Source organism: Accipiter gentilis, chromosome 26 (assembly GCF_929443795.1).
Source record: "Accipiter gentilis chromosome 26, bAccGen1.1, whole genome shotgun sequence".
NCBI classification, from domain to species: Eukaryota; Metazoa; Chordata; class Aves; order Accipitriformes; family Accipitridae; genus Astur; species Astur gentilis.
Genome location: NC_064905.1, coordinates 21,711,512 through 21,949,940, shown reverse-complemented (window position 1 = coordinate 21,949,940; position 238,429 = coordinate 21,711,512). Strand labels below are relative to the sequence as shown.

The 238,429-nt window shown below is 53.0% G+C and overlaps 2 protein-coding genes and 1 long non-coding RNA gene across 13 annotated transcripts; 1 reads left to right on the top strand and 2 right to left on the bottom strand.

Annotated features, from left to right (window-relative positions):
* Window positions 1–14,410: 14,410 nt before the first annotated feature.
* Window positions 14,411–169,369, bottom strand: ARHGAP26 (Rho GTPase activating protein 26). Of its 7 annotated transcripts, XM_049830003.1 has the most exons (23): window positions 168,997–169,368; window positions 145,538–145,633; window positions 144,445–144,506; window positions 143,917–143,988; window positions 142,546–142,647; window positions 139,586–139,696; window positions 138,606–138,710; window positions 137,705–137,834; window positions 137,214–137,314; window positions 132,525–132,619; window positions 123,280–123,358; window positions 102,433–102,469; window positions 94,491–94,556; window positions 93,159–93,233; window positions 83,686–83,773; window positions 82,478–82,536; window positions 81,426–81,531; window positions 64,498–64,657; window positions 56,571–56,709; window positions 50,703–50,856; window positions 24,199–24,309; window positions 21,275–21,366; window positions 14,411–16,459 (listed from the first exon to the last, which is right to left on the bottom strand). In XM_049830003.1, exons 1-23 carry the CDS (start codon window positions 169,148–169,150, stop codon window positions 16,371–16,373), a joined length of 2,283 nt encoding a protein of 760 aa, XP_049685960.1. In that variant the 5' UTR covers window positions 169,151–169,368; the 3' UTR covers window positions 14,411–16,370. The 7 variants fall into 7 exon arrangements, 4 of the variants coding, with proteins under 4 accessions (XP_049685960.1, XP_049685962.1, XP_049685961.1 ...); XM_049830005.1 differs by lacking the exon at window positions 24,199–24,309; XR_007509729.1 differs by lacking the exons at window positions 14,411–16,459; window positions 21,275–21,366 and adding an exon at window positions 27,299–29,339 and having other exon boundaries at window positions 24,229–24,309.
* A 17,350-nt stretch (window positions 169,370–186,719) lies between these two features.
* On the top strand, window positions 186,720–219,172 carry FGF1 (fibroblast growth factor 1). Of its 5 annotated transcripts, none has more exons than XM_049829497.1 (5): window positions 186,720–187,408; window positions 202,606–202,707; window positions 211,045–211,242; window positions 216,377–216,480; window positions 217,436–219,172. In XM_049829497.1, the coding sequence occupies exons 3-5, from the start codon at window positions 211,074–211,076 to the stop codon at window positions 217,625–217,627; spliced, it is 465 nt and encodes a 154-aa protein (XP_049685454.1). In that variant the 5' UTR covers window positions 186,720–187,408; window positions 202,606–202,707; window positions 211,045–211,073; the 3' UTR covers window positions 217,628–219,172. The 5 variants fall into 5 exon arrangements, with proteins under 5 accessions (XP_049685454.1, XP_049685450.1, XP_049685453.1 ...); XM_049829493.1 differs by having other exon boundaries at window positions 187,046–187,408; window positions 217,433–219,172; XM_049829494.1 differs by lacking the exon at window positions 186,720–187,408 and adding an exon at window positions 189,831–189,960 and having other exon boundaries at window positions 217,433–219,172.
* Window positions 205,415–207,983, bottom strand: LOC126050934 (uncharacterized). The gene is made up of 3 exons (XR_007509685.1): window positions 205,954–207,983; window positions 205,579–205,701; window positions 205,415–205,494 (listed from the first exon to the last, which is right to left on the bottom strand). It is a non-coding gene; the product is annotated as an uncharacterized LOC126050934 (long non-coding RNA).
* Window positions 219,173–238,429: the final 19,257 nt, after the last annotated feature.

Below are 238,429 nucleotides of genomic sequence, written 5' to 3'. Positions count from 1 at the left end.
TCCCTCCCGGAGCGGCTGTGGTCGCCTCGCTCGGGTCTCTGCCCGTGCTGGGCTGTCCCGCCGCTGCCTTTAAACCCTCCCGTTGGCGCTGGGGTACTTTGAATGGTACGTTTGCTCTGGGGGTTTTTTGGTTTTGGGGGGACGGGGTTGGGACACCGATCCCGGGAACAGGGGCTGGGTTGCGGGAATCCAGCCTAAGGGGTTAACCTGCCCTTGGGACGGGACCCTGCGGAACAAGGTCGTAACTTCCCAAAAGCAGAACTTAACCGAACTTGTGAAAAAGTATTTCCTAAATTAGCAACCCTGAAAAATACCTCTGTTCAGCTTTGGATGGGTGGTAAAGACATTGCACTTTGTACTGAGAAAGCCCCACAGCCCCGGAACAAAAAATGCTGCCATAAAATTCCTTTCTTGCCATGTGACTGAGTTTTTAAAATGCAATGTATCTTCAAACCATCAGTAAATAAAACTGGTGATTTTTTTTTTTTCTTTAACATAGCTCATGCCTTTACCCCCATTGAATGGCAATGTGAGATTCATGCTATAATAAAAGCTCATTTAATAGCAACATAAAATGCCAACTTCCCAGCAGGGAATGATTTCTTTGAATTGTTTGCAATTAAAACAAAGGCTTACATAAATTTCACTTTGATACTTTTCCAAGCAGGATGGCTGTAGATTGGGGTCAGAGGCAATACAACAGGATTTATGATAACTATGTTTATTCATGTAACAATTATGAAAAGATGCTTTAAGGAGATACATCAGCTATTAAGATAAAATAACCGCTTTATGGCTACAGTACCAACTCATGGTCTCCAATACACTTCACGGCAGAGTACATCACTTACTAGATGTCTTCACATTCGACCCAAAATCTGATTTGTCCTATTGCATTTAAAAAATCATTTACATGAAAAGTGTCTGTGAAACAAGTGGTACAAACCCAGGATCCGTTTTGTTGTAGGGTTTCTGAGTCCCCCATGTGCCCTTCCCACGACGTCGGCCGTTGCTTGGAGCGTGTCCGAAGGGGCTGCGGAGCTCTCCTGCCCTGGCAGGTTGGGTGCGTGGTGCTGAGCCGCAGGGAGACGGGCGGCTCTCCTCTCACCTGCCGTCTTACTTTGCAATGCTGCCGTGGGCTCTGTCTTCATCTTCCAGGAATTTGGGATGAAACCCAGCATGAGATTGAAATTTGCGATTCTTGTCTTGTTCACACTATCCCAATAAAATGATGGCATTTCGGACCGGTTTGGAAAAGGTGCCATTAAATGCCATTTATACAGTTTTGTCATTGAAGATGTCCCAGCTCGAGCACTCTTGACTTTGTGTTTGCCGCTGGGACAGACCACAACGAGCCGATTCATCCTTAGCCCTTCTCCTGCTTCAGTGTGAGCGTGTGCTGTGCTCCGGGCACACAGACAGTTTTGCTACGTAAGGCACAAGCACTGGGATTTTACAGGAAAAAAAAAAAAGAAAAAAAAAAGTCTCCTTGGCTGGACAGTTACTAGTTATCCCATCGCAGGCTCCAAGTTGTTCCTAGCGCTGGTGCTTTTGCCAGGCTCCCGTTGGGGGATCGGCCTTGGAGAACTCCTCGGGCTCAGGTTCTGCAGTGCTGCCGTCGCGATCCCAACCCTTTCAAGTCCATAAATCCAAGATTTTGTCATTGCTGCCTCCTTCAGATCCGGCTGCCCCTCATTCTGGGGTGCCTGTTTCTGCCGGTACCTGTGCCCCATCCCCTGGAACCAGCGAGCAGCGCGATGCTGGTCCTCGGGCTCCCACCGCCCACCCTGTCCTGCCCCTTAGACCCAGCCCCGAGGGAGCCGCACGCTCAGACCGGCCCAGGATGAGGCCCCTGGGGCTCCCGGGCTGCCCCGGTGCCTCGGAACCTGCTGATCCTGGTGCCCATCAGACCGTCTCCCGTGCCGCAGGTCCGTGTGTGCCCAGGCTGGCTCCAGCATCCCTCCGGCCATCTACCTGCTGCCCCGACCCCAGCTCCCCCCTGCATCCCTTCCAGCCCCGGGAGGCGACAACCGAAGCTTGAATGACTTACTGGCCGTGGGATGGTGACTCCTTGCCAGGAGAAGGGGCTCCCTGTGTCCGACGGCACGTGGCGGGGGGGTCCCTCCCAGTGCCCCCAACACTGCCCGGGCAGAGGAGCTGTGGGGCTGAGCCCCCGGGGACCAGCATCCCTGCCTGCTCCACCCCTGCCCGGCTCCTGCCCTGGGAGAAGGTGACTTCATCCCGGCACCCTGCACGGGTGCAGCGGAGACCTTTCAGGAGCATCTTCGGGGGGTCTTTGCCAGGGCAGCTGAAGGCGAAGACGCAGAGGAGACCGAAACAGCCGCTGTCCCTCCGGGCCGTGCACAGGGTCACGCATCAAGAAGTTCGATTCGTTTCCTTATCACGATTACCGATAATTTCATTTATTGGTGGACCTGAAAATATTATATCTAGGAGATGTAAATTTTAAAACAAAAAAAGGGTAAATATTGAACTTGTCAAAGTGTGACTGGAGGAGCGGTAACTGGAGAAACCCTCTATGGGAGATTAAAAGTTTGTTGATCTCAAATGCTCGAGCCCATGGACTACCTGATTAAAAACTTGCTCTGAAGCAAGAGTCAAGGAGTGACGGCGGCGGTAAATATTCTTATTCAATACATCATAGGCTTGGCACAGCTCCAAAGCATAATTAAGGATATTCTCTGAGGTCACAACAGGGAACTTTAAGTTTAAAAAATAACAAGTAAGTGGAATCCTTCTAATTATAGGCTCTGTTCATTCAAGATCAAACCACATGAAAAGACTGAGGGGAAACTGCTGATGCAGCATCTAATACAGCTCCTAATTGCGTTGCTAATGCGCTAGGACAGGGGTTATACTTTCTGCTTGATGTGATACATGCTGAAAAAAGTGACCCATTGTGCCCAGTGAAGTGAGGTGGGCATGGCTGGGAGCTGGCTGGCAGTGGACAGAGCTGCAACTGCCGGAGGAGCTGAGCAAGGGGGACGTGGATCCCCCCAGCCCGCTGCCAAACGCAGCTTCTGCTCCCCCCGGCAGCTCAGAAAATCCATGCTTGGTTTGGTTCTTTTTGGTGGTGGTGGTTTTTTTGTTTGTTTGTTTTCTTTCCTAACACTTGCTGGGAGGTTTTCTTAGTTTCGGCTCAAGTGGGATGTTTCTTTGTTTTAAGAAGAATGAGGGTGAGTGGGCTGGGCATTGGGCTGCAGGACTCTGCTCCCCGGCCCTGGGCGAAGCTCTCGGGTCCAACGAGCCGCGGTGGGAAGGATTCGTGCTCGCAGGGACGCAAACTCCTGCTCGGTAGCGTTCCCGGTGAGAGCCACGCAGTGCTTGGGACGCCGGGGAGCGGGGCCAGCTCGGCTACCCCAGTGCCCCCTCCAAAGGGGGCATGACCCAGCAGGGCCAGGGCATCATTTCTAAACTCTTTCCAAGACTTCTTTTCTCCTTTCTTTCCTCCTTCCTCTATTTTTCCTCCCCATCTTCTTTTTATTCTCTTCTTTTCACTGAAGCAGGCCAGGTTGCATCCAACGCACAGCACTTCCCAGCTTTCCCGCGTGCACCCAGCGTCGCGTTCCCCTTTTCTTTAGTCCGGACAAATTACAATAACTGTGACAAGTCCCCTCTGCTCATGGCTGGTGTCTGAGGGAGGGCAAGGCCAGCGCCAGTGCTTCGCAGTCACAAGGCTTTCACACACACAAACACAGGTTTGCCCATCTCCCTCTCTCTCGTCGTGGCTATATGTGGATTTATCCCGTGACCGTCCCGTGGCTGCTCCCCTCTCCGGCGGGGGGCGGGGGGCGTGCACAGCCAACCCCCCCCCCGGTGCCGTACATCACCCTGCAGCAGCGAGCGATGCCGCAGCCCCCGCTGCACACCCGTGTGCCTGTACTTCAGTGCTGACTGGATTTGCAAGAGGGAGAAGCGGGGGGGGACACCCAACTCAAAAACCCCAAACTCTGGCCTGAGGGACTGTGAACTGAATCCCAGCAGTTAGGAATAAAGCAGTAAAATCCAGCAGAGCGTTAATCCCGCTGAACGACGGCGAGAAGCCCCTCTGCTGTCTGCACTGAGGGCGTTTTATGGGAACCATCGTGCTGCTCCTGCCGCAGGAAAGGGTCCCTGGTCACTGCCCGGGACAGGATGGGACCCCGAGGAGCGGGGGGACATGCAGGTAAAGGGCAGGTACCAGGGACATCTCTTGTGCTGTGGTCGCACTCCATCCTCTTGCTGCAGACACTCCTGCCTGCTCTGTGTGTGTGTGTGTTTGTAAAATATTTATTACTAAGAATAATATTAATATCTAAAAGTTTTATGCAGCATATATAACTATATATTATATATATAATATATATTTATATAAAAATTTATATATATAAAATACATATATATCTCCATATAGATTACATTATATACATCTCATCAGAAGAACCCTCTGTAGGGGTTTCGGGGTTGGTAGCTGGTCCCTGTGCATCCCCGCTCCCCTCCCACCCCGCTGCAGCCCCGCACCCCGAGGGGGGGCCGGCTCCGCGCAGCCACCCTGTCCCCCAGGTAGGGATTTTCTTTCCAGTGGGAACAGCCAGGGCCGCACAGTGAGTCCCAGGTGAATGCCCTATGTAGTTTGCTATGCATGTCTTTCTAATTAATTACCTTAGTCGAAACGTGCCACCTGGGTTTGACGATGACTGTGAGCAGGCACTAAAAGCAAAGCAGCCCCGCTCAGACACAAACGCTGACAATAAATGGGCACAAAGCGGGGGGGTGGGGGGGGTTCGGGGTGCAGCAGCGTCAGTGAGTGTCTCTGGGAGGGGGAATAACGCTTTGTGCAGCATAACCCAAGAGCCCCTTCTGCGAGATACGGTGATGCATGGATGGGTGATTAGTCCAACACCTCCCAAACGAGCTTCCCTTCGAGAGAGCAGCAAAAAGAAGGGAAAGAAGCCAGCCCAAGGAGAAGGCGAACTTGCCACCTCACACGACAGCCCTGCCGCGCTGCCCACCGACGGGCTGCCCCGGCGAAACACCGCCCGACAGGCTCGGGTCTTGCCCCGCTCTCCTGCTGCCCGAGACGTCCCATGGGAGCGGGTGTTAATCAGCCTGGCAGCTAACGAGACCGTGCGCGAGGCGCCGAATCCTTCAAACCCCTCTGTCCCGGCTGCTGCGGCGGGGAGCTGCCCACGCCGTCCCGGCCGGGCGCCGGCGCCCAGCTCTGGCTGGGGGAGCTGCCTGGGATGCCCTGGGTGGTTGCACCCACCAAGAGGGAGAACCGGGCTCATCCTGGCTCCATCCCATCCCCAGAGCCCCCGGCACCGACGGCCGCACCACGCTGCTGATGTGCTGGAAGGCACCGGGAGCAAACACCGGGCAAACACCGGGCAAACACCAAGCAAACACCAGGCAAACACCGGGCAAGTGCTTTGCCCGCAGGACTTTCGGCTGGGGGTGCTGCCAGGTCGTGGGCATGGAAGGGCTTCCCTGTCCCCCAGCAGCAACACAGCTGGGGACACGGGACACGGACCGCCCCAGCGAGACGGACCGGGATGAAGTCACTGGTACAGTAATGAACGAGGGAAAAAAGAGCTGCCGAGGGAATCAGGAGCTCTGGAACCGTAATATTTGTCCAATAAGCTACTAAGAAATATTATCTGCCTAAATAATAGTCACAAACAGTTTGACAAATATTTTTGCCTTGCCAGAAGTACAGCACTTTTGCCGTTTCCCCTTATAGATGGTGTTATTAATGCTGCTCTACAAATGGCCGACTCATGTTTTTCAAATTACTGAGCCATCAGTCACCCTTTAATTGCAGCTGTGGCCGAACCACTGCCATCCACCAGGAGCAGGAGGGGTGCAGGCAGAGACACATCTCTGCCACCAGCTCACGGAGGGCCGAGCCCGCTGGCCCCGTCCCACCACGGGTGCTTGCCTTGGCCACCGCCCCACCACATCCGCAGCGGTGCTCCTGCAAGAAGCAATCCTAAATTAAAACCCAGCATTTTTTTAATTCCTCATTTCTCTCATACTCTCTTCTTGTTTTTCCTTCTTGGCTTGCAGCTTTAGCCGAGCTGCAGCAGAACTGCACAGTTCCTACCACAAACAAGAAAAGTACCTTTCTACAAGGCTCAAACCAGAGCAATTACCAAAAAAGTAAAAAAAAATAAATCCGACCAACCCAAGGCTTGGCAAACCAATAGAAGCTCGATGGATGTTGCTTCCAGACCCTCTCCCTTTTGTGGAGACGCTTCTTCCCAGGTGTGGGTCAGACCTCTCGCCCACCCACACCCCCCCTGCCCTGCGGCCAAACCTGCCCCGATCCGGGGCGAGGGGCCGCCAGTGCCACAGGCTCTCCCCAGCCGCTGGGGCCGGGGGTTCCCCCTTTGGGAACCGGGGGGGCTCACGGCACCGGCACCCTTTGGTGTCCCCCCCCCTCCCCATGGCCACTGCTCGCTCCCATCGCAGCCACCCGCGGCTGCTGGGATTTGCTGAGCATAATGGGTCTGAAAAAGCTCAAAGCTGTTGGTCTAAATATATCATTGTTGCTGGGGAAATAAATAATAAACAGAGGAGTGATTATGATCTTTTGGTTTAATTGGTTCTCCTTACCGTCGCTGGAGGGCCGTCCCCGGGTGTTTCGGAGGAGCAGGCGTTTCAGGTACCAGGCCAACGCAGAGCAACATTTATTTAACAAAAAATCCCAACCAAAACCAAATTAAAAAGAAAAAACAAATAAAATAAAGGCAGGCGCAGGCCATTTCCCAGGCCCAGAATACTTATGATAGATAATGCCTGCAGCAAAATTAATAAGCTCTAGAAAGGCACGTGCGGGACTGTCGATCAGGCAGGGATGGTGTTTTTCCGCCCGTCTCCCATGCATGCGGCTCCGTGACGGAGAGCGCTGGCAGCCAGGACCAAGGTGGGGGAGCACAGCCCTGCCCCCGCAGCCCCCCGGGACACCTTCCCAGCCCCTCGCCGTGAGCCGGACCCCGGGCAGAGGTGCCACCGTCCCGGGCTCCGGCGGGACGAGGAGGGCCCGGCGTGACACTCTGCTGCAACAGCCCTGGCTGCCGGCCAGGACGGTAGTCCTCCCTCAGGAGTTAAGTTATAGGTAAACAACGTTAGAATCAGCTTGTTTGCACAAGAGCCGCTCTAACAGCAGCTGGAAATACGAGTTAAAAACCAAAACCCACAACCACTTGCTGCAGCAGGAGCAGCAGGTCCCGGCTGGCCGGGCTGCGGGGTCACCGGCCCCACCGGCCCCGACCCCTCCGCGCTGGCCCCGGGCACCTTCTGCCGCGGCAGAGCGAGCCCCGGCGGCATTTCTCAAGGCAGGCTTGAGAAAACCTCTCCGCCGGCTGCCTGAAAGAGCAGAACCGGCCAGGGAGGTTGACGGTGTTGTCCCATCGACTACAAATAAGAACTTGTGTTTATGCTCTCCCAAGAAGTTTTGCATGGAGCTAATTGCTTGCTTCGGTTAACAGGAGAACTTGCTTCTAATTCCATTTTAATGCTTTCCGAGCCTGCTGCGGCTGTAGCAAGGCACCCCAGCGAGCTGCGAGGGCGGAGGGATGGTGGACGCGAAAGGGCACGATGCGAAGCCCGGTCGGGGTCCGACGGCTTTCGCAGAGGTGACCGTGCCGTCCGCCGCAGCCGGACACGCCAGCACCGGGGCGGCCGTGCCGCCTCTCCCCACCGGGGCAGAGCCTCCCCGCCGTGCCCCCGAGCGGGATGTCGTCCGAAACGAGAGCTGGGATCGAAACCGAGCAGGGCAAAGGGCCCAGGCTGGGCACCGAACCCCCCGCGCCGCAGCACCGCTCACGGTGGGGGGGTCTGCCGTCGCCCTGATTCCCCTCTCGGCCGCTCTGGTGCTCCTTGGCGGTGCCTTTGTCATCGCCCATTGCTTCTTCTCTAGTCTTAGCTCACAGGTGGTTGTTAACGAGAGCCCTGATCGATTTGCAGATATTTAATTATCTAATTACATCCCTTGGTGTAAAGCAGGGAACGGGGAGCAGCAGGTGGGACACGATGCTCTCGCAGAGCCGGGGAGCTGCGGGGGGCTCCCGGGGAGATGGGCCACGCGTCGGCAGGGACACAGAAATCTCGCTATGGAAATGGATTTATTTAAACTCCGCCAGTGCTCCCACATCCAGACCATCTTCCCTGCCTTCCCCATATAATTTGAGCCTATGGCAGACTTCCAGGGTGCCGGGCTGCTGGGGCTTTTTTTCCCCTTCCTGAGTGCGTCAGTGAGTTTTAGAGCACAGGTGCGATTTTCTGGACCCCTTTGTCTGAGGTTTAGAAGCAAGAATAAGCTTCATTAACAGAAGGGAGGATTTATAATAAGTAATAGCTAGGTGCTACCTCGTGAGCCGTCAAACAGTTGTGCTAAATTACAAGCTGCTTTGCTGTGCCTGTCTTCAAATAATCAGCTCCTCACCCAGAGAATAGAACTTTAAACGGCTATTTCTTAAAAAAAAACACCTTGCTTTTAATCTTCATTTCCCAAAAGCAAAAAATTTGAATTAGCCCAAGTGTACAAACTATAATTGCTTTGAGGTTTCTGGTTCGTTCGAATAATTAAAATACCATGCACTTGCTAAGGAGAACATGTCCCCTCAGCGCTGGGCTTTCTTTTTTTTGCATAGGTAACTTTCCTCAGCTACAGACCAATCTGACTCCGGTCAATGTTGCATTGAACGGGCGAAAATTTGACGGGCGCAGGTGCTGCTTGGGCTCTCGCCGTCAGCCACCCGTGCAGCCCATCCCGCGGGTGCCAGCCGGCCGCGGATCCCCGCGTTAGGCGAAGCTGCGTGGTTCTGGCCGTCCCGCTTCCCGCGGAGCTGGAGCAGCAGATGTCCAGGATCCGGCGGGGAGAGCAGCGTGGGGATGCAGCCTGCCCCTGCCCCTGCGGGATGGCTGCAGGGGGGGATCGCTCGGTGCTCGCGGGAATCTCCAGGACCGAGGGATCGGAGAGCACGTGGTCCAGGCTGAGCTGGCTGGAGCATCCACTGTTCCCATCCTCGTGTGTCACCACGGGTGGGACGGATGGAGCAATAACACGCGCGGTTCCTCACACCTTAAGCGACGACACGCACGCTTGGTCTGTCCCATCTGCTTGATTAAACCCCACGGGATGCGAGGGCCCCGCTGCGGCGCTGAGCCGTCGCTCCCTCCTGCTCCTGCAGGGCTCGGGGGGAGGGATGTGTTGCTTCCCCTGGGACACCGGCGCCTGGGAAGCACGGCCTTTCACGGCCACTGAAAGTCTTGCATGTATTTATGGGATTTAAAAACTGGGGGAGATAGATAGAGAGGATTTCTTAAGGCGAAAAGCAAGTGAGCATCCCGGCAGCGATAAACGCCTAAACTGAGCACAGGGAGGGTGCAGCCACAGCCAGCACCTCCTGCCAAGTGCCGTCATCCATCAGGAATGGCCCGGCCGGTTCCCGCTCGGGCACCGCCAGGTCCCCCCCCGACACGGGAGAGAAAATCACCCCGCTCCCCTCCCGCCCAGCAGGGATGCGGGTCTGCCGGGGTGCTGCCGTGGGCAGGCGCCGTTTGGGGGGCGGTGGGACCGAGCACCCACCGCGGCCCTGCAGCCCGTCCCGGTGCGGGTCGCACGGCCGGGCTTGTGTTTCGCCAAGCAGGTCTATGGGGTGTCACTGCTGCAGCATAAAAAAATACCCCAGTGCTTCTTTTAGAGCATGCCCTGCAGCCCAAGAGAGATGATGGTAGACGCTGGGCTCCTTTGGCCTTTAAATATGAACAGCTATTAAAATAAAATTCAAAAAATCTCCCCAGAAGGGTGCTGGAGGATGCTCGTGCCCCTGCCTGCAGCCGGCACAGCCGTCCCTGCTCCGCGGGGACCAGGCACCCGCCGGCAGCTCCACGGGTGCCCGGGGCCACGGGCGAGGGAGCGCCTTCCCCTTCCCTGGCTCCGCTCCCTTTTAATCCCGTTCAAAGCACATCACGCAGAGCCCTGTCCGACCCACTGACACGGATCGCAGGCTGAACGTGCAAACGCCTCTTTTTTTTTCTTTACGCTAGTATCGCTTGCTTTGTTCACGCCTCCATCCCTGTCTCCAAAGCAAGCGACAATGTTGAAATGCTGCTGGAAAAAAGATTAAAAAAAAAAAAAAAAAGGGAAAAAGAAGAGACTCGTGTCCCAGGTCCCATGGGGCAAATGCCTCCGGCAGCCCGGGGTGCGGATGCCCTGCTAAGGGGACGCGGCTGCGGGATGGGGCAGGGATGGGGCCCTGCTGGTGCCCAGCAAGGCTGCTGGAACGGCCTCAGAAATGCTGAGCAAATGCCTTCTCAGCCGGTGGAAAAAAGCTTATGGGTAATCAAGCCTGCGCCTACTTCCAGGGAAATGAAGTTTCCTTGTTTTGAGTAGAAACACAGGTTTGCTTTTCTGCCGGAATCTGTTCCCGTGTCCCGCAGCCCGGCTGCACGCACGGGCGCACGGCAGGCACAGCCGCTCGCCGGCGGCCCGGCCGGGATGATATTTCTGTGCTCCGTATTCTGTTACCAAGCGCTATTCCAGGCTGACCGTGATTTACTGTGCGCTGCTCCAGAGAGCACTGGAACCACGAGTTTTGCGCTATATTTCAATCATTTCTGGAGATCACACCAAACACTGATAAGAAGCAGGGATCGGGGGCCGAGTTCCCCAAAGGCTGTCCGACGGGAGCAGGGACTGCTCCGCCGGGTGACAGAGGGACAGTGCTGAGCTTGACGGGGGGAAAAGGGTTTCCTCCGTGCTGAGGAACCTTTTTTTTGCCTTTTCAGAACCATGCACTTGAAGGCTGAAAAGAATATGAATGGCATCACTGTAGGAAAGATGTGTCACTGCAAAGTGGGGAAGAGCCTTTCTGAGAATGCTTTGGGGCAAGAAAAATCAGGGGTTGGCATGTTTTTTTCCCCTATTCCTTTCTCCTTCTTGTGAAGCAGCAGCTATAAGGCTTTCTCAGTGGTGCTGGGGAGCGGCGGGTGCTCCGCTGGGTCTCGGGAGCCTCGCACGGGCTGGATGAGCCCGGGAGCCCGGGTGGGGTCTGGGGTGGAGGGTCCCCTTTCAGCAAACACAGCTTGAAAAGGTCAATATTGCTAGAAAGTGCGTGGCAGAGATCTCTGTGGACATGGGGAGAAGCAGAAGACCCTTTTCATTTTCCCATGGCAAAGGACAATACTGATTTTTCAACTTCTGTATGGTGGCCATCAACTCATGCTTACAGCTTAAAGGGTTCTGACTTCGGGCATCAAAATCTCTGTAAAACGGCAACGGGCTAAAGTAGCGTATCTGTGAAAAAACCCTTCCACGAGCCCTCACCCACTGCACCTCCTCTGACCGTCTGTTTTGGTTTTTTCCTTGCCTGACATCATTTGTCCACTGGTTGTGGCTCCCAGACACCAGGACGGCCGCAGGTGTCAAGGGAGAAGGGCAACATCCAGCACGGTGTTTCGGCCGGCTGCGACGAGCCCGCTGACCGAATCCCACCCTTCCCTGGACAGCAGCTCCCAGGAAACTCCCCGCTTCCCCTGGTCCTGTCCTGGTCCTGTCCCGAGAGGGGTGCAGGCCGGCAGAGCAGAGTCCTAACGCCAAACAAAATCCTCCTGAGGAGTAATCTAAAAGGAAAAGATGAGGGGAATGCAGCTCCTCGTGCCCGAGCATCACCTGCAGCCCCAGCGCTCCTCGGGGCAGACCGTGACCAGAAATAAAGAAAGGGCTCCTGGAGGCACCCCGGGGACAACTCTTACTTGAAGCTGTTTGGATTTGTGCTGTGAAATCTCTCAGATAAATCAGAATAATTCCTCCGCGGTATTTCAACAGGGCCATCAGCTGGCTGTTGCGGGACCCAGACGTGACGGCGCTGCGAGGCTCTAAGGAGCAGCCTCCTCCCCTCCCACCCTGGCACCCTCTTTTAGGCTGTCAGCAGAAGCGAAACTAAAATAAGCAATATCCTTCTTCGAGGGAAAATTCCAGTGCTTTCAACTGCAACTTACGAAATAAAGCGGCAGCAGAGCCTGAAAGGAATATCACAAAACTTCGGTGCCAGGATCACAGAGCGCAGCCCGCTGCCCGAAGTGAAGGTGTTTGTCTGTCTTGCCGTGTCCCGGTGCAGACGGACACACGGCTCCGTACGCACCCATGCGGTCCCCTCCGCAGCCGAAGGGCACTCGTGCAGGAAGGTCCCATCCCTCCGGCGCCCAGAGGAGCTGTGACATTTTGATAGGCGTTCACAGCACCTAACTCCATCCAGCGTACGACGGCCGTTGCGCCTAAGCCTGCATCGAGCGGCAGCAGGGCCCTGCAAGAGCCCGACTGCAGCCTCAAGCGTTGGCGCTGAGGACCGAGCATCCACATACCCCCGTGTTACAGCAATAACGGAGCACTGCGAGCGACTAAGGAGCACGGCTGTAATTAGCTGTAATGGTCTGGGCTGCTATTCAGGCCACCGAACTCGGCAGAAGTCTTCTCGAGACAAGACAATTACCAGGAGGATGTTTTGTCTGACTGTGGAGCCAGATGGGAATCTGAAAAATTCATGGCCAGAGTCTGAAATTGTTGCTCTTACTGAGTAATAGCCTGCTTGAAAAAAACCAGCCAAGCCAACCCCAACATCAACCGCAACCCAGTCCAATCCAATCCAACCCACCCCCAACCCAACCCGATCCAAAACAATCCAACCCAACCCAACCCAACCCAACCCATCCCACCCCAAGCCCCCAGTAGGGCACTGGGAGGTGACAGGAGCACTGGCAGCAGCCTGGGTGCTCCCAAACCATCCGAGGTGCTTCACTTGCTGCTGCAAAACCCCGCAAAATCAGTAAAGAGGCAAAGGCCAGCAGCTCGAACACGGGCCCGTGGGGACCTCAGAAACGCCACGCGTGTCGGTGGCCGCCGGGACACGGGGACCAAGGCTGCTGCAGGGTGGCTGGGCCACAGCCAACCCGTGGGACTTGTGCCATTGACTTGAAACGTGTCAGGACTGCACCCTGAGACTTGTCTGACATCTGTTTCAACAGATATTATTGCACCGTGTCTTTTTTTTTTTTTGGTTTAATACCTAAAATGATGGGACAAGGAATACAGGAGAGACTCCACCTATCGGCAAGTCTGGCTATCCTTGCTTTCTTATAATTTTGACTGATGACTTTAATATTAAGCATTAAATGCCATGTCAAGCTGGTTTAAGAAAATATTTTCTATCTTTAATTTCTCTTGGAATAAACCAATGCTTACTCCAGTATTAAAGCTGGCCCAAAATAGGAACATTTAGTAAGTGTTTCAGCCAAATTTCTTTTTGGAAAGTTCTAATTAAGAAAAATATTCTGCCAGCTCTGCTGTAAGAGCAATAACTTCTGCTTATGCTTTATTTTCCTTTCCTCCAGAAGGCACCTTGCAAATATGTTTGCGTGGGACTTTTGTTCCCAGTAACTCTCTAGGTAGCATATCCAAAAGCTCCTAAATGCCTAGGAAAAGGAATTTACTACTGTCTCGGAATAACTCAAGCATCTGAAGAGCCAAAGGGGGACACAGCACTAAAAGGTTTTCTGGGGATAAGGACCGGCAGCAGCCTGCTGGCACAGAGCAGCCCGTGCTGGTGCTCGTGCAGCATTACTAAAGAGGTCCCTAAATACCGTAGCCCTTAAATGTGCCTTTTAAGGTGTTTCTGATGGGTTTCAAATGCTCATTTGTCCATAGTACGCTTTCTGTTCAAAGGCTAAGAGTCACATCCGAGACAGGAGGCCGGGCTGGAAAACCTCCGTCTGAGCTGAAAGCCGCCGGCTCCGGCAGCGTCCCAGGGAGGCAGCAGGGATCCCGCTGCAGGAGCGGCTCGGGATGGGACAGTCCCAAACACAAGCAACTAGTGCTGACAGATGAAATATTAAGCCTTTTTTTTTTTTTTTTTTTTCCTTCCCCCCCCTCCTTTCCATTTAGTCCTTCCTCTCCCTCTCCTGCAGCCCTGGAAGGGGGTTTCTGCCCCGCCTGCCCCGAGCGGTGCCGGTGCCAGAGCCAGCTCTGAGCAGCCCCCGAGGTCCCAGCACCGGCCGGCAGCACCGCAGCGACTGCTGGGGCTGGATGAAGCCCAGCCCGGTCCTCCGCTTCAGGAAAATCAACAAATGGTATAAATGTTCACTATTAAATCCAAGGATGAACGTGAACCAGCAACTTGCCAGTGAAACGTTGGCTTTTATCCCTACAAACCTCTCGGTCCTCTTCATCCAACATCTTAAAGCAGAAAACACGGGACAGTTTGGAGGCTTCACCCCTGCCCAAACAGCACCAGCCAGGTGGTGTGCCCACGGCATCCCCAGAGGGGCCCGTGTGTCGCTTATGGAGAGGTTATAATGCCGAGGAGATGAGCTGCACCACACCCGCCCTAGAAATCAGGGGAAAAAAAGATCCGACTTTTTCTTCTTTTTTTTTTTTTTTTTCCCCAAGACAAAAGTCCAGGAAGTTTAATTACAGTGAAAGCAATGTAAAGAGGTCTGAAATTGCAGTTGTTTCCCTCATTTCTAAGTGACACCACGAAGCGAATGAAAAGGCAGCCCAAGGCCCGGAGGGTGGTTGTGGATGCGAGTGTGTTTGCAAAGCGCTTTTCTGTAACCGGTTTCAAATGTCCTTCACTTCTCTCGTTACAGGTCTTCTAAAAATATCAAATATAGATCTTTCCCTCATAATATTTTAAGATACTCTATTTATACATTAATTCTTTCAAAAATAAAAAGTGACACATACAGCAATTCAGTCACTCGGAGTCTTTAAAATTATTACAAAAAGACACGACATCCATCCCCCAGCAGCGTGCGACAGTGTCGCTTCTGCACAACAGAGTCTCTCTGTCAACAGGCTGGGGTTTCTTTCACCATTTTCTATGACAAAATATAATCATTCCAGTTCTTGACATGCCACCCGGCCAGCCCGGCTCTGCAGTCACGCAGGGCTTCTTCTCCCACCCTCACCCTTAAAAACAACCCGAAATGGCGAGGGATTTGCAAACTCGCTCTGCTGACCACTCGCCACATGTCCACGAAGGCACGAGCATCCTCTCCAGGGCAGGAACAGAGGGTGCTGGAGCCGAAGAGCTCGTCCTTTGTTTTTTGTAGACTGTAGGTTGGCCACACCAACAACAAATGTCCTGCGAGTATGGAAATAATTTACCTTGCACAACCAGTACTGCACAGACTTGGCACGGACAGACTACACGCCAGGCTGCAAGCAAGGAGACCACCGAAAAAGCAACGGTGGAGAGTGGCAAACGCAGCTCCAAAATGGCACATCAGCGGCCTGGGCGTTCGCGAAAGCATGGATGTCTCTGTGCAATGTGCATTGGAAAGAGGAGATACAAAACAGCCAGTCAAACAAAAGGAGTGGTATTTAACTGAAGCTGCAACTTGCCCTCCAGGAAGGAAACGCAGACTGCAGAGATCACAGATGTTTACCTCGCAAAAATCTTAATCTTTAAAAAAAAAAAAAAAAAAAAAAAAAGTTTGAGAGATTTGGTCCAAAATGTTCTCCCCTCCACTGAGCTGACGCCTGCCGAGTCCTGCCAGCTCCCGGCGGGTGCCGTGCCCACCCTGCAGAGCCACTGAGCTTCTGGCTCTCGCCCGCAAGAGCAGAGCTCTGCCGTGGCACGGCAGGACGGCTGCCCCCTCGCCAGGGCTGCCCCCGACCTGCCGTGGGAAGCTCAGCCTCACGCAAGCTGCTGCTGCAGACACAGCCTGTGGTTTGGCATCAGCCGAAAGCGCCTCACCCCTTCCCCGGCCGCAGCGGCGCGGGAGAGGGCTGGGTTCGCTCCCCGGCTGGATGGGAGAGCTTCGCCCGGGCCGGTCGGATAAGCGGAGAAGGGCCTGGGAGGACAGGCCTCTGCTGACCTCTCTCCCTCCGGACGATGGGTTGGGGTCCCTCAGCTCCCACTAACGCTCTTCACAGCCGGTAAACTGTCTCACCGCAGGGGACACCGGGCTCGGTGGCTCTCTCCTGCCGGTTCACAGTTCGCAGGCTCGTCCCCTACGAAGCGCTCGGGCTGCGGCGTGGAGCTGCTGCGTCGCTGGGTTTTTTTGATTGCTGCGAGGGCTCCCCGCGGGGATGTGGGCTTTGGGCATCGCCGGCCTGCGCTCGGGGCTGGAGGAGTCGAGACACCTCGCCAGGAGCGTTCCCCCCGCAGCCCCGGCACGCACCGCAGGAGCGCGGCAGGAGACACGAACGTTATTATCCGCGCAAACATTCATCTCAGTGGGTACGGGCAAGTCCTCACCCCGCGTCGCACAGTGGCAAAGAGCAAAATGGTCTGCAGGACTCCTGCCAGCGGCTGCCATGGATACCATGTAAAGCTCAGCAGTGGCACTTCTTACGGCCAAAGTTATAGGAACTCGACGTAGTTCTCGGGGATTAATCCCGTCTTCCCGTTGAGGGTCCCTTCCAGCCAGCCGGGCTCCTGGGATGGATGAACTTGAGGAGAGAAGGAAAAGGCAGGTTACTACAGGAGGGGGATTACGGTGTAGGGGCTGTTGCTCTTTGTGTGCTGACAATGCCAAAGTTGCTCTTGGGAGACGGCAAGACGTTTAATTCCTGTTTATTTTAAAGCAAGGAAACAAATACGCTAAGGAGCTCAGAAAGCTGAAGTGCTCTCTCCTGCTCACTCATGGGACTCCTCTGCGTTCCCTTTGTCAAAGTGTCGGAGATCGCACAGCGAAACCAACAGCAGGACCACGTGAGCTGCGCGCTCAGCTAGGGACTGCATTTCCAAATCCTAGCTGGTGCTGCAGGGCTGGTGTAAAAGTGAAGCATTTGGGATAAAACCAGGGGCTCAAAACTTCCTCCAGGTTTGGGCTAAAATCTCTTTGAAGTTCGAGAGAACATGGTTAACTCCATCGCCTCGTAACCCTGCACGTCCCAGCTTGGCCTCGCACCAGGCCGAGAGAGAAAATGCATTAGCAAACGCTGCCGGCAGGAAAGCAAACAATGCAATCTTATTTCTGTCAAACGAGAAACCTGAGCAGCCCTCAAAAGACTTCTTTATTCAATCAACTACTGAAAATTTGCTGATTGTACAGGAACCAGGGTTATGCCAACGCAGGCAGGAGAATATTCCCCACACCTCCCACAAGAAATGGTGGCAAGTCAGTATTTCAGAGCCACCCAAGCTTCCCGTGACTCTCTGCAGGTCTGCTCATTTACACGTTGACTGGCACCAACTGCAAAAGCAAAGCGAGTCCCCCCTGCCCCAACCCCACCGTACCCCCTGCCCGCTCCCCTGCCCTGCCAGCTCGGTGCCTGCCCTCCCCACTGCTCCCCGGCTCTCCGGCCAGGCACCCTCCAGCCCACCCTCGCTCAGCTGAGGGGGTGAAATGTGTTGAAAATTCACATTTCAGCACAAATGCGACCGTGTTTCTTGAGCGCACCCCGGAAACGGCACCGACCGCTGCGCGGGGTCTACATCCCCCCCAAAGCAGAGCTGCGGGGTTGGGGTCCACGCATGCAGCCCCAGCCAGCAGGTACAGGCCACACCAAGGCTCCGGCAGAGTCAGAGCAGAAACAAATGTTTAAAAACGGAGTCTTTTTCACCCAATGGCAAACACAGGTGTGCTGCTCATCAAACCAGCAGAGCAACCGAGCACAGCAGAGCAGGGCTTCAGGTTCCTCTGCATGCCTCTTCTGCTCTGACAGCCCCATCTATTGCAGGATGACCATTTTCTCTGCAAAGGTCACCACTGACATTGAGCGGTGAGAAAGAGTCAGAAAGACAGAAGTGTTCTAAGTCCAAATATCTCCACGCTTTGGGAGAGGCCAGTCCTCACCAGCGTGGCAAAGTCCATCACTACTGGCTATGCCTGCAGAGCAGTATTGCACGTAGTAATGTAGTAAGGAAAAAAGAATCCAAACCACAGAAAACTAGTTTCGAGAGCCACAGTGTTCTGGCTCCTAGAATAAAGTGTTTACCATCTTTGGGTTTCACTTGTGCCAACTTCTTTTTCCATGTGTACACCCTCTCACACCCAAGCCTTGGGACTTTTCTATTACCAAAGGCTAAGGCAGTCTGCACAGAGGAAAAATGCCACCTCCAGCCTGCAATGAAAGCCCCCAGGGCAAAACTGCATTAAAAGCTATTGCATTACCTCCCTTCGGGTGGGACTAAAGGCTTCACAGTGCCCCACCAGTGGACAATGGCCATCAAGAGAACAGAAATTGTAAGTAAGTGGTATGTGTGTGTGTGTCTGTGTCTTCAGCCCTCTGGCCTCAGCAAACGGGCTGGGAAAATGCTTTAACCAAAAGTCACGTGAGTTCCAGCTACTGCTTTTCCCTTCAAAAATCACTTATGTCCCAAAGACAGCCATTTATTTCTGTGTAGGTACTGTCAGATAGAGCAGGGCACATGAGCAGATAGGGAGGAGAATCTCATCCTCTCTCACAGAATTAGAGCACAAATGCAACACAACTTTCCTAATATCGCACAAAACTTCAGTATCTAGCAGCAGCAGCAGCTCAGGTTGGGGGTTCATTGCTTCAGAGTATGGCGGTTTCCATTTCAGGGGCAATTGCGAGTTTAAAACACACGTGAGCATCCCTTTCCTGACCCATGACTCTCACATTCCCCGATTTCAGGCCTCCACGGACCCAGGACGTCCCTCCCATTCAGCACCACAACAAGGGCATGCAACTATCAAGTGCACAAGATCTGCTGGAAATCCAGGTTTCATGTGACTAAAAGGAACAATGCTACGCAGTTCAAATGTGCTTCTCAAAACGTGGTGTTATTTACTATGTGGGTGCCGCTCGGTGTGGGTAGCAGCACCTCAATTTCCCAGTCAGACCGAGATGCTGCTCTGCCATGTGCAACCTCGGAGAACCTTAAAGTTGGACAAGAACCTGTCTCCAAGTATTTCCAAGATCCATTTGCTTTTGCTGGGTTTTGTAAAACCCCTTCTCATCATAACATTTCTACCAAGCACTGCTGTTTCTAACTCACTTCCCCCAGCTAACGTGAGCCTCGGCTATGCTGCTAAGTGATTAGAACATGCTGTATATTTTTTCCCTTGAATAATCCATTGATTTTTATCTAGCAAACACAATGTATTTAATTCAAACTTGTTCCCCTCCTAGCTGCTCTAATTCCCACGGGCTCTCAAAGGGGAGACCATGTTTATTTATAAGATATCTATGGAGCTGCTCAGGAAAAGTATTTTCTTTAATTCACATGTATTCATTCTCTTCCCCTTTCTGCTATATTCTCATATATATCCCAGGGCAAAACCAGTGCACGTGGCAGCAGTTTCCCAAATGACAATGCTTAACATATAAAAGCCAAGAACTACTTGGAAAGTAGTAAAAAGTCTTTTCTTTACATTGGGATTATATCTAAAACAGAGCAGCTTAATTCCATGGGGCACAGTCTCTTTCCCCTGATGCAGGAAACAGAAAATCGATGCTCGTTAACATCATCTCCAAAAATCTAACCAGAGCCCACCTGTTCCAGCTCTCAGTATCCAGAGGCAAAAAGCACACGTGCTGCTTTTCCATCTCCTGCATGAAACATTATGGCAACTGCATAGAGTATTTCTGGTGCTGATACTTGGAAACTAATCTCTCCTACCCAGAAAACCACTGAGGAATGGCTCTGTATATGGTAAACGCTGGTGTCAGTGAAGCGCTCACCAGCTTCTCCCTTACGTTTAGATTAAGGGTCCGTGCCCATAGGAGGGAGGCCGGCGCGGTCGCGCAGCCGGCGCAGCGCACGGCGCAGGCACACCGGGCTCTGTGCCGTCCCACCGGCGCGGCGCGAGTACCTCGCTCCGCCGGCAGCGCTGCCTGCTGCGGCACGGACGGCGTATCGCTGCGGTAAAGAGACGGGGTCGGCGTGCTGCAAGGTCTCGAATAACTTCAGCGACCAGCTGGAGCGTCGGGCGGCTGCCAGGAAGGCAAACAGCGCAGGACCTGGGGTCGGCGCCGGGCACCGGCCTGTGGTCCGCGACCCGCCGCTGACGTAGCGTGGCACAGAGGTGACGCCGTGCCTTGCCAAGCTTCTTCCTTTCATTTTCTTCTTTGGATCAGAGCCTGCACTTTGTACGCCCACGCGTAGCCTGGAGAACCTCTGCACACCCTCCACGCGAGGCTGCGCCTTCCCCTACCAACCCGCCAAAACACAGCTCTGACCTAGACACACACAGTCACCCACGCGTGCCCTCGCCTCGTGCCCTGTGGATGCGCGGCCACTTCCACTGCCGGGGCCCAAATACCCGTCACCCCAGGTTGGCGGCTCGGATCCGCGGGCACGGGCAGGGCGATGAGTGGGACGTGGAGCGGGACCCGCTGACCCAGGCTGGAGGTGGCAAAGTGGACATCTCTGCCGGAGTGGCCTCCCGAGCTCTCCTCTGGCGGAGCGGAGGGGTATCGCCCCTATTCATCCCTCCTGTTTTACACGTCTCCCTTAGGATGAAATAAATCGGGATCTCAAAAAGGCAGTTTTCACACTGATCCTAAAAGGGGGCTGGATGATCAGCTGCTTTCAGCATGGATACGAAAAGTAAGGCAAGATTCACCTCGGATTGAATGTCTCTGTGTTTCAAATATTTCTGCTTTCTTCTTTCATGGGATTTCTAGTGGTGGAAATGGGATACTCCTTAAACAGAGGACTAAAAGGAAAGCTGTGAATTGAGAGTCAAATCATTCCCTGGGTCACAGGAAGAAAACCAGTAAATTGCAAAACTCAGTGCTAAAACCAGTAATAGCCAAGTGTTCTTCCCTGTAGCTTTATCCGTATTGCCGTTAACACTGGCTCTGTAGCACCTCACGCGTGCGTCACATGAAAGGAGAGATGCTGTTACAGAAGAAGAGCGTCCATTTTGAGGGGAAGGGGAAGTCTCCTGCCTATCCACCACCCAGGCTAAGAGCCGCACTCTCGGCTTCCCACAGCGCTTCCCTGGCAGGCGAGGTGGGCGGCTGCCAGCGACAGGCAATGCCACGGCCGTTCGAAGGAAGCTGATTTGGTGCTGTGTTACAAACAGCCTCGGTACGGCCCCCACCCTCCCACCGTGCTCTGCCCTTGCTCTGCAGCAAACCCCGCTCCAGGTTTTTCCGTGGAAGCCCAGCACCAGGCACGGAGCAAGCGCGGCTCCTACAGCACCGGGTGCAGCTCTCCCGATCCGGCTTTCCCGGGACACCGGGAACCACAGCCCGAACACTGCGCTGAAAAATGAGCCCATCTCCTCCCGCTCCCACGAGGTGCCTGGCGCTGCCCCGTGCCCTCCCTCCAGGTCGAGGACTCACCATTATCAAACACGGTGCCCGCCGTGAAGGAGAGTTCCGAGTCGTGTTCTGCTTTACAGGCATACAAAGCTCGGGCTTTCCGCAGCGGTGAGCTGCAAAAAGAAAGCATTTATTGGCATAAAAAATACTCTACTCGTCCACAGCAGCACTCCCCTCCCCACTGTGTCGAAGAGGGGTCCACACAAGTGGTGCACACTGAAGAGGGGTCCAAGGACCTCTACCGCTCTGCAAGGGTCCAGGGTTACACTGCTCAGGGTGAGGGTGAGGAAGATGCCAGAGGAGGCTGAAGGCTCTTGGGAATGAGCCTCCAGCGCCACATTTCACCACGCTGCAAATTCCAGCCCGAGACCAGCTGGCACTGCCAGGACCAGCGCCGGTGCCCGGTGCCCATGGGGGTTCCCGGTAGAGCTCTGGGCACTAGACAGGAGAAGAAATCACGGAGCTGGAAATGTTTTGTGAGTCTTTGATGGGCCATAACCGGCTGGAGGGCCGGCGCGGAGCAAAGGTGGGCAGCAGGTGCTGGCAGCGACCCGCTGCCCGCTGGCTCTGCTCGCTGCCAAACCCATCGCTCTCCGAGTGCAGCTGCAACCGCAAGCAGAGTTTCATGAGGAAGAATTAGCACTTGGGGAAGGGTATTTCAAAACAGAAAAACAAGTAGGTCCATGAAGAATTTGCTGCACTTCTTTAGAGACTGTACCTGAGGATAAAAGATTTAACAACCATTAGATTTTACTGGGGAAGTGTCAGCGTGCCCACACTGCGGGGGAGTGAATTAGAGCAGAGAGATCCAGAAACGGAGCAAAGCACCGGCAGACACAGGGAGAAAATGAAGGACCTCAGGACCTCACCAGCAAAGCACAGGCACACAGAGCTGTCCTCTGTGCCCAGAGCCTCCTACCCATCCTTCCCGGGTTTGGGCTCGAGCAAGGCTGGTGGAAAGCTGGGACACCGCCAGGCCACGGTGCCGGTGACAGTGCAAACCAGGCACTGGGCCACCCAGCCGATCTGGCATCCAGCGCTGCAGCAGACTACTTGGCTACGGTACGGCCAAGCAAAGTGCTGGAAGCACCCCCAAGAGCTGCTGGGGTAATGAACAAGGCATCGCCATTTCTCAGTTCAGCGGTTTCGCCAACTTTTATCTTTCCAAGGACTTGAACTTATTCTGAATTCTCTCCGAGTGAGCCCAGGGAAGGGGCACACTTTCACCTCGTGGTGAAAGCGGTTCACCTTCACACACAAACCACAAACCAGGGAAGCTGTGAATGGTTTTGGTTTTGCTGTGAAGACAGCCCCAAAGCAGAGGTCTCTCCTCTCTGAATTCCAGCTGCCTGACACAAGCAGCTGCCAAACACTTAAAAATCAGGATGGGCAAACACTCCTCCCGCTCCAGAGAGGGTCCTTCGCTGCTGGGAGAGGCACTGCTCACGCAGAGTGCTTGAGGAGACTGTCAGATGAAAAATAAAAGGTATTTTCAGGCTTACTACCTTGAACTATTCAAGTTGTTGTTTTTCTCCCTAAAATGACCTCTGCAGCCCTGTGTCCCCGTGGCCCCAGCCTGGCCCTTCGCCTGCCGGCTGCTCTCCGGGCCGCGACTTTGCCCGTCAGAGCTCCGTGGGGCTTTCAGGGACCGAAACACCGGACCCCAGCGATCGCTCATGTTAGGTTTCTGCCTCCAAGCATGACACAAGGCCAGAAAAGCACTCAGGGGCTTCACTCATCTTCCCTTGTGCAGTTTCGGGGATGATAAACCTCCCTCCCACAGAAGAGGAAGGCTGCTTGGATGGTTATTACGCCATTGTCAGCCTTTGCAGATGCGTGGCAAAACAAATAAATAACCCTGCCAAACAGGCAGCCACCGCGCAGGCAGCATTTGTATGGCTGTAGGCGCAGGGGAAGAGCTCGGTCTGTGCCTGTAATGAACAAACAGGTTTGACACATCTCGCTAAGAGGAGGGGTTGGTGCCCCGGCCCCACGCTTGCACTTGCCAAGGGGCTGGGAGCTGCGCTCTGCCAGCAACGACGACGGCATCTTGCTCCCCTGTGCCAGCCGTGGGCTCAGGAGAGAAATCCCGTCCAAAGGCACCCTGCGCACGGACCAGAGGCGATGCTGCCCCGGCTTCCCCCGTGTCAGCATCCCCCCCGTGCCGCGCTCACGGCACGACTGCATCTCCGATCCCCAAAGCCACGGGACCCCCAGGCAGCGCCTGCTCCCGCTGTGCCGCGGCCACGGCGTCTCGCACCCCAGGGCGAAGGGGGGTCGTCCATCCTCCTGCCCCGCAGGGCTGGCGCGCAGCGCAGCCTGACCTGCTGCTCTGGGGTTCCCCTGGAAATCTCCCGTTAGTCGGTCTGTAACTTTCAGGACCGATTTACTCCAGCGATGCCCAACCACCCGAGACACGGGCACCCAGCAGGCAAATGTCGGTGCTGGCCCATGTTCTTTACCTTTCTTAGACTCCAGATAAGAAAAGGAAGTGGCCAGAAAATGAGGTATCGCAGCGTTTTACAAAGGCTGGTTAATCCTCGCAGCACCCGGGAAGGCAGTACACATCTTACCTGTTGCCGAGCGGAGTAAAGCAAACCGCAAGAGCTGAAACGGCTGGGCAAAACCGCTGAAACGGCTGGGCAAAACCACAGAAACCACCAGCGGCACCGAGCACCGCGAGTGTGACCTGCGAGCGCTGGCTCCCGCTCGCCTGACCACGGGGGCCAGCGGGCACCCGCCGGGGGGTCAAAGGGAGGATTCAAAGGGTCTCCCCTGGGGCAGAAGGCGTTTGAAAGCTCCTCTCTTGCTGAATGCAGATAGCTGCATTGGGGGAGTTTGAGCAGGATGCAAAGAGAAAAGGAAAGTGAAGCAGGGGGGAAACCGAGTAAATTAAACAGAAAATAGCAAAAGCAACAAAAAGCAAAGCGAATTCTGCAACAGACCTGATGGGGGATGAGTCGCTGGACGTAGAGGAGGTGGGCATAGGACTTGATGGCGCAGAGAACATGGGCCAGGACGGTGAGAGGGGTGACGTTGGGCTTGGATTCTGAGGGCTGCAAGACATAACCAGATACCTTATCAACGTGCAACCACAGAAACAAACAGCAACCGAGAGACAGTCAGACGACATTCGACGATAGCGAGTGCCTTGGGGAATATTCAGAGCATGAGACACAGCTACGAAATGAAGTGCCAAGACCTTGGGAAACGTTTCAAGGCCAAATCTGCATTTCTCTGGACAACAAGAGCTGGATCTTCCAATTAAACCCTACTCCGTCATCCCGTCCAGTGAGCCCGATGATACCCTGTGTGCAAGAGCCGTCTTGCTGCTTGCTGCTGGCAGCCCAGCCACTTACCTGCCTCATTTTATTTCCCCCACCGCTGCCAGGAATAGCTGATGGTATTTCTGGATGTTAACGATGCTTGCGAGCAGCCTCCATCCCCCTTTTGCTTGTCAGTTGTTGTGGCATCAGAGTCTGGGCCGTGATCCACAGTGCCCAGCCACAACCGCCCGTTTACGTTTCTAACCAAACGGGTCTCGGAGGCTGGGAGCCCAGAGGAGTTCGTTATCTACAGGATGGAGCCGGCCAGGGCTGGCGTTTGCATGCTATCATCCATCTGAAGACAACTAGTAGGAGAAAATGTCCAGCCCACACCACCCCGCAAGGGTCAGCAGCATCAGAGGGCTGTGCTGGGACCCCAGCGGGAGCCGGTCGCCTTACAGGTCGTGCAAACGGCTCGCACCGAGGTAACCAGTGCTCCAGGGCTCCTGCCGTGCTTATGCATTTGGTACTATAAAAACTTCATTGACCTGTTTGCCACATTTTACATTGAAGAACTTTTTTCTCCCCTCATGCAAAATGCTCTTGATTCCTCACTTTTAAGCTACGGCTGTCAACAGAAGTTGAATCAAGTTACTGCACTAGTAAATGCATGCAGAAGTCAAGCGAGAAGTGTTTGGTTCCTTCAAAACTGTTCAATTTAGGTCATTCTCAGGTTCACTGGAAAGCAATTATTGTACTAAAATACCAATTTGAGTCTGATTCATCTTCTACCATTTCCATGCTTAGCAACTCATCTGTATTCTCTGTCTAATGCAGACTGTAAACTCCATCCCTGATAAAACACCAGAAAAACCTCTCCACACTCAAAGCGCCTCTGTAAAAACAAGAGGTTTTGCAAAAGCATCATGATTTATGGTTTTTTGTTGAGAGAGGGATGGTACCTCTGATCACACGGGGCTGCGATGAGGTGGGGACAGGCTGCAAGCCCACAGGCAATCCCTGGGCTGTCCTCGTCCCCGTCCTCATCCCATCCCTGTCCCTGAGCTGGGGGGTCCCGAGAGAGAGGGGAGGGATATGGGGAGGAGAGGGCTCCAGAGCGTGCGGGACAATCTCAGCCTTGCAGTAACAGAGGTTTATGGGTCCCACCAGACCAAATGGATGCTGGAGGGAGGGAAAGGGCTGCACAGAACTAAGAGCATGTGAGAGATCATCGCTTCGTCTCTCCTCCCTCACCTCGGGGAACTGGCACTTCTCTGAGGGGAACGGGATGACGCTGCTGAGCTGCTTTCTGACAGCACCGGGGTAAGTCCCCACGTAGAGGGAAAGGTGATCCACGCAAAGCCCTCCCTCTCAGCTCCAGCCTGTAAATATAATTTGTTTCAAATACCTGCCTGGGATTATAAAAACATCTTCTAGATATGTTTTAACTCAGATTTCCTCTTGTCAGGGCGCGGTGCGCAGCGATGTGCCTCCTTCATGCTTGAGGAGAAGCCTCCCAGGGAGCGTGGCTTGGACCAGTAGCCAACTTGGAAAAAAACCCCAACGTCCAGAAAGGATGGAAGCAACCCCCTCCTCTCCAAAATGAACAAAATGGGCAGCACCAGCGCACACACAGTGGGACAAAGCATGGGCAGGCTCATGTGTGGGCAGCAGCCAGGGGAGCCTACGCTGCCTCTTAAACCTTTAATAAAAAGATAAAGTCTCTGTAAAAAGGGTAATGGGTTAATCCATGATCATTCAATACCTGTTAGATCACAACAGCACAAGTTCATTGTTTCAGCCCCTGGCTTCTGCTCTTAAGTCCAGAATGAAATGTTTCATATATTAACAAAGAAGAGAATATAATAAACATTTTTCTTCCATTTCAAGCTGAATGTAAAACGTCAACCTCTGTTATTTAAAAGAATCAACCTCCCCCAACATCTGAGAGGGTTTCCAGGAAATATTTATGATTAGTCTTGAATTTTGTGTTTTCTTGTAATTTTGTTCCCTCGGTTTAGTTACGATTTTGCACCTTAAAACTAAAATGTCACTCTTGGCACACCAGCGTCCCTCCAGTTCATGCATCTGCACAACCATCACCCTGAAGCCTTCCTCGCCTGCACCAGGCTCATCTCTGGGTACCTGGGTCTTCCACCAGTGCCGGCACTTGCCGAGAGGCCGGTGACTCTCGCCGGCGGTTCCCGCGTGCCCTTCCACGTGCCCGGGAGTGAAACTGGCAGCCGGCACTCCCTGGCATGCTCTGATGGTGACAACTCAAAATTGAAAGGATAGGGCTGTGGAGTTAGTCCAATTTCTAGGGGGAAAGTGTCCATGTCATAAATACCACCACCGCAATGGCACCTAGAGGACACTAAAGAAGGTTAAATTGTTGGCCTGAACTACTCTGAGGTCTGTATCTGCTTAAGGCCAAACTCTTGGCTTCTTTACTCTTCACAGAAGCTGTGTCACTGGGTTCAACAGAAACTAATGCTTTCCCTTTGTAATTATGGGCAATACCTTTATTACATCAGAGGATTACATGCATATAGAAATGAGATAGAGCAATGCATCACAACTTTCACAGGAGGGCTGTAAACCAGGGAATGTTCACAGGCAGACTATTACAGAAATCCTCAACATGTTCTCCTAATAATTGCCACTATTTAAAAACAATCTTTTTGCATTTTTCTATCGTCAAAATTGTCAGTCTTCTGAAAGATGAGTATTACGTGTATTACTTAGTCTTTAACAGATCTGTTAAGATATTGGTACTTACCACATATCAAATCTATTTCCAACTTTAAACAGAAGGAGGTGCTACAAAGACCACCAAGTTAGCCCAAATCGCAGAAATTAACCCTTGAAGCACCGGTTCTTGCTGCTTCTTTTTCTTTCTAGCCGGTGTAGTTGTCTGGCCATTGGCGATGATGCCCTACCTTCCCTTAATGCAACAAGCTATATGGCACATAGGGCAGGTAATTTTGTTTTATTTTATCCGTGCATAGGCATGCTTCTGCCCTCTAATGGAGAGAGCATGTTAGATGCATTTGAAGACATGGAGAGTGCTCTCCTCTGGGCAGCAGGAACTAGAACATTTCCTTCACTGTTAGTACTGCAAGAAGAACCAGTATATCGGAAGCCAGAGGCTGTCGGTTGTAATACCTGTACGCAATGTTCTCTGGCTCTATACAGCTAAGCTGCTATAGCAAGCCTCCAAGACGGTACATGTCTGCATGGTAAATGGAATATGAATGTATGAGTTTATCACCTGGAAGGCAGAGGACCTGCTAGGTGTGCCTTTCGTCTTACCACGGCCTCTCACTGTTCACGTAGACTCCTCCATCCTGGTGATCTCAAAAAGCTCTTCATCAAGATGCAGGTTACCTGCTCCATGCACGGATTCTCTGTAGGCAAGGAGCGTTACCTTGGGAAGCAAACCTCCCAGCCTCCAGCCCCCGGCTCCAGTGAGGTTCCTTTCCACTGAACCATCTGCAGGGCAGGATGAGTCCTCAGACAGCTTAAACACCTCTAGGCACCAGCCCATCTTCTCACTGGTTAGACATCCAGCAGGCAGCAGTGTCTAATGGACCGCAAAGGCCCCGCACTGGGGTAGGAGAGAGCAAACGCAAATGCCCTCCTCAAAGAGGAGCTTGGCCCACGGTCAAGGTGGGCCTTGGAGGGGACCATGAGCCGGTGACTGAAACGTGGCGGGGCTTGTCCCCCTGAGAGCAGCCACCGACAGCCACCAGCCCTCCTGCCGTAGCTCCCACCGCCGCCGCGGCCAGCGGGCTCCAGGTGCAAGGAGACATCTCGCTGTGCCAGCACCGCGGGCCGGCCGGCCCCTCCGCTACCCACCCCGGTCCTCCCCACTGCACGACGGAAGGAATACCCGACCGCGCGGGAGTCTGGGACTAGAAATTCCCAACGCACTTTTTGAGATGAAATCACTTTAAAAGAATGCAGCTCTGGCTACTCATAAAGTCGGCTCTGTCATCGCTCCACCAACTGCGCAGCCTGCTACGCTAATTACAGTGCGTAATGCAATCAATACGATTCTCAGAGAAGAGAGTTATTTCTGTGACGTTGCGGTAAAAAAGCCTTACAGCAAGAACCGGCACTTGGGCCGGCCTCTATCTAAGAAGCTATCAATAATTTGGAGCGGGATTTTGGTGTCTTTGGATCCCTGGTGGCAAGGAAAACACTCTCCATCCCCACCAAAGCAACTGAGGGAACTATTAACCAATGACAGCATGTGGATTTTTAAGTATGAAGACCATCCTGTTTCAATCAGGTTTCTCACAGAAGAGATGAACGTGGTCCTACGATGACCGAGCCACCCCTGCATCGCCTCACGGTCCTGCTCTGCAAGTCTTTCCAGCACATCTCCTCAAGAAGAACAAAAGGACGCTCCAGGACCGCGCCTGAGCTGGCCCTCCCAGCACCTACAGACCCCGGGGCTACGATGCGCACCAAGGGTTCATCTCCCTTCCACGAAATATAGCTATTTATTTTCAAGATACTGCTTGAATATCACCTTTTTGAGCTTATGTGACTGCAAGACCTGAGTCCTGTCTCGCTGGAGAAGTCAGTGCACGCGAGCGAACAGACTATTCTGAGGTCTCTGGCATTTTGGAAAATGGTTTTCTTGTAGGATCCAATTTCCTTTCTGTTTTTCATGGAAAGAGCAGAGGTGGTGAGAGGCTTTGGGGAAATGTTGGCTGCTGCCTGCTTTCAGTTCTGCCTGCAGAAAGCAAATGTCATCTGGACCTTTTTTTTTTCCTTCTTCTTACTGTGGAGGACTTTGCGAGAGGCTCTTCCTGTTGGGTGCATAGTGGGAAACAAAACAGAGAAAAAAATGCTAAGAAGCAAAAATACCAGAAGCAGGAAACAAAGAAGTGGCTAAAATTAGTGTCTTCCGAGGCAGGTATGGACTTTTCCCCAACAGAAGCAGCAGAGGGAACTCCACAAGTCCGTAGCCCAACATGTCCCGAGACTTTCACCTTTGCTGTCGGTCCGCCTGTGCCCCTCGAAAGCAGCGGCCGTGACCTGCAACCCATCGAGGAGGTCAAACTGCCTGGGAAAGGACAGGCTGCGGGAGGACGTCGTGTCGCAGCGGTCAGCCCACCAGCTGCGGGGGCACCGGCGCCTTCAACTCCCGTCTGCCCCTTTGGCAATCCCACTAGTCCAGCAAACAAGTGTACTTAGAAACGTATTTAGGAGCGAAATCCTCCTCCCTGCTTCCCATGCCTGCTGTACACACTGCCTTTCCCGTTCTGATGTTTAGTTTGCTGCCTGAACATGCAAAAAAAGCAGCAATTCTTGTTTCCAGACTCCAGTCTCCTTTCCAGTCGCTGTAGCTAAAAAATCTCTTTTCTAATCCCTTCTCATAACCTGCCTCTTTTCAATTCCTCTGCCTACCCAGACTGCCTCTGGCACTTTCTTTGTACAGCTCAAGTCCTCAAGGCATTTACAGGTCTGAAGAGTTATTCTCAGCAGGGTTTCCAGACAACTTCTGCTGCTTTGTTCTTCTGGCTGAGAGGACATCAGTTCCACTTCAAAAATGTTTACAACTTGTTCTTTATTTTTGTGGAACTCAGGGCTATTTCTGACACAGAACATCTAACAACTATGAATGAGCATAGTTTACTGATGAATTAAAGCCCTTTCATGAAATCACCTCAAGAATAAATAACAGTATTCCCATTCTGACATTATCAATACCTGACTGCATTAAAACACATCAAGAACAACCCAGCCCTTTACCTCCTGATCCATTCCTGTAAAACAAAGCTGCAGAACATAAGGCTTTTCTCAAAGCTAACCAGAAAGAAGTATTATAGCATCATTTAATGCCAGGGCTCTTAAACTCTTCTAATGCAAGGCCAAGATTGCAGCTCACCAGCGGACATGGCTCTGTTGCCTAAATGAAATGGGAGGCAGCCTTGGGTTGAGAAGCTCATGAAGTTCATGCAATGCTGCACATCCTAGCAAAGCTCAGAGCGCAGATGGATGGGCTCTAGCAAGCAATTCCCCAAGTTCTGGCTGCACTGCAGGTTAGTGATGGCACCACACATGACCCCATACATGACCATTAGCTCACAGGGCTTCAGATTGGCAGGATTCTTCCTCTGGTACTTTAAATGCAAGAAAAATTATGTTAAACTCTCTCCAGTGTTATTCTCTCAGGAGTTATCTTGCTGCATAATGATTCAGGTGGAAAAGAATGACACACTTAGGGAAATAAGCAGCCAAAATGTATTGTGGTCAACATTACTTGACCAAACAAGTCCAATAAAGTTCAACTTCTTCAGCATGGACTTTCCCCACATCTCCATTTACTGGTTCCTCTGTCTCCAAAAGCACAGATTACAGAATCTTCTTTTCAATAATATGGACGTGTCTCTCTTTGTAATCTTGAAGATACCCAGCACATTGGTTTCCCCTGTCACTTTGCTGCTTGGCTTATTTCCCATAGGTAGAAATATTTCCCTGCTTTAGTAATTTCATAAACCATCTAAAGCTTTTCTGCTTGAATAAAAGAGAGAACGGGAAGAGTTCTGACTTTGGGAAGGAGAGCTAGAGTTTTTGTTGTCCTGCTTAATAGACATTTCCACTTTCAGATACAGACAGATGATGCTGGATGTTTCAAAGGGATGCAATGACATTGCTGGTTTGGTGTAGCCTTCTGGCATGAAGCTTAGAGACTGATGTTAATGCTGGAGAAAGGCTGAGTGAATAAGCAAAGGATCAGAAATGGATGCATTTTCAGCATGTGGAAGCGTTGGAGGCTCTGCAGAAAGGAAGCTCTCTGGACTGGCGCGTAGGTGTCCTCCCCAGCGGGTGGGATCCAGGCGATGGGAGCATCGTGCCGTCTTAATATGAAACAGCGTTTCATTAACAGTTGTACAACTCATTTGTAACAGAGAATTTGCAGTATCACGAGCAATTTACCAACCCACCAGTCACCGCTCTTACAGAGACGTCATACCAGCCCTGGAAGGGGGTCAGGCGGGAAGAAACGGGGCAGGGCAGTGGAACAGAGGCGACCACAGGTCCACGCTCACGTGTCTCCGGGTCCCTCACGGCACCTAGCCTGGACACGGCACGTTCTGCCTCGCTCCACCATTTGCTCAGCAGCTCCGTTTTCTGCACCCCCTCCCTGCTTCCTCTCTGCTCAAAAGGCTCTCAGCAGACTAAAAATCAAGCTGGCAGATTTTATGTTGAACCAAGTGCTTTCAAACGGTGTCAAAGCTCTTAATTATTAATAGAAAAGTTATAATGTGCCAGTAGGAAGCCAAACAGCAGTTTAGGAGGGAAGTGTTGGTAAATCAGGAGCCAGCATCTTAGTCATATCTTTTCCATCACGCCACTGCTTCTAATACATGAGGTAATTCTGCAAGTCTGGATGCATTAGTCACCAACAAATTGTATTCACAATTAAGGAGAACTCGACACTCCTCCCGAAATCTCTCGTTTTTCTCTGGCATTCAATCCACTGCTATCTTACGTCCCCCAGAAAAGAAAACTCTCCCATCTGCCACCCCAGCAACCATATGGGATTCTTGGAAAATGAAGGCAATTAAAGTCCCTGTGGGATCACAGCTCCCAGATCAGCTGGGGGGTGTTTGGTAGGATCAAATATTTGAGGTAAACACATCCTGTGCACAGGGTGGCCCTGCTTCGCTGCTGAGCAGGGTTTGCCAAACATAAGCGTCTCAAAACCACCGTACGCAGTTGAGGGTGGCCTCGTTACGGGAAGCCGGAGCCGAAGGAAAGCTGACCGATACGTAACGAGCCTGTCCTCGCTGCCAGCCCTCGTCACCCTGAACCCCGGCGGGGCAGGACTCCCCCAACCCTCTGCCCGAGGGTCCTGGAGGACCTGCACCGCAGCACCAGCCCCGCATCGCCCCATCGCCCCGGCCCCAGGAGCCCGCAGCAGCCCGGCTTCAGGCTCAGGGCAAGGGAAATCGGTCTTTATTTCCCAAAACAACTCCCTTTTGCTGGCAGAGCCGTCCTGCTGCAGGGAGCCATCGAGGGGACGACCGTATTGCCCGCAGGGCGGCAGGGACAGCCATGGAGGGAGATGCCAGGAGCTGACTGTTTTGCCCCACACGCTCTCAGACTCTAACATGAGCCCCAAAGAAAAAGTAATGTTCTGCAAATGCCGAAGGAGGTCAGTCATTACGGGACGGGCAGCAGCAACCTACCCCACAAGCTGTTACTGTCAGCTCTCCAAAGGAAGAAAAGTTTCTTTTACTTGTTAAGTAATTTCTGGAAATGGTCAGAAAGGCTACTGCACACCGTAAAAAATTAATTCCTGGCTAAGTAATCTTCCTCGCATAATTTGATAGAAGGCCATTTCCAGACTCAAATCCTGACAAAAAAACAAAGACCGTTTATTTCAGCCTTCAGCAGCGCCACAAGCTAAAACTCTTATTTTTGTATCATGCAAATATTCCTCACGCAGCGTAAAGAACTAACACCTGCCCACATAAGTCATACACATTGGGAAAAACAATGAGGATTATTTTGGCCTGTAGAAGTAATTTGAGAATAATGGGTGAGTAAAGTCACTGCATAATAATTTTCTGCATTTACTTGATTTGCCTGATTTCCTTTTGTATATTTCTTGTGCTGCTTTGTTTTGCAAGTGTTCTGCAAACATCAGTTCTAGAGAGCTGATCAGAACATTTCACTCCAAAACCCAAAGACTACACTACTGAAATGATCCAGTTTGATCATACTTATCAAAAGAAGTTCCGTTTTTGTCCTGTTCTTTCTTTTTTCATCTTTTTTTCACGTGAAAAGCCCGAACTTTGTAATTACATTTTTGCCTCATCAGCTCTCATCAGTAAAATCCTCCTCCTCCAGTCGCACATCCCCTCCCAGTGCAGCCCAGCTGGGAGGTGTGAGCACGACAACCCTCCCAGTTCACTGGCCCAACCTCAATTCCTCTGCCTGCGATCAAGCTGAAAATGTAGCCTTTTCTCTCTTCCCATTAATCAAGTACAGCAAAGATTAATACATTCAATTAACTTTTTTTTGGTTTGCTTATTGTTTCACTTCTACTTGTAACATTCCATGTGCTTTCCCAAGTCTCCCTGCGGGCTGCACCCAGTGCCGTGGCCAGAGCACCCGAGGTTTTTTGGGGGGACCCCGGGAGGTCTCCGACCCAACCTCCTGCTCAGGCAGGGGGGGCTGTGAGACTGGAGCGGGTCGATCCACCAGGGCTCGGAAACCTCCGAGGACGGAGACTGCAGGCATGGATACCACGTTAGCGTTACACCATTACACGTGGAAGAGTCTGGCTCTTGTAAGAGACCTGAAAAACACTTTTTGTCAGGTCAAACGTAACTAAAGCCGCAGAAAGACACATAACTCCAAGTCCCATCTTGGGCTGCCGTACTTAAAAGCTACAGATATATTGGACAGAGATGATTAGTTGGTGTCGTTATTCGAAGAGGCAGCGGTTTTGGGGCAAACCAGCATGGGCTGGAAGAGCCCCAACCGCCCCGTGGTCCTCAGCGCACAGCTGAGGCTCAGCCGTGGCTTTGTCACGTGGAAACCTCTTCGCCTTCACGCTGACGTGAACGCGGCTCCGCAAACCCTTCCTGACTCAGGCACCGCTCCTCCAAATCACAGCGGTGCCATCAGGGCGGCAGGGGAAAGGTCCGTGCCGCTCGCCGGAGGCCGATGCCGTCGAAGAGCCCGCAGAAGGCTGCAGAAGCTTTCCCGCACCCGCCACCACCGCGATGCCCCGCGGCAGCCTGCGGATGGACGGGCGTCCCGGCTGTGCTTAAAGAGGGGATAAATTTTCCCTGCTCCTCAGAGCGGCCCGGCAGGGTCCCCAGGAGCGAGGCTGGGGCATTTTTTAAGGCAGGCAGCTCCGTTTCCACGCCTGCGGCTCCCTCTCCTCTCCCCCCACTCCCACCCCTTCAGCCCGGCGTCGGCAGAAGCCGGAGGGGATTTTCCTCTCCTCCGCAGGGGACGCGGCTGCTCGCGTTCGTGTTTTTCCAAGCGCCGGTGCAGACAACGGCAGAAGATGAAATACTGCTCCTTCCTCCCATGATTTCCTTTCCCGCTGTCTACAAACCCCGCCGGGACACCTTCACTGCGGGAAGCCCGCGGATCGCTTCAAACCCGGCCGGCCTCGTCGGTGCCGGCTGCCACCGCGGCCAGGTGCCGGCAGCCGCCGGGCTGAGCCGGGCGAAGGGGGGAGCGATGCCAGCGTGCGGGGGCAGGCGAATAATTAGCGGCGGTTCTTACGCTACTGATAATTTCCCAGCTTAGCACAGCCCTGTCAACAGTGTCTGCACGGCAGCTTGTGCACAGCCAACCTGCAGCTGGACGGAAAGCGGACGAGGGCAAATTAATCGGCGGGCAGGATCCCTTACGGCGGCAGAAAGGACCGGGGAGATTGGGTTACCTCCATTTTAGGTTAAAGTGGTGGCGTTACAGCTCCTGCTAATTTATGAAGTTAATTAGGCACAAGGATCTTCTTTCAGAGGGAGACAGGATGTCTTTGTGAGCGAGCAGCCCTGTTTTCCTCCTGCCCCTTTGGGGGAAATTGTCAGCTTTCTGCTGGGAAATCGGATCGCGTGGGAGGAGGGGGCGGCCGGCCCCGGGACAGCCGCCCCCGGCGGTGGTCCCCATCTGAACCCCGCTCACGCGCCCGCCCCAGCTCATTCCCGGCCCTGGCAGTCGTAGCTGCCGGACGACTGGGGAGGTTTGGTACGTTTTCAGCATTTTCAGTGCCTGTGTGGTACGGCTGGAAACCGGCGCTGCCTTCAGAAAACACTCCCACATTCGTCAAAAGACTTTTACAAGGGAGAGTCTAGGCTACATCCTTGATTTTGAATTAAATCTGCCTGCAGAAAGAGGAAACAAAGGATGCATTCGGCCGTTTCTTTAAAATATTTTGACTGCGGTGACATTTATAGGTGGCAGAAAGACCTAATTTACTATCATTTCGCTTTCAGCAGTCTCAGTAAAAAATTTGGCTAGGCTCACGCTTGAGAGATTCTGCCCAAAAGAAACTTGGATGCAGACTGAGCAGAGGTGCTTGAAGTAGAGCCGGGACGCAGGGGCTGAGCGGGCTGGGGCGAGCGCCGCGTGGCAGCCACGGAGCAGAACACACCCTGGGACCCGCAGCTCGGCCGAAATCAAAGGGGAGGAGGGGGACACAAAAAAGAAAGGACTGGCCAGCAAGAAGATGAGTCTGAGATCTGCACACCAGCTCATCACAAAATACAGACTGTTCTGCTGGCTGCCCCAGGGAAGGCTTTGTTGTAGCATCTTCGATTCCTGCATCCATTTCCCCACAATGGCCGTAATGTATTTTCACATACTGCTTTATTTGAAAGGAAAATTTCCATTAGCCAATATTTGTCTGAGGCAGTTTTTTTGAAGAAAATACTGCTATGCAGCTATCTCCACACTAATTACATGAATTAAGAAAGCAATGAAAGCATGTCTGTATTTTCTTTCCCAGGCTTTCACGAAAGCTGTCTAGCGCATATGTGCCACTGAAGTTTAAGGTGCTTTTTTAGATCTCTTGGAGGGAGATCTAATATAATTCAGTTTGTGAGAAGCACCCTTAGATGTTCCCAGAGCAAATCACACAGAGCGGTGCTGTTCAAAGGCAGAAACTTCTGAAAAGTCTCCCGAGAGGCAGCACTGGGAAAAGCTGCGGACGGCGGGAGTCAGGCTGGAGGAGCTGTAGGACAGGCTGGAACACGGAGCCTCTGAAGAGGCCGTCCGTCCGTCTGTCCGTCTGCAACTGCCCGTACACCCCACAGAGGCGACAGCACCCAGAGGAGCACACCCACGGTAACTGCAAAGCAGCAGATTCAGAGCAACCACATAACTCATTCCTGCCGAGAAAGGGAAGATAGGCGCCTGATCCCATTAGTGAAAGGGCTCTTAGCCTGACAAATTACCTTTGTTTTAATCGATGAGCCTGTAGAAAATATTTTGACGTATGACTACTAGTTCACATGGGGTTAGCCACAGAACTGGAGACTTATTTTATGAGAATATTTGGCTTAATTTTCAAGTTCAATTTGTGGAAAGTTTCTAGACCAAGAGCCAACTAAAAAGTGAAAGAGCTAAAGCTTTGAAAAGTTGTTATGCCAAACTCTGGGGGATATGAAAAGTCCACACAGCAGAAAAACAGATAAACTATCCATCTTCGACCTTTTCCTTCCACGAGCCCAAAGCAACGAGCCTGCCGAGCCGAGGTGCTGCAGGAGGCTGGCATTCCTTCAGCGCTGGACTTTTCCTCTTGGCCAAACAGCCTTAAATATCTCGCCTCAAATGGAAGTTTGTAATTTCCCTCTGCCTTCCCAAAACAAGATCCCTGCTCTGTGGCCTACAAGCATCGTTCTTTTTCACGTATCTTAAAATACCTCATGGAAGCATACAGATGCTTAGAAAATAAATCCAGGATTTTTTAAACACAACATAGGAAAGGATTATGAAATATATACATATACAGGTACATATATGCAAGTTTTAAAATGTATTGCCATCAGCAACTAAGCCTCAAGTATATTTATCTGCGGAGCCTACTGAGTACGCTGCTTGTGTTTTTTATGAAACAGGTTTAAGGATGTTTGCCAGATCCCTGAGTCACTAAAGTTTATGGAGCTTTCTAACTGCAGGCACAATCTAGGACTCCCAAGTTAAAACTGCTTTAAAAAAAACAAACAGACACCCTTATAACAGTCTGCACCAAAAAAAATAAGTCATAAGATACTTTGAATATTATGTCATCTGGAATAAGCCAAGCAACACATTGGGAATTTTAGGATCTTTTCTCAAGTAAGAAAACTAGGAGATAGGCGGTTTCTGTTTTAAACTGGAAATAATCTCTACCCCTCTTGAGCACAAAGCCAACCCCACGTCTAAAATACAACATGCAACCCCCCGAGACGTCTGCCTAAATCCCCCTGCCTGGCCCAGCGCAGGGAAGCCCCCCCGGGTCCTCCGGCAGATAACTGGAGTAGGAAGCTCGCTTTGCCGGCTGGTCTATCTGCCTTTTTGTTGCAGAAATTTGGCATTTTCCTCTCTCCCCAGGCACCAGCCCACCCTGCAGTGCCACCAAGTGCCCTCCAAACCACGTTAATGGTGAGCCTCTGCAGCAAACTCATTTTTCTTGCTGGCACAGAACGTGACACCTCGTTTTTGCTGTGCTGTCCCCAATCTTGCTCTTGTAGCCTTTCAGTATTTCCTGTGACTCCAAACAGGAGAGGAAACAATTACATCTGGGGTAACTTCACCCCAACCTGCCTCAAATGCCACAGGCAGTTTCCTGGCTGAGAACCCTCTGCCCCTCCAGCCAAAATTCTGTGCAGATCAGTTATTAGGGGTGTGCCAGGGCTCTTCCCCATTCCCACGAGCAACACAGCAGCACCTCACAGCTCTGTTAGAAAAGACGCAAACCCCAACCAGAGGAGGTATCGAGGGAAGGAAAGACGAAATAATTGTGTAGCATGACACCGCTTGGCAGGCAATGCTTTGAGCAGCAGTTTCCCTGGGGACCTGGGGTTGGTGACCAAGGGTTGGGGACCACGCAGGGCACCTCTCGCACCAGCCCCGGGCCATCCCACCCTGCTGGGACCACAAATGCCGAGTGTAAAGCCCCCAGTCCCAGCATATGGCTGCAGTCAGGAGCAGGTCTGCTCATCTTAAAAAGAAATTTAGATAAGGCTTTTCCAGAGGAGCTATGATCACAAGATTTTACCTAATCCCTAAAAAATGCCATTTTTTTGTTTGGCAGTCAGCAGATCCGCCCCTTGAGGCTGGCCTTCGCAATTAAAACCCAGATTAGGCAAAAGACCAGCATTTTCGGGGTCTGGGCCGAGCTTTGCGTGGCTGCACAGAGCAGGGCTGGTGGGAGACGCTTCTCTCCAGCCCCAGCAGTTGCCAGCTGTGGTTCGCTGTGTTTCACCTAATGGTGCCAGGCAGAGACCAGGCGCTCAGGGCTGTAATCGTCCCCAACGAAGGGCAGCAGAGGACCCGCGGCGGTGGAGGAGGGTCCCGGGGGGGGCTGGCTCCGATCGCTGGCCCCAGCAACGCCTCTCCCAGCTCTTGGCTTTCGCCGGAGCCGCAGTGGCTCCTGGCCAGCCCGCCACAATGTGGTGGAAGGAAGAAGAAACGGCTTTGTTTTGCCCAAAGCCTCACAATTAATCAAGTTTCTATTTCCTCGGGGTCCCACTTTACCTACCCAAAATGCACCAGGCAGTTTCTATCACCATGTAAGAGTCCAGACACCCTGTGCCTATGACAAGGGTTTCTTTCCAGTTTCGTATGAACAGAGAGAACTAGAAAATGAAGCTAAAGTAAAAAGGAACGTCTTCACTACAGCAAGCACAGCTAGGATGGCATGAAGAATGTGATGCAATGTGGGAACCTCCCAAGCAGGCTGGCGGCCCCAGCTCTGCCAGCTGCCATCCCCTGGGACACCCTCCTGGGCACCAGCTCTCCCACCCAGGAGGAAGAGGACCCCTCTGAGCACAAACTGCTCCATTTTTATAGCGACACACGCCAATACAAAAACCCAGTACCTTTTCTCAGTCTTTTTCCAAATTAAAAGTGGGGATGAATATTGGGGTGGGGGAGAGTGGGTAAGAATCCAGGTTTCTCAGGGATAGGAGTACTTGATTTAAGAGAAAATTTCTTAAACAGAAGTCCCAGAGATGCCGTTTCAGAAAGACATTCCCAAAGTGGCTGACGGGAAGGCAGGGTGAGGGTGGGACCCGCTCCTGCACCTCTAATTGCCATTATTACTCAGGAGTATAAACAACACGAGCAAAAGAACAGAGAGCCACGAAAGCCTCTGCAAAACAAGGGCAAGTGAGCAAAAGGGAGAGGAACTGAAGAGGTTGTGCGGGTTGAGGGCTCATTTCTGACACACCACAACCCCTCTGGACGGAGGACGGACAGGCAGACACACCATGGTGGCCGCTGCCTGCTCTCTCCTGCCTGCTCCATCCAGCTCGCCCCGGCGTGGGGCAGCCGGACCCTCTGCCAGCCTGCCCCGAGCCCCAGCCCCTTATCAGCACCGTGTCGAGGGTTCACCAGCTCCCCTGGTCATATGCTTGGCAGATCTGCGGGCTGACCGTCTCTGTACGGTCTTACGTTAATCTATAGATAATTTTTTTTTCCTTTTAAAAGCATTGCTGGGCTCCTATCTCCTGAACGTCTTTCATCCTTCCAAAATGGACAATATACTTATATGGAAAATATAGCTCGAAACCATGAAGCGCATCAGTTCTGCACCTCGCATCATTTGATAATGGGGAGGGGATTATTTCAGAAATACTCTGACCTGTAAGCCTGACCTCCAAGAAACGCTGGTGCACAGAGGGAAACAGAAGCTCAAAAATTCCTTGGCAGGTCCATGCTTGGAGGCTATTCCTGGTCCCTGGCACTGCCGTGCTCACCGCACCCTGCCAAACAGAACCAGCTGCTGCCTGATCCCAGAGTTGCTCTCAAACCAGTTACCTGTGACCAGTTAAACAGCAGGGAGGGCTTTAATAAGCAGAAGGGGAATAAACAACTCAAAGGGGCTTTGGCTGCACGTACACCCTTCTTCCCACCCGCATGCATCAGCAAGCAGGGGTGAGCACAGCTTCGCGCACGTAACCACTGCTGAGACCAGCGGGACGTGATCCGCTCCTCCGGAATGCTGCGCTCCTGGGCTCCGCGGCTCTGCGCGGGATGCGCGAGAAGGAGCTGCCGGAGCCACGTCCCCGGCACTCGCAGGATGCCCGTGTTCCACCTGCGTTCCATGCACCCAGGGATGTGGAATCTGGAGAGGACTCATCTCAACTCGGATGGGGGACCCCACCTTCGGCACACGACAGTGGTGGCCAGAAAAGCCAGCTGAACTTTAAACTGTGCAAATTTGACCTGTACGTCAGCAATGGGAAAATGAAATCCTGTATTGCTGTTAGTGGCGGTTCTGGATCGGTCCAAAGCTCAGACCCCAAGACTAATGGGGCTTTGCAGTTAATGCCAGAATTATTTGTACAATTCCAGCAGAAGACAGGAACGGGTAGTGAAAGAGGGAGAGAAAGGGGGAAGAGACATTTGACATGGATGTTACCGAGGGTGTATATATAACCTGCCAGCTCCCAAAGCCCTTGCAAGGACTGGGCCACACCAACCAGGGCAGCAACAGCCCGACACGAAACAAAACTGCCAGAGCGGGACGTGGCTCAAGCACACGGCTCTGTCCCCAGGACAGACTGGCGGTGATCCTGCTCTGTGCTGGCAGCACGTGTCCCCAGCGCCGTAGCCCTGTCACCATGGCCCGCTGCGACGAGAGCGGCAGCTGGCTCGGCTGGACTGCAGATGGACCCTGAACAACGGGCTCTGCTGCCAACGCCTGTGACCCGAGGTGCGGAGCAGAGCCTCGGTAGCCTGCTGGCACCATACCCCCTTATCCACCACAGGAGATGACCTCCTCTTGCTCCTTCTGACACCCAGCAGAAGCATTCAGCTGACAAAGATGGCAAATCTTTTTGCCGAGTCAGCAAGATGTTATCTGGTGAATGCAACGGTTCATTATTAACCATCTTCTTTTGCGTTTTAAAGGTATGAAAAACGCAGCAGTGACTAACGAGCATCTCTCCTGCAAGACCGGCTGGTTCCACTTCACCCAATGGCTCATCCAACACCACTGTCCGAAATAGTAACTTCAACCGAACACTTCCGAGCAGCTGCCATCCCAGCTCTTACTGCCGAATCCGGTGTGATAAAGATGGGATTTAGTTTTCGGATGCAAATCCCAGGGCAGGACAGAGGGCAGAGTCAAGTTGCTGCTGCTGGTGCTGCCCCTCGGACAAATCACCTTGGCCCCTCCGACTCTACCCAACTAGACACTCAATATAATATATCACAAATATCTGTAAAAAAATCCCCAAATGAAACTAAAAAGTGGCTGAGCATTTCTAGAACTTTAACTATAAAGGCAGAAATGACAGTATTTATGCGACAGCAGCTGACAGACATGGCTATCATCACTGACAGTAACCACGGGTTGCCTCTGCGGCCACGAGAAAGCTCAGCTTTGCCAGGACTGCACAAGCTTACCAGTGTTTTAAAGCACTGTATTTTATAGGAAAATAGATCCACTCTTGAGGATAGGTTTCTTCCACTGTATGAGTTAAACTGGCCTAGAGTCAGGGTGCCAGGGCGACCGCTGTATCACCCACTGGGAGCAGCGTTCCTTGGAGCACTCGCACACATAACCTCTTTGCTGTGCTTTCAGCGAGCTCTGCTCGGAGAATAAAATGGCAGTGTCTCACAACTTCTCTATGCCGAATAAAATAAAAGCTGAATATGGCTGTAAAGAGTTCTTGGGCTTTCACAGCCTGCAAGCAACTCCCCAGACATGCTCTCTGTGTGCCTTCAGGGGGGTCTTTCTGTAAATAAAAAAAGTTTGTTCTAGCTGCCAACTTCACACAGCATCCAGAAACCAAGAAACTCTCCTCTGAATTCCTAACCAACACCAGCTTCTGCTGTCCTTTACACCTGGCTAATCTTCCTGCTGACAGTGTAGGGACACGGCTCCTGAAATAAGAAGGATTTGTTCTTACAGTAATCTGACTAATGAAGCAGTATACAGTAGAGTTCGTATCACTCCTACTACTGACGACTCCACAAAAGTTAAAAAAAAAAAAGAAAAGCAAAACTAAACAATTTATTTTTGCCGCAGAGATCTGCATTCTGCGCGGGTACAGGGAACAGAGCTGCTGAATAAGGCTGTGTCATGTTTACGTAGTTATTTTTCAGGATGGAAAAAGTGACTTAAATTCTGCGAGGAACCAGCAGCATTTGAAGGTCTATTTACTTCTCACATGCTTTTGCTTACGTGTGTCACAGCTGATAACTGCCAAAGCTGTTTGCATTTTTAAGAGATTATTTATTCCATAAAATACTGTCCTACCCTGTTTGATACACTGATGCTGCTGCGCTGGTTTGCCTACTGCTAGACGTGGATTCGGGATGGCGAGGGGCTTCAGAGCAGAGCACAGGGACGGGGCAGCAGGGAGGAGGCGCAGGCTTTCAGATGGCACCTCATGGCCACCAGCCCCACGGCTTCAGCGCGCCGTGCCCCCTGCCCCGCCGCCAGCCCGCGGCTCCCATCCTGACCGCTCGGCCCAGGACCTAAGGCGGCGCTGATGGAGGCCGTTTTGCAAATATATTATTAATACTTGAGATTTCTCTCGTTTTCGAGCAGGGAAGGAGAAATGTTGTTCAAGTTTTAACCGGGATGCCTAATGAAGATTTATTCTGGTCCTGTAAATCAAAAGCACGTGGGAATAACCTCTCTTCCTTAGACTAACTGGGTTATTTTTTTCATGACCACTAGACCTTAGATCTGCTCCTCGTTTCTTTCCATACCCGCGGAGGGCAAGAAATGGCCATACTTGGTCAACGAGAAAATAAAGCAAAATGCAAATAGACACGTGATGACTAAATCCAAGTTTCCCAAAGCTCTTATTTCCCTAAAGGCAGAGTCCCCGGGGTGAAGGAGGTGCGGCAAACGGCGTGCGTCAGGGCTGGGTGGCCGAGCGGGGGGCTCAATCTGCCCCGCACCCCCCAGCACCCCCGGTTCCCAGCGCCTGCGGGTGAGGACGGGTGCCGCCACCGGTCCCCACCGAGAGCCTCGGCGATGGGCACAGCCTCCTCTGGCCAGGCCCGGCTTCCCTGTCACCTGGGAAAAACCCCAACTTCGAAGGCCCCCACCACACCACCCGGATCGCCGACGAGCCCGGAAAGGTGTGGAGAGGGGGAGACACTGTCCAATACAGGCACTGTCGTTAGGCTGGTTGTTATCTCCTTGAGAAATCAGGCAACAATGCCCGATAATATTTCATTTTGAGGGAGCAACAGATGATACTTCCTTCATCTAGTGATTTTTATTTTTTTTCCTGCATTCATTATTTTTGACTTGGCTTGCACCTATGGGAATTCCGAGGGCAACCGGTAAAGGCGTTGATTTTGTGAAGGGAGCTGCTCTGTAATTACCACGCTGGCAGAAAACCGAGCAGACACTGACCAGCACGCGAACTCGTCCTACGTTAAAAGGACGTCAAGATTGCCAAGCCGCGTACTCCAAAGCTGGGAAATGCTGAAACAAGCCAGCACCAGAGCACCGGTGAAGCTTCGCCCTTCGGCTGCCCGATGGCCGGGCACGCACCGGTCCCCACCGCCTCCCCGAGGGAAAGCAAGGGGCGTTAAAGGACAGATCACATACGCGTGAGGGCAGGGAAATTAAGGCAGCTTTAGTTCTGGGCATTTCCTCGTGCACGGGGACCCCCAACCTTGGGAGATTCCCTTCCAAAGTCGAGGGGCTTCTCAGAGCTTCAGAGAGGCAAACCAGACCGAGCAGGGTCATGCCGGGTCAGCCCCAGGCAGGGCTGAGCCTGTCGGTGCCCGAGGTCTCGGCTATTTAATAGCTCGGTCCCCGCTATTTTTAGAGACACCCACTCACACAGCTGACGCTTGAGTCCCACCCCACAGAAAAAGGCATACTGCTGAGCCTGCTCGGCAGATAAAGCCTCCTCCTGCGCCTCCCCCGACTCATCCCGCTCCCACCCCGCTGGTCCCAGGCTCAGCCCAGCCCTGCGGACCCCCGACCCCGGCGCTGCCCCCCCGGCTCCCGGCCGCCTGCTCAGCACCCAAGCTGACGCACGCCTCGCACCCACCGCGCTTCTTTGGGGCATTAAAACCAAAGTCGTACTGCGGGCGAAAAACCAGCCAAGCGTCCGCAGAGAGCGGGAGCGAACGCGCTGTGGGAACAGTGTCTGTTCTCGGGATGACTTGCGGGAAGGTCTCTTCTCTCCAAGCGCTACCCAGCGCGGCGTGGGGCCGGGCGCGCAGCATCTCGGGTGCAGCCGCCACGGAGGCAGGCTGAGCTCCGGGCAGAGCGCTGCCCTTCAACCCCCTTCAACGGCGACACGGCGCGTACCGCCGGACTCGTGATGCTGCAGGCAGACGGGCGGGTTTGCACGAATCCTCTGCCCACAGCTGGGGAAGGACAGGTCAGGCGAGCAGCAATGGCCAGGTCCTGCTGGGGCACCCCGCCACGAAGGCAGCCCAGAAATGGGATGGTTTTGCCTCTGAGAACACTGCGAAATAATCTTCCAACAGAGACGGAGGGTCTTAGAACTTCAGAAATCAACAAGCCTCTCAGAGAGCATTAGAAACCTGTAAGAAGCAACTGTTCAGAAACATCCCAGAAGTGCTGTCTGGCTGCGCTTCACTTGAGCGGAGGTAGTGGAGCAGTCCCTCAGTGGCAGCATAAAATTTAAAAGGGCGTGGGGGTATAAAATAAGCGCTCAGAGCCACCTCTGGGAAACATTTCTGCAAAGATGTGGCCAAGGACTTTGAAAAAATAAAAGTGCCCAGCTTTTGTATTCTAGTCCCATTTGCTGGGCATGAGATAGCAGCCAGGCTGTCCTCCCAACAGCAGCCACCCACCGCTCCTGTCCCTGGGAGAAGCAGCAGGACGGTGTGGATGGAGCAGGTCATCCCGGCACTTGCCTGCAGCCAGCTGACAGCGGGGTGCACGGCGATCGCTGAAATGGGGCACCCACAGGACCCGGGCAAGCATCCCTCGGGCTAGCTGCAAATCTTGGGTGCTCTGCCACCCACCCCAGCCCTTCCCGTGCGCTTCTGCTGCTCACCTCCCCTTCAAAAAGAAGGGCCAGAAGGCCCCTGGGTATCATTTGCACATTCATACTTACAAGAGTGCAGGCTGGCAATTTCATGGAGTCGCAATGCAAAAATGCAAGCTCATCTAGTTACCAGGCTTAACATCATGTGGCCCCACCCCACCTTCAACACGGTCCTGCACAACGAGAAATTACTGCGAGAGGAGAAACCGAAACCCTCGCGACTCCATCTACCTCCTCCAGTAAGTTTAGGCTGCTGTTTATTTTCCAAACTGTAACACACTAGTTGTTCAGCTTTGCAAACAACTGTAAAACCTTGCAGCAAGTCACAGGTAGGAGGCCAGCCAGGAGCACCCAGTACGATACCCAACAGCTGATTTAAGGCATTACACTTATTTTAAGCACTAAAAGGTGATTCTAACGAGGCTGTGTAACGCAATCTGGCTCCCGCTGCCTGTGTTTGCAGCACCCACCTCTGATTTGGTCTCGGCCAGATTTAAGCACTCAAAGCGGCCGCCCGTGCCCCCAGCACAGAGGGGCCCTGCACGCAGCAGAGGTCTTTGAGCAATACAGGGGACACAGGTAAGACTAGTAAATAAATAAAAAAGGGAAGAAAAAATACACAGCAAGCACCGATCAAGGGGTCGGTTATCTGCAGTGATACACCCTACATCAGAGGCTTCGCGGGTATGCCTTACAGAGCCACCATGGCAAGATGCTTTTATTTAAAGGATTTTAAAATCCAGCGATCTTAAATCTTCTGTTTTTCATGATCACACAATTTAGCTTGAAAACTTCCCCCGCTTCAGCTGAAGTATGTATCTATGCTAGAAACACAGCACTTTCTGGTTCTCGTTCTGCCATGTTTTCTAAGGCAGGCATTTTCTGCAAGGGCAGGATAAAGAAACCGATGCTCCTTTAGAAACAAATCCCCCTCCCTGGAGCTTTGGTGGCCCCGGGCAGCCAGCCCCGGTCCCTCCGCACCCTGCTGCCGCAGTGACAGCTCCTGGCATGGGACAGCAGTCCTGCTGACTCACCGAGTACAACTCCCGCCCAGAGCAGTTTTTCCATAAAAATAAAACCAGCCCTAATAAATAAATGCATTCCCATAGTAAAACCCCGATTGGTGGCTGGGAAGGAAGAGCCTTTGCCCTGCAGCAAAACAATTTCCCTCCCGGTTGGTGAAGGAGGACCACGTTTGAGCAAAGGCGAGTCTGAGAACAACCACGTTCCCCTCGGGAGGAGGACAGGGGTAACAGCACCGAGGCGGGGACGCCGCAGCCCCAGCATGGTCACTGCTGGAACACTCATCACACCCAGAGGTTAGGGACGAAGCGGCACACAAGAGCGACATTTAGGAATTGGCTCAGCTCCCCGTGGAGCAGATCTGGGGGAGACATGAGCATTCAGAAGGGAGCCAAGAAGCTTTTGTAAACAAAAGCTCAAACAAACATCCCTAATTTCACAGATAGTGTTCACAATTTTTAGCATTGCACATTTAAAGGCAACCTTTGAATGCATCGGCGCTCACTGCAACAAAAGGAAAACAAGAAACGCCCCCGACTTGCAGTCCTTAACATTTGTACTCCAACAAGTCTCCCACTGAGATCAACAGGAGTTATTTCCACAAGAACATCAGTTATCAGCTTAATAAGAAGCAAGAACATCAAAATGACCCAGCTCCTTTTCCCCGCAGTTTCCCAAAGCGCTTTTACAGAGGGCGAGCGGCTGTGCCACAGCTCCCATGCAGCCAGGAGCCCCCGTGCCCAACGTGAAACGTCACGAGTGGGGACACCCCGCTTGGGCTCTACAAGGCTGAAAGGATGAAGGTGGAAGCACGGCACCCAGCTGCAGCCTGTGGGGAGCAGACAGCTAGTGATGGGAAGGTTTGATGGTCTCAGGCACACCGCTGCCTCTGCCGTTGGCTGGGCCGGAGAGCAGCTCCAAGGTGGACATCGCTTTGGGGCAACACAATGGCACAGCTTTCCCTGAGCACACACCAGAGCTTGGGACCTTGTGACCAGCAGAAAAAATGTGTTTTCCCCTTCACAGCTGTCACGCGCTGCCCGCTTCGCAGCACGTGTGAGAAGGTGATGCAAAGGCACTGATCCCACGAGACAACATAAGCAAAGACTTTAAAGCGACGTTAATGTCGAAAGGCTCATCGTGTGCCCGCTCTGCTCATCGCCCTCCCTAGGTGGGCACCCATCTCAGGACAGCTTCAGCTGAGACTGGGGTCTGGGGGGACGGCGAGGCTGGACAGGACACTGGGGTAAAGTGCAGGTAAGGGGCGAGAGACGCACCAACACCTAATGGCACCAAACCTCAGAATAAAGCAGGAAAAGGCCCTAATTAATGAAGGCATTTCCCCTGCATGGAAGTCTCCATCAGCCCATTTTTTCCAGCAATGCATTTAGCAGAAAATAAGGAATAGATCAAATTCTGGTCAGGAGTAATTTTTAATTTACTGACCTTTGCTGTTGTCCCATTAGGGAAGCAGAGGTCCCTTTCTCGAAGGGAAGGAAACACTGAATTCAGGGTTCTTTTGTGCTTGTTCTCTTAAAGAGTTTCTTGTTCAGAAAGAAATCTCTTTTTCTTTCAAGGAGGAAAGCAGCACTTCCTGGCCTCCGCACACCTGGAATTTTACAGCTCTTCAGCTGCGGGGTTTGAATTTTGGCGAGCACTGGCTCCCAGCTCAGGCAGCTGATCAACTCGTGGGCAGGCGGCCAGGAAAGCCAACCCCTCCTAAACGGGTCCTCAAACAGGATGGCCCTGACCCACAGCCGAAAAATTAGAGAAAACAGTGAAGAACACAAGAAAAAAACCCAAAGTCCTGAAGCAGAGCTCAAAGATAGGTCTCACGGGACCAGCAGAGAATTTGGCAGAGTATTTGAAGGAGTGCAAAGGGCAAGGCACCCTGGGACCCTCCCCACTGCCATATAGCCTAATTGTGGGTCCGGTAATTACAGGGGAGCACCAGAACCCCTTGCACGGCAGTGACAGATACTACAGACCGACTGCAGTGTGCGTAGCTGCCCAAGGCTTCCTGCAAAGCCCAAATTACTCAGCTGGTTAAAAAAACAGAAGCGGCTTTATACAGATATTATTTGGGTAGTCCCGCAGAGCAGCAATGACAAAGCCGCCGGGATACTGGCACCATTCAGACACCCTGCCCTGACCCAGACTGCAGCCTGTAAAGAGCTGGGGGGCAGGCCTGGGGGCTAAACCTGCTGCTGGCAGCCCTCCTTGCCCTCCTCATCCTCGCGACTGCAAACCAACACCCCCCGTAGAGCGCTGACCACTGAGGGCAAAACAGCACGGACCTGCCAAAACCATGGGCGCAGAGGGGCTTAAGTGACATCTATACATACCCTTTAAAGAGAATAAAATGACGCCAGATACTCCATTTCTCATTCAAAGATTGGATTAAAGATACTTGATTTAAATATTTGGGGTTATAGAGAAGAAAATATTTGCCTTGTGGTATTATTCACCTTAAGACTCACTTTTCAACCTTTAGCTCAACATGAACTGAAAACTTGCGTATTCCTGCGTGCGTAGAAATGATCACATAATCACTGGATTTGAGGAAAAGCACCAAATGCCACAAACACCATCAGAGCCATAAGACCTGCCGGTGCTACCCTGCTAATCACTATTTCACTTCGCAAAATTGTAAAGGCCCCTTAACTGGCGGCAAGCAAATGGTTTCACTGCCGGTCTGCTCACTTAATTCCTCAGTAACAGCAAGATGCCTCTGTTCCCCAAAGCCTCACATAGCTTTAACTGATTTATTCTGCTGAACTTCTTTATGACTTCCTTTAAAAAAGAAATTATTGGAAGAAGCAACTCTTGGAATCTGAAAAGCTGCAAATTTGGCAAACAATTCCTGTAAGGTCACAGCAAGACTCAGGCTCACAAACCTTGCTGCATTATAAGTCACAAAATTTTTTTTACCCTCAAAGGAGAAATAAACTAAAAACATCCTGTTGGGGGAATGGTATGTGACTGACTTCCAGAGCTTCAACCAAAAGTACGGGCATGGGATATCGACGCATCTTTACGCGGTACATAAGATATGTAACGCACAACCTTAATTTAGAGGCATCCTACCTTTTGGGTGCTCTATTCTGCCACCACAACACTCCTTGCGGGCGGCTTTCTCGCGGTAGGCGAATCCACAGACAGCAGCGAGGCACGGAGCTGAGCCTTACGCACCCCGCTCCCGGAGCCAGCGCCAGGAGAGGCCAACAAGAGCCTGGGCTGGTTTGGTACTCATGCAGCTCACGGTTTTAGTGGCAGTGATGGTGAGGAGAGAGGCAGAGCGGATGGATGAAAGCCAGAGCCTGTCCTCTGTTCACACACAGCTCACGCGGGCAGTCGTGCCCGCTCCGTACTTACCTTTCTGCCCGTGCAAACCGCTGCAGGCACGGGTCCCCGCACGCTGGCAGCGAGGGCTGCGCCCCAGACCCCCCAAACCCCAACCCCTGCTCTCTACTGAGCCAACAGCAACACGTTTCACCATCTCTACCAGTACCCGCCCTGGTACTCATCCATTTCGAGCCCTTAGCAATCCTTCTGCTGATCACCAGAAGAAAGCAGCTAAAGCAAAAATGTTGCTGTCTGCTCTCAAGGGACTGGGGGCTTCTACGGTTGAGTGGGAACTGGAAGTGTTCAGAGCCTGTGGGAGGACTGGAGGGGTGGGAAGGAAGGTCTGCCTTAATTGAGAAGGTCGCCGCATACGGCAAGGCCATAAACTGCTGTGGCAGGAGCAGCATTCCTCCCGGCTGATCCATAGGGACGGGCAGGGGCGTGCCGAGGAGCGCTGGGGGGAAAATTGGCTTCGGCTTGCAAGGGCTGCAATGGCTCTTGAAGATCTGAGCAGATCTTCACATGTACGTGGAGGGGAGGTTCTGTGGGAAAATGCTATCGGGCCCGGCAGAGCCGCGGCAGGAAGGAAATTCCCCCAGCAGAGACGGCCATCGGCGCGAGGGCTCAGCTGTGTCAAGTTCAGGGGACTTCATAAATAACTCGGCCGTCCCCAGGGAGTCATTGCTAAGGTCGCTATTTTTTCCCTTGAACTTTCCAGATGAAGGAAGCAATAGCAGAAGCAATGGCACAGATTTGGCCCGAGATCAACTGTACTGACAACAGTCATAGAATTTAACTCAGAAGAAAAGTCCTTTGTGTTTGCTGGAGTTATCACCAGATGGGTCGAGCAGTTCAAGCAGCAGTGGGGAGTTCTGCTCGAAAAATATTCCACATGTGCAAAATAATCAGAGCTGAAACTCGCCGGCAGATATAACCCACAGTCACTAATTCCACCGCTTAGACCGAGTTAAAAATGCAGGGCACATGCTAGACGCCCATTAAAAATTAAAATGTTAAATTGTATTCTTCAACAAACTGCTGGGATTCAGAGTAAGAAACAGCCCTGATTAAAGATTAAGGACGGAGAGCTTATAAAACACTAATTACCACTGTACTTACAGTGAATTTGGCCTGTTGGGTTTAATTACTTCTAGTTCAAGATCACTTGAGTTCAGGCTGGGCTGGGGAGCGCTGTTGGAGTTGAGGAAGCTGTTTACGTTTGAAGAGATGACGGATTCCAAGCTGGAGTTGATGATACTGTTCCTGTTCTCCTCTAAAAAAAAATCAAAACCCAAGAATCGTCAGCCATCACACATAGGTGCCATTGCATACAAAATAAAGAGAATACTGCTGCAAAGGCATTGAGTGTTCCCAGTAGTAATCCTTGCCCTAATGTAAATAGGGCAGCAGCTTTCCAGATCTCAGAAGACAGGCAGATAGTTTACGGAGATATTATACAATAAACTGTAAGAAATACCAGGTGCTCTTTTTTTTCTTTTCTTTTAAGATGCAGCTACGTTTTAAATTAATACCTTTTTTAGTAAGAAAATACTCATTTTTCTCAAGGCATTAATATTTTATATTCCCAAAGACATCCAAAGTACTACACAACCTGAAAAAAATTAAAATGGAAACTACATACAGGAATGCATTTCTCTGTGACTGAAATCAGCTGCCAAGGGTCTGAGCGTTTGTGTGACAGAGTAGGACAACATTTTAGAACAAGAAAAGGACAGATCACCCCGAAGTTTATCTCAGCAAAAAATGCTTCAGCCTAGGACTTGACGTCAACTACTATCGATCTTTCCTGGCCAGGTCTATAAGGAGAAAGGGGACGGGGTCTCCGCTCCATTTCAGCTCAGCTCTTCTGAAATACAGAGCAGCTGTGGGTCAGAAACTTGGCTTTATATCTGATCCGAAATAGTGCCTCATGCCCGCTCCCGCTGTAGTGCCGGCTGTACGGCGTTGGGGAAATGCTGGCACTGCTCTGCTGACAATCTGGAGGTTTCTTAAGAGTTTCTTGTTTCCCCTGATCATATCCTGTTAGAAGATTTCCCCCTTATTTGTGTAACTTCAGCAGTGAGGAGTGAAAATATTATGCATCCCAAACCCACATCCGCAGCATGGGCTCCCTCCTCAGCTCTACGCCGATTACCTAAAATCACATTAATTCATTTTCGTAAGATGCCTTTTCCCTATAAGCAGTAATTGTAATTGTGAGAAGCAATTATCATTACTGATGGCATGGAAAGCAGCCGTGTTGCAGAGAACTGCTACTTCTGTGTTGACATTTTCCTGAAAAATAGGCATCTGCTGGAAAACATAATGAGTCCTACTTCAATGATAAATCTTTCAAAAATTATTTTTCCAGTGCACACTAATATGATCAAATTACTACCAAAAAGCACATAGAAATAGGGAACCCCTTATACTCAATCCCTTTAAATTGTACACCTCTGCTTGTGTTAGAAGGAGAACGTGATATTCATCCTTACCCTGTACACATTTAAAGAAGGATAAAAGAGTGCAAGAGGAACTCCTGGGATATATGAAAAGTTAATCCTGAACATACAGCAGAAAGAAACCGCCTGTATTTCTGTAACACAGCTTGGCAGCAGCGTTGTCTCAGGCACAGACGAGCATGGTGTTGTGGCAACTCTTTGCCACCACTTCAAAGAGAAAACTCCACATTAGCAAAAGGTTTGTGGATGCCAGGGGGAAGAGCAGAGTCCAGCGCTCCTTGTCACACTCCTTCGCTAGAGTTGCTGCATTTTCCTGGTACCTGGACAAAATCAGTGCCTCATGGCAGCAAGACAGGGCTAAAACTCGGTTTAGTTCAGGTTGCGCTTGTCTTCCAGAGATTAGCCAAAGCCAAAGATGTGTTAATTATGTTGATACATGTCAACACGTTCCTGAAATTGCATTTCATTAATCTTGATCTCCAATAAGCCACCAAGGGAACAAGCAGCACATACACCTCTCTGTCCCCAACTTTGTTCCTCCAGTGTGCCTAATAGGATTTTTTGCCCAGCCATGGTTTCCAACTCGCCACCGTCTGACGTGCCAAAAGGAAAATACGAACTATCTCGTCAGCTTTGAGCCATACAGTGGCTCAAACAACAAGCCACGCTTTCCCTAAGCCATCAGAAAACCTCGTAACAAGAGCGATTTCCCCAGAGCGCCCAATTTAAAGACATTTATCGGCCTGTGCTTTACGCCCAGCACCAGCAGCAGGCGATCGGTTTGGTGCCGGAGTCGCGACTCAGCCGGAGGCTGCGGGTGTCGCACAGCGGGGCCGGCTGACGGAGGAGAGCGCACCCAGTCTGGCCGGAGCCAGGGCAGGTCCTTGGATACGAAGCTACGAGCTGGCAAAAGCCCCCCTGGACTCAGAAGGCATAAGCACTTTGTGATGAAAAAGATTATCCATGCAGAAGATAAAAAGAGGCACAAGTGAAGAAAAGCTGAGCGCTGACCTCCACAGATATTGACAGGCAGACGCGGGAGCCAGCAGATGAAATAAGAGAGAAATTAAGCTGCCTAAGGACCTAAAAACCCCCAAAGGCCAATCCAAATCACTCCTCGATTTTTGCATCTGCCCGAACAGTTTTAAGCAGTGCCATGACAGACCACCTCCGTAGAGTATAAGAAGGCCAAGCCCCGGGCTGGCCCGCGCTGAGCCCCACCGGACTCAACGGCCGTGCCGGAGGCTGCGAGGAGCACGGAGCTGAGCCGACGGAGCGTGGTCTAACACTACATCTTATTATTTCCAAACATTTTCTGCTGAAGGCTGAAGTCCAAAAATAAGCTCCGTAAGCCTAACAAATCAGTGTCAATTGTCTGCCTAATCTCAGAGCTAGCTACCAGCCAATATTGAATTAAAGTCCCTATCAGTCAAGAAACTGGAAGTGTTTCATCTGAAGAGGAAGGGAGATGAAGGGCAGAATCTGAAACTCTTGTTTTGTTTTGTTTCCTCCTTTTGAAAGGCCGATACTGTATTTTGCTTCATGTTTTTAAAAGCTTATGTGAAGGATTCTTTGCTGCGAGATGTAATTTGGTCTTACAACTACAAGAGCAGACCCGCCCATCAGCTAAAGTGTGTTTCTTCTCCATCACACAGAAGGCAGAAGAGCCCCTTTGCAAACTGCCGGCACAGCCGGGTGCGAGGGGGGTCACAGCCGGGTGCGAGGGGGGTCACAGCCGGCCACGCTCTCGCTGCAGACCACCGGCCCCCCCCTCGCAGCGCAGCCCCTGACCCTGCCACCGGCCCCAGCTCCCAGCTGCGTCTCCTCTCTGCTGGCACCGGGGCCCATTCTCATCGCTGAGAGCACTACTGTCAATAAACCAAACCTGCAACTTCTCTCCAAGAGCCCCAGAACTACCTTCCTGGAAAGGAGGGGCTTAGGGGAGAGCTGCACTTGGACATTTTTTGCGGTCCTCCCTTCGCTAAACAGCAAACTCTCCCATCGCTGAACGGCTCAGCCAGCGCGAGTTCCCTCCCTTCCAGCTCAAGAACCGGCAACACATCAAAGTGAGTTTGAGTTTGAGTTTTCACCGCTTACCCAAACCCTTGTGAACCTTAATGAAAAGTAAGGCGGGCAGAGCCGCAGGAGCCTCACCGAGCCTCCGGCTTCTCCGGGCTCTCCTCCAGCAAACCTCACACACACCTTGCCAGAGAGCAGAGCAGCAGCTTCTGGCGCATAACCTGATCTAGGGCACTTCGGTGAAAGTTATCCACAGGGACCACAGAGGTGATGACAAAAGCACTCTGCATAACAAAATACAAGCAAAGTCCCAAAACGCTGTTTATAATGAAGAACTAACAAGGAGCAAATTGGTGCATTTGCTGCGTTAATGACACTTGTTTCACAATATGCACTCAGTTCCTGGGTCAGTTGTGGACAAAAATGTGAACGTTTAACAACGAAACAATCACTATAATTAGCTAATCTGCTCTCTTGCATGATCCTGCCTGTTGAACATTATAATTTTGGACTTACACACAGCTCTGTATAATGAATTTAAGTGAAAATATGAGAAGGATATTTGACTTCGATGAACAGATTTCAAGTAATGACAAATTCACTGTCCCACTTAACTTCTTACCGTTAAATTGCTCTCGGTCTTAAAAAATATGCACTCCGTTTCTATTTTGAACATCTCTAGCTTCCATTCCCAGCTATTAGATCTTATTATGTCTTTGTTTCATAGAGTAATGACTGCTGTGGCATGCGTTCAGTGCTCCTGTTGTGTTTGGGGCTCCTCTGAGCCGTCTCTGCCTCTTCCAAGACATATTTTCAAGCACGAGCACCGAAGTGACCACGTACTTCAGGGCTCCCTGTCCCTCACCCCCAGCCAGCCACCTGCAAAGGAAAGAGGGGCTTCCACCGACGCCGGGTGCAGCCAGCGCTCTGCGGCGGGGAGGCTGCTGAAGGTGCCGGCTGTTTCTGTGTCACAGCGGAGCTGTTTCTGTGTCACAGCTCAGGACACGATGCAGATGTGGCACTCCGCTCGGCTTCAGCTGCTGTCCAAGCCCTCACGCTTCAGCCTGACTTAGAGCTTTGGCCCGTATCCGGAGCGGTAAGAAAGGAAACCTCACGTTATTCCTCAGCTGACACGTGCAGCAGGGATGGCATACACTGAATAAAATGGTAGCGGCTTCCCATAGACACAGGAGATTACGGACTGTCAGGTGGAAAGTTGAGAAAACATTGCTTCTTGTGGCAATAAATAAACGCAGAAATAAATAAATGGACTCAGTTCCTCTTCTAGGCAAGGGGAGGATGCTACACGAAGGGTCTGGCAGCCAGGTGACTCTAGAGTCTAACAAGCAACTGCGTAGTTAGCAGTAAATAAATTACTTAGGCTGAAATTTTTCGCAAGCAGCTTTTGATATCTGAGGCTCCACTGAGAGTCGTGCGATATGCTATTTCCAGAGCACGCTTTGGTGCTACCACTGCTTCCTTAAACCCACGTGTATCATTATGACATCCTCCGAAATGAGCGTGCCTGATAATTAACGGTAACTCAATCAGAGGCAGACAAGCCCACATGTTTTGAGAGTCAGCAAAGTACACAGCAACCACTCCGCGCACCCGGCAGTTTTAAGTCCTGGGGAGACGGGTTTACTCCCACCTTCCCCTGCCCCTCGCTCTCCGCCCTCACCCACCTGCCCAAGCAAAGCAAGTCGAGCTCCTGAGCACTTGCTCTGCTCACCAGGTTACCTCCTGCTCTTTTGGCAAACTGGGACAGTTCCCCGTGCAACTGGCCAGTTCCAGGAGTAGCCCGAGGCAAGGGCTGGGAGCGCATGGCCAGGAGGAACCGGAGAGCTGGGAACTGGGTTTATGCTGCAACGTGAAGCAACAGCCTGAGCAGACACATCTCTGCCACTCTACGAGTAGGGATGGGGCACTGACTCTTTCACCTAAATATCTGGAGTATCAATCAGTGACAGAGATGGAAAGATGATCTTCAACATTTTTAAACTGCCATAGCACATAATCCTCAGAAAAATGCAGAACCTCCTGGCCGAGTTTTCGTGTCTGTAAAAGGCAAAGTGCCTCAGGGCATCCAAAAAGGGTCACCTTTTGGAGATGCAGGCGGGTGTCCACCCTTGTCCCATGTGCTGCGCCCCGCGTGCAGGAGCGCGTCTCGGCAGCTGATGCCGGCGAGGACGGGGGGTCGAAGAACATGAGAACGGGAATGCGCAGGGCCCGTCAGGTGGGGAAGGGACAGCAACACTTTATACTGTGCTAACGCAGCCTCTTTTCAAGCCCCTGGCTAAGGGCTTGGAGGCCAGGCAATCTTCACACTCCCCATCAGTGTGGCAGTAGAGGAAACTGAAGCCTGACCCTGTTATGGGAATCGTCTCTTCCACCGACACCAGTAAAACTGCATGGGAATGGCACGGGAATTACAATCCATTAGTCACGATTAGGGCAAAAACTTTGTCACGCGGGAAAGCCGGGAGCTGCGGCTCGGCACACTTACGCTTCTCGTTGGGCTGTGCTGTGTGGAAGAGCGTCAGTGGTCTCTCGCTGCAGGAGGGAGGCTTCGAGTCCGTGCTTTTCTTGCGAGATAACAGCAGCTGCGAGTTTGATGGCGGAGTCTCTGGCACCGTGTTAAATATCTGTTAAAAATAATAAACAAGTTGTTCTTTGGCATCACCCCTTCGAACAGAACAGCTGTCTACCTGCCTGGCCTGCACTGCTCGGCGACCGCTCTGCAGAGCAGCGTCTGACAAGGCGACGTTTTGGGTACAATTTCCTAAATTCCGCATTCCCACCCTGTCTGCACCCCTTTTCTCTAATCTTCACTCAAGATGCACGTTGCGAGATGGGAAGAACCCCGACACTGGCACTCTGCTGAGTTTTCGAGGGCGCGTGGTGCCTCAGTGGGTGACGACGAGACAAATCGGTGTGTCCCCACGCACACTTCGCAGTGCAGCCCTCGGCACCCTCGCACCCACTGATGCCAACCGGCTTGGGAAAGTCTCCGCGACTTCCAGCCGCAGCTGTCAGAAAACCGAGTAATCACATTTTTCTCGAGGGGATGGAATTTTAAAACTGCACAAACCTAAAGTGCAGCAGCTTTGTTTGCTGTTGATGTTTGGTTATTTATTGTTTCTTTTCTGGAATGAAACTCAAGACAACAGCAGCGCTGCCTCAAGACCAGCTCTCTCAAGGTTTCCCTTCGCTAGAGCATATTAAACACCCCCCCTCAGCGTCTTTCCCTGCTCTACCTGCCCCTGCCAGACAGCCGACCAGCACTGCCAGGGGTGACCAAGAGGAAAACCGGATTTCAGAGGAGCTCGCTGCCCGCCGCAGCACTGGGGTGACTCCTGCGGAGCACGCAGCCGTCGCCGCTGGTCGCCGGCAGCCCTTGCCGCGCAGAGAGCCTTCGTGTGCCACCTGCCAGCACGGGGGACCGGCTGCCAGCAGTTAATTGGTTTGTTTCATGGAACAACAACAAAATCCTCACGCACACACATAAACCCTCCGTGCCGATTTCTACAAATAAACGCTAAAGAGCCAAGATGCATTAGCCAAAAATTTTAATGTCGCCATCTCTCCCCAAAAGCGTGAAGAGGCGGGTGTGAAGGGCAGTCCTGACGGCCCTCGGAGAGGAACTCATCTCAATGAATCGAACACCTCGCGGCTAAGGACATGGCTCCCCAACCTCCCTATTCGCAGGGACCCGCTGCCCGGGCTCAGGTTTGGCTCCGGAGCCCGCGGACGGGCTGAGCGCAGGAGGCAGCGATGAATCACCGTGCAAAGCTCCGGCGCGCACGGCGGGCCCCGGCCCCGACCAAGTGAGCAGTTGAATCCGACTGTGCGTAGTCGGGCATGCTGTGAAACAGATGGATGGATTATGGAGTCCTGCTGCAGCCCTTCCTGGAGAGCTCTGCTGAGCTCATTCACACATTCCTCCTGGGCTTATGGATTAGCGGAGGGAGAAGCAGCCCATGCCACGCTTTCTGCGTGCGGCACCGCTCGTTTTCACCCCACGCACGCCTGCCCGCAGCCGTTCCCACCTCCAAAGCGGCCGTTTCCCAGGCTCCCCGCAGGAGTTTGGGGGCCAGTGGCTCCCCAGCCCCTCGCAGGGCTGCCGCATCCCGCTCCCTGCGCCCCACCGGCCCTCCCCAGCGCCCCGAGAGCCCTCCCCAGCACAGGCACCGGCGCTCAGCCCAGCTCGCGGGTCCCGGTTAGAAGGGCTATTCGTAGCGCATTGCTTACCATGCTAAAACGCTACACAGCTGCACATGCTTCAGGTGCCTGTCCCGGCTGCTGGGACCCGAGCCGTGAGCCCTTCGCTCTGCGTGCTAAATACAGCTTCTCTGGGGCAGGATCCTCAGCGCGGGCGGGGGGCAAAATCGGTACCAGGGGCACCTTGCCTGCCCCGGGCTCCGTTGCCCATACCTGGCACAGCCACTGCCGGCTGTAAGGTGTTCTTGCTTTCAAATTGCTTTTCAATAGTAAATTCTAATTGGGAACTACAATGAAATATATAAATTGAGCAAGATAAAAGCATTGATTTATGAATTGCATTTTACGCAATGATTTCCCACAGCGCACCTGAAAATAAACTTCCAGGTTTTCGCCTCCTTTTTTTGGTCTTTAATAAGAGAAGATATACATAGTCTTAAATTATGAACTCAGTGACTAAAACCAGCCTCAGCTCATGAGGAGGCTGCATTTTTAAATGCAGCTGGAAGGTCATTATGAAACAATTTTACTAAAAAGCTTCAGCACCTGACATCCTGCACACTCCCAACCTACCACAACCAACTTTGTATTTCAGTTAAAATGCCTCCTGAGCCCCAACATCCGCACTGCAGATGGCCCTGCATCGCACCCTCGTGCCGCAGGCTCCCCGGCCGCACTCGCGCAGGCAGGGAGAGGTGCAGGCAGCGCAGGAGGCAGGGGACGGGCAGCCTGCGCCCACGCGCAGCCCACCACCTCCTCCCGCCCACCCTTCCCATCGCGGGCTCCGACGCGCTCGCGCTCCACTCGAGCCCTTGGGTTTACAGCCTGCGCTTCAGGCGCTGACACAACCGCAACCTGAGGGCTCAGTAAATACACTTCTGGCTGCCTTGTAAACTTCTTTTAGTGAGCCACAACCTCTCCCGCGAACACCCTTCGCCCCTCGAGCAGCGAGCTCCCCAGAGGAACACCCGCTGCCCCAGCGGCACGGCCGGCACGCCGTGGCGACGACAGCATGACACGGCCTCCTGATGAAGCAGAAACACCAGTGTTTCCCCAAGATGGTCTTCACCCACGGACCTCCTCGGTGTCCCAAGCCCGCTACAGCATCTCCACCGAGATAAAGCCAGAGAGGAGGGAGCAGAAGCGACATGGAGGCGGAGGCAGGGCTATTAAAAGCCGCTCGCTCTACCACCTCTGAGCACAAAGCACACGGGCTAAATTTAGCCGCTCACAATGGAGAAAAGTCAATTAACAGCTACATTTAAAAAAGCACAACGCTGATTTTGAAGGTCTAAGGAGAGATGCCAAGAACTGCAAGATAAATAGCTCACTGTAGATGCGACTCTGCCATTATTGTGCCCCAGGAAACGGCACAGATCTCTCCAGCAGCACAGGAGAGCGGCACTGCTGGACCAAACCTTCCTACTCCATCTCCCTCAGCTGAGACATCGCTTGCACAAAAACCCACTCTTCTTCACAGGACAGTTTCTCAGGTTTGTTTCATTTTTTAATTTAACAAGAATAGCCGAGACATGCTCCTCACTACGCAAACCTGTGTTACAGCTCTCCCAGCCACAGAGTCCAATTAACGGGGAGAGAGAGACAGTTTAATAGCCAGAGTGGGAAAGAAGCAGCCAGGATTCATAAATCACATTTACAGCCGTACCGTGCTCGCTCGCTCAGCCTGATGCAAGCGGCAATTTCGTGGCTCCGCACCTTCTCCCCGGTCTGCAAAACAGCAAAGACCCGGCAGCACCTCATCTCAGATGTTAGTTTAAAGGCTTTTTTAAACCTCTCTCCCACCTCCGAATCAAACGCATCCAGGTCCTGCTACATCCCTTATCCCGCACCTCTTCCAGAGACACTGGCCCGTGGCCCCATCACCAGCACTGAGGACCGAGGGTGCCCCCCCAGCACCGACGGCTGCTCTGTGCAAGGAGAGGGATGAGGCACGCCCGCTTCCCAGGGGTTTCGGAGGAATTGCTCCCTGCTGCCAGGCCGCCCACGCTGGCACTGGGAGTGCTGCTGGGGCTGGGGATGGTGTCCCCCCCATCAGAGCCCTCCCTCCCTCCCCACACCCTGGCACGCACTGGAGGACCTCCTCGTGCTTGCTGTTAATTACCCCATTATGCCCATTTTATTACAAGGAAGGTGAAAACCAGACGGATTAGGTATCCTGCCCAAATCAGAGGGATGCGATATAACAGCGTATAAAGGTCCACCCCCTGGTCTCTGCTCCGGCCAACAGCTTGGTGTATTCCCATGCGCAAAGCTGCATCTGCACTCGCTCAAGGAACTTGGAGAATAAGAAGCTGTCGTGACGCTGAAAATGTCAGTGGTACTAAGTCTTATACAAGGACCGCCTAAAACTGTCAACAGCATCACTAAACATTTCACCTAATTACAGAAAAGAATAAAAAGAAGATGAGGTGCTGAGGGCTTTGACTTTAGTATTAGTCCTTACCATTTACTGAGGTTAGCGTTCGCCTATCTGTGATTCCCTGCATAAACTAGTCTCCTATTTGTCATCAATACTGGCCGCATTAACATTTCACCTGGTCAATCTTTTGTCTGGAGGGAACACCATCAAGACAGTAAATCGATCTCTTAATTTTGTAACACTTCAGAACAATGGCCTTTTCCAGAGAGCTATAAAATTTAAGCTTTGGAAGAGAAAATGGATGGACATCTGCAATTGCCAGATGTAATAATAATTCAATATTACTTTTGGCTAACATTTAATTTTTAAGTCAGAAATACGGTCTTGAATGGCAATCACTTGAGTATCCAGGCGTACAACACAGCATCCTTATTTTTTTTTTGCACAGGATACATTCTTGGTTTGCCTGTCACGGCAACATCCAGAGCCACGGGAGAAGAATCATTTTATCCGTTTAGTTATATATCATCAGGATATATTTTATAATACATTACCTTAATGTATTGTATTCACAAACATACACAGAAAAGGCTGAGAATCTCTAATGGATACACCTTATTAAGTAGCAATTTGACATTTTGTCGGTTCGTTGGGTAGCGCTGGGCAGCTGAGAGCCGGGCACATTGCTTCCACTCGGCTTTTTCAGGGTTCCTGTCTGCTGCATTGGAACATCTGGCAGGCAAATGGAGCCGTCGTCCCCTCCTCCCCAAGCCCCAATTCTACACTCATCCCAACGCTATTCCACATTTCCAGAAGACCTGGTGCCAGTACAACCCATGGGAGATCACCCAAAGTGCAGCAGTTCCCAGTGACAGCAGAGAGCTTCTCGAGGAGAACACATCCGAGAAGCTTTAAAAACTATCTCAGCGTTTACTGCTGTTATTGCAAGTATAACAAACAATTTGGATCCGAGACCTGGAAACCTGTTAAATCTCCAGAAACAATTTAACTTTTTGGATTACACACAGCGTTTAATGGCCTGTGTCAGACGCTCTGGCAACACAGAGAAAACCATAATTTACCAGTCATTTTGGGAACCTTCAGAAAGTCCCTGTTTTGCCGACTACGATTCCAAACTGCACATCGCTCCCGAGGCGCATCGGAAACATCGCGCGTGCAGGGCACACGTTAACCCAGAGGTACCGCCAAAGGGAGCGCCAGCTCGTGTTCATGAGTGAAGACACGGGACGATCAGCACCGTGTCCTGCAGCATCCTTCTCTGATACTTTCATGGCTTCGGGACGAATGTTTTTCCCAAGGGGTAATCTCACGTGGAAGATGAGCCAAATCTCAGGTGGGGTGACTGAAAATGCAGGCGGGTGAGCAGGGAACGCTGACTAACCCCCCGGAAACCCTCTCCACTGCCCCGGCAATCAGATAAGCCCACTGAAGCAACCACGTAAACAAGCTGCCAGCAGTTATTCAGACCAAGAGATGTCATCACCAAGCTTGCTGTTATTTTTTTGGCTACACAATGACAACAGTAATTTTGATGGGAGAGGCATTCCACTTACCTGGGGGAAATATAATGTAATACCAGACAGTTGCTGATTGCCAGGAACCATTCAAATCAATTACATTTTCCCTGCGAATGTACTTAATCATAAACAGTGTCTGTGAGTCACCGGTGTAAAACAATATAAAGCACCAGCAGCACAAGCGCAGGCAACGTGCATATTGCTAATCACCCACGGCAGCTCCTGTGGGGAACCTTCAATGAGCTCGAATCAATTCAAATTAAGAAATACACTGAAACGAAACAATCCTAAAGCGGGAGCTGAACCGGCACTAACACCGCATTTAAAACGTTTTCCTCTCCCGGAGTTACCTCTTCCTATCTCCCTCCTTCCCAGGGTCTTTTCCCGAGAGCCCTGGAGAAACGGGGAGACAGGTTCGCAGGCGTTTCACTCGCAGCATCCTTGTGCGAAGTGGCAGCCGCAGACAGCCCCGGCCCCGTGAGCCCTGTGAGCCCCGCGAGGGCAGCTCAGCACCCTGCGAGGGCAGCTCAGCACCCTGCAACTTCAGCCCTTGCTGCGCCCAGGCACCCCAGGCAGCAGGTACGCCCACCGCAGAATTAACTGGTGACAAATGCATGTAGCCAACTTGCAGATTCACCCTTCTGCTGGTGCCGTAAATTACTTCTAAGGAGGGGGAACCGCTGAAGTGCCAGGACCCCCTGGGGCAGGAGCTGTAATTTGGCTGGTGAGCAGCGATGAGCCCTGCAGCCCACCCAGATGCGATCATTGCAGAAATCTGTCATCGATTCCTCCACAGATGCCAGCTGACGGAGGGCTTGGCTGGCACAGCAAGCGACTAGATTCAGGCAGAAAAAAATCAATGTCTAAAGATGTGTTTCTATAAGGGCCCACGAGGGAAGGGCTCCATAAAGCACAGCGAGGGAAAGGGAGATAAAACACGCTCGCAGCGACGCCGTGCTGCTCGTGACGCAGGCGGCACAGCCAAAGAGCTCATCACCACCAGGGAGAGGTGGTGAATGCTTCCCTGTACCGACACAGAGATGACAGACGGACAGAGGTGACCATCAAAGGCCGACATGAGGTTTCGTGCCAGTTCCTCCATGCAGGACCAAGGCTGGGGGAGCCCGGCTTCGCTCACAACCGCAGGGTCATCACCTCTGCTTGCACACCCCTCTGCACAGCAGCTCATCATTAAGCCATCATTGACATTACATTCCATGCAGAAAAGAAGAAAACAGCTCCTACGTCCTAAATAAATACCATGGCCTTTATGTGCCTGTGGAAGCAATTTCTCCAAGAACATACAACGACGGGCGCTGTCCCCCCGTCCCCACCGGCTGCGCATTCGATGCCCCTTTGCGGCCCCACACAGCCGTGCCCCGGTACTGCTGCCCGCACCGCACGTACCAGAGGCTCAGCTTTGCACCTTAACCTGCAAGAAACCCATTCAAGTCAGCTACGAGCAAAGCCCCGCGCCAGAGCCGCGATGCCACCCTGCCACGGCAGCCCTGGCCAGGGGCAAGCCTGCCTCTACTCCTTTCTTCGCAGCCTGAATGCACAAATTAGTTATTTCTTTCCAACCAAAACCAGACGAACAAAAGATCGTAATCAGGGAACTGCTTGAATTTAGAAGAAAAGGGCATTTTTTAGCACTGCCGTTTGCATGCAGCCACCCCACGAGGCCGGCTGGGACGGCCAGCGCCACGGCCCCACCGAGCTGCCTCTGCTCCGCTGGCAGACAAGAACACCCTTACAGCGGACAAACACAAAAGCACCATAATTTAGGAGATCAGCGTTGTGGGTAAAGCCAGTACTTGAATAAACACGGACTTAGTCAGAAAAGCAGGAAGCCAGCCTAGGCGTGCATCTCACACTGCTTCTTGTAGCGCTCATCTCTCTTGAAACTAAGGACGAATTCTTATTAAGCAACGGAAAGGGGAAAGAAAGGGGGATTTCTGTAACGGAGACGCGGCCGCGCCAACTCACACCAAGACGACCATAAAAAAGGCTGGTTACCAGCTGTGCTGGTTACACGACTACAGCCTAAGAACTGTCAGTTTTGGAGCCTCTATGCCATATCCCGAGTCGTGTCCATCGCTGGTCGGGACGCCTGGGAGGTACGAGGTGCCGTTCTGCCTGGCGCAACCCCGCCGCCTGCAGCGAAGCCGCCTCCGCTGGTGCTGCTGCCCAGGGGGAGCAAAGGGGGCCCTGGGAGAGGGGGCTGCAGTTTGCAAAGAGAGACAAATTCATTTCCACAAATTAACTGCACTGAAAGAAGCAAGTAAAGCCATTACCTTCTCATGGTTTTCTATTAAAATTTCAATCACAATGTTCTGAAACTTGATGTCCATAATGGCAGCGACTGTTTCCTCTTGAGGTCGAAGCAGTGTTGGCCCAAATACCACACCCAGATTAGCAACAGTCATCAGGTTCTGCTTGTGATTATTTGCAACTCTGGAGGAAAAAAAAAAAATAGTAGGTGATAGAACTAATCCGCATGGAAACCCCCTCCCTGCCTCACGGCTGGCACAAAGCTTACAATGCTGTTTACATTTTTTACACTCCTGGTGAGCTCCTTGAAGGCTCAGCCATGTGGAAAAGTACAAATTTAACTATTGTGTTACTAGAGACCTTTCAGCCTCAGTGAATTGACTAATCCCATAAAACCCCAACGCTACGCTGGCCACTGAGTCTCATGTTGCAAACCACTCCCAGGAAAACATCTTGAATCATTAATGCTTAAAACCCTTCTGAAAACAAATTGTTGGACCTCTGACACACGCTGCTCTCCAACTGAATGAGTGACCTAATACGTTCCAAAATCCAACTCCTTCTCACCCATTTAAGCTTTTGCCTGCACCAGAGGTCAGCCCCATCCAGCCCAACCAAAACAGGCTGGAAGGCGAAGATCGGGCTTTACCCCCGGGCCCACGTGCACGCACACGCGTCCCTCTCCACCCTGCCAAGGAATCCGCGCGACATGGACACCGGCTCTCCCAGGGATCCGCTGACACCCGAGCCTTCCTCCCTGTCGTCTCCATCTATTTTTACGTTCGCAAGTATTGCAGCCCAGTTCAGCAAAGTGAAACAGCTCAGGCTGAGGACCTGGTACCGTGGCTCACGGGCCTTTGGGGGGGGGTTACTTTGGAGTAGCTCCGGTCTGGCCCCTGATCTTAGTGGTGCAAAGCATCAGCAGCCCTGATGGGGCTCACCCTGCGCCCTGGCTCAGCCCCAGAGACCCCGCCGCGATGCGGGACGCAGCCCGGAGGTCCCCGGGCTGTGTCCGACTGCGGGTGCCAGGGCACCCGGGGTACTCGGCCGCTCTGTGGGGAACGCACGGACCGACCTCGCCGAGTCCCACGGACTCCGCCTGAGTCGCGTGCTGGAGTCGCACAACGAGGCGTAGCGCGATGACACGGGCGCGGGTGACGCAACGAGGACCTGCGGTGGAAGCCCTGCAGCCCTGTCGCCGCGACTCTTTCTTGTGGTTTTCTCCTGACCTCTTCAACCAGGAAACTTGATGACTTCAGGCAGCGCAATCATGATCTTAGCTTGAGGGGTTTTTAAGTGGTTTTCCCTTTACTCTTTCTCTCCCATTTTCCCTGGACAAACACACTAGGCTAGCACAAAGTGAGGCTGAGACTCAGATCTTGCTGGATTGTCCCAAAAAGTTACTGCCGTGAGCTTTTATTATTGATCTCAGGGCCAAGACACCACAGTGCTCGTTTCTGTGCAAGCTTGGCTTATTTCAGCACAGCGTAAGCTAGGGCTGGCTTTGAAGAAAAGAAGCTTTCCGTCCTTTTTCATCCAAACGTCACTTGACCCAGCAAAGAACTCCTCATTCCTCATCCCTACACACGGCTCTTCAGGCAGCAGCAGAGGACCTCGACACCAAGGGATGCTCAGGGGCTCAGGACTGCTGGCTTAGCTCCCTCCCCCAGCAACTTCAGCCCTATTTACCGCCCCGGCAAGAAGTCTCACCCCTGGTGCCTGTTATATCCCTGGAGAATGTGCAGAGCTGTCACCTCCACCAAGTCCGGGCTTGGGTTTACAACTCCAAAGGTGCAGAAGTCCTGGTGAAAGTCCCTTGGGAGCTTGCAGAACCTCCCTCTTACCTCTAACTCCCCCCACTGTCAGGAAGCTCTGAATATTTTATCGCAAGCGTCCGAGAAATCTCCCGTGTCAGTAAACTGCAGCGCTGCCCCAGAGAAAGGCTCCGGTTACGGAGACGATTCCCTGAGGAGGAAGGAGCCCCGTGCCGGCAGCGAGGCGATGCGCTGCCCGGCAGGGCCGCTATTCCCCGGCTCTCCCCGTCGCCTCCGCCCAGCCCGGTGGCCATCCCCGTCCCCGGGCGGGCACCGAGCCTCTCCTCGTCCTCACCGACGACGGCGAGAGCGGGCCAAGCGGCGCGCACAGCGGTGCCGGCACCAGGCTCCCGACCGGCAGAGCTGGGAGGGTGGAAGCAAACTTTCCTTAGGGGGTCACAACCTTGCGGAGCCGAGAGAAAGGCAGAAGTCGTCCAACAGGAAACAAATTCTTATTTAGGAAAAGAACTTGCTTACTTACAGGAAGAAACCTCCTACTTACATAGGGATTCAAACCTTTTCCCCCACTCCAACCCACCTCCTCATCGAGACACTTACAAATGCCAATGACATTTTTACATTGCAACAACATCTATATTTCAGACACATGTTCACATGCTCCTACTTGGATTTTGAAAAAAGCAGCTGTAATTCAAATAGTTTTGAAAGGTACTAATAAAATAATAATTTTAACGATCTTCTGTGGTTAGTAAAACAATGTTCATTTATAAAAAAACAACTGAATTGATCTAAGTCTGACAAAATTAGGTCCCTCCATTTCTCATTACCGTTACCATGCAATACATCACTCTAATAAATTGCATTGTCATTGACTCATTACGGCTAGGCAGCTGTGCACGGTCCTGTTAATTATTTCGGACTAAACTATTAATGGCTTCCCAACCAAGCCATGGTCCGGCAGCACCAGCCGCAGCCCCGGCTCTGCCCTTTGCCCGAGGAATGCCCACGTGCCCAGACACAAGGGCTGGCCCTCGCCTCTTCCCCGCAGCCAGCACCAAACTCCTCTTTACTGTGTTTGCTTTGAATTTGTAAAGTGTGGAAGCCATTTTGCAGCTGTGCAGGTCTGGAATAAACCTGGGTGGCACGTGAACTTCTGATCTGTACCACGGGTACTTTTCCAGCAGTAGTCTTCACAACGCTCGGTTACCAAAGCTATGCTACAAAACATGATTCACCTTTCACATCCTTCAAATTCCACATCCATTATCCACCTGATAATTTACTATAAATTATACCTCTTCATCATCCTTTATACTAGAAGATAATGCCGCAGTTTCTAAAGATGAGGTGTTCTCATCCCAAAGTGTGTTCAATGTTGGTGTTTTTCAGCAGGCATTGTTAGTGCCATTCCTGAGCTGTCCTTTAGAAGGTTTCCAAGTATTTGATGTATTTTCCTTTTAACCCGCTGTTTCTTTCTGGCCTTCGGTGCACTCTGAAAGCAATTGCACTAATACTAATTTAGATGGGTCCTTTTTCAGTTCTCTCTCCATCCACGCTTTGCAGAAGTCACTTCCAGCACAAACAGGAGGTGGAAAGCAACAACTAATGGAGAAAAGTGCAGAACAACCTCTTAACTCCTGCTTGGTGCTTGCAACGTGCTGGGCTATCGCCGACTTTTGGACTCTGGGCTGCTCCTCCTCCTCGCAGCACACGACGGTTCCCACGTGTCTCCGGGATCAGCGGGAGATCAGCCTGGCACCGTGGGACAGTCTGCAGAGCCCCTCGACCGGGGGAATATCTGCACTCAGCAACGCATCGCCAACGAGCAGCCCTGCAAAGGGACTTTGTTCCATGAAGACCTGACCCACTTGGTGCAAACCCAAGAGCCGTGCTGGCCACTGCAAGCGCCCGGCCAAAGGAGCTGGAGACCGAGCTCTGCCACCCCGAGGGGACACCCCGGGGGGAGCCGAGGGCTCCCGTGGGAGCGCTGTCCCTGCAGCTGAGTGGGCAGGTTGTGTCTCCCGGGGGTGTCCGCGGACGCCCGCTCACTTTACATTCACTTTCGGCAAAACAAAGGGGAATGCGAGCAGAGTAAATCCATGTTGTGTGTTAAATTAGATTATGCCTGGGTTGCTTGGATACTGTATAATCACCGTCATGACCAAACATAATTTAATACAGAGTAATTGGTAGTCAAGCTTCAGTGCAGGGAAAGCATACAGGAACAGTAAATATTTCTTTGTTGCACTGGCTTGCAATCGGCATCGTGTAACAGGAGAAATGCAGCAGAGCTGGGGGTGCTGCGGGCTGTGGGAAGCGCTGCGCTGGCTCTCTTTTATTTTACAGATGTTAATGATTTAAGTTTCTTCAGCCTGGTCAACAGCTCATATTTATTTTCACAGAAATCCAATTAAGGAACTCATTTGCTTCTCCAGCGACCTACAGAGAAACCCGTATTGTGGGGGAGCGGGGGAGAGCGCTCGGGTGCAGCACGTGGGACCTGCCCGGGGGATGCCACCTCGGGCACCTGGCTCTGCTCCCCACAGAACTCGTGCTTTCTGTGGCTGGAATCACTTTCTGTATGTATTTTATATATAAAATGGACATATGTGAGCCTCAGCCAAAGAGCGTTGCTGCTAGTTCAAATATCTTCCCCGATTCAGAGAAAAATCTCTGAGAAAACAAACATCTGAAAGGGAACAAAGGCGAAGTCTGGAGTGTTTCTATTTCCATGCCTGGGACAAACCTTTGAAAACAAAGTGCTTGTTAATGGCTGGCCTAACAAGACCTTATAGGATGGAAACTAATGCAGCTAATTCATATCGCTACAGGTAAAAATATACTTCGTGTCTGCCACCACCATTAAGAGCTTCTATTTAACATGAAAAGCCAATCGTGCAGAGGGCCAGCAATCCCCAAAATTATTTAGGCTGCTCTGGGGAGTTTGTTCCAAATTAAACACATTTGACTCCGGACATGAATGAAAGATAAAAAGCACAGCGAATGCAGACAGCACGCTGAGCAACAGAGGCATCTGCGGATCCACCATCCATTCGGTGGCGAGCGAGCCGGTACGTGGAAGAGCCGGCAAGACCCAACCGAGACAGCAGCCGCGTTCCCCCCGAGTCCTCGCAAAGGAAATCACGTCGGGGGGAGCACAGCTCCCTGCTCGGGGGAGAGGTTCAGCAGGGCTGCCGGGGTTTTCCATAGGTGGCTTAATTCAAGCGACACCCTGCAGCCAGTGTCCCTGCCCCCCCTGCTCCCCCCGTCTCCATCCATTTAATTTGGATCGCGCACGCTGCCGGACAGAGAGCGGGCGGCTGCGAGCGCACACAATTGGTGGTATTTATCGGATAAAATCTAATGAGTTCTGGGAAATGTTCCTGGGTGCATTCAAATCATCCCCGCACATTACTGAGTTTAATTGGGCTGCAGCTGATGAGCGTGTAGGTGGAGAGCCGGGTGAGGAGCGGGGCGAGGGCCGGGCTGGCCACCGCGCCGGCGGCTCCCGCTGCTCGGCTCTCTCCGCGGGGCCGGAGGAGCTGTGCCCCGGCAGAGAGCGGCCCCGCAGCTCCGTCCCACCGCGGGTCACCCAGCCCCGGGAGCCCACCTGCCTCGGGAACGCCGGCCGACGGCTGGAGCGCAGCAGGCGCTTTATTGCAGGCGCGTTGTAAAACGTCGCGCTGCAACGCAGAGCTTGTGAATCCCGCCTGCGCACGGCCACCAATTTGTGCTCGGAAGGAAGACGAACGGTGCTAGCGTCCCTGCCAGTCCTGGTACCCAAAACCAGAGAAGCCCAATACCGAGTTTTGTCAAAAGCAAACTTGGGTCAGGAAAGAAACAGCTCAAGTTTTAAAAAAAGACTAACAACAACAATCATGAAAATATTTCAAGTTACTAAAATGAGATTTTTTAAAAAGCAAAGGTCCTCTCCTGCGGTATCAGAAATGGAGGAGACTGGCAATAGAAATTCTTCATCAAGCGCCCTTGCAAACACAAATGCCACCCATCGCTCACGATAAGAGAACCAAAAAGGCTGTGGCACATCAAAAAAAAAAAAAAAAATTACACCTGCAGCGCTACCCGCTGGTGTCCCAAGTAGCTAAATCGCTCAGTCATGCATGTGGATAATCATTCCTAAAAGGCACATGTGCACAGGAGGAGGTGACGGAGGGGTTGACTCACAGTGGCCCGTGGCGGACAACCACGCCGGCGTGAACAGCAGTGGGGAGCGGAGAACCAGGGAGCACGACCAGCTCCGCTTCGTCTCCCAAGTCGGAGCACACACGCACAGAACCGATACGCTTAGAGATTGCATAACCGTCATTTATCCTGTCGTGTTTATTAAGGCTCTGGATGTGGCTGTGCTCTTCTTCTGGACTGCTGTTGGATGAGGGGAGCTCCGCAAGAGCCAAAGGAGCCTGGAGCGGCGGGAGGACGAGCTCGCCGGGCTCGCTCAGCCGCCACGTGGTCACTGCATGTTCTCGGCGTGCAGGAACAGGGACGGGAGCGTGGGCAAAACAGCACCGTACGCAGCCCAAGCTTTTGCAGGCTGCAGAGACTCACAGCATCGCAACTTCTACGGCACCGCCGCTCGAGCGAGGAGAGCCAAGTTCTGAGGAATGCAGATGGAGGCCAGCGGATCCAAAAGGAGGACAGATCACCAGGGAAATACAAAACCTCCCAGCGAAGACAAGGAGAAACTTTCTGAACGCAGCTGACAAAACCTTCAGATGCAACGTTGAGAATTAAAGGGGGTTTCGGCAAGCAGCCGCATTGCTCTCGGGTTTCCCTGCTCAGCTGGGACAAAACATGCGCTCGCACTGTTTCTGGGCAGTTGACTTGCTCCAACAAGACTCTCTTTTTCTCCCCGGCGAATGTGGCCACAGCTGGATGCTTGGGTTCACTCCCAGGGAAAAAAAAAAAAGTGTTCATATCACACTGAACAGATGCAGAGGCCAAATGTGAAGTTCAGTATCGGTAAGCTTAATCGGTGTGAATACCAGACGTGCTGTGACTTGCAAGGAAAACACACATGGTGCTGCAACGCTCCTCTGATTCAGGCTTTCCAGACCAAGTCGCCTCGGTTTCCAAAGGCATCCTCCCTGGCTTTGGGCAAGCTGAGCGTGGTGGGAGATCTTAGGGGGATGTACCGGCAGGGGGATCCCAAACCTGCTCCACACCCCAGCACGGCATCGGCAGCGCCACGCGTTTCCACTGACGCCCCGGTGAAACCCACGGATGGGCACGGCCACGAGTTGATATTAAAATGTCACTGCAGTTTCCACCTGCAGAAATACAGCCAGCCAAAGGGCACTTCACCCTCAAATGTTCCCCGGGGACAGAGCTGGAACAGTGGCTGCCAGGGCTGCAAACACTGTCCCCTGTGCCGCTGCCACCCTGCAATGGCGATGCTCTGTTTGAGACTGGCACCCTTCCCGCAGCACCGCAGCACGCGGGGTACCGCAGAGGGTCTGCACCCTTCCCTCCAGGGGCCAAACCCCAACGCCACGCCAGCAAACTTCACGTTCACGGCACACAACCAAGAGGCAACAGCAGGTGAATGCAATTCCTACACCCCACACTCCAGCCTCGCGCTTCTTCCCTTAACTTTGGCCGTATGCGTGCAAGCTCAGCATTCGGTTATAACTTCAGTCTGCTACACTCAATTACATCTTTCCTCTCTACGATAATAATAGTTATTTTACCCATTAGCGACAGCGGTGGCTCGTGCTGCAGCGGGGCTTTGGCCGGCTCCAGGCTGTGCCTGCAGCCCCGCAAGAGCCGTCCCGTGCACGAGCACCACCGGCCCCCGTGCCCCCAGCAAAGCCCCCACTGCGCGGTCGGGTTTTCCTCTGAAAACAGAAATCGCCGATGCTTTCGCATTGCAATAAGAAAACCTACATAGCCAGCAGGGCAATAAAAGCCTGAAAGAGCAAGTATAAATTAAGAAGAAATCCCTTGAAAGACCTGCCGCGACGGAAAGCGACATGCCGAAGCCTACCTGACAGATGGAAAACAGCCAAAGTAAACGGGCTTCCAGAAAGCCTCCTGGCAAGAACCAGCACCAGTTTTAGCAAGTGCAGCTCCCACTGTCCCTGCAGGGAGGCATGGGAAACAGTTCCCAGCCGAGAGCCAGGTCGCAGGGTAAGGAGCAGAACTTACCCTGGTGTACACCTGTATATTCATGCGAGTGCATCGGCCACAGGGAAGAGTAAAAAAGCAGGGTTTTTTACTTTTTTTCTTCCACACTACAGGTATTTTGGAGCACATTCACTTCACAAATGCAAGGTCAGTGCCCCTCCCTCCAAAACACTGAATTCCTAAAAAATTGTTGGAAAGAAAGGGAATACAGAAATAACCAGCTTCGTAGAATAAATTAAAGTAATGGTTATCAACAGCAGGTAAGGTGCTCGTCCCATCTTTGCTAGTGGAACAAGGTTTTGCCCAATGACTGGAAAAACACCCACCAGATTTTGTGCACGCTGCCAAACCCACGTGGGCAAACCCACTCACCCCACAATGACCTTCCAACTTTTCATGGCAGTAGATAACCATCAAATTGCAAAAAACTTCCACGAAACTACACTGGAAGAGTACAGTAAGTATTTCCTTTAATAAATAACAGCCTGCTGATCCCCAACTTCACAGTGGGGCACCCGTGCAGCCGATGGACAGAGCTCCCTCCCACCTCCCGCCACAGGGTGAGTTAGATTAAGGGAGCAGGACCGGGACTACATGTGCAGTTTAGTCACTTGAAGATGGACAGAGGAGACAGGTCCAGGCTGGCCAGGGATCTCTCCCAGCATCCTATGGAAAACCCCAGCTCAAAGACATCTTGGCGCTGGTCTGTTGAAAAAAGATTTGACTAAAATCTATATAATTGAATTTGGTTTAGTACTGGGTCTGTTCAGCATAAAGAGCAATCTAGAGAAGCTCTCATTAAAATGTCTAAGTCCCACTCTGTCTGCAAGGACGGAGGAGGCACTGCCAGGGAGAGACGCCAGCTATTTATTGGAAATCTTTTGCTCACTCTAGATTCAATCTGTTTCTGTACATAGTTTCAATTTCACCATGATAAACAATTAAAAAGAATCCAGATAATTACGTGCTATCAATGACCTCTATCTAACAACACAAACTTCAAGCGCAAGCCCGCAAGAATTCACGCCTGAGTAATGCAAAACGCCTGGTTTTGCATCTCCCAGAGATCCCGGCCATCCGGCAGGAGCTCGGCAGAGATGTTCAACCACAGAAACTCCACAGCAAACCCAGCGTATGCCGCATTACATGCTACTAAATGATCGGTCTTGCCAGCGTTGGTGATGTAAGCTTTAGTCTAATTTAAGACACCCATTATCATATCTAGAGAGATGACTCTTATGCTTGATGAAGATACAAGAGTTGCGAAGAACCTGATAAGAGAGATGCTGCAGTCTCTGAAGTGCCATCCTCTCTAGCTAAAAAGTGGGGAGCCTTCAGAAAATATAAGGACTTTTTGGAGAAACATGGAAGAAAAAGCTACCAGAAAATGCAAACAGCTAATCTATTGACGACCCAGGCTAAGGAGGTTAAAAGTTCATTTGCAGAAGCAGAACAAAACCTCCTGCTAATTTACACATTACAGGAAGCCAAGCCCCAAAAACACAGTGAACACCTACAGGTTTTTTTGTGTTGGGGTTTTTTTTTGGTTGTTTTTTTTTTTTTTTTTTAATTCTGCAGAATCTCATATTAAAAACAAAACCAGAAGAGCTGGCAAGGGGGAGGGCATGCACCCAGCCTCATGCTTTGCACGCTGCGCCCGGTGTTCCCGGGGCCGCGTCCCCAGGGAGCCCAACACCCATCAACACCGTGCCCCCGCCAGTACCTGCTAAGCCCGCAGCAGTCTCAGCTCTGCGGAGAGCATCACCAGCTCCTCGAACAAAGCACGTGCGGCAGAGACGCGCAAAGGGCAGGGGGAAACCAAAGGTGTCGCGGCTGCCCCGCGGGGCTTTGACACCTCCGGCTCCGAAGCACGAACGGTTCACGAGGACCCGCTGCATCACGTCAGAGCTGCTCCTTGAGCACGGGCTGCCTCCCGCAGAAGGGCTTCAGCGGTGGGAAAGGATGCCCCTCACCGCAGGTCACGAGCAGAGAAAATACCAGGAAAACAAGGGGATGCGTTCACAGCATCATCGTCACCCCAGCTGCTAATCGCAAACGCAGCTCGGGACCACGTTCCCTGTGCTGCTGCTGGGTATCTGGTGTAATGTACTCTGAACTCGTGCAGGAGGAATGAGCCAATCTACCGGCACGTTATCAATAACCCAGTGGATTATTTTGTAGTAGCAGAAGACAAATGGGCACGGGCCATTTGCAAACAGAACAAGACCGTCTAAGAAACCGCTGTGACGGCCGGGGAGGTCTGAGTGCCCACTGACCACATTCAAGTGCTGCTGCCTCTGCCTTTGCGGGATCTGAACGTGCACAGGATTTCTGCGGGGAGGCGGGAGAAGGCAGGGAGCAGGCTGCCTCCTCTCTGCAAAGCTCCCTGGTAGAAAAAACTAACGCCCTAACAAACTATGTTAAAAGGTAAAATTGTCTTCAGGAGCCTAATGCAAAACCTAAGAAAGCAAGGGAGACGTTGGGGCAAACCCGTGCAGGTTTCATGAACGCTGGGAAGGCGTCTGAGCGCGGGGGAGCCCGAGAGGCAGCACAGCTCCCGCTGGAGGCTCTGCCGGGGGCTTGCGGACCTCCGCGGCCTTTGCCTTTCTGCAGAGCTACAGGTGGTTCCAGTTAAATGCTGTAATTCAATTAGTCAGGCAAGATGGGCGCGCTAAGATTTCAAACTAATCTGCAGAGCAATCTCTCATCCGCTGCCTGTCTCCGACGTTAAAAATACCCCAGAATTTGCACAGAGCCCAATCCGACGGAGGAGGGAGACTCGGAGGACGTCACGCTGCCCTCCCGGAGCCAGGAGCGAGGACGGGTCCTCGGCACAGCGCGCTGCTGAAGCCGTCGCCGTCCCCTTCAGCCGCCCTCCCAGGTTGCTCCTTCCGAACCTCCGTCTCCTGCCTCCTGCAGGGAGCCCGCTGCATTGCTGCTGGCTCTTGGTTGGCTTTTCCCACGCAGGAACAGAAGAAGAAACAGGCAACCGGCTATACCTGCTAATCAAGTCAAAGCATTAAAACAAAAGGGACTTTTATTGATCTGAGCGGGCTTAGCTCCAATCGGGAAGAGGATGATTTAAAAGAGTTGCTTAGCATGTATTTTCAAAACCAAGGATGTTCTTGTTTTGGTTTGGTTTAGCAGGATTAGCCTAAACTTTCCTTCTTCCTTACTCTGCATGCTGGTTCACACCTTTTGCCCTGCCCGCCTAGGGTACGTATAGGCAACGCGCACACCCAGCAGGACCGACACAGATACACACCTCCACGCACACCAGCAGGTGATGGACCTGGAGGCACTGGTGCCCACTGGCCGCCGTGGTGGGGATGAAGCTCCGGGGAGCTGCAGCCGGGCTGGGCTTGCACCCCACGGCATCCCCTCTCTGCTTCTCCCTTAAAACCAGCCGTTCGCAAGAGAGTGTACTGGGTTAGATGGGACTGAGGATGCCTCAGCACAGCAGCTCTGGGGGTGCCCGGCAGCACTGGTACCAGTTCCAGCATGGGACTGGCGCTGGCTCCAGCATGGGACAGAGGCACGGCGCTCACCAGGCTGCAGCCCCCGGCAGCACCCATCCCAGCTCCCCAGGTGCCAGGACCTGATGCTCTAAACCAAGACACAAAGCAGAGAAACAAACCAGGAAGAGGAAAAGGAAAGAAAAAAGAAAAGGAAAGAGGGGGAAAAAAAGCACAGCAAGAGCCAGACCCTGGACAGATGACCCCCAGGCAAGATTCTCCCAGCTCCTGCACAGCAGAGCGTGCCTACGGGGAGTCACCTCTCGTGTGATGTGCCTTCTGCTGCCCACGGGAGCATCCGGATTCTTTGGATCACTGGAACTCCTGGGGCTTCGCCCAGGACCCAGGATTGCCGTGATCCAAAGGGATCAGAAACAGGCACCAGGGAAAAAAAACGGCATTTCCAAAGCACGGCGAGCAGGCAGCAGTGCGGGAGGATCGCTGCCTGGCCTGGCCACGCGAGGTCAGAGGGCTAGCTCGCTATTTTCTTTTGGCAGCCAAATCAGGCGAGGAGCATATGAGAGAAATGCATCTCAGAGGCTAGTGGAAATTTCCAGAACGTCCTGGACAAGAATGACTTACTGGAAGTAATACATAAATCAAGCAAATGAATAGTTACCAGACAGCAGCATAAACAGCTGCCACAGGGATGAAATCAGACCTGCTGTGCCAAGAGGCGTCAGCCTCCTCGCCGGCTGCACCTTCGGGGGGAAACGGGGAAAACAACCCAAGGAAAAGCACGTTTCTGGGGAAGCAGCCACCCCGAGTCCTCCGCAGGTGCCTCGGTGGGTTTCCCGAAGCCGCCGGGCACCGAGCATGCCGTGGCGAGCGCCGCACCGCTGCCGGTGACCCCGGCTCCCACGGGGCTCTGCTCGGGCAGCGCAGCCCGGGGCTGCCAAGGACGGGACTGCTCCACGCGGAGGAAAACAAGTGCCGGGTTGTATTTTTAGGCAGAAGACCTGGAGGATTTTTTTCTCCTTGTCCTTTGCCAACAAGCCCTCGTTCAGCAGAGAGCCCTCCGAAACGCGCTTCGCTCCGCATCCGGCCCCGGCCCGCCGAGGGGCTGTAAGGGACGGTGGGTTTTGCTGTATCTGTGGGGCTGTGGCTGATAGCAGCCGCCCTGCAGAGCCCAGGGAAACCATCCGCACTGATAAGTGGAAAACAATTTGTGCTAGAGATAGCAATCACTATCATCTTGGTTAAAACACGTAAATTAGAAAACACCACTGCAGCAAAAAAAAGGGAACTAGTCACTGCTGGCCAGGCCGCAGCTGTGAATGATTAAAGATAATTAATTCTGCTAAATACACGTACACACATTTCTTCTGCAGCCTCCTTAATTGTTTTGACCTTTTGCCAGGAGAGGAGCGGACGCACAGGCAGGGGCAGCCCTGCTCCTCGGGCTGGGGGATGCACGGAGCAGCAGCAGCAGCGATGCACGGAGCGATGCAGAGCCGCGGGACGGTCTCAGGAGCCCCGCCGAGGGGTGCACAAGCACGGCACCATCTCTATTGGAGCACCTGGATCTCACTGCCACAAGAACAAGGCAAGGCTCAGATGTCAAATTATGCCCCGTGCAAAAAAAAAAAAAAAAAATTCCTAAATGCTTGAAACATAATCAGAATGAAATCCTCCTGCTCTGCACCTTCAAAGCACTTACTCCTTGGTGAGAAAGTACATTAAAAAAAAGAAGAAAAAGACAGCGATGATATCGCAGCTCCACTAACAAAAATGGCAATTTTCTGCAACCAGCTCCACTCCCGGCAGCACCATTGGCGCAGCCACCTGCAAGCCTGGCAGCACCGCGCGTGCCTCCCCTTCACTTTGAACTGCTTTAACTCATTTGGCAGAAAAAAAAAAAAAAATTGGTTTAATCAGAGATGGCACATTCTACTGATAAAAAAAGCATTTGAAACTATAGTGTAGCCATCCTTGGAGATAGGTGCTGGGCCAAAAGGAGATATCTGCAGCAAAACAACTCCGAAGCGTGCGAGCAGGAGCGTGTTGCTAGGTGACGTGCTGCAGGACAGCCTGCTGCACCCAAGGTGCTCTGCAGCACCGAGGAAGGGTTGTTTTCCTCCTTTCCCAGCCAGAAACAGTGGGGGAAAAAATCCCAGAATAAAGGGAGAGAAAACCCTGAAGACAGCGTGAGGAGTTCCACGCCACGCAGAGCTCGAGCCTGCTGCCCCGATGGGCGCAGGGAAGGCTGGGCACAAACTGCTAAAAAATGATGCTGGAAAAGGCATTCGGGAGAGCGGGGAGCCCGCAGCGGCGAGCGGCAGCGTCACGGCCGCGGGTGCTGGGGTACCACACACGCTCGCACAGCGAGCTCGCCACGTCTACTGGCATTGGTTCTTCATGCAGCTTTTTAAAAAGTGTATTTCTTATTTTTAAAGCAGGGGGTGAGGAGCACTCTCACCAGCCATCCCCTGCAAATGCCGAAAGCTCCAAGGATTAACAGACTGACTAAGCAATAGTGACTCCGGTAACTAAAACAGCTACAAGAAACAGGAGAAGATATGTGTTGGGTTTTCCTTTCAATTCTTTGAAAGACATGGGCTATTCTGGCCTGAGACAAGAGAAACCAGGCTATTTTTAAGGTCATCCAGAGTCTCACTAACTTCAGTTGCTGCAGCCTCAGACATGCCTGTTGGCAGGGCCAGCAGATGCAGGCACGGGGCTTACTGGGACAGTCCGGACTGCGTGTGTCCAGGCTTTCCTGCAGAAATCCCCATGGAAAAACATCAGCACAAATAGATCTCCTCTCTTTCAGGAACAGTAAATCACAGCTGGGGTTATCACAGGAATCCTGACAGCGTGAGCACGTCCCAAGAGGGAAAATTAAAGGTTTCACCTACTCATGGGTCAAAGAACAACATGATAGCAACTCTCACTGGAACCAGGGTCTGTAGAGCAGAGGAGGAAATTTGCAGCATTACGTTCCTGATGAAGGAGCACAGACAGGGATTGCTCACGCTCTCTCTGTATTTCGCAGTGGGTAATTGCCTGGACACCCGAACGTGAGACAGGACGCAGCGCAAACAGACTTAGAGGTGCAGTAAGAGGCAGAAATCAACTTCATTTTCTATTTATACACTCCCCTCCCTCCACCCTGCCTGTGCCTGTCCTCGGCATCTGTCCTCCCGCCGCCTCCAGCTCTCCTTTCCCTCCCGTGCCCCGGGAGCAGCGGTGCTCTCCCCCGGGAGCCGGAGTGCCGGCGTCCCCCTGCCCACCCAGGGACCGCTGGGGTGCGAGCCCCCCTCGCCGCACGCCGAATTGCGGGGGGGGGGCACCCAGCCGCCACGGGAAACCCAAAACATTTCTCTGCTGCGCAGAAGGAAGGGCACTGCTCAGCCACCTCAGAGGCACTTATCCCGGCTGATATTTAATTTGTGTTAATAATTGCCATTTTTTAATGTATGTGCTCTGTTAGCACGGTTTTATTACTGTCATTAACTGGAGCCCCATGCCACGTGAAGAGCCCCATGTCACTTTTCAGTAAGCAACAGCGAACACAGAAACCAAAAAACCAAGAGATGTAAGACGATGTGGGACAGACTCTCTATTTGACCGATACAGTTCTGCTATTAGTGTAAGAGATCTCCGCAGTAGTACTGTGAGAAATATTTTTTTAGCTCATCTGATAAAAATGCAAATCTTGATTATTCATACATTACTTAAAATAATAATTATAAAAAAATAAACAAAACCACCAGAAACAGATGACGCAATCCCCTCCAAGAAGCGCAGCCCAGCTCGGCAGGGTCAGGAGGGGGCCCTTCGGTTTTGCCTCTGTTAGCTCTCAGCTCCCCCCGCCAGGGACGGGGCAGCACCCAAACCCCGGCCGGTCCCCACCCCAGAGCATCCCCCTTCCCCAGGCAGGTCACCCGGGGCAGCCAGGCGCCCATCCCTTCTGCCACCCTCTCCCTCGCTCCGAACACCTTCTGCAGATGGGAAGCTTTATCTCCACCACAACGTCTTTATCCGGCTTTATGGTACCGCCGCCTCAACCGGCTCATTTACGAGACCCACAGCAATGGGACCCGGACCAGGCTGCCCTCCCGCCGCTCCTGGAGCAAGGTCCTCCTTGCCGGGTGGCCCCGGAGCAGACGGCAAGAGAGCCGCTGTGCAGGGGCTGCAGGACTGACACAGGAGGGATGCCGGAGGGCCCGTGCCCATGGCTGGCTGTTCCTCTGGCCCCCCCAGCCCGGGACCCCCCCAGGAGCAGCACCAGGGCCGGGAGAGCTTCTGCAGGGCGGCAGGCTCAGCAGAGCAGGCTCTCTCGCTCCTCGGCTTCCTGCCTTCCTCCGAGATAATTTTTTTCCCATTAAATAACCACTATGAGCCGTTTCTCTTCCTAACATAGCACTACACTCACTGTTTGTTTGTGTTTTGTTTTAGTTCCTTCCCTACTAAAGCAGCACGAAACCCATTGTATTACCTGCCTCCCCTCTCCATGTCTCTCACTCAAACACCACCAGGTTTTCCTTTAAATGAAAAGCACTTAAGCGGTTACGAGATTCCTCGCACACATTTGGCCGGTGGAAGCACCTGGAACTGCCTGGCCCTTGGCTTAAGCCTGTAAATGCTCGTTTTGAAACCAAGATCTAAACCAGCTCTTTGTTTTTTAACAGCCTTGCTGGGGAGTCCATGGAACAGATACAAACCCGTGTCATAAGAAAGCATCTGGAGTCATTTTTAAGCCTATTTCAAGTACCATTTGTTACTTCTTCTCTTAAACAGAAAACTTCAGGTTCTCCCAGACCTTCTTCTAAACGGTTATGCCGATTAACTCATTCCCCAGGTTACCAAGTCCTGCCTAATCCCTCCTGCTCACGCAGCGCCGGTGCAAACAGCGAGGGCAGGGACGACCCCGCAGCCTTGAGGCTGGCACAAACACCTGATGATGCTTTCACTTTTCAAACACTAATCAAAGGTTTCCATGGTAACCAGCAGGAGCAGGAAGAAGACGGGAAATTATAGGTCAGCTCTATCACTGAAAGCAAAAAAATTATTCAATCCCTTTGCCCTCGAAGAGTTTCAAGGTGACCTAGAAGTATTGATTCATCAGGTTGCATAAAGGCAGAAAAAATGCCCCAGAGCAGTCTTCTATTGTAGCAAAGAAATAGCTTTTAGTCCTTTAATACTAGGCTTGATCTGAAACCCAGTGAGGAGCTTAACCTCCGCTCTGCCTTCTGGTTAGCTGAACCCCATTACCGTGCCATTAAAAGCGATGCTAAATGCCCCGTAGCCTATGGGTTCCTCCTGCCTCCGCGGGGCCGGGGCACGGCCGCCCAGGCAGGGGACGGCAGGGACGTGGGTCAGCGGGACAGCCCCCTCCCTCCCTCTGCACCGCTCCCTCTGGCAGCCCCCGTTTCGCTCGCACACGGGTTTCCAGTTACTCGCCAACCAGATATGACTCAACACCGCATACACACACAAGGAAACTTTTCTACCACTATTAACTTTCAGAGGAAGTGGAAAAAGGAGAGAAAAACATATCAGTCATAAACGTACTTTGCCAAGTGGTTCATGAGCAAGTGCAGCATCTGCCTGTTTTTCTCTGGGAGCCGATGAACGAGGCTGTGGATCTCTGACACCCTCGACTCCTGATTCTCCAGTTCTGTGTTGGAAAGAAAAGATGATTTGTCTCCGCATCAGGGGGGTTATTATGGAAAGAGGCAAGCAGGCCTGAACACTAGCAGTGACAGACATCCTAGGGACCTACTCCACCCTACACCCAGGCACGCTGCGGATACTCTCGACGGCACTTTTCCTTTCTGCCAGCTCCAACCAGTTGTTTCCAAAAGGAAGAAACTAATGGGCTGAAACGGTGAGCTGAGAGCAGATGCCAGCCGTTTGAAAAGCCAGTTGTGATCAGGGAAGGGGCTGGCGGTAAGCAGTGTTTCTCTGATTCCAGCAACGGGAACATCAGCACGTTCCTGTTCAACGTGTTCCCAAGCACCGCCAGGATGTGCTCAGCACAGCGCCCGGCGAGGTTGTCGCATCGGGTGCTCCACAGGCTGGTCGGGTCCGCAGGTGCCGGCAGACTTGCCCCCACAGCCTAAGCGGGAGCCGTTCAAGGAAGGCACCGCCGACGTGGCCACGGACTACGTGAGCCCTCCTGACCCCCTGGTCCCGTCCACGTGCGCGCAGGCGGCACAGCCGCCAACGGAGAGCTGCCTGCTCTCATACAAAGCACCCTCCCAGGGCAGTCAAAGGGAAGTGGCACAGACATCAGAACCGCAACCGATCTCTTCAAAGCACCATAGGTGGTGTTTGAACAACGGCCTGCCTCATTTTGGCAGATGATGGTCAAAATAAGACAGAGCTGCAGCAGCAGCTACTGCCACCAGCCAGCTCTCCGCTCCCCCTGCACCATCTGCGTTTCCTTTTCATCCGGTAAGTCCCAAACAACAACATGCCCCTTGTCTCTCCACTCTTATTCTACTTTCCGGGACTTAAGAACAAGGAGGTTGGAGGGGAAGCAGCAGGGCAGAGGTTATGCTCAGTTACTTGCAAATTACGCTCCTCTTTCAGACCGGTGCCATAAACATCAACAAACTCACTTGCAGCTTTGATGAAGCTCCTTTGAAACTGGTACATCATGAGCGGCCCTGGAAGCATTCTGGAAGATAAAAAGGTAACACGCACAAAACACCTCTGAGTAATACAATCCACAGAAATAAAGCTTTGCCCTTACCATAAATTCAGCTCCATTTTTAAAAGTGCAGAATTAAGCAACAGCAACTCTACTTAATTCTCCCCATCAGAAGGAATCAGATCTATTGAAGTACCTTTGATTTATTCTTCCTCCCTTTTCTGCCCCACACTGAATTCATTTTTAATTTTAGCATTCCTTCAGTTACTCAGTAACACAGAGTTTCAGGACGTCAGCGAGCCTATGATTTCCAAGTAAGTTTAAAAATAAATTAAAAAGAAAAAGAAGCCTAGTCATAAAACTTTAACAGTCACCATTCCCATTAAATTCCCCATTCTCCCCTCCCACTTCCACATCCCTTCGATGGGACATCTTGGTGCTGCTGACATTCTTCATTGCTTTGCAAACAGTTCAAACTCTGGAGCAAAGGTTGCCAATCATGCAGAATTATGTAGTGTTTTGTGATTTTCTAGGCTGAGATCCACAAAGCTAATTATACTCATCACCCTAATTGGATTTAGCCTCTCTTGTGCGCGCTCTCTCTCTCTCTCAAATAAAACCCAACACACAGAACAGCAACAGCAAGCAAGAAGCTGCAGTCGCAACAGGTAGAAGCATGTTGTGGATAACGAGATGCTGACTGCTGCCAACAAACTAACCCTTTGGGAAGATAACCCACAATGATAATAGCATCAACTTGCATACAGAAATTATTACTACAATAAAGCTCAGCACCCAGTTCTGAAAAAGCACTACAGCCACGGCCCTTAGAGGAGCACTGTGCTCACCTTCTGCCACACGCTCATTAGGTGGAAGCCCATCGTGAAAAGCTTAGGGAAAAGCTTACATCAAGGCAGGGGAAGCAAGAATGAGCTTCTAAAATCATGTTTGTACGATACGCGCATCTGTCAGGGAGCTGATCATGTTCCCCAGATCCTACTCAAACATGCTGGAGGGACACGGGAAAAGCCAGACTAAATTCTTGAAGAGCAGTTTCTTCTTTGTTTCTATTAAAAGTGCTATTGTTAAGAATCTGCAGTAACAGGCACTAATGCCCCAGACTTGTCACCGAATCCATCCTGAAGCCACATGACAGATGAGGCTTTTCTGCCTTACCTCAGGTAAGTTTTCAGTGCACTAGTAATGGTCTTTATCTCCCACTCTGCACAGATCTCTGTTTCTGTTTCTGTAGCTGTTTTGGGATCTAAGGAAAAAGACAAAAAAAAAAAAAAAAAGTGAACCAAAGTGAAGATAATACCAGCTCATACCAGCTCATACCAGCTCAGCTGTGTGGGAAGACTGTCACGTCTCATTTTATTTGCTATTCCTCAGCCCAGTGACCACAAACCGATCCCCAACAGACAATTCTGCAGGGAAGCAGAGTTTAATACACAAGACGGGCCACGCTCACTTGCATGGGACGAGAAAAAGAAAAGAAAAACATTAATCACGAGCAATGAGATCGGCAGTTTGACTCAAAGCGTGACATTACACAAGAATGTGTTCAGCGACAGTAGTGACAGGGCAGGGCACAAACATAACACGAGCCCAGACAAACAGAACCTTCCCTCCCCCCGGGACTCAGCAGAAAATCCCAGCCCCAAATAGGCTGCAAGGCATCGCCGCAGCCTAAACCAATGTGAGCGACGGTGGCACGGCCTTCGTGGCGGTCGGCGGGTTGTCGAGCAGGCGGCAGGACGAGACGGGGTGGCAGAGGTGCCCGGATGTGCGGGGGGACAGGAGGCGGCTCGTTCTCTGGCCCCAGGCGGGGAAAAGTCCCTGGAGCCCGCGGAGGGTGTGGGAAGGCAGCTCCGCGCTCCCTCGGCTCCACGGCTGCGTTTCATTTTGGACGGGAGGGAGAAGGCAGGGGATGCTGCACGCGGACGGGCTCGGCACAGCCGGCGTTCGCGCCGTTATCCACTGTTATCCGCTCAGCTCATGACCCCAGGAACGTGCCGCCACGCGCCGTCCTCGCCGGCCCGGCGCTGGCTGGGAGGTGGCCTCGGACCGGGAAGCTCCCGTCACCTCGCAGAGCAGGAATACCCGCAGGACCCCCGGGGACGGCCACCACCCGGGAGCCTCTCGCCTCTGCCAAGGTACACGGGGGGAGCAGCGATGCTGCCTGGTTTGAGCTGCACTAGCGGCGAGGGAGAGGAGAAGCACCCGGCGTGTTTTGAAGCGGCGCAGGGCACGGAGCGCAGCAGCGGCTCCGGCTGGGAAGGTCACCGGCGCGGCAGAACCACGCTGCGGTTTGTTTTGTCACCTTTGGCCTCTTGATGTCATCCCATTCTGTTCCTCCACCCTCCCCACCGCAGGCTGTTTCTTGCCATCTTTAATTTTTAAATGCCCGATTCACCCTCCTCCACCCCCACGGCAGACGCAGGGCTCCGCAACAGCCCCTGAGCCGCCGGGAGCAGCGAGCCTCGGGGAGCATCGGGTACGATGGCAAACCTCCTGGCACGGGGAGAACCCAGCCCAGACCCCACAACAAACGAGACGTTCGCGACGTCGGCGAGCGATGGCAGCGATCGAGCCGCCGTCCGCATCCACCCACCGCAGCCCCTCGCCGTGGCTCGTCCCCACCCTGTCACCAAGCACCGCACGTGACAGGTCCCAGCCCCGGGCATCGAGACCCTCTTCCCGCTGACGCTGAGCAGACCCCGCATCCATCCCCCCGCCGAGCTCTCCAGCGTGGCTGAAGCCCCGATCTACTGTCTGACAAAGCTGCCGGGATCACTCCCACCCCGCAGCCTTGAAGCCATTTTCTGAACCGTGTACCCTCACCAGCAGGAGGAAGAGATCCTCTCCAGCCCCGCAGAGCATCGCGTGCCCGGGAAACTCTCCGAACGTGGCTCCCGTCAGCCCAGCTCCCAGCTGAGCCCCCCCGGGCCGGGGCAGAGGCCGACCCCCCGCGGCAGCTCGCGTGGACGGCTGCAGGACGGGCTGCACCGAGCCCCGCAGAGAAGCGCGGGTTTGCGCTTCCCAACTGACAGCTGCTTTTTGCAGCACGAGGCCGTTCCGAGCCAGCACCCAGAGCGTTACTGATGTGCGGGAAAGGTATAAATGGTGACGTTGGGTGACACTTTGTAATGGCCTGATGCAAACTTTGCAATGAGACCCTGGAGGAGGTGGGCAGGAGCATCCTGAAACCACAGGACGCTCTCCCAGAGCCAGGCAGAGGGGAGCAGCGCGGCTCCTGGAGCACGTCCATCCCAGCATCGGCCAAACTGGCACCCCAGGACACGAGGCGGGTCTGAGGGCAGTGAGGTACCACCAGTGCGGTGCCACGCACAGCCTCAGCCAGCCCTTCCCGGCAATCGGCATCAGCAGCCTCCCAGGAGAGCAGCTCGCCTGGCCGCAGTTCGGTGCAAGGGGCCCAGGACCAGCTCCGCACCTCCGCATCGCGCTGCGCTTCCAGCCCCTGGCACCGCTCTGCGGGAACGGCGCATCCGCACAGCCGTAACGCCAATGTGCCCAGAGGAAATCCAGTCCCACGATGCAAAACTGCACGCGTGCCACCCGCGCACCCCGCTGCGCTCTCGGCGCTCGTGCCGAGGGGGTTCGGCACTGCCCGCCCTTACCCCGCACCCCATCTCTGCCCGGGATTCCCAGCACCGGCTCACAGGTCCCGCAGGAACCGGGGATCTGCCCCCCCGCCCGCCGGTTTCCAGCTCTGTGCAGTGCGAGCGTCCGGAACGAGGGAGCCTGCGAAGCGCCTCTATTTTCATTGTCGAATACTGCAGCGTACTTTTCTCCATCTCCTCCGGGGCCTTCCCTTCCTTTCTGCATTTTTTTCCCCTCCTGTCTTTCCTTTTAAAAATTCCTTTAAAGGATTCAAAAAAACGCGCAGCTGTTCTGGACAAAGTAAATAGGAGGCTCCAGACTAGCAGCCTGTTCCTTCCCAAGGCAGATCTGAACCAGCCGCCGGCAAACTGCGCTCGCAGGAGTCTGCAGCTTTCTGCTTCTCCCTGCTTTCTGCCAACCACCAACCCAGGTCAGGAAGCCAGACCTGTTTGCACAAAGTTCCACAGTGAGATCAATAACGCGCTATTTTTTACTGATTTCTGTGAAAATACCTTAATGCTTTGACAATAAAAGAGCCTTCAGGAAAGCAGCGACGGCTCCCTTCTTCGGCACGTCCACCCACGCCGGGACCCCGCTGCCACGGGGGCCGGAGCCGAGCCGGCCGCACCGGGGGGGCTCCTTGGTGACCGCTGCCATCCGCACACCCGCCCCTAGCAGCCACCAACGCGGATGGCATTTATTTTTTTAATCTTTGCCGACAATTACAGGCAGTCATCTCGAAAGCCACCATCAGATTGGCATTAAGTGGCTCGGCCGTGGATACCTCACGCAGAGCGCTGAGCACCAAGAGTACAGACAGCACCTCCTCCGCGCCAGAAGCGAGAAGCGCTGCGCCGGTCGCAGCTGGGTAGGAGGGAAGAGCAGGGCACGAACGTGCCCCGTTTGCAGGTTTGCACGTTGTTTCTCTCCTGCTTGGATGCTGTTTGATGAACGCTCTTCGCTAACTCGGTCCTGGAATCTCTCAACCGCTCCAGAGCGCAAATGGAGCTGAAGGCTTTGACTGCACCAAGCCGTGGGTGAACAGGACCTGGAAACACAACAGGGATCCTGCTCCCACCGAGATCCCTGGGAAACCTCTGCAGGGACCCCGGGAGACACGGCCGTGGGTCCTTTCAGTGACACGGACGTGCCAAGCGTCCCTGGAGAGCCGGAGCAGGCGCAGAGAGGCACTCACCGCCACCAAGGCCAAGCCTGACGCCAGATACAGCTGCCGACACCATCTGGTCCCACGGATTCAGCTCAGTGGGTATTTGTCTTTTCACAGACACGTATAATGAGCTTTTGAATTTTAAAGCAATAGGTAAGCGCAGTGTAATTTTAAAACTAATTAGAAGAATGTACTGAATAAGAGTTAGGCTTTCCCTTAGGGCAAAGGGTTTATTTTAATTAAAAAAAAACATCAAGAGGAGCACTTGAAAAAGTAAACATTTAAGAAATGTATATTCACGCAAAGATCACGTGTCTCTCTCAGCAATCACACAAATGAACACCATCTTTCCTCGTCAATGCCAAGGCAACTTCCTACTGCACTACCTTTTTAAGGAGGCAATTTTAATAGATTAAAGATAAGCTTGGCATAGTAAAAAGAAAAAAAACCAAAAAAATCCCTTTTAAAAAGAACCTTTTTAATAGCAAGGCCTCCACTGAAGTTGAACAAACAACTCAAGACTAGATGTCTTTTCAAAAGCTCATCCAGGAGTTTATAGGCATGATTCATGAAACACTAGGTGAAATTCTACGGTCGGTCTCATGAAAAGGCTCGGACAAGATAATCAGTTCCCCTTGACCTTCAAATTTATGAGTCTGCAAAAAGTTAGCTTTGTGGGTTACAGATGTAGCATCTGTCTCCCCAGCTAGAGATGGCTGCAGCCAGCACCACAGCGAACTTCTGTCTCTGCACAAGGACACATTTCCACATGAACTGGTGTAAATGTGAAACAGGGCCTGCAAAAGCCCCCACAGGCCAAATGCAGTATTAACCCTGAAGTTGCTTACTGCTGTAAATTACTAATCTGACGTCTCTTAGCAGATATGGAAAAGGCTGAAGTGGAAGGGTAGGGGGAAAGGGAGTGCAAAATTAACTTCCCCAAGCTTTTTATTCCAGCAGAGACTGAAGAAAGCACTTTGCTCACCCCATGACACTGCCAGCCGCTGCAGCATCACCCCCACTCCTGTTCACTCATTCTGCGTGGTCACAAACGCCACACAGGACACGTTTCCCGGCTCTCCCCGGGCTGTGAAACCAAAGGGCGATATTTGAGGAGAAAAAAAGGGACCTGCAGCACTCCAGATCTAAATCAAGAAGAAATTAGAACGTGCTTTTTTACGGCAGGATCTACACAGTAATTCAGGGGTGGGAGGAATCCATTCCCATTCCCCCAAAATTAGTTTTGCTGCTTTCTTTTCTTCCTGGGGGCAAACAGCAGCAGCAGCGGAGGGGACGGGGGCCCCATTCATCTCCACGCGTTCGTTCCTGTGGACCCCAGGTGATGGGACGGGTGCCACGGGACAGGGAACGGGGCTGGTCGTGGCACGGTGGCACGGCAACGGGGAGGGAAGCGCGGGCTGATCAGACACCCCCAAACCCACGGTCGTGACGGAACCGCAGCAAGACGCTCGCGGGCAATGCCGGGGATGCTCCCCGAGGCAGCCGCCCCCGGCTGCCGCACAGCCCATCCCACGCGGCCATCGCCCGGAGCCCTTTCTAGGGAGCTTCTCCATCTGCTTCCTGGGATGGAGAAAGCTGCTGCCGAAAGACAGCTGGTTTCAATTCCTCACCAATTTCTCCAGGGCAAGGGGAACCGCCTGGGGCACCACCTCATCACCCAGCCGTAATTCTCACCTGCGCCTGGGTGGCTCGAGAGATTTCTGAAGCAGCCGTAGGACATATTATTATATCCCAGCAGCGAGGGGCCGTAGCAAGTCTCACTCACCAGCCCTCATGGCTCACGTTGGGAAGGAGCAAGAAGAGCAGATTAGACGCTGTAACGCTCTGCTTATCTTAGTGCTGAGTTTCAGCAGCAGATCGTAGAAACATTTAGGTTGCAAAAGACCTTCAAGATCATCAAGTCCAACCACCATCCATGACCACTAAACCATGTCATGGAGTACCCCGTCTACGCGCTTTTTGAATACCTCCAGGGCTGGCGACTCAACCACTTCCCTGGGCAGCCTGTTCCAATGCCTGACAACCCTTTCAGTAAAGAAATTTTTCCTAATATCCAACCTAAACCTCCCCTGCCACAACTTGAGGCCATTTCCTCTCGTCCTATCTCCAGCCACCTGACAGAAGAGACCAGCACCCACCTCACTACAACCCCCCTTCAGGCAGTTGTAAGAGATAAGGTCTCCCCTCAGCCTCCTCTTCTCCAAACTAAACAGCCCCAGCTCCCTCAGCCGCTCCTCAGAAGACTTGTGCTCCAGGCCCCTCACCAACTTGGTTGCCCTTCTCTGGACACGCTCCAGCACCTCCATGTCTTTCCTGTAGTGAGGGGCCCAAAACTGAACACAGGACTCAAGGTGCGGCCTCACCAGTGCCGAATACGGGGGAACAATCCCTTCCCTAGTCCTGCTGGCCACACTATTTCTGATACAAGCCAGGATGCCGTTGGCCTTCTTGGCCACCTGGGCACACTGCTGGCTCGTATTCAGCCGGCTGTCGACCAGCACACCCAGGTCTTTCTCTGCCGGGCAGCTTTCCAGCCCCTCTTCCCCAAGCCTGTAGCGTTGCATGGGGTTGTTGTGACCCAAGGACCCGACGCTGAGCCTTGTTGAACCTCATACAATTGGCCTCAGCCCATTGATCCAGCCCGTCCAGATCCCTCCGTAGAGCCTTCCTGCCCTCCAGCAGATCAACACTCCCACTCAACTTGGTGTCATCTGCTGGTACCACCGCCATCCTGTGCGCACACACTTCCACAATAAACCCTTTCAAGGGAGCTCCGATAAAACTCTTTATCTGTTGAGTTCTGTCCTCATTTTGACGGTGCATGGTGATGGTGAAGGCTAGGGAAAGGCAGCTTGCTCTGCCACAGATGACCTGCCTCCCACGAGCCCTGGGGCAGGCACCCCTCCCCGCTTCACCCCGATTTAGAGAAAGACAAGCTGTTCTGCCCAAGCCCGAGACCTGCGCTGTCCCTGACCCGGCTGCTGCCCACAGGAAGGTTCTGCTCCGCCGTCGGCCGAGCGCAGTGCCGACCTCCTGCAGAGACACCTCGTGCCAAAGGCCTTCCCGGCAGCGTCACTGACACCAGCCACCGCTCAGGGAAACTTGATCTTTTTGCCATTTAAACTGCATGTGAATCAGCAACGCTGCCCACATTCATTTCTAAATATAAGGGAAACCTGAAGTTGTAAGGACAATTTGGCTCCTCCGTTCACGAGGGTTGGATCCGAACACGAGCGTTTGAGCGGAGCGGTGCCGCTACCGGCAGGACGTCAGAGCCTCGAGGGCAGCCGAGAACAGAAGGGGATTTGAAAACGGACACGTTGTCTGACTTCACAGACAGCCTGAGCGCCGGGATTGTCAAAGATGATTTAATCGCCTGCGATTCGGCGAAAGATACGGAGTCAGGGGTTTGCAAAGTGTCCCGGTGATCGACGGCACGGGAGATCCCCAAAGGAGGTCCTGCTTCCAGCAGGCACTGGGCCACCCGAGCAGCAGCCCCGGGCATGCACTCGCCTCCGATGGGGCTTCCAGCACCCACGACTAATGAAGATGTGCCAGGACAAAGAAAAACCACCGACAATATATCACCGCATTATGAGACATGAGGTCGACAGCTGAGTGGCTTCAGTCGCTGAGGAGATAATGGATGCTGGATGGTGTCCAAAACTTTGAATCCCTCCCAGCTCTGGAGAGCTCTTAAACCAAGCAAGTTTTGCCATCTGTCACAGCCCCGCCACCTCAACCCACAACTGACACAGCCCGAGACCGCCCTTGCAAGAAGAAAACAGGATCAGTTGCTCTGCTAGCTCGCAAGATGATGCACACCGGCATGAAAAGTGTAAGCAGAGGACCTGGCATGTCAGGCCTGCTGCGCCATGGGGCACCCAGTCCCAACCTATTTTTATCGGTGGGCAGCACTGCTCTTTAACCAATGCCCTAACACAATAGTGCCAAATGTGCGCGCCATGAGACAGCTCCGGCTTATCTGCTGTACTTGGGTGGCTAGCAGGACATATTCACATGCCCCAGAACCTGTGCCAAACTTCTACTAATAAAAGAGTCAGTCACCCGCTCTTGTGACTGCAGCGAACTTTCCAAATGCCACGGCAAAACTGGTGCAGAGAGGTCCCCTTGCGACAGCCTCTGATTTAGAGCCTTACCCTTCTGTTTCCTAATTATCCCTAGATTATCAATTTTGCATAGGTTAATGCTGACAACTGTAACAGCCACCACGGGCATTGCTCAGTGAACATCTTAACCGTGGGAAAAGACGGGGGAATTGGAAGAGGAGAAGGAAAGATGTTGAAAGTGAAATACAACTGATTAAAACTTTTTGCAAGGAGAAATAGACACAGAAAGGAGCACTGGCAGTTTGTGAAGGCAAGGAAAAGGAAGTCATGTTGCAAAAAAAAGATAATAAGCAATGTAAAGAGGAAGAAGACCACAAATGTCACTTATTTCCCCCATGGGGTAGCAAACACATTCATAAGGGCGCTAACAAATTATTAAGCATTTGTTTCTTCATTATTACACCTATTTCATAAGTTGTTTTGCCAAGTCTGAGAAGCATGAGCTGGGACTGGTGGAGGGCAGCTGCCGCTGCTCCAACCCAAGTGTGTGTTTTCTCAAAATGGTTCTTCAAATGTCTCTCTCATGCATGTCCAGACAGAGAGACTCCCACAGGGCTGCAGCTGGGGGATGGAAATGCCACCTGCCAGTTCAGGGGATGAAATGGTCCATTTGGTCACACACGGCCACGGCCAACCTCAGCACCAGCCTGGACCACAGACAAGGGCACAGGGAGCAGAGGAGATTCTGCTGGAGGGGCCAAGACCTGAGAAGGCAGCAAGAGGACCAAAGAGGGAAATGCCTCGCATTTCTTTTTCGGTCAAGTATAACCCCTGGGCTATTGTTGACACAGAAGCTGGGCTGGGAGTCAGGCTACAGATTCTCCAAAGCGGATCAGCAAGCATGACCCAAAATAGGGCTTTGCATGGCTATGGGGTCATGGAAACCAAACACCACCAACAAGGAACCACTCCAGGTAAAGTCAGCCGTAGTGGTCCCAGCCCTGCGCCAGGAACAACTACGAGCTCACTGACAATCACAAGACCTGTTTGCTCCTACATGTTTCAGTGCTCGGATTAGGCCCATGGGAATGCTGGTTCAGAGCATAAAGGCACTTGTAGCCAACACCACATCTTGCCGTCATATCATCTCAGAGGTGGGGAGAGGTTTCTGGGGGCTGCTGGGCAGATGCAGGGTGGCTGCACGTTGTGGCCAGTGCTCAGAGGAGCCCCACGTTGTCAACAGCAAGCTCTGCCACGGTGTGACCCGATACCTTCTCTCCTCCCAAGCACCCAGAACTGCAGGAGGGAAACACATGCTTGGAAGGTCTGAGCAAGACCGTGTTAAAACAGGCACAAGAAGGTCCAAGGGGAAAGTAAGAACAGCCACAGGCAGCATGCAACGCACAAGAGAAAATAATTAAAATGTATTCTGGGAACAACGTGGCAGGTATGAGATTAAAAACCAAAGCTTTCAGCTATTTCTTTGAAGATTTTAGTTCGCATTTGGGAAGGCTGCCAAAATTCATAGCACATGTGAGCAGGCCACCAGTGACTGCACCAGAAGACCTTTTAAAGCAATGTCCTACATGAGTCCTACCTTAGCAACCTGCCAGTGGTGCCCCGGGACCTCCTGGCCTCTAACAGCATGTGGTCCTAAGAGCACATTCACCACGATTAGGTACCCCAACAAGAGCCTCTGTTCTTGGCTGGCAAGACTTCAAAGCAGCACAATCTACTTGCCTTTTAAAAAAATACAAGATACTTACCCATTAATATACTCAACAGCTTCTGAACTCTAGAGTTTACTCCAACGATTCGGTAGAGCCCTTGCTCATTGATCCCTAGGAAAAACAAAGAGCTTATTAGGAGAATGTCACAAGAGCTACTAACATTTCTTTCATTTCTTTGGCTTCTCTAATAGCAAAAATAATAAAGCCCTCTCACCAACTACGTACAAAATTATAGAAGAGGGTAAAATTTGGGTTTGATGTCAAGGCTTTCATGTATTGCTTAAAAGTATTACCCCCAATTAGCTCAGGAATAAAAGATCTAAGGACACCTTTCCACCACCCCACAGTCAGCAAGGGAGCTATAGCTGCACTGTGAAGGATCTGCACTTAACATATAACACAAGGGCAGTTTGGGAAAATTTTACTGTGCCAAGTTCTTCAGGTTGAGGTCTGAGCCTTTTGCATGTTCTTCATATAGGGAACAACGAGGCCTTGAACCAAAAGACTTGCTAGGGCAGAGAACAGCCAAAGGACGTGGTGGCAGAAGCCCCTTCCCATTGAAGCACCCCAGGCTGGGTGTGCTGCACCTCCCCAGCTGGAGTTCCCTGAACTTTCCCCAAGAACTGCACTTGCCTTGTTTGGTCTGATCTACCCATTTGTTTCTTTTTTTTAAATTTGCCCCCAGGTGTTCCTTTACTCTTGACAGCAGTTTCTGTACTGCTGCAAATATTATAGGGGAAAATGTCACACTTGAATAGCCCACAATATATTACGTTGCCTATGGGCAGGAAGAAGACCCCAGTATAAGAACATGGGCAGAAATACTGCCAGCTCAGAGCCCTACTCAGCCCAAAGTTTCCTGTGAGGCCTCTTTCTTACCTAGTGCAGGCATCAGTGCTCTCAGAAACGATGCGAGAACAAGACCCGTATTTCACTGGGAGGGGCTCAGATGCTAACAAGATAGCCCATCTGTATATAAATAGTCTTCGCAAGAGACTTAGGGGAAGGATTGAAACACAGATCTATTTGTAATCCCACATGAGAGGAAGTGCTTTGCAGCAGTACCACATGGAGGCATGCTCATATGAAGTCCCCAGCTTCGGTCCCTTCCCCCATTTTGCACATACAGTGCATTATTTCCTAACTCTGCCCCTGACGTTTGCTTAACGCCTGCTAACCCCGGCCACAGAGCAAACGCATGTCTCGGCAAAAGCATCTGCCTGAGCATATTACAGCGTTTATCTGATGTGGGTCTCTGAGGGTTAAGGAATCATTTTTGTTCGTGAAAAGAGCAGGTAAGCAATTGCTCCGCTACAAACAGCTGCAAGGCCGGCCCCCAAAACAAGACCATCTGGTGAACGGCTCTACCTCTTGTTTCGACAGCATGGATGCATTTCTTGATAATGCTGAAGCCAATATTATCCAACTGGGCAGCTGAAAGGGAAGAGAAGAGATGAACACCTAGCAGAGGGATGGCTTCACACTGAGCACAATGCTCATCCCGCAGTCGTCGCTGGCATTCACAGCAATACTGTACCACTGCTCAAACGAGGCGGGGAGGAAGGAGAAGGAGATAAATTAGGTGCTCAGGGCGGAAAGGCACAAGTACAGTAGCTTGTACCAGGTGTAACCCAGGCAAGCGCAGAACACTAATCTGTCATTTCAGCCTCCGCATCCCTCTGAACCAGCACCTCCCACGCCTGCCGAGCAGCAGAGCCCCAGGCTCTGTCAGGCATTTACGTCTGCAGTTGGTCAAAATATTAATTTAGGATGAAGGTGAGATAACCTGAAGAGACCTTTGTCTTTGACAACAGATTGCTTGGGAAAAAAAGGAATCATATATGACACAACAAATCCTTGAAAACAGCACACGAGGCAGCTTGCTTGATGAGTCCCAGGTAATTCCTACAAATCCTTTCAGCTCTCCACCCAGCTAACTAAGCCATCTGTGTGCTGGAGGGATGTCTTCATCTTGAGGCCATCTCCGTCACCCCACACTGGGGACTGCCTGCATATCTGGGGTCCGGGACTGAGCTCCCAGGCTTTGCCTGGGGCAGCGGGGCAGGGGCCTTTGGTGCCTTGGATTTCTTCTTGGGGCTTTTGAGATGGGTTTTTGCAGATGCAGGTTTTTTCAAGGACTAGCCATATGACAGGTTAAGAACATTGAAAAGTGATGGTAAAAGGAGAACTGGGAAAAAAACAAGTGGAAGAGAGAAGCAGGAGATAACTGTGAGCAGCAACCGTGAAGTAAAATGAGTAAAGAAATCAAAAGAAAGGTGAAAGCGTGGAGGTAAAAACATAACACAAAGAGGAGAGAGCGTGTGGCGGTGCAAGAGTGATAGGGACTGGGAGATGGGAACGAATCTCGGGTGAAACCTCTGTCCGAAGCATCTTCTGTGAGCAGCGGGAGGGGACCTGGTCCTGGGGAGCCAGCCAGTGCCAACCCTGGCCCCCCACCAATGTCTGCACCACACTTGAGGCGGACACTCCTGCCCCCCGGCAATGCAAAAGGCCGGCTAAACAATATTGTCTCATGAACACTACGCGTTACATCCCATTTACCCTCACTGTGTGCAGATGTGCACAGTTCAAGAACAGCCCCTTCTTTTGTTAGCACAAATGAAATATTTATTTGGTGCAAATTAGGATATCCCGAAGGCAGCTGACTCTGCCTGAGAGTAATACCTAAAACACTCAAGTTAATGGAATGTAAAACTCAATTAACTCATGCCATTGCAGGTTTTCACGTTTAATTTCAAGGAATTACTAATACGCGGATCCAAATACCTGCTGGAAGAATTCATCCCTTAGTCAGCTTTCCATCACTGCGTGGAAAACACTGCCTGCAGACATCTATTTGTTAAGGAAAATTACTTCCTCCCTATATAAAGGTTTGGGAAACCTTTCATATGGCAGAAGCCCCAGAGAGAAGGGTGTGCAAAGTCAGCCCGGGCTCTGGGGCCGGGATGAGCACCCTGGGCTGAGGACACGGGAGCCAGGGCACGCAGCCCACCCGCCTCCCACATGCCACCTCAAGCAAAACCCTTTTGCCCCGGCTGGCCCTCGCGCTGGCGGGGATGCGTCTGTCCCCGCTGCCGTCCCACCTCCCGTGGCAGACGGGAGAAGCATCACCGGGGACTGGGGTAGAGACACGAGCCGCTCCGCTCCCCGGCTGCCACGCGGAAGGTGCGGGATTTTCCCGGCCGTGCCTGACAGAGGATCGTAGAGCATGGCTGAGCGGTTCAAGATGTCGAAGTCCAGAAGGTGGAAAAGGTGTAGCGTTAGCTTAAAAGCAGATCACTGACTACGTCTGCATAGACTTGAGGGAATGCTGTGTTGCATGAGACATAAAACTGCATTTTATCAAGAGCACAGCAGGAAGGGATCAGAGCCCCAGGCTGGCAGTGTCCTCACAGCAAGGCACGTGAAATTTTATTCCTTCGCATTCCTCCTGTTCACATCGCTTATTTAAACACATATTCACTGCTGGTGCATGATAAGCTGCCAGCTCACTGGCTGCCTATGGCTCGCACGGCACAGTCCCTTACTAATCACTTGTTTTGAGTTCTCTGCTGGTGGTGTTTCTTGTGTGATGAATGGCACAAGAACCTGAAACAGTGAAACAGTAAAACAGCTTTATTATATTTTTCTGGGCAAGCACACTGAAGTGCTGAGCCAATGTAAGCACACAAGTTGCAGGATGCCTGTGCCATAGGATGTGCGAATATCCAGAAGCTCCAGGGCCCTTTGCAGGGCACCTGGAGGGCTCTCCAGCACCATTCCCAACCAGTCTCCAAGCACAGATGCAGCATAAAATCAACGTGCCATCCCTCAGTGGGGCACAGCCTACCATACCCAGATCACTGATAAACACAAGCACAAGGGTACCTGAGAAGCAGGAAACCACCATGTAGAAACCCTTTTGTGCAGGCAAACCCAGTTCAGCGGGCCTTATTAGCCTTGGCTTGGTACTGGCTATAACCCTGATTTTTCGGTATCCCTGCACGCTGTTGTCCAGCCAACACGTATCACCATTTCAGGCTCTCTGCCACACACTTTAAGTGCCAACCCATTCCATAAGCCAGCAGTTTTCCCTCGGTCCCTCGCAAGTTTGAACTTGAGCAGAAGACACCTACAAACACGTGCCCTCCTCCTGCAGAGCCCACCACCCCACCGCCCAGCGAGGGGCTAGGACTGCACTTTTCCACAGCACTTGGCAATAGCGGAGGTAAGAAACCAAGCAATCCTTCCAGATGGAAGTGACCAAGCATAATCCTCCTAAGTAGATGAATAAGCTCTTCCACTTGTTGCTGAGCTCTGGATCAGGAAAGGTCGGGGATTTATTTGCAGTAGTTATATCCAGAAATAATATGTGATTAAATATCCAAACTGCCTTTATTCATCCTTAAATTTAACTTTTAATGAGCATTGTAAAAGCTTGATTTCCCCTCTTACAGAAGCAGCTTCTCTTTATCTCATTCATTTACTCAATGATTCAGTTCAGCAACAGCACAGATCAAAGTCGGATTTCTATCCACTGCTGTCCAGATCTTAGACTTGCTCCATCCGCCCCAGCAGCACAGCGACCCACAGCCCTGAGCTTTGATTCAGCAGCTTAGACCCCAGTTAGCTTCTGTTTGATAGCGGCTGCAGGTCAGGAAGCGGGGAGAAAGGAAGGGGCAACTGATGGCCTTTTGGGGGGGGAGAGAGCAACGCTGCATGAGCGTGCCCATAGGAAACGGGGGCTGCGGTCCCAGCAGCTTCGGCCGGACAGAGTCCGGCCTGTTACGGCTCCATCCTCGTCCCTGCTCTCCTCCACGCTCTGACAGCAGGACTAGTGCAGCGAGGGGGTTCAGCAAGATTAACACACAAAAAAAAAAAAAAAAAAAAGGGGGGGGGGGTAGAAAAAAAAAAGGGAAAAACCTGCTCTATCAAAACCCCCACCAAACCCAAGTCTTCAGCCAGCTGACCGCAAAGAGAGCTGCTGCTGCAGCAAGGCAGAGGCAGGAACGCGTGTATGGGAGGGACGGGACCCGCAGCCCACGCTCAGATGGATTTAAATCATTGTGCAGCTGCCTCCTGCCATCAGCTGGGGTCAGGAAACGAGAGGGAAGGCAGCGGGGAAGAGCAAACTCTCAGGGCTGCCAAAGAAAAGCATGGCCAACATGCTTCTCCACGCTTCACAACAGGAATCCCTAATCCCCATCCTATATGTTTAAACGGCCTCTCGACCATAACAGGGAGTGGATTTACAAACTATTTTATTATCAGAGGCAGCATTTTCCTCTGTTCATGCATTTAAACCTGCTGCGGGGGCAAAGCCTACAGCCCTGCCTCCTGCTATTTCCCCCTCCCTTGAGGCTCTCGTTCCCCAGGGGAAAGATGTGAAACACAGCTCCAGGCCAAGATACCTGTCACAGGCTCTTAATATAAGAGCAGCATTTCAACGCACAACCGAGATGCAGTATTCATCCTGTAATCTAGCAAATAAATATTTTACATCAGCAAAGGTGATACACATCGCTCGTATTACAGCTGTTGCACACACACACGTACTTATCTGACCTTCATGTAGCATCATATTTCTAGTGCTACTGAGCTGGTCTCATCCTGTTCTATTTTTGCCTAGCAGATTATTTCTATTTAATCCATTAATTCCTTTACTTTATGATGATACGGCATATCAGAGCATCGGTAAGGGGGTAAGACGACTGAATCAGCTCTGTTCAGCCTCAGGCAACCTTGCTGACTCCAGCTGTGTGCAAGTCGGTCATGGCAATGCAAGGTCAAAGCAAGCCCTTCTGCATACCCCAGCACACGTTTCTGTGCTGTGCAATGAAGTGCCACGGTGACAACTGTTAGGAATTCTTTCAAAGACTTTATGAAACTAGGAGCCACAGAGAAAGGGAGAAACCAAGAAGCAGAGACCAGAGAGGAATGAGTTTCCAAGTCTTACTTCAAGTCTCAAACTATCAGTGAGCTGCCAAGACTGGGAAATGAAGATTGCTGGGGAAGGCCAAGCCACACAGACAAGCGCACCAGCAGACAGGGCAGTCAAGGGATTCAAGGTCTGTGAAGAGCTTATGAAAATAAAGACAGCTTTCGATGGGGTCCTGAACTAATGGGGAACCAAATGGATATGGAAAAAGGAGAGGGAAATGGTGGGAAGGGGAAGGGAAAGGAGTTCTTCTGTGCTTTTCCACGTAATAAGCACAAATGGCCTGGAGGATTTGTTTCCACAGAGCAGGGCAAGTCCTCCTGGTTTGCAAACTAGTGCATCTAAATTCATCTGGCTCTAGCGGTTCACAGACACCCGCTCACCCCCACCGCTCTGCACTGCTTCCTCCCAGCTCCCAGAGAAGATTAAGATAAATCACCCTGTAAGGCCGATGGCCATCTGGCCACACAGCAGGATGTAAAACCCAAAAGCTCTGTAAAATTAGATAGTGGCCAAAAAGCAGACCTCAGTATAGCACTGCGAGTCTCTTTCAAACTAACAGAAGTACGGGCAGGAAGCAGAGGTATATAGGTTTTCAGGGTCAGGAATTGCATCTGGACTCCACTCAATCACTGCACTCATTTCGAGTCCTTATACGAAGCTCCTGTATCAAGGGCTGCGTGGCAAAAAGCCAATTTTCAAATCAATTTTAAGTGTAGCTGGTGAGGCAAGCAGTTCACTACAGACATGGTTTTAATGAGGGCTATAGCAGAGTCAGATGTCTGAACATAACAGCGGCAGCCCCAGTCAGAGCCGTACGTGAAAATAATTACCACCAGACCGTTTAGAAGCGATGCGACATAAGCAGCCTTCAGCTGCGGGTCCCAACGCGCTCCCCAAAGCCAGGGGAGGAGAGTCTACAGAGCAGACAAGGAGGATTGTTCTCATTTTTAAGACAGACCATCAAAATGGAAGAGGTACTAAAAGATAAGAAACTTTGCCAAAGCCTCCTTGGCTGATTAAACCCCAGCTTCATACTCGTCTAGTGAAGACACGCAGGGAGAAACTTGGCATTTGGCGTCTTTGTCAAAGTCTCGCTACGCTGCCAAACACCGAGCCGCTTCGGAGAGGCACGACTGACGCGTGGGCTGCGCTCACTTCCAGCACTACAAACAAACAACTTTCCAAAGCGGCACAGGCAGCCCAGGGCTGGGCTGGGAACCGACACGGGAGGCAACCACGGGAGCTGCCCCCAGCCCGGGGACACACTGGCTTTCTCCTCAAAGCCACCGGCCTCCAGTACAACCCACACGGGCAGCCAGCTGGGGATCTGTCTAGTGGCTGGCGAGGCAACGCACCCGCACGCCGCGGCCGAGGAGCCGCAGCATCAGCAGAACCGCTCTGCCCGTTGCGGGCAGCGGGCACGTGGGCAGCGCGTCCCGGCCGAGCATCACCATCAGCCTAGAGCCCAACAGAGTGACGCCTTCCCCTTCAGCACGTACACCCGTCTCGGATGGAGCCCAGGAAAATCATCTATTTATATGCCAGCAGCGGCCACAGCAGGCAGCCCCACGCTGCCCGCAGCCCCACGCTGCCCGCACACCAGCCTGGTCCTGCTCACACCTCCGCTAACACGGGCCCTCGAGGAGGCTGTGCACAACCAACCACGGGCAGAAGCCAGGGCTCAGGGGGCAGAAAATGCCTGGCAGTGAGGAGCACCATCACCCAGACAGCCCTTACCTAAGGAAACCCTAAAGAGGCATTTAGAAGCCCCAACCTGGGATCTGTTGCAAGCTTGGCAGCTGAAGACCAGGATTAGATAATAGAAATAACCCTGGGAAAGTCATGGACACACTTGACTCAAGCTCTTACCACCTCTAAAGAGCCGCCGTTACTTTGCAGGATGACTCCAGCCCCACGAGGGTTTCTGGCTGACAGCACGTAAGATGGGAAGGTCGTGTTTTGACAAGCGCTTCTTTCAGAAGCGGTAATTACTTCACCAATCCTTCCTCCCATCCCCATCCCTAACGTTTTCCCTGCTTTTGCATCACCCCTCAATGAAGTTTAGAAAATGGTTATTTTAACACGTTCCTTGAGCCAAATCACCATGTACCGCCCTGGCAGAGCCAGAGGCTGTGCGCAGGGAACGCGCAGAGCAGTGACAGTCCGTGGCCAGGGTAGGACAGACTTGAGCAAGTCCTGTTCTCTGTGCCTAAAAAACCTCATTTTGCCCCTCTGTAAAATGGAGAAAAGGTGGAGCTGTTCTACGCAGACTTCATACCCAGCTGGGCCATTAGCCATACTGTGCTTCATGAGCATGAGGCACAGCATTTAACTCTGCGAGGATCATCTGGGTCGCACAAAGCCAAGAGGAATACATACAGGGTCAGATGTGCAGCTCATGACATGGAGGACCAACAGGGAAGGCAGAAGCCATGTTGGAGAGAGCAGAGAGGAGGAAGAGACTGTTTTGTGCAAGGGCTGAAAATTGGTGCAAGGAACATTATCTGCAAATTACACCTATTATTGTGAGAAAAATGCTTCTACTCAAGACGAAAATGCCCTGTCTGATGCAGCATAAAAATGAACTATTTACTAACCATCAATGCGGGCTGGACTCCCGTGTGACCGATGACTTTGGGGAAAGGAGGGAAGGGATCAGAGTATTGCAATTATGGCAATTCAGATCTACTGGGAAATGGCTCAATTAAGGGTTTTGAAACACAGGACATAAGAGCCGGGACCAGGTGCAACCACTCCTCTAGGAAGAAAAACAAGTGCTTTCTTGACTCAAGTCTTTGCCTGAACTACAATAAAAACAGCTTTATTTTTAGGGGCTCTTTTTGACAATCCTGATTAGGCAGGACCTCCCTACTCTTTATATTTTTGCTCCAATTCCCCCTTGGAAAAGGCACACTCATCCTCCAGACTCTGGTTCAGAAAGGAGAGTTGGTTGGTCCAAGATGCCACCTGTACCCATTGGCTCTGCTAAGCAAAAAAAGCCGGAGCAGAGGCATGCCAGCACCCCCTGCCCCACTGCTGCAGCCCAGGGACACCAAGATGTGGGGTGGACAGGAGGGGATGCACCCTGAAGTGCCAAGAGAACGGCTCGGCACAGCTCTCCATGGCCCCGCGTCCCACCATCAGATTTCTGCATCTGTTCCCTGCTGGGTGCCGGACCCAGCTTGTCACCGGGGCCACCCGCGGTCCCCACGCCGAGCCCCGTCATCCTGCACCCCCGGCCCAGGGGTGCACAGCACAGCCTGGTGTCACCAGCATCAGCAGCTCAGCCTCTCCTGCTGACCCGCCAACGTCACACACCATACAGCACAGCCACCTTCTTGGGGGTCTGGCTTGAAAGGAAATACTTACTGCCTTCGCTTTGGTTGTCCTTGTTCGAGTTGTAGACCTGGAAAACACAAGAAGAAAGTCTTATGAAGACCCTGGCTCCACTTGGGAAGGGACTGCTGACATGTCTGGTGTCACCCTGACTGGTGACAGCCGTCAGGAGGGCTTGCCTCAACCTCCCCCAGCAGCGCAGTCCCCAAAGCCCACCACAGCCTTCTGCATTCAAAACGTCAAGTTGCCACAGCTTTGGAGCTGTATTAAAATAACAGCTAGGACAGTCGTTAAAATGAAAGAATACAAACGGGATGGACTAGGTAAAAACAGAAGCTGAAAAGGCTTTTAAACAAAACGAAGGTGGGCATTCCTCTCCTCCAGGCTCTTCTCAGAGATGCACATGAAGGATGAAAACTTTGAGCAAAGCAAACAATTCCCTTTACATCTTACAGCCATTACAGTAACATCTGGTAGGTGCAACTCAGACAAGGAGAAGGAAGCCACCCTCACTCACAGGTACTTACAGCCCGAATGAATGAGTCGGGCAAAGAGTAAGAGAGGAAAAGAAATGTCATTCATTTAGAAAGGACCTGAAAAGCAGAAGGATGAGGCAATGCACCCAACACTGCCCACGACAGAGGCATCCTCTGAGCTAATGCTGTGGCTTCATCCCAAGACTTTCCTGTCTTCAAATACTGGTGCTCTTCCTCCTGTCCCAATCACCACGACAGGTTGGCTACTTTAGATTAAAGTAATGTTTCAATGGATACAATAAAAAGGGGAAAAACAATAGCAGAAGGTTTTAATCACAGTTTGAGGATGATTTAAAAGCCTAGCGTAATGAAAACTGCGGCTGTAGGAAAACCAGCCTTCAGAAAGGTTGTATTTCTCCAGCTCAACAGAATAAAATGTTTTAAAATAATCCTTTGTCAACCCAGAACCCCAACAGAAGCACGCACACACACACACAACGCCGCTCCATCAGCATCACAAGCTGGAGCCAAGCATGGCAGCATCCATTAAAACAGGAAAAAAGGCCTGTGTAGGCTGTTAAACAAAGCCGGCAGCGTGCACACCCTTCCTCTGCTGGGAACAAAGCTGGGAGCCCCCTTCCACCGGGAGCGAAGCACGGGGAACTGATTTAATCACATGCTACTTCCAGAAATAGCAAGTGGGGAAGGAAAGTTTCCAAAGGCAATGTTGATAGCAACACACAAGGCAGCAACGGCCGACACATCCGAGGGGAGCGGGGAGGAGGAGAGGCTCTGATCTGCAATCAGGCAGGCAAGTGTTTCTCAACCTTTCCCACCACAGGCTCCCAATTAACGATATTAACACTGAGGACAGAGATTCTGAAGCTGCCCCTGAGTGCAAGGGTCTGTGTGCTTCCAGCGGGGTCCCTGCTGTCAGGATTTCCCCCGAGAGCTCCAGCAGAAGCATGAGGCCGGGATGCCGACACTATAATGTCCTCAAAGGATCGGTGCCAGCAGCAGCCGGGCACGCACACTGCTGACCACAGCAGACCTCACCACCACACTCACCCTGGGTGCCTCAACACCAACCCGATATCCCCTTTACCCATAACAAAAAAAACCCAAAAACACAAAAAGGCTGTGCATCACATAGCACTTCTGCAATATCACCATTAAGCCACTTAAACAGATGCCTTCCTTGGAGGTCACCAAAACACAAGCTATTCCTGTCCTCTCCTGCCTCTCGGCCATCGTGCCAGCCTTGCGGAGAGCCACCGAAGCTTCAGCTCCACGGACACCCCTGCGGTGGCAAAGCAGACACGAGCAGCTCTCGCCCCTGCCGGCCACACGTGCCAGTCGGGGCGGTGAGCTGAACGAGGAAGCTTTGTCAGCATTGAAGAATTAAATGAATCTGTTCATTTGTCTTCTGCAAGTTTATCTTTAACCGAGACCTGTCCCTCGATGCCACCCACCCCAAGGCCACAGCCAGCCGTGCTGGCACCAGCCGGAGGGTGGCAGGACGACTTGCATCAGCTCTGCCACCCAGCACGCATCCAGGCAGGGGCAAGTCTAATGGCACAGCTCAAAACTGGGGGTTTTGGCAGGGACTGACCCCTCGACGTTAATTCCCACTCTTCCTGGAACACTTCCCAAGGAGCACCTTCCCTCTTCCCGTCCCAGGGCACCTAGCTATGCAACGCAAGACAAAGTAGAGATTTTTGTTCGCAGGAGAAAATCTATCGTCCCACATCTGGAAACTGAGGGACGATTCAGCAGCAAAACCAGTTGTAGTCAGCAAGTGAGTTTTCCTCCAGAACCCGTGTTTGTATCAAGAAAACAAAATAAGTTAAAAGAGGGAAGGAAACCAACAGCAGGCTCCTTTGCCAGTGGTACTGTCTAGCAGCCCTGGCTATGAAGTCAACTTTCCCTAAAGAAGTTTTTCGCTCCAACTTCAGTTACCAGCATTGAGGACTTGTTGAAGGCAGCAGGGACACGGCTTGAGGTAGCTCTTATTCAAAGGCTTGCAGATGCACAGGCCTTCCTCGCGATCCCATACAGAATTCAAGCTCTGCACTCCGCTCTGGCTCACCCCAGACGTATAGGTTAACACTATATACAATAAAAGGGTGACTCGGCTCTTGTAGCCTTGCTTTCCAGTTACAGCCGGGTTGCTGCCCAAGATGCCCACCCAGTCAGCACCCTGCTTCGCCTGGGGCTGCCGTCCCAGCCCGGCCACTGCCTTTGCTGAGCGCACATCAGCTCCTCTGCTTAGGACACCAAAACATTTCCCAATTCTTCTGGGTCAACCCAGGTTTCAGCCACTTGCTCTGGCACCTGACATGCTTCCCGGCACAGACTGGCTATCTGCTGTCCTGCTCCCAGTGGTTTCCTCTGCTGCCCAGGCCTAAAGGACCAGTCATGCAGCTCAAGTTATGGTGCACAGCACATCAGCTACGGGGAAAAATGTGTCTGCCTGCATATAGGCTCCTCCAGTTTGGTTACATGAAAACAATAGAGAGGTTGTTAATCATCAGAGGCTGTTCTTTAAAAAAAGGGAAAAGGACAGACAAGGAACACAATATGCTTATGCCATTAATTGCAAACTATGCACACAGTGAAAAGGAAATTTCATGCAGAGGTCAACTCTGCAACTATAAAACAAGGAGATACTGTCATCCTACCTCCGTCTTATTAAGGGCAAACCTTTTATCCATTGTCAGCGCGTTAATCCATTAACACCACTCTACAACAACAGGGTTCTAACCAAGCCCCAGTTCAGTAATATTGTTTCCTTTTCCAAGAAAAACATTACTTTTAGAAAGAAATCCTTTTCCTATACTGCCTCAAGCCTTTTGAAGAGAGAGATTTTTTTTAGGATAAGAGAAAGTTTCCGAGTTTGAAGAAAGGTCTGCTGTGTAAGAGGTCCAAGAGTTAAGCTCCTCCAGCGCCCTAAGGGCCATCATCTGCCCCGCTGTCAAAAACGTGCCCTTAGTGCAGCCAGACTGGGCTGGCCCAGCCCGCAGAGACCCCTCGGGGTCTTGGCATGGCAAAAAGGTCATTCCTGCCCAGCTTGGGTTTACGGATATTAATATTCCACTCTTTCCGAAGTAGCTTCAGTAACATGCAGGGCTTAAGGCACAGGGAAGCATTTTAAGATTAAGCCTCATATGCAAGTCAGTCGGTTGACGGACCAACCTTCCTCCCTGCGAACGGGTGCTGAATTTTAAAGAGGTTCTTACTATTCATTACACCCAAGTCTCCATCGATTACTGACAAAAATAAAGTTACGGATTGTTCAGATAGGAGCATGTCTCCCCTGCACCATCTTCCTTGTAACTCCGTCACACTGTTACACTGTCAATTCATCTTTACAGCACCGCAGAAGATTATAAATCCAATCGCTTCTGCCAAGGGACAGAAGCCACGGAGGCCCTACGCTCCCTGGCACTCCCCACGCACAGCATGCTCTCTGAGCTGCCTGATTCTGGTGAACAAGCTCTGCAACCCAGTCCAGGGCAGAAAAACTCAGCCTATGGAAAAACTCAGCATGGCCGGGGAGACCTCCAGTAACCCCCACAGCTATTGGGTTGCCGGATCTACGTTCAGACGACGAAGATCTTCGAAGCTCTCCGTACAGAGCTGCTGTTCCAGCAGAAGCAGCGAAGCCACCCCTGACCCCCCAGGTCGAGCTGGCAGCCGGAGCCCACCGCTGCCCACCGTCCTGGGGCAGAAGCACCGGTCTGCAGGTGCAGCCGGCGTGGCGACCACGGCTGTTTCTCCTTCGCCACGTTTGAATCCAGCAGAGGCGGCCGTCCCACCGCTGCCTGCCGACCACGCAGAGCCTTTGGCTGCAAGGGTCTCCCCCAGGTTCGGCTGGCTGCACGGCAGCACGCCTGCTCTGCCAGGGCGGAGGACCAAAGGGACAGCGAGCACGCAGAGGGGGAAACACCTCCCTTGGTCATGCAAAGGACTAAGACGTTTCCCCATAGGATTTGCACGGCAAAGGACAAAACCGTCATGAAATAGTTGCGAGATCCCCACGGCAATGCTCTGTCCTACCCCGGGCTCGCTGCCTGCGGCACGCAGCCAGGCATCGCTGGGTCACAGGCTGCGCAGCCGCTCAGGACCGGCGCGCCCGGGGTGGATGCACCGTGCCGAGACCCGCGGCTGCGGCCACGTCTGTCCCGGGAGAGACGGGTGCCAGGCTGGGAGGACACGGCCTTTGAAAACCTCTTCTAAACCCTCTTCCAAAAAACTGCCCAGCGCTACATTTGAAGAGAGAGGCGCAAAATCCTCCCTCTTGCACGCCTGCGCGCAATTCCTGCGCTAAGGTTGCTGCGGGCTGCCTTGCCGCGGCTGAGCGGGGGAAGCGCCGGGTGCCGGATTGGCGCGGGATGCAGCACCGAGACGCCGGGCTCTGACGCTTGTGCCAGCGTAAGTGCGAAGGGATAGCACGGCTACACCTCGCGGGGTAACAGCACTTAACAGACACCACGTGAGAGGTTTGCTGAGAACAGGCGGTTCTGCAGATGTGCACATCGCCCAGGGTAGAGCCAGGTGATAAAACACCATAAAATACGTGTATTTACATATGCACACACCCCATTTTCCTGTCGTTAACACGCTCTGGAGAAAACCGACCAAAACCCAGAAAGATTCTCATGAAGTAAAAAGCTTCTTTCACTTTTCAGTATTAGTCACTTGCAAAGGGTAGGAAATTTGAGAGAAGAAAGCATTTGCTGAGAGGTGAAGCGCCTATGTCCCACGTACCGCGTGTAGGAACAGGCTCAGTTATAAAACCCACAAAACGGGGGCTAGTGACTAACTTGGAGACAAATCCCTACCCTGCAGCACCACAATCATTTTAAAATCCTGCTCTCACTAATTATTCCCATTTGATTGTATCTTCAGAGCCAAAATATCCTTACTAGGAAGTTTCAGAAGTGATATGTAGAAGAAAAATATATGTTGACCTAGTATAAAATTCACAGACATTGATGCCTTGAATTTAATTTTCTAAATTCATACTGTAGATGGTCAAATATCCTGAACAAAACCAGATAGTACCTTTTTTTAGTGGAAGCTACTGCTGCTTAATTTCTGCAGAATCACTGCTATTTGGAGGCTTAAAACAAGCCCTTTACAATGTCTTATTGACAATTTCTGAGATACATCTGTAAGTAATCCGGAGACATAAATTTTATAAGAACACAACAGAACCTGCAATTCATTATTATTTTGAAATTTTCCTGTAAAGTTAAAATCCCCCCGTGCCCCAGGACACTTACACTATGCTCAGTTATTAACTCAGTATTTAAGATAATTTATCAAAGAACAAGTTAATTCTTCCTGGTGAGATATTTCACCAAATAAACACTATGTTTTGCAGAGGAAACAGTTTTATAGAGATGATTAAGAGGTCTGTGATGTTCAAGGGTGTGCTAGCTACAACAGACAGCCCAGGAAAGAACGCCAAGCCGCCCCGCTCCCTCGCTGCTGGTGGGACGAGCCGGAGGGTAACTCGCTTACATCCCACCCGCAGCCACAGCTGATTGCTTTCTCCTCGATTCACGTCTCCAACATCACGTGGACCGAAGCATGGGCAGAAGAAGCAATGCAGACCGTTGTACCCACTCCAGTCCCCACCTCAAACTTCAGTTCTGCCATTACCACATATAAACACCTACTGTGGGTAATATAAACATAAGCTGTGGATGTTCGTAATCAAAAATCCTTCAACAGCCCCCATCTGTAGCCTAAAATACTTCTATGGCCACCATTCATAGCCTGATACCATCTTCTGCTTGCACAAAGATAAACTAAGTAGAATCCAATCCATTAGTTTTCCAACCTGATCCTAAATAAATTGCACACATGAGCATGCAAAGAGCAAACAGGTACACGGGATGTTTGGGATGAAACAGGACTGTGGGAAAAGAAAAGGAAAAGGAAGTAGCTGGGGCTTGCAAGGGGAACTAAGAAAAGATGATGTTGAGTAATTTCATGTTTATTTCCTCATTTCAGGGTTCACACTGGCTGCCCATGATGTCTATTAACCTCCATAATAAATTAACTGTGCTTTCATACAGCAATTGTATGTGCATACACATCCTTCATATGAATACACTACAGTTCATACACAAAGCAGTTTTTTACTTAAAATTCAAAATGGCCCAACCTAAGCTGCATCCCTCGGAGGTTGCACTGTGTTCAGCACAGTTCCCCAAATCTTTCAGCTTCCAACATCGGCATGAAATTCTGCCCAAATGGCTAAAATCTAGAGGAAAGAATTGTCTAGCTTCTCAGAGGTGGGAGGTGGCAGTGATTTATAGAAAGCCCTAACCAACAAGCGGGCCAGCAGTGCTGTTTTGCAGCCACAGACAGAGGGATCGCCATTTGAGAAGGAACCCACCATTCCAATCCCCTAGTCCATGCCCTGGCATGGACAATTCCACCTTACGCTCCTTTTACTAGTGCTGGGACCTACCCTTCAACCCAGACTTTCCATTCAGACTGAAACTACTGTCAAAATGGGCCGGTCCTGCCAGATTTCCTTGGTCTCCCTGGAGGAGCGCAGTGTTTGTAAAGCCCTGAGCAATAGGAGGAAATGCTGCAGTGTTATGCAATTTCCTTGTGATTCATATTCAGAAATCCTCAAAACAGCCATGAATGAGTTTTTCAACTTTCAGCTCAGAAGATGCACAAGCCAAAAGAGTATAAATAGAAATCATTATATTCCCTCAGAACTGGTAGTCCAACCGGCTTGCCAGCCACCCAACGACAGGCTGTGAAGACATGGGCAGGAGGAGCACAGACATTTTACATGTGTGTTTTGCAACCTTTTTGTAAATGAAGAGGGAAAATGGGGCGAAAAACAGCATGCAGACTGGAGTCCAGCCATTCGGATTGACTCAGATGGTGCTAGGCGGGGTGGTGGCTGCAGCACCCTGAAGCTGCAAAGCAGCTGCTGCACGAGGGCTCGCTCAGCCCGGCAGCAATAACCACGTGCTGGGACTCTTGCACATCCCTTTGCCTACCCATTCAATTGCCCTACATGAGAGGGACAACAGAAGATCTGCTTGGAACAAGTCTTTTCTCTTAACCTCTTTCTCACTTGGACACCAGCGATGCACCTGATCGCTTCCCCGCAGTCCAGATCCTAAAGTCCTCACTCCCTTCAGAGCACAACAGACAGAAACACATCAAGATCAGTCCTGGAGAACTTGTTTCCAACCCTATGCAAGGAGTTGGAAGCCTGAGAAGCAGCAACAGTTAAGGAAAAGGTTTATGAAAATTATCCTACAATGCCTGGACAAAAATCCCTTCAGAATGATGTTGCACAGTGCCCAGGCGCAATTAGGAGACGGCCAGAGAAGAGTAACTCTTGCATTCACCTAAAGCTTTGGCAGCACACAAAAGTCCCCTCTGATGAACTGTAGTGAAGGTGCTGTAAATGACAACAAACAGGTTTTGCATGGAGATCTTGGGTGACTCAAAGTGACTTCAAGAGAGCAAAACCTCAGTAAATTATTGAGCACATGCAGTTTAAAAGATAATAAGGCATTAGTTTCTACTGCTTTTACCGCCACAAACTCCATTATTTTCACAGCAATTCAAGAGAAAAATAAAGTGAAAAAGCAGCATTTTCAAGCCTAATTTTAGCATATATGGGTGGCACGTTTTCTCTGACTGTGAAGACGATAAGGAGTTACCTCCTCACTTCCTCAAACTGCTGTCGGATGCAAGGACTTTCAGGGACTTCTGAGAAAGGCCAATCTGTGGGTTATCCATTTCTTCTGGCCAGGCACGTTAGTGCTCACTTCTCTTCTCATGTGGCTATTACTGCATTTCTGTCTTTTCTGTGTTAATGCTAGAACTGGCCTTCATGAAGACAGGCAGCCTACAGTCCTCCCTACCTCCCCTCGCTCATCACACACACCATGAGCACCTTTCCCTCGGGAGTGATGTCGGAGAAGCTGGCTCCTCTGCTTTGCTTTCCCACGCCACAAGAGGAAAGAGGGGAGAAGGTGACACCCTGTAGGCAGATGGCAGCTTGCCCCAGGGAGCCCCAGAAGTTGCTCTGAAAAAATGGCACTCCCCAGGTGAGTGTTTCCCTTGCCAGGAGCACTTTGTGCATTGTTTTGTTGCTCTTGCTGTCACGGTGATGCTCCTGCTGTGCCATTTCACTTGTCCCTCATACAGGAAGGGATACCAGCAGGTACCAGCGTCACCGAGCACGCGGAATGCCCCGCGTCCTCATACCTGCGTGTCTACGGGAGGTCCTGCTGCCCCTGCTCAGCTCCGCGGGCAGCAGCATGACACTGTGGCTTCACAGCTGGCTTTGGTTTATCTAACACCATCCTGCAGCTGAAGGTAACCATCTCGCCCTCCCCACGCTCTCTGCCACGCTCTCCCACTGCTGCTGGTTAAGACAGCATTAGCACCTACACAGCTGCACGGGGAGCCTGATTCAGCTGAAAATTAATCTAGCAAGCCAGTTATTAGTATTATTGTTACTTCACAGTCTGCAGCCAGATCAGGTTCGCAGCGTGGGCACACAAACATTTGGTCCTGCACCAGAGAAACAGAGAATGAACAGTTGAGGATGGAGAGGGGAGTAGGCTTCCCACTTCCCACAGCTGCCCACACATGGATCAATGAGTGGATGGAAGCACACCCTGAACCAGCTCCGGCCCTCCGAGACAGAGAGCACCTCTACACCCCACTGCTGTACCCAAAACCTGCTGAACGATGCCCAGAGCTGTACAAGATTAGGTGCAACGCCACGACACCCCTGAAAGGCAGCGACTGCTTGCTTGGCTTCCCACCACACTACTCAGCCCCATCGCCACAGAGAGCCGTCTCCCACGGTGGGCACAGGAATGCCCAGAGCTGGGTCAGAGCCTCCGGGCACCTGGGGCTCCCTTCATGAGATGGTATAGGCATGCCCGGGGATGGGAGGACGCCATATATCCCGCTCCCTGCAGCAACAGGGAATGGGGAAAGAGGAAGGAAGGAAAGAAGGAAGAAAGAGAAAAAGAAAAGAGCAAGATCGGCACAGGTCCATACCATGCCAGGCAGGATCCTCTGCACCTGACGCCCAAGCAAGCTTGGCACACCATTGCAGAGCTGCTATGTTGGGACACAGTCCAGTAGCAGGATGCCAGCAAAGCACAGAGCAGGAAGGCTCATGTACAAAAAAGCATATTGCCTTGTTAAAAGCAGGACACCTGGCAACCTTGATGAAATCAGCCCTTGTTTCTGGCTCTGCCTTATCAACCCTGTTCTATTTTTGTCCGAGAGCCAGGTTTTCATACTACAAGCAGGATTTTCAGAGATAGACTACACTGTGTTGTGGCTAGAAATAACCTTCCTTGCTCTCTGAGCCAGAACGATATAGATAGGAGTAAGATCCTTCCCAGCCCACATCCCTGCAAACCTCCCTGCAGGGGGAGGGGAGGAAAAAATATGCCTTGCTTCCCAAGTGAAAGATTTGGCAGGGCAGCAGAAACCCGCTGTGAAATGCTGGTTTATGTCATTCAAACGAGGGCTGTTCATTTGGAAGAGGGTGGCCCAGGGTCCCTGGCAGCTCCTTCCTTCCTTCCTTCCTTCCCTCCCAACCTACTGTTCAGCGCTGAACTAATGCACCGCAGTCGGAGCCACCCCCCCACCTCGCTTCCCTCTTTCTCTCTCCCCCTCCTTCCTTCCAACATAAATTTCAGCTCGGAACTTACACCGATGCCTGAGCCTGATTAAAAGAAAAAAAAAGAAACAATCTATCAAAAGTGAAGCATCTGGGGGCTTGAATCCTCTACATGGGTCTTGCTCTTCTGTCTCTCCAAGCTGAACTAAATGATGGTTCTAATTAAAAACAAGCCCACGTTTTATTACAAGTGCAGGCATTCCCAAGAGCCTCCAAAGCCGAAGCCGACCGGGCTACCCGCCAGCCATCTGGACTGCTTAGCTCAGCGCAGTTATATAACCCGCCGTGTTTGTCACCTAAGGAAAAAAATTACCTGGGTCAACCGAAGGAAAAAATTACCTGGGTCAAACTATCAACCTACTGTGTCCAAATGTTAAAAGGAAATCAAGCAGCAGACACTTTGGGGGAAAAAACAAGGCGGTAGGTGGAAGCGACGGGGAACAAAGCATGTTAGATACACAGCAGTCTCTAGAATAATGTAACTAAAGGTCAACTGGTTTAGAAAAATACATTTTTGGAATAACTAAAGCGCTTAAAGTTTCACAGAGCAGCATTTTTAAGCAAGTCCAGCGGAGCAGATATGTTCAGTCACTGAAGTGACTGATTAAAAGTGAAAACTTCTACTAGTTTAACAGCTTCCCATAAGTTTTCTAGGATGCTTGAGCAACAACTCGCACATGCTCCTCCGCCAGCTATCTGTGCTGGAGTCCAGCCAGCTTCTCGCTCTCCCTCTCTCCCTCAAGCACACACGCCCTTCCTCCTTTCAACATCTACTGACGAACAAGGAGCCTGAACGCATCAAAACCAACCTAATTTTAAATGACAGTGTCATCTTTATTTTTAAAATAACTGTAACACACACATGCCTCACGTTCCTCCCCTGTGAAAAGAGGTTTTACACTACCCAGTTGTTCTGAACAATGGCTGGTGGTTTAACGCCAAGACTGCAACATCTTTGAGGCAAGACCACTTTTAATCCTCAGTTTGCGTGGCCGCTCTTGGGGAACACGCTGGGTCGGCTGTGGGGCCAGGTGTGCCGGCAGTGTAGACCATCACGGGGACCCCAAGGTTCTGGGAAAGTCGGCAGAAAGGGGACCTCGATCCCACCCTTGCCGACCCTGCTCTCCATACCCCACACGGCTGCAGAGGTGGTTTCTCGGAGCAGTCCTGGGACGCAGAACAGGGCTCGCAGTGCCCCTTTGCCTGCCTGGTGCTGGGAGCCGGCCCTGTGGAGGCTTAAATGGTCTCAGTGCCCCTCTCCAAAATTGCAGCAGGACATTCGCCCCTTTCCAGACGCGACCTGAAATTCCGCTATGCTAATAACCTCCCTGGGAAACTACTCACCCCCAGCACGTACACAGCACCGAGCGCACGCACAGCACTCGCGAGGAGCATTTCTACCATGTAGCATCCAACAAACGCGGGTTGGGAGACGGCGAAGGGCACGCTCACCCTGCTGCAGCCTGAGCCCGGCGCAGGAGCTGCCTTTCTCGGCAGCGCTGTGCCTGCAGCCCGCCTGCTCCTGCCAGAGCCCAGCCCAGCTCCCCAGCTCCACACGGGGCATGGCGCTGCACGGGGTCTGCCAGAAACGGCAAACCGAGGGTGGCACGGGAGAGAGACCAGAAGTACAGGAATAATAAGATTAAAATGTTTGGAGTTTTGAAGGGCAGACTTTTCTTCTGATGCTGCAGCTAGGAGAAGGAAAAAGCCTGGGTCACGGACCATGGTGGGACCGCAGCAGGACAGTAAATCACTGCTTAAAATGAAATGCAAGGACCAATAAAGGAGGAAACAAAGAAAGAGGCCAGTTTTACAACTGATTGTACAATGAACCGCTTTAATTTTTAATTTAGAGTAGAAAAAATACTCTAATAGTCTATTCAAATTGGCAGGGGAGTCTGTTCTACTAACACGGAGCTATTCCCTGAAATTCTACATGTTTCTTGAATTGTCTGTTCAAATAATTCTGAGCAGAGGTGATGTAAGAGCAGAGAGAAAAGGAAAGCGAACATACTTTCTTTGGTCTTTCATTCCAGTCGAGTGCTTTGTGCCTCCCCACAGAGGCTGCCAGCACAGCTGGACAGATGCAGCCGGAGGGTGGAGAGCCGGGTTCACCCTGAAGCAGTGTAACAAAATCACTTGATGCAACCACTCTGCAACCTTTTCGTAAGCTGGTTCGCCTGTCCGGGCCCAGGCTTACAAACAAGTTGCCGCATGTCAGCTGATCTATCCTGTTTGCACACACGCTGCACTTGTCGCCAGCACGCTGCAATTCAAGTTCAATTAACCGACTTTCCCCAGGGACTCCGCAAACTCAGATCACCTCTCACCACCATGCTCACCTCCTGGCCTGAACCAAAGTAAAAGAAAAACATGTGCTGCAGCAGGGTCGGTGGGTGTCCCACACCAAAGATGTGTGTTGTACGACGTCCTGTGGATGCGTGACCAGATCTACGCTTACATCCCCAGCCCTCACTCCTCTGCCTCAGTGGGTATCAGCAGCAAGATAATACAAGATGAGACAGACAGCTGCCAACGCTTCCCCAGCAGAACCAAAACCTTCTCCCAAAGGGAGAGCGAAACCCAGCTCGTGTCATGGGACCAACCGCCCTAGTCTCCAAGTAAAGCCCAACTTTAGTAGCAAACTTGTGCAGCACAGACCACAACGAAGAGTGCCGTGGCAAAGCTGGCTGCAGCGAAGAATGCATTAAAGAAATGACGAGACATTCCTGCACAAGAGATGAAAACCAGAGACAAAAGCTACTGCTCTGCTCCTCAATGTCCCCAACAAAAGAGCTAGAAGAAAGAGAAGAGGTCACAAACTTTCCAAAAGTGGATGGGATAGCACTTTTAGGTGTGTAAAAGCAGTCCAGAGGGCTCTTTTCTCTTTTTAAAATGATCTAGAATGCTTCTCTCAGTATCCTTCTCCTTATGACCCAAACAGCTTCTTAAGCAAAGGGCAAAGAACTGTCAGCCTGAAGCAGCAGTGATTCTGGCTGTGTAAGCTATCAACCACTGAAGCAGCATTTGCTGGAACCATAAAAGCCTGAAGTCAAGGCTTAGGACCTCACTGGCTTAAGCACTTTAGAAACAAAAAAAAAGCTTATAAACTCTATGTAAAGTTACTACTATTATAGCCTTAAAACAGGTTACAAAACAGGAGAGGGAGAAGAAGGGAACAGTGGTAAGAGCATGTGATACAAAAACTAACATGGAACATGACAAATTATCATTCAGTCTGAAAGCTCAGGCTCATTCTCTGAAGATCCTCTTCTACCACCTTGTCCCCAAAAAGGACAAAGAACTTTGGGGGACAAAAATCTTGAACTGTGGGACACAAAAAAGCCAAGCAGGAGCTCCCCTGGACCAGGTTTTGCTGCCAAGCCAGCAGTGGGGCTCACCATCACTGCAGCTGCACGTGATGTACCTCCACTGAGACAGAGGTGCTGCTCTCGGAGGCAGTTCGGATGCTCCCAGGCAGTGCGAGAGCACGGGCAAGACTGCAGCCTCGGTTCAGGGAAAGTTCACTAGGTTGTCTGGGTCGGAGAGCAGATTAGAGGCGAACAGAAAAAGCAAACAAAAGAAACTTAGAGATTGAGAGGGTGCAGAGTGGGGAAAAAACGTTCTGTTCAGCAAAGACAGAGAGACAGGGAGATGGAGAAGCAGCAACTGGAAGGAGTCAGGTCATGGAAAACAGAACAGAAAGAAAGAATTTGCCATAAGCAAACAAACCCAGACAGGATGAAGGCCATGAAAAAAACTGCAAGATAAAGCATACACAAATAACCATCCTTCTCTGGAAAGCCCACAGAAACACACGTCTGTGGGACTGAGAGGGTAAAACGATCAGCGTGGAAAAGGCTGCAAGGAAACAAGCTGAAGAGCCAGACACGGACCAAACCGTGGAGACCATCGGAGGAGCAAACATGATGAGCACTCCGACATCTCACCCACAGGCTCTCCCATGCAAACAGCCAAACACCACCATCTGTCGTCAAAGACGTTCTGGGTGAGGGTTTTTCTACCATCTCTAATAATTCACTTTTCTCAGTGACTACCAATTTACAGCCAGTATCCTCAGAGAAAAGTGCTGCTGACATGATCAGTAACCAAAGTGCTTGGTCCCTCAGTCCTGCCTGATGCTGGCGCGGCAGCAGCTGCGAACGCTGCATCCAAAGCACAAACCGCTGGTCCCCGTCTCCGTCAAAGAGGGTTTTTCAAGCTCTGCTGGAAACACTTAGCTACAGAGGTAATGAGTGCAGTACCAAAACCAATATAGTAGAAGAAAGTGACCTCTGAGGAGTTGGAGATGAAACGAATTAAAATGATAAAGCAGATCTGCAGCTTCCAGTGAGTCCCGGCGCAATCCGAGAAGTTTGGGAAGGCATGTGGTTGGAGCCCAACCGTACCCCCGTGGCAGCACTGGTGTCGGGACTGAAGTCCTCCAAGTTAATTTATTTTTTGAATGAGCCAAAATGACAGGAATGCCGAGGTTGAAAGCACTGGATTGAGTTCAAAAGACATCATTTCCACTGGGAAATTAATCTCTCACCATTTTGTATAATTAGACAAGGAAAATGAAAAACAATTTCGGAAAGAATTCCCAGAAGCAATATCTGAGGAGGAGGCGGAAGGCGAGGGTGCTGCATGTTGGACAGGAATGCGAGGCTGGGCTTTGTTGTTAACGCTGGCGTTTGCTACAAAAACACAACACTACATTTCCAGAGCAGCAACACCGAACGAGCTCCAGCACCACCGAACAGCCGTCCGACAGGGAGCGCGGCCGAGGGGCCGGGGCCGGGACCGGGACCACAGCGGTGGGAGCTTCAGGGGCTTTTCCCAGCACGCCGCACCGGTGGCCGTCATCCCACCACCGCCGGCCTCGGTGGTGCACGGCTGGAGCTGATGATGAAGGGCCGGAGCTGATGAAGAAGGGCCGCCGTACCCGGTGCCGTGCAGCCCACGTGGAGGAATCGCTGGAGACTCGGAGTGGGGGAAATGCCACAGGGAAGGCTGCTGCCCCGTGGTCGCCAGGACTGATGGCCATGCTGCCAGCTATTTCGCTCCTGTTTCTTTCACCAAACCAAATCGACCATCACCGCAGGCCGGCTCTGAGGGAGGCACAGGCCCTACCAGAGCAGGGCACCCAGGCGTCTGCCTCAGAGACCCCGGGAAGGACCCCCAGGACACCCCAGGCCCAAACTGGAGTGACATGAGATGGTGGTGGTGGTCACCATGGAAATGCCCAGCCTCAGGCCTGGAGGCCATGGAGGGACAGGGAGGGGAAGGACCCCCACGGCTGGGGAAGGAGGGAGGGAGAAGCCAAGAGGCCTTACACGTTTTGAAGGTCTCCGCTCACTTCGCCTCAGTTTACCACAATTAAACACTTGCCCGCCCCCAAAATTATCAGCTGCTCGTTTTGGGGCAGCAGAAGGAAGAGAGAGGAACAGAGGAGGGAAGCGGCTCTGATTTGGGGCTGTGCCGGGTTTGGGGGACAAAACCGGGAAGCGAGCACTCTCCTCACCCTGCGCGGCACGAACGCAGGAGCTGGGCGGCAGGGCTGCGGTGGAGGGGGGGGCACGGCGGTCCCCCAAACCCACAGCCCCCCTGGGTGGGTGGGCGAGGGCAGCCCCAGGCAGCCCGGGGGCACAGGGGGGCTGCCCTAGCCCCACCGGGGCACAAGTGCGATGAGCAGGCTGATCTCAGCTTGCCATCTAGTGGAGAGCAGCCACGCAGCCTTCCTCCCACGCCGCCCCGCTCCATTTTGTGCTGCCCGCACGCCCACGAGGAGCGCGACCAGTACGGCCATGAGGCCAAACACCCCAGACACAGCATTGCCCGGTCACCCAGTGCCAAGGTGGCCACCACGGCCCCCAGCAAGGGTCAGGGTGGCCCTCGCAGCAGCAAAGCCGAGGAGGAGGTGGGCTCTGCTGAGCTGGGTCGTGGCCAGGAGCTCCAAGGCAGCTGCAGAAAGGGAATCAAGTCCTTCGTGCCCACCACGATACGTCTGATCACCCCGAGCTCCTTGCTGGCTGCAAGCAAGAGCCCGTGGCACCCTGCAAAACGGGGCAGTATCAGACCTGGCACCACCAAGGAAAGGCTCCGAGCTCTCGGGCAGGTTCACAGGCGCTACCACTCAGCTGTCCCCCATGGCACTCAGCTTCACGTAGCTCAATGGCCATGCAGCCCAGTGGCCTCACTCGGAGGAGCAGACGTGACTAAACCTGGGTGGGTGAGAAACCCTGGGAGGTTTCTAGACGTCAGAGCAGTGAGGTCCTGGAATTGCCTTCCAGAACGGGAGCAGAAACCTCATTTGCTTTCCAGAGGATGGAGCTTCATCACACAAGGACTACATCATGCAAGTGCCAAGAGGAACAGGGCCCTTCCAGTACGACAGGTCTGACCCCTGGGAGGTCCCAGGACAAAACCCGCCAGCTCCTGCCAAGCTGCTTTTCCATTCAGAGACCAGCCTCAAGCTTCCTGAAGCATGCAAGGGACTTTGTTCTTGCCTTTGCGAACTTCCAGATTATGTCAAAGAACCGAAGAGAGGGTAAGGGGAGGAGAAGGAAAGGAGAAAGCACTGTTGATGTGTCTCCATTTCAGAGTCCTCCCTCCCTCCCCTGCAACGGCATGAGACTGACTGCTCAACCCCAGCCCGTGGTGCACTCGGCTGTACAGCACTAACAAAACCAAATCCGATATGAAATGCTGGCTGTATTTTTATAGACTTGTATTGCTTTAAAGAACAAAAAAGAAAACCAGAAGAAATCGAGAAAGAGGCAGCATGATGTGAATGCCAGAACAGCACTGCTCAGATCCCTTCCATGTCTTATTTCCTCTGACAGGATCACAGGCTGTTGCATTTACCATGTAACACTAACTTCTTCATCACCACTCAAGGTTACTGACAGTGGATTAATACACCTCAACAGGGATATGATCTAACACGTTTCATATCCTTAACACTCTACATACCCTTACACTGCAAGGCTCACTTTCGTGGAGAAACGTTTTCATGTCCCGAACACTTCAAACCCAGTACCCCACTTCTGCCCTCACTGATGTGAGAATAATTTCTAAGATTACCGACCTGCTCGGAAGGTAATAGCGGGAACCGCTGGCGCCGACGTCTCTCTTTTGGCTGGCATGCTTGCTGCAGACTTGGCAAGCAAAGCCACAACCTTACTAAAATGCTTATCTTGTTCAGTTCTTTGCCACAAAACAAACAGCCTAATTTGCGCCTCTCTCAATCCTACAGCCTACCACAGCCACCACTATGAGCCAATACACCTTTTATTCTTGACTTAGGCTCTAATGAAGTTTCAGAATCACTCTGGCCTCCACCACATTTGCAAACTGCATCACCAGAGGAGAAAAACCATAGGAAACTTATACTGAATACCCTAACAAAAATGAATGCAACTGCTCCGTTATGGAGTTAGTATTTTCTCCTATTTCCAGCCTCTCTAACATAAAAGAAAACCCAAAGTCAACACAGGGGTTTTAGCCAAATTAACAACAAGTGGTAAGAGTTAACAGACTGATGATAGCTATCTGGAGACTGCTTTGACTGTGAGATATATAATAAATCTTTTCAAGTTGTGACAAACGTCTTGGCTAATGCAGCCCACATTCTATGTTTAGATCTTATTAAAATGTAATACAACATTTGGTTTTAGTTTTTTAATTATAATTAAGAAACAAACTCCAGTCCACTTTAATCTCTCCACAGCCTGAATTTGCACATGGAATTACTGTCCCCACTGTGCCAATCGTTCCCACACTCAATACTCAAATCAAAGGAAAAGCAGGCATTCTTTCCAGTAGGGGTTTTTTTGCTTACAAAAATATAGTCAAAGCATAAAATGGACATTTCCAAGAGTCTAAAGGTTAAATCCTTGACTCTTGCTCAAGGAAATCTTTGCAGAGCAGGTAACATCCCACACCCTGGTGTTGCAAGATAAGAACCCAAACAGAACAGACCAACAACTCCACTTTTGATGGATCAAGGAGGATAACTGAGGACAAGGAGCTACCTTGTCTGTCAACATGCACCATCTCCATCAGTAAAATGTCTCTTGGATCCATTTCCATACAGGCTTCATTCCCATGGCTCCCGCACCACACCTGGAAGGCCAGGTTTAAACACCATTAGCATTTAAGTGCCATGAGGTATTGCATTAATGTTCAGCAACGATCCTTGACGTGCTGGATGAGCAAGCTACCCTAAGCTGATGGGCATGATAGGGAAGAACAGAAATATGCAGGCGACAGCAAGAAGACCTGTGTGTTTTTGAAGGAGTTCACATAACCAGGTTCTGAAACAGGATAATCCAGGCAGTCCTGCACTGGTTACTTCATAGCACCTTTCACAGGTATAGCACTTCACAAGCACGCAAAATCTCTGGCTGTGCTTCTGCAACCCGATCCTAACAGACTGGCTCTGCTGTTGTGCCAAATCCTGGTAACATCAGCAGGTCAAAATGCAGCTGGATGACTGTATTCATGCAGCTCCCATTGCAGGTGGCTGAGTTTTGCATCCTTGCAACGACAGTTCTCAGCAGAGGTGAGGCAGTGGGAAGTAGGTGAGCAGGCTGAAGGAGGACAAGGCTTGATTCTGACTAGGAGCAAAAATGTACATTTTGTTTCTGAAGAAATTGAAAATATTATCCTGTCTCCAGGTGCCACCAGAATCAAGGTAGAGGTTAATTTAGGAGGGAAGAAGACAGCTTGCACGCTGGAGCTGGAAAGGTTGGTACGCCTTACAGCCGAGTGTCCTCCCACTAAAGCTGCCCCAGGGCAGGGCCACCCAGGTCAAGACCCAAGGTGGAGGAGCAGGCTGGCTCTCCCAAACAAGGGTACCTTTTCAACACATGATAGAAAAAGGGAGCAGAGGCTGTCCCACACACACAACACACAATCAAGTCCTTTTTTGCCTCTGTGCCTGCATGCCACACAATGCCTGTTCTTGGAAACGGTACATCCGCAGGTGTAACTGAGCATTTTTGTCCCAGAAGGACAATTTTGCTGCAGGGAGGAAACCAACGTGGCAGAGAGCTGCGATGACCATCAGAGGTAGGTCCAAGCTACACAGCACGTGCCCTGTTAGGGAGCGGGTTTTCTTCAGCTTGGAGAAGGAAAAGCTTTGTGGGGACCTGAGGGCACTCTTCCTATGAGGAAAGCATCAGAAAAACAGAGCCATGCTCCTCACAGCAGTGCATGGCAGGAGGACAAGAGACAATAGGTGTAAATTGAAACAGAAGAGGTTCAGACTGGGTATCAGGAGAAACTCTCCTCCAGGAGGACATTCAAGCAGCAGAGCCAGAGCCCAAGGAGGCTGAGCAGTTGCCTTCCTCAGATGGCTTTAGCGCCCAACTGAACAATGCCCCGAGTAATCTGCTGTGAGCAGAAGATTGGACTAGAAACCTCCTGACGTCCCATCCCACCTGAATTACCCACTGGATCTATGATTCTAGGCTGAGACCTGGCTGTAATCCACAATGAAATGTTTTGCCTGAAATACATGGCAGCACCCTCACACATACAGAACCGCTGCACATTTCAAAAGCAAGTTGCTTGACTAAGACCAGCACGTGCTTTCCAGCACTCACTGAACAGATCGCATGTATCCACGTCTCACCTGGCTTTAATGAACACTTCTTCTGACAAACAAGGATCTTTTCGTCAATTTGGCGGGGGCAGGGGGGGAGTGGATCTGCTCAAATCAGTACCAGTCTGTGGCAGCGAGGTGGTACTGGGACAGGACACCCTGCTCCCCACATGGACTCTGCTCCGACTGCCAGAGCCTGACTCAAGCCCAGAAGCACAGACAACCTATTCCAAAAATGTACGGGCTGTCCCGTAACAGCCCTGGCTGCTCTAGCTATCCGCAAAGTTTCTTTTTGTATCCTGCTTTTGGCCACGCTGAGGCACAGAGGCCCACAGTCTAGTCTTGCTCTGAGCACAAAGGCTGCTCGGCGGTGCTGAGTTTGCTGTTCATTGCTGGATGGCCGCCACGCCGAAACCGGGCAGGACCGTGCCACCGACACCCAGTGCCCGCACCAGCACTCCTCCAAAGGAGCCCAGTCAGAACCACCCGAAACTCTTCAAGCTCAGCAGTAAAGTTTGCATACGCGTTAAAAAACAAAAACCCAACAACTATGAGTTTTCTGAAAACCTCCATAACCCCTTCCAGAGGTGAGGAAGCCTGTGCAGCTTTGGCATGGCAGGAGCAAACACAGCAGCGAGGAGGCTATCGCTGAGTATGGGGAAGAGGGGCTGCCCTCCTCCGCTCATACGAAATCTGCCATTCTCTGCAGGACCCAGAAACGGCTGCCAGATGAGTTGCAGGATTCAAAAAGCCCTGGAAATCTACAGCGTATTTTCTTCCACTGCTCTTTTTGCCATGTTTTCCTTTCAGCACAGCACAGCAGCGTGTTTGTGCTGGCCAAGCCTACCCTCCTCCTTTCCACTGCACCTTCAAGCAATCCAAGCACAGGAGATACAGTATTACCTCAAATATTTAACCAAGGGATTAAACTATTCTCTTGGCAGAAGGCGTGAGCTGCCCCACGGATACAGCTCTTGCACCGGCTGGCAGGCGCTGCGTGACAGCCTGCTTCGCAGCAAATAATCTGCCCCAGGCTACAAAAAGCTCTCCACAATTTTCTCCAATGCTTTTTCGCTAATATTTCTGCTCACCGGTTCCCGGCCATCCATGGCTTCCATCCACAGCCTTCGGTCCTCTTCTGAAAGTGCCTGCATCGTGATCACGCCGGGCCTGTGGAGACAAAGGGAACACCATAAATAAACTGCAGGATGGAAAACAAAGACGACAAAGATAAATTCCCCATGAGAAAGAGAAAGAGGAGAACCTTCTTCCTCGCCAAGCCCCAGCAGCACGGGGCTGAGCCCAGCCTGACCTCTGCAGGGATGTCCCTGCAGGTCCTAACCAGGACCAGTAAATGAGCAGAGGATATCTCCAACAATCACCACCCATTTTCAGTGTTTTTAGTGTAAGAGAGCCAGATGTCAAATTCTTCCTCTGGCTTTCAGCCAGACAGCTCACCTGCGCTTGGGTGAAGCACATCCATGCAACGGCAGGAGAAGGCAAGGAAGGTAACCAAGCAAGCAGGAGACCCACACATCCCAACCCCCACGTCCCACCACCACCCCAAGCAGCAGCTCGTGGGGGGGACCTTCTGCTGCATGAAGAATTTCATCCCTGACACGTTTCTGCCAGTGGGGCTGCTCCATTTCCCTGACCACATCCCTATACTGATGTTACATGCAGCCACTGCAGCGATGCGATCCTGGTCCGTGTGCCCCTGCCAGCAGCCTTGCAGCGGAGCACGGCGAGGAGTCCCGGGGTGCCCCGGGGTGCTCGCTCCTGCACCGGCTGGTCCTGCCCGGCCCTGCCTGTGTTACATACACAACAGCTGCACTGTAAATCCAGCCTCCAAAAAATAACGCTGTGTTGGCTTATTTATTTTAATGAGAAGGGGAAAGAACAGGCCCAAGTGCCAGCAAAGCAAGCACGGGGAGCTAAGGGACACCACCAGTCCAGCCCTCGCCCCGGGGCCAACGCCATCTCCACCACTCGTAAGCAGACCCTAAGTCCACTCCTGGACTGCCCTTTCCATCCAAGGAGTTAAAACTTAATTATCTAGCTCCGATAAGCACGACCACCAAGGTCACGATGGATTTAACACGGTGGAGAGTATTTGCACAACTTCAGGTGTGGCTGCGTGTTTGCACAAGAGAGGAACATGCCGCAGAGGGCGAAAGCCAACGCTGTACTCCCACGGGTCGTGTCGTGGGCTGACGTTTACTGCATCTCACTTGGCTGCAAGCTGTCAGGCTTTCCATCCTCATCATCCCAGCTCATCTTGCAGCCAGCAGATCTGGACACAAAAAGCCTAGCTAGCCCTATGCCTCCTCAACCTTGCGCCTTTGGGTACGGGTCTCCAGCCACCAAAGGGGCGGTTGTATCCGACCCGCTGCCGCTCCCAGCAAACCCCGCACAGCACCTGGGGGACCAGGCAGAGGCCCAGGGCTCAGTGAGACAGCCGAGATGTATTCTGTTTGTTTGGTCTAGTCATTCTGCTTCCTCCCAGGCTATTTTCAGATGCATTAGCAGAGCACAGCAGCTATTTCTGTAGGAGGAGAGTGAGCAGAAGCCCTGGCAACGGGGGAGATGCAGGCACGGCCAGAACACTGCGCGACTCGGCATGTTCGGGGCGGTTATGGGTGCTCCCTCTGCAGTAATGCTCATGGGGTTTCATCCCTTGAAAGTACAACAGCAGAGAACCTCTGATGCTGCTCTTCCCATCCACAGCAAAGCACGGCGGCTCCAGAACGGCAGCGGAGCGCCAGGATCACCGCTTGCGGGGCACCGGGCTGCTGTGGCACAAGGTCAGAAGAGTGATTTAACCTCGGGAGCTGCCAACCGCCTGCGGACAGTATTCAGCAGAGCACATAGGCTCTTTTCGGTAGTATAAATGCTCAAAAACTGATAAGGCCTGGGAAGAGGAGTAATTTCTAACTTGCACTTCCCAAAAGTGATTCAGCAGGAGAATGTGAGCTGCAACAACACTCTGCAAAAGTCATTTGGTCCTTGATAAGAGCCAATCCTCTGTTAGAAAATAAAACATTAACTGGGGCTCTCATAGTGATGGGTTTGGCCCACCTTCTGTCACTTCTGTGGTACGTACGAGCAAGGAATAAAGGATTAACCCTTCTCCCTAACTATGCTCCCCATGCAACCAACCCAACAGTTGGCTTTCGGCACACGCACAGCAGCTTAGCGCTGTTTTACCAGCAGAAGCCGTGCATTCAGGCTTGCAACAGTCCCAGGTCCAAGTAAACCAGACATAATATGTTTGATCTCTGCTAATCCCATTGGTGAGTCAGTCAATACTCACCAGCTTAGTGGTTTGGAAGTTTACTCATTTTGAAAAGAAGAGGAAACCACTTAACCATCACCCCATTTGAGACACAAAACATTCAACATCCAACACCAAATATTTTCAAAACACTGAACAAAGCTCCTTGTTGTGCAAAGAGATTCAAGAGTAGTCCCTGGTACCTAAGGAGCTGCAGTGGCACTGGCTACAGGCTGACAGCAAATCCTTCCCTCACGGCAGGAGCAGGCTTTTCTTGGGTGACCAGAGGTCTCAGCTGCACCCCCTTCCAGCCAGGGCTTAAGTCTGAGCTTAAGGCAGGCTGCTGCTGAAGGCACAGATATCCCAGGCAGAAAGCCCTGGGAAGGCTCTAGCTCAACTAGGGAGACAAGGGAAAAGGAAATACTGGGATTTCTGTCTCTTTAGTCGAGACATTAAAACAAATTTAAATCATTCATTCACGGTAAATTCAACACCGGACTCCCAGCGAAGCAACGAGGTCCTAGGGAGACAATACTGGTATCTGGCATGCCAGGTTCCCTCATGCGCAGGGCAAAAAGGTGATAACATGAAAATGTTTGTTCTGCCTTTGAGCAGATAACAACTCTTTGGGCTTCACTTCAAAGTCAAACTTATTTAACAGCATGAGGGGAGGGGCTGTGAAACTGAATTAAAAACCTATTTACATTGCAAATAGCTCTGCATTTCCTCCCACAGTGTTCATTTGCCAAGGCATCCATTGCACCACTTTCCTGAGCAGAGCTGTCCTCCTAGTTGTGATAAATTTAAAATGCACCCCACACATTACACCTCATTCACTATTTATTTGGATGATGCCCACGGGGTTCCACGTGCTTAATAGTCAGGTAGCATGGCTGGCGCTGAAACAGCGTCCTACTAATGCTATCAACATGCAGCCGTGTGCGACTCACTGTCTGCAGCCAGCCTCATTTTCACAGGGTTTCCTTGAAGATCAACGATTTCCAAAAGCGTGCTCATTCGATTACAGGTATCTCAATTATTCAGCGTAGAACCTGAGACGAGGAAGGCCCTTCTCTGACTTCCTTTCCCAAAAGATAAACAAAACAGATCTTTGTCCCCTCACCCAACACACAAATGATCCTGAATACTGGAGCTTAGCTAGATTTTGCTGTTGGGTGGCTCATATCCCCTCCCAAAGCCTGATGTGGCACGCACACGGACACACTCTGGAGGAGCCTCCTTTACCCTGGTGGGTCTGCCCACTGAGCCAGCCCCGAGACTGTCGCATCGGGACAGCAGGACACCCTCCTGGATCCGACAGGTAAGATGCACAAACATGAACTGTTGTGCCAAACAAGATAAAGGACCTGCTCATTCATTACGAGATGCTGCATCATACATTTCAACCTCCAGGCACCAAAAACCTTTGCCTTCCTCTGGGATGCAAGGTGGGGAATAGGACATTTCGTGATCAGAAGGAATCTTTTTCTAAACTGAGTGGATGCAGGAGCAAGAGACCAGAGTAGAACATGGTAAACACTTTGCAAGAAAGTATATTTTCAATATGCTACAATCTAAAAACTAAAGAGATTTTTCCATACGAGACCATACAGGAAATTTGAATTTTCTCAATATCTCAGCTTTTGTGAAAAACAGCCTGGTTTTAAGGAGCTATGACTAAGCACGCAGAGAAAATTAGAAAGTCCAATAGCTTTTCCTTCTTCCAGAAAAACAAACAAATAATGAAAGCAATAGAAACAGATAAGAACTTTCAACTCCTGTAGCAGCTTATCATGCCGAGACGATCTAAACTGCTGAATGAAAAAACACGAGAGCGGATTAATAACAGGGTCTCGAGGGCTGAGCGGAGTTGAACGCACGGAGAAGTTTGCAGTCCTGGTCTGAGCGGAGCAGTGTACCCACACACTGCTGGCACCCCAGGCAGGACCCAGGCACCAGCACCCAGACGTGGCCCCAAAAAGATGAGAAAAGATGTAAATAAGGGGGAGACTTTGTTCCTGAATTCAGAAGGACTCACTTGTCAATGTAAAGCTTAAAGCACTGTCAGTACAACCACCGCCAGCACGCTCCACAGGGGCAGGGACCGAGGTGGGTCTCCGTGGCTGCCGAGGGGTGAATGAGCTTCATCTGCTCGCTGCCAGCGCGCCTGTGAAAACCCCATGAATCGCTTTGTTTAAAAGGTCACTGGAAAGGCAACACCAGCAGAGGAACAAGTACAAGTTGTATTGCACGTGCTGTCCAAAGCACCGGCGAGAGCCGCCGGCCGGCCACTGGGAACACCGGCAGCGGTGGGGTGGCCGCCCAGCCCCGGCGCTGGGAAGCCGGGAGCGTGCCCTGCAGCAGTCAGGGTGGCACTCGGAAAGAAATACGCAGATCTGTAAAGTGTGTACCCAGAGCAAGGCCAACAACCTACCTACTGAAAACCATCTGGTCAGGGAAATGCTTGGGCAGGTGCATCGCAGCTCACCCGCCCCGATGCCAACCATTGCGTAGCCCGACCGAGCGCGGTGCCAGCCACCTTGGGGGCACACAGGCGGTAGCCCAGGGGAACGGCGTTACGTGCAGAGTTTACTGCCTTTAGGAACAGCTAAGACACCAAAACCCCCAAATTTTGAATTCCTCCTGTCCCCATAAAAGCCAACTGGTATTAGAAGCACTTCGCTTCTGGCCCAGAGCAATGACCTACATAATCCTAAATTACAAAGCCTTTGTCATCAGCCAAACGAGATACTCCTCCTCCTAAGGCTCATTTTGTAAGACACTGGCTGTCATCCCTGTTTACCTTGTTTACAAAACTGATTTAATGCATAGAGACTACAAATAAGTTTAGTCAGAAAAAAAGAACATTAACAGTAAAGCACAGTATCCATCACACTGGGAATGTATTTCAGCCAGACACTAGAACACCATTCTGGGGCTAATTTTGCTCTAACAAAGCAATAAAATATACCTAACTTCCCACATTGAAAATCAGAACTATTTGCAAATGCAGTGTCAGGGATTTCTTAGACCTCTCACAAACACCTGTACCACTGCTTTTCAGTCTTCAGCATTGGGAACTTCAGCATCTCCTTATCAGACAACAAAAAAAGGAAGAAATGTTGTAACGACAGATCAGGCTTAAGATTTTCAGCTCAGTAGTGCTGAATCACCCTTACAGGAGAAAAAACAAATTTTTTTCCCCCCTAACAAGCAACAAGCTTCTCTGGGTGTTATTAAAAAAGCTCCAAGCCTGCACCCCATGTTGCATGTATACCAGTTTCCCAAAATGCAACACTGACAACAAGCCCATTTCTGTGCTGATGAACACAACTGGGGAAGAACCAGCCGAGGCTGCCACCTCTAGGCTGTACAGCAAACCAGGAGCTGGACGATGGTCCCCTCGCTCCTGTGTCTGTGTCAGCACCACAACACCGGGATTACACTGCATCCTACAGCACCGTGCAAGTTAGTAGGGACAGAGCCTGAAAAGCTACGCAAATTTTATGGTGATAAAAAGACTTGAGTAGAAAGTGAAATTTCCTCTTACGTACTTATAAGTGTGTGTGGCTGTCAGCACGGGATTTGATACACAAGCAAACTATAACTACATATGGGTTTTATACTGCCAGCTCCAGCAGGAGACAGAGGAATAACGCTGGCCCGAAGCACCACCGGCGCTCCTTCCTCCTCCTACCCCGGTTAGTAAGATGGACACAACTTGTCAGGCCATAATAAAACAAACTGGTAACTAAGCCACTCTGTGCACAAGGAACGAAGGCTCTGGGAAGGCCTGGGAAGAAGGTGGACTTCACATTGCCCCCATGGCACCGAGGCACACAAGTAACTCACTGAAAGCCACAGAGCAAAACTGCAGTGGAGCATGGGCTACCTGCACCCACCGCAGAGCCCCACGCAGACACCGGCTTGCGGGTGCCTTTGCAAGGTTATTTAAGTGTAATCTGTTGCAGCAGTAAGAGATGTTTTGGACACAAATGCTGGGAGGCAGCGACGGGTCACGTATCGAGCACCGCTGGAGGCATCAATGGGCTTTGTACATTGCACAGTCACAGGTTTCACCCCAGAGCCCGTGGATCCCTAGTGAGTGACACTGCTCCGGAGGGGTCCGCAGCAGACAGCCCAGAAAAGCCAACCAAACACCAATGGGATGCGTTATCTGGGAAGATACAGAGGGAACACACACACTGAAATCTGCCAAAACCCACAGCAGCAAGTAATGCCCCTTGCTCTAGCTGAGGAAGGCACACATGCAGCCCAGTGTATTCTCGGTCCGCACGTACTTCAGAAGGGACAATCCAATTTAATTGTCCATAGGAAGCAAGCGATGTGTACAGAAAAATCTTCCTGCTCTCTTAATCCACCTATTTCCAAGCTAACCTTTTGAAAGGCAGTTTCAAACTTCAGAAGTGCACTCTGGTGGCATTATTCACCCTTACCTCTGAACACCACAAATGCATGTGGTTTTCTCAGTATCACAGTGTTCTCCTGGGCTGGCTTAACGAAAGGTGACTGCATGAACCTATCAAGTTATGAGATACTTGACTCTTGCAGGACATTGGCTACAAGTCTAATTCTCATTTAGAAGTTGCATACAGAAAACAAAGGGGAAAACTGCTGTTTTCAAGTCAAAACACAGTACATATGTGAGACAGAGAAGCATCTTGGGGATGTTTTTCTTAATCATAACCAGACTTCCTGCATGGGGCTGAAGAACAAGACATCAAGTTTCTAACTTCTCTATTAGTAGAAACAATAAACAAACACAAAACAAAAAGCCACCCCCCATCCCCCCAAAAAAAACCAGCCCGAGACAAAAAGCCCACTACACAAACCAGCCTTCTCCATTCTGCGAAAACAGACACAGACACTGCTCCAGTTAGCCTTTGGTCAAAGGTATCCTATCATTTGTGGTCAGCAGGCTTGGGTGGAGAGTGTGGGCTGAAGTTTTTGCCTGTGCTTGGGTCCTTAAGCCAGAGACTACCTCCTCCAGCACGAAATGGAAAGCAATGCCTCCAAAGGCATTATCTTCCTGCTGCCCGAGCCTGGCTGAGCTCCCGAGCAGCAGGCACAGTTCTCCCTCCCCGTGGTGCCCAGGTGAGCCCCAGCACCTCTGGCTCCAACCAGGCACCTCTGCACAAGGAGCTCCAGGTCGCCCACGGTCCCCAGGGCCACGCAGCAAAGCCAGGACAGACTCCGGCAGGACGGCTGCAGGGTGGCATCCACGCGCTGCCAATCCCTGATAATCCCGGGCTGGCAAGGAAACCATTCCTCGATACACACCGCTTTGTAAAACAGGCCAAATCACAAATGCCAGGCAAGGTGAAGGTGATCTCCAGCAAACCCTGGCCATTGACAGCATCACCTGAAGCCCTGATGGTGCCAAATCTCCCAACACTCAGAATGGCTATCTCAGTCAGGGGGAGACAGGGTGGGCACATCACACTCTCTTTTGGCCATGGCAAAACCTGTTGCCTGCTCTTCCTCTTAGCTTAACTATTTTGGAAATAAGCATTAATTTAGGCAACTGATGACAAATTCTGATACCAAAAATATGTAGAGTTGCCTGTATATTGGGGGGAAAACCAGCCTTTTATTTCATGTTTTCTGCTCTCGCTGTCCTCTTGGGCAGAGGCAAACTCTTGCAGCAGGAACGTGTACGTGAAATGAGCGATTTCTCAGGTTTCCCTGCCTTTGCCGCTCCCCTGCCATTATTTACATTTAGTAGGCATATTTCTGGAGTAGCTCTTGATCCCATGCCTAGCAGGCTCCAGACATCAAGGAAAGGTTCAGCTGCCTCTGAACACGCTGCAGAAGAAAACTATTGTGGTGGCTGGCTTCTCCTCCTCCCAGTTTTATTTTGATTTTCACATTAAAAAAAAAATATCCTCAAGGCATAGGAAAAAAAATCCCCATGTCAGCAAAAATACTGCAGCTTTCTGGAGGAAAACACAGCTACGGAGAGCGGGAGGCAGCCCCGGGGTTATCTTATCCCTCAGCCAACACAGGCAGAGCTCCATCACCCCAACCCCTCCCTGCCTTGGGCTGGCAGCAAGAGGGGCTGGCAGCAAAACTCTGCAGAAGCATACGCTGGGCAGGGGAAGGCACTGCAGGTTATTCCAGCGTTATTCAACACCTTGGGTTTTGACAAACTCGGGTTTTCCCAAGATCTCCTGGGCATTCCTGCAGTGGCCAGGGGAGGGGAGGAGAGCTGGAACATGAACAGGCACACAACTGGGAGGGCACAGACATTCAGTGACTCTGGAGTGAGCTTTTGTAAGCCATGTAAACTTCCTGCAGCAAGGAAGATATGAGGCAGTGACTAATACCACTTGGAATAGCAACCCCAGCCTGGTTTTCCTGTTTATATATGCAAGCCATGCGTGATGCTAATTAGATACGATAACAGGCTCTCATTCCTAGGCGCTATAGATTGAATCCACACATACATCTGGTTCAGCTGCTACATGATAAATCACATCAGAAAGCATTTTACTCCTTCAGGAAAAAGAAGTGAACGTAAAGTGCCCGGAGGTGCAAGCTGGACTTCCATTATCGCCCATCCATAGCGCACCAGTAACAGCCACTCTCCAGCACAAAAGCTGAAGTTACTCCAACACATACCCAATGCTGGAAAGAGGCATCATATCCCTGCCAAAACACCCACAGAGCATCTTTTCCATACTTCCAATCATTTACCTTACGTCGCCAAAGATTGCAGAAGTGCTAAAACACCATTAAAGTTTGAGAGACTTGAGTAAACTCGACAGCTTGTAAACCGAAGCACTAACTGAATATATCGAGAGCACCTGGCTAGAAGCACTAGGGGGAAGTGTGTTTCCATGGTCTAATGCTTTCCACTCACAGAGGGTATGACTAAAGGAGAAGAAAAACACAGAAACTGCACAAGAACTACCCAGGAAAGCCAAGTACAGATGAGCGCAACCATTCCCTATGCATGGCTAGTGCAACCCCCAGCGTGCGCATTCTTTTGGCAACCCGGGCTGCAGGTACGCTGAGGCTGCGATGCCCCTTGGTACTCACCGATCAACAGCTTCCACATCAAAGCAAAACCTCTTCTCAATCGAGTCGGTTTTCCGCCGTGTGCAAGATTTGAGGATAACAGCTTCGTCTTCTCCCTGAGAAGAGATAAAATCGCAGATAAGGCTGAGAACAATCAACCAACCGTGTGCCTGTCCCCAGCACCCACTGCGCTTTCAACGAACGTGTTCCAACCTGGGGGGATTTGGCAATATCAGCCTGCTAGAAATATATATTTATATATCTGACATTAGGACTTGTCTTTTCACCCTTGCAAACATGTTTAGTCCAAAACCTTTCACAACGAAACTTCCTTTCAAAAGGCACACGATTAAATTTGTGCATTAAGCATCACGCGACCCACGCTTCAGGCAGGCAGGGAGTGTTGGACCACAACTTTTGGGCAAAGTCAGCTTTATTTTCCATTGCTGAACAATGCATCATAGACCTGGCTGTCAATTTTCACTCCAGGCTGCATTTTTGGCAGCATTCTGCACACGAGAACTCTTAACGGGAGCAAACAAGTCTTAAAATGTTTATTATATAACAAAGCAACAACAAAACCATTCTCCCATCCAGGCATCTGCATCCAAGTTGTACTGGATTTCCACATGCCAAGCAGCAATCCGGCAGGATCCGCGTGCACTGCTGTCCTCTGCTGGAGGAAATCCCTGTTCAGTCCCTGCCAGCACAGACAACACTCCTTCTGCAATTTTTAAAATCCACTGATGACTCAACAGAAAATGAATTCTGAACAAGTTCCTGGAGATGGCCACTTTTCTGTGCTCTCTGTGCTGTTCTTGATGACACCTTGGCTGACCACCCTGTTCCCTGACATCACCATTTTTCCAGGAAACATATTTAGAAACATAGATTCACAGAATCGTTTAGGTTGGAAAGGACCTTTAAGATCATCAAGTCCAACCATTAACCTAACGCTGCCAGGTCCACCAGTCAGCCATGTCCCTAAGTGCCACATCTACATGTCTTTTAAATACCTCCAGGGATGGTGACTCAACCACTTCCCTGGGCAGCCTGTTCCAATGCCTGGCAACCCTTTGGGTGAAGAAATTCCTCCTAATTTCCAACCCAAACCTCCCCTGGTGCAACCTGAGGCCATTTCCTCTCATCCTATCACTTGATGCTTGGGAGAAGAGACCGACCCCCACCTCGCTACACCCTCCTTTCAGGTAGTTGTAGAGAGCGATGAGGTCTCCCCTCAGCCTCCTTTTCTCCAGACTAAACAACCCCAGTTCCCTCAGCCGCTCCTCAGAAGACTTGTGCTCCAGACCCTTCACTAGCTTCGTTGTCCTTCTCTAGACACGCTCCAGCACCTCCATGTCTTTCCTGTAGTGAGGGGCCCAAAACTGAACACGGTATTTGAGATGCAGCCTCACCAGTGCCACGTACAAAGGGATGATCACTGCCCTGCTCCTGCTGGCCACACTATTTCTGATACAAGCCAGGATGCCGTTGGCCTTCTTGGCCACCTGGGCACACTGCTGGCTCATATTCAGCCGGCTGTCGACCAGCACACCCAGGTCTTTCTCTGCCGGGCAGCTTTCCAGCCCCTCTTCCCCAAGCCTGTAGCGTTGCATGGGGTTGTTGTGACCCAAGGACCCGACGCTGAGCCTTGTTGAACCTCATACAATTGGCCTCAGCCCATTGATCCGGCCCGTCCAGATCCCTCCATAGAGCCTTCCTGCCCTCCAGCAGATCAACACTCCCACTCAACTTGGTGTCAGCTGCAAACTTACCAAGAGTCCACTCGATCCCCTCAACCAAATCACTGATAAAGATATTAAACAGAACTGTCCCCAGTGCCGAGCCCTGGGGCACACCACTTGTGACTGGATGCCAACTGGATTTAACTCCATCCACCATCACTCTTTGGGCCCAGCCATCCAGCCAGGTTTTTACCCAGGGAAGAGTACGCTCATCCAAGCCATGAGCAGCCAGTTTCTCCAGGAGAATGCTGTGGGAAAGAGTGTCAAAGGCTTTACTAAAGTCCAGGTAGACAACATCCACAGCCTTTCCTTCATCCACTAAGTGGGTCACCTTGTCGCAGGAGATCAGGTTGGTCAAGCAGGACCTGCCTTTCATAAAACCATGCTGACTGGGCCTGATAGCCTGCTTGTCCTGTATGTGCTGTGTGATGGCACTCAAGGTGATCTGCTCCATAAGCTTCCCTGGCACCAAGGTCAGACTGACCAGGCTGTAGCTCCCTGGATCTTTCTTCCCACCCTTCTTGTAGATGGGAGGAGTCTCATTTGCTAACCTCCAGTCAGCTGGGACCTCCCCAATTAGCCAAAACTGCTGATAAATGATTGAAAGTGGCTTGGTGAGCACTTCTGCCAGCTCTCAGTACCCTGGGGTGGATTCCATCTGACCCCATAGACGTGTGCGTGTCTAAGTGGTGTAGCAGGTCACTAACCATTTCCCCTTTGATTACAGGGACTCATTCTGTTCCCCATGCCCGTCTTCCAGCTGAGGGGGCTGGGTACCCGGAGAACAACTGGTCTTACTATTAAAGACTGAGGCAAAGAAGGCATTAAGTACCTCAGCCTTTTCCTCATCCTTCGTCACTATGTTTCCCCCCGCATCCAATAAAGGATGGAGATTCTCCTTAGCCCTCCTTTTGTTGATAATGTATTTATAGAAACATTTTTTATTGCCTTTTACGGCAGTAGCTAGATGAAGTTCTAGCTGGGCTTTGGTCCTTATTTTCTCCCTGCGTAACCTCATGACATCCTTGTAGTCCTCCTGAGCTGCCTGCCCCTTCTTCCAAAGGTCATAAACTCTTTTTTTCCCCTGAGTTCCAGCCAAAGCACTCTGTTCAGTCACGCTGGTCTTCTTCCCCACCGGCTCGTCTTTCGGCACATGGGGACAGCCTGCTCCTGCGCCTTTACGATTTCCTTCTTGAAGCACGTCCAGCCTTCCTGGACCCAGAAGAGACCCGAGAAGACAGACCTGAGAGAGGTCCCTGCAGGGCTTCTCCCTGGGGTTCAGCAGAGGTTACCTGCACCCGGTTCTCCCCAGCCTGGCCCGCTGCTGGCACGAGGCTGCTCCCAAGCTGCCGAACTCCCCGCCCGGTATTCATGGAATGCCCCCGCTTCAAACCCACTAATATCCGGCTCCAGCCACGGCCCGAGGCACCTTCACGAGTGTGTCATCACGCACAGCGTCCTTTGTGACCCACGAGCGCTGGGTCCTCCTGCAGCACCGACATCGCCTGTCGCTCGGCACCTGCTCCAGCCGGACCCCGAAACACCGGCAGTGCGGCCACAAGCCCCTGGGCTGCTCCGCGTTCTGACGCCTGTGCTGGTCATCGCTGATAGACTCTGCAGCCCTGGTAGTCCTGCCCCAGCATAGGTAGCATTTCATGCCAGGATCGTGCAAGCCACGAGACCTTGGGCGAGCAGCCCCACTGGCGCGGTGGCTGCCGCAGCACACTGGAGCAGGGCTTCTGCCCTGCACAAGAAGGGCTCACGGTTGTGCCAGCAGCGGCTGTGCCCCGGAGTGCAGGGGAAGCCGTAAAATGGGAAGAGACCACATGAAACACAGCGCAGCCGCTGATGATTACAGGGCTGGGATATTTTAATGCCGAGGTATAATGAAGATGCTCCGAGGCAAGAGGAAATTAATTTTAAAAGTTGCCCTCCCCACAGACGGCTCCCTTTGCCAGCACGGAGCTGTGCGGCAGCCTGTCCAGCTGCCTGAAGTGCTCCCCTGCAAGGGGATAATGTTTGCCAACCACCCCAGCCGGGAACACTCGGGGGGGGTCTATTGTTCCTTCTGTATAGAGGAGCAAAGCCAGTCCCAGCTACAGCTGGGCTTATGCTGCCCCAGGAGCAGCGGGGCACATGGTGTGCGCTGGCCCCCCACACCCCACATCCACTGTTCCCCTGCTCCTCCACACCCCCTCGGGGCCAAAGAGAGCTCCAGGCTCTCCTGTGGCTCTGTCTAAACCAAAACAATTTCATTGGCCAAGTCACAGGCATTGGGAAAGAAGCTAAATAATGAACAGGTTCTCTCCTCCAGGCCTTGGAGCAGGAACTAGGGACTGGGGAGCAGGCACCCACGGAGCTGGAACATGGTGGGTGCACGTGGCACGACCCCACTCTGCTCCCAGCCCTGACCACCACCTCCACCCATGGAAACAGCCACAGCCTCGCAGGGCACGGTGCAGATGCACGACCCACCGCGTGCCCAGCATCCCCAGGAACAGCAAGAGTGGAACCGAAGATGCCGCTGCACATGCTTCAGCTTTTAAAGGTCTCTCCTTTCACAAACAGAAATAAGTAAATAAAGGGCAGACCTAAAAGCAAGAGGCAAAAGGCCCAGTCTCAGCCCAGAAGCAGCTGGAATATGGAGCTGGAGCACAAAACAAGGGGCTCTGTCCACTTGGGAAACTGGCTTGGCTCTCAGCACAGCTGACAGTTTCCAAAGATCTGTGGGGTTTGGGTGTTTTCTTGTCTTACTTTTTTTAAAAAAAAAAACACAAGGTGCAGAGTTAATTTCCCATGTGGCATTCACTCAGCCTAGAATGAATCTGACCCACTTCACTTGCATTTGTGTCACCTTGCTAAAAATGGTTCCCTTTGAGCACCAGGACAGCATGCAGCCAGCAGCTCCGCAGTGCTCCTCCACAGAGACCCTCAGGACATAGTTCTGCTGCCCGTTGGCACTCACCCCTTTTCCTCCAGATTTCTGGTCAAACGGCACCATGGTGATCCGCTTCGATTCCCTCTGGTACGTGCAGTAATGCTTCACCCAGGAAGTCCCAAAGTGACCTACAAAGCAAATGCAGCTTTTATTCCCAGAACTAGTACAGTTTCAGTGACCTCCCATTAATAACCTGTTATGTTTAACAATCATTTAACATGACAGATTTCTGTACCTACAGTTCTTGTTGGACTTCACAAGTGGACTAAGCATTATTACCCCTCTTCTCTTTAGGGTAAAGACTTTTATCACACACTGGCAGTGATTGTGCCTCCCAGGGAGAACCTGGGTCCTACATTCCCACCTTAATATCCCACCCACTGGGCCAATCCCTCTCTTTCATGGATTTTGTAGCCTGCTGAATTAGCTTTCATCCTCCATGCCCCGATAAACCACCTTCCCCAGGTGCCCACTCGCCGCATTGCCCTGGCAGGCAGCTCTGCCACCCAGACACCTACGTTTCTCCTGCACGTAGAGATAACCCTCCATCGTGTAAGGGCTGATGTTTTTGTGCTCGTGAGGATTCTCCTTCATCTTCTTCATCAAAGATTCAACCTCTGACCTTGTTCCTTCAAAACGATTTCTTGTCTGCAAATTAAAACAGGATTGCCTTCTCCAATGCATGGACCCAACGTGGCCTCCTCTGCAGCAAGGAGGCACCACGCAGGGGTGGGACCCCAGGGCTGGGTCGCCACAGCCCATGTGGGAAATGGGATCAGGGGAGCCCACTGCCAGCCACAGGACAGGTTTTCTTCCTGGGCCTGGATTTAAGCTAAGAGAAAAATACTATGACAATTGGCAAGTTGTTTGTATTACCAGTTTTGAGAAAAAATTGTTTCAAAGGAATGAAACCAGTCTGCATCCTTGGGAGAAAAAGTAATTTTATGACAAGAGAGGAAAGCAAAGCTTCAATGCCAACATGCCAAAACCCTGCGCACACATCCAACGTGTGGGCAGCACGCATGCTGGCCACAGCCACAGCCGGCAGAAGGGCTCCGCTCCACAGCCCACAGACTGGGACGGCAAAAAGTGCTGCACTTCCCAGGATGAACAGCGCTTTGAAACACTTGCAAAATGGTTTGAAACGCTCACTAAAAACATAGGGCATGCAACGATGTCTGCCTGCTGGCTGGGGAAGCTGGGCCTCTGTGTTTGGTATGCCGTAGGGAATGAACTACCATGTAGGCTGTGTATATGACGTAGTGTCATTTATAAAAAAAACATTTGCTTTCAACAACAGAGTCAAAGCCTTTGCTTGATGGCATACAGAAAAAAGGAGAATAAAACCTTTATTAAAATATATCAACAGTCACGGCAACGGACACATGGCACAGTGGCACAGGCACACGGCACACTTACGTTCTGGATGCTGATTGTCAGCTCTGTCTTGAAATCGCTGAAGTCCTTTGCAAGCTCGTAGCCATGGTGGTAGAAAGTGAAAAGCCCCTGCAGAAAGGCCAGCAGCTGCGTTGGGGTAAAACGAATCAAGACAGTCAGTAAAGACCCACAGCCACTTTCAGAGCAACCGCTGCCAAGGGGAAGCATCCCTGCAACTCCCCGGGGTGGAGGGGCTTGCTGGCAGTCCCTAGGAAGATGCCCTGTTCCTCATTTCATTTTCAAAACCTCCTCTGAATGCACCCCAAAGCTGAGTCTGTGCTTCCTTCCCCCAAAGCCAAGGCAAGCCCCCCCCTCCCAGGACCCCCCCCAGCTCTGTCCCCCCTCCCTGCATCACCCAAGCCCGGGGGTCACTGAGAGCAGAGCCGGGAGGTGTCGGGCAAAGCAGGCAGCGCGCTGCCGTTCCCTGCGTTGTGCCTCTCCTGACTCTGAGTTACTCTTCGGTCAGCAGGAATTACCTTTGCGAAGAGCTGCAGGGGTTTGGCACTTCCCGGAGGAGCTTTAAAGGACTTAGCACCTGAGCAAAGGTAGATCTTAGAAAACTTTTTTTTTCCTACTTCTGTCACTCGTGCACTCTTTTTCCCTTCTGAACATTAGTTACAGTTCTTTCTTTTTCCCCCCCCCCATCAAGCCTATTTTTCTTTTAATTGCCAGTAGGCCTCTCAGTCCAGCCCACCACGACAGAGATGCCTGCACAGTAAAAAATGAAATGTTTCCAGCACATGCGTGGCTGCCAAGCTAACGGCTGCGTGTCCCGAGGCTCACACGGGTGCCTTCTCCCCTCAAATCTCACTCTGAGAAAGGGGCTGCAAGGTGAGGCTCGAGCCCCCCAGCCATCCCACTGCAGGGATGCCCCACACTGCAGCCCAGCTCCCCACGAGCCCCAGCTTCTCCATGCAAACCCCCATGTTTTGCAGGCTGAGGCGGTTTGAGTGCTCACTTACAGGCTCCACGAACTCAAACATCTTCCTCTCCTGGACCTCTTGCACCTTGAAGACATACTCCAGGGAGACTTCGTAGAAATGCTGCCGAACCAGGTCCACCTGGCTGTCTGCCTGCAAGCACCGGGGAGATTAAAGAGGAAATACGAAGTTACTACTGTCCAGGAGCACTTGGCCTCACAACCAGAGGACATCTGGGTCTAATGGAAACGTGTCCATGCAGAACAAATTCAGCTTCAGACCCCAGTCCAGGGCTGGACAGATGGCACAGCTCTTTCATCAGCTGAAAAATGACTCACATTCTCACCTCCCTGACAGCTGTGCAGAAAAGCACGCTGAGAAGCTTGAAAAATGAGAAGTTGCTGCATACTTGACAATAAAAGGCAATTCTCTCCTTTCTGGAAAGCACCGCAACGGGAGACTGCTCGGACTGTCCCGGGACCAAACCAGGCAGTACACGTGCCCCACCGCCCTCTTCAGCAAGCGTGTCGCTTTGGTGGATCAGCAGATAGCAAATCCCCTCTGCTTTGCAGCTAAAGCCCAAGGGAGCAAAACCAGGGATATGCCCCAATGCCAGTGCATAAAAATAATCTTGTCACACACGCAGAGCAGAGCCGCTGCACCAAAAGTGGGGTGAGGGACGTGGGAATCCCTGGCACACGTTGCTGCTATGTTTGCAAGTGACACTTTGTGTAGAGCAGCCTGGGGTGTCACCAGTACCGGTGGTGCCCACGGGGAGGTCGGTCTGGGTGACCCACCATCTCTCTGACCTCAGTGCCAGTAAACTCAGCTGGGCAAAGAGCCTCACTCCCAGCGCAAACTGCCATCGAGTCATTGCTCAACAGGAGGCAAATTATCCTGTCCCAGCTAAGGCCGGCGGGGCGCCCTCACCAGCGTGACCCTCGCTGTGCCCGGGGCAGAGCCAGCCCTCCAGGGAGGAGAATACACTGTACCACGTATCCCCTCAGGGCTGGACATACGGCCGCTCCTGCGCTCTGCAAAACCCAGCTGGCAAATACCCGCTTGCATTTGAACAGCAGCTTACTCCCAATTTTCTGCGTGACACGGCCATGAAATGGCCCATTTTCCCCATGACCTGCCACCAGCATTTGTGCTGTGTGCCTGTGGTGCACAGGCTGAGGTGTTTAGCAAACTGAGTTCTGAAAAGCAGAAAATATGATGCAATCAAGTAACTCTGCCAGGAGTTAAATGGCAGATTAGACTCTGTCTTATTTAATTGGTCAACAGCCAAAACAGCAGAGAATTCCCATGGTTTCCTCCTCTCCCCTCCTCACTGCAGCAGTTGCACATGTGGCTGCTATCACCCTCCAGATGTAGACAGCAAGAGGAGGTCAGGAAATATAACATACCAAATCTCCCGGACACAAATGCTCTTCTCTTAGGACATCAGAGCATCTAGTGAAGCTTCAGACTGCTCACAAACCGGTGGTGTTAACTTTCCTAAAATGCTACCATCCCATCAGCACCTTTTCTGCGCGCACATCTGCCACAGCTGCAGCCCTCTGCCCAGAAAGCCCCTTGGCAGGCAGGGACCACGGCAGGCAGCCCCAGGGGAGCTGCTGGATGGAGCGGGCGCTCCCATGCCCCACTGGATGCCACATCCACGTTTCACAACCTACACGCTGGACTGCTCTTTCAAAAGCATCCCCCTCCTTGGTGGGGCTCGAGCCACCAAAATCAGTGTATGCTTCTTAATGCCCCAGGGGAAAAGGCTCCAACACCTCAACTTGGGAGCTGGCTCCTGCTGGCTCCAGCTTCCTCCTGCCTTCGCAGCAAAAGCCGAAGTCAACGCTTGGGGTGGAAAATGCCAGCAGATGGCACCAGCAGCCAGCGCTGCTCAACATGCACTAGCAGCCGCATCCCACACCGCATCCGGCACACGGCCGCATCCCGCACAGCATCCCACTGCCTTGCTGCCCTGGGCTCCCGGGTAGACCTGCAGGGCGTGGGATCACACCTCCAAAAGTCACTGCTGCAACCTGACAGCCACAAGTGGTTCCTTCCCTCCCCAGAAGGAAATCCTTCCATTCCTGTGTCTCACAATAGCATTTCAAACACAAACTAAGACAGAGGTTTAAAGGGTTATTTAAAAGCCATGAGAATGGGACTCTCCACCTTCTGGGACGTATGGTTTCTTCCACATGGTAAGTTATTTACAAACCCAGAACATCTATGCAAGGACAAAGCTGGCTCGCAGGCACATCAACCCTGATTTTTACCCCTCCTCAACGCTGATTTGGTGGAAGATGATTATTTGTGCCACAGATGCATCTGCTCCCTTGAGTCCCCAATTCTGCTGGGCACCACACCACCACCTGAGCTATCCCAGTGAAGGAGCCACCACCTGTGCCCACCAGTTCCCCCAGAAGTGGCTCAGTGACACACCAGCATCATGCCCAAAAGCAAGGACATGCATCCTGCAGGGATCAGCCCAGCTCTGGGCCAGTGCAGGGAATTCCAAACTTGGAAGAAGTCTTTGAAAACTCAGTGTACTCATCCAGTAAGAGCATTTGGCACAGCAGCTAACTACAACTCAAGTCAGTAATAGGCTCTTAAAGCACTTTAAAAGCACTAAGCCTGATCACTCTTCCCATGAAGCCCAAAGCCAGTGCAGCCACTTTCAGCGAAGGGAACTAGACATCCATGATTTGTGCTGGCAGAAGGGAAGCCTGCAGCAGAACCAGTTCCTTTCTGTCGCACTCTTTAATTATAAACTCTCTCTCCTTTTTGATGGCTATCCATTTTGGGATCTCTCTGATTCACTCACCAAAACAGCTCCATCCGTTTTGATTAGAGGAAGAGGGGAAAACCCGCCACCCACAGCCAGAATGAGGAAAAATATGAGCTTACAGCCAGGAAAACCAATGCTATAAGGTGCATAAAGCATTCAAAAAGCTCACCACAGTTACTGCTGGACATGGAAAACCAGAGGTTGCTCTCACCTCCTGAAGCTGGGATTCTTTCTTCTTAGAAGACAAGTTTAAGTGCTTTTCTAGGACACCACAATACTTCTCCGTCTCCTTGTCGTATTTCTTTTTGGCATCCTACAAAACAGACCAAAGAGTGTGATGCTGAACACAATGGCATTGGAGCAGCCGTGAGGATCCACAGCATCCCTACGGCATTGGGCAGGACCACAAGTCCCGGGCGGGAGCTAACCCGCTTCTGCACAGCACGAGATGGGACCAAAGCCAAGGGACATCAGCTGGAAGCAGGCAAAGCTGCTTTTATCCGTGACCATCGGGCAGCTAGAGGAAAGCAGCTAAAGCTGCCAAAATCCAAGACTCAGGGGAGCCCCTCCTCTATTCTCAGGGCCCAAGGCTCGGCAAAACATCCAGATCCGGGGCTGGTCCAAAGACACCACAGTGAGCAAAGTGCTTGCTAACCAGCACATCGTCACAATTTCACAACCCCATCCCCTGCTGTCCCTTGCAAGGGCTTATCCTATGCGTCACTCAGGACAATGATAAAGTAATTTGGCTGTTTGTGGCAGGAGCATTAAAGTAGGATGTCAACCCTAACTATTCTTTTGCACCTCTCATCCCAGCCTCACCACCCCGACACGCCAGTATGAAATCCACCACTGACACCTGCTAATAACCTGCTCCTTCCTGAAGGACCACTTTTTGTCTCTTTTTTTTTTAGCTGCATGAACCAGGACAGCCTGGCCGGGCTGGGCTGCACTGCCGTGACGCTGCAGCTCCCATGCCAGCAGGGAGCTGGGCACACTGCTGCCATGCAAACACGGCCCCGCCGGGCTGGCATGTGCTTCTTGCAGGCAGCAGCAGGTTGTTATAACAACAGGAGAGCCGCAGACAGCGGTTTTAATTTCAGAACAAAGGCAGGAAAGAAAGGGGGGGCCAGGCTGTCTCACTGCCGCCCTCAGCCACACCGGTGCTTCCCCGGGCTCACCCGTCCTGCCAGAAGCCGTCCAAATTCCCCTGCAGTCACCCAGAGACACACCAGGGAGCTCAGGTGACTGGGAACCCCTCTAAGAAAATGCTAATTCTTGCTTGGAGTAAGAAAAAAATTGTTCACTTCAGCTGGCATGTGATTTTTGGCCCTTGGCATGTTACTTGGTTGTGGGTAAACTCAGAAGACCGAGGCACTTTCCCGGGAGCTGGATGGTCCCCGTGTGCATCCTGCAGCAGCACAGCACCTCTTCCCATGCCTGTGCCCCGCAGAGCCCACCGCTGCAGTGCGCCAGGTCCCAGCCCCGACCGTGCCCATCGCCACAAGGGCTCTGGGCTCTGCTCCCGAGCCCGAGCAGGGGCTCCCAGAGGAGACGGTGGCTCGGTGCGGCAGCAGCCTACCTTAGCAGCCCCGATCTGCTCCTTGCGAAACTTCTCCAGTGGCGTGATCAGCACCTCGCTGGCGTTCTCAATCTACAGGCAAAGACAGACACAAATCACCCGCCACCTTTTGCCCAGCTCAACCCCAGACACCAGCCGCTCAACAGCCTTTCCCACGGAAACCCTCCTGCATCCCACGGAAACCCACACGCTTCACCCCCCTCGGCTCTACGCTGGCTGAGGCCCGGGGGAGGCGGAGGGGCTTGCACCAAACCTGCTCCCCACCGCAGCCAGCCCTACCAGCACCAGTGCTGGCCATCCTCCAACAGCAAGACACCATTACTGATGCTCTTTGAGTGTGCCCCCCCACCAAGTTCACCCTCCCCTCCCTCTGCTCTCGCCTGCAGCTCTGCCCTGGGCAAGGGAAGGGGCACCAGGGCTTGCGGCACGCCGCGGTGCCCCCGGCCCCACGCCACCCACCGTAGGCAGATCTGCCGGCGGCAGCAGCGGTGCCACCACCCACCCCGCTCCCGGCGGACGGGGCCGTACCATGCGCATCCGCTCGTCCTCCAGGTTCCGCAGCACCGTGGCAAACTCCTGCAGAGACTTGGCTGGAAGGGACACACCCACACGGTCAGCATTTAACAACATTTTATTTTCTTTTTAAATGAAGAGAGAGACTGAACAGAGGGGTTTTGTCTGCTTGTGTTTTGGGGGGGCTTAGAGGGTTGATTGTTTGGGGGTTTTTTATCATCTTTGCTCTCTCCCTCGAAAGGCTTCCAGTTGCCTACAGAAGCAACTGGTAGCAGAACAACCCCAGCACCATGTTCCCACCTCCAGAGAGAAACACCACACCTTCATCTCGAACCTGCCCTACTCAACAGCTGGCTGCTGACCAGCCCTACGGCTCAAAACTGCCATCAGCCGCGCTCAATGCACGAGTGGCAGCTCACCAGCCTGTGCATCGCAGCAAGTGGACTTGGATGAGAAAGCTATTTTTGCTGAGAGACTGGGCACGAATAAATAAGCAAAGTTAAATCAGGGCTAAAGCTCATTTGGTCTCCTGGCTCCAGACGGTGTGCACAATAAGCTCTAAAAGTTCAGCTGGGGCAGAAGCAGGATAACATGGAGTGAAACAGCTGAAGCTGCTGCCCTGCACCACGAGAAGGTCTGTGGTGGAGCTGGGCTCGGTTGGGGGAGCACCACCAGGGTCTGCACTGCTGGCTTCTGCCAGCACAGCGGGTGCCTGCCAGCTCCTTTGCTCCTGCAGCCAAGCAGCAAGGCTGCTGCTCCTCTTCTTCAGATCATAGCCACTTGCAGTGTATTTCACCATAGCCACATCTCCAGACCCCTGCTCTAAAATGGGAAAGGGACGGATGATCTAGATGGTTTCAGATACGGGCAATCTTATTCCTTTCCTATATGGCAGAGCTACATTTAGGCCAAGAAGCAACAACTGATTTCCTTGGGAAGGTGTTGCTGGTGTTGAACCAAGAGAAACTTGCCATTTCCAGAGAGCAGGAAAGCACCCAGACAAATTCCCAGGCCCCTTGGCACCCTTGTGTATGTTTATCCCCCGTGCCCTGCTCAGCTCAAGGGTCTGGAGCGTGGCTTCAGGGCTACCCATGGCACCAGGACTCACCTATGCAGATCTCGTCATCCGTTTCAGCATCACCAATGCAGCGGAATTTAAACTCATTGAGGGAGTCTGCGAACTTGCGCTTGGCCGCCGACAGGTCTGCAGAGACAGCAGGAGAGGGGAAAACGCAGAGGTTAGAAAAGGAAAAAGCTCACCAACAGCATGATGCAGGCAGACGCGTTATCCCAGCCAGCAAGTCCCCATGGAGGGACCCACCTGACAGGGTCCCCCTGGGACCAGGAAAGCCCCGAGAGCATTGCCCTTCTCCTGCACCCACCCCGAGGACGGGGCTCTGCAGGGTCCCAGCCAGCACATGCCAAAAGACACTACAGGAGATGAAACCTCAAAATACCATGAAAGCCATGCAGGAGCTCAAGCCCAGTGCCATGGGGCAGTGGGAAAACAGTGATGCACGGTGGCACTGCCGGGGCAGCTCCCGTGCCAGCCCCAAGAAACGGCACCTCTGCACAGGCTCCCAGTCCTGCTGAAGGGAGGCACCATGTACGGGCGATAACGCAGAGGTTTATTGCTTTCCAAGCTGCAGATTCTCCCTGAGATCTGAATCCTATTAAGTTCTTACTCGCAGTGACCTGAGCGGATCCAGGATTGGCTTTTCGAACCAGCCCCGTAACCCTGCACACACAGACACACACACTCCCAGGCACCCAAGGCCACCACCGCCTTGGGGGGGAAACTTGTACATGAGCAATGCAAGAGACTGCAGGCACTCAGATGGCGTTAGGAAGTCATAATGCTAATTGCCCTGTGCGTTTCTTCACTCAAAGTCCAAAAATGCAACGTTTTTCTTCCTTTCCAAGCACAGGTGGAAAACATGCGTGCGCACACAAAGGCCGTTTCCTCCTCTCTGACACCAACAGCCAAAAGATAACGGCAAAAGAATTCAAGCGTTCTGCCTTCCCCATGGGATAAGGGAGTTTGCAGCTTTCTCCGAGCATTAAAGCTGTTCTCAGAGCATCTCTGCTTAAAGCCCTAGGGGCTAATCCTGCCCACAGTTCAGTTCCCCTGCCTTCACACAACCGCTTCCTAAGGCAGCAGGAAACCACCCAGCAAATGCAGGCAGGGAGAGGGAAAGCACCAGGAGCTTTCCTGCTGGGAAAGTAGAGTGGGAGCTTCTTCAAGGAGCAGCCATGGGGACCCGGGAGCAGAGCATCCACGCTTTCAAAGCGTGGTTCACACAAAATGGCATTTGCATTTTGCTCCCCGGACGAAGGAACGAGCACCACTGACAGCCTGCCTGTGCCCGGGGCTGCCAGGAGCCTCTGCCTGCACCTACCGGAGCAGACCGTACATTTTTTTGGGCAGCTTCCAGTGTGTTCCTGCTGGGGTTTAAGAGAGGGACTCACGGGAGGTGGGAGGGTTTGCTCCAGCTCCGTGGCTCAAGCGCTGACAGCATGAAACAGGCGAAGGGCACCCGAGGCACCAGGACAGCCCCCGGGCAGCTCTCTGGGCACACCACAGCACCAGGGTGGCTGGCTGCACCCCCGGGGAAGAGCAGGGCTGGGGGCCGCGTGGCAGCAACCCCCGTGCAGCTCTCCTCCACACCCCCGTGCTGTCGCTGTCTGCAGCGGAGCAGCCCCCCTTCCCTTGCCGGGGGGCAGCCGGAGGGCTTGGGGAATTTAACCCAGTCCCCAGAGCCGGATGGCCTCCTGCCTCCTCTAGAATAATAACGAAGATGACGTTAATGACTTAAGGAGCCATTTCCTTCCCCCCCCAGTTCCGTGCTGACCGTCAGCCACCAGCCACGCTCTCCCCACCGCATACCGTGGCCTCACCGATACCCTGCCCGTGTGATGCACGGCACGTCCCCCACCAAACCAGACCTGCCGTGACATCCCTCGTGGCCACCGCCAGCCGGGCAGGACCCCAGAGCCAGAGGCTGCTCTGGCACAAACACCCAGGGGGGAGCCGAGCTCCTGCCGCCCAGGGCAGGGCGACCAGCATTCGCACAGCACCCATTGCCAGGGCCATCCCTCCCCGCTGAGAGCGAGGAGGAGATCAGGGCTCTGCAAGCCAGAGCAAAGGCAAGAAGCCTTCGGCGCCGGCGGTGCGCAACAGCAATGGCCCACGGTGCTTATAAATAGGCAAGGGAGAGGCAGGGGGAGAAAGGAGATAATTCCCGGTGCAACAGTGATAAAGGAGGATCACTGGCAGCCACTCGCTGAACGACACGGCCCAGTCGCAGGGGCGAAACAGATGCTAAAATTAGTAGCAGGCTCAGCCAGAAAAGAAGAGAGGGGCACCCGCGCCCACACCGCATGTCTGGGAGCAAACAAGGAGCCAGCGTGGAGGGACTCCATCATCCTCCCTGTGCCACCATTAGACCCATCCGCACTCCTAGCATCCTGTTTTCCTAAAAGCTTGAACCTCTCATAGACATTTTCGGGAAAAAACCCTCCAGTGGAAGCAGCCAAAACTCCCGGCTGTGCTGCAGGCAGGGGCACATGGGGAAAGCGGGGTGGCCCCTCCATGGGCCAGCTCAGGTCCTAGGGCTTCTTCTTCCCCAGGGCTGTGGACGAGCAGACACAAAATCCTACAAAGGCTTGACAGAAACTTCTGCTTCCTCTAGTGCACGAGTAAAACCACCCAGACCCCGCGCATGAGTCACAGCTGGGCTGCGCCAAGGGCTGTGAAAGTTTTGCTTCCAAGTCCTCCTCCGGCTGGCTTCATCAGTCAACCGCAACGTCAGGGAAAACCACCACAAAGCCAGAAAAATCCTTCTGCCTGAGCAACGCCACCAGCTCAGGGTCCGGGCAGCACTGGATGGTGGTCCTGCAAGGACAGGAGCCGGGCCGGCCGGGATGGATCCAGGGATGCGCAGGCGCTGGCAGAGCAGAGAGGATGCCACATGCCTGCAGCCCTGCTGCCAACAAATCTTTCCCATGCCCATCGCACCTCGCGGCTGCAGCACAGAGCACCGAAGATCTCTGGGGGCAGCAAGGAAAGCGCGATGCCTGACAGAGGCACCCCAGGAGGTGAAAACAGCCCTGTGCAAGCCGAAACACCGGGAGGGCGGCAGGGCAAGCGGTGGCCCCTGCCACCCCAGGCTGCAGCCACCTTGGGAGGGTCCGGGGTGCAGCCTCAGCCCTGGGGCTGCCGCCGTGGAGCCACGTGCCCTCCTTGGTCCAGGATCCCAAACAAAACCGCAAAAACACGGAGAAAACACTGGCCAAGCAGCAGCAAAGCAGATATCTGTCCCACCTGTGAGGTAATGCCTACGTATGTGCTAACGCAGCCGGGGCTCCTCTGCCCGGCACGCCGCAGCGTGCGGTGACTGCGCCTGAATTACCATCTCCGGTCAATACATGTTGTGCTCAAGTAACAGCTACCCGTGCCGTCCAAAGCCCCGCTATCCCCACCTGTCCTCCTCCGCTCCAACACGGGACCATCCTGCTTCACGTTCCCCCTGTCCATGCCTCATTCTTTTCCCCCCTGCGGGCTGACCGCCCCGCGGAGGGTTGCTGTTGCAGCCCTCCTCCTCCTCGTCACCTCCCGTGGCTCCCTATTCCCACCCCCAGCCTGGCGGGGACAGGACGATCCTTTCAGGAAAGTCCTCTTGACAGAAACCAGGCATACACACCACATGCTGGAGATCCAGCTGCGTAGCTACAGCAACCAATAATCTAAATAAAATGCCCTTTTAAAAGAAGCGATGTATTGGCTCGTTACTGCGATACAGGGTTACCCGCTCAACCGCTTCCAGCAGCAGCCCAGCAGTGCTCCCCTTCCCGAGCACTGTGCCCTTCCTGGAAGAGGGTTTACGACCTGAACCGGGTGCAAGAGAGGAGAGAACTGCAGAGGACAGGGACAAGTGACATGGAAGGAGACGTGACCTCTCAGACGGCAGAGGTACTGGCAGGAGGGAGTTGGAGCTGAACTCTGAGGTCTGGTTCTGTCTTTCCCGGCAGCAAGGCGGAGAGCAGCGACCGAAGCGCCCGGCATCGCTCATCCATCAGCACAGCAAAGCTGAGCGGCACAAAGGGTGCAGGCGAGGGATCTGCCTCCACGCTGCTCCCTGCCTGCTGTGGCTTGATAGGTTCCTGCACAACAACTCCTGCGGCACAGCTTTGCTTTTTTTGTGACCAGTCCTTTAGCAGATGTTCAGCAGCCAGTTTTGGCCGTGCCCCTGAAACGCTCCCACTCTGCCCCCACGGCAGGGGACGGAGCAACTCACGGAGCTCTGCCCTGCCGGCACCCAGGGTCCTGCCCCGGCGTGCACCATGGAGGCAACCGCTTGCAGAATCAGAGCATTGCCACCGAATACCGCAGCACCCGTCCCTCGCACAGCGGAGACACGCTCTGAGTCCTCACCACCCACTGCAGGAACAGCACGGAGCGAGGAAGGCTCCCAGCAGGACAGAGGGCAGCTGCCTGCGCCTGGCATCAGCCTCGGTTAAGCCCTTTGCCCGTCCCTCCTCCCTCACGCCCAGCTCAGGGGTCAGCCCGCTTCTCCCCTGGTACCCCACATCTCTCCTCCTCCCTCCACCAGCCAGGTAGCCGGGTAATTGCTAGCTGCGTTCCCATCCCAGCCTCACACCTCCAGCCTCCGGGGTTCCCTCCAAACCCAGCTGAAGCCGACGTTACTCCAGCCTGCAGCACCCCTGCTGCAAGGGACCACCTTGTGCTCCCACTGTCCGACCTCCCAGATCACCCCAGCATTCCTCCTCCTTGGCTATTGGGAATTAAATCTTCTTTCTGGGAAGCGGTTGCCGTTACTGCAATGAGACTGAAGTGGTTGGTTTTTTACATAAAAAGCCCCTTCCAAAGGAATTTGGAACTATTGAAAAAAGCCATTTATAGAAGGAAGACGTCGTGATTTCACAACCCTCCTCTGTGGGCACAGCACCCTGGGCGCAACGGGGATGACCCCATCCCAGCCAGGTCCGCAGCCCCCACGCGCAGTTCCCCCCCGTGGGCATGCCGCTGTGAGACGGGGCAGCCCTGTTCCCAGGGCACAGGCGTCAGATCTAACACATCCCAGTTGGGGTGACTCAGCATGAAGAGCTTCGGCCACTTCGGGGAAGTCACTCACACCGCAGCCCTGCTGCGAGCCGCTCTCTCACGATCATCGGCTCCCAGCTCTTTCCCCAACTTTACTCCTCAGCTGGACATCTCACCTCTGTGTAACACCCCTATCACCCCCTCCCTCTGTGTTCAGTGTTTAAAACCTTTTCAGGCTTTCCCAAAGGGACCGCTGCAGTAAGGTGTGCTGAAACCTCAAAGCTTGGGAGCTTTTCCCTTAACTCAAAATTTGTAAGGGGCCAAGAAGAGGTGGCAACTCCTTCACTTGGGTGCTCTTGCTGCCTGGGATGGGCGGCTGGGAAATGGGACCACAAAACACAGAAGAGAACCGTAACACATCAAAATGAGACGTCAAGAAAACAGACATTCCCTCCTGCCCGCCCGCCACCCAGTCCTGCTGTCCACCAGGGAACATGTGTTTGAAAGATCGGGTTGGCCAGGGAAAAAGTTATATTGCTGGCTCAGAAAGCGGGGGCTCCCCCCAAAGCCGACTTTGCAGCTAGCTTGCTATTTGAGCTGGAAAAATCAAAAATAGCTCTGGCTCAGCTGCACTATTGGGACACCCAGGACAGAGGCAGGAGCAGTAGGATGCTGTGGGTGGTTCAGCTGAAAGACAAACCTGCTGACAAGTCCAGGAGTGAAGGGTTAATGGTGCTGCAAAGGGGAAAAGCAAAAGGATGCTGATGAGGCCAGTTGCACGCTGCAAGGCAAGTTCCAGCACTCTTGGTGTGTGACAGAGGTTGTGCTCACAGAGAGCGGTATTTCTACACTTCCTGCAAAGAAAATTGCTTAACAGCCTATATTTAATGCTCAATTGGACAACAGGAACCGAGACTCCTGCCCCTTCCTTCCCCCGCGGCAGGGAACGGCAGGCTCAGTCCGTGCGTCCGCCACAAGCCCCCAGAGAGGGACAGGGGGGTCCCTGGCCCCCATCAGTGCAGGAGCTCGTCCACTGCTCGCGGGCACCTCTGCCCACCAGTCCTCTCCCAGCAGCACCAGCAGCCCCACCGCCCCAGGCAGTTTCCCAGCCCCGTCACCGGGGAGGCGACCACAGTCCCGCTGGCAGCCGTGAGGACAGAAGCCACCAGCTCCCCCCTCGTGGGTTTGACAAGTTCCTTAAAGTTTCTCAAAAAAAATTTGCATCTACTTCACGGTCCATCTTCTGGCTATGTTTTAAGAAAATGCCTCCAGCCCTCCTTACTGCACGTGTGCCCGTGGGTGTGCAAAAGGGACGGACGGTTGCACGGCAGCGTGTGCTGACACAAGCTGGGCTCGCTCCCGGCACTCTCACCGGGCGCTGACATCCAGGCAAGCCTCTTCGGTCCTCCGCGTGGCAGCTCCCCTTTTGTCACGACGGGAGAAAACAACGGGTCCTGCCTCTCGGGGACAACAGAGGTGAAGCCTCAGGGTCTGCAAAACACTTTGGGATCCGTACACAGCAGACACTGCACCAAGCGCAAGGTCGGACCCTCGTCAGACATCATCTGCCCAGGCTACAGGAGTAACACACACACGCACAGCGCGGGTCGGTAACAGCCCCCAGACGGAAACACTGCAGCATAAACAGTGCAAATCCCAGAGCAACAGCTCAAGCAAGGAGAACAGCACGGGCTCGCTCTTTGCCGGGGATCTCACCGCACGGGTGCTGCCACCCCACAGCTCCTGCGTTCGCAGCACGGCAGGTCGACCCACGCACAGCCAGCCACGAAGGCGACCAGCACGATGCACGGGTGCTGCGGGCTGACCCCGAGACAAACCTGCCGTGCCGTGCAAGCTGCTGCCTGCTAGCCACGAGCCCGGCATGAAAGCTACACTGCTGCCAGACCCGGGGAGGGCTCGGGGGACACTGCAGCAGGACACGGAGCAGCAAGGGGTGACAGCAGGGTCTCTGCAGGGTCTCACAGTGTGCGACTACATCAGGGGCTGGTTCACCTCCACCACTGCCTCATGGCCAGCCCGAAGCCTCCTCTGCCGATACCAGAGCAGGATCCATAGAATAGAACCATAGAATCATTTAGGTTGGAAAAGACCTTCAAGATCATTGAGTTCAACCATCCAACACGCCCACTAAACCATGTCCTGAAGTACCCCACCCACTCGCTTTTTTAATATCTCCAGGGTTGGTGACTTAACCACTTCCCTGGGCAGCCCAATCCGATGTTTGACAACCCTCTCAGTAAAAAAATTTTTCATAATATCTAATTTTCCTAATGTCCAGCTGGGGCTCTGTCCTATAAAACAGCCCAGATGCAGGAGCCCAGAGAAGGCAGATCTAAGGGGTCACCAGTGGAGACCCCCCCCATCTGGCTGCGGAGAAAGCAGGGCACATCACAGCACGGCGGCACCTCCGCAGCCCCACACCTCCCCGGGCCACGGCAGCCGGCACCAAGCAACCCCGTGGTGGGCAGGGGCCAGCCAGGATGGGTAATCCAGGGAACAGCCTCTCTAATCAGAGGCCAAAACAGCCGGATTATGGCCCACCAAGGGTGCTCATAAAGCGGCAATATGGTGTCTGTCCCCAGAGCGAGCACCCGGCGAGCCAGGGCTTCAGGCACAACGCTGGAGCAAAGCCACCGGCGGGTCACGCAACACGTTCCAGTGCTCGGGGATGCCCAGGGATAGAGGTTTGGGAAAGGTTGGAGCTGGGAATGGCCACCTGGATCCAGCCCACGGACACAGGCAACGCTGTTAAGGTTGGGATGCTCTGACCAAACCATGGCCCCGCAGTTCACGCGGGAATCCAGCAATGAGCGCCTCGTGCCTGAAAATCAGCGTTTGCAGCCACCAGCATCAAATTTTAGCCCCCCCCGCACGGACCCAGCCCATGCATTGCTGGGGTCGGCACAAAGCATCAGGGCAGCATCATTAAGTACTTAATTTGTTCCAGGAGGTTTAAATCCTCTCTCTCTGCACTTCCCAGCGGAGGTCAGCAGAAGCCCCACTCCTGCGAGACACCACAGTCCTCTGGACCCAGCACAATCCCCAAGCCGCTTTCATACATAATTAGCAATGATTTGTTTATTAAATAACCTCTCCACCAGGCGGTTGGAGTTAATCAGTGATTTAGGACGGGACTGCATCTGCTGGCAGGTTCCCCCCCTGATTCATCTATCAAGTAAATATATAAAACCAGATGAGCGGAGACTACCCTGCCTCCAGCAGCAGCTTCTGCCATCGTGTTTGGGCACAAAAGCCCAGGGCAAGGCTGCGCTGGCTCGACACGTGCCAGAGACCAAGGTCTGAGGGTGCCAAACCCAGCAGGACATGACTCCAAGGACCAGTGCAAGGGGCGCAGTCCCTGCGCTCGTCCCACACAGCACACCCCCGAGGCAGGGAGAGCATTGCCGCCCCGGTCCCGCAGCCCCCCCAGACCCCATTTCGGTGCCTTTACCACACACATGGCCTGCAGCTGAAACACAGCACCGAGCCTCATCTCAGCAGCACACGTGGGGAGGCCAAATCCCGCCACCTCAAATCCCAAAACTTCATCTTACCACAGCAAGTTTACAAATACGAACACCCTGAGAATCATGCTTCAAGGGAAAAACCCAAGACTGCTCAGATGTGCTAAAGCGCAAGAAAAGTTGAACGATCTGTCCAAGATGGCCCCAAGACTGAAGATCCCGGAGGTGCCACGGCTTCTGCTCAGCCTTCTACTGCAACCACGGGAGCACACTGCTCTGCTGCCCAGCCAAGGCATCACCGTATGCCTCGCTTCACACACTCAACGTGGCTTCGTACGGCAAAATGTTTGCCAAAGGGACAGAGAACCCATTGTAGGATGAATGGGACTATTGACTGGGCTCAAATAGCAGATCAGATTTGAGTAACACGCTGAAGACATGAATTATTTCCATGGTATTTTAAGAGATAAAAGTTCTGTGCTTTGTGAAAAACAAAGTTAGCCCTTGGAAGGACCGCCTGGTTGCACAGCTAAAATTACCCCCCCCGCTGCCCACAGTCCAGTGCCCTGGCCACGTCATCTTGCCGCCCCCAAATCAATAACATTTGGAGTTATCTTGGGAGCCTTGCCAGGCCAGGACGTTTTTGCAAAGCTTCCCAAGATTCCTGACTGAAAGGCACTGAAGATCCAAAGGATGCAAAGCCAGAAGGACTGTCGGGTCTCCTGGAGAGATGGTTGGATTTCCAGGAAGATGGAAGAGGTTGTGCGTTCTGGGGACACAGGACAACCCTCACCCACGGCAGCCGAGGTTGCAGGCGTCTGCGCTCAGCGGCCCCATTCGAAGGCGAAGGGTAGCAGCCCAATTGCAGGAAAAAGGAAGGTTTGCTGGCAGTGCTTAACTTTGCCTGTGTATCGCCGGGCAGGTCATGCCAAGGAAGAAAGGTGACAGATTTAAAAAAAAAAAACGGAGAAAGCAAGAAGGAAGCCCCTACCTAGCATGTGGGCTGGGGCTGGGGCTCATTTTGGAGGGGCAGGGGCAGGCAGCCCCTTTTCCCACAGCGAGCCCTCGCAGGGAAGGCAGGAGCCTGACCTTGGCCCCCACTCACCAGCTGTAGCCCTGGGCACCGCTTCACTGGAGCCCCAGCGACGAGATGGTGCTTTACAGAAAACTTTAAAATCAGTAAAAACAACTTCAGAGAAATAATTGCTGCATGGGACGCTCAGAAACATCTGGGCATGGATGCATGAGGCACCACAGGCTCCAGCCTGCTCCTTCCATCACCTGTGCAAGAAATGGTCCAAACCTGCAACGCGTGTTTTGGGAACCCGCTCAAAAAAACCTGTGGCGGCAGCTAGAAGTCAGGTTGTCGCAGCCGCACGAGCCTGCCGGCATCGCTCAGCCCGGCGTGACAGCCTGCAGCAGAGGATCGGGGCTCGACAGCGCGGGAGGCGAGGAGCTGCTGCCTTTGACTCACGCTGCTCCGGCTGCTCTTCTATTTCCAGCGGCCACCCCTGGTTTGAGGAAGCCGATGGTTAATCAGAGCCCTGGCCCTTCTGCCCCCCACTTCTCTGCCCTGGATCCAGCCCTGATCTTTCTCCCTTCCTCGACATTTCAGCCCGGTGCAGAGCCTGCTTTGCCACAGCCACTTTGAGGAGGGGTCTCACTGCCACTCTCCATCCTTCCTGTTCTTAGCACTTGGCCATCACTTCCTATTGCAGCAAAACCCTAACAGCAACTTTCGTGACTCAGATCTTTATCTCGTGGTGGCAGAGATGCTTCACAAACTCAGTGCATGCAAACGGCTCTGCCCGTTCCCCCTCTCCCCGCGCTGCTGGCAGAAGAGTAACTGGCAGAAAGTTAAAGCCATTAATGAACCCCTCACCACTGCCGAGGGTCGAACCCAAAGGGACCCTCACTTCAGTGCCGGGCACGTGCACCGCCAAACAGCGGTGGGCTCAACAGACTCCCCATCCCTCCAGAAAAGGAAGACGTGGGGAAGCTCACGTCTGTCCTGCCCTGCATGGAAAGTTTGCACTAATTTCTCTACTTGCCCAACTGGGATTTTTTGGAAGTAACTGTTCCAAAGCAAAGCACTCAGTTGAGCACCCAGCACAGTTCAGCCCTGCCCCAGTTCCGTGTTAACCGGGTTATTTGTCGAGAGGAAGGAGGCACATAATGAGCTGCAGCAGCTCTCGTTTCAGAGATATGGGTGGAGAGTGGACAGAGACGATTCTGGGTGGGAGCAAAGGAAAGCAACAGAAAATAAAACGACTTAAGAAATCCAGGAGCAGGCTGCAAAAACAACCTGCACATGCCAGGTTGGTAGAGCACGGCGAGCTGTCCGTACCTGTGCTTAGGACAAGGGAGGAGAACATAAAACCCATGAATAATGCAAACGACCCCTGGAAAGGCTTCCCATTTCTGAAGATGCTGAGAAGACACTGTCTGCAGCTGCAGAAAAGCATATCCTAAAGCAAGTCCTTGCTCCCAGCAAGGAGCACGGGGGCTAGGAGAAACTCAGGCGAGCTGCCTGCGAGCAAAGCCCTCCCAGCAGTGGCTGGGAACCGCTACAAAACCCCTGGGATGGTCTTTGAAGATAAGGGGCCCAAAGCCGGGTACTGACACCCCGGCAGGCAGCTCCCAGGCTGATCGTCACCGTGTTGGGAACCAGCACGCCAGGTCGGCACAGCCACCCTCTGACCCACCAGCACCGTGCGGAGCCCTCCGTGCCCACCGCCCGGGTGGGCTTCCTGGTGCTTTGCATGAACATGGCACCATCCCAATCCTCCCACAGCCCCCCAGAGCATCGCTGCCCACGGCTGCTGGCGGGGCATGTGCCGCACACCCAGCACGGCCCGCTCACCCCTGGGGAAGGGGCAGCAGCTTGCAGTGGGGCACAAGCGTGGTCCATGTGTGTGAGGAAGGTCAGCATCCTCGGGGTGCCACCCCCACGCTCCTGCACTGGCCCTGAACACGGAGAGCGTTTCGTGCACTTAGCAGCAAAACAAAACAAAATGAGATTTCTCTGCTTCCCCACCCAACTACCACGTCTGGCACTTTTCCCCGTGTTTATTTTTGTTCACATCCTGGTGTTGTTTTATGGCAGAACCCCCCAGCCCGTCCCAACCTGCAGCAGCAGCAGCAAGCGACGGCTGAGCCGGTGGAAAGTTTGCCGGCAGGCAGGCTGGGCAGGCAGCCAGGCGTCAGAGCAGGAGGAGGGAGCTCAGGTGGGAGCCGACAAGGCCTCCGAATAAAATAAAATGTAAAAATCCAACGCTCAAACACAGAGGAGGGATGCATCGAAACAGTAAACGCGAGCAATGGCTTGAGTGCCTGGAAAACTTCAGGGATGCGGTAATGAAATGGAAAACTACTGCCCCAGCTGGCATTTCCAAAGGCAGCCAACTGCACAAGCAAAAAATGTTGTAAGGAAGCAGTAGTGAAAATCCCTGTATCACACTCAGGGCCAGGGCGAGGCGTGTGGGAACAGCGCTGCTGCAAGGAGAGCGAAGGCACACCGGCGGAGAGCGGCCATCCTGCTGCTCCGCATTTGCTTAGCTGTAAGCCTGCAACTATGAAAGATATTTCCAATTTCTTCCAGGCAACAAGGATTTTGAATATTGCATTTCCCCCCATCTGCAAGCTGCCCCGCTGCCACTGCTCCGCTCTCTTGCCAGCACCAGGCGGGTTGTGCAAACGAATCCAGCCTTACACCTACGAGTAAATTGCCTCTGATGGCGCGATGGAAATGCCACATTTTACTCACAGTTGAGTTTTACTCACCATTTTCCCCCCAGCTCCCTCGTTGGGGGAGCGTGGGTGAGCCCATGATAGAGTAATGCACTCCCCTGCTAATTACAATTTCTCCTCCGAGCCTTTTCCGTTTCTCTCCTCGCCAAACCCTGGAACAATCCACAGAAAGGCGGCAGATTACTTTACCCTCCTGGCCACAATAATTCATCGACTGGAGCCTGGAATCACATTTCATTAGAATAAAATGCCCTGCCCGAGACAGCTAATCGATGTAGAGGATGCTAATCCAGAAGAAATTTGCTCCTGACCGAGGCAATGACCATTAGCGGAGCAGAAGGCCAGGCGGGGGTCTCGCCGGGCAGGGAGTCCTGGCACGGGGGGAGCACATTGGCAGAGCCCCTGGCCAGACACCGCACGCCGGGCTGGGAGCAGATTGCCTCAGGCACCAGCCACGCATTTGGATTAGCTCGTTATTAAATCTAATTAGTTAATAGCCGGCCTGGCAGGGAGCCAGCTTGATTTCTCAAGGAGCAGGCGCCAAAGCATCGGGGTCCCACAGGGGACCGATGGGTCTGTGGACCCTCGCGCCCCGGGTGGGTGTCATTCCCATGGGCAGGACAGGCGTCCTCTCCAGCACATCCCAGCCGGCCCACGGCACATACTGCCCACGGCACGGGACAACGACTTGTCTGTCCCCCCTCTTGGTTTGGCAGTTACCCCTCTGTGAGGGGCCACGTCCCGAGGGGCTGCAGCCCAGCGGTGGCTCTCGCCAGCGGCCGGTGTGCCCACAGCCAGGGCAGGAAAGCGAGGTCAGCTCCCAGACCCTCAGAAAAATAGTTTTGCAGCAGCCTGCTTCCTTCTCCTCCCAAGGAGGCTGCGGAAATCCCTTTTGTCTCCGGTGCTCCTCCACCTCAGCTGTAAGAACAGGAAAAATCCCACCGTGCTCACAGGAACATCACCGGCAAATGAGTCAATTTTTCCTGCTTTGGCAGGAAAAAAAAAAAACAAAATTAAAATCTCCAGCAGAGCCAGGGAGGCACACAGGGTGAGAAACGGGATGCGGGGCCCAGGGCGCATCACTGCCTTTAACCTGGGCTTTCTCCCAGCCTTCGTAGCCACTGACGCTGAAAGGGCTGGGAATGCAATATCGGGAAACGCTTCCTGGCTCCCTGCAGACCACCCTCACTCAAATGCTCCCAGGAGGCTCCGGCTCCAGCACAGAGCCCTGCTATCCATGGCAGCGCCTGCCTCCCAGGCTGGAAGGAGCGGAGCCCCGGCTGCTCGGGGGATCTCACCGCTTCTCCAGGGAGGGAGCAAGGGCAGGGCTTTTCCCCCTCCAACCCCTGCAAGAACAAGGCAGGGCTGCCCCCACCCCCAGCCACTCGGGGAAAAGCAGGGGAGAGCCACCCAACTGTTCTGCTCTGCAGTGGGGTGGTTTTTTGTAAAACATTGCTAAGCAACCAGCACTCAGCAAGGGCATCGTTCTGGACAGACGCTGTTTCAGCTAGAAAAAAGATAAAAAAAACAGCAAAGGGACTCTCTACCAGGCAGTATTATTAAAAAGGCACAAGCCAGCTTATTTTACAGGTCACTCGGCCCACGCAGAGAACCCTTTATACTTTCCTCATCGAGATACTGATGCAGGATTAGAAGCCGCTAAAAAGAAAAAAGCAGGTGGGTGCACACACATGCCCATGCACACACACCGCAGGCAGCAGGTCGAGTGCACCGCGGTAGCGGCAACGCAGCGCAGGTTGCGATAACATCTTCGAGCACATCGCTGCATGTGACGTGAACCTTGTGAAGGCAGCACTGTGGGTACCGGGACTGCCGCTCTGCCGGCCCCGCTGCAGGACGGGCAGCACGGCACGGCTACCCACCGGGGAGCTGGGCAAGCCCTGGGGAAAAAGAAAGTTCTTGTTTTCTTATTTTATGAGCTATTTACGGCCCCGCTGTAGATCAACAGTCCATATCTTTTTAAAATAGATTCTTTTACACTGCAGCCCAGAACAAAGGGAGCATTTTTGTCTTTTGGGAATAAAAAAAAAGAGAGTTGCCTAGCTGGGCTGGCACGGGGCAGAAAGCACGTGTGCCGGCGGCCACCCGAGCAGGCACTGCGCCGCAGCGATGCCCCTGCCTGCCCGCTGCCCTCGGAGATGGGGTGCCGGGGTGGGGGGAGCACCGCACCCCAGCTTCGGGTCGAAACCGCAGGGAAAAGCGAGGAAGCGGCACCTGGGCCCTTCGCTGGCCCCTCGCCCCCGCGCTGGCGCAGGCAGCCCCGGCCCCCGCACGGCACGGCTGCGCCCGCCGCTCCACGTGCGGGAGCCAGATGGTCCGGAGGCTGGTGTACTTCCCACCAACTCCAGCTAGAAACTGGCTTGGCATCACGGCAGAGACGTGTCGTGTGTGTCCCCCGCTTCCCCCCCTGCACCATAATCCTCGCTCCGCAGAACATCCCGCAGCCGGGCCGGCGTGCATCCAGCATCCCAGACGCGCCGTGACCCCGCAGGCTCCCGTCGGCAGGCGGGAGCGGTGGCAGAGGAGTGCAATTCCTGGTTCCTCCAAGCCACGCTTGAGACCATCCTCGCTATTAAGAGCTGGGGTGATGTCCTAACGAGCGCACCTTGTCAGGAGCGTTACAGCCCGCAGGCCCAGGGCCACCAGGCGCTCGCACGGAGCAATGAAGAGGAGCAGGTGGAATCGCCTTCAGCGTGGGGCGGTGGGGAAAACGCGCCAGGAAAACAGGGAAAACAGCCTCGGCTCCGTCGGCCGCCGTGACAGCCGCTCGCGTGCCCGGGGGAGGAGGCAGGGATGATTCACACCAAGCAGCCGAGAAGCGAACAAGCTGTGCGGGTTTTGGTATGAGCTCCCCCTCGCTTTCCCTCCCCTCTCTGCCCACCGCAGTCACGCTACAGCTACTCATCACGCCGCATCCGAACCTGGCTTCTTCACGTCTGCTTAAAACTGACGGATCAAAAAAACCCCAAGCGCAACAACGGATACATGGCAAAGCCCGTCCTTTTGCTGTCCCACTGCTGGACGGTGTGGAAGGGCTGCCCAAAACGCCCCAAACCAGAACCACCACAGCGCAGACAGGGTTTGCTTTGCCACGCCGCCGTTGCTGCCCCTCGGACGCGGCGGGGGTCTCTGAAGCCCCTTTGCTCGGGTGGAGGCACCCTGCCTCGATTTGTGCACGGCCGCAGTCACTGCTCTGGCCGTGGCATTGCTCCCTGGGTTTCAGGGAGAAGCACACGACAATTTCAAGGTGCCTGCGGGGAAGGTGAGAGCAGAGGGGATGGTGGTCCCCCTCTGCCAGCCAGGGCAGGGGGCTGGCAGCACCATGAGGGCTGACCCCGCTCACCTTGTCCCGGTCCAGCTGCAGGCTGATGCCTGGCTGGGATCAGCCAGGGAAGCACCGCGTGTGCCAACCTGCGGAAAGCAAGGGGACACGCGGTAGTGCCCCGGCACCACCACCTCCCACCCTCCCCGCAGCAACCATGGGAACGGCATTTCCTCGCACGCATTTTTACATCATTGTGAGTTGCCACCCCCAAAGAAAAAAAAAAAAGAAAAAAAAAAAAAGGAAATCAAAACAGCCCACCGCCCCCAGCCCATGTCCCAGGGCATGCAGGTAACACCATGCACACGGCATGCGCTGCTCGGCACGGCGAGATTGCAGGAACAAACGGAGACACAAGATGTGGCTGTGCTGGCGCATCTGCAGCCTTGGAAAAACAGCCTCTTGACCCAAACCAGGCGAATCTGCTCCACGCTGGAAGTATGAGCAGGACCCAGCAGGCACCCAGCTCCTGGCACGGGAGGAACACTGGGACATCCCACCCTGCCCCTCCACATCCCCCTCCCCAGGTCCATCCACCTCCTGCTCAGATTTTTCTCCCCAGACACAAGCGTGTGCTTTCAGGCTACGCCAGCTTCAGCGGTACAGCCAGTAGCAGCCCCTGCCTCTTAAAGCTGCTGTTTATTCCCCAGTCTATCCCCCATCAACCCAAAAGGGCCGAGTTTAACACGACATTGGACACCCAGGCACCCAGCAACACGCACAGGGCCAGCAGTTTCTCCAGACACCGTCACCACACCGGTGTATCAGGACGTGTGCCCAGAGGTGCTCTGTAGCACACTCCCCAATTAAAGAGATCTCTGAGCCCTGTTAATGAGCCTTCTGCCAGCAACATTTAAGAAGACGTAATCACAAATGTACGCTCTCCTGCACCCCCAAGACCTTCTTGCTCATCAGCTTCCCTCTCCAGCACTGCCATCCTGGATCTGGCTGCGGCACGGTGGAGATGGCAGCTGTGGGGTTACAGCCTGCCCACGGCACCAGCTCGGTGGCTAGCGTGGGACTTGAGGAGCCCACCCCGCTCGCCAGCTTGGCTCTCACCATCAGTCCCCAAACACACCAGCGCTGGGGGTCACGGTTGGGTATGGGGGGACCCACAGGCAGCCCCGGGGAACCCCTGGAGAGATGGACGAACAATGCCTGGGGATGTTGTCATGAGCCTCCTGCATAGATCACGACCACGGGCAGTGCACACGGGTGAGCCACTGCAACACCCCGGCAGGGCAGACGGCTGTCACGTCCTGCGTTTTCCTTCTTACAATCAAGCTGAGCCACGCAGGGTAAGCGCACAGTCCTCCAGAGCCAACGCTGACTCCACAACAATCCCTCCACGACTCACGGTAGAGACCCACCATCAGAAACAAAGAGCATCTCCCAAGCAGGAACATGTTCCTGTTGCTAATTTCCACCAGAGAGGAAGAGGAGGAGCTTTCAAGTTGTGCTGAAAATAAAGCAGAGTATTATCATTTGTACTACTCCTTGTTTGAAAAAGACACCAGACAAGGTATTAAATATGTGACTGCACAAGCCACACAGGTCATGCAAAGGAGGAAGTCCTCCTCTTTGCCTTTGGCCCTGCTGGTGCAGGACTGGCGGAGCTGTAACCACGTACCTCTCCCATAGCACAAAGTATTCCCTACACCAAATGTTTCCCATGGCCCTCCAAATGGAAGAGAAGGGAAAAATACACCCTGACACGGGGGAGCCACATTACACCTTCGCTGGGTGAACCAAGCAGGAAAAATCAGAAACAACTCATCTTAGCAACCAAAACCCAAAACCACATCCTCTCCCCCCAGACTGGCCCCACGATTTGTTCACCCGGCCAAGGTGGAGAGCCCACAGCAGCCGCACGGGGGGCCTGGCCGTGCCCCACCGCTGCTGGGCTTCGGTGCTGGCAGAGACCCCCACACACACACCCCTCCAAGCACAGGGCGAGCTCCTCGGGCAAAGCTGGGTCCCACGGCCCGGCAAGGGACCGGGGTTTCTGCCCGCACGGACGCGGTGCTGCCGCCAAGCCCCAGGAAATCCTCCCCGCCGCGAGGCAGCAATTTCCTCGGCACTTGGAAGATGTGAAACGGGCTGTGCAGCGAGCGCGGCATGACTCACCTTGGCAGCCCTCGCACCCCATCGCTGCTCGTAGGCGGCCAGCACCGAGTGCTTGATGGCAGCAGCCAAACACCATTTCTCACAGCATAACCAGAGCAGAACCGAATGCAAGCGGCCACAGCAACCCAACGGGGGGGTTATTTTTATTTTTGCACCCTCCAGAAAGCATACCACTCCTTTTCTTCCAAACCCAAGCCTGCAGAAGTACAGCTGTCTCCTGGGCAGGAGCACGTCTCTAACCATTAATGTTTGTACCTGCAAAAATAAGGGCCATTTCTGGAAAGGCCAGACCTAAACCCCTGTATCTCAATCCCTCCTCTCCTCTGTGCGTGGGTCATGGGAAGGTTTGGGCTGTTACTGCTTTCTTCAGGACCAGAAGGGCAAAAGGATGAAAATAATCCAAGAAGGGCTTCAGGTTTCTTCTCCTCCGCAGGGGTGGCGGGCACCTGCGGCACTGGGGCACAAGGACCCGTCACCCCAGACAGCGCCGGGTTACGAAACAGCCCAAGACACGACTCTTCTTCCCACACACCCGAGGGCTTTCACCCTGGAGAGGCAAACAAGGACATTTCGAGCGCACGGCACCGTGTTATCCCTCTGCCCATTGAGCTGGGCAGCTCTACCCTCCCAAGCCAGGGCCTCCCCCAGGCTCACTCCGGTCGGGGTGCCTCTCCCGGTGGGACCGAGTGTGCTGAACTGGGGGGGGATGCAGAGCAGGGAAAGGCAGCAACGGTAGCAAAGTCAGGCGGGTCAGAAAGCAACTGAAGGTTTTGGCCAGAGTCTGAATCGATGCCTTATGGCCAGGCTAAGCCTTGTTTGTATCAAAAGAAAATTAACCGCTCAGGTTAAACATTAGACAAAAGTTTCACTTTCGTTTCCAGGGGAGCTGCAGAGTCGGTGCCAGCTCCCGGTACAGCACTGCCGCACCACAGACATTTCCTAAAGGCTCGGTTTCAGCAAAAGGCTGCCGAGACGTGGAACGGAACCTGTGTGCAAGTGCATCCCAGAGCGCACGGTCCGTGGGCAGAGCCCAGCACGCTGACGGCACCGCCAGGAACCACACAACCACCCCGCTTTGCTTTTTAAGCGGCACAGCAGCCACGGAGCAGGAGGCTTTCCAAGAAAAAACCCACAGCCGCAGCAAAAGCCCTCCCGGTGTCACCCGCGGTGGCAGCACAGGCTGCCTCCGTGACCCCGGCAAAGCAGAGTGTCCCACTGTGTAGCTCACTAAAATCAAGCGTCGCGTGCACGGACCGAAGGGTGACCGCGTTTCTCCGACAGCCTCGCACGAAGCACGGCCCAGCTTGGGAGTGGGGGGCAAGCCCCAGCCGCTCAACGCAGCCGGCACGGGGCACGCCGGTGGATGGCAGAATTGGCACGAGACCTGCAGGCTGGTGCCGCAGCATCTGTCCCGGGGAAGCCGCTGGGGCCGGACGAGATCCAGGCTGCCGCAGGGTCCAGGTCCACCCCAGCATCATCCCTTCCCCGCATCCCCCTTCGGTCCTGCCCCTCCTTGCCGCCCGGCCACAGCTCTGCGGTGACCCGGCCGAAAAACAGCCAAATGAAAAATGATCCAAAACCCCAAACCAGCCCGAATGTGCCTTTCGGAGCACGGGCACCTCCACCCTTCCCGCAGGAGCCCCGGGCACGACACAGCTCGTCCAGGGTCTGGCTCTCATGGGGAGGGGGTTCACAGAGCCCCCGCCGGCCCCAGCCCTGCCCCGCCGCACAAATTGCAGCCTGCAACGTGCGAGCGCAGCAGCGACCGGGGCGTGGACGGGTTCGGTGGCTTTAAATTAGTGCTTGGGAGTTGAAGGAAGAAACAAAACAAAAACAACAGCGGAAACGTGGCAGGGCACCGGACTGCAGCCCCAGCGCCCAAAGGAGATGACAGCCCCCAGCCCTCCGCAGCCTCATCACCACGGCGAGACCTGAGGGCCACGATGAGGAGGAGGAGGAGGAGGAGGAAGAAGAAGGTACCCCTGCTCAGTCCCCCACAGCAGCACGGGGGAGGCAATGGCTGCCAGCCGCCTGCACCCCCGCACCCTCCATCGTTACGTGCGCTGCTCATTTTCCAAAGCAAGCTACAAAGCATCTTTGCATCACCATCTGGGCGACTGGGCTCGATATCCCCCTCCACTGAAGCAGAGGGGCCGGTGGCAATGCTGGCACCGCGGGCAGCCGCCATACCAGGACCAGCCACCGGCCAGGACGCAGCTCCCTGCCTGCCCCGTTTCTCAGGCACAGAGGACACGGAAAGGGGCAAAATGCTTCCGTATCCCTGGTACCGATGGTCACCACGGCTCCTTCGCTGGCGAACAAGTTTCACGGCATCCAAGCTTTGAGTTCATTATTTATGTCTCACTTGAGGTCTTTGCATTTGCAAAACTTTCTGAATAATTTATGTGTGGTATACAAGGGAGGAAGAGGGACACGTTTTGCTGAAAACCAGGTCACTCCTAATACCAGCCAAGCAGCAAAGGGAGACAATAGAAACAGGCACAGATACTCACTGGGGGCGGGGGGGGACAGTATTTTTTTATATATATATATTTATATATATATATATACACACACATATACACACACACTCCAGAGATGCCCTCGGCATCAGAGGACATTTGGCAACACCAGCTCTTCAGCAAATGAGGATTATTTTCAACCTTCTCAATTTATTCTTTTTTTAAATGAAGACCACAGTGCTGTGAATCAGTCCCATTTCCTTCCATACCTTCACAGAGGGCAAAAGCAAGGTAGCTAGAGAACAGCTCCTCCACCAAATCCAGAGAGAGACTTTCTTATGTGCCTTTATACCAGCCTCACCACCCCTGCACGCTGTTCCTGCCACGCCGGTGTCGGCAGCGCCGGGGCAGCGAGGGGCCAAGCACGGCGGCAGGAAGAGGGGAGCACTTCTGCCCAGAGTTGTAGAGGGGTCCTCCCTCCTGCATCTTCCTCCCTCCTGCATCTTCCTCCCTCCTGCATCTTCCTCCCTGCCACATAACTGCACCGCTGCCCCATTCAAGCTGCCCCTCCACCTCACTCCTTGCTGACACACAAAGAGTTACGTTCCCCTTGCGCCTGTCTTAAAGAGGATGTGAAACATTCAGCAGAAAACGCAAGAGGAAGGAAAATGAGAGAGGACATTGCCAAGACTTCAAGTAACTTTGATTGCAGGCCACCTCACTGTGCCAAGGACAAGATGCCCTCCGAGCCCCTCGTTCCAGAGGCAGCGTGCTCCGAGTCGGGGGTTTGCTAGTCCTTGGACCTGCCCAGCCCTGCATCCATGCATCCTCCAAGATGGCCAAGGAGCATGCATGGAGGCGATGCCAGCGGTGAGATAAGGCTGCCCTGCCCTGCCCAGCCATGGGGAGACAAACCACTTGGAAACACCAGAAAAATAAAAGCTGGGTAAGAGAATCAAGCACCTGGTTCATTGCCAGGAATGGCCACCAGGTACCACCCGCACTGGCTCACAGCGGCGCCGTCCCAAACGCCTGCGGCAGCAAAACGGGAACAACACCCAGCAAGAGGCAGCGCAGCAGCTCTCCACCCCTGGAGCATCTCCATCCGTGCTCAGACGGACGCCCAGAGGGTCTGTGACAACCCACGCAACAGGGCCAGACCTCAGACCCATCGCACACCACGGGTAACGCATGTGGAAAGAGCTGGGCCAGATCCTGTCCTGCGCCAGGTCTCTGCTAGAGAAGTCAGAGGTACCACAGCTCGCCGGCAGCCGTGGAGCTGGTGAAGTTGCTCTCACAGCAAGGGCCGCACGTGGGAGAAGGGACACGCAGAGTGGCCAACCATCACAGCCCCCAAACATACCCCCAAAGCGCCCTGCAGACCACCTCTGCGGGGAGCCTGCCACCATGCCTGCGGCCGCACACGCATGCAAGGCAGCCGCGAGGCCAGGCAGCACGGGTGCTTGGGCATTAATTAACTCTCCAGCAAAATTGTCATTATTCATGCCCCTACCGACCGCAGCCAGGACATCAGTGGAACACACCCCCGGCCCTGCACAGGAATTAAGGTCTAATCCAGGAACGCATTCAATAGAGGCTACAAAACAATTCAGCCATAAAAACATCCTTATCTCTTGAAGCTGGCGAGCGTTCTTCCTGCCCCGGCGCAGGCAGCCCGGGGGCCATGCAGCACGGCCACAGCCACGGCTGGCCGGCGAGTCGCCCACCAGCAGCTGTGAGCACACAGTGGTTCAGCACACCCAAAAATACCTGCTGTGCGGCACAACCGGGGCGAGGGCACAGCCGGCCCCCTCAGCCAGCACCTGGTGAGCGACCCGCTACAAGTGCCCGCTGACTAAGCCCAGAGACAAACACCCTTGGGACCCACCAGTTAATTCCTAAAATCTATTTTCAGTGAAGAACGATGCTGTAGGATTTGTTCTGTGATAAAATGAATGCTCCGGGCCAGGCACAGGCTGCCTTCAGGTCAACAGGCAAACACACCGCAGCAGAAGACAACTCAGACCTGCAGAACCATAAGTGCACCGAGAGCTGTTGAGTTTGGGGTTTTTTTAATCCCAAAATGCTGAGAATTGGTACAATGGGTGTCCGGGTAATACAAACGTTACCGCCTGCTACACCGGAGCTGGGGAACTGCACCCGTGGGGCTCGGTGCGAGATCTGAAGGGGACGGAGCAGGAATCAGCCCTGTGGCTGCGGCTCTCCCAGGATGGGACGGGGTGGTGGGCTTGGCTGGACCATCACCTGCCCGAGCACCGTGGGGGCAACCGCCACGCCTCAGCTCCCAAAATATCCCAGCCACATCCCCAAGGCCAGGCTGGTGCATCACAAGCGATGCCACGGGGGGATCCACGGCACGGGTGTGCGTGGATGTGCCCCTCTCCCACCCCACCGCCCCACGGCACCGAACCCGAGCAGGGCAGGGCGAGCTCAGCGACGTGACAACTTGCCCGGCCAGCCTGTTTGGTACGGGAAACCTACCGGCAGGGGAAGTGATCCACGATTTGGGCCAAAAAAACTTTAAAAAAACAAAAAAAAACCCAAACGACCCCACGGGGGGAACAGCAGGAACAGAACCACTGTTCGGGGAGCGGGCCCACCCACCGTGGCAGTGGGTGGCCGTGCAGAGATGTCCACAGCCCCGGCCGTGGGGACGGGAACCAGCCCAGCCTGGGCATGACGGGGGCACCGGGACACCGCCGGCCCCAGCGAGGGTCTCCCGCTGCATCGCAGCATCCCCCTCCCGCACGGCCCCCACCACAAACGGGTGGTTCGCAGCTTTGCCCCCCCCCCCAGCCCACGGTTCTCCCACGCAGCGACAACCATCTCCACTTCCCCACACGCCGCTGGGGACGGAGGAGATGGGCAGAGCCTGGAAAGGGGGCACTGGGCATCCCCCCCACCCTGAACAGAGACGGGACAGAGGACAACCGGGGAGCGGGGCGGTGGGCACGGCACCCACCCATCGCCCCCGGCCCAGCCGAACCACCCCCGAAGGACGCAACTCCTGAGGGCCACGGACTGGAACCTGGTGGCCCAGGACCACGCAAAGTCCAGCTGGAGCGGGGCCAGGCCCACCCTGGCGGACCAACGCCGTGTCCCGACGGAGCGGGACCGCCAAGGGCTGGTGGGACACGGGTGGGAGCAGGTGCTCCGTGGTGGACCAGGACCAGGACCAGGACCGGGACCGGGACCGGGACCGGGATGGATGGGCAACCGTGGGCCGGGCAGGCTGCGGTGGGCCGGTGGCGGGGGACCGGCCGGAGGGTGCGGGACCCCCGGCAGAGCCGCCCACCCCCCCGGCCCCTGACTTACTCTTGAGGGCGGCGACGAGCGACTTCCCGTCCTTAATGAGCTCCTTGATGAACTTGTTGGTCTTCTCCAGCTCGGCCTCGTGGGAGCGGAGCCGTTCCCGGAACTGGGGGCTGTCCAGGCAGCACTCGCTGAACTCCAGCGCCGGCAGCCCCATGCTACCCGCGCACCGAGCACCACGCACAAATAAAAAAAAAAAAATAAAATAAAATAAAAATTGAAGGTTTGGGGGTTTTCTTTTGAAGGCGAAGCGCGCTCCCGCCCGCCTCTCCAGGGAGCTGGCGCCGCCGCGGGCGCGCCCCGGGAGCGGCCGGGCCGTGAGGAGCGGAGCGGAGCGGAGCGGTGCCGGGCGCGGAGCCGAGCCGAGCCGAGCGCTGAGGCGCGGCGGGCGGGGGCGGAGCTGCCGCCGCTCTGGGGCCGCCGCCCGGGCAGGGCCCGCGCGCTGCCCGCCCGCCCGCGCTGCCGCCGCCGCCGCCGCCGCCGCCTCCGCCGCCCGCCGCCTACCGCGACACGCCCCCGCGCCGGGACACGGCCCCTCCCCGCGAGCGTTTCCAGCCAATGGGTGGTTTCGCGGCGGCTCTCCCCGCCCCCCCCGCCTTCGCCGCGCTCCGCCCACATCGTCCGCTCAGCCAATCGGCTGCGGGGAGGGCGGTGCCTCGGGGGAAGCCCGCCCGGCCCGGGCCCGGCGCGGCCTGCGGGAGCACCTGGGGCGGCCTGCCGGGGGTCGTGGGGGAGCCCCGGGCCGGGCCCCCGCCCGCCGCATCCGCGAGTGGCACCGAGAGACGGGAGGGGTCACTCGAGGGCCCCGCTCCCCGCGGACCTTCCCGGCCCGGGGTCGCAGACCCGCATCCGCCACCCGGTCCGTGCCCAGCTGGTTGGGGCCTCTCCGCGTTGCAGCTCTGCACGCTTTTCTTCTCCTTAAACATCTGCGTCGGAGATTGTTGCCCCGGGTTTAACGGCGCGAGTTGAGGGAAATAAACCCTCAATCTCTCGAACCGGCTGGTTACGGAGGGGCACCGGGCAGCAGGCCGGCACCACCACCTCCCTGCGAGCGCGTCATCTCCAGGCCAGCGAGGGAGACGGGGACGGGCAGGACAGCTCTGCATTGCCACGCACAAACCCGCTTCTCCCCACAGCCCGTTTTCCTTCAGGAACACACCAGGAATTTGGCCCGAGCACAGCAGCTGCCTCATCACCTCCTTCCCTCGGCTGGGAGCTTCCAGGAGCAAACCGTGGCCCGCAAAACAATTGCTCCTCCTCATGGTTTTGGCTCTGGCTGCCATAAGGTGGACGGCGGCTCATCGGCAATAAAACGGGAAAGACCAGTGGCGACAGCCCGGCGGATCTGGGAAAATCCATTCTCACCGTAAATGATGGCACCATGTCAAGAGCAAGCCACCCCGCAGCCTCCCCCCCGGGCAGAGACACGCACGTACGAGCCAGCGATGGCCTCTCACCCCAGACTGTGACAAACAGACACATTTGTGGATAATCCCCGGATGACTGGAATTCCCCTTTTCTCCCCGGCTCAGCCATTCAGGCTGGCGAGGAGGGCGCAGGGCGGCTGCCTCTCGGCAAACACGAGCCCATGCACCGCACAGCGAACGCGTTCCGGATCAAGTGCGGCGACAGGGCGGCATTCCTGTCAAGTCAGCCATGAAACGCAATGCGAAGCTGGTGCCAGCTTTATGCTCTTTTGCAAACTGGGGAAGATGGATGGTCTTGCACAAAGCTAGGCACCACATTAAAAAGTTAATCCACCTATGTTTTCCAGCGGATGGGTGCAGGCGTAGCAACCCGATACCGGCTCAACCTTTTGTCTCCGCTTTTTTTATGCGCTGGCAGGTCTAAAGCACGATTTTCTCAATCTTCACGCCACAGCCTAATTCAGGCTGAGTCACTGCCTTCAAATATGGTTTGCAAGCCACATTTTTTTGGATGAGATCTCCTAATTATAAAAAAGGATGTAATACTAATTACATGCTTATCTTGTAGGCAGGATATAAAGTTTAATTAGCTGTCATTTACACCATATGCATACAGCCCTATAAAAGCACTAGACATTATTTGCCTTACATTCCTTAATTCTACACTGTACAAAGCCACAGGAGCACATATTTTGGTTTTATCCTTCTACATTGCCATTGTTCATACTAAAAGAGTGTTCCGGCACTTACAGCTAATACGGAAGAACCTGTAACTAGATTTGTAGGACACTGCCTTAGAGGATCAGAATATTTGGGGCTGGAAACTGAGGGTTTTTTCAGCACTTTTCCAGAACCACGGAAAGTAATGATGCTCAGACTGTCATTTTCTGATGAGGACAGAATCAAGGCATTACAAAGCTCTGTCACACATGAAATACCGCACACACCACAGGACTGGAACTGAGGCCTCAGGCAGGCAGCGATTAATATACCAGGTCATGGACTCGTCTCCTCTTTTTCCGGCTTACGCTGCATTTGTCAGGATACACTTGTGTTTGAGCTCAGAGTATGGGAGCAGAGCAGGGCAGCAGGCACTGGGGAGGAACAGCCATGGACATCTTCAGCCCAGTCTTCCTAGGATTGTGCATCCAAACTGTAAAAGAACACCACCGAAGGGGAAAATAAGCAAGCAAACAAAAACATTGAACTTCCACATGCACCTGCCTGTAGCTAATAGCTTGCATCCCTCTGCAATCCCAGTGCATTTGCCTGCTTTGATTTTTTAAGCAACTTAGTTGTCTCACCTCCAAGTGAGCTGAGTCATTGGACACCATGTAGGGGTCCAGTAACACTGCCATTTAAACCGACAGAAACCTGTGGGTGCAGACATCAGCCCGCTGGTCTCCAGCAAGCACTCCTGCATGCTCTCCAAGGCTGCACTTACACATACTTCCAGCAGATGAAAGCTGTGGCCGCCACCGCAGTCCCACACTCCCACCCCTGAGCCCATCCTTGACCACACATTAACACATTCTCCCCTGCTCAGTCCCCAACCCGCATCCCACAGCTGACACACTCAGGGAGCAAAGTCAGCAGAAAACTAATCCCACATTTAAAAAAAAAAAAATTTAAAATGAGCAGTTTCTACCTAGTTTAGCACTCTGGGATCAAATAACCACCAATGCTGGTGCAGGGGTGGGGGCCACCCCAGGCACCACCAAGCAGAAGGAAGAGGGAGGCTGCAATAGCATCAGCTCAGATGAGCCTCAGCTGCTCTTCCCAGGCCTCCCTCACACCAGCATCACCTCTAGGTGCATCACACAATCTGCTGGATTAAGCAGGTTTGAGAATTAACGCATTTTTTTTAGAGCTAGTTTTCAACTGGATCAGCATCCTAATCTGGCTGCACACAGCATCTCCCCACCCCTCTTTTCCTGCCCCTATCCTTGCACTGGCAGCAGTGGTTACTGCACCTCTGTAAAACATCCTTGTGAACACAGCAGGAACAAGCCACTTCTCCAGGAAAGCTTTCTGCCAGTTAAACAAGACCAGTCAAGTAAAGCAGGAGCCAGAGTGACAGCAGGAGCGGGAGGCAGGGAACCAGCCCCATCCCCACAGAGCAGCACTGAGCCACCGTGTCAGCTCACAGCATCTCACAGCCCCATCTCCGCAGCCTTGGAGTGACAGATGCCCGCAGGGAAGTTGGTGCTGCAGTGCGTGGGCATCCATGCACAGGGACCACAGTGCCTGCTGGGGGGATGTTAAACCCAGTTATCCTGTGAGTGTTTTGTGTCAGGGGTTTTGGAGGCTGCCATCGGACAGCTGACCCCCATTCCCAGCAGCATTCCCACTGCTTGTGGATGTAAGAACCTGTGTTACCAGGGGAGGGAAGGTGGAAAACCAGGTCTCAAAACACCAGACACTTGGGCACACTAATGCATTTCTTTAAACCCCAAGAGGCTACAATGGGCATCTTGACTGTCAGAAACCAGGAGATACATGAGAGATTTCTTGGAATTGCCCTCAAGCAGCAATGTTCAAGGTCTGTTTGTTATGTGACTATAGATCACACTCACATCTTTCTTGCTCTCAAGGATTTTTTTTAATTGAGCTAGGCACAGATGAAGCATTGTATGCAACCAAAAAAAAAAGTGTTCCAGATAATACATTAGACCATTGCAATGAATCTACATGAATTCCCTGTTGTAAACCAAAGGGCATGTATTGACCTATTGTACTGACAACCTTCTGAGAGATCAGATCCTTGAGCTTGGACCTTTTGTTAGCTGTGAGTACAACTCCAGAGTAGACACCAAGAGCTTTCTCTTCTCCAGTGCAGCCATGTCAGCCTGGATATATGCTCTGGGTCTGTTCTAAACAGATAGACCTTTTCCATGTGGTTGGAGCAGATAGCCTAAGAGACACCATCAGCATGACAGAGTGCTCCCTCCACTGAGCATTCATGAGTTTTACATACAGCTAACATGATTATACATATGTGTCTTACAGCAGAACAGTACCTTTCCTTCCCGACTTGCAGCTTTAGCAATCACACATGAATTTCCACCTCCTTGATTCCTCTTTTCCCTTCTTCAGCTAACTTCTTTTCTCCTTGCAGTCACTCCTCCTGGCCTTCAGACAGGTTTGCAGGGGTAGGCGAGACAACCCAGAAGACAGGTCTTTACATAGAACAGCAGTGACATAAATGAGCCTCTGCATGGGGGTCAGATCTCCCTGAAGTGAAAAATCAAGCAGGACTGGGGTCCCTGCTCCCAATCTAGAAAACCTCTTTGGCTCCTAGCTTACACTTGTTATCCTCCAACAAATTTTTTTTCAAAACTCATCATTAGCCAGTTGTACTACCAAGTCTTCCTGGGTTTCACAGACACCACAGGTTTGGTAAAACTTTTTGGAAGCTGGTTTCATTTTGAATGGAAATACCAATGCAAGATGCTGTTAGTCAGTCTGTGGTATCCTACTTGCAGCAACGATCTCCACATCTATTTCCTTCCAGGTCCCTATATCTGTTGTTTGTGCCTTGGGCAATCAGTTATTCTCCCTCACAGAGAGCATATTACTGTAACTATAGCTGCTACAAGCCTGTTGTCTATCTTAGGGTAATTGGCTTTGCCTCGTGTTTTTGCTCTGCAGCAGTCACACCCATTCAATACGTGCCCAGGACATGCCAGCTACTTACAGCACAGTCTTTGCCAAGCCACTTGCCTGGCACGTGCCTCTCGGAGGCATCTGGGAGCACTGGGAAGAGAGCAGGAATCACAGTGACAAAGCCCACAGGCATCGCATCTGAGGGGAGCTGTCCCCAGAAGACGACAGCACCATTTCCTTTCACCTTCCCGGCAGGTGTCAGAGCAGATAGACCAAGACCCAGCTTCCAAGTGCAGCAAGCATGGGAACACTTCTTGGGATTGAGAGTTTTCTGGTGCTTGTGCATTTAGCCAGTTTAGGAGGTTTGTTTGCCTTGATTCCTTGTTAAAAGAAAACCTTTTCAATACTCTTCAGCTAAGACACTGAGAAGCCATATATACCCTTGACCCTTTTCACGTGAACCCTCAGTTTTGCTAACCAGGCCAGCCCTTTCACACTGGCAATAAGGAATAAGGCTTGCTGCAGGAGGTGGCACGTTTCCCAGCTCTGTTGATTTTTGGCATAATTCTTCAGAGTGCTGTTTGCCTCCTCCCTCCCCAATTGTGGTGGCAGCTTACTTACCTTTTTACTACTTCATTAAGGTTTATACTCTGCTCCCACACCTGCCCTGACTGCTAACCTCCCTTCTCCTGTTCAGGTCCATGACCTCAAAACCCACCTGCTGTCAGGACCCTCCCCAGGGCACAGAGATACTCATGAATCCCTTCTGCTTTTCCTAGCCTGATGTTATGCTTTGACTTTTGTTTCCAGGATGATGATCCTCATGGTGCTGGAGCCAGGCTTCTACACTCAATGTCTCCTTTGTCTTCCCTTAATTTGATGGTGGTAATGGTATTGATGACTGATGATCAAAAGCGCCATGAGATCCTTATGCTGAAGTACCACAGAAGAGCAGCTTTTAGAATTGTCATGTTTGGGTCTGTGGTCACACTGCCCTGCCGAGGAATTGAACATAAAATAACTTACAAAACAGAAACCTTATTTTAAAGAGTAATGCCTTAATCAGGAGATTGCAGAGGCTCAGTTACCCGGCAGCACAAATCCCTGTTTGATTCAAGCCACAATGACCCCTTCTCCATCTCATTTTAGAGCAGCATTCACACTGTAAACGTTAACGGCACTGTGCATACACGTCAAGACAGAACAAAGCACTGCATTATTATCTGTTATCTGCAGCATGATTTAGTCTGTGTTAAAAATCATGAAGACAGTGACTGCGTGGTCATAACTTCTGGAGATATGACGATCATTCAAGCACAAAGACAAGGGTAAGAAATTACTGGGTCAGGGAACTAGGATGTCTAGAGGCATTTAGCACATTTAACATGATGCAGAAAGAACACACATAGAGGGACTTCACTGCTTAGATGTATGCATTTGGATATATAATTACCTTCCAGGCAAAGACAGGGTTAGTTGCACTGAAGATCACCATTTCCTTGCTGATGGTCCAGGTTACATCTCACCCTGAGAGAAGGGTGGGCTTCCAGCTTCACTATGCCCTTCATCCCTGGGGTTTTTTCACTGTGCTGCCCAAGAGCTTCACTAGCTCCTTTCCCATCCAGGCCTCCCCTGCAGTGGGATTCTGCGGAGCAAAGTGGTGGTTATTTAGCAAGCTGGAGGGGGAAAGAAAATCCACTCTGCTGCTGCCAGAGTAGCAGCAAAGGAAACATTACTACAGGCCCTGCAGGGAAGTTCTTACTGACACAAAAATAACAAGTTATACTTAAGTAAGAAGAGTTTCTAGCTTGGGATTTCTTGGGGTGAACCCCTTAAGAGGAGACAAATAGCACACAAGGAAAATCCACCATGAGATCTAACGCAATTGTACTGGTCCCCTATTCAACCCCACAGATCTTGGAGGGCTGAGAACATCCCAGGTCTCTTCTACAGCTTTTCTTGCACCTAAGCAAGTTCAGATAACATCCCCTGAGAATAAGAAAGGCTCAGAGCAGCAGGTTTCCCCAGGCCCCAGCTGACACAGCCATAACACCTCAAAGCAAGCTGTATTTACCAGTGTGTGCAGAAAGCCTCGCTGTGGAGCCAAGGTGACCCAGCACCGTCACGCACCCGTAGCTCCTCCACCCCAGGCCCATCAGGGCTGCTGGAGAGCGCACCAGCTAGCACCATAGGATGGTGCTGATGTATGCAAGGCTCCAGCCCTACTGGCCCGGCAGCTAAGGCCTGAAGTTAAGGATTAAACTGACAGCCATACTGAAATTCCTGTGGGACTACATCACCACCATGAAAAGGTTTCTGAAAGAAAGAAAAGTGTTGGTCATAGATGTTCCCTAAATTCCCTGGGAAGCTTTTCCTAGAGGAAAATAAGAGGACTGACAGGTGCATTTTGGGCAGGGACAAGGCATCAACCAGGCTGCTCAAGCTACAGCTAAACACACAAAGGCAAAGCCAGAAACAAGTCCTCAATTAAATGGAAAAGTGAAATTAGTCATGCTCCTGGGAATCACTATAGCACAGGAAGCTGAAATGGAAAAGTAGTAAATTAACCAAGGGCTATGAAATCTTCAAAGATGTTCATGGAAGAAGTATTTAAATAACAGGGTTAATTATAGATATGACAAAGTTTCATTGTCAGGAAAGGCCAAAGAGTCTGTCTATTCTTACTCTCATTTTTTTCAGGAAATATGAAATCTCATCGAAGGCCCAGCCAAGCAGCTGCCACTCATTTCCTCCGCAAACACAAAATATTAGCCTCTATCCATGTTCTACATGGGAGCTTTGGTCTCATAATGCTCCGTGGAAAAACACTTCCACGGGTCATTTGTGGTGGGGAGAAGGAGCAACAGGCAGAGGAGCGCAGGACCCCGGTGAGCTGGGGATGTAGGCGCAGGTGACCCTCTCCCAGAAAGGCTTACTGATGTGCACCTCGGAGATGGAATAGCAGCAGTCAGCACCCAGAGATGTAACCTACCTCTTTTACACCTAGAACTTAGCAAAGGCTGGAAGTCAACTGATTTTCATCACACACATGCCACATATCCCCTTTGAAAACCATCACGCAGACTCGTGCCAAGGAATTTGTACATTCCTTAGCTCTCCTTTGTAAGTGACACCTTTAGAATTGGCCAGGTTAAGGGAGAAAATCATAGTCTCACGCAGCCCAGGCATCAGATTCAGCTGGAGCTGCAGCCTTGAGAACCCAGTTGTGCCAGACAAACCACAGGCTGCATAGCTAGGCAAGGAAACAAGCATTGCATGAAACCCATAAAGCAATTCCCAGCTTCTGCTGTTTGTGCAAAGCTTTCAAAACCCTCCTGGTTTGGAGGAGACCCACCGCCCTGTGTTCCTTGGCAGGTTCTCCTTGCAGAAGCCTGCTTCAGCTTCTTAAGGCTGAACGTGGGAGGGGTACCAGGGCCCCCACGGGGCGCTGGGCTCTGGTGACACCAAGGTGCAGCAGAGCCACAGACCAGCTTGCAGGGCACCCGCCTCTGGCAGCGCCTTGCTGACCATGGGAGCAAGAGCATCAGAAACATAATGCACATCCTGAGCTTTGCAGGGCAGGCTGTGAATCAATAGCTGAGGGAGGCAGCTCAGAGTTAAACCTATTGAATTTAAAGTGACTCTTTTAAACCTCTAGGGCCATGAATCTTTGGCTTCTCAGTTTCAGAGGAGGGTAGGGGAACAACCTAGGACAAAGACAGGGTGATTTTGAAGAGCAATAATACCCACAGCTCCCTTTTGAGTTGTAAGGGCTCAGCCCCACAAAAGGGCTTTGCTCTGCACCAATGCAGCACTGCAGAGCCAGCCATTGGAGCCTTGCCACCCATAACAGCAGCAAGCTTTTGCCAGGGTACGTACAAAAAAAAATTCACCCAGATGAGCTCTTGTAGGAGAACCACACCCCCTGCCTTGAGCCCAAACCCAAGGCAGGGAGGCTTTTGGCCACCACCAGCATTAAACACCTACATGCCCCATTCCAGTACCCACCTCTACCTGCCTTTGGCTGTACAGGAGCTGGAGACAAGTGCCAGTACCACAACAGCAAAGATCCCAACACGTGCCACTGCACCCAGGCTGGGTGCCCACCACAGCCACCCCACCCAGGGGCACTGCAAAGCTCCACCAAAGGCTGAAACTAACTCGAGCAGTGGCACTTAAGCCCTGCTCCACCCTGTACCCCATCAGCACCGACACCCTGCAGCTGGTCCCTCTCCTGGCTGCACCTGGGGAGGGTGAGCCCTTCATGGAGAGCACCTGAAAGCCCAGAGTCAGAGAATCACAGAAGGGACTTTTGAAGATCATCTAGTCCAACACCCCTGCCATGGGCAGGGACATCTTCCACTAGACTGGGTTGCTCAGTGCTCCATCTAACCTGACCTTGAACACTTCCAATGATGGGGCATCCACAACTTCTCTGGGGAACCTGCTCCAGTGACTCACCACCCACGTCTTAAAAAATCTCTTCCTTGTGTCCCATCTAAACCGAGCCCTTCCCTTGGCCAGCACCAGCCCAAGGGGCAGAAGAGCCTTCACCTGTCCTGCAGCTCATTTTTTCCCCACTTTGGCGTTTGAGCCTGTGTGCTGTTGCCTGCCCTGTGCTGCTCCCAGCTTAGTGTGGCCTGCACGGAGCAGAGAAGAGATCCAGCTGTGAAAGAGCACACCGCAGCTAGCTCAAATCCCAGTCCAACAGATGCTGTGGGCTCGCTTTCTTCATGTGTCAAAGTACAGTGGCAGGCTGTAATAAAACTGCAGACACGCAGTGGATAAACAGTCCCTCACAATCCCTCTGCCTAACCGTGCGCTGCCAGGGCGCGCGAGGCAGATGGGGACTGCTTCTTGCAGGCGCCTTCTGGGGTGGTTTGAAGCCATACAAAACCTCCGACCACTTAAGTGGGGTTATATTATCATAAGACAATTCCAAGGAGAGGAATGTTTTCCCAAAATTTGTATAACCACTGGAAAAAAGTCACAAACCACTGTGAAATTGAGCTGAAGCTGTGTTTCCAGGAATTAGAACCAGAAGTTCCCAAACCAAACTCCAGTTTCCTTTTTGGAGAGTTTCCAGAGATGTCTGCTGTGCATTAGCCCTGGTACGACCCGTGAGATGGATGTAAGCACTGGCTCTCCCTATGTAAATATTAATTTCCTCCTGGTTCTGCTCAGTGGTCCCAGCCCTCGGTGTTCCCTCTTTTTCTGTCTCTGCTCCTGGAAACTGGATGGAGATTTTCCTCTCCCCCAGCACTCAGTGACCACCCCTCACACAGGCTCCTTTTGCCCTGGTGCTAGCTTTACATCAACTCCCCACTGTTGGCTTCAGTGGAAATTGTTTTAATTTTCATAATTACGGCAAGGCCACTGCCTTTCCTGGATAGAAATATCTTCAAAAGTAACTAACAGTGTCTCCAAAATCCTGTGGAAATCCCCAATAACCATCCCAACTTTGCCCGGAAACCCAGACAAAGGGAGTTGCTCTTGGCGCTGGGATTCGGAGGCAGGAGCTGGTCACTGTGGCTCCTTCTGCCCAACTCTGCCAGAGGCTGCAGGACCCCAGCATCGCCGTACCCCGTGCCCACACCGCCTTTGCCTGTCGTTAGCTCTGCACTTCGTTTGGACCGTTTTCTGCAATCTCAGGAGCTGACATTTCCTTTTCCTTCTCTCAGCAGAAGATGGCGAAGGGCAGCTGAGCAGGAGGGTGCCTTTTCTCCTGGTTGTCTGCGGAGGTACCCAAGGGGCAGGGTGTGATGGGGGACCCTGGGGTCTCTGGGGGCCAGAGCCAGGCGGCTGAGGGGAACTGGGAGGGAGAGGAACAGAGACACTGCAGCCAGGCTGACTTACCAGAGAAGAAGAACAAGGAAACAGATTTGCATTTTAAGTTAATGAACTTAAGAAGGAAGATGAGGAGCTGCCCTGCAGGGAGGTGTGCCAGCCCATGTTCCTGCATCCAGCAGCCCACCCCACAGCCAGTGTGGGGTGGAACATAGCCACAGCAAATACCGGATTGTGTTAAACTGATTGTGGGGAGGTGAAAGATCAGTAAAGTACCAATTCCTATGGCTCTGTGGCGTTACATTTCTCCATACCCCAGAGCTCTCCAAGGAGACGGGTAAGGACTGACGGTGCCGTTTCAGCGATGCCTGCAGCGGAGGCATGGCCGGATCCTGGCGCCTCGCTTAACCCACTTTTACCATGTCAGCACGTAAACATATCACCCAGCCAGAAAACCTGCCTGTCCCCACAGATCGGTATGGTGGCTTCACTGTGCTTCTTGGGGACCAGGGCACTGAAGCTGCGCATGAGGTGTGCAGCTGTGGGAGCAGGAGAACAAAATTATCCTCACCATCTCAATTATTTTTCCAGGCATATATTTCGTCTGTTCAAGGTTATGGCGTGAAGTGTCCTCACACTGCACCGTACATCTCAGCAAACGCAGCCATCGGGGCAGGGACGCAGTAAGCAGATCTGCCTCCTCGCGTTCACCTTGCCATAGAAAACCCCGTCGCTGCACCGTGTTTACTTTCACGGCAGTGTTTGCAGAGGACGTGCCCTTGAAGCATGCAGATAAGACACTGATTGGGAGCAATTTCATTTGCTAGTAAAAACATTAAGTGCCTGGAGAGCTCCTCATCTGTTACGTGCTGCAAGGGCACACAGGGCACCGTGGCAGCCCCAGGAGGTCCGGTCGGCATCGCTGCCTGCTCTGCCTGCTCCTGGCACCACGACGGCCCCAGGAGGTCCCGTGGGCATCGCTGCCTGCTCTGTCCACACCCGCAGAGGAGACGCACAGCCCAGCCGAGGGTCAGCTTCCCCAGGTCAGCATCGAGATGCCCATCCCCCTGCGACACCCTCCCTTCCAGTCCTGCTTCTCTGTGGCTTCTCACTCAAGTTCCTGGGGGAGCAGCAGTCCCTTTCCTTACAAAGCTGTCCCTCTGAAACCAGTAACAATTCCTAATTAATGGGTCTGGCCCTATTCGTTCCTCTGCAGTTTGGGTTTCTTTGCTTTCCCCTTTCCCTGGCAGGGCGCGGGAGGGCATAGGGTCTGTGCGAGCCGGGTTACATGTCTGTTTATATTCACTTAGCTTGCAAGATATGGTTTGAAATGGGCCTCTCTTAAAATAAATATATGTTATTTACTGTACAATTAAATATTTGTTTCCTAGTGGGTTGGACTTGAGTGAACTGTATTTTCTACAATACTGTTTAAGCATGGCTTACATTCTTTCCTATTGCCTTCATTTTTGTATCATTAATTTTCTTGCTCTTTCTGCCTTTATTGGCTGCAGTGAGGTTTTCCTGTGACTTTACATAGTAAAAATGAAACAAAAAAATTCAAAAGAACAAACCCAAAGATTTAAAAAATGGCTTTGAAATTGATTCATCTTTCACTAATTTGATCTGTAGTGGCAAATCAAATACAGAGTATTTCTTAATTACTCAAGAATACTTCACCATGCAAGCACATTGGCCCAGTCTGGGCATGCAATTGTTGTATTTTACAGTAATAGTACCATGGCATACTCAAGTGGACAGGCACAGCCTTTGCCTGAAGATTATCTGGCTCACCAAACACTTCCCACGGCGGCCGTGTTTAGCTCTGGCCGGGCTGTTATTTACAGGAGGACCCTGGCAGGGCAGGGCTGGGTTTCCTCCGGCTCCCCACGTCCCCTGCAGCGGCTGCAGCATCTGACACGTTGTTCTGCGGGGACGGGACCAGCTCCCCGGCTGCGCACGCGTCTCCTCTGCCCACGGGATGCGCCTGGCTTAGCACCTCGGGCCAGGGCGAGCTGGCAACGACCAGCGTGGTTTGAGTCCGGGAGAAGAGAGTTTGCAGAGCCCGTTTGGTGCAGCCAGTGTTTAAATCAAGCGTGGTGCCCGAGCCAGGAGGGTCTGGAGCGAGCCCTGCCCTGGGATCCCCGCGGGTATCTCTGCCTGGCTGTGGAGGACCCGTCACCGCTGGGCGTTAGGTCACTGCACGGAGGTTTTTGCCTGAAATACTTCTGGGGAAAAAATCAAATACACCAAAATATATTGTCAAAGTTTATATCAGGTTGCCCACATTTGATCGAAGGTGACTCCAGCTTTTGCTGTTTTCTAGACATACATTTCTTTAAAATATTTTAGAGTAAAAACCCAAATGATTTCCCTCACTTCTTCTGGAAGCAGGCGAGTTCTCCATTCGTTTTGTACTTCCCAGTCGGACACCGGCCGCACCATTTCCCCGTGCGGCCAGGGGCCACAGCACAGCCAGACCCCCCCGGCCAAGACAGTCATCCCCCGTGCACCGCAGAGCCCCGCACTCAGCACCCAAGACAAGGGCAAGCTGCGATTTTCTGGGTTAATTGCCAGGATGCCAGCAAAGGGGAGAGACAGAGATTTCTTTGTGCCGGCTCCAAGTGCCTCTGTTCCAGGAGAACGGCTTATAACCGACCTTGCTTTGTGTGGCCAGCCCTGGCTGACACTATTTGCACAAGTGGCTGAGCTGACAAAGACAAAATCAGGAATTCTTGGAGATTTTGGGCAGTGAGGTATCTCCTGGAGCAGCCCCCAGACACTGAAGTCCCAGTTTTGTTTTCTTCCTGGGGTTCAGATCAGAAAATCCAATGCCACAATGAGCAGACCTCATGTCCCAGAATGCGCCGCTGTGTCGGTGTCCCCGGGTTGCCCTCCCTCCCCTCCCGCACACCCAGCAAGGGAGGAAAAACCTTCTTAGGCAGCAAAGCAAAAGAAGAAAGATCAACCAGTGACACACATACAAAGAGCCGGGCTTCTTCAAGTCCATACATCCATGTGACCTCCTGGGGTCCAGCGCGGTCCTGCCAGGTCTGGCCCCCCCGCAGCGCCTGCACCCAGCACCCACAGTCCCACCGGCACCACGGGCTGCAGCCTGCTTACACCAAAACAAGGAAAGAAAAATCTGTTTCCATTGTCAAACATGTGGGAAATAAAATTAAAACCAGTCAGTAAAATATGAAAGTGGTAAGACTGGTGATCAGTGTCACACGCTTTCCAGATGCAGAAAAATGTATTTTAAGGATTTTGCTGCCCGGGCCTTCTGGGCGCTGGGCTGATGCCTGGTGCAGCCCGCGGCGCTGGGCTGGGTGCCGGGGTTGTTCGGTGCCCACTGCGTGAAGACGATAGAGCACAGCCCCACGGTGTTCCCCTGGGAAGCTCCTCGTGCCGTTCTGGAAGTGACTGCTGCGTGGTGAGCCCTTCCCAAAGCTGGATGAGCCTGCAGCAGCCCCCTCTCATCAGATGGGAGACACTGGCAGGCAGTGGGAAATTGCACGGGTTATGTCCAGAGAAGGCGGCTCTTCCCAGGCACGGTGTTTTCCTCCAGCCCAGGAGCTGCGGCACTCGCACCGTGACCCCCCCAGCACGCCCAGCAGAGGCACGGCACGGGGACCAGCCAGGACAGCTCCAGCGATGCATGCTCTGACGGGACTGTGCGTAGATGGTACTTTTCCACCGTTCTTTCAGAGCCACCACTGCCGGTGACGGACACCGCTCGGGCTAACAAAGCAGTTTCCCAAGCGGGAAGAAAGCTGCCTTGGCTTGGCTTCCAGGGAAGTGGGGGCAGCTATGAAAGCTGTGGAAACCACATAACAATCAGAGGAAAGAGGAAAGTGATGATAACGAGCAGATATCAGCTACGGGCCTTACCTTGGGTGGGTTTTGTAAACAAAAGCAGCTATGGCAAAGTGCAGATGTGGGAGGCAGTGGGCGATGCACCGCTTCCCTGCCCGTAGGAACTACCTGGGTGTCAGCAGCTCCCAAAGTCAGAAAGGTTAAAAGCAGCCAGAGCTGGGTAACCTGAACCCTGAGGAGCCTTGTGGGCATTTTGTGTTTACGTTCAGTGAGTTTTGGAAGACTGGGACAAGTGGAAAGCAGCGTGCTGGTGGGCTCTCGGCAACAGTGGCCTGCCAGCCCGGTCCTGTTCTCGGGAAAAGGCTGTGGAAGCGGATTGATGCTGGGCTTGATGGAGCAGGAACCAAAGGGAGGAAACAACACCGGGCAGCAGGGGAGTAGGAAAAATGAATTCTGTCAAGCTAACTTGATCTATTTTTAGATAAAACTGTAATTAAGTCAGTACTTGATAACAGCAGTACTTTTAAGGTAATAGGGCTTCTGTTATGTATCTGATTTGTAACAAATGCAATATGGCACATATTAAAAGAATCAAGAAAATGTCTGCTGTCCCTGAAATGTAATTACAGGAGAAGATTCCTCATTTGGTTAGTGTATCCAGGAGAGTCCTTTGGGAATCAGCTCTTGACTCTAAACTAGTGCTGAGTGCAAGTAAACAGCAGTCGTTTCAATATATAAGGTCATCCATTAAAAAACAAAGGATGGGAGTCATTCTTCAGGAGGGGGTGATCCTTCCTGGGAAACGGTGACTGGAAAAGACCAAAGGGATCCTGGCGAATGAGCCAGGACCGAGAGCAATGTGCAAGACCACAGAAAAGACAAACAAAATTACTCTACTGCGTGTCTGGTTGGGAGAGTGACTGGTTTTGACAGAAGTCAGGATGAATGAGATGATCTTAATGAGAAACAGTCTTCCTGCCTATCTTCAATTCCTTCCTAATTACCTCAGCCACAACCTGAAAGAGCAGAGGCCTGACACCACCTCCGGGTCACGGAAGAAGTAAACCCAAGCCCGGAGCAGCTGCAGTGGGTTTTGGGAGCCAGCGGAGGTAACCTGGGCCCTGGGCCCCCGGAGGTGGGTGCACCGCCAGATGTGCATATGCCAGCTGTATGTGCGGCCAGCTGTGCCATAGCTGCCAGCTCTGCTACCACCCAGATGTGCTCCAGCTGTGGATGCTGCAGCCACGAGCACCCTCACCTGCATGGGCCTCACATACCCCGCAGCTACCAGCTGTGCTGCAGCCACCCCGGCTGTGCCCGGGCTCCAGCTGTGCCCCAGCTCCAGCTGTGCCACCCCCGGCGGTGCTCGCTCCCCTCTTCTGTGCCATACCCCCCCACACCTTTGCCCGCTCCCGCTTCTGTCCCAGCTGCGCCGCGTCCCCCAGCTGCGGCCCCCCCGCATCCAGCTGTGCCCAGCTGTGCCCAGCTGCGGCCCCGCGGCGCCCCCTGGCGGCCGCGGCGCCTCCCGCTGCCGCAAGATTTTCTCAGCTCCCTCCTCTTACCCGTCCTGTCCCCTCTTATAAACCTCCCGTACCTCCAGTTTCTAAAGGCATCGTTTTCCCCTCCAGCCCGCACACAGCGATTCTTCCAACGGGGACAAGCGGCTTCGCGGGAGCTTTTGGTTACCCACTGCTATCAGAAACACTCCACTTTGCAGAGAGTGCAAAAGAAAAGCTGTTACCCTGGTGGTGTTCCCATGGAAAGAGTTCCTACCCCACCCTGAGAGGCAGCAGAGCATTTAATAGGTGTGAGAGAGCAACTCCTTATTTCACGTAAAACTGGTTAATGGGAAGCAGGAAAAAGAAAATAATTTTATGTGTTATGTAAAGATTGTGAAATAGGCTGAAAAAGGAGTGCTTTCTAATTTTTGGAGCTGAATTTTTCACTGATGTAGCATGCATCTGGAATAACCCACTTCTCTGTAAGCCAAATCTTACCTACCTCTGATTAAAGTTTCACATCGTGGGTCCCGTCCTTCACCCGACACTTGCCACTGTGTGCCGCCTGCCCACGGTGCTGTGCAGTTCAGTGCCTGCTGCCGAAACTGGCTTCTTCCATAGCTGAACTGGGGACAATTCCTAGGCAGAGGGGAAGTACAGGTTTCTCTGGGACTCCAACTTGTCTGAGCAAAGGTGTGACTGTCCATGCACCCTCTCCCAGCTGCAATAAGCCCTTGCCCCTGTCCCTGCCCTGGGCCGACTACACAGTGCAGAAAGTCCCCAGCAGGATCAGCCCCATTACACGGGCACCTCTGGTCTTCAGCACAGGAAGCTTTAACGAGTTTTATTCATGCAAAGACCCAATTTAGGGAATCAAATATGCCATAACAGCATCCACTCTTCCCGCCACCCACCATGAAAGGGCAGCGATGTGTCCACATGGGACACGTGCATGTGGGGACAGGCGAGACACAGCGCCGCATCCCAGGCATTCATTTTCTGCCCCACTCCTGCCCACACAGGGGGTAACTCCTGCCACCCACCGAGCTGGCAGAACCAGGCTGTCCTTCCCCAGCGCCCCACTGGCACCCTTCAACTTTCATCCAGAGAGCTGAAAGGCATAAATGGAATAAAAATAATCAGCCCTGCCAGTGCTGAGCATGTGGGGCCAGAGGCACCGGGATGTCCCCAAGGACCAGTCCCCAGAGGAGGAGGCCCCAGGGCGGGGAGGGACAGGACATGTGCACGCTGCAGCACAGGGTCTGGCCTCCCACACGTCGTATGGGGGGACCCCCAGCAGCCCCCGCCTCCCCAGTGTCCACGGATGCCCGTTTCCTCCAAGCACGGGTAGAATGCTCGCAACCTGCACGAGGGGGGCGATGAGCAGTTTGTGGGGTCAGGCCTCGCAACAGTTTGTCAAGGCTGCTGCAAGCTGCGAGGGTTTTTTTTTTATTTATCTCCCGTCAGCTTCCTGACAGGCTGTTTCTGGGGGGGGAAACAGGCAGAAAGAGGGCAAACAGCACTGGGGAGACTTGGACTCTGCAGCTGTGCCGAGTCCTAGCAAGAGCCCTGGGGGACCCAGAGCGGGGGGTGCCCACGGGACAGGGCAGAGGCGCAGCCGGGCATGGCGTGTTTGCCCTCATCCCCTGACTGCACAGAAGCGGTCCAGGGCTAGAAATGGCTCTGCAGCAAGAGAGGGAAAGGGCTGGGAAGCACACACCCAACGTGAGCCAGCAGCAGCGTTTAACCCTATCCTCCGGGCGGGCAGGCAGAGGTCCTGGGAGGCCCTTCGGGAGAGGGGGGGAGGCAGGCTGCACTAAATCCTTGTCTTTCACCTGGGCTAGAGTCCAGCCCCAAAATAGCAGTCCAAAAACAAGATCACATGAGAGGAAAAAAATAGCAAGGCGAAGGATTATCCATACTTCCTTGTCCTATGTGGGTGCAGAGCGGCAGCCCACGGTGCCGCTTTGGTCCCTGTGCACTGCGGTGCCCGCCGGCCGATGCCAGCTTTTGCCTGGGATCCAGCACAGCCCCGATGCCTGCGCCCATCTGAGGGACGCTGCCTTGCTCTGCAGCCACCCGTGAGTGGTGTTCGGGCGTTCGGGTGTGGGTGAGCGTCCCTCCAGGAGCTGCCTGGCCCCCGGGGAGTGGGGCGAGGGACAGGGTGACCCCAGGCAGCTCCTGCCTGCCTCGGGGCAGGTCAGCACCATTGCCTCCCAGCTACCTCCACCGCGCTGCTGCCCGCACCACCGCCCAGCTCCGTGTACCCCGAGCCGGCAGGTGAGTGTCTCCTCCAGCATCCCCCGGTACCCCCCGGGCACAGCGTCCTGGCAAAGCCGCAGCCTCGCGGGGGCTTTGCAACCCCTTCCCAAATGGTCTGCGACGCGCGTTCCAGGTTCCTGAACCCCTGGCCAAGTTTGTAGGCTCGGCCGGGTGTGTGTTGCTGGGGGAACAACTGGGGTTTCCTTTTCCTTTCTCCGGGCTCGGAGGCAGGGAGCTGGCAGGGAGGCAGAAGCGGGGGGACTTTCCGCTCCAGTGCTGTTCCCAGCTTGTACTGGGCTGGTGGCACTTGCTGAGCCGTTACAGCAATACAGCTCCAAGAAGGATGAAACCAAAGCCTGGGACCCGGGGGATCTTGCGGGTCTCATTTTAAACTTGCCGAAAGTTTTGCCTAAGTCATCTCTGCTGCGTGATGGTGGTTTGGGGGGAAGAGGAGCCGCTGGGGCAGCGTGTGCTGGGGCTCAGCTGCCCGCACAGGCACTGCCTGCGTACGGCTGGGTGCCGGGCAGAGAGAGGCACCTACCGCTTCCTCGGGGCAGAAAGCGGCTCTATGGTTAATTATCCACTGCGCTTCCAAACAACCCCAAGAAATGTATATTATTTATGGGACTCGTAGCCAAGGAGGCCCGTGGACATTCGAGGCAGCAAGGTGAGGAGGTTCCTCACCCCAGACCGGAGCAGGAGCCATCAAAACCATCCCGAGAGCCTGGGAAATAAGGGGGGCATCTGCTGCAATCAGGGCTTCCCAGGCAGGGCTGGGGAGGGCAGGAGCAGGCAGAGCTGGCTGTGAAGGTGGTGACCCCCCGTCCTCGCCAGCTTTCGGTGCAGGGCGGCACGGCAGCAGGGCCCGGGGACCGCTGCGGCACCGTCGGCATCTGGGCTTCGGCCAAGGCACTTCTCAGCGCAGGGACTTTCTGCTCATCTTTCTAGTGACGAGCACGGGAGCCTGCTGCTGAAGCAAGTGTTTGCTCCGCGCTGTTGGCTCCGTCCCGGGGACGGCTGCCTTCAGGACGGGCAGAAAGGACTCAGCACTAAATTTGGCAGGATACCATCAGCGGTGCCCCGTGCCCCGCACAGCACCAGGGCTGCCAGCTCCGACCACAACAGGGGTGTGAGGAGAGGCAGGCAAGCGGTGGGGAGGGCTGGGGGTGCGATCTCCCTGCAGCTCTGAAACAAGGGGGATGTTCCGTCGCATGAGAAAACGGAGCCGTGTTTCCTCATATTCTAACAACCCCAATGCCTTTCATCCGGGAAAGGCCAAACCAAAGCCAGGGCCACTCTTTTTTTTGAGATTCAGAAACGTTTGGCTATATCTTTCTTATTTTTTTTCCTTCTATTTTCAACATGTGGCTGAAATGCCAGGAGGAAATGTTGTGTGGGCGTGTTCAAACTAAAAAAAAAAGGAATATTGATATGCTAGGAAGGTTCAGAGTGTACCTGTGCTGTTGGACGCATTAGGAGCCATCCCCGCTGGCTGCTGTTAACTGCAGTCAACTAGGATATGTTTTTATCAAAACGTCTGCGCTCAGTATACTTTCAGTCTGGACTGCCTGTCCAAATACACGGACTCCATGTGAGCCGGAACTAAAAGCCTATTCTAAGCGAGCCTTAGATAACACAGCTTAAACACCACATCAAAGCACTCGTGGAGGCAGGCCAAGCGGTGAAGTCATCGCACTTGCTTCTTCGACGCTGCAGCCAGCTAACACGCAGCCTCCGCACGCCGTGCAGCCTGCACCCCACCGCCGGCACCCCACCGCCGGCACCCCACCGGCACCCCACCAGCCCACCGCCGGCTCCCCGCGAGGCCCCGGTGCAGAGCCAGCATCAGCACCAGGCACAAGCTCCTTTTATCAGGCTGACAGCACTCCCGAGAGCGTTTCGGCTTTAAGGCCAAGCCCTCCGCAGCCCGAAGCAGGGTGCCCGGGTTAAGGCAGGGTGCCCGGGTTAAGGCAGGGTGCCCGAGCCCCCTCTCCCCGGCTGCCCCAAGGGGAGGGCAGAGACACCCCCCCCCCCCCCAGCTCCCCCCGGCGAGGGGCTTTATTGCCTTCTCCGGGGTGGGGGGAAATACTGAAATACTGAAATAACCGGCGCTTGCACAAACCGCCGTGGACCGCAGGGATGGGAAGGAGAAAAGCGAGGAACAGAACCCCCGGCTTTCCCTCCAGCGTTGGGAGTTTGGTTGGGCTTTGGGGGTTTGTTGTTGGTTTTTTCCCTTTCTCTCCCTCCCCCGTGCCGCAGTCCGCGCTGTCCTCGCCGGGGGGAGCCCCAGCCCCAGCCCCAGCCCCAGCCCCAGCCCCAGCCCCGCCGGCCGGGCCGGGCAGTGCCGGCAGCTGCCCGCAGCCCGCCCCCCCGCTCCCCCCAGCGCAGGTGCCCGGCCCCGGGAGGGGTGGGAGCCAGCCGGCACCCCCCCGCCGCCGCCAGGCAGCTTGTCATCATCATCTGCCTTCTCGCTGGTGGTGTGGGGTTTGTTCAGTTCTCGGTGTTTTGTCCCTTTTCTCCCCTCGCTCGCACACGGCAGAGCCGCAGCCGGGAGGAGCGCGGAGCCGGCGGTAGGTGCCGGGGCGGGGGGCGCGGGGCGGGGGGGGGGTCGCGGGCAGCGGCGGGACTTGGGGGTCGTCCCCCCCCCACTCACACACCCCCGGGGGCGATGCAAGCGGGGGAGGCGGCGGGGCTGAGCCTGCCCACGCGTGTCCTGCCGGCCCCACGGCTCCCCGCAGGATGCTCGGACACCCGCGGGGGCTGGGGAAGGAGGGGGGGGTGGGGGTTGGAGCGCAGAGGTGGGCTGGGGGCGACTTCTGGTCCCTTCTGCAGGGCCGGCTTCAGGGTTGCAGGGGTGCTGCCCCCCACCTGGCTTGGCCAAAAAACCCGCAAGTGGCTGCGGAGCGCTGCTGCCGGGGGGAGAGGAAGGCTGCAAAGAGCACGAGTGTTATTCCAAACGGCAGTCTTGGAATTGCTGCGAATTAACCTAAAGCTTTGGGCAGGAGCTCGGATCAGAATTTGAATCAGAATATAAAAAAACACATTATAAATAGCAAAACACAATATTTGGACCATTAAAAAAACCCCAGACAAATAGGAAGTTTGTTGAAATGACACAGCACTATAAAATGGTTTGTTTCAGATGGGGAAAAAAAAAAAAATCCTTAAAAAAGAAAAAAGTCCTTGGGCCTACTCTAGCCAGACACCCAAGTCCTACTGCAAAATATTTTTCGACTTGCATAGGATTCTGTAAGTTCAGATCTTACTAGAAGTAACTGTGCGTAGCCAACCTCTGCTCCCTCAGACCTTTTCCTGCCCAAAGGGGTAAGCGCTGAGCATCGCCTCCTCCTCCTCCGGCTCTGGAGCCACGGTTCCCCGGGCTGTTCTGGTGTCCCCGGTCCCAGCAGTATTTGGGATGGGTCGTTTCAGTCGGGGCCATGCAAGCCAGCATGGAGGGGTCAGGATCCAGGCTGGGAAGTGTTGGTGAGGGAGGTAAGAAGAAAATGAGTAAAAGCAACGGTTGAACAAGACAAGATGGAAGCAAAGTGTGTTAAATTAATTTTGTACGACTTGCCTGGTTTCCTGGCCAGACACCCAGCGACAGCCCGCTCTGTGCCTGTGCCGTTTGCACAGACGCGCCCCGAGCCGGCTCAGCCCCCCGCTTTGGGCACGTGCCCCTTGCCTTGCACAGGGGCTTCGGAGGCCGAGCACCGGCTGAGACCCACGCGGCCCAGGGTGCTGCTGCCGCGTGGGTGACACATCGAAGGTCCCTCAGGGTCTCGTGCGTGAGCTGCCACCCCCGCCCTGCCCATCGCTCAGAGGTACCAGTACCTCCCAGCGCACCCCACCGGCCCCATCAGCAGCCCTCCGGATGGCTGCCGTGGCCATCCCGGTGGGAGCATCACCTCGCCGCTCCCCGGCTCCCGGGTTTGCTCCCTGCTCCAGTGAAAGCTGCGCGCGAGCGCCCCAGCATCACCCCCGTCCCCAACGGGCTGCCGGACCCGACGCGCTGGCTGGGAGATGGGCTGCCAACAACGGTAACGGGGAGCCCAGGCAGCTCTCAATCCCTGCGGCGATCGCGTGAGATGTACGGGAAGAATCTGCACAAACAGGGGTCTAAAGTTTAATCGGGTCCTAAGGGCAGGACTGGGCTCGGTGGCGATAAGGCAGCACAATGTCCAATTGTTCTCCCCGCAACACCGGCTCGGCCCCACTTCCTCTGGCCGCCGGAGCCGCCGCTCCGAGCGCTCGGGATGCGCAGGAACATGCACTTTGGATTAGGGCTGGAGAGAGTTTGGGTCCACTGAGGTCTCCAGCCAGACCCAGAGCTTTGCAAGTCCTTTGGATAAACTTTCCTTCCCAGCTCCACCCCAGCTCAGGGGATAGACTTTCCCTCCCAAGCTCCCCAAATGACTTTGGCCTTCCTCCCACTCCTGAGACCTTGATCTTCCTCCCAACCGAGGCAGCTCATCATGCAGCTGGCTACGGCTCCTTCCACTTTATTCCCCGTCAGCTGCATGGCTCGGCTCCTGCCCGCTGCTCCTCGAGCCGAAGCCCTGCGGTGCCCAGGACCCCTGTCCCCGGGCGCAGCGCTGACGGGGAGCTCTTACCTCTGTGTCTGCTTTATCTGCATTTTCCTCTTGGCTAAATGGCACGAACGAGCCAAGATGCTCAGGGAGGTGGAAGGGGAGCAGGGGGGATGTGCGGGGGCTCGGCTGTGCACAGCACCTGCGCCCGCCCAGCCGGGGCAATTAGAGCTTGCAGCAATTTGTCTTTATATTTGGCATCTTTGGTTTGGCTTAGATAGCAGTTAGCAGCTCAGAGCATAGTTGTAATGAGGAGTTAGGGCTAAGTCACAAGGCCCATAAGGATAATAGCTGCGGCAGTTTTATTTCAGTCTCTCTCCTCTAATTTCGGTGTGCTTCCAATGATGCACTCAGAAGAGACCAAAATCAGAATTTCAAGCACCTTTTAAAATATTTGTTTTCTCCTGTGATGCCAGGTCAGAAAGTAAAAAAATAAGAGAACTTAGCACTTAGGATGGACCTTTCCCGTTCCTCTGCACTCCCAGGTTTTTCTCCCCTCCAGGGCCGTGTCTACCTGTTGCAGGGAAAATTCCTGGGGTCATTTTTGGAAGCACCACTGCCCCTTCCCTGCAGAAACCAGCCTCCTTTCAGCTGGATGGTTTTCACCAGCTTCAAGGTGCTGGATGTGGCCCTTAATTAGCGCAGGAACCCAACCAAACCGCAAATGCTTCCATCCATTTCTCAGCCAGCCCATATTTCTGTGAGCCACAGCGTGGGGGAGGAAGCACCAAGAAGGACTTTTAAGAGACATTGCAATCCCGAACCGCAAGCACATGCATTTCAACAGGAAATAAGCTTAGCTTTAGGGTACTAATTAGAGAAAGTAAGTTGTAACTTTTCAGTGAGGAAGCAATCACCGATTTTTATTTTAATGGTGTAATAATTGCTAGCTGGTATTGAGTCAGTCCCGATCTTGTGCTGCCTGTGGATCCCAGGCTGGCCGTGTGTCCTGGTTTCAGCTGGGATAGAATTAATTAAGTGGCTGCATCCACCCTCGGGGTGCCCACGACCACCCTCAGGATGAGGTTTGCTGCGGGTGCCGCTCGTGAGGGTGCCGGGGTGGCAGTGCACGCCCTCAGCATCCCTTGCAGTAAAACCCCTCACCTGCGCTGCACCACCCTCCCCTCGGCTCCGCGCACCCACGGGGATGGGGACGGGGGTTATTTCTTACTCACTTTGTCCGGCAGTGGTCAGTTCAGGCTCTTGCCCTTGGGTCTTTTTTTGTCTGCAAATATTTGCCTCCATTTGCCGAACTTGCAGGGTTGGAGGATGCTGGGTGATTTTCCTCCACAGAGGGCAGATACAATTTCCTAGGGATCGTTTGCCGTGGGAAGCGGCTGCGCAGTTTTCGGGGGCGAGGAGCGGCATTTGCTGGCACAGCCGACAGCGGTGTAGGCTGCGAGCCGGCTGTCCCACCGAGACCTGGCTGTCTGGGTCAGGCAGTTCACGTGGTGCTGGGCCAGAGTCCGTCCATTTTCAGGCGCTTGGCAAAGGCTTTGAAGACCGCCGCGTGCCTGAGGAGGGTGACCGGTGGTACGTGCATCCCGGGGGGCAGCTGTAACTCCTGTATCCCAAACCCCATGCCCCATGCCCTGCAGGCTCCAACCCAGACCACTGCCAGGCTCCAGTTACAATCCGGCCACGTGCTTGGTTACGTCCGAGAGACCCTCTCGGGTCCAGCCGACCCACTCCGGGTGCACTGGAGACGCAGGTCCCAGCGGGACACCAGGCACCCCTGCCCATGAATCCCAGCTCTCCTAGCAAACGTCTGACGATGGTTTGGGTGGAGGAGGAGGGGTGAAGAGGCACCTTCAAAGTGAACAGCAAGCACCCCTTTAAGAGCCAGATAAACTATGTTGTTGGTTTTTTCTTTTTTTGCCCTTAACAGAACAGTGGACTTGCACACGCTGGTACAATTCCGATAGCCTTTTCTAAGCCCAAATCTCTTGAGCCTCTGACCCTCGCAGGCTCCCTAGACTCTCCACTTCCCAAATGCTGGTGTCACCTTCAGGTGCAACCACCACCTCCGCTCGGGGTGCCAGCGATGGCAGAGCCCGGGACTCGCGTCTGGAGAGGGGACGGTTGTCTCGCCCTCCGGGAGCAGCAGTCACGGCGGAGCGGTGCCGGGCACGGCTGCTTGCAGCCGCATCCCTGCGCGCTGCTGCGGGTCTGCTGGCTGGAGGGTGAGGGGGGCAAGGAAATAAACGCACGGGAGCACACGCATACTACAGAAACTCCTGTTAGCGTTTGGCTTCTGCTTAGCGGGAAATAAGATTATCAAACAAGAGCTGCTGCCTCTCGGAGCCTGGCGTCATTTCAGCGTGCGATCCATCACGAGAGGCCGTGGGAGCGGGGAAGAGCTGCAGGAAGGCGCAGGGAAGGTGGCTGGCCATGCCCTGACCCCCAGCAGCCGTGGAGGTCCCGGGCAACTCCCATCAGAGTGGGGGTGTCAGCCTCGCCCTGTATTGTTTGAACACCAGTTTGGGGTAATTGCACAGTGACCCCTGAAAATACCCTGAAAATGCAGCTGGGTCTAGCTTCCCAGCTGTAGGAGCAGCGCCTTCCTCTCCAGAACCACAGGAATGCCACACGCAGGAATGCCGAGTAGATTCGCCCATTGCATTAAAAAACTCCCCTTTTAATCATCCTTAATTTCATAACCCCCCAAAATCAAAGGAGTTTAGATGAGATGAATGTACTCCTTTCTAAATGAGGGTTCAGAAATAAGAGGTTGCAAGGAATGGTGGAGAAAGATGAGCATTAACAGCAGGTCAAACCAAACCTATCACCAGCTACAGATAAATTCCCAGAAGGAAAAGCCCGACCATCACCGGGATCCCTCTAACCACAGCCTGCCCCAGCGCAGGCTCAGGATCAGCCCCCAGAGAGAGTCAGGGCCACCAGGAATTTGCCATCAGAGCAGATCCAAGGGAAGCATTTTTCCACCTTTCGCAAGCAGGGTGCCAGCAGAAAGCCAACGCGAGGGGCAGCGGGCACGGCCCCAGCGCGGGCAGAGCTGCAGGACGGAGGTTCAAGGCTTTTCTGCCAGACGGTGTCAGACCTGAACTTCTTCATACGAACCAGCTGCCACCAGGAACACGCTGAAGAGCGATGTATGCCGGGACATAGTTGTCGTGCGACAGAGAGAGAGAGAGACCACAACCAGGGCCTTGAGACACATGTTAGCACACGTATTTTATCTTACAAACCCTTTTAGTAAGCCTAACCAAGAACAAATATTCCAGGGAGGGGCCTGGTGAAACCTGCCCTGACCCTCACAGGCTGCTCTGGCACGGCTGACCCTGGGTACCGAAGCATCACCCTCCTGAACACGGCGGGCAATAACTCGTGATGGGGACATTTTTAGAAACCCTGTATACCTTTTCTGCCACTGCAGAACTGTAAGTGATTATCGTTTGGGCTAGAGGCCTGGCTGGGTTTGTCTTTCAAACGGCTCACAATAGAAATCTCTTTGCAGAAGAATTCGTTGAAAACCAGTTCAGCGAGAGAGAGAGGGACTATTGCTTTGTCATGGTATCTCTGCCCCGGCGTGTTGTGTGGCGTTCATGAATGCAGTAATCCTCCCTCTCTGCCCATTTGTTAAAGAAGAAAGATGCCTGACTCAGTATTTCTCAGTAATGGCAGTTACTATTTTTTGCCTTGTTTCCAACATCAGAGTCTGTTGGTTTAATGCTGTCGGAGAACAGAAACAGACACTGAGGCCTCGCAGAAGCAACCAGTGACTTGCAGATTTTGTACACTCTAAATGCTGTAACGTGTTTAATGGGGGGACAGGGACTCACGCTTCATGCCTGGGTCGGAGGCAGCAATGGACTTCAGCCAGGGGAGGAGGCAGAGGCAGGTCTGCAGGGTGCAGAGTACCCGGCCTCTGAAGGTAACAAAACTCTGCCTGCCACAAGCCCTTCTTTTCTTTCTAATAGCTTGCTCACACACTAAGGAAAACAGCATAACAAAAATGCTTCGTTTGCCTGGCTGCTAAACACGGCAGCTAAAGGCTATCACAGGCCCTCGAAGAGTGCCATGCTTAATATTTATGAATTCCTTTCAAGAATAGCTAATACCCAGCCAGTGCTAAATAGTATTCTATTAACCCCAGCACGGTATCTTAACACACATCCATGGTCCAGCTTAAAGCCTAACCTTTGTTTTAATAAGGTAACAAAACCAAGTCTTCTGGGTCTTAGAACTACCTCAAAAGTGAATTCAGAAGAGCCCCCTTTGCCCTTCTGTTTGTGCTTTCCCAAACCGCCGGGTCTGACCCTTCCCAGGATGAGACAGAGGCACTTTAAGAGGAGTGAAATCACCGCAGAAAATTGCGTCCTCCAGAGTGGTGCCAGCAGAGAAAGATAAAAATGAGAGGAGAGCAGAACGGAAAAACAGCGATTAAAGTGATCCGGTGACCGAAATAACACTGCACACAGAGTTGCTTACTGATGTGAAAAAGGCATCTATTCCAGAAGGCTGGAAACCTGAGGAGCACAGAAGGGAATCCATCACACTGAGCAAGAGAGCCTGGAGCTCCCTGCAGCCGTGGGGCACCGCTCCACCGCCCAGTGCCGGGCTGTAAAGCACAGGGCAATAATTACGGTCACTGAGCAATTACCGTCTTCCTCCTTCGAGCCCAGGTGCAGAAGCTGCCACGCTCTGCCCGGCCGCAGGGCCCCGCACAGCTCCCTGCCACCGCTCGCCCTCGCAGCCCGTGGGCTTGGCGTGAGAGCAGCAAACCCTCCCTGCTGCGCACCTCTGCTGCGTAACGCTCGGCTGGAAAAAAATCGTGCGAAGCTGCTCCGACCTGCTACCTCGCACAGCCCCCCTGCAGCTGCAGAGCCCCTTACTGGGGCGCCTGCTGCCTGTGTGCCCCCTTACTAGGGTGTGTAGCCCTTTACTAGGCTGTGTACCCCCTTACTAGGGTGTGTAGCCCTTTACTAGGCTGTGTACCCCCTTACTAGGGTGTGTAGCCCTTTACTAGGCTGTGTAGCCCTTTACTAGGCTGTGTACCCCCTTACTAGGGTGTGTAGTCCTTTACTAGGCTGTGTACCCCCTTACTAGGGTGTGCAGCCCTTTACGAGGCTGTGTTCCCCCTTACTAGGGTGTGTAGCCCTTTACTAGGCTGAGTACCCCCTTACTAGGGTGTGTAGCCCTTTACTAGGCTGTGTACCCCCTTACTAGGGTGTGCAGCCCTTTACGAGGCTGTGTACCCCCTTAGTAGGGTGTGCAGCCCTTTACTAGGCTGTGTACCCCCTTACTAGGGTGTGTGCCGCTTGCGTACCCCCTCAGCAGGATGTGTTCCCCCTTACTGGGGTTCACGCTGCCCCAGCATCCCAGACCCGCTCCCTCGCCCAGGAAAAGCACGTGGAGCTGCCGTGGGATGGACCAAGCTGACATCTCGTAGGCAGCATTTCCAAGCCCGAGGCATCGGAGCCTGACAGCTAACCCTGAGGCCAAAGATTAGAAAAGAGGTAGAAAAGGGCTTTCTGTGTGAAGCGTTTTGCAGGGTGCAGGAGCCGGGCTGGCTGCTGTGCCCAGGGTGCCAGCCCCAGCCCTGGCTCCGCACCACTGACTCACAGGGTGACATCCAAAACCCTTTTGTCCTCTTCAGACTCATTTCTGGTGTGGTGTTGTCCTCTCTGAGTCGTCCTCCCAAAGATTTGCACTTTGCCCACAACAGTCTAGACACGCAGTTCATAAATGACTCATGACGTGCTTGTGCTCATAAAGTCTGTCCTTGCTTCTGGCTCTTAATTTAGATCTGTGCTTCAAGAGTTGAAATCTGGGCGTCAGCCCTGACCTCAGATCTTTTCTTCCCACGTCTCTGGAGTTATATCTGCCTGTCCCACCTGCAGACGAGCCTCGCCAGCACTCGCCCATGCAGGGACCTTATTTCTACAGAACGCCTGAGCTCGCCAGCAGCACCTCCCAGAGCAGATCTCACCGCTGCCCTTTGCGAGCCGCCGCCAGAGACCATGGCTGGATGGCTTCTCCTCCAGAGATGTCCTCAGGCATCCCCAGCGCTGCTCAGGGACAACCTACCGGTGCCCAGTGCTGCCCGTGCCCTTCCTCGCCGACCTCACACCTCCTCCTCCTCCATCCCTGTGTCCATCTGCATGGACAGGGTGGTGGGGCTGGGCACGATCTCCTCCTGGCACTGCAAGACAGTGCTCCTGTACCTCTTCAGGACCCTTCTCTGGGTCCCACAAGAGGCACCGACCACCCCGAGGTGAAGCCAGCTCCGTCGGTTGCCCGTGCAAGGTGCATGGTGACCCTTACGGGCGCAGCTCCCACCTGCATCCCCAGCCCCGGGTTTGCAGGCAGGCAGCTTGCCCAGCCTGCACGCCAGCCTTCAGGGCACGGTCACCCTCGCTTGCTCAGGGTGGTCCCCGAATTGCACGGCGAGCCTGTCTGGTCTGTCCTTAGGTCATGGAACAAGAGCAGGAGCTCCGAAAGAGGTATTTCACTCGTTTGCTCTCATTCTGCGCTGCCTGGGCGGACAGGAGGGGGAGATCTTTACCGTGACAAATCCCAGTCTGTGCATCAGAAGATGAACTCCAGATCCAAGCTGTTCGCTTATACCAGAGGCACTCTGCATGCCATAAAGCCCCCCCAAAATTACGCCAATTACTGGAGCTCGGTGCCAGACAACCTGGCTGCTTTCTGCACGTCTCCCCCGGCACATGCTGCCTGGGGCAGTCGCACAGGCGACCTTCTGCATCCCTGCACCATGCAAGCAGGAGATGGACCACCCTGACCCCTCCGTCCATTTCCAAACACCCCCCAGACCTAGGACAGGGCCGTTCCCATAGCCGTGGCCTGGCAGCTCCCCAAAGCTTTCACCCACTCTGATTACTTTTCTCCCCAGAGAGGTCACTCGTTACTTCTCTAACAGCTGCACATCCTCACAGGGCATGTTTACGTTATACAGAAGAATACTACTCAACTGGGTACAGTTTCCACTGGAATTTCCATCTCCTTTTATATCTGAGTTTCAATTGCAGGTCAAATCTCGGACATAAAACACCCTCCCTTCCCTTTCCTTAATACTCCCTTTGCTGCGGGGTGTTCTAAAAAGCTTCCGACTGATGGGAAAAGTTTACCAACTGCCAAACTCTAAATGGGGTTTTTGTAGCTTACACCTAACCTGGTGCGGATGTGATCCTCTGCGGGTGCACACGCGTGGGTACCACACAAAGCGCAGCAAATGGTGCAGGCAGTCGGGGGATGTTCATTTTACTCCCTGGGGACCCTGCACCCCAGCGTGGGGGCTGAATGCGTGGCTCCTGAGTAAGAAAAAGATAAAAACCCATTGGGGTCCCGGCCAGAGATGCCGTGGCAGGCAGGGATGGCAGCTGCTGTTCCCCAAACCGTGGAGCTGGCAGACGGCGGTTCGGTCCCATCGCCCGAGCCCGGCTGCATCCATCGCCCCTCTCCAGGCTGGCTGCTGCGTGCCCAGGGCTGCTGAGAGCGGCTGCCCTGGGGGGTCCGAGCTGGAGCTGTGCCTGGGGGGTCCGAGCTGGAGCTGTGCCTGGGGGCTCGCTGACCGGCTCCTGCTGACCCGGGCTGGCAGCTGGCAGCATCAGGCGTTTTGGAGGATGTTATTGTGTGCGAGCGCAGTTTGGATCAGCCCTTTCCTGCCCATGTAGTGCTGTGAATAGGGGATATTTGTGCCCTAAGACCAGCCAGGTTTCAAAGGGGAAAGCTGCGTATACTGGAGTGCATTTATGTAATTTTATAAATTTCAGCCGAGCTAGGACAAGTGTATTACGAATTGCACTGGGGTGGAGACACTCCACAAACATGTAAAACATTAACATCAGCATGCAAAGTCCCTGCAAGCAGATCACTGCAGCCTGCTCCTGGCACTCTGTTTTTTCCGGGGCCGTGAGCAGCCCCCGTGTCCTGGCACCGCTGCAGCACAACAGGGATGGCAAAGCTTGCATCCCACAAGGCTGCCTTTTTTTGTCCCCAAGTTTTTTGGTTTAGTTTGGGGTTTTCTTCCACTTAGACAAACCATGGCATCTTTGTGCCTCCTATCATTGCTAGCATCCTCGGCTGCATCCCCGTGGGCCAGCTTGACCCCACAGCTTTCCCCTAAACCGGCTGTGGAAACACCGGGCACGACAAACATTCCCATGTCTCTAGACTGCCCACTCGGGAGCTGGAAATAAACAGCGTGGGTGTCACCTCCGCGGGCAGCACTCTGCAAAGCGCTCGGTACAGCAGCTGAGTTTCATCAGGTAGTTAAAATTGCAGACTTCTCTCCTGCGACATGCTTTTTATGGTGGTTTGTTGTTTACAGAGCTGAGAAAGGGTAGAAGAGCTTTTCAAAAAAATATCCCCTTGCCTCTGAGGGTACCGTTATGGAAAGCCACGGCAGCATCCGAGGCAGGGCACTGTTTTCCTTGGAGCAGTGCAGGAGCGGCTGCCTGCTCCTGCCTGCTGACACGCAGCCTGCGGTCACGCTGCCTGCTTCACAGATGTCACGGGAAGGACCGAATCGGTGCCCACCTCTTTACGGACGCAGGTGCCTCGGTGTACCCCTGTCTGGGACAGGGAGGACCAGAATTAGGGCTGTATCTTCTACCGAGGTCTGGCACGTCCCAGCGTGTGATTCATGCTCCTTTCTAGGCTGGAAATGAGGATGACAAATGGACAGCCCAGCGTCCGTGGGCCTCCAGAGCCACCCACTGCCTGGAACTGAGAAATTCCCAATTTTTGCCTAAGGACCGTGGTGGGTCAAAGAAGCGACCTGTCTGGCTCTACAGACAGCATGAGGTGGAGATGCAGAGCTTCTCTCCCTAGTTTACTCCAGTGGCGGGTTATCCACAGCTGATTATTCTGGGTTTTTTTGCTGACCCGCTCATCTGCACATAACAAGATTCAGCTTTAAGCTTGCCTTGCTCTGATCTTTCATTTGAAGCTCTCCTTGCATGCTCTTATGCACTGCAGTATACACTAGAAAGCATCTTCTCCAGCCCTAAAGTCATGCAGATAAGAAAACTATTATTTACTGGAGGATTTTCCTGGTAATAGCAATTATTATCTCAAGCTTTTCTCGCACTGTTAAGTTATTGAGCAACAGTGTGCACGGGAAAACACAGCCCAAGCTGTTTGCTCAGGCAGCTCAGAGAAAAAAACAGGAATTAGCATCCATAGCTACTAGATGCTAAATTTAAAATAAGATCTTGAACAGCAGAATTAAGAACAGAACTCTTCCAGCCAGTTTTTCTTAGAACTTAACAAGACAAGCTATATAGTCCTTATACAGATATTTCAGAATGAACAAAATTAACTCCCTGTGCATTTTCAGCATAGTAAATCACTGCTGCGCTTATGGTGAACCCAGAAACCAAGTGATTTTCCTTGGAACAACCAAGACTGAGACTATGCTGGAGGAAGTTTGATTTCTGAGTGATGATATGTCTACTGATGGTTAACCACGAGGATGGATGTGGGGTTTCACTTGGCCTGGAGATGAAACCCTCAATTCCAGCATCCTCTGCTTCTTTGGGGAAGGACATGGTATAAAGTCTGAACCCAAACTCAAATCCCAGTTTTGAAGCCTGAGCCAACCCTTGATTGAGCTTGGCCGCCCTTCAGAGGGCCAGCTGCAGGAAGTGTTGCATCTGACACCACATGAAAATTCCTGCTTTTCGCTCCTAATTCGAGCTTCATGCCTTATTAGCACCAGCACACTGAGATTTCGGACCCGTCTGAGCACTGAGGGATTGGCGAGGGCTCGAGGCTGACAGAGGGTGACCAAGAGGAGCAGGGACCAGGCACGTACCTGAAACGGGACCATCGGCAGGAGGTTTTGCTTGGGGTGGGACTAGAGGGCTCAGGCGGGACGTGGTACAACAGGACAACCAGATCAGCCCCTTGGCGTAAGAGCATTGCATAGAGTGACATTTTGGGGCTAGAGTCTGTCATTTGGCATCAGCCGCTGGTGTTACCGGGCAGAGCTGGCCTGCAAACAGAGCAGCTCCCCGCTGCAAGCGGCCACGCGTCTGCATCTCCCGTATCGAAATGCAACAAGGGACAGAGAGAAGGGAGGAGAGCTGGAGAGAAGCACCCATAACCAGAGTAGGAAAACAAAGCCGTGAGAAGCCTGCTCGCGGTCAGGAGTGGCGGTGGCCGGCGCTGCCGTCTGTCCATCCGTCCGTCCGTCCATCCGTCCGTGGGCGCGCGGGGCGGGAGCCGGCGGCCGCGGGGCAGCCACACCTGCAGCGCGAGCCCAGCCAGCTCCCGCTTTGTGGTCTGACATTTTGGCCAGTGTCCTGCGTGGACACCGGGGGCGGCTGCCGGGGGGGACGGTGACATTTACAAGCCAAGTGAAGCATCGACCAGCTTAACCTCCCTGCCTGCTGGGAATGGGGCAGCGGGTCCCGAGCAGGGTGCGGATGGGGGGGTCGGCTGCCGGGACCCTGCTGCAGGGTCCGAGCCCCCCACACCCGGGGGCTGCTGAGCAGAAGCCGATGGGGGGAGATGCCGCTTCACCCTTCCATCGCTGAGTGCCTCCCGCCCAGAAGGGTTTCCTATGTCGCCACAAAACATTCCAACTTCCAACAACCAAGTAGTTTTTACAGCATCCCTTGTGGTTTCCACTCCCTCCAGACGCTTTTCCCCTGGGAAGCAGAAACGCGCACGCAAGACCCACGGAGGAGAGGCGTGCGCAGCCCTGCGCTCAACCGCCTGCTGGCAAACGCCTGAAACAAGGTACCTGCACCCGGCGCGTCGTCCCTGGGTCCCCAGCAGCCTCGGCAGCCCGGAGCCATCCTCCTCGGGTGCCGGAGACGAGACCATGAGGACCGCGTAACTCATGGCACGTGTTAGTGGTTGCTCCCAGCCGGTCCCGTGTGCCGGCACGTCTCGGTCCGCACGAGCGAGGTGCCGGGAAGCAGCGCTGCAGCGAAGCACGGGAGAAGGGACGATGCTTTAGGTTGGTCTCGGCGTGAGCCTGCAAGGGGGACAGGGCACTTGCAAAAGGCAGGCAGTGAATCCCGCCGTCCAGGGGGAAGGGGAAGCCCTTGGTGTTACTCCACTAATTGCTTTTTTTAATCAGGATGCCTGTTGCAGTGCTATTGGGGCAGCAGAGCTAGAGGTGCCCACGGCGAATCCCCCGGGATGAGGGAGCGAACGCTGGGGGCAGCTGGGCCCTGGGCTGCTCCTGGCTCTCACCTCCCACCAGCACCGGCACAGCGGTCACGGCCACGGCCACGGCTCCGGCCCGATCCCGGACCCACGGTCCTCGCTCAGACCCTGGTCCCCGGGGAAAAGCTGCAGCGAAAGCATCCGCCTGCGCTGGACAGGCCAGCCTCGCCAGTGAACGCTGTGAATGGTGTCTTAAAATAAAGATGAGCTCTCTGCCTGGGGAGGGAGGGAGCCAGGAGCGGCTGGGGGAGCAGCAGCCACCCCCGGGATCCTCCCAATAATCGGACAATTGCATTGCCTCTACTGCAAAGCCCAAAGGTGTCCCCTTGCCCCCTGGGTGCAATACATCCTCCACCCCATCCTTGGCTGGAGAGATTGAGCTTTTGCAATTCTCTGTCCAGTGTGTTCTTTCCATACAGCAGATCCCACGCATCTGGCTCGCACTGGGAGTTAGCGCTTAAATCCCCCACATGAGACAATGGGATTTGCTTCTGTAGCCAGCGTTGCTCGTGTACGTGTCCGTGGTCTTGGGCTGAACCCAGACAGGACACATGGGGCAAGACCCTCCTGGCAAAGCTCCTGCTCTTGGGTTGGATCCACTCCTGGAGCTGGAACTGTAATTAAGTTAATCACTAGATTGCAAAAAGGGCGTGGGTGGGGAGGTGGGAGAGGCTGGAAGATAATTAGAAAGCGGATCGTCACCTTGTTTTCCTGTCGCCCCACGGATGCCACCAGTTTGCTGAGATGTTGCACTGGACGTCCCAGCTTGAAGAAGAAGCTGGGATGTCCCGGCCTCAAAGCCACGCAGAAATCACGCGTGGCTTTGAAGCAAAACACCCAGCTGTCGGCAGGCCATCGCTCGGCCGGGCTCCGTGCGGGGAGGTCCCCCGCCACGCCGCGCCGTTCTGCCCCCGGGACAGGCACACATCCCCAGGGCTGCCTCTGCTGTGCGGAAAGATGGGACGGGAGCTAAAGCAGGGCTGGGAAGGCATCAAATGGCCGAATCCAGCCTCCTTGCCCGGGGCTGGGACGCTGCCGACGGCGTCCGTCGGGGTCTGCCGAGGTGCGAGGGGAGCTGGGGGAGCTGCCCGATGCTCGCGGCACCTCTGGGAAGGTGACGGTGGGGACCTGCCGCCTGAAGATGTGTTTTCCGAGGGCTGGCAGTGGCCCACTGGTGTAGGGTTTTCCCCGGTGGTATAGGATTTTCTCTCTTCACCTGGAGCCAGATGCCCTTCCCTAGTATGGCGATTTATTTTTAAATGCTGCCTCGGAGGGATGGTGAGCAAAGGGACGGGTTAACCCCTGCTGCAGCTCATAACTGAGAACCCCCTGTCCCTTCCTCCTGGGCAGGATGCAACCTTTTCTTCAGCTGTCTTTACCGTGATGCTCCTGGAGGTTATCCTCAGCCTTTTTTCGGGAAAGAACTCACTCACTCTTGGCATTAGTGATAGCCACTCAGTAAACCTCTAAAAGTTTCACATTTACACTCCTGTCTGTTTTACCTAACACAAATCCAGTGTGACCTAACCGGAATGACTGTGTTTTCTGGTGGAGAGCAGAAGATGATGACAGCAGGCATTAGTTAAATTAATTTCTGCAGTTTTGGTCACACTTCACATCACATTTTTCACTTACAAAGGGTAAAACCTGACTGATAAATATTTCATTAAGCAGTTAATCACATTGCTAGAGGTAAAATCACCTTGCCGTAAACACTGACTAGAAACAAGCCAACGCATTCTGCTGATATGCACAAAATGATCTATTACATATTTATCATATGCTTTGCCTAATCACTTATTAAGTCCTTCTAAGCGGATCCATAGTCCAAGGAATTCGAGCCGTGCCTTGCGCTGCCAGCCCTTTGAAGGGAAAGCAGCCCTTGCAGGCTGCCTGTGCTGCTGATAACCCCAGACCCGCTGTGCTGCAGCTCCTGGAGCAACCAGTGCACGAGGAAGCCCCTTGCTGATCTCTAATCCTTTCCTGGGTGAGGAAATCCATCCCACGCAGTGGGTCTCTCAAACGTATAATGAATAAAATCCCTGTTTATCCGAGAGATGTTTACTCTGCATGCTCGCTCTGTTCTTGGATCGCCCCAAAGCCGTGCCTGTCAGCCCGGCACCAAGCACAGGGAGCTTCAGGAATCCCTCAGGACAGGCAATGAGTGGGGGAAAGCCAGAGCCTGAATTCCTTAAAAATATTTTACCTGTTGTAAGTGCTTTCCATTCCCATACTTAGTGTCTGAACTGCCTGGAAAGTGACTTAGTCTATCCAGGTGGCTGCAGTCAAAAGTGGGAATGGGAAATGAGCCCATCAGGAGGTGATGCTGCCTGATCACAGCTGAGTCACACCCTGGAATAAATAGGATTTCTGCTTTAATGGAGAAAATAACACTTTCCAAAGTGAAACCAACTGCAGCATTTCCACTGAACTCACCGAGCCTGATTCAGGAGACACTGATCTCATTAACTGAAGTCTGACAAAACCTTCAAAGACTCCCGGGTTTAGCTGGCTTCTCGCCTCTTGGGAGTTTTCTGGATGATCTTTATCTGTGATCAGCTAAATGGCAACTATGATTAACTGCACTTGTCATCAATGCATCCACACATGTTCTGAAGGGGTGCTTAACAGAGGCTATCCACAACATTTCTTTCCAATCCTATAAAGGATTGTATCCAAAGCCAAGGACAATTTTAATGTATTTGAGTCAACATCCGATCTTGTTTTAACCCATGGTAGATGAGATATTTCTGGTTTCCTCCGCGTAGTAGCCAGGTATTTTATACTTAAGGAAAAAAAAGATAGGCTCACCTTGGCTGGTCACCTCACAGCTTCAGGGACAACCTGTGGGACAGAGGCACCATTTGGGCATCAGAGGCTGTGCCGACGATCCAGTGTGCTCAGCTGCAGACGCCACACCGGGGTCCACCAGCCTCCGGTGCAACCTGCAAAACTGCTGCAACTGATCTCAGGAAAATGGATCTATTCAAGCAAGTCAGGAGGAGTCTAAAGAAAAAGGAGTGGAAAGGAAGTGTTGGAGAGATGGACAGGAAAGAAAAAGAGGCAGAGAAGTTTTAGCACCAGGACAAGGGACTCGGTCTCCCCACAGTTCCTCACCACTCTTGGTCTAGGTAACCTTCGCCGTGCCTGACGAGGTGGCTCATTAAGCGACTAACGAGTTTGACTGGTGGATGGAGGTTTGTGGATGGTAGTGGAAGATGCTCATCTCCCAGCTGAGAAGCAACAACTTCCCATCCTCGTGGTCTCCAGCTACTGCATGTGTACAGAGGGGTGGCCAGAAAAGGCATGGGGTTAGTTCCCCCGGAGAGCAGGGATCACTGCAGGGACGGAGAGCAGGGATCACTGCAGGGACGGTTCCCTGGGCAGAGGGATGTGCCCAGTTCTGCCGGGAGCCCCACGGGACCCAGCACGGCTCCTCTCTGGTTGCCTCCTCTGCCGAGACTGCTACCGAAAACCTGGGGCGCTCGCAGTAGTGACGGGAGGTTAAGTCGTAGCTGGCCACTAAATTTGTGTCACAGGAGCCACAGGAGAGCCACGAAAATACCCTCGAAGCCACACACAACCCATTCTGAGTGTGACCTGGCAGTCCAGGCATGCAAAAAACTCTTGGGCCATTAGCAATCCCCAAGTTGCCAAAGTTTCATCAACACCGCCTTTGTACTGCAAGCAAAGGAGAGAACAGTGCTATCTGGTGAAGTCTGCATTGATTTTAAAACAGGAAGGGAAAAGGACCTCACTCCTTTTCCATGGCCCCCAGTGTACACTGTTATTTCGGAGCTCACACGGAGTTCGCCTGTTATTGGCAGTGTAACCAGCCCTCGATGTTCAGACTCAGATGCTTGCAGAATTTGGGATTTCACATCAAAGCCACTGGTTTGGCCGCTGCAGCAGCAGCAGTCGGTGATAAAGTTTGGAACCAAACCCAAACTTCTCAGAATTTCACAGCTGTTCCGGTCCCACACCAGGCTCATCTCGCTGCTGCAAGGAGCACGCACGCCCCAGTGCTCCAGCCACCGAAGTTCAGTAGGACCTGGTTAAAATTAACATTCGGGTTTACCTCTCTTTTTAAGCCCTTTTTTCCTTCAGATAGCTATTTCTGATCTTTTGGGGTTCTGACATCTCCTTCCACAGCCCAGGAGGAAGAGCCGAGTGCCCCCCAGCTGCTGGTGGGACCCTCTGCTCCCTCTGCCTGCAGACGGGGCTGGGGCCACCCCAGTGCAGAGGCCCTGGGTCCAGCTCCCAGTGATGATGCCGTTCATTCTCGGTGGTTTTCTCTTAGGCAACACAGCACAGCAAAGCTATGGGAGTGAAGTGGAAGGGGTGGGAGGAAGGAGGAGAGCCACGAACACAGCTGGTCTTGGACAAACACTCTCCAACTTGGGCTCCAGCTTACTGTCCTAGAGTGACCGGCAATGTCAACTGCTCGGCAGCAGCCTTCCCTCTCTTACAGCAATCTCCTCTTGGAATATTTTCCTTTCTCCTTGGGGCACCAAATAACTGCTGGAGTGTGGTATCTCTCAGCTTAGCATGTTGGAGAGAGCTTTCTGTTCTGCTTTGAGGTATTTAATAATTTTGTTGGGCTTCTACCCAAAGAAATAAGGCCCTTTATGTTGTCTTTGGTTCAGGTTCTCACTCTCACTCATGCTTTTTAATTCCCATAAAAACCTAACATGTTCCTGCCAAAAGTATAATAGTAGGGCCATGAGTGGTGGTGTGTGTAGAGTACCGACTCCACGGTCATAAAAGTATGAGAACAGCAATAGTAGTTAGCAAGGAGAGACAATGGGAGTGGAAAATAGTGTTCATTCAGCTTCTCTTGTGGAGTCAAAGGCAGCTGGCGAGCAATAAATGTGTTCTAAAAATAGCAAAAAAAAAAAAAAACCTTAAAGGAAAAGTAAAAATGAAGAAGCCATTTCCAGTCAAGCTGCTCTCTTAAAGCGATCTGTGGATGCCCTTGAATGTGCAGACCTTCAGGTGACCAAGGGGAGCATCCCAGCCTGCGCCTCGCTCGCACTGGCTGCAGCCTAAGTTTGCCGAGATCCTGATCTGAGCTCTTGGCTTTGGGATATTTGTTTCTCGCTCCTATCCGTCATCAACCCAGGAGACTTCTGAGTGCCTTTTACCCTCAGATAAAGGTTCAAGAAAAGCTTTAGTTCCAGTAAATTGCACAATACCACTGATCTTGATTAATGCTCAGTAAAGTACTAAAGCCTTATGTACCACATTGAACGACTTGAAGGCTTTCCTTCAGAGAAAGCCTGGGAGACAGCTGACATTAAAAAACTGAACTACTACAAAAGTATGATCTCTTGACAGAAACATAAATTTTGTGACCAGAGACTCTGAGAAATACGTAATTTCAGCTGCCTGACAACTGTGTTAAAAACGGATTTTGAAGCTATACTTAGCTAGTCCATCACCTGCTTTGGAAGGCCACCAGCAACCATAAAGCTTCTGAGCTCTCGTGGGTTACTTCACCAAACTCATCGCAGGATGCCAGGGCTAGCCCGTGTTATCACCCGTAGAAAGCGTTTCCCAAAAACCTGGTCTGCGTCAAATGGGGGATCTGTGAAACTTCACAGCTTCCAAACATACGAAGCCTGAACGCACCAGCGCTGAGATGGACACGGCTTTTGTGCGATTCAGGAGCAAGGGCATCAGCAGAGGGGGTTGTAAAACTTGGTCAGGCTCCCTGGGAAAAAGTTCATACCTTGGGCTTTGCAAATAGCTCTGGGGCAAAAGCGAGCAATGGGGAGATGTGCGACATGGGGAGAAACTGGTCTGGGGCGATTTTTAAATGAAGATAAGAGCCAGGACAGCTTCCAGTGCAAAACAGCACATAGCTGAGGAAGCGCTGGGCTGATAAAGTAACACTTGGTAGGTGTTCGTCCAGCAAATGTGACTTACCAAACAAGAGCAAAATGGTTCTGGAGAAAGAGCAGTGGGGAAAAGTTTGAAATAATTTGTCCCTGCATTTTGACTCCACGTTCAGCTATTGTATTAGTGGTTTAATACCTCCGTCTGCAGCAAAACACAGGCTGATAGGAGGAAAGAGAAGCTGTTGTGAACCAACAGCTACCAGAAGGAACTGAGGCCTGGGATGGCAGGGAATATTATTTCTTTACAGTTATGTTTTCCTCTCCTAGGAAATCTCTCTGTTCTGATAGACACCCCAAGGGGACACATCTGAGAGTAAGGGATGAAGTCTATGTACTAACCAAAGCTGGCTGCAATGGCTGGGTGCGTTTTCAGCAATAGCGATGAAGTCTTTATTTCCAAGGTTTCAGTTTTTAGCAATCCAACTTGCAGACATTTTTATCTTCTGCAGGCTTTTGGGATCTACTTGAAGGAGTAGTTTCCCCTCCTTGCAGCTGCATTTGCAAATTTAAGTACTTAAGAGTTTACAGCCAAATGTTTAGAGTTTTTGTGTGTGTGTGTGTTGCAAAGAGTTGCAGTCCTTAATATCTCCCAGGTCACTCTTTAAGTACCACGGCAAACCCACACAGTATGATACTGGCTCCATCCTAATGTACCAGTAGCACAAAGCAGTGCTAAAGAGACATTTTTACAATCTATAAATACATATAAACAGTGACTATATAATATTTTCCATAATATAGCTATGGGAATACATGACATTTAAAGTAATTTCCTGTATCTAGATTTATACTGTGCCCTGTCTTTTTCTGTTCATAAATCCACTTCACTATAAGCACTATAGAACTTTGTATATGAAAGACAGCATACTCGTGGGAGGTTTTAAAAGTAGTTTCTAGGCTAGAAACATTCAGATAAATTTGAATATACCTGGAATACATGTGGGACTCTGGTCCCCACCCAAACCTGGCCACGGCACCTCCTGATCCCACGGCCACGGCTGCAATGGCAGTTCTCACCCTCCGACATTCACGTCTTTCTCTTATCGGTCTGATGATGCCTTCAGGTTTTGGCACGGCGTCTGCTTAAACATGGATCATGACCACACAGTGTCTTCCAAAATGAGGTTTCAGTACGATCTCCCTGCATTTCCCCAGTCCCCCAGGAGAGCACCGGAGCCCCGCGGGAAGGAGCACTCACGAGATGGTGCTTGCTGCTCCCGAGCAGCTGGCAGTGCCCCATGCCCAGTTACACCCTTCTACATCAGCCAGAGCTTTGCCTTTCCCTTTTAACCACTTTTTGGGGTATGCAAGGGTGCACAAACACCCTAACTGAGACTCAAAGTTCCTTTTTTCCATATACTACTGATCAGTGTATGGGTAAATCTGCTTAACGCCCAGGCAGTGAAAGCCTCCCACCCCCCTGCTCGTCTCCCACAATAGCTAACGTTTGTTCTGATCTTTAGCGCGTGTGTGCCTTGGCCAGGTGAGATGCAGAGTGCCAAGATATGAAGTAATATTTGCTATCTGGCATGCAGTACGTGTTGCAATACCTAGTCATAATGGTGTTTGAAAGTTATAATAGTGGAGAGAGTTATTAACCTGGGCTCCCTTCCTGCCTCTTGTGGGTTTCAATCAGACACTGGGTGTTTTTCAAACTTTTTTTTCGAGCCTATAATTTTAGTACGTACGTCAATAGAAAGCAGAAAGAAAACAGAATTTACTATGATAAAATTAAAAGGACAGAGTCCCTACTGCCCAGCTACACCCAGTGAGGAGACAACCCCTACCACCACCACCTCCCACGCCGGAGGAGCATCACCTTTTGGGCTGTGTCACTGCCGGAGCCATCATCCGCGGTGTGAATCACCTGCCCCGCAGCCAGCCCGGGGACCGGCCGGGGACCACCGGGCTCCCTCCCCTCCCTTTAAAAGCCTGGCAGCAGCAGCGTGTGCCAAGCACTCGGTGCCGCAGCCCCTGCCATACGCCACCGCATCTCTTGCAGCCCGGCCGGCCGTCGGGAGAGGCTGAGAGATGGCCGAAGGGGAAATCACTACCTTCACCGCCCTGACCGAAAAGTTCAACCTTCCCCTGGGGAACTACAAGAAACCCAAACTCCTGTACTGCAGCAACGGGGGCCACTTCCTACGGATCCTCCCGGACGGCAAAGTGGATGGGACCAGGGACCGCAGTGACCAGCACAGTAAGCAAACCCGATGGGGCTTCTTGGCACTCCTCCTTGCTCCTATGGTTTTATCAGCCAGGAAGGGGGGAGCTGGAGAATATGGGCTCTGTACCAGGCTCTCTTTTCTCTTGGTGGCAGCACGCCTTCCAGGAGGTCAGCACACCCACCAAACACACCTGCAGCCTGTACGCAGAGCCCGGGGAGGCACGGTATGCGTGCTATTTCACATCTGCAGAAGTATTAAATCTGAAACTGGTCATCAGCATAATCGCAGGCAGGCACACTACGCAGGACCGAAGTGCTAATTGCAGCACGGCTGGCTTACGCAGCAAGCTGGCAGCTGGAAAAAAAGGCTTAGGAGCAGCCTCGCGTCCTACACACACGCAGCCATCACACATAATTCTATGGTATCTTTGCATTTGCTCTGGGTTAGAAGATTCAGCACAATAGCGGGGCTGTGCAAACGCCGTGTTTCCCAGCAGCACGCTGCAGGCGGGCATCTTCATACATGAAGTCGTCAGCCAGAGCGGGAGGTTGGGCCCAGACTCCCCTGCGCGCAGAATGGATTTTATCTGTATGTTCTGCACACGGTATCCCCTTGCCTTCGGGGAACTTCCCTCTCCCCTTATGCAGCAAATTAAATTTCTGCAGGATGCAAAAGCAGATCCTTGCAGAGGCAAGACTCAGGTGACATAGTTATTTTGTGACTTACGGCTTTAGAAATGCACTCGTGTTACCATTCACTTTCCTTCTGAAACCAAGTATGGCTTATTGTATGCTGCAACACTTACAATACATTTTACACGCATCTGTGTGTCACAAAGATTTAATGGGCCATCCATGGCCAGGGCCTCCTCTTGCCTGTCCCCGTTCCCTGCAGTTGCTGATGCCGGCGGTTCCAGCCCATGGGACATCGGGGACCTGCTGCTGGGATCAGCTGGCCACACAGATGCCAACACTTTTCCGACCATTTGCACATCCCAGGTGATGGGATGCCTTTCTAGGAGCACATTCGTTCTCTGTAATTGGCATCAAAGTTTACCCTAGGAAGCTGGCAGGACTTGCTCGCCAAAAAGTGCCAGTTTTGTAAACGCTACTATAAAGTCCTGCAGACTATCTGACATAGGGCAAAACTTAATATAAAAACTTAATAATATTATCCTGTATGCCAAGGCAGCGTGCACGTTTGTCCTATTCAGCAGTTTTCCGTGTCACCAAAGGCATCAAGAGCCCTTTCCCTGCCAGCAACTCATACGACCAGAGCCAAGGTGGGGCGCTGAGGCTCTCTTGCTTTGACCCAGCCACGCAAAGCCATTAGATGAGAGCTGAATACCTGGCCCTGACACCAAGAAGCCCCTTGCCCTCGGCAGCTCTCCCTGCTGAGCCCGGCCAGGCCATCAGCAGCGACCAGGGGGGCTGTGCAGAGCAGCCCCCTGCCCGGCAAACCACTCAGACAAAAGAGAAAATGGCTGTCTGAGGACAAAGACAAAAAATCCAAGGAATCGTTGGGAACTTTTAAGCTTTTAGGGTTCTTGCACTTCCAAAATCCTTGGGAGGATTTTTTTAAACCGATGCTGGAGGAGAGCTGGACCAGCAGCACAGCAAAGCTCCCCGTGGGGCTCTGCAGGCAGCGGGTCGGGCTCTTCCCCACTGCCGCACGCCGGAGCTCTCGGTTCTCGGCAGAAACCTCTGGTTACACCATATCCTGAACATTTACTGGAATATAACTGGGACCTGCCAGGCTCCTATCTGGTTAGAAAGAAGGGCTGGGAGGAGCCAAGTCCGCCTTACAAAGTGCTAAGAAAAGCACTTTTATTTTCTTTAAACCACAAGCGTACATGTGGCTTTCTCCCCCAAACTTAACCTTTCTTCTTGTTATTGTTGTTTTAATGAAAGGCAGTTTACAGCAAAGTTTTAATTATAAACACTGTTTCCCCACCACTCGCACAGCACGTGGCAGCGCTGGGGGACGGGCGAGGATGAGCTCACCGAGGCTGGATAAACAGCGCGGGGCAGGCAGCCTCCAGCCTGGACTAAACTGGGCACTAACCCTTCTGAAACCCTTACAAGAGGCAGACAAGGATGCTGACCCAAAGGATCCGCAGGAGACAGGACCGGGCTCACAGGACCCACGAGCCAGCAGCTGGAGAGGTTGTATGAACTCAACCAGCATCTCTGCAGCATTTTGCCAGACCTAAGATTTTGCTGGAGTCAGACGGGGGACACGGAGATGCCCATGTGCCCCGCGGAGCTCAGCACGGGGTTTGCAGAGCCGGTGGCAAGGCGGCATCTCCCGGCACACGGAGCACTACCAAGGACATGAGTGTCCAGCCCCCGCGCCCCAGCCTCGAGCCCACCGTCTCACGGCACGGATGCTGCCACACAGCCCAGCCTTTTTTCCCTCTGGCAAAGCAAGCCAGTCGTGTCGGAGTGATCGTTTCCCCTCCGGCCACCGGTCCCCACAGCCGCACGGTGCACACAGGCAGCAAGCGCAGGCAGCGAGAGCGCAGGCAGCGCTCCTGTGCATGGCACCCGCTGCGCCCCGGCACGCTCGCACCTCGCCGGCTGCTGGCCTGGGGCCATGTGTTTGGAAACCTCTGCCAGAAAGGAACCTCCTGTAAATGATCTCGTAAACTTGGATATCCGAACGTACAAATATTTACAGAGAAAACTCCTGGAAGGGCTGCGTGCCAGCGGAGCAGCCCTGCCAGCAAGGTACCCTGCCTCTGAGCACCGATGGCTGCCCGCGGTCCCGTGCCTGCGCCGGGCAAATGCCGGAGCTGCTCAGCACCGCTCCCAGGCATGCAAGGGGAGCAGCCCGGACCGTGACCTGCACCGTGGGATACTGCTTACACAGCTGGGACAAGCACCGGCCAGTGTGGAGCCAGCCAAATCCATACGGGAAACCTGGAGGTGACAGCGGGGAGAGAAGCTCCCAGGGAGGGATGAGGCACGGGAACGCTCGTGGCTCATCCGGGGAGCCAGCGTGCATAGCTGCGTTAGAGCCTGCACTGGTGCCTTGCAAACTGCCCGTGCCTATGTGCATTTTGTTCCAGACAAATATCAAGAATTCATACTTTTATCTTAAATTGCCTTGCCAGGTTCTAGCCCCAGAATCAGGTAGGATCTCTAAGGAGAACAGAAGAACTGACTCGCTCCAAGCCCTTGTTGTCCAGCCCTACGTAAGGATTCCCTCACCACGTCTTTTGCTTCCGTGCATGGGCATCTTGAGCTTGCACCATGAAAAGAAAACTTACCAGGACATTGTAGACCCTCAAGGATAAAGCCCGTGCTCATTTCCACAAACAGGCTTATTTTCTCTGTTTCATCCCATTACTTCATGGAAGGAAATATCTGTACAGACCTGTAAAAAACACAAGAATTTGTGCATCAGCTCCTTCCTCCAGACCCACCGTTCTCCCTCCCTCTGTGGCTGGAGGCCTTAACATCCCCATCAGCAGCTGGAGGGTCCCCCTGCTCCCCTCTCTCAGAGGCAGTTTTTAGGACAGCATCATTATTTTTAACTCTTTCCCTGGCTGGACTTCTTGGCCACGTCCTGGGGCTGCAGCACTGCAGTGAACGCGAGGTGGGCTGGGGGCTCTCCCACTGCGGGGTTTGCCGGCTGCCAGCGCCCGGCCTGAACCAGGCAAGCACCGGGACTGCGGATTACTGCAAATCTGCACCCACACAACCTACTAATTAACCATCATTTACTGAGCAGAAAATGCCAAAAATGAAGAATGAACCATTACAGCAAAGATTTCACTGGGACGGGGGCTTCTGCCATGCCAAGAGGTAACGTTACCGTTTACCTCACCCAAATAAGGATAAAATAAATTTTAAAAGGAAGGAAGGAGCTGGAGTTGAGGCATCCATTCATGCTTCATTCAAACCAACCTAAATATTTCTGTTACAAATCTCTACAGTAAAAGCTCAGGAAAAAAAAGCTGACTAGGAGATGGGAACGATCATTCAAAAGAGTTGGATTTTGCAAGTCACACTGACTATAACCGCAGCCCTCCGTGCATGCCGGCGGGGCCGCTAATTGCTCAGACTTCAGTTTTCCTGCCCACCCATGAGAGCAGTATGGGGTCCTCTCTGAGCACACAGTGCTAGAGAGCTGTCCTCCCAAAGCTTGGCTCCAACCCAATGGCCTCTTCCTGATAAACAGGTTAAACAAGAACTTGATCCAGGTTTTAATCATTTTCCAAGACTCCTGTAATTAGCCAAGTAAGAAGAAAAGGAACCCACAGGGGAAAAACAAGTAACCAGACAAATGGAAAGAATGGAAATCTGCTATGTTGGGTACAGGGTGCTGAGCAGGGGAGGTGGCCCAGACATCCCAGCCTGCAGCTGACCCGCTCACCTCCCACAGTACAAGACCAATAAGGAGCTTTTTTTGCCCCAGAGTTTCTAGCTGAAGTCCAGCATCGGTGACGGGGCTGGAAAGCCAGTGTCTGGTGGGCTGCGTGAACCGACGCAGCATCGCCACGAACCCATCGCCCCTGCCCAACCTGTGTGCCGGGAGGCTCAGACCTTGGTTTAGTATCAAATTCACATTGGTGCCACAAACTAGGACAATCTTAAGACATGGTTCGTGGCTACCTACAGGAGGTTATTTTTTTTAGGATGAAGATCAGCCCTTTCTCTTTCTCCGCTATCCATCTGCGACACACCAGATAACGCCAGCCGCGGCACACGGCTGGATGGGGTGCTTTGGATCGGGGTTTTGCAATGCAGGCATCTGAAGTCTGCCCGTCCCTGGTTTAGCTCTCGAAATACTTCTTCATATGTCACTCCTTAAGTGTCTTGTCAAAACCACATGAGAAATTTGTAAATTAGAGCCAGAATTAAAACCCCAATCTCCTGTGTCCCATTCCAGCGTCTTAACCAAAATGCTGCCCTTCCTTTGATGTAAAATAAGGAAAAAATTGGTCTTTGGTTCCTAAAGCATGGCTGTGGGGTTTCTTTGAAGGAGAGGGTACAAGGAGACACTTTGATTACACGCTGTACTGTTTCCTATAAACTCTTTATAAGCCGGGCTTCAGGACAAAAATACCCTAACTTTCCTAGCAGCTTGGACATTATCTCCGACAACCTTTTTTCTATTTTCTTTGTACTTTTGTTGTTGTTGTTTTATTTTTACTTTCAGTTCAACTCCAGCTAAGCGCGGAAAGCGTGGGAGAGGTGTATATAAAGAGCACCCAGTCTGGGCAGTACCTGGCGATGGACACCAACGGGCTGCTCTACGGCTCGGTAAGTAGGAGGTTTATGTGGGACCAGACACAGAGAGGGTTTGAGGTTTGCAGAAATCTCGTAGCTCTGAGTAATGCAAACCACGAGCAACAATTAGCCTCTGTTTGTTATTTTGGCAGCTGGACGGCCACTCTTCATCCGGCTTTATTTTGGAGGGAAATAAATAAATAATCAAACAACACCATTTACCGCCCTGCCTCTTGACAAATATTGTATTTCATATCTGGAGGAGCAGCTGCTTTGCAACCCCTCGGCAGCTGCCAGGGACCCCGGCAGGGGGCTGCACCTCCAGCCCGGCTCTTCCAACCCTGGCAGCGCCTTGCCCGTACCTCTGCCTGCCTCCCGCCGCCTCTCCACCGCTTTGCGAGGTGCTTCATTTTTCCTCTGCATCCTAGTTGCACTAAACCCTGTGCTGGGTCCACAACATCCCGGTGTGAGCAGGATCGTGCAAGGCAGGAGCTTACCCCCCCGTGCCCAGGAACTGGAGGGCACGCAGTTACTGAATATAAGCTGGGTCTTTGAGAATAGCCCCATTTATAGCAAAGCGTGCGACACGTAATCCTGGTCACAGGCTGCTTAGCCTTACCAAAGAGCCGTTTTGTTCCCCATGTTCATGCCTTGAACCCGCAGCCACCACCGCAGAGGTTAGTGCCGGAGCAGGAGCCAGTGCCAGGACCGGCTTACAGAGCGCAGGGCTGGGCTCGGTTACTGCCGAATAAAACGCCCAGGTCATGGACAAGTTACTGCAGGAGTAGCCCAGGCGTCTAAATCAAGGCTGCTTACCTCCACGCTTTAAACATGAACTGTCCCGGGGCACGAAGATCTCGGAGGCGGGTCTGGACAGCATCCGAGCCAGGGAGCGCCCGAGCTGGGATTGCTGCGTTAGGGACGCGCATCCTCCTCCCTACGGCATCTCCCTGTCTCACTGTCGTTACCTGGGGCTCTCTTTCAGCAGTTACTGGGTGAGGAGTGCCTGTTCCTTGAAAGGATCGAAGAAAACCATTACAACACGTACACCTCCAAAAAGCACGCAGATAAGAACTGGTTTGTAGGTCTGAAGAAGAACGGGAACAGCAAGCTGGGGCCGCGGACTCACTACGGCCAGAAGGCGATCCTCTTCCTCCCGCTGCCCGTCTCGGCCGACTAAGACCTGTCCTGGGAGCTCAGAGACAACCCGAACCCCAAAACCCAACTGCCGCCTCCTCCTTTTAACCTCGCTGGCTCCTACCTTTTTGGCTAGTATGACAGAGCCAAACGTTAGAACTCCGAGCTTTAGGTGAACGCATTACCAAAAATAGACGAAGCAGAGCTCCTCTGCCCTGCACCAAGCTTTGCAGAGAGGAGGGGAAAAGCCCTGACCCCCCCACCAAGGTCCGCCGGCATCCCCACCTCCCCCTGCCCTCCGCCGTCCGTCGGTGCGTGCCGTGACCACGCTGCAGCTCCCGGGGACACGCACAGACCTGCCCTGGCCAGGCACCCAGAAACGTGGCCAAGGGCACCCCAAGGACACCCCAGTTACCAGAGAAGTGCACGCTTTTACTGTCCCCAGTCATTCTAAGGCAAAACCTCCCCGGATGCTCTGTATTAACATATTTATCCACCTAAGTACGTAGCTTCTAATATGCCCTTCAAGCAATTTCAGACTGCGCCATCAGTCATGTTATCGAGTGCCAGCCTGGTTAAATGCTTGCCGATATTCTTGGCGTATTAAGCTAAACTAGCATCAGCCAAAAGCTCCAAGCCCTAGACATCCTGGCCTCCCTTACAACATGAATATTGCTGTATTTCATGCTAGTACCTGCCATATGTTATTTGTACTTATTTATTAAGTAAATATGTCTCTCCTACACTCCGTTCATAAGTAATTCTAGGCACCGAAGCCCCTTGGCATTGTCCCAGTGAGGACGGGGCAGAGTGGGAATGACTAAGGTCTGAGGTTGAGGGTGTGATGGTGCAGCAGGAATGGGCTGCATGACAGTGGCAGTGCATCGCACTCCATTCCCAGGGGGCTTCCTCTAAACGGGCTCTAAATGGGCTAAATGGGGCTCCAAAAATGGCACTGGGGCCCCTTGGTGACTCCCAAACCCTCTGTGCAGCTGGATTTCTCCTCTCCTGGCACGAAGCAGATCTCCCGAGCAGTTGAAGAGCTGCTCCTGCCAGGCTCGTCTTCTCCATCCGCCTCGGGCACTTGCAGATGCCCGCGGGGACGGGGCACGACCTGCACGGGGGGGACAGCTCAGCCCAGGCACTGCTGGGGCAAAGCCCTGCTGAGTCAGCGCTTCTCTAATCACTTCTTCCCGAGTGGCAAGTGCATTTTACCGCACCGTGAGTTTCCTCATGTGTAGACTAGCCCAAAGACTCGAAGTAACCTTTTCGGGTGATATTGCATTAACAAATAAATTAGGAGTAGGTTTAACTCCATTGCACCCGTGTGACTTGTCACAGCCTGGCTGTGGCCGCGGGTGAGGTGTGCGCAGAGACGGGGCCAGGGGTGCCACGGTCGGTGGGACGGATTTGGCAGCCGAGGAAGCAAAAACGCAGGAGTCCTTCATTTACGCAAGGCTGGAGCTGCGGCAGTGCCCGGCAGCCCATCCTCCGGCATCGCGGCAGGGGGAATGCTGCCGAAACTCACGTTCGGCTCGGTCCTCCTGGTGTTCTCGGATTGAGGTTTCAAACTGTAAATAAAATATGCTGGTACAACAACGTTTGATATGAAATATTGCAGCAGGCTACACTTGGTCTTAAATTAAGAGGTGTTTGAGTAAAAAAGTCTGAATCTCTCAAGGGGAGGCTGAAAATGGAGCACGGTGCTTCTTCACCACAGGGATGAGCTTTGTGATGAGACGCCAAAGCCAGACACTCCGGGGGCAGCACCCAAGCAGGGACACCCGATCGGGGACACCGGCCGAGGGAGCTGGGGGACCCTGTGCCACGGTGGGCGACGCAGCCTGGTCGGACGCTGCAGACGCCGCTCCCACCACATGGAGGGATGGCCACAGCCCACGCACTCTTTATTGTTTCTACAATAATAATCCCAATTTTGCAATTCTAGTGAATGGGAAAAAAATAATCTGGGGAGACAAGGACTTGCTGCAGCTCACATGGCTGAGGGATGAGGTGAACTTTATTTTACCCTTTACCCTGGGCCACAAGCTGGGCTGGGGACAGGCAGAGAGCCATTGAGCCTCACGATTCCTAAACACTTTTCCCAATGCTTCCCTTCCTATAGTCCCGTCTGTTGGACTTGACTTTCCTTCTTCAGCAGTAAAGGGGGGAAAAAAGGCATTTAGGTACATAGCATAACTTAAGGTAGTTAAACATTACATTGTTGAAATAGTGGTGTCAGTGGTGAAAAGTACTCCTGCTCAGTTTGGAAAACATGGGTAATCTAATTCATTTTACCTTTATTTTTGTATAATAGACCCTTGGAAACTGCAGAAGTATGTATTTGGCAGGAGCATTACAGCAGCTCAGCTGCTCTCTCCAGCTTTGCAAAGTGAAAATTTTCACTCAGAAGTGAGCTACGCTGTGGATTTGAGAGCTGAACAATGGAGTTCACGTATCCGTACCAAACTTTCTGAAGAGGGAACACAAACAGCTTTCCTGTTTACTCAACCTGAGGCTGAGCTCGGGCGCTGCCAGCCGTGCACAGCCTCCTCGTGTGCATGCATGCAGCACTTTCCGGGAACGCCAAGACAAGGCCTGCAGCGTCCGCTAATTAGATACGGCAATCTATTTTTTTTCCTGTCACTTGGTGGTACTGCCGGGATCCCTCCCCTGGTGGGCATCGCCTCGCTGCTGTGGCTGCCGGAGGGTTTTCACAGACACTTTGTTCCCGAGCAAACACGGCCGGGGACTGTCATCCACCCCGCAACCAGCAGCGCAGGGTTATCAATTATCTCATCCCGATGCACAAATAACAAATGAGCTGACAGCCCCCGCCAGCCGACACGCTGAGCTTGAGGGGGGGAACCTGCGTTGGGCTGGGGTGACCTGCCCAGCCCCGCGATGGAGGGGCAGTCACTGCCCGGCCTCTTTGATTCCAAAGTCCATGTTTCTGGCACAGCCCGGGGGCCTTTGCTCTGGAGAGCAGACCGAGTCCACCCTCACGGCTTCCACGGCCTCCGGCTTCATCCCGCCTGGGCTCCCCTGCTCACTTTTTCCATTCCTGGCATGGGGGACAGGGACATGGGACAAGCGCTTCCCACTCCCAGCAAACCCCAGATAAGCCATCTCTGCACGGGAGGGTGGAGTAAAAGGCATTATGCCTTGCATATTTCTGCAGCAGCAATTAGCCACTAATTACTGCACTTCAGAATTGCTCTGCTAATTACTGTACTCCTGAACTTTTGCAGTTGCTGGCTCTGAAATCTTCTCCCCGGCACCGATAGCATCGCGGTTAATTGTCCTCCCAGGCAAACAGGGAGCTGGCGTGGGAACGGCGGAGCCGTGGCGGGGAAGGAGCGTGCGGCAGCTTCGGCAGCACCGCAGCTGCAAAGCCCCGCGGTGCGGGGACCATTGCCCGCCCATGGGCACCAGCCCTGCCAGTGCCCAGCACCCTCCTTGCACCTACCCATTGCCACGGCCCTTCGGTGCTGTTTCTCATCTGGGGGAACCGCGTGGAAATGAAGTCGAAAGGCCATTTCTGCTCCTCCTGGAGAGCCGCGGGATGCCAGCTGCTCCTCTTGTCTTTTACATAGCGAAGTTTCCATGCAGCTGCCTGCAGGGAGGTCAGCGGTATGCTCTTGCAGGTATTTACTATGTGCATACTGAATGCTTGAAGAAGTACAAATATCGATTTCCAGTTTTCACTTATAATCCCCAACAGCCCAAAAGGCACATTTTTACTGCATATACCAACTGAAGAAAGTAGAAAATAATGCTTGCAAAAAATCTACTCTGCACGGATGCCTCCCACCCCCTCCAAAAAAAAAGCACAGGAGTAGGATAACTTTGGGGTTTTTTTTTCAATATCACCATATCACAGGTAAGGTAGTGTGTTACCCCTAGACTGGCAAACACCTGTGATTGTTTTGCAATGTTGAAGTATTTTACACATCTAAGGACACGTAATATAAATCATACCAAGCATCCACGATCCCACTATAAAAGGTGACCAAGTAATGATTCATCAGCTCTGCTGCCACCACAAACTACGTGCACGCTTTTAATTACCCGAATGGTGAGGTAACACACACTCTGTCCGTTCTCAGTGAAGGCGGTTCAGGCCAATGGTGGGTGAGAAGCAGATGCAGGGCTCCCTGCAACCCTTCAGCTGAGAAGGGATACCCCATGGGGGTATCATCCTCCTCCTCACGTGTGCCCACATCCTCCACCTGCAGGGACACGGTTCCCTCAACAGGCTGAACCCCTCCCTCTCTACCTTCTGTGCTGCTACAAACATGTAATTGCTTAATTGCAGTGGATAAGAGTGGAGAAGTTTGACATTTAAACCAGTACCTGGCCGTGTCCAGTAAGGACTGAATATCTGCCCAAAGCCCGGATTTAGGCCAACGAACTGCAGGAGGAGAAAGGACAAGAGAAGGACCCAGCCACCGCCGATGTCCCTGGCACCGCTGCTCTTGCGGATCCAGCACCTGGGAAAGGCTGCAGACGATGTTCCAATGGCAAACACAAAGCTGGGCAAGACAGAGCGATGGGGAGAGCCAAGGGCATCAAGACCTTACTTAAATACTGTGGTCGCTTGCCCTGTGAAAGGCTGGGTTGTCACTCAAGTCAAAAACTGAATGAATGCATGACCAGGAGATGGTATAATTAAACTGGAAAGTTGGAAAGCGTAATGCCAGATTTAGCCATGCTGTCTTCCAGCACCTCATTAACAGCAGGGCATTCCTCTCGTTAGACTTCTGCCGCTCAGAAATTACCACCACAGGTACACACTTGACGCCCAACTGGGGAAAAATGTCAACACTTTGTCTGAAAAATAATCCCTAAGGAAGCCACAGTAATTGCTTCAGACAGATGAACAAGCAAGGATGACATTACCCAGAGAAGCCACGCTCGTTTTGGAGAGTTTTGTCCTCAGGGTGAGAGGTGAAGGGGGGGGGGGAAGACTTAAAAGATTTAATAAAATCATTACGCTTGAAGATCTTTCCCAGTAAGCATAGTGAGTGCAAGTGTGCTGCGAGAGGGTTTCTGGAGTATGTCGGAAGGAAGGAAAAGCAAGTGCTGCTGCACGAGAGGGTGAGCTTGGGAGGCACGGCTGGGCGGGCAAAGGACAGAGATGTTCAGATGCTCAGTTAAATTTACAGCATTCAAATCCAGCAGCAGCCAAGGGCACCCAACGGGCTAGATTTCAGCCTTTTTCAGCTACAACCCTGCGCTGCCTCCTGGCAAATCTTGCCAGGATCCTGCAAGCGTCCACATCCTAAAGAAGTGGGAGGAGGAGGAGGTGCAGGGAAGGTAGGGTCCTACGTGATCCCACAACCCCTTCTCCTAGTGCTGAGGTCTGTGTCATCCACACGCACAACTTCACCAGGGCTCTCCAAAGCCATATTTCTGCCTCCATGCCTGTCAAACCTCTTGGGCTGAGGGCATCCCTGATAAGCTCATTTCTTCCACGACTACCCAACCCAGAAGGTCTCAGACACGGGAAGAGCAACAAAAGGCCACAGATCCCGGCCGGGCTGTGCAGCACAGGAGTTTGTCAGCTAAATCTAAAAATCTGCAGACATCTTAACAGACCGCAACCTCGACAACATGCCAGGCAGAGCCCCGGGCTGCAGAGCGCCCTGAATCTTGTCCGCTCCCTCCTTCTGTTTGGCTCAGGAGTCCTCTGCGGAGATTTAAAACCTGACCGCTAGTTCCTGTTAACTGTTTATCCTGCACCAGGAAGAAGGGCATGAAAAGTCACACAAATTATTGCACTAGGAGAACTTAAGCTATTTTTTAAAAATATCGCACTTTACATTACATAAACAACTCTCTCACACGCTGCCACTCATTAGGGAAGAATGTAAATCTGGGCCCGACGGCTCCCATATGCTCTTCATGTATGACATGAAAAGGCCCAAGAAAGGTAAAAGCTGGGTAGGGCTGGGCGGCACAGCCAGGTTTGGCTGCGAGGTACGCTAGAGGGTGGCGACACCTCTGCTTCGCAGGACAGACGGACTCGTGGTCCTTCAGTCCATCAGGAGCTCCCTTTAAATGCAAGGCAGGCATCCTGCCCACTGCTGCCTGCTCTTTGGGGACATTATTCCCGTAGGCGCCAGACCTTTTTTGACAGCTGAACCACTGTCTTCCTGGCACTCCTTGAGCTCGTTACAGCACGGGCCCGCGGCAGCGTGGGACCCCAAGGACCGAGGGTCCGCAGAAGGGCTGCGCGAAACCCACCCAGCACAGCCCCCGAACCAGCTGCAGCACCTGCCAGGGGGTCCAGAGCAGAGCAGGACTGGCCCAGCGCACCCGGGGTCGGCATCTTCGGCCGAGGAAGCGTGGCCAAGGCGAGCGGCACGGCTGCTTCTCTTTCGTCTTCGGTTTTCCAGCGGGATCTGGCAGGAATAGGCAGGGACGAGCTCCTGGAGCGGGGGGGTTTGGGGATGGGGGTGTGGGCCAAAACATAAAGAACAGAAAAAAGCCACGCACCCCCAAATTGCTCGGGGCCAGGCGCAGAGGAATTAGGCTTTTTTTCCCTCTGCCAAACAAACCGCCTCCGGTGTCCCCATGTCGCGGGATGCCCAGGAGATGGCGATGCGGAGGCGCCGCTCTGCCGGGGACCGGGGGGGGGGGGGGGGACCCGGGGAGGGGGGGACCCGAGGGGAGGACCGGGGCACCCACCCACCCACCCCAACCCCGCAGTGCCGGTGCCAGCGGGCAGACACCGAAGCGCCAACATCTGGCTCTGCATCTGGCTGACAAATGGAGCCAGAGGAGCTTAAAGGGGCCCGGGAATTTGGGGGTGGGGGGGGTGGGGGGGGCTCTGGCTCTCTGCCCCGCATCCCGCGGGGTGAGGGTACCTCGGGGTGCTGCTCCCACCCCGGGAAACCCCCGCTGCAGCCCCCCCCCCCCCCCACCATGGGACCAGGGCTGGCCAGGGACCCCCGTGGGGAGCGGGAAGGGGACAGAGGGGTTACGCTCCCCTGGAGCCAGCCTGGAGGGAGGGGTTGATCCCAGGCAGAACTCTCATCCCGCAAAGTGGCTTCTCCTTCCTCTTCCTCTAACCCCGAGGGCTGCTTTGCCCATGAGACAGCGTTCAGCCCCGGCCCAAAAAGCCAAAACAACTGAAGCAAGGAAGCCTGAAATAATCTGTTATTAAGCTCTGGGAACCGATGGGAATCCAAGCAAAAGGAAAGCTTGGGTTTCTGCTGCTTTCCTGTGGTTGGCATTTTGGAAAGGCTGCCGGAGGACACACACGGCTTGGGTCGGGCGAGGCTGCGGGAGCCGTGGGACGGCGCGGTGGTGGGCGGCCAGGGCCAGGGCTGCAGGACGCCACGACGCCGGGGAGCGTCGTCCCCTCGGAGGCTCCGGCAGGGACCGAGGGACCCCCACAGCCATAGCCCGAGCCTGGCTCTTGGCGATGCTCATCCCTGCAGCTCTCCCTGGCACCGGGGTGCAGCAGCGCTGCCCGTGCCCCCCCCCCCTCCTCCACGCACCCCATCCCCAGCACCCCCCCGCTGCACCCCAGACCTCCCTCCCCACCATCCTCAGCCTTCCTTGAGTGCAGGCACCATGGGTCGTGCCAAACCCTTTCATGATGTGCCAACCAAAATAAGCTCTTGGGACAGCAGATCTATTCCCACGTGTGCCGTGACTCCCGTTTTTAGAGCAGCACTCCCGAGCTATGGAGGGACTTGGGGTAAACTTCTGGTCAGGGTACTGGGACAGTGTAAATCCGTTAATTAAAGAGGAGAGAATTCCACGGTGAAGGCCACATTAAGAAGAATGGGGGAATTCGCAAGAGCAAGGTCTGGCAAACCTCCGCCTCAGAGCATTGCCACAGTTTGCGCAGGTTGGGCTGTTTCTAAGCACGTGCAGCAATTTGTTCTGGCTAGCGAGGGCGGCTTGTGGCAACCGCTAATCCCAGCTCTCGGGTCGAGGCCCTCAAGAGGCCCTTGCTCACAGCACTCGCTTCTCCCGAGACACTGAGAATCAGGAAGCTGCAGCTTAAACCTCGGTGTAATCCCCGCACAAAGAGGTGGTCACTGGTAATGGGTTTACCTGCTTAATTCTCCCGGCTGTTCCTGGCTCTCAGGGTTTTCCCTTCTCCACTAAATCGGTGCTGCAGGAAACTCTGCTTCCCACATTAAGCAGATTGTCTGCAACAGTACAGGCAAATGCATTTATCACGCTGAATTCCCGAGCCGTTACACCGCGGCGTTTCCGGGATATGAATCCTCCGTCGCTCACATCCTCCCCTGCTCCGTTTCCGGAGCTGGCCACGATGCATTTATCACCCAAGACATGGAGCATCTTCACCCCATCTTCGCCCCCGAGTCTTTTCCCCTGGGACCATCTGCTGTCACCACCAAACACAACCCTGGTGCACATGGTGACCACCAAAACGCCTCCCACCCCCACTGCCAGGGCTCGCCTCTGCCCCACGCAGCCCCACGGCAGGGGGTCCTGGGTGGTGGGTACCCTCGGGACAAGCTCAAACCGCTCCCCACCACCCCAAACCTACTGATTTCTCTGCAGAAATTATCTCAACATAGGTTTCCTTCTTTTGCAGGACAGGAGCTGGGAAGGAGGGCAGGTGGGCACCCGCACCCACACGTACCAAAAGAGCCAACCTCTGCAATATGCCTCATAAATAAAAGGGGTTTCTAGACTCAAATTAGCAAATGTTGGCCTAATTCTGGAAGGAAAGGCTCTGTTACAGCACTGCTGGGCAGGACGCTGCTCCCGGACGTGCCTGTGCAGGGGTCCTGGGGAAGCAGAGCTCACACCACCACATTTGCTATTTCGGATGCGTCCGTAGCATCTGGGGAGCCCTGGCAGCGGGCTTCTCCTCCAGGCTGCCCTTCCTAAACCATTCAAATTGCATTTATCCTGCAGCTGATGTTCTTTCTTTTTTCTTCCGAGATGCTAACAATTTCTGTGGATCCATCTGGATGTTATTAGAAAAATGTCTTGGGTCCACCGAGGCTGCTGGCAGCAGGCTCCTTCCTCGCTTCCCCTGTCCGGGACCCCTGAGGCCAAGGAGCCGACTCGCAGGAGGAGCCGCAATGCCAGCATACGAAGAGCAGCAGGCAGCCTGGCTCAGGTGCTGGATCTACTGCCATTCCCGAAGCACACCCAGCCTCGGGAACCACCATGTGCCTCAGTTCCCCCACTGCAAAAAGGAGCTAAATACCTCTCGAGGTGACACCAGCGAGATACCAGCGCCCTGGCAGAAGGGATGAGCCCCTGTGTCCTACCTGCCACACACGCTCATTGCTCGGGGCTTTGGTGATCCCAGAGCGCCCAGGCTCCAGCCTCAAGGAACCAGCGTGGCCTGATCCTGCGTCCCAGCCCGGCACAGCCGGCTCTGCCGGACCCAGAGCAACCGCAGACCTCATGCCTTCCTCTCTTCAGCCACGCACCTGAGCGGTCACCTGCGACACAGAGGAGATGTCGTGGTTATTGATAAACGCAGGGGCTCCTCGCTGCTGATTTCATCTCCCCACCAATGTCCCTCCCCAGCACGGCCACCTCCCCGCTTCTCTCCGCACTCCGGTCATTCAGTCCTTTTCCCTTTTTCTGTGACTTGCAATAGTCACCGTTTGCTTGCACGAAAACCCGATTCCCCGGGGCCGTAGCTGACAGCTTCCATCACTTGGGGTATGGTTTTATTTAGCCATTACAGCTACATCCTGAATGTGGCCATAAAGCACATTTATCCTTTATGACTCAACTCGGTGCCAAATGAGTCTCAGTTTACGGCTCGTGCTCTGTACACGGTGTTTACCGTGGGCTTTGCCGTGCCTGCGCCTACGCTAGCTGCCAACCGTAACTGGGAAATGCAGGGGAGTGAGATAGAGCGCAACTGGGGGGAGCAGCCTAAGTGTGGGAGCTGCCTTCCCCTCGCCGGGACCAACTGCACTCGGGACCACCGAGGTCGTGCCACGCGCTCCCTCCTGCTCCCACACCGCCTTGTGCCGAAACGCCGCCGGCTCGCCCGGTGAGGCGCCGCCGATGCCCCGGGCAGGGGACCGTGCCACGCTGCTGCATCCCCCCGGTGCCACAACCGGTCCTGCTGCCGGTGGGCAAAGTCCGAGGGGTTACCGGTGGGCAGCTCGGCTCCCCCGGCCGCCGCCGTGTCAGCAGCCGCGGGAAGCATTTCTCCGGAGAGATTAGGGAGGTAATCTGGAGAAAAATGTACCTGTCAGATAAGAGCCCGTGTCCAGATCTACGTGCAAACGTTGGCGAACACAAGTCAAGCCTTTTGAATGACAACTGCAATTGCCAGCTTGTTGCACGTATTAAAAACACACCTTAAGCACAGGATAAATAAAGGAGGAAAATAATTTCCAGGCACAGCCATAAAAAGCTAACAACTTAGATAAATCAGGCTGCAAGGTTTTCACTCTTTAGAGAATAAGGCCCCAAGCTCAGGTCCAAAGCCTCCTCTCCAAGGACAGTTCCAGCCTTCCAAAGCAAAACCAATCGCAACTCAAAGCCATCTGAATCCAATCGCTGCTCACTCAGGCAGATCCATCCTTGTCACCGAGCATGGAAATTCAATATATGGGAAGAACTTGCAACAAAAAAATGAAATTCTGTTTATTTTCATAGCAGTAGGTTTAGCCTAAACCCTTTACTTTTGTAAAAAGAGTCAATAACTTTGCTGCTTCTTTTTTTACCTTCTTTTGATTACTCTTCTAAACTAAATGAAAGCCAACAGGAAGGCTGTGGGGCACTATAACACCATCTTTGGTGAGATGCATGCTAGCCAAAGGTGCAATTCCAAAACAAGACACTACAGTAATGAATTATAATTAAAATACCTTTTTACCAATTTTACTCAGAGTCTGGACAGGTTTTCCCCAACTTCCCCAATAAAAAAAAACAACCACAACATATTTTTTTCTAGCCAAACAACCTTTCTAAGCAAGAGCTTGAGAATGGCATCCTTAAGGAAGGCAGACTGCACCCTTACTATACCTGCCTATATCAACACTCTGAAGAGAAGGAAAACACGTACGCAACTCGGGTTTCCCCATGCAGATTCCTCCATATGCCAGGCATAATCCAACGGGAGCAAGAAGAGAAATTTAGGAATGGGAGGTTTTGCATGGTGCTTTTTGCAGAGAACAAACCAATAAACGGCACAGCTAGAAACACATTAACGGGGACAGTTCACAACTCCCAGCTGAGCAAGGCTGGGGGCTGCCAAGGGGAGAGCAAAGACGCTGCAGTCCTGCCTCCCAGTTCAGGAACTGGGAAACGTTTCCCATATACAAGCAGATGTCAGCCACAACGGTGCTCAGCGTGGCCCAGGTAAAGATGGAGGGAGGGAGAGAGGGAGGCAGGACGCATCGCCTGGCCGAGCAGAGCGCCGTGATGGACAGAGCTGGACTCCCAAGAAAGCCAGGCTTGGGTCGTCTCTGCTCCCAGGCTCCTTTCTGGATGGTTTCTTCCATTCCAAAATCTTGTTATGGAAAAAAGGATGGTGACAAAGTAGCAGGAAGGGAAAAGCAACACAACCATCTCGCAGGCTCTGAAAGGTTGCAGATGCCTTTCTGTCCGAAGGAAAAGGCCGGTGCGTGGACACTGTGCTCCGGTATTAGCTCCAAGCAACACCGTCCAGGAAAAACATCACCCTCCGCTCATGTCCACGCTGCCGTGCTGGATAACTCCAACTCTTTCACCATTTCAGGCTTCGACTTTCTGTGCATAACATGTCGTTTATATTGTGTTAAGCCCATCTAGACAGCAAGCAATTTCCTCGTGCTTAACAGCCCTCCTGTCCCTCCCTGACACCCTCCGCACGCAGCTAAGCCCGGCCGATTAACACTGTCTCCACCAAAGAGCAGAGGAAGGTCCCCACAGCTCTTAAACGCCATCCGCTCCTCCAGCCTGCCCAGGCAATTAGTCCTATAGGCTCTGGGGCTGTGTTTCTATAACATACCTTCCTCCCTCTTAATGCTTGTTACACACCTGAATTTATTTCGTGCACGTGCTGTGGATACCAGCGAGTGCACCACAGCTTCATGGATCATCCTGCTCCCCCAGCCAGGGGCTGCTCCGTCTCATTGCTCCGAACCCTTCAAAGCCTTCTTTTCTACTTCCACACTGAACTGCAGGTTTTAACCCTCACTTTTTTTAGATCAGTAAAATACTTTTTCTCGTTGCACCTCATGGCTCGCTTCCCTGCTGGCCGCATCCCGAGGGCCCCGCTGCGCGGCGCTGCCCACCGCAGGCTCCCGCACCCCACGGCTCCAGCCCCACTGCCCACCTCTTCCAGCAAACCTCCCCCTGCGACCAACCCAGAAGTAACACCCCCAAAAAAGACTTAAAAGCCAGCCTGGAAAGTTGCTTCTGCCCCACTCTGGTGCCTGAGCATCATCCAAAAGCAACGAGGCAGCACACAATAACTCCGTCAGCAGCACCGAGGTTCTGCACAGACAAACGATGCGACAGCAGCAGCACTGTCCACCCCTGGCCTCTCCGGGATTTTCACCCAAAGCCACTTCCATCCACAAGCACAAATTCAATTTTCTTTCCCCAAGCTGCCAGTGCTGGACCCCCAGCCCAGGCTCCCCCCGCCTCGCACGGAGGGGTCTGCTGCCGCGCAGGTCCTGCCGCCTGGCACCGGTCCCCCGGCACGGTCCTCGTCCCCCCCCAGGGGCGCAGGTACCCCGAGCAGCCCTGCTCGAATGAGGCCAGCTCGACAACAAGAAAACCGAGCTTTCTTGCAGTGCTTTTCAGGGACAGGAGGGAGCGAGCAGCCCGCACAAGAGTGTTGCTCAGATTTAATTAAGCCTGTTTAGAAACTCTCGCTGTCTCACTGGTGCCATTTCCATGCATCCGGCAACTCCAGGAAAAGCTGGCATTTATCTACGGGGCCAACACAAACTGCCACCGGGACGCAACCCTTTAACTCTGACAAATCTGCAAATAAGTTAAGTGTCAAAAGGAAGAAGAAAAGAAGAAAGAGAGGGACCCAGAGGATGGAATCTGCACAGGGAACAACTCCATCTGGGCTTGGCATCGGCGCGTGCTCACCACATCGCTGCTAAAAGGGACGATGGGTTCTGGCCAGCAACAAAGCTGCTGGCTCCAGCCCCGCAGGGATTAGGCCAGTTAAAACGCCGAGGGCTGCAGGCAATTCTCAGCTGAAATGGGGGCCACACAGCTCGCTGCCAGGGATTCCCGAAAAAAATAAAATAGGTGGGCGCTTCCCTGCCCCGGCCAGGGGGCTGCGACTAGCATCACCTCTGGTTTCTGTCCTGGGATGCCATTGCTTCCTGCCTGCCCTTCATTTATCCCACATCTTTATTTTCTATATGGTTTGTCCTGAAATATGTCAGTATGCGACTTTCTAGGCTTTCCCATCCTGCTGGGGTAAACCCAACATATGTGGGATGACAGTAGCCTTCGCTGCTATTATTGGGCTCTGGCTTCTGCCAGCTCTGCAGAGGCTTTATGGGGATTTGGGGGGAGGGGGGGTGTTTGTTGGCTTTTTTTTTTTTTCCTTTTTTTTTTTTTTTTTTTTTTTTTTAACTGAACTGGTGCTTTTAACACTTGCTATCTTCAGTCTTTTCAAAAGTTTGAAATGAAAAAAAGCTCTGCTCAGATCTACTTTTCCATCTTTTCATGAAAAGAAGAGAATCGCTCAGGACGCCCTGGGTGATTGCTGGGGTGTGTCAACGGAGCAGTGACTGCAGGTCCTATTCTGCAGGGTGTAACCGTGTTCACCAGCACCCTAATTCTGTGTGTTCTGGGACAGAGTGTTTACACACACAGCTTAATCCAGAAAGAGGCATTTTTCTACCCACCAGCTGGTTTTGCCTGTGTTCTGCAGTGCCTTTGTAGGACATTTTGGAGGAAGCATGAGCCAGAGTTTGGCATCCCAGTCCAGGACTTTGGAGAAAAGCCCATCCATGACCCACCACAGGGGTTCAGCATAATCATGGGACAGACGCTCCAAGGCTGTGAACTGGAGAAGTTTTCCTCTCCCTGTCGCAGGGAGGGATAAGGACAAAACACCGGCACTGAAAAACTTCCACAGTGCAGAGGTCCCGCAGTTCGAGTTAAGGTCAGTCGGCTCTATTTTTCCCCCAATACTTTGGGTCCAAACTAAGCACGGGTTGTTTCACACGAGAAGCTCCTTTGCTGGTGGCCTCATGGAAGGTCAGCGACTCCAAAGCACCATTACTTTTCCTGGAGGACCCTGTGGTTTTGCCTGCCGTCGTTCCACCTCCCGGGGGGCACAGCCTGCTGCAGGCTCGGCTGCAGCGGTGGGCACTGACCACAGCCCCCGGGTGCCAGGGCACGCTGCCCGGGACAGTGCCTGCCCCTCTGCCTGCCCAGGAGGTGACAGCAGGATGCTCGGCCCCAGCTGGAGCGGTGCTGAGCCACCATCACCGCCATGACCATCCCCCAACCCGAGGATCAAGAGCGAGAATTAAAAGAAAAAAACCCAACTCTTTGAAATCAGTTTTAAGTAAACAAAAAATTGATCTCACAAGCTTCAGTAACCACAAGCATAAATTTGGGTTTGGCTAGATTCTGTGTTTTGCTTGGGTTCTTCTGCATCACATATGAAGCCTATTTTAAGATGATTTGCTTGAGCAGTTCAGCATATCACCAGGGCTAACATGCACTCCACAGTCACCTAGGAACCACTGCTGTCCCCATGGCCACCAGCTCCCCTGGAGCGGTGAGCGGCAGAGCTGGCCTGCAGCGCAAACAAAGTCCCTTATTCCTTGGGCTCCTACTACCACGGGCAAGTTCTGGCATGAGCTAGTTCAGCATCCCCAGGAAATGAAAAGTGCAGAGAGGTAAAAGCATGCCCTTTCCAGAAAGAAAAAAAAAAAAAAAAAAGGGAAAAAAAGGAAAAAGTAGTAATTCTATACCCTCATTTTGTTCCAGTGAACGGCACGGTATTCAGACAGCAGACTGGAGGAAGTCTTGGATCACACCAGGAAAAACACCATGCTTATGAGTGTAAGTCCAGTTCCCTTCTGTCTCTGCACCAAGCAGCAGTCACCGTTCATCACTCACACAGCAAAGGCATTAAAAGAGGCCCAAACTGCGACCGGGAGATACAGAGCTGCAGTTTTGACCTGGCCCATGTTTGAAACGGGGCTCAGCACCCAGCGAGCTGTGGATCTAAACCTCTCCGGGATTGTCCAGCTGGATATTGGCTCGGGTCCACCTACCCTTACAAATAACAAAAATAAAAGAAAGCCAAGTCGCTCTCGCTTGTTGAGTAATTGCCCCCAAATCAGGCATCTGCACCGTCAGCAGGCATAAAAGCATAAAGAGGAGGGGAAATGAGGGTTTCCAGTGTCTGTCTGGAGATTGGCCTGGGCAGCTGGAAGAACATTAAGATATATCCTAAATTTCAGAGAGAAAAAAGGGGGAAAAGAGAAAAGAGAGCTAACTAAAGAAACAGGATGTCTTGCTTGTCCCCCTGATGTGCACGGAAGCCTGTCAACCACACGACCCAGCAAATGGCTTAGGATAAAAGCATGGAAAACCACCATTCACTGTCCGGGGGGGTGCTGAGGCTGTCTCTCCCCACGCCGTCCCCGGGAGCTCTGTCCCTCCTGCAAAGGTACGTGGCCATCGCTTTGCAAGGCGAGGGGAGAGGGAACTGCGGAGGAGGACAGCAAGCAGACAAATTGCTAAATGAAAAGGCAGAGGAGACACTGGAGAAAATGCTGTTTTCTCTGAGGCTGGGGCACAGCAGCAGCCGGGAATCCCAGAGCTTCAGCTCGAGGCTCTTTGTACAGCAACAGCAAAAAGTCGGGTTTATGCAATGCTTCCTGAGCATTTCCACATCCAATTTTGCAGCCCTCCAGGCAAGATTCCTGCCAAATCACAGGCCTTGGCTCACAAGTGAATATCACAAAAACAGAAAAAAAATGCACGCAGGGCTATCTTTTCTAGCAAAGCATTTCTTGCTTCTGCCTGGAGAAGCTCTGGAGGTGATTTGCAGCCTTTAAGCTGAGGAGCGGCCGACACGGCACAGGCAGTGGAGGAGGACAGCGGCAGCTGCCCAGAAATAATACTTTACACTTGCAGATGCTTTTATCCCTGTTTCTCTGAGCACTTCACAGGAGATAGCGGGGTGTTATTATCACTCGCTATTTACGTGGAAGCCGAGGCACAGTTTAGAGTGAACTCTCTTGGTGTTTCTTAAGACTCGGTACTCTGGAGGCTTATTTGGGAAGGGGGGTACGGGATGACTTGCCCTCCTTCAGCTGCACTCTCTGCTGTAGGCACAACGGGGGAAAGCAGACTGCCCGGCGATTCCCGGCAGGATGCAGGGAGGCTGGAGCTCTGGAAAGGCAGATTGCACCCCCAACTTTGCACAGGCTCCCTCCCCCTAAAATGCTCCTGTCTAGAATTGCACAGGGAGGTTAAAAGGAAGGAGAGGAGAGCATGGGGAAGTTTTCATTTGTTACCAGATTTTGCAGATGTTTAAGGCTACTTTTACCAACGGCTTTTACATTTTGCAGAAACTTCTATACAAAGCCTGATGCAAGGCAAGACGAAATCCCTAATGATGCCTGCAGTATGGATAAGTAAGAAAATACCCATTACTTTGACTTCTTATTTCTGAACAGTAAAACCTTTCACAGAGACAACCTAGTGAGCCACAATTATTTAACGCTGTGGATCTGCACACGGGCTTCCATGTGAATGCATTCACCTACACTCAATACCTGCTGACTTCGACTATCCTTACACACCGCGAAGGATATAATTATGCCAGCTTACAAACAGCTCCCCAGATTCCTGCCTCCAGACACCGCTGCTTGTGGTGCTCATTTGTACCACCAGGAACAATTAGCAATACACTGGCAAGGAAAATTACACTTTTGAGGGACCTGAAACGATCTCACACTAGTAAAAACCACGCTTGTAGATGAAACGCGCCTTCAAGTGCGAACTGCCAAGCCCCTTCCCCATCCCTACTCTGGACGGTACATCCAGGGGATGGCTGCATTTGCACGACACGAGTTCTCTAACATCCCTTCACCCCATCGAGGGATGGACGGATGGGACGTTAGAGCTGGGACACCTCTTCCTCAGAACCACGCGCATCCACTCAGCCTGTCGCTTCTGCTGCCGCTGGAAATGTTCTTGGCTATACTGAGCGTGCCACTTGTTTTTATCCACAGCTGAACAAGGCTGGCAGGGGTCCCTGGATGCCTGTCCTTGCCCCAAGAGAGGCAGTCGTGGCAGCCCGTCACCTCCCGAGGGCGAGGGGACAGAGGCACAGCTCACAGCTCACCGAGGCGGCTGCACATTCGCATCGCTCCGACCGCATGAGCTCAGCTGCACCGGGAGGAAAACCAGAGCGTGCCAGAGCCCTGCCTGACAAGTGTTAGAAAAACTACAAAGCTGCACAGAAAAACCTCTAACTACTGCGCTTTCCTGAGAGATAAGGGCCCGGAGGTGGCGTTCCTTGGCCGGGAGACTGAGTGCTTGTGAGCTTCCAGCCAGACCGAAACCAGGGACCCGCTGAAAGCCTGGCCACTGAAACCTCCTCCGTTTCACCGGCTCTGTCATCGGGTCCGATAACAGACATCGCCTTCCTCTGCTGCCCTCAGCACTCACATACTCAAAACATTTAAAACACTCCCGTATTCAAAATGTACTCCTTTACCTGCTGGCAAAGCATCCTGCTGCTGTCACTGCCGGAGCAGGGAGGCAGAGTAATTAGCTCACCCCTGGAGAGGGGAGGTCGAGCTTCGCTGGGACCAGCACCACTGCCCTGCGCCGAGCTTTGGGGGGCCTGGGAGCGATACCGAGGACATTGGATGGAGCCCGCTGCAGAATCACAGGTCCAGCACAGAGCACAGAACAGCACAGTCTGCTATGAAAAAGAAGCATTAATCACGCTTGTTGGGGCTGACACATCACTGGTGTGGCTTAAGGCCATATACAGCTGTGGCTTTACCTACCCTGAAAAACATTACCAAACCAAATTCACTCCCATAAAACACTGACAGCTCATGCCCAAGTATTTATCATTTGAAGAATGGCCGTTGTTACATTCAAAACTAGGGTGCCGTATGATAAAAAACCAACCAAACAAAGAAAAACCCAACCAAACACTAACTGGCATGATTGTAGGTTGGCTTTATTTATTCATTCACCATGAGTGAATTATTCAGTTTTCCAGAATCCCAACACAGAAACCCTTCCCGCTGCCTCCGCTGAGATGTACGGTACGTGCTTTTAGTGGCTTAGCAGCTGTGCATCCTGTCTGTCCTTCCTGACAACCACGAGTCCAAAGGCACCACGGTTAGAGTGCTTTAAGTACATTTGCACTTCTGTAGAAAATTAAATATAAATTTATATTTGTCGTACATTCAGGGAGGCTGACTTTTCAAAATCTTACAGTGCTTGGAACAAGCAACAATTATAATCAGGAAGTCAGCAGAGTGCGGTACTCCCATCTTTTTATGGAATAGAAGTCCCATTTCTATCATTATAGGGATATATCTGATATTAAACTCAAGATACCTGAATATAGGAAAAAAATCAGGATTCTACAAAGAAAACTTCATATTGTTGCTGTCAGATACGATTTGGGGGAAGATTTTCACATTTCAACACAGAAAGAAAAAGTATTTCTAACTGCTATCACATAAAACAATCTGGAATTTCTGTGAAAAACAATCATCTGCCTGAACCGCTGAAGCGCGTAGAGAAGACCAAGTGGAGACGCCAGGGCCATGACAGCACTTCGCCTACCGAAAGGATGGCTCTAGCACGTGTGTGTGCATCACCTTTCACAGAAACTGGGTCTCTTACCCACGCAACAGCAACTTCAAACCCCTTGCATTCTTTAGGCATCCCTGGATGGAAAGAATAATGCAAATTAGCCATTAGCCAAGATTATTAGGCATTAGTGAGATGCTGCACCTCGCTGCTGGAGCATAAAACCTGCCATTGTCAGCACTTTGGCTAAGGAAGCCTGGGGATGGCCCAAGGAGGTTTCATAAGATGGGTGATAAGGGATTATATCTAGACGTTTAATTTTTTTATGAGTTTTTATGCTTTTGCCCTTTTTATTCAAATCTGATAGATCTTAATCACTCTACCAGCAGCATTCGTACTGCGGAGGAGGAGCAGCATCTTCACTGGCAGATGCAACAGGACACAAGAAGCAAAGCCCTCATCCCCAGGGCTTGCCTGTCCCTATTTCCCAAGCGAAGCGAGTCCACGCAGCAGCCTGCGAACGACTTACTCGACAGCGCACAGTAGCCTTAACCACCTGCTGCAAACGGAAAATGAAAACGCCAGGGAGAAAAGGCAAATTTTATTGTGTCTGGAGAACTGCGGCTCCGTGAAGCAGAAGTATTTAAATAGACAAGAATCTTTTATCCAGGAAACTGAGCACTAATAATAACATTTCGGCTTCCTGCCGAAGAAAGCTTCTTCCCCAGCTGCTTTCCACGGTCTCTGCCTCCTCCCATCCTCCCGGCACTGCCCCAGACCTTGTCCCCCCCTCTCTCCTGTCAGGCTACAAAACACCCCACGATTTTCCAGGCTGTCTTCACCCCATTCTCCAGCTTTCCCTCTTCCACCAAACATTTGGATTTTCTATTTGATTCCCTGCTTCGTTTTCTCCTCCAGGCTGTCTTGGCAAACACACACAAAAAAGAGAAAGCCTCTCCTCTCCAGCTCTGGTGCCCACTGCCACGGCACCCCTCCCAGTCCCCCAATCCTTACTGGGAGAGCCTGGTCCCGCTCGTACAGACAGCCCGCTCAGAGGACACGGGGCCAGGTGCCAGCACAGGCTCATCCCACAGTCACCATCAGCATCTTCTCCCAAATGCCCACAGCTTCCCCAAGCTCAGGGGAGTTTTAACAGGGACGAAGGAGGACACTGCTCGACGTCCCGTCTCCCCGTCAACTTTCCAAACCCTGGCCAAAGCATGGAGGTGTTCCAGCTCTCCCAAGAGCTGCAAATTATTTATTCATTCATTCATTTATTTTGTATGGGCAAGCTTCCCGAATCAACCCTAAAACAAAAAACAAACAAACAAACAAAAACCCAAAACCACCCCACCCCAGGACACCAGCCCCATATGTGGGTGTCGAGATTCACTGCTGTGGGAGCAGACAGGCACTTTCTGTAGCCGGGTACCTCATCAAGGGAAGACAGGAAATTTTCTGGAGCCAAGACAATGCCCTAAATTGTTCCTGCCAGCACAGAACAATGTGCTCGAGCAGCCAGCACCCATCGTCTGCGAGAACAAAACTGGTGGTCCCCATCAGGCCCCGCTGGAATAGCGGTCCCCGTCACCGCAGCCGGCATTACCCCCCGGTTGCGGGAGCCGAGGGCTGGGGGCTCCTGCCGGGACCATCCCCACCACAGCACAGCCCCTCTTAGGGCAAAAAATAAACTGAAAAAAGAGATTAAGCAGCCAGAAACATGAGTTTTTTGGAAATCAAGTATTACCTCGAGGAATCGTAGTGCTGAGTGTGTTGTGTCTAGCGTGGAAACGAGCCGGGTTAAAGCAGGGAGTTTGCGGCTGCCCGGAGATCGCAGCTCAAATCCTTCGATGCCCTGCTGCTGTCGGGGGAACCACATCTTTATAAGGTGACAAATTTGAATACCAATGTGGTTGGTAACAAGAGGAATAGAAAAACAAGTAAAAATTAAGGGGCTTAAGGAAAACGTATCTTGTTCCCACCCTAAAGAAGCTGAAGAGTCAGGACGATTTTTACCCATAGGCCAACATATTTACTGGAATCAATTTAAGAACAGAAAATTCACAGATAGCAAAAATACCGCTCAATCAAGACTCAAGTGTCC

Excerpts from the sequence above, each read along its gene's own strand:
- ARHGAP26 (XM_049830003.1), bottom strand. The coding sequence starts at position 169,150 with ATGGGGCTGCCGGCGCTGGAGTTCAGCGAGTGCTGCCTGGACAGCCCC. Across the intron at positions 143,989-144,444 it reads AGGACGAGCGGATGCGCATG|ATTGAGAACGCCAGCGAGGT; the intron begins GTACGGCCCCGT and ends CTTTGCCTGTAG. Across the intron at positions 139,697-142,545 it reads AAGAATCCCAGCTTCAGGAG|GCAGACAGCCAGGTGGACCT; the intron begins GTGAGAGCAACC and ends CGGTGCTTGCAG.
- FGF1 (XM_049829496.1), top strand. The coding sequence starts at position 211,074 with ATGGCCGAAGGGGAAATCACTACCTTCACCGCCCTGACCGAAAAGTTC. Across the intron at positions 211,243-216,376 it reads GGACCGCAGTGACCAGCACA|TTCAACTCCAGCTAAGCGCG; the intron begins GTAAGCAAACCC and ends TTTTACTTTCAG. Across the intron at positions 216,481-217,432 it reads ACGGGCTGCTCTACGGCTCG|CAGTTACTGGGTGAGGAGTG; the intron begins GTAAGTAGGAGG and ends GCTCTCTTTCAG.